The sequence below is a fragment of the Eublepharis macularius genome, chromosome 12 (assembly GCF_028583425.1).
Source record: "Eublepharis macularius isolate TG4126 chromosome 12, MPM_Emac_v1.0, whole genome shotgun sequence".
NCBI classification, from domain to species: Eukaryota; Metazoa; Chordata; class Lepidosauria; order Squamata; family Eublepharidae; genus Eublepharis; species Eublepharis macularius.
In genome coordinates, this window is record NC_072801.1 from 28,972,142 (window position 1) to 29,224,811 (window position 252,670).

Sequence of the window (252,670 nt, forward strand, 5' to 3'; positions counted from 1 at the left end):
GAATTGCTTGAGAGTGGGTTCAGTACTTGCTGGTGGGAACCGATGCTGAGAGACAGTCAGGGTGTACTAACCTCTGGGATCTCCTCCTCCCCCTCTAGCTATCGAAAAAGATTGTCAGTGCTGACTGAAGCTAGTGAGAGCCTCAATTCTTGTAAACGACCTCAGTCATAACAGGAGTAAAAAGATCAGTGGGCTTAACAGACCAAGGAAACCATGCTTATTACCCCACATCTCCTAGAAAGGATGTGAAGCAGCAATGGCCAAGATGTGGTTGAGGTTCTGACTGGGCAATGGATGACTGATGGAACTCCATCCCGCCTACTCCTTCTGTCCTCCCTCCCTCCCATCTCCCCCGGACTAGGGCTGACTATCCTTGGCATGGATCCTGGGTGACAAGACCTCCAACACGTGACTTTCTCTATCACAGCTTCTCCCTGCCAGCCAACCCTTTCTGTCTTCTGGATCTTTGCCAGAGCAAAGTAGATTACCCCTCCCTAGGATGCTCCCCCATTCTTACAACTCAGGTTTTCAGGGCTGCCTAAACAGCAGGTCAGTGACCCCGTGTGACATCATATAGCATCCCCCTTTTTTTTGGATTGCTGATGACCAGGAGGAAGAGTCTTCTTGCAAAGGGGGGAGAGGGTCTCGCTTGGGATCAGAACTTCTTCATTCCTGAGTGTTGAATTTTTGCTCAGTTGGAGATGTACCCCAAAAGATATTGTAGGAACACAGCACCTGGGGGGGGGGGACAACAGGACTGGGATGGTGAAGATGGGGGTGTGTGAATCAATATTTAATTTGACTTACTTCCTTTATACCCCACTTTCCTCCTCAACTGGGATCCAGATTGGCATAGAACATTCTCCCCTCCTCCATTTTATCTTGCCAGCAACAACCCTGCAAGGTACGTTAGACTGAAAGAGTGACTGGCCCAAGGTCACCCAGATAACTTCCATGGTAGAGTGGGGATTTGAACCTGGGTCTCCCAGATCCCAGCCCAATACTCTTAACGACTACACTGCACTGTCTCAGGGGAGGGAAGTGCAACTGAGAGTTTCAGTCCCAAAACTGAAAGAGAGTAACATACGATGCAGCTTGCTTCATGCCTCATTTAGCTAGGAAAAGCAGGTTTTCTTTTAATTGCTGCTCTGAAAAAGCTATAAAAAGGCCGGCCAGTTAATTGAAACACAAATTATATTTCCTGTGGTGACCCATTTTTGTTCTCTTCAGAACTCTCTTAAAGTCCTGATTTCACTGTCACGGGCACATGAAATGAAATAGAGGAATGCCTGCCACTGGTGGCGAGTGAACAGTTTTGCAATTAGACTATTAGGCCAAAGGCACAGAGGTAGAGGGCGCTTCTATTAAGTATGCTCCCAAGGAAGGAAGTGGCTTTTTTATCACCGAGTTCAGAAAATTTATGAACCTCCCTTGGTCAATGACAGTTATTGTGTAGCAGGTAGGCCATGAATAAGCTTGCCTTGGAAAACTGAGCGGGCGAAAGGAAACATCTGGGCAAGCCAGGGGACGGATTGGACACACAGGCAGCTTAACCAATCACTCTGGAGCACCGTTATTTTAGGGGTGACGGCAAGGGAAGAGGACTCCAAGATCCCTTGCAAATCTGCCAAGCATGCACAGATACATGGACACTGAGATTTGCATCCTGGCACATGGAAGCTCAGGGAGTTGTGCAGAGCAGATGACCCCAGACAGTCCTTAGGACTAGCTGATATGTTGCTTAGGATGTTCTGAAAATTATACATAGGGCCAGCCCAAGGTTTCTTGGCACCCAAGGCAAACTGTGACTTTGATGCCACTCTCTATTCAACAGAGAGACAAGTGAGAAGTCTGAACATTTTACTTACTGGGCATTCAAAATGAACAATGAAAAAATAAACATAGATAATATATGAAGCGTCTTGCTGGACCTGACTAGTGGTCCACCTAGTCCAGTTTTCCCACGTAGCAGCCAACCAGTTGCCCTAGAGGGCCAAACAAACAGGGCACAGCAGTCCTGACACTGCTTCCTACCACTGAGATTTTACAGGCTGACTGCTTCTGAATATGGAGGCTCCTTTCAATCACCATGGCTAGTAGCCATCGATGGCCTTCTCCTCCACGAGTTTGTCTGATCCTCTTTTAAAGCTTTCTATATGCGTTGCCATCACTACTGGCTGTGGATTCCACAGTTCATTTACTCGCTGAATAAAAACGTTATTTCCTTGTGTTTGTCCTGAGTCTATTCTTCCAAAGCCCTCCATGGTCCATCATGGCCGCTTTCAAAGACAACAGTCAAGACTAGATGTGGAGATTCTAGAAGCCTGTTATGGCCAAGCTTCTCTTCAAGCCAGTCGAGGAGCCTTCTCTCACCTTTCTGGAGCCCCTCAAAATCTGGCACCCTAAGGAATCACGTGGTTTTGCCTAGGGGTCAGGTTTGCCCCGATTTCTTCCTGGCTCTTCTGGCTACATCTGGGCAGATCATGTTTTTTTGTTTTTGTTTTTAAATGAGGAGAGGAGATAGATGTTAAAATGAAGTTAATCAATATAAACTGCCAACTTTGTATTTATTTACTGTATTTATTTTTTTGCCCGAAAACATCCAGTATTCATCGAAATCACTGAAGCCACTGATGCCATGAAAAGCAGCAGCCGAAAAAAAGTTAAATTAAAAATTTAACTTAATTAATTTTAATTAATTAATTTTTTTAATCATACTAACTGCCTTGTTTAAATAGATGAAGCAGAAAAAAGTTTTGCATTGCTTAGGCTCAAAAGATATGTTTGGAGCCAATGGTTGAACTCTAAGGATATGTATAATTTATCCTGGAGTTATCCTAGACGCCAGGATTTGATTGTAGGGGTTGCGTTTCTGTGGTTCTCCATGGCGACTGTGGAAATTAATGCTAAGCCTCCTGCTCCATGAAATGCAAAACGTTTCTGTGGGCCGGACAACAGAGGTTTCAGCACCTAGCCCTATAGAGATCCTCTGGACATCTCGGCATCTTTCGATATCCTCAGATGTGGTTTCCTTCTGGACAGCTTAGCTGGGAGGGGCAGGACTGTACATGGTGATCCTAATCCTTGCTGGAACATAAAGCCCACAGCTGGGAGACTGCTCCCCTCCGCAATCCAATTTTCATTTGCAAATCTGCAGAAGAAATAATGTCCATAGTTGTGAAGCAAGCCTCAGGCACACCCTGAGAAGTCAGTCCTGGCTTCTGCAACAGGTTACTAAGGGGAAAATTATACCTCCCACAAGATTTCCAAATTCCAAGGCTGGTTTCCAAAATGTCTTCTATCCTGAAAAACAGCCATGGAAGAGGCATGTGGATCTGGGGAAGGGGGAAATGGACTCTTCCCTCACACATGCAGCAAAGCCCCTTGAAGGGGAAACAGAGACATTAAAAGAACAAAGAATCCCAGGAAGAGGACCTTTCAAATGGGGACGGACTTACTCAGTCCCATAGGCCAAGTCAACAAAGCTCTTTGCTTGCTTGCTTCCGTGCTTGCTTGGCTGTGAAGTGGCACTTTGGAGGATCCGCTGATGCACCCCTCAACTTCCAGTGCAGACTGACCCCCCCCCAAGTACGCCTTGCAGACAAGCTCAAAAAGGTTCATGGGGGTCTTATCAAATAAAATCTGTTTAATCCATGTGCCAGCTGTCGTGGGGTAGTGGTAGGCTTGCCAGCCCCCACCTGCCAACCCCTGGCCTCGCTCACCTGGCCAGCAGGGGGGGGGCACCCAGGGGAAGAAAAGTAGGTGTGCTCCTGAACTCCCATTTTCCAGCCTGACGGGAGCACGGGAGGTGAGCACTGTGCTGACTCCCACCCCCCAGCCACCTGCACCCCAGCTTTGGCCTCTGGGAGATCTGGCAACCCTTTGTAGTGGATAGAATGCAGGACTAGAATTTGGGAGACTCAGGTTGGAATATCCACTCAGCTGTGGAAGTTCACTGGGTGACTTTGAGGGCAATCATATACTTTCAGCCTAACCTGCCTCGCAGGGTTGTTGTAAGGATAAAATGGAGAAAAGGAGAACAATGGAAGCTGCTTTGGGCTATCGTTATTGAGAAAGGCAGGGTATACATGAAGTTACTAAATAAATAAGACTCTCACTCATCCTTGCCCACCCAGATAGTCAAAACTCCTTTAAGAAAGAAGGAATGCCTTGATTTTCTTAACCCATTCTTTTTTGGGGGGGGGTGTTGAACTGGGCTTCCTGGCACTGCAGGCTCAGAGGTAGATGGGGGGAGGGTGCCACATCAGCCCGTTTTGGTCTGCCTCTGGTTTTGCCAGTCCTGGCCTTCTGGTTTGCCCTGACCTGCTGATCAGTCCCAGACATTGTGCCTCCAGCCTCACCCCTGTTCCAGTGCTAGGAAGAAGGAACATGCTGGACTGGAGAATGTTTGCAAGACAAGCCTTGGAAACAGTATGCCACCAAGCACTCTGGCAGCCTTCTCGGCCAGCTCTCAGTCCTGCTGCTTCCGGCACTCACACAGAGCTCAGTTCCTAGGAAGAAGTTTCGCAACAGGGATGTCAAAGGACATCTGCTGGGCTTGCTAGGAGAACTGTTTCACGTGCAGGAGGGAGGGGGGGATGTTTTCAGGTTGTTCCGTTCAGTGGGGCTTGCAGAGAAGAAATGCACGAGTGGGGTGGGTTGTCCTGTGTCCAACGGTGATGGGGTATGTCTTTGCATTCGCATAGCTTGACGCTGGCCCTGCTGGGGCCTTCCCTAGACCTTGCTCCCAAAGCTAATGGAAACTTTGGAGGGTGCCTTTTGACAGAATACAAGCTGCTAGATGAGACAAAAAACGGTGGTCAGATGCATGAACAGAAAAACTTGACCTGAGCATGCATGTAAAACCCCTCCAGGAGTTCCTCAGCGGAGAACTGCTGTCGTCTTCTGTGCACAGCTGTGTCATTAATTTTTATCTGTTTATTTATTTCATTAAATTTCTATTCCGCCCTCCCTGCGAACGGGCTCAGGGCAGATTACATCAGTTAAAAACACAGTCCCAACAATAACAGCAACAGTCTAAAATTCATAAAAACCATAAAACATTTTAAAATCTCAATTTACATAATAAATAAGCAAATATCAAGAGGCGGCAACCACAGTATAGCTCTTACTTATCTTCACTTGGATAAAAACCCCACAGGCTATATTGATGTAATTTCCGGGTGTGATTATCTATTAAGCTGTTAAAATAGAAGGGTGGTAAAAACGTCTGGTGGGGGAGGGATTTAAGCATTCATCCACTCCCTCCTCCTACATGGCCGGCAGAGGCCTGGCCCAACCTCAACCATATGCCAGGCGGAACATCTCTGTCTTACAGGCCCGGCAAAAGGACAAATCCTGCCGGGCTCTGGTTTCAAGAGAGAGAATTCCACCTGGCTGGGGCCAGGACTGAAAAGGCCCTGGCTCTGGTTGTGGCCAGGTGGGCCTCCCTGGGGCGAGAGACTACCAATAGTTGTTTATCTGATGATCGAAGTGTCCTCTGGGGCTCATATGGGGAGAGGTGGTCCTGCAGATATGCTGGTCCCAGTCCGCTTAGGGCTTTATAGGTCAGTACCAAAACCTTGAAGGACCTGTTCCCTGTTGATCCTGATCCGTTAACTTTCCCTGTCTTCTTACTCTTAAGGGAGGAGAAATCTGCTAGTTCACGGCCCTGGGCAAAAATCAATCTGCTCCTAAACATGGAGGGGAGAATAGATTCCCCACCCGTGTATTTTCCCACTTTTGCCCCTTTCTGCAGCTTCACAGAGCACTTTCCACTCAGTTGCCTGGGGCAAGGGACTGCATGGGGCAGGGTGCTCAGCCAAGCCACCTGGTGTCCCTGGCATTCTGCTGCCTGGGGAGGGACAACCCTTAACCCCCCCCCCCGTCAAGGATTTGTGGCATCTGAGGCAAATGACTTCATACACACCTTTGTGGTGTGGGAGAGCTGCCCCACACACATGCATCAAGCTGCCCCTGCTAATGCCGCCTTCAGTGGGGTTGAGGCTGTGGCTGCAGAACTACACCGCTCAGCTGGGGCACGTTAAGAAGCAGAAATGGGCCTGAAAGGGGCCCTGCTTCCTGGTTCACTCGTGCTCTTGCCCCTGATGGAGTGGGGGGAAAGGAGGAAGAGCACGTGACTCACCCCCGAAAGAGAGGACAGGCTTACAGTGGGTAGGCAGTAGGGTGGTAGGGCAGGGTAGGCGGTAGGGCAGTGATGGACTGGTTTGGGCAGCCCGCCAGGTCTGGCACCCTAGGCAACTGCCTAGATGCATCTTATGGATGGGCCAGCTCTGCTCTCCCGCCATGGCCTGTGATGCCCTATGAAACCCTTCACGAAGGGAAGCCAGTAACCAGATGGGCTGTGGGGTTTTGCAGGTTTCTCCATGCTTGTTTTGCAAGAACAGGTGTGGCAACCGGCCAAGCGAGGCACCTTCAAGAGGCACATACCTTCAAATGAATGAATCCTGCATGACACAAACTGCATTCCTTACCAACTGGATGTCACTTATCAGAACTGACCACTGGGTATACCAAAGCAAATGGAACAACTTAAGGGGGGGGGAGGTGTGTGTGTGTGTGTGTGTGTGTGTGTCAGAGAGAGAGAGAGAGAGAGAGAGAGAGAGAGAGAGAGAGAGAGATTGCCCGCAGTCAAGTGATCTGAACTAGCAGAGACCTAGGGAGCCTGATCTTGGAGTTGTCATGGACACCTTGATGAAAATGTTGAGCCCAGAGGTGAAAAAAGCAAACTCCATGCCTGGAATAACTAAGAAGGGGCTGAAAATAAAGCAGCCGGCACTGTAACAGAGCTGTGGTGCAGCCTCATTTGTGTGCAGTCCTGATCACGGTTATCTCACAAAGGATATTGCAGCGCTAGGAAAATATGCAGGAGAGAGCAACCAAGATAATTAAAGGGTTGGTGCATCTTTCCAATGAGTATGGAGAGTCTGGGACTTTTTCAGAAGAGGCAACTAAGGAGGGATATGATACAGGTTTATAAAATTATGCACGCGGTGGAGAAAGTGGATAGATGGACCATTTTCTCCTTTCCTCATAGTATTAGAACTTGGGGGAAATGAAAGACGTTAGCAGGTAATAGATTCAGGAGAGACAATAGGAAGTACTCCTTTACCCAATTAAATTGTGAATTCCTCTACCTGTGGACATAGTGATGGTCATGAGTATAGATGGCTTTAAAACGAGGTTGGACAGATTCATGGCGGAGAGGGCCATCAGTGGCTACTAGCTGCGATGACTAGGTGGAACCTTCACGTTCAGAGGCAGCGCAACATTTTCTGGTACTTTTTTCTCCCTGCTCAGAATGATGCCTAGAAGTGCTGAGCCCCACCAACTTCCCCCCCAGGCAGTACAGCAGCTGGAGTTCAATTGAATGCTCACCACCCAGGTGGCAACGCCAGGACAGACCTTTTCCAGAACAGACCCTGAGCAACATGCATACTCCACCCGCAGTGATTAATTAGCCATGTGCTTGTTGCTCAAATTAAACACACGTGTGTGAAGCCCCAGAGGGTGTGCTCCTGGGACATGCCCAGCAAAGCATGTCGAATGTCAGCTCAGCTGCCATCTATGCCTCCAGTGGGCCAGGCATGGGGCCTGGGAAAGAAAACAACAACAAATGGCCTTTGGCAAAGGGAATGCATGTGCAAGACAGTTACGGTTTGTCCTAAAACCACCTCAGGTTATGTTATGCTATTCCAGTGTATTGTTATTGAAGGGGGGAGGGGGAGAAACACCATTCTTGAAGCATAAACTGTAGGAGGAATAAGCTGCTCTACAATGTGTGCAATAGTTTGGAGGGGTGGCGTTCAGGCAGCCATCTTTGGAATAAGAACATCTCCATTTTGGTCAAGATGGTAGGTGGAGGGCAGGAGCCAGACTGGATAACCTTTCAAGACTCTCTAAGTCCCAGTACAGAATTACACAACACACTACACCACAGAAAGGCAGACGATATATTTAAAGGACACAGTTCAACGTGTCCATGTTTAACCTCATAGCTATAGAGTGCATCTTAAAGCACACCTATCCCCCCACCATAAATCACCTAATGAAGCCCTCGCTCAGGCCCCCATCAAGTTCTACCAGGAGCAGAGACTTTTCTGTGGTGGCTGTATTAAGGAATTCACACGCTACACGTGCCATTTGTAGAATTTGATGGGAATTACAATCAGAGTATTTTTTTAAGTGGTTTTACTTTTGGATCTTTGAGACCAAGGGCTAGTTATAAATGACAGAACTAAAAACTGGATAATTGAGATTAGGTTATAGCAGGGGGTGGGGGTTCCAACCCATACCACCCACACTGCCCCAACCCTTACACTAACAAATACCACACAGAGTTGCCCAGTCTGAATCCCGTTCAGATAAAGACCAGAGAAAACTATATTTTTTTTTTAAAAAAAATCACAATAAGGTTTATTATCACCTTTTAAAATATATATATATAGGTAAAAAAATAGCAAAATATTCTGCCCAGCAGAAAATTATCCCCAAGGCTCCTGAGAACCTCAGATTGTGCAAACAGATTGTCCATTTGTGTAAACATGGAAAGTCAAGTGTTCTCAAAATCCATCACCCAATACAGTGGAACTGCTACAAAAATAAGCGTGTTCATTTCTGATAAGTTTATGAAAATCCAGACACTGGATTTCTTCACGCATTTGTCAATCTCTCACTTGCACAAAGCAAGGGTTACATGGAAGACCCCTCCAAGCACCCAATGTTTTCCACAGCCCCTCAGACCACATTCCCTAGTGCACGAGTGGATCTCTCCCAATGTGGCCCTTGTGACTGTGGCCACACTAAAAAAAAAAAAAAAAAAAAAAGGTCCAGTGGTTGGACGTTCTGTTGGCCCCCCTCCCTCATTCAACAAGATTTAATGCAGAGTCTCTATAACTTAAATGGGAAAGAGGCCAAGTAATCCTTTAAGACTGGATTGAGGGGGATGCGGCTGAGATTCTCTGCCCCAAGCGCTGTCACGATGCTTTTGCGACAGAGTTCCTGCAAGGAGCGCATGCGCACTTTGCGCAATGGGACGACCAGGACTTTTCGCGAAGAGCTAACGTAATGTTCCAGCAACTTGAAGAGACAGTCAAAATCCTCCTTGCTGCCATCCAAACTGAAGCGGCCGGCCTGGAAGACAACCCGGATGCTGGTGGGTCCGGAGGCAGTCTTAACACTAATCGTGAAGAAACAGTTCTTCTGCCTGCTGTCCCGGATGAGGAAGGTGCCCACTGGCTCTCCTCTGAGCTTCTCATGGGCAGCGCTGACGGACAATGGTCCCCAATAAAAACCACACGCCTCCAGCAATGCGCTAGTATGGATGATGCTGCTGAAATCTGCCTGGGAGCGGAAGGTATGGAAGTGGGTGTTGGTGCTGGCCGGGCCATGGGGAATTCGGGGTTGAGAAGGGTCCCGTGCAGGGGGCTCCAGCCGATGCCGCAGCTCCGTTACTCTGGTATTCTCAGGTGTCACAGTGCTATGCGCTACCATTCTATATCGTAGACCAGCCCAGGCGGTCTTCCATCATGTCAGAGGCCAAGGAAGGGCAGCTAGCCTGGAGCTCTCCTGTAATCCAAGACAGAGAAGGCAATTAGATCCACCAGAAGCAAGCCAATAGCACCCATCACTGAATAAACAACGATGCTCTAGTACCAAGACTCTAACAAACGCTTTGGGATTTGGAGGCCAAATTTGCCAAGCTCCTTTGTATGTTAAAAAAATTAAAAAAGAGAAAGAAGACAAGTGGTCCTGGAAACTGCTAGCTAAGGGTGAACAACACATGCTTGCAAGTGGTTTTCCTCCCCGTAGCCACAAAGCACATCACAGGGCCATTGATGGGAAGTGCTTATTCGGAAGCCATCCTTTCCCATCAGTTGATTAAACCCGATAGCGCTCTTCCTTCTAGCACCAATCTGAAACTTTGCTGTCCAGAACTGTTTCCCAAAAGGTGAGAAATGGCACCTCAACAAGAAAGTTCTGTCTCCCCACTCCCATGCAAAAATAAAAGAAAGAAAAGATTGTGTTCCACATTCCTCATGCCTTCCCCAGTTCAGCCTGAATATTCAAGACACAGTCAGAAGAGCAGAACTTTCCTATCAACGAACTAACAGAAAAATCTACCTTGCGGGCACAACCAACCCAGGCACTGCTTTGCACCCCAAGTCCAGCTGCTGCTTACATGGTTTCAGAATGTGAGAAACATAATGGGGAGAAGGAGATTTCTGCCGCTGGAGATCAACTCCTTCAAAGTGGACGCAGCTAGCCAGAATGAATAGGTTCCCTTGTGTAAGATAAAATGTGAGGCTTTTGTGCCTGCCAACTTCCTGAGTAATCCTAGATCTCCTCCCAGAAGCAGAAATCAACCAGAGGAGTCTCCTCCTCTCTAGCCCCCATCCCATAATCTCACCCAATGCACACCAGCCAACCTCAAAGCATTACTCCACTGCTCCGGGGTTCTCTCTCTAAATCACTTGCACTTTAAGTGGTCCAGTTGAAATGGCTTCCTATTATTGATATATCTTTCAACACTGGGGCCAAATCCTTTCCCCACAGTGCAGTTGCTTGAAACTGGGCGGTGCTGAGCCAGGGACGAACGCTTAGCCCAGCATCTCCTCTGACAGCCCAGTTCAATATATTTCCCTTACTTGCCTTGACCTTACTGGCAGCATAGATTTCAGGATTTATCCCCTGTAGTCTGTTTATAGATCGAGGCTGGAAGATAGTAGATAATCCTCCATACATTCTCAGAAACCAACCCTCCCGGGGAATCCAGAGGCCTGCTGACCTAAATTTCCAGCCAGCTGTGTTGCCACATTCCGAATTTGTATTGGCAGGGCATGGAGACTTCTATGGAATTGGGTGGGGAGAGCAACAGTGGAAGCCGAAAGCTAAAGATCTGGGATCCATTCACGCCATAAGCAAAAATGAAATCTATGTCAGCAAGTCTCACTACTGAGAAACAGAAAATATTAGGAGAGAGAAATTTTGCATAACCACATGAATGACGAGGCACACTGACAAAATTCTTAAGAACACCCAACAGCTGGCAGCAAGATTGGCAGAATGCCTGGGCAGAAAAGCCTGCCAAGAAAATGGATCTCCTTCTCCCAAAGTCGCACCGCCAGACCTTTACAAGTGGATTTCTCAGAGCCCAGAGCTGCTGCCACCCTCCAGCCACACACAAGCTGTGTCTCTGGACGAAGGGTTGGCTGGAAGCACTGTTAAGGTGGGCACACCCGCCATAGGGCAATCCGGAAGGGAGGTCTTCCGTACACACTCATCCTGAAGAGCTCTGCGTAACTCAGAAGCTTGCAATCACAACCACCCTCGGGGCAGATCAATCATCCGCCTCTGCTCTGAAAAGGGGCAAGACGCGCCCCACTGAACCGCTGCCTGCCTCCCTCTGACTCACAGCAAGACAGGCTGTGACACTAGAGGCGAGGTAAGAAGACGAAACTTGGTCCTGATGTGGGAGGCTTACGATGTGCCCCTCCAAAACTGCTTGGGGGGAGGGGGGATGCTGAGGGTAGAGAGGTGCACCGCTGCCCCCTTTTTTCTACTCGAGGACAGCGGCTTGGCGCGCCAATCATCAACGATTTGGGGCCTCCGAAACATATGGAGCAAAATAAAAAATATATCGCAGTCTCTTAATCCCTGCAGCTCAGCAATGCATGTGGCTGCACAGAGGCACACTGCGCCCCCCCAACCCTGCACATGCTTGAGGCGCAACGGAGAGACCCGCGCCCGCCCCGCCGTTGCGTGCCAGCCGGCCGCCCGGCCGCCCGAGAGAGCCCGCGGAGAAGGCGCCCGCCGTACCGTCTGCCCGCCTCCGCTGCTGCTCGCCCAAGCGGCCCGTCCAGCCCCCGCGCCTCGTCCTTTGCCTCTGCCGCACCGGCATGCTCCGCTCGGCCCGGGGGGCTGCGCGACAGCGGTGGTGGCGGCGCTGCTGCTGCTGCGGGGGCTCCGTCCAGCCTGCCGCGTCGCCGCTCATCGCAGCCTCTGAGGCTTATAATGAGACCGAGCTGGGCTTTTTCCTGCTCGGCGGCTCCGCCCAGCCTTCTTGGAAAACACGTGGCCTCCTGCCGCCTGCCCGGCCAGACTTTCGCTTTCCTTCCCGCGCCAGCGCCTGCTGCCGAGCCACATCAAAGACCCCAGCCCGCGCCGCGGGACGGCGGGGCTCCTGAGCGGGTGCAGAGCGCCCAGGTCTGAATTGCCCCGAGCAAGGTTTACCTTTCGTTAATTAAATCCCAGTCGTTGTGATGAAGTAGTATTAGCATTACAACTCTAGCCCTTAAAATGCGTTCTTATTTTAGCGTTGTTATTAAATGTATTAATTTTTATTTATGGTACTTCATTTATGCCCCACGTTTCTCCCCAATGGGGACCTAAAGAGGGTTACATCATTCTCGCCTGTTTATCCTCACAACAACCCTGTTAGGTAGACTAGGCTGAGTGTGCGGCTGGCACAAAGTCACCCACTGAGCTTCCATGGGAGAGTGGGGAATTGAATCTGGGTCTCCCAGACACTACACCACACTGGCTCCTAGTTTTTGATATTTATCATCACCGTCATCATTATTAGGGGTTCAGGTCTATGTGCAAACACCCCCCTTGGATCCAGACTCCCCCGACCCATACAAATTTTATAAGAGTGGGTGGGGTTGTACTCTGCAGCTGCTCAAGAGTGCTTTCATCCCTTTTGTGTTCGGAGACAGTGGGGCTCTCAATGCCAGACACTTGAGGAACAAGAGCGGGATGGGCTGTTAGTAAGTTCGGAATGGAACCTCCATGTTGAGAAGCAGTGCCCCTGTGAACATCATCATGTGTTTGGGCAAACAGAGGGAGAGTTCCACCCCAGTGTGCGGTTGCCAGAAGTTCCTGGCTGGTTGCTGGTGGAAGGAGAATTCTGCTGGCTGCAACGGGCACACCTCCTCGACCTTATTTATAAGAACTGGCCTTCTGTTCCCCAAATTGCAAAGGAGCTGCCTCTCTTGGCTCAGTGGATCCGGGCCGCAGCAATAAGGGACTTAGGCATCACTTTCCATTCTGTAGAAGCAGGGACATAAAGGGCCTCTCAGGAAGGTGGGGAGAAAGAAGGAGAGAAGAAAGAGGCCAGAGTGGAGGAAAAAGAGAAAGGAAAGTGTGAGGCTGTGACCCATCCTTTGGTGGGATTATAAATGCTGAGTTTGGTAAACCAACAGCCAGTGAGATATCTGCAGAAAAATTACCCCCAGAAAATTAATGCACTCAGAATTAAATACCTTAATAATATCAACATCATTTTTTTAAAAAAAGATAAAGATAAAATTAAATGTTTAAGAGAAAGCTAGTTTATAGTTTAGACAGGTTTGAAAGAAGGAAGCCCAGGGACCACCGTTTGCCAGGGGTCAGAGCCTCGGGGCTGTGCGCCGGCTGCTGATGCTCTGCTGGATCACCACATGAGTTCAAATCTATTGTGTACAAGTTGCAGAGTTTGACTTTTCTAATGCAAGGCAGCAAGTACTCTGGACTTGCCATAAGAGGAGTTGTGCCAGTCAAATAATAAAGCGCCCCTTGGTGCAGCAGCCATAGATGCCACCAGCAACACAGCCCCTCAATGTACTGAAAGGCACTTTTGGTTTCTGGCAGCCCCAGAACCGCTACCAAGCAAAATGGAAGATCTGAAGTGCAGTCCTTAATAACCACTTGTTCATTAAGGAGCAACGAAATAGATGGCTACAGTGCCTCAAAGTCTCTGTTAGCAACAGCCCCCAACTATTTTGTGAAAAATGCTCAAAAGTAAAGCAGATTCTCACTAAACATTGGTGGTTGGAAACCGGGTGACTCATTGCGAATGCAGAGAATGCCCAAAGGGCAGACAATGAGATCTGAAAGAAATTACAACATTCTATTCCAAGGCTCTTGATGCATTTAATCAGAAACGAGCTTTCTTTTCCAGTGAACGCAGTGGTTGGGCCGGGTCGGAAAATGGGAGGAAAAACCAGTAGAGATTGTATCATGTGACGCCTTTACCTGCAAGCAATTGAGAATGATTGGATCTCATTTGGATGGTAGAATTAATGGACTGTGGAAGAAGAGAAGGCGGTAGGTTTTCTAGAAAACAGATGTTTTAGAATGGTCGAGGGGAGGGCAATGTACACCTATGTGCAATATTCAAGTGTGGGACATTGCGTAGCCATGTCTGATGCTGAAGTGCGGCGGGGGGATGTATAGCCATATGTAGCACTGAAGTGGAGGGCAACATAGGCCAAGCGCAATGTTCTAGTTGCTATAACAAACAAGCCTCAAGGAAAAACTCAGATAAAACGAGCAATTCCCCACAACTGACACTGGATCAGTGCCCCTCAAGAAACTCCCCTTTAGAGACTTTGGTAACACCACACCAGTGATCATAGCTGAGTAAGAATGTCGAACAACCACCTGATGATCTGATTGTGGTTGCTATGGTACAGGGTCAGACTAGGGCCGATTCCAGACGGCCCTCTGCAATCCGAAACGTTGCGCGTTGTCGCGCGTCATCGCGCGGAAAACGCGAAATATCGCATTTTCTTGCGCGAGTTTTGCACAACCTTGCGCAAAACTCACGCGAGAAAACGCGATATTTCGCGTTTTCCGCGCGATGACGCGCGACAACGCGCAACGTTTTGGATTGCAGAGGGCCGTCTGGAATCAGCCGAGGACTAGAACGACTCCGGTTCAAATCCCCACTCTGTCCAAGAAGTTTGCTGGGTGCCCTTGGACAGCCTAACCTACTTCATAGGATGGTTGTTGTGAGGATAAAAATGGAGACGGGGAGCAAGCCACTTGGGGCCTCTGATGAGAAAAGTGGTGTCATTGTCTAAAGAAATAAATCTGAAGAACCTGGCAAAAGGCCCAGTGGAACAGCACAGAGCTTCGCGTGGAGAAAAGGCTCGATCCAGCCCCATGCACCTCCAGCAAAACCCCCAGATCACGTTGACTAGTGCCAGATTTTTAGCCGCGGCTTGTAGAATCTGCAGGGAATGTGCAAAGTAACATCTGCTTTTATTTCTAACCCTGAAAGCCCACACTTTTGTACATATATTGCCAAGTTTTTATATAATTATATATTTATAATTATTTTTATAAAGTGGTGTATTTTGAATATGATACTCGCTTATGTTTTTTACAAGTCTGTACTGGTTTTTAACTGTAAATAAATCTGACTGACTGACCTCCAGCAAAAAAGGATCTCTGTTTGCAGAGCTGGGAAAGCTGCTGATATTGGAGCAATCCAGGAGAAAGCAACTTGCAGGTTTACTTTAGACAAAAGGTCCCTTTTCCAGATAGGCACACCATTTAGTGGAAGCAAGCGGTCTGTTTTTGTCAACTGGATCTTTTACAATTCTCAGAAAGCACACGGTGGCCCAGTGTTTTTGCTTTTACTTTCTATTTGAGCACTTCAAGGACAACAGTTGGCCTGGCAGGCAGAAGGGTGGGGCCAATGCGTCTTTAATTGGGAGAGAGAAGCACTAGAAACTGCTGGCCCTGCAGCTGTCTGGTTCTGCAGAAAGACCACGTGCATTCTCCACGGAGAAACTTCCATTCAGGCTGTGAAGGAAACCTCCTCCCCTCACTTTTTATAAACCAGAGATATTCAGAGCAAGAATGCCTATCCATGGAAGTTCCATTTAGGTAACCAGGCTCCAAGTGGATGAAAATCCTACCCTGTTCCATGGATTTATTGAACCGTTTTTCCAAAAGTCAACGGATCAGTTCTCCCATCACCACATCTTTTGCATTATTTTGTTTATGCCCCAGTGTTCTCCCCAGTGGGGGACCCAAAGTGGCTTACATCATTCTCCCCATTTGATTCTCACAACAACCCTGCGGGATAGGTTAGGCTGAGAGCATGTGACTTGCTCAAGATCATCTAGCAAGCTTCCATGGCAGCACTGGGATTCAAACCCAGAACCTAGCCCAATGCTAACCACACTGGCTCCTCCACATCCTGCAGCAGATTCATTAATTTATACATGACCTTCATGTTGGGGTCTCCGTATGCTGTTGTGAAACAGAAATGCAGGAGCACGTACTGTTCTTCAACGGGGACAGGGTTGACCTCTTTGAGAGGCTCTTGAATGGCATTTCCAGATAACACATTCTGTTTACACAGAAAACAAATGCTTAGTTTAATGAGATGTTCTAAGGAAATCAGCGATCTTAGTTCAAAACGTTCTTCCCTCACATGGGAACTGCTTTTCCCAAGCTTTGAGGAGGCAGCATCCTACACACGTTCTCAGGTCCCAGGCATTACTGTCTAACAAAGAACTTGCAGCTCTGGTCTGGATGCTGTGCTGGGATTCTTGGAGTGATCTACTGCTCCCAGAAGATGGGCTGGGCTGGGCATCATTCCTTCACTCCTAGAAGTGGGCTTCTACTTGGATCCCCAGAGAAAGAATTCTCAAGCCACAGATGGGGGAAGGAGCAACTGATAATTAGGGACAATGCCCCCAGCAACATGGCAGGCCCCTAAGCCCAAAACAGATGGGGTTTTCAACTCCCTTTGCAGTATGATGCTGGTTCTGTTGGCAAGCGAACCCAGAAGTGGAGCTGGGCATGAAAGTATGTGGAAGGGTGTTACAGTATGTGGAAGTATGTGGAAGGGTGTTACAGGCTCATGGGAAAGGGGGAACATTCCCATGCATGTAACCTTTATTATGTTTATACCCTGCTTTGCACAGTCGTCTCCCAAAGCAGTTCACATCACTCCAGGGTCACAAAGGGAAGGGAGATGAGGAGGGGGAACCAGTCTGATGAGCACAGAATCAAGGGGGGGCACTGAGATCCAGTTTGAGCTGGGCCAATCCTTCACTACAGTGGCCTTCCTGGGAGCAGGAGAAGAGCCACTTCATACCTGGCCACAGGCAGAAGCTAGGACTTGCCACTGCAGCCTCAGTGACACAGAGTTGACTCTGGCAAGTGTGTGTAGGGAAGGGAAGCTAGCTGCATTTGCTGGCCAGCAGCTGGGACCAGGTTCTTCCCCTTCAACACCGTTTTCCCTGATCCGTGGCTTTTCTGTGCATAACAGTATGTTCAGCCAAGCAATGGGAACTTCACACACTCACCCAGGAGACTTGTGGATAGTGTGAGGTTGGGGTGTGTGGAAGAAGTCAGTTTGAAATGCCTGCGAAATTCCGAAGAGCCTGCTCCCTGCGTTATTTTCGTTGCTGGTACATGGAAATGACTTCTCCCTAGGAGAAAGCATCGAGCACATTGTTCAAATGCAAATGCCATTTCTGGAGAATTCTACAGCACCAAAAAATGGTTGCTTTCCCTCTGAGCTCTGCAGTTCCCCTGCATCAGCCGCTACAGGAATGAGAAAGCCCTTTATCATCTGTCTGTGGCTGGTTCCTGCTAATTGTTATATCAACCTGGATTCTAAAGAAAGCTTGTGAGTTCACTTCTATAATTTTTTTCTTTAAAAAAAGCCACGTGATTAAAAAAAGCATGAATGGAGGGTGACTTCTTTCTGTTCCTTCCTGGAAAAAAAGGTTGTGGCTTCACAGCGAAACACACTTAACTTGGAAGTAAACCCCACTGAAACCAGCCTTCTTCTAACTAGGATTGGGCATCTGGAGTCCCAAATGAGAGTGACTTTTATCTAACCCACCTTTCCAAAATGGCCACCTTGCCTCTCACCCACCTCCAGGGCTAGAAGCTGTACAACAGGCAGAAGCTCAACTGGTCTCCCCATCATTGCCTCCTCCGGGGAAAATTAGCCCCTGCTGAGTTTTAGCTTACCCACTGAGGGGCAGAATTTTTGCCCACCAGCAATGAGAAATGAATTTTTGGGAGGGACTTGCTAGGTCAGGGAGATGTTTCTTTTTGAAAAGTCAACGCCTCCTTTGGTAGAAATATGCACTTCAGAAATATCACAGCTTTTAGTGGCTCTTGTTACCATCAAAGCTGGTTTTGTTTCCTGAAGCTAGTTTCTGATCCCCAGAAAGATTGAAACATAGAAATTGTGGCTTCGTCTTTTTTCTGTAAAGGGTGATTTCAGGGAAACTCAACCACATGCACGAAACTGTCATTAACTCGGCTTGCCGAGATACTCTTTGGTCCTCAAATTCTACAGAACTCCCCCGTTTCTAAGTAGCCACCATAAGGAGAGACTTTGCTGGAATCTTGTGGCTTGTACGGCAGCTGTGAGCCGCCCCTCTTGTCAGAGCCATCCATGGCTGTTTCTGGCATGTGCGATGCTTTTTAAAGGGACAGAGACATGATACGAGGGAGTAGGCGTGTGTGTGTTCAATACCATTTTTTAAGCTTTAAGTTGATACAGTCCAAATAACAGAAAACACCGGATGACGACCGTCTAAAGAGCACTTGATTTTGAGAAGCCCGCCTCCCTTTTGTGGGGTACCTCGATTAACACGTGCAGTCAAAATAAATAAAGCCCCATACCCCCCTCCTCCACAATACTTCAAAACAACAGAAGCTGGTTAGTGGAGTCATCCAATCCAGCCATGGCCAGTTGGATGCTCCAAAGTGGGGATGAAGCCTGTGTCCGTCCCCTGATGCTGACCCCTGGGATTCAGGGGTGCACTGCCTCTGTGGGTGTGCACATTATGTGTCTCTTTAATTTTAGCACTTACGTACAAAGCTAAGAATAATATAGCATAGCTGTTCTGGAGCCTGATGCGAAAAAGGTAAGCATGGAGTGGTCTCAGAAAGACTGATTCTCCCTTGGCACATTAAGGGTCACATTAATGGGTCACCGGGGCCCACATGGGGGGTAGTTGTGAATTTCCTGCATTGTGCAGAGGGTTGGACTAGATGACCCTAGAGGTACCTTCCAATCTATGATTCTATGAGTAAATTGGGTACTGCCCCATCTTGTCTCAACAAGGCCACATTAATGATGGAGGACAAAAGGTCTGTGCTTGACTGAAGGGGAGAGATGGTCAAAAGGACGGCCTTACCCCTTCTAGCAGTCCTTTGCACCACTTGTCAAGGTGCCGGCCCTGATGACAGGGAGACACACATTTGCACAGACAACATTTGCAATGGAAGGATGGCTCAAAGAGAAGGTTTTTTAAATGTAAAAATTAACAACAAAAGAGGCTAGACATTGCGCATACATGTACGCATACTGGTGCGACAGCGGCACCCATGCAAATTTGCCGTGGTATTTTTAGATGCACAATCTGATTAAACACTCCGGCTCTCCCAATTACAAATGACCTTCACTGCAGAGATTTTTGTTCCAGTCTATTGCAACCTGCGTAGTCAGTTGGACTTATGCAAAGCAAGCATTATGGGATAGAACAGAAATCCCCCCCATAAAACTGTGTGTGTGTGTGTGTGTGTGTGTGTGTGTGTGTGTGTGTGTGTGTTATCAGTCGGTGATAAGGCATATCTGAAGAGATGAGAACATAGAGAATGGGCCCATTCAAATTGATTTGTTTATTTTAAGTTGCTCTTCTTTGGAGGAAGTGCTGTTGCTATCTGTAATGGCTTGCAAAGTTCCTAATATAGGCCACCAACACCACCACCCACCCCACCCACCCCGCCACTTCCAAAGAACTCAGCTTCCTAAGAAACCCATCAAATGTGGCTTCAAAAACACATTGCTACATTCTGCCCTCTACTGGAAAGAAACGATTGTGCGTCGGCAGTTAACATTCTTGGACAGAATGGATGCCCAAGGCAGCCAGGAAGTGACATCCCCTCTGCCTCCCCCAAAACAGCAGGGACATAGGAGGTCGTCTTACATCCAGACAGACCATTGGTCCATCACATTCAGTGTCACTTCTTCTGACTGGCAGGTGACTCTCCAGTGTCTCAGGGCCAAACTACAAGTGACGCCTGACACTAGTTGGGCACTTGTCAGCTTCCCTCAAGTTTTGATGGGAAATGTAGGCAGCTTGGCGGAATGTTGGACAAGTGACAGTTGAAAAGTCCGTTGGACAGCAGTCAGAGAGCCAAGCTGCAAGACTAGGATGCCTACATTTCCCATCAAAACTTGAGGGAAGCTGACAAGTGTCCAACCTGTGTCAGGCATCACTTGTAGTTTGGCTCTCAGGCAGAGAAGGGCCTTTCTCAGTTAGCTCCTGCCTGAGGTGCCAAAGGTTGAACCTGGAACCTTCTGGATGCCAAGCAGAGGCACTCCCATTGGCCACAGCCCCTCCCAAACTCACTGGGAATAGGCTGGACCCAGAGGGTGCTTCAGGCATTAACTTTCCCATCTTCTTGAAGTAGGGGTGCTCAAAGCTGCACAAATATATGGCTGAAGCATCCAATCAAGCAGCAACCGAAAGGTTCTAAGTCATCACTTACACTACGTAGCTTAGGGTTCGCAATATTGCCTTGGCAAATGCCAGCAGATATTTGGAGGAGGGATGCCTGTGAAGGCTGTGATTTCACTTCCAGGTGATGCTCTTGGCAACCTTCCCTCGTCTCTATCGTCTTTACCATAGAGACTAGTGAAAATCCTACATTGTTACCATGAGGTTATTTTTTCTCCTGCTCCTCAATCTCTTGGGGGTAGGAACCTGAGGCTGGTAATTTCCCTGCCCTTGGTGGGTAAATGGAGAGGCCTCAAGTAAATGCAACCATCTGTTTTACTTTGCTTCTAGATGCTGTGGGTATGGAACAAAAAGACTACCATCACAAGTGGCAGGCAGAGGAGGGCCTTGCAGAGCTGCTCTTTGCTGTACTTCAGCACCATCACTACAAGTGGACGGGGTCATATTGCAGAGATCCACTCTGCAGCAATCAGGTGACACTATGAGGCCAATAGGATTCCAACTCATCCTATACAACCGCTGCGTCTGGCTTGGTCCTCTGTTGGGGCACTGGGGCGTCTGGCTTGGTCCTCTGTTGACCCCACTGATATTGACAAAATACGGGAGAGACAGAAGTTCGGAGATCACTTTATTGGAGAAAATTACTAATTGGCCGGAAGAAGATTTATCCTCGAAACGAGCGAAAAAGAAGAGGCCGGCGAAGCTCGTAGCCTGCCTGTGCGCCTGCCCATGATTGCGCTGACCTGGGCGCTTGTGCTTTGGGTGTGCTGATGAGGGCCGCCTGGAATATAAGATAAGGACACTGGTCATATACGACAACGTTCTAAATTAACCTGGTCATATACGACAACGTTCTAAATTTACCTGAACGGGGTTTGAACTTTATGAACGGGACTTTGATACACAACGGTTATTGATTCAGTGTTGTGACCTTTACATATGTGATTCAGTTGTTTTGAAAATTGATATTAAATGGTGAATTATTTGTCATTAGAAGTGGGGCCGTTCCACCCTTTTCTGTACCTCCCTGGGCTTTGGCCCTTTATTATTTTGGTTGCCGCTGTTGGGGCAACCAGTCATGTGGGCACAGACATTCCATCTCCGCCTCCCCCAGAATGCTTGACTACATGTCTGGTCATTAGCTTCTTACCTCCAAACTGCAGACCTTGATTCCTGTCCCATGGACTTCTCTGGTCTCCTGTGTGGACTGTTGTTGCAGATTGTTGTGTTTTGTGGAAACCTTCTTGTTCACCTAACTGGCAGTGTCCTTGCGGGATCCCTTGGGCCCAAACCGCATGTGACAGCCACAGAATCAGGGGAAGGGGGGAGGGGAGTGCAGGGTGGGTGCTTACAGGAGGGAAGTTGAGCCCTTCCACTGGAACCCCCCCCCACAAAAAGCTACATCTCTTCTGCTGTTATTAACCTAGTGAGGCTCCAGGACCTAACTAGGGAAAAGCTCTCTGGGGGAGAGTTAAGGACTGAGCTCCCTCTCCATATTTGCATATGATGCTCTTTCAGTCTTCCTGCAGAGTTGTGACCTTAAAATGGAGAGAATGGTCGGAAAGTGCTGGCAGTGCTGAGGATAAACAGCAAAGGTGAACACTGAATTATGCTGTTCCTTTGGTTGCTGGGTGAAGCCAGGGCCAACCATACAGGGATCTCCAGGTTCAGTCAGTGCTTGCAAAGTCACTGCCCAATCACTCCTGCCACAGCCAGGGTATGTTTTGCGCGTAACTTTGCAGGAAACAAACAACCTGGACTCTGGAAACTTGGAAGTAGGGTGACTTTGTGGAGAGGTTTTTTTTGCTAAATTCTGTATGACAAATGGCTCCAAGTGCCCCATAAAATGAAGTGCAAAGAAAAAGGAAGATGTGGAGGGAATGAGGGTTTCATGCTAATAAATCCATTTTTAAGTGTTTTAGCGTAATTATATTTCAGGCAGAAATGTGAACTCATTAAAATTGTCTGTAATATACTGTAAGTACAGCATGTATCCTCCAGAGGTTAAATGAGTATTTAATCTTAATTACAACATCCAATAAAGGCTAAAATTGGAAAGGGGCCTGAAAACCAAAGGGGCTCTGAATGGCTCAGAAAACCAGGGACGGATTTTAAGAAAGGAAGCCGGAGGGCTGTTCCAAGTAAGTTGAGACCTGGATCTTCACTCTTTTGTTCCCATGCATGTAAGTTTGTGCATTACACAGGGACATAAATGGCTGCGCACTCTTTCTCTTCCTTGCCCCCCAACTGCTCTTTCAAGAGGCCAGCTTGCATACCTGCTGTTGGGTCCAACAGAACTCACTGCCACATACCAGGGCAATAGCCACTTTGAGAGACTGGTATGGTGGGAGGGGTCTAAATTCCTGTTTCCATGCACCATGGTCCCAATCTGAATTTGACCCAATGCCCCAGGAGAGCATAGAGCTTCAAGTCATGCCTTCCAACTTAACATAGGAATGAAATTAAATACAGAGGTCGAAAGCAAGAGCTGGGCTCTGGCGCCACCTCTCTGCAAGGCCAAGAATTGCATGGGGAAAAGGAAGGGAGCCGTAGCAAAAACGCCCAAGAGAGACATTCTAAATCAAAGGGCCTGAGATCTCCTTCCTGGGCAATAAACACGTTTTTGGAATGAGTTCTTGAGTGCAGAAATCGAGTGATTTAAAATAAGATGGCAGAAGAAAACCAGTGTGGATGGATGAAGAGCTAGGGCAACATTGTGAGCCAAAAAGGGCAAAGAAGTAGGTAGGGACAGGACAACGGTGCCACCGCTTCTTTGCCAAGTGGACTTATCCCATGGATCAAATATTGACAACACACACATTTTTACAGCCTTGTAAAGCAGGAGGCCAGGGTGAGTATCCCCATACTGCAGGAAGGGGTGTGAGTCTAGGAAAGGTTGGCTTGTCTAAGTCCTCCTTGCTACCTCGTTGATCAGAACCCAACACCTCCTGCTAGAGTCACAGGTCCTCATTAGAGAGGGCCACATTGAACGGGCGAATGAAAGGCATGCTTGCTTCCAACAGGAGACTATTTGATTCTGGTGTGCCCCTGTTGAAGGGAACAAAACAGAAAATATTACAGCTGTCTTTTCCCTTCAGCCAGCAACCTGGCCTTTTGGAGCATTAAACTGCAACATATTGCTCTCTCTCTCTCCAAAAAAACCCCCCTATCAGCCACAAGATGTTAGGATGCCCACTGACACAGAGGACACTTGAAAGCAGAATTAGACACAGGCACGGTAGAGGAGGTAGCACAACCATCTCAATGGAGACTCTGTAGGTTTTCTAGGTGTGACCTGGAATTTCAGGGGCACATAGACAATTGTTCCTGGTGTCCCTTCCCCTCGCATTGCAGAACATCTGCCCCTCCCCTCCCAGTAACTTATCCTAAATGATCAAGATGGGTAGCCTTGTTAGTCCGTCTGCAGCAAGAGTCCAGTAGCACCTATAAGACTTAACAAAATTTGTGGTAGGTTATGAGCTTTTGTGAGCCACAGCTCACTGGTAGCTGAAGAAGTGAGCTGAGACTCATGAAAGCTCATACCCTGATGTTTTAATTGAAGACAGGCTAGCTTTACTTTATGTAGCAGTAGTTTGAAGTCCACCATTACCTTAATTCTCAGGGTTGGGACTTCTCCCCATTGTCCTTTGCTCAGTGGACAAGATGGAGTCCTCAGGTCAAAGCTGAGTCCTGCATGGCATGTGGCTCCCTGGTCAGAAGCCATAGAAGAGAGTAAGATAGTTTCTTCTCTACATCCAGAGAATTTATACTGTATTCTGGGCTACTCTGTCCCACCTGCGTGTCACTTCCTGCTACAAAAGAAAAAGTTTACATTCTAGCCATGTGGCTCTTAGCAGTATCTGTCCAGGTGGGGTGGGATGGGGGGGGATCCATTCTCCTGCTTCAGCCAGAGGTATTAGCATAGCCAAGAGCTCTGCAATTGCAGTTGGCGCTGGCAGCTCCTCCTCCCAACCCACCCACCCCCCTTTGCCAGCAATGAATTTGCAATTGGGTATGGGTTTGCAGTGATTGGAATATTGGGGTGAATGCTTGGGTAGAGGACGTTTTCCCACACTGGTCCTGTTTCCCTGGCTAAAGTTGATAGGATTCTGCCTGATGGTCCCTACCTGTAATCTTGAGCCATGTCCCTCTTGATTGGTCTACATCTGCAGAGGGACAGATTCAGCCCTGTTGTGGGAAACGATAAACTCATCCGTGGCTCATGGTCAGTTTCCCGGGGCTCTAAAGGAGCCAATTGCAAGATGGGTGGTGAAGCAGCCAGCCCTCAAGTGGGGTAAATCTAGCAAACTTTAGACTAGTATCAAGTCTTCTGTTTTTCATGGACAAAATAGGTCCAGATTGACTGAAATGACTCTTCTTCCTTTGACCCTTTCCAGTGGGACTTGGCTATGGTACAGAGACGGCTTTAACGCGGGCTGCAGATGGACAAGAGAAATGGTTCCTTGTCATCAATATGGTGATAAGAACAAGAGAGCATCAGAAGAGCCCTGCTGGGTCAGACCGGTGAGGATCCCCCCCCCTCCACCCCGAGGATACCTCCTAGCTCTGGGATTCAGAGGTTTACTGCTTCTGAATATGGAAGCTGAGAGACCTTGCTGTGCATTTCTTTGTAAACGCAAATGTAGCATTCTCTGTCTGGAACCAGGGCCCAGGGACTGTGGTCAGGTGGACAAGCTTTAAAAGGCTGAAATTAAATCCTGAGAACACAGAGGTGCTGCCAGTAGGGGAGGCTGAGGTCACGGAGGACGACGATCTGCCAAGACTGCACAATATTATTTTGGTCTTGTGTGAGCATGTGAGAAGCCTGGGGGTCCCCACCTGCTCCAGGCCCACCCCTGCCTTCTGGGAAAACAAGTAAGTGTTATGACCAGGAGTGATCGGATTTAAAAGCTCTTGACTCTCCTGGGCACAGTCACCTTGCCTCCATAAGCCAGACTACTGTAATGCACTGTATATGGAGCAGCCCCTGGTGGTGACTCGGAAACTTCCCCGGGTTCGAAATTCAGCTGCTTGCTTACTAGCTGGCTTTGACCAGGAACCAACCTATTCAAGGGTCTGCCTCTCCCAATATGTGTCCATGCCTCAGCTGAGGTTAGCACCTAAGGATGTTCTTGTGTTGTGTAAGGCAACTGGATGGCTGCGTGCCTTTGGAAATGTAAATGGAATCTGATTTCTGACAAATGTTGGGAAAGGCCTGTGTTTGACTATGGGCCAAGCTACAAGTGACGAATTACACTTGAATGGAAAATGAACAGACTCGCGTGTATTCCTCCCTGTTCACTTGTGCTCCGCTTGCACTCCACTCGATCATCAAGTGGAGCGCAAGTGAACAGGGATCATCAAGTGGAGTGCAAGTGGAGTGCAAGTGAACAGGGAGGAATACACGCGAGTCTGTTCACTTGCCATTCAAGTGTAATTCGTCACTTGTAGCTTGGCCCTATGAAGCAAAAGAGGCTTAACTTTTGGCACAGGGTTAAGGATTTACAGTGCAATCTTAAAGAGTTACTCCAGTCTGTCCATTGCTTTCAATGGGCTTAGACTGGAGTAAGTCTCCTTAGGATTGCATTAATTGTTGGACAATCATTCCAGAGGAGCAGCTGCATTAGTCTGTGGCAGCAAAAAAACCCCAAAAGTTCAGGGACACCTTAAAGTCAAACAGTGTTTATCCCAGCATTAAGTTTTCATTCATCAGAGGTCACAGCCTCAGATGCATCTGAAGAACTGAAGTCTGACTTAACAAAAGCACGTGCTGGAATACATTTTGTTAGTCTTTAAGGTGCCACTGGACAGGTGCTTTATTTCATTGTGATCTGAACTTGGGATTTTTATACTGTGACTGGGAATTTTTCAGGAGAGAGGGTTTAATCTTTGTGTAATATGTCTGGGTTTGTATTGTCTGTGAGCCGCTCTGTGTCTTGAAGAAGCACGCTTTAAATGTTTTAAATGCCAATGGTTAGAGTGTCACTCTAGGATCTGAGAGACCCAGGTTCGAATCCCGGCTTGGCGATGGAAGCTCGCTGCATGACTTTGGGCCAGTCACACACACTCAGCCTCGCAGGGTTATTGTAAACATAAAACAGAGAAGAATTATGTAAGCTGCTTTGGGTCCCCATTGAGGAGAAAGGCAGAGTATAAACCAAGTACATAAATATAATATTAAATTAAATAAGCCAAGATTGCTAAACGAAACCCCCATTTAGATGGTCTCAGAGGACTAGATGCAGGGGAAGCATTTGGCGTTTGCGTTCCTGCCCTGTTTGCCTGTGGGCTGCCCAGGGGCTGGCCACTGTTGAAAACAGGATACTGCATTAGCAAGGTACCCTTTGGCCCAATCCAGCCTAGCCTTCTTATACTACATTACTGAAAAATATGCCCATTTCTTTAAATTTAATTGGGTAAATTGCAGCTGATTAATCAACTCAAAACCCTTTAATTGGCTGACAGCTGATTGCGGTGCCCAAAGAATGTGAGGCAAGAGTATCCTGCTGGCAATTTCAAAGGGATGTCAGCTAGCCAGAGGCATGTGGCAAGTTCCCGTCGCCTGGCATCTGGCAAAACCAGCTGCCCAGCATGACGGGCAAGCCAGGCGGAACAGGTAATAAGGCAGCAGAGACCAGGGCAAGCCAACTCTGGCTAATTAGGCCTTGATGGCTCATGCTTCAAAGTAGCAATCAGAGATGTGGCTGTGCCTCCGTCAGGAAGGAGCAGCCTAGCCACACCTAGGATCAGGTAGTTATTTGCACACTTGCCCTCTTCAGTTACAAAACTGAAACGAATGAATGGAACAGAGGAGGTGTTTTTTCTTCTTTGTAGTCTTCTTTTTACCCTCACAACAACCCTGCAAGGCAGGTTAGGCTGAGAGGGTGTGACTGGCCCAAAGTCACCCAGTGAGCTTCCATGGCAGAGTAGAGATTTGAACCTGGGTGTCGCAGATCATAGTCTGACACTTTAATCACTATGCCACACTGGCTCTGTAAACTAAATTATTGGGAAGTTCTAAGCCAGCAACCTCTTGTGACAAAAATAGCTGTCCTTATATGGGTGCTCCCTGCAGGCAGAAATAAGACGCCCCAGGCAATTTGCTGAAACAGCTACTCTTCAAAGACATGAAGGAAAAGGCAAGGTTAGGTCTTGGCTTTGGGGGAAATATGTTTTTGGAAAGAAGCGGGCATCAGAAAATGTATTAGGAGGCACCATGGCCCCCTCATGCTCCACGTTGGGGGGGGGGAACTGCTCCAACCACTTATACGTCAATGGCCAGTCAGTTTCTCTGTGTATCTACCTCACAGGGCTGTTGTCAAGAAAAAATGGAGATGAGAACCACATATTTGTCCCCAAATTAAGGGGGGACTGAAAATGTGAAAAATAAGCAAAGATGCCATGGATGAAACTGCAGGATTTGAGTCCAATGGCACCTTAGAGACCAACAAGATTTCAGACATCTGAAGAAGGGAGCTCTGACTCGCGAAAGCCGACACACTGAAAATCTTATTGGTCTCTAAGGTGCCACTGGACTCAAATCTTGTTCTACTGCAGACCAACATGGCTACCCTCCTAAACTGTGGATGTAACTGACTCCCGCAAGAGTTTAGTCGTGGAGAATAGGATCTAAGTAGCTAAATAGCACCTCCATGTCCAGAAGCAGCCTAACTGTGATGTGAAATGTTGGGAGAACAAGAACAGGGAGGGTGGCGATTGATAGCCTTTCTTGTTGTCTTCCCAGGGGAAGGAGGCAACTTAGACGGGCTTTTCCTCTCATTTGTCCCACATCTCCTCCCCCCCCCCGCCCCCGCCCTGTAAATGCGCCCCCTTCTTCCAGACACCGTCTCTTCCCGGGCAAATCTGGGACGGTTCTCGGGACAGGGCATCGCTTCTTCTGGGAAAGCGATCCTGATCGTTCCTCCCAAACCGCTTTTGCTGTAGATTGGGGGGAGGCGAATCGTTTCCCCACGTGTGCGGGGGGGGGGGGCGCCGCTCGCTTCGCGCTCCCCCCCCCCCCCACTTGAAGAAAACAAAGTTTCAACGTTCGGAGTTTCAGCGTTCCGTCGGCGTTGATTGGAGGAGCCGCGGAGGCGGCAGCCAATGAGACGCCCCGCGGGGCCGGGCTAGGCTGTTTCGGATGGGAGTGGGAAGCACCGGCCGTTCGCAGCCCTCTTGATCCGGGCGGCGGCTGGAAGGCACTCGGGTGAGGCGTTGGAGGTGAGCGGCAGGGGCCGGATCGGGGCAAGGGGCTGATCCCTCCCCACCTCTCGAGCTCCCCATCTCCTTACGGGGGAGGGCAGCTGAATGCGTCCTCTAACGGGAGGAGGAAGCCTCTTTCTCGAGAGTAAACAGCCCCCCGCTCCCCTGTGCGGGTTGGACGCAGCTTCCCCTGCGGAGGCACTCCCGCCTGGCTGGAAGGAAAGTGTGCCCGCCCAGTGGAGGGGGGTGGCGACCCTCCCTCTTCTCCCTCCACCCCACCCCGCGTGGGTTCCTTGGGAGTTCTGAGCCCTGGACTTCCGGGGGTGGTGGGGGTGGAGCAGCGTGGCTCTCCCAGCTGGAAAGTCGCCCGGAGCCCAAACCGTCGCCCATCCCTGGCTACCTCTGACCTGACCTCCGCCGGACCTCGAAATGTACATTGGGCCGGGGCAAAGTCCAGCCCGAGATCCTTAGACGCCCTGGGGGTCGGGCGGAACAGCCTGAACGGTCCAGTAGTTTCTTGAGACCCCCGCCCATGCTGCCTCTGGCCGGTACAGGGTTGGGGTTGTTCGCCTTTGCCGAGGCAAGTAACTAAACGCGAGCAGCCCCAGATCCTCTGCTTTCATTTTTAAAAATCTGATTTCAAGACCTGCAGGGAAGCAGTTTGGAAAGTATCCGGCAGTGCCTAATGAGAACTGGGATTCCAACGCTGGGCTAGACTGAGCTGGATTTCCAGGGGGGGGGGGAAGCAGCGACTTTCCTATAGAAAAGATGGCTCGAAACGTCTCCTGCACAGAAGTGGGTCTGGCTTAGTTACAACAGGCAACAGCTCTGCTTGCCTGTTCACAAACAAGCACTCTATGCCACTTGATTACTCATCTGCTAAAGCATAAAACGGCAGTCCAGCTTTTATCTCCATTACAGAGAGATGGCTGCATTAGTCCTGTCAAGCAAAAAAGCAAATAGCGTCGTCATTGTGGCACCTGAACAGCAGCAGACAGTTATGGGGGAAGAATGGTTTGAACTCTCACACTTTTTATCAGATGCGTGAAGAGTGCGCTCAGTTGGCAGACAGACAGACGCGCCAGCACAGAGCAAAGATCGCAGTGACCTGTGGGGTCAGAAGGGCATGAAATGCAGAAGGGCTGGTTGAAAATTCTGTGCAAGGCTACATTTATGTGGACATTTTGATTGGAGGGAGTAATACAATCTCGGTTTCTCGTTATGGATCAGTTGTGATTGTGGATTCCTCTCATTACAGGCCTTAACTTTAAGGTATCCTTGACTGTTTCCAAACAGCTAGGAATTCTCTTGTACTGTTCATTACCACTCCAAATGCCTATGTACAGGGGCACTGCAGAATCCACATGGCAGTTTCCCCCATTCTTCCCTGGCCTTGGCCCTCTCTGCAGCTGTCAATACAAAATAGGGCTTTTTTGCAGTTCTTGTTTTTAAAAACCTCATATTTGCACATTGCTGTAGCATTATCATTTTGTAATCGATCAGCTAATTCCTCAGAATCCCCAGGTTTCATTTAAAAAGAAGCCATTCTCTAGCTCTTTTCATTGCAGAGATATAAGGGGAAAGACACATCTCTGCAGTGAAAAGGGCTAAGACTGTAAGAAAATGAAAGCTGGGAATTCTGAGTCACTAGGAGATAGATCATTATGACATTATAACACTTTATATGTCAATTGCTGATTTTTTTTTAAAGCATGAAAAACCAATTGGCAGGGGGAAATGATTGGGGCTGGGGAAGGAGGCAAGGAAAATTGGGCTGTTGTGAGTGAGACCTGTGCGTGGTATAGTGGTTAGATTGCTGGACTAGGATCTAGGAGAGCCAGGTTGGAATTCCTATTCTTTGTTGGGTGATCTGGGCCAGTCATACTCTCTGAGCCAAATCTCCCATGGGGAGAAAGCTGTGGTATCAATAAAGGAAGTAAATAAACAATTATGTTCGGTTAGCTACCTTGAAAGCATTTGGCTGGGAAAGCAAGATATCATTTTTTAAAAATAAACAAAACAGACCTCCGTTTCTGCCATCAAACAGCTTGCTGCCTCTTGCCTGAGCTGATTGTTTTTGTTGCTGGGTGGGAGAATCACAAATTCCTGACCTGTTTACCTGGCTGGGAGGAAAAGCTCTCGAGATTCCCACACGAGCCGCTCTGTAATAAAATGGGGACAATATCAGTGGCCTACTTTATAGGGCTGTTGGTAAGCATTGCTGAGAAAATTTATGATGGAAGTCTTATGAAAAAAATTGCTAAATGAGATGCCACAACTGGAGCATTTGAATTATTTACTTGGCTCTATGTATTTATGTATGTATTTGGCTCTGTGTGTTTATGCATTTATTATGACTGGCCCAAGGCCACCCAGCAAGTTTCCATGGCAGAGCAGAGATTCAGACCTGGATTTCCCAGATGCTAGTCCGGCACTGTAACCCCTACAACACACTGGTTGTCATAGGATGTTGGGGGACCAAAAATGACAACAGCCCCTAGAGACGGGGACCTGGTTTCCTGGGGTTGGTTTTATTGCATGATTTTCAATTTTTATATTTCAGTGACTATGGTATATCTCGTACTTTTCCTATTGCATTGCTAAATGTTGTTATCCACCTGGACTGTAAATCAAGACACAAACTCTAAAGAGAGGTGGGCTTTTTGGAGGATCTCCTTTGATGGCTAATGATGAAGCCGCTTACCTGCCTCCAAGCAGCTCTTTACAAGGCGTGAGAGAGCACCTTAGCCATGTTGTGGGAGATTCCCATTCTGCTGCTGACTTGACTTCACCTGCATTCCCCAGGACTGAGATCACAGTTTCCAGAGCACATGACCATCTCCTCACTGTCTGGCATCTTTTGCTGCCTAAACAACTTCCAGTCTTTATTTATTTATTTATTTTGCAATCATTTTTTTTTAAAGAATATCAGAAGACACCTGCTGGGTCACACCAGTGGTCACAGCTAGTCCAGTATCCTATTTCTCACAACGGCCAAGCCAGTTGTCCCAGAGCCCCAGCAACAGGGCACGCAGGCCTTCCCCTGATGTTGCTTCCTGGCACTGCTTGACTGCCTCTGGATGTGGAGGTTCTCTTTAATCACCATGGCTAGTAGCCGCTGATAGACTTCTCTTGTGATTAAAACTCAATAGCACAAGCCCCTTGTGGTTATGCTAAATTCACCAAAAAAAACTGCAAAGTTGTTTGCTTTTTAAAGGCAGCTGAGTTAGCTAAGAGCTGCTATCTGCAAATTCAGGATGGGAAGACCTGGGGGAAAATGAGTTTTGTCTGGTAAAGCTTGTATGTTCTGGTACGGTTCTCTCTGAGAAAGTGCTGAAATAAAAAGAAAGACCGCTCTGGGGTCAAGGCAGGGCAGCCAAGTGTTTCTGAGATTCTCAGAAGAAAGGCAGGCACGTGCACACGTGTGTGTAAAAATAAAAAATAAAGTCTTAATTTGTGATGTTAAGGCCTGATTTAAATGGGATACTGGATGAGGCCACAAGCTTATTTTGCTCTTTTTCTGGTGACACTTTGCATGCAGCCGGTGCCTTATTTAAACTGGACTGCTACCTGGGCGTGCCTAACGCTAGGTGCTTTGTGAAAGTAGCAACCCAGATTCACTGAGACCATGTGTTTGCGAAGTTGCAGGGAGTGCACTCACGAGGAAGCCTTGGCCAGTGCCACAATTCAGTTGGGTCCGTTTGAGGAGAAATGATGTTCTGAAGCCCCTGGGTTTTATTTAGGAATGTCCTGTGGTTTGGGGGCATGCTTTGGAGACAATTTATTTTACAAGTGGGTTTTTTTTGCAATGCAGGGCCATAAAAATCCCCCTTAACCGTGATCTCTTGCATGCCCCCTGCCCAAAGGGCCCAGCTTTGCAAGGCCCAGACTCCAGAGTCCAAAGGGATGCTCAGGCCCCAGTGCTGTGATGTGACTACCTGCATTGGTGGTGCTGCGCTTGAGTTGGTTGAGACGTGAAGCTTAATGGATCAGCCACTGCCTCAGCCTACACTACCTCACAGGCTTATTGTGAGAATTTCAAGTTGCCTTTGTGCTTTTAGACCTCAACGATGTTGCTATGTTGCATTCCCTTATTCCAAAAGTGAGGGCTGTTCCCCACCGAGGCCACGGTCTCTGGACTGGTGCTTCCACAGATGGCCTCTGAACATGTGCAGAATCCTGCATTGGGCTCACCTCCTCTGTGTCCCTGGCAGATTGGTGACCCATGTGCTGTGTTTCTTCAGCCCCACCCTCGCAGGTCTTGTCAGTCTGCGTCTTGATCAACATCTGAAATTGGACATCTCATCAGCATGAAGAAGAAAAATCATTTAGAGAGAGAATCAAGTTTTTTTTCCTTTCCTGCTTATAGAAAACTATGCTGGAGGGCTTCAGCCATGAACAACCCTGAAATAAAGCAGTTCCGTTCGGTGGAAGAGGAAAGAGATTACTGGAAGGAGCAGGCTATGAAATACAAACAGTGGTAAAGTTTGAGGGTTTCTTCATTCATTCATTTGGTATGGAAAGTAGGTAGGTGGGTCAGATCTGTCACTGCAGGCCCCACATGGTTCCCTGTGAGGCTGAGCTGCAAATGCACAACCACATCCCAGGCAGAGAACTCTGAGCATAGGATGGTGGGGAGAAGCCCCAAAGAATACGTCCCACCATGAATAGGTGGGCTTGTGTAGCATTTTTCTGAAATAGTGGTTCCCAGTTCCATGAGATGGTACCTGTGATGACTGGAGATCCTCCAGTTTTTGGCTTCTGCCAGAGGGTGGGAAACCTGCATGTACCCAACAAGCCACTATTCTGGGCCGGCTTGGTGAGTCACAAGCATTTCAGCTGGAGGGAGCTTGGTTGTTCCTTGGTTGGGCGAATCCTTCCTTTTGTTGAACCCCTTTAGAGTGGAAGCGCAGGAGTATCGCCCAACTGTTGGGCACTTGGCAGTTGCCAGGGTGGGAGAGCCCTGGAATCTTTTGTTCATCCTTGGCTCCCCATGTGCCACCAGTGCCTGGGAACAATCTTGAAACAGGTTGCCACAGGCATCGATTTTTGAGAGCTGGGGGTGCTGCTTTTGGAATGAAGGTGGTCTGTGTGTATTAAGAGATCCATCGTGTGAAATGTTGTTTCAGCTTCATATTTAAGGAAATACATTTTTTTTAACCTTTAAAACTGTTGCTAAAGAATGTGGTTCTATTTAGGACTATCTCTGCACCAGGAACACAGAGAGACTGTAGAGGGCAGCCGTCACAGAATCAAGCTTCTGAATTCCCACTCGTTCATTTTTAAAGCAAGTTTCTAGCCCTTCTGGTTGCAAAGATAACACCTGAGAGCCTATGGGTGTTGCTTGCTGAAATCTGAGTGAGATTAGAAGGATGGCCTTCCCTGCCCTATCCCAAACTAGTAACACCAGAAGAAATGGAACATCACAGTAGATATTGTAGGCTCAATTAAATTATGCATGCCTAGTGTTTTCTACAGGTTGCAGAAACCCACTTTCTTCAATGCACAGTTCCCTATTGTGTGGAGTTCTAAATTTGTTGATATGGGGAGGCAGCCCAGAGCCCATCCAGGGGTGCGTCTTCAGTTCTGCCTCTGGACTTCCTTTCTTGCAGTGCTGAGAACGCCCAGGAGGAGCTGTGTGAGTTTCAGGAGGGGAGCCGGGAATATGAAGCAGAGCTGGAGACGCAGTTGCAGCAGACGGAATCCCGGAATAAGGACCTCCGGTCGGAGAACAGCCGGCTTCAGATGGAAATGGAGGCAGCCAAGGTGAGGGAGATGTGCTATTCCTTGCGGGAGAGCTATGGCGGGCAGGCCGTTGGCACTTCCCTGTGGGGCAGGGCTTGGGTGTGGTTGCATAGTCCAAAATGCGGGCTGGGTTTTGCCAGCCTGTGCTCATTCCACTTGGAATGTCCTTCCAGTCATCATAGGATGACGTTGGCTTTGGGATGCTGGCCAGACACATCTCACTGATCTGCCTTGAGTTTATTCAAGCTGGTGAGAGATTCCCCAAACAAATGATTGAGGAGCTTCTGTTTTGAAAGGTGAAGGGGTGGATATGTGGCTGAATTAGTGACAGGGTGCGAAGAGGAGGAGGAAACACCTGTGCAGTCTGGTGGGGCAGAAGCAAGCTCTTAACATCAGACTCCAGGAAAGAGGGGGATTGTTGGTGCCCTGTTGTCAAGAACTTGAGGCAAGCGCTGGCTGCCTTGGCAGACAATGGGCTTGTTCATGCAAGCAGCAGCCGGCAGAGGGGAGAACAGAGGGCCTATTGATACGCCAATCAGCTGGCTGATGTGGGAAGGAGGATGCACAAGTCTGTTCTGGAGGCTTAAGTCAGGCCCACTCTACTCAGCCTCCTGGCAGGGGTCTGAGTTTAGAGGTTGGTCCTTCCAAGGGCTCCATGAGAGGAGCCAGAATCTGAGCCAAGGAATCCACAAGGCCCACCTGCCACGTTTCGCCACTTTCCAGCTACAGAAACTCAGAGGAACCTGGATGGGGGGTGGGGGTGGCAATAGGGGTTTTTTCCCCTGCAGACATTCCCCTGTTTTGCTTTTTCAGAGGTTCTCTCTATTTTTCCCTTGGAGCTAAAGGTAAAGTGTGCAAGCACTGAGTCATTACTGACCCATGGGGGGACATCGCGCCACAATGTTTTCTTGGCAGACTTTTTACGGGGTGGCTTGCCATTGCCTTCCCCAGTCCACCTATACTTTACCCCCAGGAAACTGGGTACTCATTTTATCAACCTCGGAAGGATGGAAGGCTGAGTCAACCTTGAGCCGGCTACTTGAACCCGGCTTCTGCCAGGATCGAACTCAAGTCATGAGCAGAGCTTGGGCTGTAGTACTGCGGCTTACTAGCTCTAGCCAGCTGCATTTGAACGCTCCTTGATACTGGTGTCCTGAATGATCCGCGTGACTCTAGGAAAAAGCACTGAAAGAAGGCAGTCTGGAAAGTTAAATTATAGCTGAAAAGGCATGGGAGGTTGCTCTTTGGTGGCTAAGATGATTCAAGGCTGCCTGAGAGCCTGTGTGGGTCTGTCTCTCTGTCTGTGTACATGCAATAGACAACTCTGAAGGTTCCGGGCCAAGAATTGGGATTCCCACCCTTTGACTTGCCTTTCACTTGGCTACATTCTACCACCGAGTTACAGATACTGTGATTCCCTGCCTGCTGTGAGTGGGGCACACATCTCTGCCAGGCAGTATATTCCCACTTCCCTTTGGTGGTGTGTACGTGGGAGCTTGGGAAGGGGAAATCAAGCCCTTGTGGACCATGTGGGAGCCAGTGGCCCCGTTCTCCACCTAAGTTTGAAGGCAGCTTCCTACATGTGTGTTTGTAAGTCAAGATTGCTGACCAGCGGTCGGTTCAACACTGATGGTGGGCTTTGCTTTCTTGGGCTAGGAAAAGCTCGCGGCACAGCATTCTGAAGGCTACCAGCAGATCTCTGCCCTGGAGGAGGAGCTGGCCCAGACCAAAGCCATCAAGGATCAGCTGCAGAAGTACATCCGGGAGCTTGAGCAAGCGAACGATGACTTGGAAAGAGCCAAGAGGTAGCAGCCTGGCTGGAGTATATTGTCTTTTCAGGAGCTTATGAGAACCCCAGCAGCAGTGTCCCCATCTCAGTTTGATTATGCACACTCCTTTCTCCACCATTCCCCAAGGCTCAGGGTGAGATTGTCGGTCTAGGATCAGGTTTGAATCTCCACTCTGCCATGGAAGTTTGCTGAGTGACCAGTGACAGACATTCACCTTAGCCTACCTCACAGGGCTGTTGTGAGGATGAAATGGAGGACAGGAGAACAATGTTGGAAGCTGCTCTGAGTTCCCACTGGGAAGTAAAATGGAATATAAGTATTTAAATAAAAGAAGTAAACATCCCATTTCATCCCTCACCACAGCCCTGTGAGAGGCAGTGATTAATCTGTGAGCTTCATTGCTGAACGGACACTTGAACTCGGATCCCCCAGGCTCCTCTGTGATGCCCCACTGGCTTTGTGTTAAGGTAATACCCTTGCCCCTTCTGCTCTTCTCAGGGCCACAATTATGTCTTTGGAAGACTTTGAGCAGCGTCTGAACCAAGCCATTGAGCGAAACGCCTTCCTGGAGAGCGAACTCGATGAGAAAGAGAACCTTTTGGAATCAGTGCAGCGCCTGAAAGACGAAGCGCGAGGTTGGTGATGGGTGGATCTTTCACTTGCTTCCTTTGACTCCTGGAGGATTCATTTTTTTTCTGGAGGAGTCCTTGCTTGTAATGGATTGCTAAGCAAGCAAAATGTTGCTTTTTTGCCACAGGCGTAATGTTTTGTGAGTCTGTTTCCCACGGCTAAATGATCATGCAGGAGATGCGCTGTCTGAATCAAGCTGGGCTCTTTCCAAAAGTTCCAGGGGAGTTAGCCGTGTTGGTCTGTAGTTGCAAAATAGTAAAAAGTCCAGTAGGACCTTAAGACTAACCAACTTTATTGAGGCGTAAGCTTTCGAGAATCACAGCTCTCTTCGTCAGATGCATGAAGAGAGCTGTGTTTCTCGAAAGCTTATGCCTCAATAAAGTTGGTTAGTCTTAAAGGTGCTACTGGACTTTTTACTCTTTTCCAAAGAGCTCTTTTCTCAAGGAGGCTTGTTCAGTTTTGTGCTTTCCATGATCCAGAAATCTCTTGCGATGCAGCTTTCACCTGGGAAGGAACATTTTGAATGTCTGGTTCCTAAGGAAGGTGACGGGGGGAATGCTTTGGGGCAAGCTGCCTCCGTTATTTCATTCGTAACGATGATGATCTTTGGGGGATTGGCAGAAGGACTCTTCCTTTTCCCTGGAGCATTGCTTTTGTCACCATTGCGTGGAGAAGCATCTCCTCCCTACCTTGACGGACACCTCTGGATGTCCATCTTCTGCCCAGGCTCAGCTGAGTCCTTTCCTTGCACAGAGGGGGGAAGTGAGTGGGGACAGCCTTTGCAGCGGGAACAGAGCCTTTTCTCCTCCAGATTTACGCCAAGAGCTGGCCGTGCAGCAGAAACAAGAGAAGCCGAAGACCTCAGGGCAAGGGCCGCCGGAAGCAGAGAGGATGGAGACGACTCCCCAGATAGCCAAGCCACCACCTTTGACGCCTGGGGCCCACAGAGGGCCTAGTGTGGGAATAAGTACCCCTGGGACATTCAGGAGAGGTAGGATAACATTTCAGTTGTGCACAGATACACTGCCTTTTAAAACATGGCGTGCCTGATGGAGGAACCGGGCAATGCAATGACTCCTCCTTGGTCCGCTGAGCACCAGTGTCTTTTACTGCCACTTAAGTACATCTAACGGACTAGGAGTGCTGCTGGGCGTTGGGTTAATAAGCCGCAAACTTGACTGTTTGCACTTTTACTAACCTTCATTCCGGGAGTTTCAGATGTAAGGAGCCGTGGCCTGCTTGCTGAGCAGGAATGGCTTGCCGTGCGTCCTCAGGGACTAACCACTTGCTGCTCTAATACCACAAAATGGAAAGGGAATATTACCAAGCACTTAATTCTCCTTTGGGGTGTCAGTTGCTGTGCTAGCACTTTGTGGTTGGGCCCCATGTGGTGTGCTGGGTGAACTGCAGTAGCCTTTTCCTTCAAGTAACCCCCCCACCCCACCCCTCTCCAGGTTTGGCAGACAGCTACAGCACCACCCCCCTCACGCCAGCAGCCCGGATATCGGCACTCAACATTGTGGGAGACCTGCTCCGGAAAGTGGGGGTGAGAACCAAGGGGCTTCTGTGGCTTTGCACGGTGGGATGAGGTGGTGGGGATCCAGGGATGCGCTGCCGTCTTCTGAAACGTGTGCAACTGGAGGAGGGCAGGAACTCCTTCCCCCTCAGCCACCGAGCAGCCAGATGTGCTAGCGAGTGCTCTGGGTGAGCAGCCTGCTCTGGGGAGCTCAGATTTGGCCCTGGGCCTGCCAGCAGCACAGACCTCCTTGTCAAGGGCCAGGTGAAGCGTTGTTCCCTGAACTGCTAACAATCTGCAAAACAAACACCTTCATTCTCCAGTGGCCTCGATCTGCTCCATGCTGAGCTCTTTTCTGTTGTCCGACAATCCCAAAGTTAAAATTTAAGCTCTGGTGCCTCCCAAAGTTTCCAAAAGCGTAGAACAATTTACTTAGGGAAACAAGGAAATTCACTCCTACAGGACCCATTCAAATGAGCTTTGGTGTTCATTTCAGTGGGATTTGCACAAGAGGATTTCCCCATAGTTTGTGTAGCAAGTTTTTCTGCATAGTCCGTTCGTTCCTTGGAGGCTTCAGGCGCTGTGCTGGGTGAGCCTGTTTCCATGGCTAGCAGAATAATTTTGCAAAAGTCACTTTTTGCACTTGCGTAGATATGATATGATTTCTTTAGTGCATTTCTATACCACCTCTCCAGTTGGTGTCTGCTTGAGGCAGCTTTCAGTGCATGCAAAACCCCATATCCTTCTCAGGACTGGCTCCTATTTATGGTGATAGAGCAACAATTTAGAGCTGCTTCATTCAGAATCAGGACAAAACTGAATTTGCTCTAGGCTCTGGAATCAAAACTGGCTTCGTGTCGCAACTTTGTGTATGACCAGTCTCCCTACCAAAGTGCCTATCCCTCGTCAGTCTGTTTGAGCAGAGATGCCTTTGACCGGCGGATGAGCAGGCCGCATGGGTGAGTAGATCCCTCCTTCAGATTCTGACTTGGAGGACCTGGAAATGTGGGACTTTGCAACGGCGGTGAAAAATGCAGGGAAAACATGCGACCGCTGGCGGAAGTGCGAGGGGGTTGAATTCATATTTTTTTTTGAGGGATCGGAAAGCACATGATGATGTGGCAGAGAAACAAAAGCAAAAGAGGAACTTTGCAGTCTCAGTTTTGCTGTGGGGTGTTGGAGGAAGAATACCGGAGGGGGGCGGGGAGTGATGGTAAGCAGCCTGGGCTACACCCCACTTTGGGGTCTCTATGCTCAGCACTGCAGGAGTGAAGCCAAACTATGGATGAAGGAATTAAAGCGGGGAGAAGTGGTTCCATGTTGCTCTGGGAGGGAGTTCAGGCAGAAGGGGCAGTGGTGGAGAATGGGCAGAACCACTGAATGGGCCTGTCAGGCACCTGTAGAAAGAACTGAAGGAATGGTGGGACGAAATGGGATAGCATGGAGAGAAGGTTGAGATCTTCATATGCTGCTGTTCTGTCCAAAGGCAGGGTTTGAAATGGATACCTTGGGTACCTAGCAGGGGCATTTGCAGAGGTGTAAGAATCTAAGAACAGCCCTGCGGGATCAGGCCCACAAAGGGCCCATCTAGTCCAGTATTCTGTTTCACAGAATGGCCTACCAGTTGTGCAGCAGGGCAAAAAGACCAAGGCCTTCCCTGAAGGTTGCTCAGTGTTGAAGCCAAAAGCCAGCTATTGGCTTTCTGGGGCAGCTCATTCAAAGTCTGAACTCTCACCAGCATAGTTCAGTATTCAAATAAGCTGCTGGAAGATTGGCCTCTTAACCTCAACTACTGAAATACGGCTCAGATCCATCCCTCTTTGAGCACATTTCAGTTGAAACATGCATTACTCCCCCCTTTTTGTCCCCGCATTGATTTTGTCAAAACAGGGAAGGTTAGAAGCATGCTTGCTGAGCCTTAATGCATCTTCCTGCAATTTCAGCCATTCTTGAAACTTTTTACTGCTTTCCCTGGTCCTCACTGCAACTGCTTAATCAAACCTCTTCTGTTTCTTTCTTTCTTTCTTTTTAAACAGGTTGGTTAAGCGGCTTGAGCTGGGAACTCAACCCCTGAACGTCCCTGCATCAGTTGTTCTCCCGCCCCAAGGAGTAGTCCAGATGCTTCTTTGAGAGACCACAGCGGGGAGGAGACAAAGTGTTCTATGTACAGAGACTTGGGCCTTTTAGAAAAAAATCGTAATAGGATACTAACAGGCAATAACTCGTCTGTGGCAAAGGGGAAGAGGTAGGGTGAGACTCGTAAGGGAGAGAATGAACTGGATTGTCGTGCAGTGCCAGAAGAGGGCACTGCTGCAGCGTGAGGAGCGGCCTTCCTGCAAGGAAGCCAGGCCTTGCTTTGATGTTCTCCAGGGGGCAATGGATGTTCCCCCCCCCCCGCCCTGCAATTTGGGCCTCCCCTTCCAGATACTTGCCTGCCTAGTTGAGCCTCACAGAATCTATACTGCTGCATATACCTACCTGCAGACTTCTTGCTGCTTCCCTCGGGGTCCAGGATGCTGTTGTGCTGCTGGCCTGTGACTCTGGCTGCAGAATCCAGTTACTGGCCAAAGCCACTGTTGGCAATTGCTGAAGGAAGGCAGCGCATCTTCTGTGAGCACGACAGCTTGTGTATATCCACTGAACCAGGTTTTTCCTTTTTAATATCTGAGGGCAGAGCCAGCTCGGCCTTCTCTCTCACACACACAAGTGCCTTTTGAATTCCTTTTACTCTTCTGGGGTTGCTAAGGAACAGAGAAGCTGACAGTTCGTTTTTTAAAAAGGGGGAGTGTATTTCTCTGCACACACAGCCATTTTTTTTCGTCCAAGTGCGGTGTTTAGAAGGTTTCAGGATTTGACACCAAAGCTTAATAATGCGTGACCAGGCCTGGTTTTGCATAGAAGCTTGCGTTGTGTTAGCAGACCAAGGCCGAAAGGGTGGCATCTGTTTCTAAACTTTTCTAGGCATTGTGGGGGGAAGAGTCCCATGTGAGCCTCAGGGCAACAGAGAGGGCTGTACGTTTTGTGTAATGGCTCATGTTTTCAATGGAGTCTGTGTGTGACAAGAGCTTACTCTACTCTCTCATGGTCTGAGCAGCAACTGCAGCCTCTTCCAAGTCCGTTTGGAAAGGCCTAAAATAGCCGGTGTGGATACAGCAAATGGAAGAAACAGAAAGAAAATAAAGTTTCTTGGTTCTCACTGGAATGTTGAGCTTCTTGGAGGTGGGAAGGAGAAGAGCTGGTAACGTTGGGGGTGGGCAGGGGAGCCCATCTTCTGTACTATGGTGCAGACTTTAAACTTTTACCGGAAGAGCCTTTTCTTTGGAAGGGGACAAGGAAGTGTTCTGGGATAAGGGGAGGTTTGAAGTAGGCCAGAGGGGTCTACCTTAGTGGTATGGTATGCCGTCTGCCTCTGCCGCAAGGCCATAGCCAGAAGTCTTCCCTAGCCAGCAGAAGGAAAGCCCAGCTCTAGCAATGACCCCATTTTGTTTCCCATCCCCCGTCCCTTGCTGGCCTGTGCCCTGGAGTTCCTGCTTGTGCTCTTTTTTTTCTCCCACCTATCAGAAAGGGGCTGGGAAATGCTGTAAATGCGGCAGAGGGGAGGGAAACATTTGCTTTATTTCAGGATTTTTCAGCCTCACCTTGTTGGAAGGAGGGCTAACAGTTTAAGCCACCAGCCGACAGCGTGACAGCAGAGGCACTTGCCTCAGAGTCAAGCTACAAGTGATGCCTGACACAGGTCGGACACTTGTCAGCTTCCCTCAAGTTTTGATGGGAAATGTAGGCATCCTGGTCTTGCAGCTGTAATGGAGAGCCAAGCTGTAAAACCAGGACGCCTACATTTCCCATCAAAACTTGAGGGAAGCTGACAAGTGTCCAACCTGTGTAAGGCGTCACTTGTAGCTTGGCTCTCGGTGTATATACGTGGGCTGCCCTGATCTCTGTCTTCAAGGTGTCTCTTTTTTAAACATTTTCTTTGGTTCCCTTAAGTGTGTTCCAGTATAGGCGAAGCATTCAGCACTCAATTGCTGAGTATATGAAGAGAGGTCCTAAGCTATGTTGACCCAAGATCATTCCAAACTGCACTTTTAGCATTTTATTTAAGATATTCTCCCTCTCATGTCGTCAATCGCCCCATCAGAACTATACTTAAGTGCCAAAACAGCAGGAGTAGCTAATCCGGTCAGAGTATGTCGGGATAGGATGCGAAATCAGGGAAGTCAAGAACAACCATTGACGTGTTCTATTTTGAACCAAGATTCTAGTCCTCTGGCTGGAAAAAGAAAGATTCTGAAAACTAAAAAACGCCAGACGTACCACCATGGTTTCCCTACAGATTCCTAAGCAAACTTCTGTGATTTTAAAAACCTTTTATTAGTGTGTTTTTAAGCACATTCAAAATTCAGAAAGTTGACTTGTATTTTTCCTTTCCCCCCCCCCCTCCAAAAAAAATAAAGTGGCTAAAGAAGGCACTTGATCTAGTGAACTCAGCAGCACTGGAGGTATAGCAACCGGAAACACCTAGAAATGGAGCAGGAAGTGGAGGAAGGAGGGAAGGGCACTGTTGCCCTCTCTGGTGGGCCCATCTCCCTCCATGAAGCACAGTGGTGCTGTATCAACTCCCGGGGGGAAGGCATTGCACGGAGGCCACGAGTGTTTGGTGTGTGTACTGCGGAGAAGGCAGCTGTGCTCTTTCCGATGCCAGGAAGCAGGGCAACGGCTTTGGCCTAAGGGAGGTTGCAGACAGTGCTAAAGTATACACACCACACACGCGTACCCTTGTGGAGTTTGGTTTGGAGTTTTTTGGGGGGGGGGTTGCTGCAGCACTTTTTCTGGCAAGCGTGACGTTTTATTCACTAGCTTTTGTGCCGTTGAAATCTCCGTCTCTGGCGTCTGCTTCCTCCTCTGAGCCCTCGGTGGCGTTTTCGACAATCCTCCGGCCCCCTCCGGAGCGTCGGGAGGGGGCAAAGGAGGCCGGCTCGTTCCCACGCCTGGAGCAAGGAAAGACAAACGGAAGGCGAGAAAGTCAGTGCTTCTCACTGGCTGTTCTTCAAGGAGAAAAAGAAAGAGGTAGAGATGCTTCAGCCCTGGGGGGTGCCTTTGGGTTTGCGGTGTTGTTATGATGGCTGTTTTAATGTTAAGAATTGTTTTATTGATGTTGCCCAACTTGGGCACCAATTGCCTGGGGGGAAAGCAGGTTTATAAATGTTTTTGCAATAAATAAATCGAAAGGGGCTGTGGTGGGGGAGAGCTACAAGCCAAAGCCAGCCCTTGCTGCTGGTGGTCTTCCCTGTGGGCTTGCTCGTGGCCCACTGCCAGTGCAGCTAACCTGACCCCTGCCCTCCACAGCCTTCGGCCAAGCCAAGTGGGACAGGGTGAACTGAAAAGAGGGCAATGGGGGGGGGAGTTGTGCTAAACTGAAAACGAGACAAAAGTCCACAGAAATGTTTGTGCCCCTGCCCACCCACCGCCATAAAGAGAAAAGGCTGTGTGGCTGACAAGGAGGCAGAGGCTGGGCCTCGCTGCCCTCTTGGAAAGAAATCAGTGTGGCAACAGTTAAAGCCAAGCGGTTTTGCAAAAGAGGATCCACAAATATTACAGAGTGCGGTTGGCTCAGCTGTTTCTCCGAGTGGCTTGTGCGGCTGTAGGGGTGGGTGTGAAATACCAAAGCAAGTAACAATGCTAAACTAAGGCAGATCTCTAAAGCCGAGGGATCAGCAGCTGGGATGGGTGAGCAGATCCATTTTACAGCGCTTGATGATTCCAGATTCTACAGATGGGCGGAATGTAACAGCCCAATTCTTTTAAAATAAAGTTGTTAGCCCTTACAAATTTTGAATTTTTTTTTGTATCAAATCCTGTTTATACATCAATCTGAAGCAAGCGAATTCTTTCAGATTGAGCTGTTTTGTATCAGGATCTAACCTGACACACTAGCAGTTGCATAGCTACAATACTGAGCCAGTATAGCGGTTAGAGTGCCAGACTAGAATCTGGAGACCCAGGTTCGAATCCCCACTCTGACATGGGAGCTTGCTGGGTGACCTTTGGCCTATCAAACCTACTCAGCCTAAATTAAGTCAAGGAGTTGCTGTGTGGACTGGAGGATGTTATAAACTGCTTTGGATCCCTCTTGGGAAGAAAAGGAGGGTATAAATGAAATTAAATAAAATAAATACTGTACAGTGTTGGCCATATATTTTTTCCCTGGTGTCTGTGAGTTGAAAGAACAGCTCAGCTGACTTTCTAAGCAGAAATAATTGGTATTGCTAGGAGTGATTATAAAACATAAGAATGCTACATTTGCAAGTGTGTGCTTATATTATGGAACAGAGAGGAGGAGGAAGGAAGGGTTTCTAAGGGCCTAACAAAATCTGTAATATTTGTCTCTTTTGGTTCAAGACACTGACATGTAGATATCCAAGCCTTCACAGTTTGCAGAAATCTCACATGGATTTATTTAGGGAAAAAAAGAAGAAAAAATTCTACAACAGAAGCAGACTGCAACGTTGAAGGCGTGGTACCTGCGGAGTCACTGCGAAGGTTCCGGGTTCCCCCTGCAACAGAGATAAGCAGCCCGAAACGGTTAGCCACTATTTCCTGAGAGATTATTTAAATAATAGAATCAGGATTTTAAAAAAGTTTATGGCAACTGTATTCTGCTCGTCCCCTTAGCGGGATGGCAGCTCAACCTATCTCTGGGCTCTACCTGAGGCAGACTGGAGGGTTGCAGGGGAAATGGGATCTTGTGACTTTGGGCAGGGCCTGGAATGCAGGAATGCCAATGCCCTATACACCAGAAGAGGTTCACCGGGAATGGGTCTGCCCTCACCTGAGGAGGAGAGAGTAGTGCTGCCTGTTATCTAACCCTGGGACTAGCAACAGAGGGCCCTGCACCAAGTTCCTTTTGGAATTTGGAAGGCTGCATAGGGAACCTGTCCTTGGTCCCATTTCTTTGGTGGGTTGAGGTTGCAGTACACCTGCCCAGCTGAGCTACCCCAAAGGGGCACCTCGAGGTGTTATTGCTGACGTCCCTCTCAGCCACTTCCTTAATAAGGTCCTCACAGTCTGTAGGAGGGGCTCACTTTCCTCCCATGACTCTTTTTAGACTCAGCAAGTGGAAGGCGCCTCCCAGAGGAGGGTGTCTGGGCCATTTGCACAATGCTTCTGGGTGCAAAAAGGGCATCCTGTGTTTCTGACAGAACCCAACGGGGAAGGGATTGCTGCATCTCAGGCACCCCCTGGCATTGCCAAGCCCTGCGCCAGCTAGCTTCCCTCTCTCCCAGGCCCACCTGAGCTTGCTTTTCAAGGCCGTCACCTCCCGGCTCATGGCCTCATTGCTCTCCGTGGCCTCATCCAGCTCCCTCTGCAGCTTCCTGCGGCTGGCGTTGATGCGCTGGGATTCTTCCTCAGCCTCCTCCAGCTGGCGCTTCAGCTGCTTGACCCGTGTGCTACCCTTGTCAGCCTAAAGTGGGAGAAGGAGGGAGGCAGATGGTTGCCTCAGGGCTGCAGCTGGGAGCCCACCAGCAGTCCTGTCCCCTCCCTGGGGCCCAGCAGAGTGGAGGCAGCACACCGGTGTGAGGAAGTGGGACAAGACGTGACCATCAGGGGAGGCTGCCCTGGGAAGAGCCACAGATTCACAACTGAATCTTCCACAGCCTCCAGAACTGGGGTGTGTGTGTGTGTACTTTTATGAAACAAAGTGCTTACATTAACTTCGAACCCTTACTACAGCCCTGTAAAGTAGGCCAGTATTATCGCACATCTCCCACCCACCCCAAATTACAGACTGAACCACTTGCTGGAGGTCACCTAGTCAGTTCATAGCAAAGGTGGCATTTGAACCTGGGGCTTCCCCAGATCACAGCTCATTCTCTTGCTATATCCACTCCCATGGAACCAAAATTACCCATTACAATATTTCACCCCTTCAGCTCTGAGCCTTGCTTCGTTTTCTTCTTGGCTCCCTTTATACCCCACCTCTTCTTCCCACCAGGTTAGTCCTGCCTCCTCCCATGTCATTGGCTGGAGCCTGCCGTATGGGGCTCACCTGGTCTTTGTACTGCTCCGCCTGCTTCCTCTCGTCCTCAACCTGCAGCAAGACCTCCTTCAGCTTCTTGTCCTTTTGGCGCAGAGTCTTTGCTGCAGCCTGTTTTTCCCTGGGGTCGGGGGGGGGGTGGAGGATGGAGAGTGATTTAAAGATCAGGGCTGACAGAAGGGCAGCCCAAGATGGGAGAAAGAGATCTGCCGTGCCCCCTACAAAGGACACCATGCAGGGCAGCTGCCAAGTGAAATGCATTTGATCGAAATGTTCGCACCAACAGCCCCTGCATCCTGCGCATGGATTTTGTCTGCCCAGCCTGTGCAGGGGCAAGGGTTGGCCTTGGCAGGGGGCTGAAAATCCCACATCCTTTCTCCCCCCCCCCCGAAGCATTTACCTGGATTCCTGTTCCAGCTGTTCTTCCAGCTGTCCAATTTTGGCTTCCAGGGCTGTGATGGTGGCCTTGAACTTGGATTTGACGGCCCCCTCCATCTCCTGCAGCTTGCCCTTCAGTTCCTTGTTCTGCCTCTCCAGCTGCTGCCGGGCACTCTCATTCTTCTGGGCTGTGGCCCGCTCCGAGGCCAGCTCGTTGTTCAGCTGCTCCGCCTGAAATCCACAAATGGGGAATGGCCTTACAAGGCAAGACAGGGCAGCAATTTGGAGGAGCTGCCGCCACAGGCTGGTCCATCCACCACCACCCCCTCACTGTCCTGGGGCTCCCTCCACCTGCCTGCTGCACTGCCTTCCGGAAGCGGTCACTCATGGCTTCCATGTTGCTCTGCTCCTCTTCAAGCTCCTCCTCCATTTGGGAGATCCGGGCCTCCAAGCGCCGTTTTTCATCCAGGAGACTTGTCCTAGAAACACCAAGAAGGTGAGGAAGGTGGGTCACCTCATTGCCAGGAACTTGAAAAAGCCACTTTCTTCCTAACAGGAACTCCAAGCAAGTGTCCTTCCCTGCCCCTCAAGAAAGATGTTGTTCCCCATATCACTGTCTGACTATATTATTTTGTGACTTGTAGCTCATTGTTTGCTTGCTGTTTATGAACAATCACAGGCGTGTTATGTCAGTTTTGCATCTGATAGGGTTGGAATCTGCACTGGGGGCCCCAGAGTGGACAGAAGGAGCCATCATCCGGGGAGACCCACACTTTGTTTTGCCTCTGCCACAAGCTCAATTGGTGGCCTTCCTTAGGCAAGACACACTCAGCCCACCTTCTGCTAGCCTACTTTGGGGGACTGCTGTAAGGATTCCTGAAAGAGTGCCTGTGCATACTACAAAAAGGGTGCTAAAATAAATGTTAGTTTCCAAATGCTCCAGAGGGAGAATATGGGGCAAAAAAAAAAGTGAAAACTTGAGAGCTGCGAGTCCAGTTCCAGCAGGTTCCACATCCCAGCCAGCCTACCTCCCAGAGGCAGAACTTGCCAGCTCTTCAGCCAGATCTTCTTTCTCCTGCTCTGCTTGCTTCCGAGCTCTTTCAGCTGCGGCCAGATCCTAAGGAAGCCAAGAAAGATAGAAAGAACTTCCCATTCAGTATAGCAAGAAAAACGGGGGGGGGGCACTGGGATGTCCTCTTGCACTTTAAAGCAGAAGGCTTGCTTTCGGGTCACGGCCAGCTCCCCCGTGCAGGGAAGTATCTTGACCAGAGACTTGAACTTGTTGGTCCCTTAAGGTGCCACTGGACTGCTGTTCTACTGCAGACCAACATGGTTGCCTACCTGAAACGACTCTAAATTAGTGATACTCCGTGGCTTGGGAGTTCCCCATGGCACTTCTGGGCACCGTTCCCCAATGTGGCACCTGCCCCATGTTTCAGGAACTGGGCAAGGCCCTTCCCTGGTTTAGCACACCAAAATAACTGTCACCAGAAGGGCTGGAGGAGGAGTAAGCTGTGAACTGCAGGTGCCATGCTGGGGACAGCAGTTGGGAGCCCATCCTCTACAATCCCCCCTCCCATGCTTCTCTGCACTCAATTGGACCCAAGACCTGCAGGCAGAGCAAGTGCCCCACCCCTCAACATTACTCCTTCTCAAAAGGAGTTGCCGTTCCCAGGAAAAATCTTGGGGAGGGGGGGGAGTCACCAGATGAACCTTGTTCATATTTGGTCTCACCAATTTCTGCATTTGGGGTAATGAAGGAATTTTCACAAGGTAAGGATTAGAACCAGAATGACAGAAAGTGCGCCCCATAACAGCACAATCCACCAAGATGTTCTCACATTATGCGGAGAGGTCAGGTGTGTGGAGGATCCTGCCTGGGGACCCCCCAGGTTGCACAACTGGTTTCCTGAAGGGCCAAATTCCCATTTGAGTTCCCCTCAATCCTCCTGGCCTCAACTTGCCTCTTGCAGCTGCATCAGCTCAGCCTCCAGGCTCTTGGCCTTCTTCTCGTTCTCTCGAGCGGTGGTGAAGATTTCTTCTCGAGCAGCGCGGGCATCTTCCAGTTCCCTCTGGAAGTCCTTCATCTGAGCCTACAAGGTCCGGTGGTTAAAAAGGGGTTAATCACATCAGCAGTTTGATTCCATTTTCTAGTTTATTAATCTGCTACCACCACCTAACGGCACATTCTGATGGAAAGAAAAGGGCTGCAGTTTAAACGGGCCAAGTGGGGAACGCCACAGCACTCCTGAAGAGGGTTCCAGAGGGAGGCCTCAGCCCCTGAAGACAGACCTTCAAGGGAGGCCTCTGAAAAACAGAAGCAGCTGCATCCGTAAAAGAGAAACTGCGGAGCAAGCACCGAATTCCGGAAACGCCCCTTGGCCAAGAACAGTAAAGCACAGCAGGCAGGTTTTTCACCCTGAACACATCATCGGCAACTCCACCCACTTTCAAGGGCTCCAAATTGGACTGTGGCACTTTTGGTTTCCAGCTGGTGGTGCCAGAAAGCAGAAGGACCAGTGTCCAACCTGGAGTCCTTAGAAGCTGGCGGAGACTCAAATGTGGCTGTCTCCCTGTACCGTTCTCCTCTTGATATTTTGTGGGCCGCTATTCAACACTGCAGTGGGCCAATGCACCTGCCAAATTTTTATGCCACTTGAGGGCCAGGTGAAAAGCCCCCGCAGATGGTTTTCCGACTCCTGGTGTAGTGAAAACAGCACAAGGTCAGCAGTCAGGGTGACCACCTTGGATCAGATAAAAATCCCACGAACCTGGAGTTTCCTGAGCTGCTTGATGGCTTCGTCCCGGGCCTTGTTGGCCGAGTCTGCCTGGCCTTCCAAATCCTTGATGTCAACCTCCAATTTCTTCTTGGCTGCTGCTGCGAGGGTACGCTGTTTGCGCTCGTCTTCCAGTTCCGTCTCCAGCTCGTGAAGCTGATCAATGGGAAAGAGATGGTCAGGGCCAACTGGATCAGGACGCATAACCCCCACTCAACAACCGCATGGCCGAATGTGCAAAACGGCCTCATGGGAACAGAAGGCGCCATGGTACCCCACTTCCCCCAAACAGATGGCATTCCAGAAGAGGCATCTTCTTGAGAGGAGCGAGTCCTGGTGTGTTTGATGATAGCTTATTTATTTACAGTTATACACATTGGGAGGGTGAGCTGCAGACATCCTAGACATCACAAATCCAACCCCCCCCCCCCCCGCGCCAAAGCTCTTGGAAGGCCCTGATGGTTCCTCCTCACCAGCCATCAGCAAAGCTCAGAAATTCATCTTCTGAAACTAACTCCTTCAATCCCCACCTAACTAATTGGGTCTTCTCACCAAGATGGAATCTCCCCCTCCTGCCCTTTTCAGGGCTCAGAGCAAAGCTCTTCTAGCCATCGATAATCACTGAGGATGCAAAAACCTGGGAGGGAAAAAAACAGTGGCCACCTTTTCCCGTGGAGGCCAACGGGACCCCCATACCTGTTTCTGGAGTTGACGCCTCTTCTCTTCGTTCTGCTCATCCCGGGCCTGCAGGTCTCTCTCGAACTGGCCCTTCAAGGCCTGCATGTTGACCTCCAGGCGCAGCTTGGCATCTTCTGTGGCCTGCAGCTCGTCCTCCAGCTCCTCCAGCTGCGTCTTCATCTCCTCCACCTGCTGCTCCAATGCCCGCTTGGATTTCTCCAAGTCATGGACCTTCAAGGAAAAACAAACAAAGGATGGATTGAGGGATGAGAAGAGCAGGGGAAGTGCCACGGTGGGGGAGGAGTTGGCTGCATTTCAAAAACACCCTCCATTCTCGTTACTGGTTTTTTTAGTGCCTGAGTTCATTTTCACATTTATAGTTGTCTATTTCTGTGGACTGCAGACGTCCTAGACATCACAAATCTCCCCCCCACCCGCACACACACACTCATGCAAATATACCCACACCCACCCAGGCAGTCACCAGCTCCCCTTTCCTGAAATGCCTTGGCTGTGGGGGTGCACAAAGACACTGTGAGTGTTTTTACACACATCGGATAATGCTCTTTCTCATCCTTTTACAGCTGGATTTTCCCGTTTCACACAAGAACAGTTTCCAGTTGCAAGCGATTGCTAAAGTACATTGGAAGTGCATTATCCAATGAGTGTGAAGGCAGCCAACCTCTTGGCTGTTTTGGAAATGGGGTCTGAGGCCTTGAGGGAGAGGGGCATGGAGATTTTCTTCTCATCTGCCTGCCCCTTGAAACATTTCCCTCTGGCCCACAGCAATAGTCACCCCTAGATTAGTAAATGACCAATGGCAGGGGTCAGGAGGAAGAGGAACGAACAAACCAGTGGCACCTAATCATTGGGCTACCCCCCTCCCTTTCTGCCAGAACATTAATTCATTCAGCAACAAGTGAGTATCCCCGGTGATGAGACCTGTTTTAAAAACGAAAGAGAAATTAATCTGGACAAGTTTTTGATTTTTTTCTTGGAGCCCAACTTGAGAAGAAAATTACATTTTTAACTGAGAAGTGTTTGAGAAAAAATTAAATGACAACAGTGTCGTTTGTGTTTTTTGAAGGGCCACAGAGCAAGCCCAGGTTGCGGGCCTTACATTCTTGCCGACATCGTCCTTGGAGCTCACAAGGTCTTCCATCTCTGCTCTCAGCAACTTGTTGGTTCTCTCTAGCTCCTCTCGGGCTTCCAGAGCCTCATCCAGGGCTCGAGCCAGTGAAAGCGCTTTGGTTTCCTTCTCTCGGGCTTCAGCCTCTGCCCGGTCTCTTTCCTCAGCATACTTGGAAGAAATGTTCTTCTCCTCAGCCAGCATCTGCAAAAAAAGGAATAAAGATTTGCACGGCGAGCAACATATTCATAGCAGTTCTTGTTTTTGAATTTGAAAGGCTGTTTGTTGCTCTTGTTGCTTGTTGTCCTGTCTGCTAAAAAACCTCCTTTACTGAACCCAAAGTTCTGACATGTTTACATTGTCCCAATATCTCCTGCAGTGTAATCTTGGATGATGCGACATCAGAAATGACATGCTTATGACCAGGGGTTTTTTCTGGGAAAAGAGGTGGTGGAACTCAGGACTGCACAATGACGTCACTTTGGATCAGCTGGAACAAGGGGGGAGTTTTTTAAAGTTTAAATCGCCCTTGGCGAAAATGGTCACATGGCCAGTGGCCCCGCCCCCTGATCTTGGCGCGGAGGGCAATCTAAACTCCCCTCTGTCTGGAGATCAGGGGGCGGGGCCACCAGCCTTGTGACCATTTTGAAGAGGTGCTGGAACTCCGTTCCACCGCGTTCCCACTGAAAAAAAGCCCTGCTTAGGAATAACAAACATTCAAAAAGTGGAACTTGCGTTGACACTGGAATCCTGAGCGGCAGGAATTTCATGTGCAGTTTTTTAGCCGTTAACTGGGAATTGTGGAGTGGGTGGGTCAGAAATGCCTGAGAGACACATCTTGATCAGAGACGTGTGTCACCTGCTGATGGTGCGCATGAGACAGACAAAAAACAAATGTGTAGAGCTGCTGCACAAAGCTTTTTTTCTGTTCTGGCTACCCATCTTCATCGAGAAATCACAAGAAGTCAAATCCTTACCTGGTCAAACTTCTTCTGCTTCTTCTCCAAGTTAGAAACCAGTTGTCGTTGGTTGTCCAAGTCAACCAACAAGTCATCCAGCTCCTGTTGCAGCCGGTTCTTGGTTTTTTCCAGTTTGTCATATGAAGCAGATTTCTCCTCAAACTCTTGCGTGAGGCCTTCGATTTCCTTCTGGAGCTTCTTCTTGCTTTCCTCCACGCTCTCGATGGTGCTGACATACTCCTGCATCTTCCTCTTTGAGTCGGACAGCTGCAATTTGGATTTTTAAAAAAAAGTAAACTGTTGGTAAATCCAAAGGTTTCTCAAACTGCCAGAATTCAATTGATGCTTTTACAGCCCATTCCTATGGTGAATGTCGGAGGACAAAAACAAATGTCTTGGAGTCATCCATTATGGTGTAGTAGTCAGAATATCAGACTAGGCTCTGGGAATCCCAAGTTCAATTCCCCGCTCTACCATGGATGCTCACTGGGTTGACTGTGGGTCAATCACATACTCAGCTTAACCTGCCTCACAGGGTGGTGGTTGTAAAGATAAAGTGGAGGAGGGGAGAACACTGTTGTAAGCAGCTTTGGGTCTCCGTTGGGAAGAAAATTGGGGTATAAGTATCTAAATAAATAACTGAATTTGAGGGAGGAAACCATTGAACAGCCATCTGCAGAAACAATCCAAAAATATTATTTTTAGCAGTGTAAGTAGCCGTGTTGGCAGGGAGGCATGCCCCAGACTTGCTGCAATGTTGCAAAGGATGTTGGGCCTAAGTTCCGGTTCCAATTATGCTGGGGCTCCACACCTTATCACCAGCTTCTCTATTCGCAGACTGGGAATAAAAACAGCCCCATCTCACAGGCTGTCATGGCAAGGCTGAATAAGATTCAAAACGCAAAGCACAACCGTTGCGGGTGGCTCGGGCAGCTTGACGTTTGGAGCCAGGCCTACCTGCACGGTCAGGGTGGAAATGTGCCTCTCCAGGTTCTGCTTGGCCTCCATCTCTTCGTCCAGCTGCTCCTGCAAGCTGTTCTTCTCATCCTCTATCTGGCGAAGTTTGGTGGATAAGTTGAGCTTTTGCCGAGTTTCTTCCTGGAGCAGCTCCTGGAATGATTGGGAGGCAGAAAGATCCTCACGTCAGTTTCTTCCTGACAACTGACCCAAAGTACCCATTGCGTGCCCCAGGGCACCTACCTGTGTGTCCTGGAGCTGAGAGCCCAGAGTCCCCACGTCTTTCGTGAGCTTAATGGTCTTGACCTCGGCTTCGTTGAGCAGCCCTGTAACGTTTTCGACCTCAGCCTAGAACAGGGAGGAAACCGGCAGGTTTGCTTAAACCCATCTGCATTTTGAAGGACTTTGCCACCTTGGAGTAGCAGGTGAAAGGCGGAACACGAGCACCGCCTTCTGCTGACCATTCAACCAACACTCGGCTACGCCTCTTCAGGCTGATTTTGCACAGGAGTGCATTTTACTAGTTTCCTTACCACTAGATAAAATAAAAGGCTACTGAGTATCCTGGCAACTCTCTGCAGGATCTCAGGCAGAGAAGGGTCTTCCCCAGCTCTGCTAGTTGTGATCCTCTTAACTAGCTCTAAAGCAAGCTACGGTCCGTCACAGCAAGGGATAGGTCTGCTCAAACATTAGATAGCTTCTGGATCATGCTCCAGTGAAATTCTCGGCCTTGTCCTTGCTCCACCCACAACTGGGGTCAAATTCATACTGAAGCCACCTTGGCCGGGGTCCCATCCATGGCTTTAGGCATGCCCACTTGCACACGCTTTTTAATGTTTGCTCTTGGGAACAGGAGATCCTTGCTTTTGGACCTCCCCTCCCTTTGCCATGAGGCCCGGGGGATGTTCAAAAGCACCAGTCAAAAGCCTCACCATGGAAGCAGGGAGCCAGCTGCAAGGTTCCTTTTTGGAGGGAGTTATCTGCTCGGGGCACAGGTTCCAAGTGCTACCAGATGTTGCATAAAACCAATTCGATGGCGATCAGTAGCCCCTCCCTCCCTGTTTTTCACTTGGCATGTGCAGCTCCCTCAGGATAATCAGCCTCGCCTCGCTCACCTGCAGCTTGTGGACTTTCTCATTGAGCTCCGTCCGGACGCGCTCTCCATCACTGAACTTGGACTGCAGCTCCTGAACTTGTGCCTCCAGCTTCTTCTTCTTGTGTTCCACCTCCTGCTTGGCCTGGCTGAGTGACCGGACCTCAGCCCCCAGGTCGGCATTGTCCTTCTCCAGGGCCTGCTTGCTTTTGTCAAGGTTGGCCTTGGCCTGGAAGCACACGCGCAAACCCACTGGCTCAGCAGCTGAGGGGCCACAGCTGGCCTCCCACCTCCACCTCTACGGACGGTCCCCTGCTTACCCGCTTGAACTGCTCCAGCTGCTCAGCCAGCTCTTCCACCGCCTGCGTGTGCTTCTGCCGCATCTCCTGGACTTGGGCTTCATGGGTGCGAGTCTCCTCCTCCAGAGCTCTCTTCAGCACCGTCACCTCCTGCTCCCTCTTCGCTCTGCAATGGAAATGCAAGCAGGACTGACTTCCAGGCATCCGTGATATCCCCCTGTCCCAATGCCATCAGATTTAGTGGTTGTCACCCCTTCACAAAAAAGGGTTGTTGTGATAGCTCAGAAAACTTTGTACAATGAAGATTCTCCAGACCTCTGCAACAAAGCCTCAACACATTGCCAAGGATTCTGGGGCACATTTTTGGGGAGATCAACAGCCAGACTCGAACTGTGAACATATTCCAGAACATGCCGGACCTTGCAGGGGCAGGTGAGCCAGGGGAGGCAGGCAGGCTGTAGCAATCTGCTCATTAGGGTACCCCTCTTGGCCTTCTAAGCATTGCTCAGCCTCCAGGGACACAGCTGCAAAACCACTGAACTGGCAGATAATGGTGCATTGCTCTTGCTGGTTTTGTCCCTTGTAGGGTGGCAGGCCCCATAGCCTGGAAGAGGAGCCCAAACCAATCTAGAGACAGCAGCAGAGGACTGCTGTCCAGATTCAAGGACATGGGCTTCCAGGTTAACACCGCTGTGTCCCTTGCTACCTGCCAAGCCATGGCAAGCTTGGTCCTCAAGTAGTCACAGGACTTGGTTGACCTGGCCACTGGAACATGGAGGGGACATCTCTGGGCCTAGATGTCTCCCAAGAGCGTATGAGGCACACAGGATAACGTGCAGATTGACCATATGCCATTTACTAGTAGCCAGCAGTGATGAACAATCCTGTCTCCAGGAAGGCTTAGATGCTAGGAGAACTCCGAGGGAAGATCTTAACCCCTTCCCTTCTAGGCCTGAGAACAAACGGATTGGAAGAATCCTCTTAGACACAACTCTGTGTACAGAAAACCATCTCCCCTATCCCCCCCCCCCGTACACACATACACACAAGAAGGTCTGAATTCAGTGCAATCACATGGCAGCCATCCCAGCATTCTGTTCTGTATATTTCCCCCATAATGCCTTGCAATATCACCATTGGTCACACTCTGCAAAGAGGAAGCCCGCTGGCCACCTCTCCAGGGTGGATATGGCTGCCTGGGGGGTGCATGTTGAGCGGTGGCCTCCCCCTACCTGAGCTCCTGCTGTGTGGCCGTGCTATCCAGCGTGTCTTCAAGCTCCGTCTTGAGGGCCTCCAACTCCTCGCCCAGGTCCCTCTTCTGCTTTTCTGCTTTGTTCCTTGCTGCCCGTTCTGAATCAAGGTCCTCCTGGAGGTCAGAAATGTGGGCTTCCAACTCCCGGATTTTTTTGAGAGCGTTGTTTTTCTGGCCAATTTCATCTTCAAGCCTGGTTTTAAAAAAAATTGCATCTTAAAAAGATTGACTTGCTTAACAGCGGATACAGATTTGTCCTAAGGGGCACGTGGGGTTTGTTGGGTTCATCATTCATCTTTGCCATCTCCTAGTTCACCATAGGAAGGGAGCAGGCGGATTGCAGAGATATTCTGGCCCAATGGATTTCACTCCTGAAGGGGAAAGGTGCATCTCCACAAAAAAAAGGGCTAGAGCAGAGGTCCCTAACTTTTTTGAGGCTGCAGGCACTTTTGGAGTTTTGAGAGGGTGTGGTGAGTGCCACCCCAAAATGGCTGTCAAAAGAGGTGGAGCCAAATCCAAAATGGCTATCACAGAAAGTGGAGCAAAACAGAATACCTCCCTCCTCACACCTCCTGGGAAGAAGATCCTGAAGGGGGAATGGAACCACACAATGACTAAGGAAACCCCAGCGATTACCAGTCTTCCTCATCCTGCTCTGGAAAACTCTTTTATTTGAATGAGGGAAGCCAATAAAAAGCCCTGCCTTACAATGGCCCCACCCACTTTATAAAAAGCTTGGCGGGCACCAAAGGAAGTACTTGTGGGCACCACACTGGGAAACCCTGAGGCAGAGACTTACTTTATAAAAATAAATAAAACTGGGAATTCGGTTAACTTGATACACAGACTCTTATAACATTCTATCAATATAATAATATTTAATTACCAATTTTAAAAAATTACCAATTTTAAAAAATTCTAGTAACTGGGTGGTGGCCACTGCTGGGGGACTGGGGAAGAAAAGCTACAAGGAAACCTGCCACGTGGAAGCCCCATTGCTGCTGCACTGGATCAGCAGCCAGAACAGCAATGAGGAAACCACACAAGCCTGTCCACATGGGAAAAACAACGATGGGGCTCAGAGGCCAGAGCCCCTGCTTGGCACGCAGGTTCAATCATCAGCATCTCCAGGTAAAGGGCCTCAGGTAGGAGGTGGTGGGAAAGCTGTTTCTCCAACTGAGAAGACCCTGCAGAGCGGCTGCCGGTCAGAGCAGATGATGCAGAGCTAAAGGGGGCTGGCTTGGGAGAAGGCTTATGCTTCCTCAGCTCTGGCTTCCAAAAGCTCTAAACTGTAGGGAACTGCTTAAAGAGGCAGAATGCCTGGCCAGTGTCCCCCCAGCCCAGTTATTATTAAAGGGTGGTATGCACTTCCCTTGCTGGTCTAAAGCTCTGTCCAACACTGCATGGGTGTTATGGGCCATGAACAACTCCATTCTGTATGCAATGGTCCTCTACTAAGTCTGACCTGTTCTTTCCTGCCTCCACTGACGGGCAGGGCAGGAGATATCCAGGCTCCATTAACAACACCCAGTGACAGCCCCTTCCCACTGCAGACATCCCCCCCCGCCCCCTCCATGTCAGTCCTCAGGGTCCTCTGACCTCCAGGGGTGTTTGGTGGAGAACCGTGGGCTGCAGGGGGAGGGAAAGGTCCATGCCACTGGTAGAAAACTTAGTCCTGCTCTGACCCAAGTTCTTTCCCAACATATGAGAGCCCTTCACTAGAGATACCAGGGACTGGATCCTGGACAGAACTGTTGCAGCAGGATGGTGCTAGTACTGGTTTTCTCAGGCCCTGCTTGGAATGCAACAGGAACTGGATAAGGCTGGGCCAGCAACCAAGCTCAATGTGTCTGTGGTTGTGGGCCACAAGAGCCCCGTGCTCTCCTGCCTGAACGACGGTCTCACTGTCTCCGCAGCCCACCTGGCCAAGGCCGCCTGGAGCTCTTCCTCCTTCTTGGCCAGCTGCATCTTGAGCTCGGCGATCTGGGCCTGAAGGTCAGCAATCTGCTCATGCAGGTCACTGGCGTCCCCTTCCAGTTTCCTCTTCATCTTCTCCAGCTCCTGTCGGCCTTTCTCCTCCTTCTTCAGTCGGACTTCCAGCTCCGAAATCATCGACTCGTGCTTGTTTTTGAGCTTGGTCAGGTTCTTGGCCTTCTCTTCCTCTTCTGCCAGGTTGGTTGTCAGATCGCTTATTCGTTCCTCAAGGAGTTTTCTTTCCTGTGAAGACACATCCATTCAAAGAGAAGTGGCAGTTTCTTAGAGCTGGAACCCTGGATCACACACCGATAACGTGAACCAGTTGCAAAGTTCTTGGGCAACAAACAGGAGCTGATGCAAGAGTTCACAAGCCAGCAGCCTGATGCCTCGTTTTTTTTCTCTCCGCTGCACAGTGCAGTGGATATTGGGTTGCATTCAGATGCCAGAAAACCAGGTTCAAATCCCAGCCAGCTTTTGGCAAATCTCTTTCAACCTAACCCACCTCAACCATGTTGTGGAGCATTTCTCCCTGCTGGAAAGGGCTACCCAAATAAAGTCATTTTAAGTACACGCTTGACAAATATTCTGGGTAAGGGCGCTGTATTAATCAAATCACACAATCTCTCAGCCTCCCCAATATATATATATTGCCTCAGTGGCAATATATATATATATATATATATATATTGTATATGTGTATATATATAATATATACATTCCACTAGTAATGGCCTATCTCGGCGTCATAGTTCCCAACACTGGATTTGCCAGCCCTCCTGGGAAGGTGACGGCATTTGACCCACTGCACAGCCACAGCACATCTCCCCAGGGCTTTAACACTTTCAAGTGGACCCTCAGGCCGCCAATGGTCCTATCGCCCTTTGCCCTCATTTTGGAAAGTAAGGAATGTGGGGTGCTTTTAGCACACACCTTGGTCAGTTTGTTGTTCTGATCATCCATGACCAAGAGGTCATCTTCCATTTTCTTGATCTTGGCCTCGGCTGTGACCTTCTCAAGCTGCAGTTTTTGCCTGGCAGCTTCCTCTTCTTCTAACTGATCCTCTAGTTCCTGAGGGAGGGGGCAAAAAAAACAGGTGAGCCCCAAGAAATAACCCCCCTCCGGACAGAGACCTCTCTCTTTCTCTCTGGCTGGGTATTTTCAGCATATTGAGGGACATTTCAAAGCTAGGGCAAAATGCCTTGGGCCAGCCTGTCTGCAGAGGCAACCCAAACCGTCAGAGAAAGCTGAGTCCAAGGAAGCAACCCTCTGCCATGACTATAATTTAGAAGACCAAGGGTACAACACAGAGCTCATGGGATTTCAGTTAGTACAGGAGGCAGCAAAATATTTTGGATCCACACTAGGGGAAAGGCAAGCCTCTTCATGGGTAAAACCCTGATTTTGGGAGTGTCCAGCCAGTGTTTGCTGCAGGTCCTTCTCCTAAACCCTACCCCACTTTTCATATTTCCCCTTTTGTTTCTCCCCCCAGTGCTCTCACAAATAACTGCTTCCCTGTCCCAGCTGGATCCATGATGCCCAGGGGCCAGGGATTCCCTGTGAGGGAGCAATGCAGTGCCAACCCTCATGTCTGCCTCCCCAACATAGAAAAGGATGCAATAGCTCCAGAGGCAGACAAGGCTTTGACCAGCTCCCAGAACACATGCCCTGGCCCGTCCTAACGTTTGCCCTCCAGGCCTCTTTGGGTAGGCATCAGCAGGGCAGCTTCAGGATATTTTGCCATCCCAAGCAAGGTACGCCTGCCCCTTCCTGGGCCCGCACCAATGGCCAGAGCCCAAGAGACATTGCACGCCCAGGTGGTCATGCCCGTCCCCACACCAGCACCACCGATGCCTGGGAGCCAAGCTCTTCCAAGGCTTGTGGGGCTTGGCTGGAGAACTGGCCCTGGGTTTCTGCTCCGAGGCAAGTTATGGGGTACCAGCATCTGCTGCTGCATCTTTTTCTTCTCCGCCTGCAGCTGCTGGCTGTGCTCCTCCTCCTCCTCGATCCGGGCCTCCATCTCATGCAGGATTTCCTCCAGCTCCTGCTTCTTGGCAGCCAGGCGGATCCTCATCTCCTCGGCCTCCGCATACAGCTCTGTTTCAGCCTGAAGCTGCTCTTGGATAAGGTTCTTTTCTTCGTACAGCTACACACAAACACAACAGCACAGTTAAAAACGTAGGCAATGCTTTGGTTTCAGGGGGGCATCCCCCCTATATACCAACTAGAACTTCCGGGCAAACAGAAGTTTGGGGCAATGAGCAATTCTGCTTACACGGTGCTCAAAGTGGCTACAGACAAGACTACGTAACCTGGGATTCCATAAACGCAAAAGATTTGATATAGAATTCTGCAGCGATATAATATCAGCTTCTATTTACAAAGCACGAAAAAATACTCAGAGTAAGGCTGCTTCCACATGGAGAAGATTGTCCATGAAGCTGCTCTCCAGTTTAGGAAGAATAGGACTCTCACCCAGTGCCCTCCTGGCTCAAAATAGTGACCAGGCAAAATGCATCGTCAAGCAAAGGGTTCGAGATATAGAGAGTCAACAAGACTTAATGAGATAGCCAAACGTCATGGCTCCCGTGAAGTTCAGATATATTGTGACTACAATCCAATATCTTACCCACTTAGATGTTTCCTCTTATAGGAGGGCGTTAACCTTGGCTAGACGTGCGGTTATGTCATCAATGATATTTAAAGGGAAATATAAAAAGATCCCATATGCAGAAAGATTTTGCCCTTATACTATGAATGAAGTGGAGTCATTGGAACATGTCTTTTTTCATTGCCCTTTTTATAAGGAACTACAAGACAAGATTATTTCTCCCTTTCTCTACAGACCAAGAGTTTATGCAGATAAGGCTTGCGTGAGAAACTCTAAACAGATGAAAACTCAACTGTCTCCAGGCTTATAGCTTTGTGTTTGTGTGATAAAATCTCACAGTAACAAGGTTACACACAGAGACCTATTGCTCTCTCCCTTTTAGTATGATATTAACAATTTTAATATGGATTTAAATTTTATGAAGTATTCACTATATCTGATATCTTACGTATTGGAGCTTTGGATTGTTGTAGCCTTTTGTTGATATTTCTTAATGGTCATTGACCTCAATCAATCAATCAATCCATGAAGCTCTCATTGCTGCTGCACATTCTGCCACATTTGCAGTGGCAACAGAGCATCCACACAGCAGTTTCCCCCACATTTTTCTTGCTTCAACCCCCCTTAGTTACCATTTTCCCCCTCTAACAGAAGGTAGTTTACAAAAAATTTATAGTAGCTTGATTTTTATAGTGTTATAACATTATGATGCTCTGTTGCCACCATCTGCCCAGCTTTCTTTGAGAAAAAAGGTTTTAGCTCTTTTCATTGCAGAGATATAAGGGGACAGGTGCACCCTGTAGATTTCCCCTTATACTTTTGCAGCAAAAATGTCTAGAACAGAAGTCATCAAACTTTTCTTTAATGAGAATAACTTCTAAAAATTGAAAAATATGGGTTCTTATGCCCTGTGCTGGCCCCACCCTCTCCCAGGGGCAGAAATGCTCTCAAGCCTCTGTCCTCACCTGGTTGTGCTTCTGTTCCAGCTCCTTCAATTCATTTTCTGCCTTTATTTGCCTCTCCTTCACTGACTTGAGCTCCTCATCTTTGGCCTGCATTTCTTCTTCTTGACGTGTGACTTGCAGCAGCGGCTTCACCTGGGAGAGAAGGATTTGGAGCCGTTTCCCAAATTGTCCCATTGGGCCAAACTGCCAGCTCAAAAAAAATCAATGGAGATCTGGATTTTCAGACGACATCAAGTGGCTGTCCTCACAGGGAACAGAAACTCAGGGGCTTGTTTCAGGGCAACACGTTCCTTTTCATGCACCGTATATTTTGCGCCCAGATCCTGACGATTGGGTCACCCAACTCGTCCCCCACAACCAGCATTACAATTTGTGCCATTAAAATATGCTGAAAGACCAAGAACAACAACTCAAACCCTCGATCAGCATAAAGCTGACCTGAACCCCATGGCTGCAGAGTGCACACGGCAGGGCAGGAAGAATTCCTACTGTATCTTGCACTCTTTTGCATGCAGATGGGATTGTTAAGAGGTGTTTTCGGAAGGGATGAGAGAAGATTTGCAGGTTCTGTATTCCCAATCCAGCACCATGAATTGCACTTCACGGCCAACAAGAAGCCAGCCCAGAAGGCCAAAAGCTGGTGCTGGAGGGGACCAACATCTCAGGTCTGCAAGGGGGTGCTTTGGTACCAGCTGATGCCCTCAGGTATTCATCAAAGGCAGCTCCACAAAGGAGACACTTACTTTGGTGAAGAGTCGCCACCACTGCCAATTCCTCAGCTTCAGGTAAGCGGCACAGTTTCTCTGGATGACCTTCATGGCAGTCAGTTGTTGCTGCCTCTTGGCAAAGGCTCTGCAAAGGAAACATGGTGTGGCTGTTTTGGTTATACCGACAACGGGGACCCACAACCCAGCTGCAACACATAGCCCAGCCACAACAGGCGGGGCAAATGACACTTGATGTGCAAACTTATGGGAAGAAGCTGCATTGAGACTTTGGGGTTCTTTACAAAACGAAATGCAGCCTCAGGTTGCTTCTGCTGGAGGGCGATTCCCATTTCCCCTCTCATTGCCACAGTGAACACAAAGGTAATGCAGCCTCCGTGTGGACATTTCCTCTGTTCTTTGCCCTTGCAAAGACGATCCCCAACCACTGCTGGGCTTTCTGTCATTTCTTTTTATTATCAGTCATAATTTTTAAAATGACTGGTAGTAAAAAACCCAGCAAAAGCCCACCGGAGACTGGAGAAGGGCACTGGGTCTGTGGGTGAAGGAGGGGAACGATGCATCTCTCCATCCAAGCTTTCCTCCTGAACTTTCAGCTGCACAATTTTGTTGTGCAGAAGCTAAAATAAAAACCACTGCTTTTGATGTGGAAACATGGAGCACAATCTCCTTGTGGAAGCAGCTTGGGAAGACCTGATTGGGCCAGAGGAGCAAAGGGTACAGATGTGCTTGTGCTTACCCCTCTTTCTAGCAAAACCCATTCCCCTCTCTAGGGTACTGGGAGAGTGACTTTGATTGGGGAAATGGCCCACCCGTTATTTTCCTTTATTTGTTTCAATTATACCCACACTTTTCTTCCCCAAGGGGACCCAAAGTGACTTATACTGTCTCGTGTCCTCCATTTTATTCTCATATCAACCCTACAAAGTAGATGAGGCTGAGAGTTTGTGACTGGCCCAAGGACACCCAGCAAACAGAGTGGGGATTTGAACTGCATGCTTGCAGTTAACATACTCCATTAAGGGAGTCCATATATTCACAGGCCTTTGGCAAGCACCAGGTCCACTGGAGGTCCCTTTAGCCGGGTGCTTGGATGCTGCTTACGTGTCTGATCACATAAGGGTTGCATGAGGCAGGCCCGGCAAACCCACAGCTCTGGAACTTGGAGTGTGTGTGAGGTCGAGTAGCTCCACACACCACCCTAGGCAAGAGTAAAGGGGGCCCTCCCTTGCCAAAAATCCCACTCCCCGGGGATCTGCCTTACTTCCTGGCCAGATAACCCCGAGACTGGGCCTGGAAAGTTATGATGACATCTGTGATCTTCAGGTCTCGTTCCTCTTCCAGGTGAGCCAGAACTCCAGTTCGGAAGAAGATCTTGCTCTGCCCGATCCTGTACAAGTTGGGATCAAGTTCCAGGGCTTTGATCTATGGAGAGAGGGGGAAGAGAAGGAAGGAAAGTCCTGAGATGCTGGGGGAACTCAGAGACAGTCAAGATGCACTAGCAAAACGAAGAACAATGTAGACAAATGGACGATGAATTGTCTTCACTCACCATAAGGACACATGCCTGCTTCCCATCCATAAATCCTTTTGGAATAGCATTCGCAGCAAGAATTTCATAGCTATGGAGGAGTTGAAAAATGCACCAGCATTACTCAACTTGCATTCAATGATCTCTTTCAGAACTCAGGAGTTTAATCTGGAATTGCCATTAAATGTTTGCTCATTCCATGCATGGAATGAGACATCACACTCAATCCATACAACATTCCCATGTTTTCTGTTTGTTTCCCCTCTCTTTTCGGAGCTGGTTTGGGGTGTTCTTTTGGGCTTTAGGTGGAACTGTTGGAGCAACTGGTGAAACCCCTGTGTTCTTCCCCATATACCACATCAGCAACTGAGCACACACACATACCGTAGTTCTACAACCCTACCCACAAAGAGCTTCCCTTACATTTAACAAAGCCGTTACCAATTCACACCTTCTAGGACTCATTTCCTCTTGGAAAACAGCATTGTGGGGAACGCCTTTATGGGGTTAAGGAAAATAAAGTGCTTTGGCAGTGCCTTCCTAAGCAGAGCTACCCACTTTCAAATTCATTGAAGTCAATGGAATTAGAAGGGTGTCAATGTCACGTGGAACCACACCTCTGACTCTGCTCCCCAGCAGCTCAGAGACCCAGCTGTGGATGCAGCCCAGACCTTTCTAGTTTTGCCAGTCCCTCTTCAGATGCTGAGCTGCCTTCCTCCTCTCTCTAAATCTGCCACTGGCTGTTCTCCTCCTTCTGGTTCTCTGCAACCCCAGACCCTCGTTGGATGACATATTCAAGGGGTGGCTCAAAAGCAAGAGATGCTGTTCATTTTCAAGGCGATCTCTCCGAGGACTGGGGTCAATGCTTTCCCATCCTGACCACCCATATCTTCCCATGCTCGGTTTGCCCTGCCTTCTAGTGGCTCCAAGCCCTGCAAGGTTACAAACAAGTACTGCCCGTTTATGGGTTTTCAGAGGGCATTAGAAGAGCCACATCTCTATACTTTCAGAGTGGATGTGAGACTGAAAATTTTTCACCAGGGCTTTTGGCTCATCTGGATGAATGCTTTTAACCCTCTGGTTCTGAAAGGCAACTTCCCCGGACTAACTTCGAAATTTGTTATTGTTGGCTGTTTTAATGGGGTTAGATCCTATGGCTGTCTTCTGCTAGGAATTTCTTTAAGAAACAAAGACTTCCTCCAATGGAGAATGCCATTTTCTGAAGAAGAAGTCTTCCTTTGTTTGATGGAAATCTTTCTCTGTTGGAGGAAGACTAGGCAGAAGAGAGTCTTAGGATCCAGCCCATGTTTTTTCTTTGCTGTTTTTATGGTCTATCAGTTTTATAAGTTACCCACACTGGTCCAGTTAATGGGAAAGAAACAGGGCTATAAAAGTTCTGAATAAATAAATAAATGGTGCAGCAGGATCAGACAGCTGCGGCCTCCTCCAGCAGCACGCCTGGTGACCAATCACTTAACCTCCTGAATCCGGGTCATGTTTGGGGAACACCATCGGGACAGCACCCAAAACCCACCCTAAGAGCACCTTACCGCTGGCGGAATTCCTGGAAGACAATTCTGTTAGGGAAGCCCTGGCGGCAAATTCGGATCCCCTCCAAGACACCGTTGCATCGGAGTTGCTCCAATACCAAGTGGGCATCCAGTTTCCCTGACTATAAAAAGGAAAGAAAAGCTTTTACAACATCATCCAAGCAAACAGGAAAGGAAGGAAAGAAGGAAGGAAAGAAGGAGGCATTCCTGCCCTCCTCCAAAAGCTCCACAGAGGAATCTGTGCTTTGCAGTCATCAGTATGCCTCTTTCTGTTCTACAAACTCCCAATGGTTTTATACCATTTTAAGTGTTATTTACCGCCTTCTCCCAAAGACTCCTGGAAGATGCAGTTTGATGGGAATTCTGTTAGAGACCCCCTGCTCACCCTCCCTGCACGACAAGTCCCAAGAAAAACAAAGTTTTCATCTGCAGCATGGACACGCTGATGGAACATGCAACATTCAGCTACATGTGTGACAAAGACACTGTGGCTGTTCCGAGCGCCTTACCCTTTTTTCATGATTTGGGATAATGCAGCGGACAAAGTTTGGGCTCGTGTTCCTCAGGGTGGTCATCAGCTTGGTCAGCTGCTCCTTGTAAAGCTGCCCAACTGTCCGGAACATGCCCTTTTTGGTCTTGGAAGCACTTGGGAGGGAGCTCTCCGTCATCTTCGCCATTTGGTCCAGCCCCACAATCCGGTCCACTAAAACACAGCCAAGCAGATTTCAGAGACACCTCCAAATCCTCACTGTCTCCTGCCGGCCCCTTCCTTGGGCTCCATGTGTCCAGGGGTCATGTGACTGAGGACAGGCAGAGCCCCAGGAGGGGCAAACAGGATGTGCGGGAAGGAAGCCTGAAGCCCCTCCTCCACCCTCACAGCACTCCGAATGGCATCAAGCAGTGGAGCCCTTTGAAAAGGTGAACCTCCCCCATGCCTGTGTGGATGCAGCTCCTGTTGGGGGACTCATGCCAACTGTATCCTTTAGATAAGCTGTGAGGACTCCTGTAATCGGGTGTCATCTTGTACTTAGGGAGGAAGGGTACTGGAGAGGAAGCGTTTGAGATGGGCTGCAGGGGAGACCAAGGAATGCTTTAGGCCCATACCGTCTTTCCAAAGGTCCCCCACAAACTTCTCGGAGGACTGATTTAGCAAGGCCGTCACGTTATCGTTCAGTGGATCCATATTCTTGGTCAGCCAGGCAGATGCACTGTAAGTAACCTTTCAGGGAAAAGAGCAACGGGAGGTGTCACTACAAGTTTCTGTCTGTGAAAGGAGAAAGCATTCATATGCTCAGAGGATTCCTGTGGAAAAGCTGGCCTAGGGCTCTGCCTCTGCAGATCATGAATGAATGAATGAATTTATTTGCAGTCAGAGACCATAACAATGGCAATACATCCTTAGCAATCAATAGAATCTCTGCAGGTCATGGACAGCGCCCAGGAAGCCAAGGTTCAGCCTTACGGGGGGAGCTGAGTTCAGCTGCGTACCTTCCCTGCGTAATGGATGATGGCAAACTCTGTCTTGTCCTTCAGCTGCTTCTGCTTTTGGAACTTGAGGTGGTTGCCTTGTTCCTGAACCAGTTTTTCCACAAAGGAGGTGTCCGTGGCCTTGGGGAACCAGCATTCCTCGTCCAGCAGGGCCAAGACGCCTGGGGGGTTATTCTGCAACACCAGACAAGAGCAGCTCAAGGAAGGCATTTGCTGACGTGGGCGGGTGGGAGCGCCCTGCCCCTCTGCTACGGGATTCACCCCACTTGGCTTCTGACAGAACAGCAGCAACTGCGGAGGGCCCTCAGCCCAGAGGCACCACACCTGGCTGGGTCTGCAGGAGGTCCCAGGCTCCCTGCCCAGTCAGTACAACAGAAAGAGGCAGCCATTGGTGGGCAGTCCTTGCTCAGCCTAAGGAAATATAGATGCAGGTCCCTCAAGGCTGCCCGTACCAGTGATGGCTTTTTCACACTGATTGTTTGCCCCAGGACTGAGGCTCTTAAGAAGTGGGGTCCTCCCACTCCGTTTCCTTTTCTGTATACCTCACCATTTTGTCTCTCTGAGCTTTCTGAAACCTAAAGGTAGGTAAAGGTAGTCCCCTGTGCAAGCACCAAGTCATTACGGACACATTGCATCTCGATGTTTTCTTGGCGGACTTCTGTTACGGGGTGGTTTGTCATTGCCTTCCCAGGTCATCTACACTTTACCCCCAGGAAACTGGGTACTCATTTTACTGACCTCTCGGAAGGCTGAGTCAACCTTGAGCTGGCTACCTGAACCTGGCTTCCGCCAGAATCGAACTCAGGTCATGAGTAGAGCTTGGGCTGCAGTACTGCAGCTTACCACTCTGTGCCACGGGGCTCTGACCCACAGGGCTCCCAAACCTGCTTTGATGTAATATTCTGACAAAGATGGCAATGAAGCTGAAAGGGCTGCTATGTGGGGCGGGAAAATCTGGATTTTCCTGGCCAAGTCTTACAACAACAGAGAGCAGCACATTCTACTGGGAAATCTGGAAAATCACGGCACTGTGAAAAGTGTTCCATTGGAAGGGAAAGAGCAGCATGGCTGCCCTAGGAGGAACTCTGCAGCTGAGCTCTTGGGTGTCTAACTGGAGGCATAAGCATGGCAAAAGGACATCTTACGGGTCTTTCAATGAGCTCAATACAGGGCTGCAGGTCCAGTCCAAAGTCAATGAAGTTCCACTCGATGCCTTCCCGCTGGTACTCTTCCTGCTCCAGGATGAACATGGTGTGGTTGAAAAGCTGCTGCAGTTTCTCATTGGTGTAATTAATGCACAGCTGCTCAAACGAGTTGACCTGAAACAAATCATTCGAGGTAAAAAGGTCACAGTGTAGATACGGTGACTGTTTTTACATCAAAGCAGACCAGAAACTCGGAGATTTTCTAAGTTTGGGAAATGGGTCAAGCTAGACAATTCAGCAAGGAGATTGTGCGGCTTTGGAAGCAGCTGCAGAGGGACCTGGTTTGGACCGAGGCTGCAGCAGTGCAGGAGGTAACAGTGAACTGCAGCAAAAGGTTTATAAAGTTTTGAACAGGGTGGAAAGAATTTGTTTCCTCAATGAACACAAACAAGTGAAAAGAGCCCAGAGGTCAATTGCGCCAGTAATCTAGGGCTACATAAACAGGACATACCTCAAAAATTTCAAACCCAGCGATATCCAAGATTCCTAGGAAGGACGCGCCTTGCCTTTTGGTTTTGTCGAGGGCCTTGTTGACCCGGCTCAGAATCCAGCGGAAAAGACGTTCATAGGTTGCTTTGGCTAACGCCTCTATTGCAAAGTCAGCCTATGGAGAAAGACAGTAAAACAGAAATAAACTGCAATCGGATTTGCTGCCTGGGCAATATTTGGAGCTAAAGATGGGGACTCGATCAGAGCACCCAAACCATTTGTGAACAGAAGAGAGGAAATCCGATACCTGCTCTTTGGTCTGCGCTTTCTGGACAACGTCTCGCCCCACCTTGATTCTCGGGGTTAGGATTGCCCTGGTGAAGTCTGTCACATTAATACCCATAAGGTGGCATACTTTCTGTGCAGCTGGAACAAGAGAACCAACATATCACATCACCTGGCATCTTCCCCCATGCCAAACACAGGTAAGAGGGGTCAGATGTATAACCAGAAGCACATTGATCCCTATGCTGTGAAGAGTACCCACTGAAGGCACAAGCTGATAAGCAGGCATTGTCCATTGACTGTGCCTGTGTGGCTCTGGACAAGTTTCCAGTTTTTATGGGGGAAAACTCACCAGATAGCAAGCAAGCCCTGGGAAGAGCCATCTTCTTCTATAGTAGTCCAGCCTACCTGTGTTGTCCGGCATAGAAGCCTGGTCGGTGTTCCTCTCTTTCTTAAAGACAATATTCCCAAGCTGGAGAACAGATGATACGACTTTCAGCATGGCTGTGGAGACATTGGAGAACGGGAGTTTAGCACATACCCCTCTTGTATCTGCGGTCCTCCAAGGAAATCCAAGTGGGCTGGACTAGCAGAACAACTCTGGAAAGTAGAGTCCATCTGAAAGGTGAGCGCATGTCATCCTTTGCGTATGCCCCAACCTTTTCCTGGTTGCAGTCCCTGTCTATTATTAAAGATTTACAAGCTCAGTTTTAGAAATTCAGGCCCTGCGTGGATACTGAAGTCAGGGAATCATCCCCAGGTTCAAGAACCAAAGTGAGTGTCAGCATACTGGCGCATCTGAGCCTGGGTCCTCCCCATACAGAAGGGGAGCTGTTTTAGCCTATTGAGGCAAAATAAAACAGTTGTCCAGCAGGTCCTTAAAAGACTAAGAGTATTTATTTCAATATGAGCTTTCCTGGGTCACAGGTCACTTCTTCAGAGGCTTCAGAAGCAAGCTCTGACTCACGAGAGCTCACGCTGTTAGTCTGTAAGGTGCCACTGGATATCTGCTTTATTTTTCTCCCCCATCCACCAATGCTAGCCACTGCCTTGCAGTGACAGAATGTGGCTAAACTGGGAACAGTTAGCAGAACATGTCAGGGAAAGATCCATAGATCTAGTAACCATTTTTTTGCTGTGTCCAGGATCTGTATCAAGGCTACCTACTGAGTGAATCATGCTTGATTGAATCATCTGTCTTTAAAAGCTTAATTAATTTGCAATTGATCAAAACCTGAATACTAATACAACCACAGTTAAGTGCTTCTTTTTGTATTATCTGCACCAGTTGCATAGATGCTGTGTCTGCTTTGAGACTCATCTTGTTTTAGTATCGATCCTGTTGGCTCAACTACTATTCTGTGGTTCATTGTTTGGTTTTATTGCCTGGGATTTACAACATAATTGTGTGTTGCTGTGATTTTTTTACTGGTTGCTGGCTTTATTGTTCTTTTTTATTGTTTTCAGTGATGTGAGCCCCTTTGTGAGCTTTTAGCTGAGGATGCAGGATAGAAAACACATTCAATCGTCAGAGCAATATGAATGTCCCATTGATTTCAACAGGAGGCAGGTAAAACGTGATTCTGTTCAAATCCATTGGGAATGCTCATATTCAACAGTGTCACCTTTAAGTCAGTAGGTGTCACTTGTACATAAGGAGTGAAAAATGCTAAAAATGCTCCCCCCCCCCCAAATCAATTTGTTTCGGCAAAATGTGATTAAGCTTATGAATGGTGTACTATGTAGTAATATACCATCAGTTCCTAAGATAACCTTACTAGGAAATTTTAAAGCGTTTGTTGTCTCGTCTTCACTTTGCTTACAACTTTGCTTATTGTGGCATACTGAAAAAAGAACATCCCTTCTTTCAGAGATTAGTTTGATCATGTTTGGAATGCACAATTATCAATTAAATTAATGTATTGCCAAAGGATGCAAAGGAATAATTTGCAACATACAGATACGTTTTGTAAAATGCACCCTTCTGTGTTTGACAAATTGTTATTAATGTGCTTCTTTTCCTCTTTTCTTACATTCTCTTAGGCTTATGTAATATAATGTATGTAATAAAAGCAGAATAGTAGTTTGACAAGACAAGATTTTGGTGGAGAAAAACATTAAGACTGCCACTACAATAGAAGCTTGAGTGCTGGCACATGCCACAATGGAAACACCAGAAATGAAAAAATAAATACTATAGTCTTGGCCTGGGACTAAAGCATGCCTCGTTGCTCAAGATAATCTCTGCTGACCCCTCTCTATATCAGCTACAATTGTTCTAAAAATGCTCCAAAACAGAAAGAGAGAAAAAATCCACATACACACTATTATCCAGATTTTTCATGCAGTCAAGAACTTCTTAAGCAGTGACTGACAATTCTTACAGAAAAAGACTTTAAGATATTGGATCCTCAACTGAGAAGCAGGAAAAGGAGACATATCAAGAAGGAATCAAGATCTCATTTTTGAAAGGGGGAGAAAGCAGAGTGCAGTTCAGCTCACCAACTTGCTCCTCCTCGTTGAAGCCCATGATACTCATGGCTTCCAAGGTCTCTTGGAACATCTCGTCATCTTGTTGAGAGGGAATGGGCACGTAGCCATTGGACAAGAAAGTGTAGTTGTTGAAACCTTCCAGTAATAGCTCATCTGGAGGGCAAAGACAGAATGCGTCAGAGGGTGCAGAGAGCCAGAGGAAAGCCCTCATTGCAAGTCAACATCACCGCCTCGGCTTTAGCCATAGGGTTGCCAAACTCCAGATGGGGCTAGGAGTTCTTCCGAAATTGCAATTGATCTCTAGACAACAGAAGTCAGTTTCCATGGAGGAAAAGGCATCTTCAAAGGGCAAAGTCTATGGTATACCATACAGTCTAGGTGAAATCCCTTCCCAAAAGTAAACCATCCCGAAATCTTTTCCCAGGCTAGAGTTGGCAACCCTACTTGGCTCTTCAGGTTGGAGACAGACTCCCTTCTTGCCCATCTTTGGGCCACTCTCTCCTTTTCTTGCTCATGAACACATGAATCCGCCTGATGCTGAATTAGAACCCTGGTCTATCAAAGTCAGACTTGGCTCCTCTTACCTGCTGCCGCTGTCCAAGGTGCTGATTCTGAGGTCTTCCCCCTCACCTCCTACCTGGTCCTTCCAACTGGAGATGCTGGGGATTGAATCTGGAACCTTCTGCATGCTAAGCAGACGCCCTGCCACTGAGCCATACCCCATCTCAACTGCATGCTGGTTCTTCCCCGGTCACCTCCCCTCCTTCCATTGCCTGCCTTGTGCCATATCACTGGGTATACAGATAGTGCCATAGAAATCAGTAACTAATAATGAATTCCTGGGGGGATTTTGCAGAAAGGTGGCACATCTCTATTTGTTTATGAAGTACATTTCTATCCCATCCTTTCTCCAAAGAGCTCAATATGGCATACATTGTTCTCCTCTCCTCCATTTATACTCACAACAGCTCTGTGGGGTAGGTTAGGCTGAGAGTGAGTGACTGGCCTGAGGTCACCCAGCAAGCTTCCATGGCAAAGTGGGGATTTGAACCTGGATCTACCAAAACCTGGTCCAACACTTTAAACTTTACACCGCACTGCCTTTCCTGCACAAGACTGCCCAGTCAACATAAGGGGCTGTGGAGCCCAATATTGCTCAGTGCCTCTCTGTTTTCTTAACAGAAAGAGAATAAATTATGCAAGGGATTTTTAAAAATCTGTAAATACACTGAATTTGCTTAAGCTATTGCAGCTCAGAAGTGTCGCAGTTTGCTTGGATGTTTGAGCAGGAAAACTTGAATCACAGCAACAACTTCAGCACCCTGCTACTGAACAGCAAGAGACACATATGGGACTGCCCCTCATGACAGGTTCTCTCCTGGGAGCTCTTCTTCTGCCAGTGGCCCTGATCTGAATTGGATCTTTGGTTTGACGCATGCTTCAGCCTTGCCCTAGAAACAGTCCTTCACTAGTCTCTTCCCCAGCCCCAGTCCTGGGGACAGGAAGGTCCCATGCCTGAAAATGCTTGCCCCTGACCCTCCCCGAGAGCAGCTCAAAACGGCCAGCTTGTGGCTGGCTCACTTACTCTTCATTTGCTCGCTGGCTCCGGCAATCAAATAGTAAAAGATGTGGAAAGTCCTTTCATCTCGGGCCTGGCGAATGGCACGGGATTTCTCCAGCAAATCTGTCAATGTCTGTTAAACAACCAAACGCTCAGCAATAGGGGTGGGGGGGAGACCTTAAGGCAGACAGAAGTCTTTGCCAGGCATCAATAAGAGTTCGGGAGACTTATCCTGCCAAAGAGAGCCAGTTCAGCTGCCTGGAGATGCAGACCTAGGGCGATGCAGATAGGTAGCCACATTGGTCCACAGAAAAAATTCAGAAGCAAAAGCTGTGTAATACTTTAAAAAAAAATAAGACTAATCAAAATATCAGGAGTCAGTGCAAACTTTTGAGTCCTTGTGAATGCTTCATCCAGCTAGATGTTTACTACAAAGAAAAACGGACAAGACGTGTGTGTGTGGTGTGTGTGTGTGGGAAAAATCCCAAACTGCAGCTTTTGAGGGTCAAAATGTGTGACGGATACCATTTGAACAAAGGTGCTAGGACTGCCACACTAACAAAGGCAGGTGTTTTCCATCATGCCTACAGCACCGTTTTCCTCCCTCCTCCTTTGTTTTGTGTTTTTTGTAGTGAACATCCAGGCCGATGGACAAGTTTAGATGTAATAAACTATTACAGATCTAGGATGAAATCTCAGAGTCCGGAGACACTCTCTGAACAGCCTCTGGACAAGCGGATCCATTGCAGCTTTCCCAGAAGAATGGAGTCAAGGAAGAGGGCTGCCTGCAGGAACCACACCTGATTTCATTCAAGCACTCAGTGAAGGCAAGGCGGCTTGCCCTCTTGGGTGCTGACAGATGGTTCAAATCACCCAGAACCTACAAATCTCACAGTCCCTTTCCTTCTGCCCTGTCCATTAAGGTCAGTATTGTTTACTCAGACTGGCAGCAGCTCTTCAGGATTTCCAGTTAGAGGTCTTTCATATCACCTACGACACAATCCTATTTTAACTGGAGATGTTGGGAATTGAACTTGGGACCTTCTGCATGCTGAGCAGATGCTCTGCCACTGAGCCAAGAGCCCTTCAAATGCATCAGGTCAGGCTGAGAGTGGCTCAAGGCTACCGAAGGAGCTCCATGTCAGAGCAGGGGATATGAAGGCAGGTTTTCCAAGGCCTAGTCCAACTCTTTAACCATGGCATCACCCTGGGGTTTCACATTCCTCACACCTAGGGTTGCCAGTCTCCAGTTGGGGCCTGGAGTTCTCCTGAAATTCTAACTCATCTCCAGGCTACAGAGATGAGGACTGCAGGTTTGAAGGGTGGACTGTATGGCCTTGTACCCTGCTGAAGTCTCTCTGCTTCCCAGGTTCCAACCCCAAATCTCCAGGAATTTCCCAGATTGGACCGGAAGCCCCAGTGTGGGAGTTCTCCTAGAATTACAATTGATCTCCTGACCACAGAGATCAGTTCCCCTGGAGAACATGATGCAGTAGAGAAGTTTTCTTCTGCTGTTCATCTCTTTCATTCTCTTTTTTGTTAAGGGAGATGCTCTGTTCCCCATGGATCATTTCAGTTCCCTTAATTTGGTATCTTCTTCAGCTCAACAGTGTCATTTTTGTAGCATCTGAAAAAAATTAGTCTATAGGAATTATGGAGATGATTCAGAGTGTGACCCTAAGCAGAGTTACACTCTTGTATATCAACTGAAGTTAATGGGCTTAGAAGGGTGTAACCTTGCTTAGGACTGCAGTCAAGTATGCTATTTATGTTGAGAATGGCAGCTGAGGAAGAATCTATTCACTTATTTGTTTATCTGTTTAAACAAACAACGTTTGCAGAAACTCAACCAAAAGGAAAAGTCAATGGTGGCTGGCAACCATTCTTGCATTAAATCAAATTTTACTGGAACTATTTATATTGCTTTCCTTGAAGTAAACATGCTGCGTTTACAGAAAGCTGAATTCAGTCTGCATCATTTTTGAAACAGGGAGGGAGATCTGGCAAGATCCAGGATGGCTGGATGGAGTGCAGGAATCCAGTGGAGCTCAGGACTGGGTCAGAACAAGCAAGTCCCTGCATGCATGGAGCCTCTTACAAAGGGACCCAGGGACCTGCCACCAACTTGCCAGAAGACGGAGTCTCTGGTTGCTTTCTGCTGTCCTACAGCCTCCCCATGGCTGATGGCCGGAGGGTGGTATGGCAGCTACCAACTTAGCAGGGGACGCCAGGGACCAATGTGGTTCCAAGTCTGCCTTGTCCTGTAAAGCTGGTAACTCTGGACTGGCACCTTAGTTTGAGCAACCTGAAGTTCAAGCACAGACCAAGCTGCTTTCCAACTGACCCCCCTCCACACTCACACACACACACTCTCTTATCTCTTTGACCTTATTGTTTGCCTCCAGAGCTACAACCCTGGTAGTCCATCCTCCCCTCACCCACACTTGCATTAATGATCTTTTTATTCTCAATGAGCAGCTGTGCAAAGCAGGGAAGAATTTGCGCTTGAAGGACAGACTTTGGCAAAGTCAAACAGGAAGAAAGGAAGCTCTCTGTGAAAGCCCCGTGATTCAGGAACCAGGTTTAGCCAACCCATCAAGGGATAATTATTGCTAATGATGGGGAGGTACGCTTTGAACAGAACCAGGACCTATCACTGTGTGGTGGGCTGCTTTGGGATTTGTCTGCTTTTTACTGCATCTCAATCCCACCTTTATTCCAATGTGGATCTCCAGGCTGGTGGACTTCGAGAGCTTCCCAGCTCCAGCCAGGCCAGCCCTCCTGAGTTTCAGCAAAAGGGGTGTGTAATGTGTCAGGAAATATGAACCAGAGAGCACATGCAAATTAAGCTGCTGGGATTTCCATAAACGCAGCCATGGTCAGAGATCTTCCCCCGGCCGCATCTTTGCATTCTCGATCCCTCAGAAGGATACAGGTTTCTATGTTGGCCCCCACGATGTAGCCGGTGACGTCAAAATTGATGCGAATGAATTTGCCCTGGCAAAGCGAAGAGGAGACAACTTGTTTTAGTTCCAAACATTTGCTACCCGCTGCTACTCAGGGGAAGTTATAAGGTTCCACCACTTGCTTAAAAGCAATCCTGTGGGGTTATTTCATATCCCAATTGTCCTGTTTTAACAACAAGGACAGAAACGGAAGGAGATGAACATGGTGAGGGGTCTGGAGACCAAGTCCTATGAGGAAAGGTTGAAGGAGCTTGGTATGTTTAGCTTGGAGAGGAGACGATTGAGAGGTGATATGATAACCATCTTCAAGTACTTGAAGGGCTGTCATATAGAGGATGGTGCAGAGTTGTTTTCTGCTGCCCCAGGAAGTCAGACCAGAACCAATGGGTTGAAATTAAATCAAAAGAGTTTTCGGCTAAACATTAGGAAGAAATTCCTGACAGTTAGAGCAGTCCCTCAGTGGAACAGGCTTCCTTGGGAGGTGGTGGGCTCTCCTTCTTTGGAAGTTTTTAAGCAGAGGCTAGATGGCCATCTGACAGCAATGCTGATTCTGTGAACCCAGGCAGATCAGGAGAGAGAGGGCAGGAAGGGTTACATCAGTGCCTAGTTCTCGTGGCCCAGGATAACGCCAATCGCCACCTTGGGGGTCAGGTAGCAACTTCCCTGGCCAATTGGGCTAGGGATCCTGATGGTGTTTTGTCATCTTCTGGGCATGGAGCAGGGGGTCACAGTGGGTGTGGGAGGGGAGGTAGTTGTGAATTTCCCACATTGTGTGGGCGGGGGAGGGTTTGGACTAGATGACCTGGAGGTCCCTTCCAACCTTGGATTTTATGATTCTAAATTTGGGATTTGGAGCATCTGGCAATCGGAACCCCTTCTGGTTGCTGCTAGTTAGCAGCTTCAGGTTTCCCTTTTCCGCCAGCATGAGACGCTGTCTTTTTAGGGCGGGGGACACTCTCTTCAGTGCAGAGAATATGGGGGGTGTTGGCTATCCGACTGATGCTTCAGGCAGTTTTTAATCACCATTCCTTTTTCCTTGAGAACCACGGGGAGCCCTACAGTTCTGGGGGAAGGTCCTGAGGATCTCTAACAGGGAACTCCCAGTCCTCTCAGCAAATGACACAATTTATGGGTCTCTTTAAGGAACGTCACGATGGTTACATTGGTACAGAACACAAAAATATGTTTGTCGCATGGATACCTCCCACACGTTGCATGACAGCAAGTGGGAGCATACCAAGAGCCCCTTCAAAGAAAAGGGCTCCCACTCATGACAGGGGCGGATCCGCACAGACACGCTCCCAGCAAAGAACTCGGCTACTTACAAAGCGAGATGAATTGTCATTCTTCACTGTTTTGGCATTCCCGAAAGCCTCTAGGATGGGGTTTGCCTGCAGCAGCTGCTTCTCCAGTTCTCCCTAAAACACGTTGGGACACTCTTTAGCCTCAGCGAATCAAAAGCTATTCAGTCAGAAGCAGCCGCATTCACACACAACCAGAGACTGATTCATACAGTTTTTCTCCTACAGAGGAGTAATCTCTCTTGAGGAAAATGCAGGCATGTTGTACGGTACAACAAGCAAGGTTTTTCTCCCGCATGGAGGAGCCAGGGCATTTACAAGGAGCCCACAACAGTGGGGAAACCCAGCACACACTACAATCTCTGTGCATTTGCCTGCCTGGAGACTCTGCCTGGAAACAAGAAAAAGCACAGAAAGAGACCTAAAGTAATTTGAGTTTTCCTCTCGCCACGCTGCCTCCCCCCTTCCAGTCTAATTCTTTCCATAAATCTACTCATTTATATTCTTGGCCAGGGCAGGTGACTCCTGCAGTTTGGGTAAAGTTAATAAGATCATTTCTGGTGCTGCAGGAATCAAGGACTACTGATTTCTTTTCAGCATAGTCAAAGGCTCCTAAGGACATTTTAAAAAATGATCTGCTAAGCTTCTCCCACAGAGACCCCTTTGCAGATTTGATGGGATGAAGCCTGTATTTGGCAAGCCAATGATAATGTAGACTCAGGGGGCGGGGCGGGGGGATGCTGAAAATGATATTTAGGTAATGCAGCACAAAGCGGAGGACTGCCAAGTCTATTAATCATGCCAAACGCAGGGCTATTTCAAATTGGACATGGAGACGCATGATTCATTTTTAAAGACCATGAACGTTTTCATGCAAATACAGACATGCAGTTACGCTGCTGATGGCTAATTAACACAAGCAGAGAGGCTCCCATGAAGACTTTTCTTCAAGCAAAGGTTGATGCTGAGGCAGAAGAGGAGGAGGATCAGTTCTGAGTTTTCCCACCAGTGACATCCTATACTGCGGACCTGTCAAGAACCACTCACCAGTGGCTCACGAGGAGTGATTCCGCACACGTTGGATAATGCACTTCCAAGCCTTTATAGATCATTTGGAACAGATTTTTTTGTGTGTGGAACAAAAAATCCACCTCAAACGATTGATAAAGTGCATTGAAAGTGCATTATCCAACGTGTGCGGAATCAGCCAAGGACCGAAGCCAGGCGACCAGGTCAGAAGCTATTTGTGAACTGGAAAAGAGCTGCTCCCTCTACCACATTCATTGTGCCAGAAATCACTAACATTGGTGTGGATAGTCAGGTTAGTGACTGTAGCTGTTTTCTTTGCAAGGCACAGGGCTCAGTCATCTGGAGTTTGTTCTCTGGAATTTTATTGGGTCTTTCTATGTACGAGAGTAGGGGGAGCACTGTATGCAGAGCTCCATTATCAGGTGACACTGACTGCCCCACATCGGGCAGAAGACTCTTCCTCATACCATCGAATTGGGCAGGACACATGGCCTAATCCCAGCCCACCATGGCTTCACATGGTTGGCAGGAGAACCCAGAATCCAATTACAATATTTCCAACACTGCATTCAACTAGATGTCCCAAGGAAGAGGGAGGCGAAGAGAGACACCACAGCCCCATCTCTGCCACTCTTTCTTGGGATTCACCTGCAGTGAACATATCCCAAACTTGGCCTAACAGGGCCCGGATTGAACTCTGTTTTGAAACTTTAGCTGAGGGCTCAAAATTCTAAGGGAGTGAAGAGCCCCATCCAGTGTTTCTGCTGTCCTGGGAGGTTTCACTAGGAAGACCCCAACATGTCCACTAAAAGGAAATTCCCCCGTGCAGAGCTAGCAGGTGCCAAAGAACACAGGGGAAAAGGCACTGTCAGAGCCCGAATGGTTTGCACTATGCATTCCCTTACAGTTTCTTCGCCACCACCATGTACTTCCCACCCCCCCCCGCCGACTCCCCAATTTGCATTAATAAAACAGCTGAAGATAACAAGCTTCATTCCTTGACTTAATGACTCAGTTATTTAGCCAGTTCAGAGGTGTGCACAGCTTTGCAGGTGCATGCAGTCATCTCCGTTACAAGGGAGCACAGAACAGCAAGCAATGGCAAAATGAGCCGCATGCAGTCAGTCATGATAACACCAATCCACCACCACACAGTGATCACTGGGGAGGGTTTGAAAAAGAGTCCTTCTGCCTGAAAGCATCTTCCCATTGGAGTTACATTCTTTCCTTCTGGTCTTTACCAGGCAGGCTTTACCCTCGCTGGAGTCTCTCCAAGGCTCACCGGCAAATAAAAATCCAGAAGTGTTCAAAACATGCACTACCAGACAACCTTCACGGTGCCCGCTTTCCTTTCGGGCAGAGGAGACTGTGATCCCTGAGCACATGGACCAGGCACGAAGCCTCGTTCCCTTCCAGGGTGGCCTGTTTGGGGCTTGCCTTGTTTTTAGGTCACTTGAGACTACGGATCCCACCAATCACCATTTGCTGATTTCCCCAGGAGGGTCGAGTGCAATCACAACATGCAGATCTACACTCCGTGCCTTTACACACACATCCAGATTACTCACGTAAGCAAAAGAGGGACCTTGCTGTAGTCAAACAATACGGCATAAAACAATCGTCAGTGTCACAGCCTGAAATACTTTTTAAAAAGGTGTTGCCACCTACAGTCACACAATACAGAGATAAGCCACAGTATAAACCAAGAGAGGCGCTGGTGGTAGGTTCAATACTGCCCCACTCTAAAAGACACATTTGCTGGCAGAAAAAAAAAGATGTGAAAGAAAGGCCATTAGATCTCATCATCCAGATAATAGTGTACCAGGGACTGTCCTTCAGTTATATTAAGGAGGTGTGAACTTTAGCATCTCCTTCCATTATTAGAGTTTCCATTCTCAAAGCCTCCTGTCTTTAAAAAAATACTGCTTTGAGCATCAAGTTTGATTCTGGGACATGTAAAGTCAAGTGGGTGCAATTCTACATCTGTGGATAGGCAAGTTCCATATCCTTCGGCTTAGAAGGAAGAGCTCACAGACTAGAGGGGATGATTTCCAGGCGGAGAGGAGCCCTGTTTTAGAAGTCAAGCACAGGCCAAGCTCACTCGTGTTGCCAGATCCTGGGCCCATCTAGCTCCTCTGCCTGTTAGTAGCTCTCCAGGGTCACAGCAACAGAGAAAAATCTCATCCAATATCTGTTTCCTGATATCTTCTCCACTGGAGAGGTCCAGGAATTAACCTGGAACCTTCAACTCAGACTACTTACGCTCTGCCACTGAGCTGTGGCTCTGAGTACAGGTGGCTTTCAAAAGGGATTAGAGGGCTTCATGGAGAAGAACCCTGTGGTGCAGAGTGGCAAGTGGCAGTACTGCAGCCCAAGCTCTGCTCACAACCTGAGTTCGATCCTGGCGGAAGCCGGGTTCAAATAGCCAGCTCAAGGTTAAATCAGCCTTCCATCCTTCCGAGATCGGTAAAATGAATACCCAGTTTCCTGGGGGTAAAGTGTAGATGACTGGGGAAGGCAATGGCAAACCAGCCCGTAACAAAAGTCTGCCAAGAAAAACGTCGTGATGTGACATCCCCCCAGGGGTCAGTAATGGTGCTTGCACAGGGGCTACCTTTATCTTATGGAGGAGACATCCAACAGTGGCTACAAGGCATGAAAAGTAAAGGGAAACTCCATATTCAGAGGCAGTCAACTTTGTGAATCTCAATGCTAGGAGGCAACACTGGGGGAAGGCCTTGGTCTCTATACGCGGTTTGTTTAGCGTATAGAGTAACTGGCCGGGCACTGTGTGAGATGGGCTGCTGGAATAGATAGATCCAGAGGAGTTAGCTGTGTTAGTTTCTAGTGACAAAATGGTAAAAAGTCCAGTAGCACCTTTAAAACTAACCAGCTTTATTGCTTTCAAGAACCACAGTGTCTGATGAAGAGAGCTGTGGTTCTCGAAAGCTTATGCCTCAATAAAGTTGGTTAGTCTTAAAAGTGCGACTGAACTTTTTGCTATTTTGGAATAGATAGGTCACTGGTCTGATACGGCTGGGCTCTTTGGATGTTCTTCCGTTCTCTGAAGGGTGCCTGTGGAAGAATATGCTTCCCTGGTGTTATCAAAGGTCTTTAAAGGTTTAAAGGTAAGGTGAGGACCCATCATTCCTCGCAGGGAGAGTGCCAGCAGTTTCCCTGCAGAGGAGCCACATATGGAAAGCTATGCGCTCTGCAGAAACTGTTCTGAGCTTGCAGTGATGGGGAGGATGTCAAACAAAGCACCCATTTTCCATAAACACAGAGCTGTGACATAACCATGCCTTCTCCATAATATGCCAGCTATTTGGCCAGGAAGGGAAGAAGCAAACAGCGGCAGTGTTTTGCTGAGTAGCCTCATCGTCTGCCAAAGGTCATCCAGACATCACCCTAGGAAACGTGGAAAGAAAACACTGAAAAGAAGCGGGGGAGAAGAAAGGTGCTCTGGCCGTGGGGCCCGGACTCACTCACCGTGATGCTGACGTCCTTCTTGCCCTTGTGGGAGGAGGCCACCACAGCTAAGTACTGGATGACTTTCTTGGTATTTTCCGTCTTGCCAGCCCCAGATTCCCCTCTAGAAAGCAAAGGGGGAGGGGGAGGGGGAGAATAGTTATGACCCCCACACAACACAACACAGCCTCATACAGAGGCTGCCCAACTTCCTCAAACAAAAAGCCAAGATCTTGGCAACTTCCTGACCTCAGCTGGCCCCAAGAGAAATACCAGACCCAACGTCCCCCGCAGTCGTCTTTCACAAATGCGTCCATCCTCATGCAACCCCCCTGCTTTTCTCTCTGACTCTGACCTCCCACGCCACAAACACATTTGGTCATCCCGAGCTAAGCAGGCTGTCCAGGGACAAACCTAATTTGTTTTTTTAAATGCATCCTTTGCTTTCTCCACTAATATCATCCTCTGTTTACACGGAGAGCGATTCCCCATTCCTTTTTGTGCCCCATCCCCTTATCTCAGAGCAATCTCAGCCCCGCAGTTCATTTGCTCTGGATTCAGATCACGCGGCGCTGCCTTCTGCCAAGCCAGACCACCAGTACATCTTGTCCCAGCATGGCCTCCTGCAACAGTGGATAGTAGGGCAGCTCCCTTGGCCAGAGAACGAACCTGGGAATTTGGGCATGCAAAGATTCAGATCTTCACTCTTCTTTGCATCTTAACACCCCTCGTGTATACTCTGTCCTCTTTATCCAAGATGAAACTTGGGATGTCACGAGAGGTTCGATACATTTATTTGGGTAAAGGAGAACAGGGGTAGAAAAGCTCACGCTGAAAAGTTTGCATGGATTGGGCTCAGGTTCCTTTGAGGTTGGAACTCTTCCATGGACTTTGCTGCTGTGCAGTTTCTTTTCCTAATTAGGAGGTCATTTTCTTTACCACTGATAAATGGGCATGGAACAAACTCTTTTTTTAAAGGAAGGTGGGAGTAAGCCTTGGGATGGTGCTAAACCTTAAAAGGCCAGATGCAATTTCTCCCTGTTATAGATAATGAAAGCAATTCACCAAGCAGTGACTCATTGAAGCCCCATTCATTTCCAGTGGCTTAGGAAGAAAATGGGGGGGGGGGCACAGTAGAGGACTATACAATTATGGGTGGGACATTGAGACTAGTAGATCAAGTTTTCTTGTGACATTCGATCTCATGACACTAGATCACACCCCCAAATTGATTGACCGGCTTAGAGTGATGGCACGTCTTCATATAATATTTTGTTAACTTGTGGAACTCACGACCACTGGATGTGATGAATGGTGGGAACTGCCATTGTGCAGTGACCAAGAGAAAGAGCTGGTTCCAGGAGGGCCCTGCTTCCAGTCTCCTTCTGCTGAGTCTCAGGGAAGCCATTCTCTCTCAACCTCAATTCCCTCATTGGCAATATGGGGATAATACCACCTTGCAGGGATGTAGCAAGGATTACTTCAATAGTGAAGTACTTTGAATGCCAAAGCTGGTTTTGACTTTCAGGAGGGATTAGGCAAATGAATGGCTAATAGGCCTCTTTGCTAAATAGAATCTCCATATTCAGAAGCAGTTTACCTCTGAAAAGGAAATACTAGTACCAGCCAATGGTTTTTTTCCCCCCTTGTGCCCTGTTCTTGACGTTCCCCAAGGCCTCTGACTGGCCTCGTCTGGAAACAGAATACTGGGCAAGGCAATTTAGAAGCTATTCAGGGGGATTTCTTCTGCAAATATAACTGCTTGGTGCCAGCACTGGGCGAACTGTGCCTAATGGTTTAGCTTTTTCTCTAGCGGAGGACTCCATGAATAGCCCAATCTGGAGTGAACTTACACAGCCAGAAGGCCACAGCCAACTCTGTACAGGCCCCAGAGCTGAAACTTTTCCATGTTTTATTGATAAAAATTAAGTGTTCTGGGAACAGCTCCAAACTAAACATGCCAGTTTGAAGGCCTCTGCGTAAAAAACTTTCCAATAAATCTACTTTGCATCTTCCCTTTTTCAAAAAGCAAGAGCCTTTGAACTTCTCATTCTCTGTCCATCTTCCTCTGGCTGCACTCAAAGACAGGAACAAAGACCATCATGTGCCACAAAAGAGACCCTGTCCCTTCACCCCAGACCGGCTCTGGAAACAGAATGGCTTGCACATTCAATGCAGCCAGACAAGATCCATCCGAGGAGCCTTGCTGTGTTGTTCCCAAGCATCCCTCCTAGCCTAGCATTGGATTTCCAACAGCCAGATGCCCTGGAGAAGCTCCCAAGACCTTTGCTGTCATTTGCAACCAGCTTTCAGAGGCAGGCTACCTCCGGAAAGGGATCCCAAGGAGTTAGCCATGTTAGTCTGTAGTTGCAAAATAGCAAAAAGTCCAGTAGGACCTTTAAGACTAATCAACTTTATTGAGGTGTAAGCTTTCAAGAACCACAGCTCTCTTCATCATGCACCTGTGGTTCTCGAAAGCTTATGCCTCAATAAAGTTGGTTAGTCTTACAGGTGCTACTGGACTTTTTACTATTTTGGAAAGGGAGGCTCCCCACAGATGGTCTCCTTCTGCAGGGTCCTAGAAAAAGACGGGAGACCTACAGGGCACCAGCCTCTGCTCTCAAGCAGCCACAAATGTTGAGGCTATGTGCTGAGGAAATAATGTTGAAACTGTAGTCTCTGTACATAAGATATCTTACACAGGGACGGTCAAGCGTAGGGAGACACAATGTTAGCCAGGAAACATAGTTTAAGAAGACAGAGTTGAAGACTCTGTCAATTTCACCTCTCTACTCAAGGGTAGTTTAAACCGACAGAGCTGGTGGAGATCACTCTTCAGAGGGTTTGTTAATTTCATCTTCCCCTCCCCAGAGGCTCTGTCAATTTCACCTCCCCTTTGGGGAGGCAAAGATAAAATTAACAAACCTGAGGAGTGATCTTTGCCAGCTCTGTCTTTTAAAACTATCCTCCTGTAAAGAGGCAGTCTTCAGTTCTGTCTTTTAAAACTACACTTCCCAACTAACATTGCATCTCCCTACACTTGAGCATCCCTGTGTAAGATGTCTCGTGTAGAGAGACTCTAAGTGCTAAAGGACTCTGAGAGCCAAGCTACAAGTGACTTTTTTCACATGGAGAACACTTGATTGTTTTCGCAAGTTTTCCTGGGAACTGAAGTCCGACTGTCCTTCCTTTTTGCAAATCGTTCCTCCAATCACAAGCCTGCTGGATGAGAGGGCTCTCAACGATTGTTTGGGGGTGGGCAGCTGCTACTTTCTCCCTAGGCGTCCTGCTCCCAGGGAGCTTCACCGACACGGCAGCTTTCTCCAGAGCAGCAGGCTTGTGACTGGAGGAACGATTTGCAAAAGCTGCTGCCGCCGCCAGCTTTCTCTGGCTCTTCAAGCAGCAATTCTAACAGAGAGGGGAAGGACACTGGGACTTCAGTTCCCAGGAAAACTTGCAAAAACAATCAAGTGTTCTCCACGTGAAAAAAGTCACTTGTAGCTTGGCTCTGAGTAATCCAAAAATCAGCATCATCCACCAAAAGCCAGAGGAGCACTTTCAAGAGGCACAACCCCTCTTGGCAATGGCCATCTACTGTACAGGAGCCAGCAACCTTCTCTAGTCTTAGAGTGCCATACTAATGCAGGGGCTCCAGCATCCATGCAGAGCTCTCGACAAGCTATCCACACATACTGCAATGGCAGAACCGATTTGTGCTCCAGACTGTCTGTCATGGACAGAGTCAGCCTCTGCTTTCACAGAGCTCTTTGCAAGTGAATGAAAAAGCAATAAAAGTATTCTTGACATGTGAGAATACGCAAGTTAGGTCAGGTGCTTGCCATGACTCTACTGGGACAGTGACAAGGATATTACTGGTGGCAAATAGAGTGGAAAGGGATGGAGCCCGGGATTTTAAAAAGAAAACCTTTTCTAGGAACAGAATAAGTTCTAGGAACAGACACAGGTCCAGGGAGGGCGCGGCACACAGAGAGGACAGTGAGGGAGAATAAGCAAAGTTGTGAGAGAGCAGAGAAGACTACGTTCATGTAGCTGAGGGGTATAAATTTATTTATTGATCGATTTACTTCATTTATATCCTGCCAGTGTAGAGCTGCTTATATCGTTCTCTTCACCTCCATTTTATCTTCACAACAACCCTGTAAGGTAGGTTAGGCTTAGACGGTTTGGCCTGGTAAGCTTCTATGGCTGAGTGAGGATTTAAACGTGGGCCTCCCAGATCCTAGTCTGACACGCTAACACTACATCATATTGTCTGTCTTTGATTTCTGCTTTTCTGCAAAGAATTCTCTGCAGCATTGTTTAGCCTCACAACCATCCAATGAGATAGCTAGGCTCATAGCATTTGAACTTGTGTCTCCTTGGTCCAATCCCTTCATCAGATAAAAAAAATGTTCAATTTTTAAAAAACTAGAGCCTGAAGATTATTTCCCATCAATACATACATGCGGGAACCAGCCCAGTGTTTGCACTCAGCTCTCATGCAGATGGGGAAATGCTCAAGACAGGCAAAGAAGTAGGGGAGGGGAGATCAAAGTGGCTCTCTCTACTTACGTGCAGAGGATGGACTGATCTTCTCGATCTGCAGGCAAAGAAGAATGCCATTAGCTTGAGCCCACAATCTAATGCATCCCAACACCTTTATACCGTATATCCTGCTTTCAGTCTAAAAAGTTTTGCAAAGCCATCGTACAACCTGCAAAAAGTTTAGAAAGAGTAAGGTTATAAAATAAACAGCGCAACCACCGGCAAGATACCTCTGATAGGTATCTGCAAGCCCTCCAACAGGATCGACTTGATTGAGTTCAATTTCAAAGGTTTCTTAAACATGACGGATCTTCATTGCTCCATCAAACCTCTGAGGGCTGGCGGGGGAACAGGGCTCCACAGTTGAGCACCACGTATGGGTGGTGGGTGCTGGGGCAGACAGTCCTTGAAGGACTTCTTGGTCCCACATTGCTATATGATCAGCACCAGCCCTTTGTGTTGGGCTTGGAAACAAGCCATGAAGACATTGTGAGAAAGACGTAATACATGTCCAGTCTGGCGGCTCTGCTGCAATAGACATGAGATCATCAACTGATCATCTGAGTAGAGCCTTCTGAAGGCTACAGATCTTACCCTGCAAGAGGGTAAGATATGCAGCTGCCTGCCCCCCACCCCAGCATTCTCTGCTGCACTGCCAGATGGCCTACCTGGCAAGGTCAAGAAGGCTCCCACACTTTTATATTTTCCCAAAATGTGTAAGACACAATTCTTCAGGAGAGCATTCTTGTAAAGGAGACACATTTGTAATTTTAATGTCTTTGAAAATGGTGGCAATTTTTAGTTTATTGACACCTTGCTTTTCTTCCCAATGGGAATCCAAAGCAGCTCACGTTGTTCTCCTCTCTACATTTTATCCCCACAACAACCCTATGAGATAGGCTAGGCTGAGAGAGAGTGACTGGCCCAAGGTCACCCAGCAAGCTTCCATGGCAGAGTAGGGATTTGAACCTGGGACTCCCAGAGCCTAGTCCAACACTCTAACCACTAGGCAACACTGGCTCCTACAGCTTTATCATGGTGCAAACACTCTAAGAGAGAGTTGCCTTATGGATCTCCAAGGAAGAGATCTCTTGAGTAAAATTAAATGCCTTTCCCCATTGCAGCATTGCTTTTTTATCTTCTGAGAAAATTTTAAAGCCAGTATTACTGCATTGTTTATGGTATTATTATACTGTTCTTATTGCTTTGCTTGCCAATTCTGTGATCAGTCTCAAGTCTCAACCCAAAAAGTGGACTTCAAAGGAAGAAGACAAGTCAGTAAATAAACAAACTCCCATTAACAGCCCAGCTGCTGCATTCTGGACCCATCCAAGTTTCAGCGCAACTTTCAAAGGCTTTCCCTTGGGCAGAATTATTAGGGTTCATTTATGTAGGGGCAGCCCTAAGTTTGCATTTACAATGGCCTTTCTGCACTTCTGAGCATCTGGAGGCAGGGCCATGAGGTCAGCTGCAGATAAATCCAGAGTCTTGGGAAACCTTCCAGTCTAAAAGGCTTATTTGTTGTGGCAGAATCTTTTGTGGGCCAGCAACCCCTTGGCCAGAGGTGCCACTGCATGCCAGCAGCAACAGAAACTAGTCTAGTAAAAAGACACCCTTCTCTTAATTTTTATCTTTGTTTTTGTGACAGCAACAGCTGTCTCGATGGAGTGACAGGAACTAAGAATGAAAGGTCCAAGATCTAAACTAGTATACATTCAAAATAAAACCAAAAGGAATTCAATGCAACACTGTCCATGTTACACTGTCAAGTGGCCACAGCAAAAATAAAGGGATGCTGCCAAAGGGTTTTTCCAGAGAAAACAGCCACGGATATGCCAGAAACCAATCTCCTCTCCTTCTGCACTCTGATGCAGCTGCACAGAACAAGTAGAAGAAGAGAGGGGAAAGGGGAAGTGCTGCTCAGTGAAGAAGAGAAACTGCACGGACAAATATCTTCATGCTGAAGCAGCAGTCGAACATCTTGCATGGAAACTTACACAGCTGCCTCAAGGAGCGCAGAAGGAATGGCATTTTTGCAGGAGTTCTTCTGAGGGTATGTTCTTACCAGAGGCGCATGCTTCCACAGCACGGTGTTTTTTTCGAACATAATACCCAGGCACATAGTGATCTGATCTGGATGATGAGCAAGGCTTAAGACGGGCTTAAGCCACCCCACCTCCTTTCTACCACTGCTTTCCTGACCTGAAATGGCTCTGGGGAGCTGCTGGGAGGGGCCAAAACCTGTGGGTCTGGCTGACTGGCCTTCTGGGTGGTCAATTCATCATGAAGGAAAAAAACTGGCTGTCTGCACAGAATAAAACACCCAGAACAAAAGGCCCAAAATTATAAACAGGCCAGAAATAAAAACTGCCTGGCTAACTTATGGTTGCCAACCTCCAGGTGGGGATTGGAGATCTCCCAGAATTACAACTGATCTCCAGGTAGAGTTTCCAGCTCCAGGTTGGAGATTATGGGGGGTGGAGCCTGGGGACGGCAGGAGTTGGGGAGGGGTTGGAGCTCAGCAGGTTATATGACATTATAATGTCATACTGTCCAGATTCCAAAGCAGCCATTTTCTCCACGGGAACTGATCTTTGCAGTCTGGAGATCAATTGTAATTCCAGGAGATCTCCAGAGCCCACGAGAAGGGGCTGGCAACCCTATCTCCAGGTGACAGAGATCAGTTCCCCTGGGAAAAACCCAGCTTTTTTAGAGGATGGATTCTATGGCATTATACCCCAGTGGGGTCCTTCCTCACCCTTCTCAGGCTCCACCCTCAAGCCTCCAGGCATTTTCCAACCCTGACCTGACTTGGCAAGATTGGGAGGCAGTTTGGGGGCAGGGGCCACAGAAGCCAGGTCAGGATTCTCTCCATTCACAGATCCAGAGGAGTTAGCCGTGTTAGTCTGTAGCAGCAAAATAGAAAAGAGTCCAGTAGCACCTTTAAGACTAACCAACTTTACTGTAGCATAAGCTTTCGAGAATCACAGTTCTGACGAAGAGAACTGTGATTCTTGAAAGCTTATGACGAAGAGAACTGTGATTCTCGAAAGCTTATGCTACAGTAAAGTTGGTTAGACTTAAAGGTGCTACTGGACTCTTTTCTATTCTCCATTCACAGCGGCTTTTTGTTTGTTTTGGGTGAGAAAAGGGGAGAGCTTCTATACTGGCTCTGCCCCTCGTCCCGTCATCAGTCTTCAGGCTCCATCCCCCTGGCTCTTCCCCTAGAGAAGCACCACCCTGGCACCAGAATTTTGCCTTTCGGGATTCGGTCTCCCCTCAGCAGGCTGCCTTTTGCCCCTGGATATCTTCACGTTCCTTGGGGCCCCTGCAGAATATTGGCAGGGCAGGGGGATGGGCTGCGCATCTTCATGTGCTTCTGGAAACCAATTTCCATTAAATCTCTCTAGGCCAGCACTTGACTTTATCCCCAGTGGCTTAATCAGAAGGACCCATTTTTATCCCACAGCACCGGCTCAAAGAAATATCAGCACCCCTTAATTCCAGCTCCTCACCTTCCTTGACGAGTCTTACTGGGTGAATTTACCAAGACAGAATTCCCTTCAGCTGACTTATGCAAAAGGCCTACACTACAGGGGACGGGGACATGGTGCGCTCTTCCCAGATCTTCAGGCCCCCTTCCATGATCTCCCACCAGCACCCCACCCGAGTGCATTGAAGTTGTATTCCCTGCCTCTGAACAGCAGTCTCAACTTCTTCTGAAGAATTCCAAGTTTCTTTGGAAGGGGAAAATCCCAGCTCTTCTCTCCCTCCCTCCCCCTGCCCTATGCCCCCTATATTATCCCGAAGACCAGTGAGCTCTGCTTCTTCAACAGGCTTGGATCAGATGGCTGATCCCAAGGAGTGGAGCTGGCAGCCAGACCATAAAAGGAGAAAGTGGGCTGAAGCAGGAACCAGGCACCCTCGGCTTGCAACATCTGCACAGTTTGTTACGGGTCAGGGCTCCCTGAAGGATTTCCATTTTTCTAGCACAGCCAGAAAGAGAGAGCATAGCAGGGAAGGGACTCCTCACAGCTCTCTTCCCCTACACCAAAAGAGCAAAGGGGAGGGAAGAAGCTGGCAGCAGCAGTGCTGACCAACCTGGGCAATGCAGTTTGTGGCTGTAGAGGTACAAGAGAATACCACTGCCTGGGCAAGAAGACCCCAAGACGGGAGGGGAAGTCACCAGACCCCCAGGCAGACGGGTGAAAATCACACCCTGCCCTTGAAACCAGTCCAACTCACCTTGAATGGCTCTTCCAAGTAGCTCAAGGCAGCCATACCTGCTTCTCCCTTTCCTATTTTATCCTCACAACAACCCTATAAGGTAGACTATGAGAGAGTATGAGTGAGTATGATTGGTTCAAAGTAACCCACAGCAGGGATTTGAGCTCAAGTTTCACCAGCACTCTAACCACTACACAGCACTGGCTCAAAGGTATCTTGCCACATACGGTGTGGCAAATATTTCGTGCTGAAAGGAAATGTTTGCCTTTTGTATCTAGCCAACGCATCAGTTCGCACATGCTCTTTCATCAGCATCTGATGGAGACCTGCATGTGAGAATGAACCATCACAGAGTAATCACCCTGCACAGAGCTTTCCTTTCATTCAACATCAGTTCAGATGCAGCATTTTCCCACAGAGGCTGATCTCCATGTAGATCTCACATACACATAAAGCTGCCTTAAAACTGAAGCAGACCGTTGGTCCGTCAAGGTCAATATTGTCTAATCAGACTGGCACTGGCTCTCCCAGGGCTTTTTTTCTGGGAAAAGAGGTGGTGGAACTCAGTGGGTTGCCCTCGGAGAAAATGGTCACATGGCTGGTGGCCCCGCCTCCTGATCTCCAGACAGAGGGGAGTTTAGATTGCCCTCCATGCAGCTGAGTGGCACAGAGGGCAATCTAAGCTCCCCTCTGTCTGGAGATCAGGGGGTGGGGCCACCAGCCATGTGACCATTTTCAAGCGGTTCCGGAACTCCATTCCCCCGTGTTCCCCCTGAAAAAAAGCCCTGGTTAGAAGTCACGTACTACCTGATCCCTTAACTGGAAAAGCCACAGATTGAACCTGAGTTCTTCCTGCATGCAAAGCAGATGCTCTATCACTGAGCCACTGCCCCTCCTCTTGATGCTGCTGTGAATGCAGAAGCATTTGCAGAGGTAGCAAAACACCCACACAGCAGTTTCCTTGCACCCTCCTTGCATCATCCTACTCCAGCCTCCATCCCCCCCCCCACCAGAAAGCTTTAAGAAAAAGTTGGGAATAGCTAGATTTCTATACATTATAATTCATAACAATCTATTGTCACAATGGACAAGATCCAAGCTTTCTTTCCTTTTCTTCTTCTTAAGTCAGTCTATGGCCCTTTTCATGACAAAGTTAAAAGGGGAAAGATGGCGATGGAACATTTCCCTTTAAAACTCCACAATTAAAAGGGTTGGAGACTTAGTTTTGAGAAAAATGCAAGCTAAGCACCCATCCATTCTGGTAATGGATTGTGGAAATGCTGTAGTGATCTAATAATTCCTGGCTGTTGTTTTTAAGTCTGAAAAAAAGCACTGGAGTATGAGGGGAAAGGGCAGTTGAGACAAGGAAAATGGTACCCATGTGAGTGGGACCTGCAAAAATGCACACCTTCTTACCCACATGGCAAGGTTTGGGAAAGATCACAACAAGCCAGGGAGAACAAACCTAGGTGGAGCAACCAATGCCTGTGTGGAAACAGCCATGTGGTGGTCTTGCATGTATGAACAGGCCAACATGTCCTAGAATGTGCTGCTTAGTTCTAAATGCAAATCGTTCCTTTTGCTCATCCTCAAAACAACTCTGTGAGGCCCATCACAATACCCATTTTGCAGATAGGAAACTGAGGCTGAGAGCATATCAGTCACCCAGAGCTTGGGGGGAGATCCATGTCCTCTACCTTCGGACAGGAAGACCCCGCTGTGATTGGGATGTGCACAGACTCAGTATTTTTACCATTTAGGGACCTTTCTTACGCACAGGAAAAGACATCTGGGGCACAAATGTGCTCCCTGTACAATGCTCCTGGCCTCTGCCTCGCCCCCCCCCACCCCCAAGGGATAAGCTATTAATATGCAATTTTTCCAAAAAAGAAAAGAAAGATCTTGATGCTATTTCAGGCTTCAAGGCATGGATGCATGCAAGATTTCTCTACCCTCTTGGGTGAAGGCCAAAGTCTCCCATGAAAGAATAATCTTCAAGAACCAGTAACTCCGACAATCAGGACGTAAAAGCAAAGTTCTCTTTACTTTGATTTCTGAGACTTTCCGTCCATTAAGGCAGGGCTAGCCTGGAACTTTAAGAGGAGCCAGGAACAAGCAAGCAAATGAAGCACCCCTGCAGTTGCTGCCATGGATCTGGTCAGCTATGACAACGGACAAAAACTCGCCCATTGCTTCTTCCGTGCCACTGCCAGCCAAGCAGCCCTTCCAGCACTGCCCATGGCTCAGCTTGCCCATGGCGACCAATGGCCCTCCAGGACAGCAGACCACCAGGCACTTCCCTGAAAAGCTGGAAGAGTCCATCTGCCCTTGGCTTGGGGGTAAATGAACACAGCAGCACCCTGGCGCACAGAGCCCAGATGTAATTCTGTTTTAAGAGATGCTGTGGATTGTGCGGGTGGCTCTGAAGCCGAAGATGTTTAGCCATTGGCTTCGCCTTCTGTACTTTTTCAAGCTATTTACGTTTTTATGTCCCCATTAGGTCTCTGGATCGCAAATCTTGCTGATGGGCAAAACAAATAAAAGTGAACAGAAGCTTCGACAGGATCCAGACCTCTAGGCTGTTTCCACATTAAGACACATCTGTACTGCTCTGTCATTTCAGTATTAGAAACCAGAATTCCTACTTTGTTATTAGCATTTTAAAGTGAGCTTTACCTTGTCGTGTGAGCTCAAGACCCCATTCTGCAGAGCTCTACTCCTCTGCGCTTAGCTCCCAAGCAGCCACAAGGACAGTGTTTCCCAAATGCCTAAAATAACTTATTTGTTCGGAATTAAAATGAGCGGGACTTTTAAAACCAAAAATATGAACTTTTAGTGCATGAGAGAATAAATATTTTTATTCACCCTGAGAGTATTTTTTTTGCTGTGTTACTGCAAAAATCACTTTTCTGAGCATGTCTGCTGATGGGAAAGAGGCACGTCCAGAGCAGAAATGCTTGCAGGACAGTTTCAGGTGGGCAGCTGTGTTGGTGAAAGAGCAAGATTGGGGTCCAGTAGCACCTTAAAGACCAAGTAGATTTTCAGGGTATATAATCTGGAAATCTAGTTGATCTTTAAGGTGCTACTGGACCCGAATCTTGATCTTGAAGGACAGGTTATGCTGAGGAAGGTCTGCATCAGGAATGAACAAGACACAGCAAAAGTACACAGCCTAGCAGAGGCTGATGAAGTGCCAAAGAAGGGAGTCATTCAGAGATGCATCAGGCAACCTCCTCTGTGGATGATGCCTGGGGTTTGCAGTTACCTGTAATTATTTTTCTCAGCACTGTTTAGGAATTCCAACAGCAGGTTATGCTGATTCTCCCGGGCAGGAAGCTGCCATTTGCAAATGGAAGGGCTGTCTCTGTTTGTATGGAGAGATCCAGAGCTGGCCCATACATTTCAATGCCTGTGATGGCGGGCTATCTTCTCCACACACTGTAAAGGAACATGAAACCCTCAAGCACCACATGTCCCTCTTATCTCAGAATCCCACTGCAACTAGACAACCCAAATCAGGTTTGAAGTGGGAAAAGACAGCATCACCCATGTCACCTACAGAGCTGATGAAATTGGCTTATCCAGTTTACAAGCCAGAGGAGATGTGAGGGTTATCCAGAAAGGACGCCTCATCATTCTCCAACATGTACTCACCAACAGGTCTTAGAATTTAGAAGGTCTGTGCAAATTAACATTTTTTCCGCAGAGTTTCCCCCCCACCCCAGCCCAAGAACAGATTTTGTGCACTGGCCAAAACACATGGCCGAGTTATGACATGCCAGAGATGACATTTAATGCTTAAAGTGGTGCAGAGAACGATTCCAGGAGCATCTGTCAGCCTAAAGCCAAACCCTGCTGGTTGCAGAGCACCCTTTGATCCAAAGCAGCATCCACTGATTGAAGCCAGTGCTCAGTCTATCCAGGCTTGGATCCCAACGCAACGGAAGAGCCAAGGCATTTCTCAGTTCCAGTTGAAAAAAAAAGGTTTGACTCTTTGGCCAGATAAAGCCGCTGTGATGCAAATTTAAAAAACTGCCCCCTGCCATCCCACAAGCACACTTTTCCCTCTGCTCTCTTTTTTAATGTTTTGTTTACAAGCTGTCTTCAACCTCAGAAGAGCAGAGACATAAATCCCCCCACCCACCCCCCATACACACACATTGTACAATCAAATACAGCAGTAGCACATCACTAAAGGGCCGGCAAGAATGGCACCAGTAATCCAAAAATAGCAAAGTGCGGATCAATTCTTTACTTTTTCACCCATGCTTCTCAATCCCATCATCTCACATGTTCCTTCTTTTATTTGGATTGCACACTATAGCTGTGTGGGAATGCAGAAGGAACAGAGTTTAAATTCAGAAGCCCTCCCACCCAGAAGCCAGAACAGGTGCTCTCAAAGAACCTACAACCTGGACTATCAGGTATGACTGTATGAAGCTGAATTATATTGAGCCAACTGCTGGGCCATCAGTTCCAGCAAGAAGAGCAAGCAAAACGTTCTGGGAGCTAAAAAAGATGTAAAGTCTGCTTCCTGACCTCTGCAGCAGCCCAAGTGCCAGATGCCAGGCCCAGTTGCTTAGGTGCTGGTAGCTTCTTGGCACCTGGACTATTGCACCACCATAGCCCAGTGCAGTCTACTCTGACTGTCAGCTGCTCTCCAAAGTCTCAGACAAAGAAAAATCTTTCTCAGCCCTGCTCCACCACCCAGCTGTGCCCATTCCCCAACTGCAGATAAAATCCAGCTGCCAGCCTCCCCAGCCCCAAAGGACCCTATTTACCAAAACTATTTGCTTGGCATACAGGCAAATCAAGCGCAGCTTTCCCTTTCTGAGTCACACTAAGGTCCTAGATGGAGGCTGGTGCCAAAATATTTTTAGCAAATGTGTGCAGCCACTAAGGGGCTGGTTTGAGACATTTTGGTGCTTGGGACCCAATGACACTGTGAGGGGCACAATCCATTGGCACATGCACAAGCCCCAGTGAAATGAAGAACAGCCACAAAATAGTGGGTGATGGCCCCATGGGTCAGAGACGTCCATTCTCTCCTTGTTGCCTTTCATGGCATCCATGTTTTGCTATCAGCAGATGCGCTTTGCCTTATGCTAAGGCCTCTTCAGGCAGAAATTGCCCCACCTCCCCAACCCTATTTCCTGCATGCCAGTTCCTAGAGGAGAAAGAAGAGCAAAACAAGGCTTCCTGATGTTGAAAAGAGCCCCCCCCCCCTCCACACACACTCGCTTACCTTGCATCATGCTCCGGTATGCTGTGTCGGCAATTGCATAGATGTGCGGGGGCATCTCGTGGCGCTTCTTCCCTTTGTACATGTCAATAATTTTTTCTGAATAGATAGGTAGCTGTTTGTATGGGTTCACCACCACACAGAAGAGGCCTGAGTAAGTCTGAAAGGAATACCACAGAAATACGGAGTGTTTAATGTACTTCGTTTTTGCAGGAGTCCAACAACTGCCAAAGGCACATCTGTACCACTGGCCTAAACTAGCTGATTGCAGAGGGGTAGCTTTGTTTGTTATAGAAGAGTAAAACAAAACTCCAGCAGCACCTTAAAGACTAACAACATTTATTTCAGTATGAGCTTCCATGAGTCTTTGCCCACTTCTTCAGATAGACATGAAAATTGTTCTGAAAAATCTGATGGGGAAAGTTGGTGGGAGGGGAGAGTCAAGGATTAGTGTGAATTGTACCATGAGTCTTTCAGTTGTAAGTGCTTGATGTAAGGGGAAAGGGGATGCAGAAAAGAGAGATGTGAGTCCCATCATAAATTAACAGAATGAGCAGTTACACATAACTGGATGGGGAAGGAGGTCAGCATTCAAACAGATACGCAGATATTTTAATGAAAATTAACAGATATTTGTGTAATCTGATAAAATATGATATTCTGATAAAACACGAACAGCGAATTAAAATTTCTAAAAAGTGTAGAACTACTAGAGATTGTAGTGACTAAGGAAACCCAAGTCTCTGTTTAAAGCAGGATGACATGTGCTGTTTAATTTTTTGATGAGTTCTAATTCAGCCCTTTCATGTTGTCTATTCCCCTTGAAATATTGGGTGGTTTTTTTTGCTAGAACAGTGACTTTCAGGTGTGTAATAGCACGTCCAGGTAGATTAAACCTTCTCCCACTAGATGTTGTGGTTTCTTCTGTCTGATTTGTGTTCGCTGATTCTCTCACATAGAGGCTGACATGTTTGTCCAATGTAGACAGTGTAGAAGGGAATTGCAGGCACATGATGGCAGGGCAGGTGTCAGCACATGGCGAGGTGAGGCACCTGCCAGGGCCCATGGCTTCTGGTGGGGCCCACGGCTGCTGACTCCCTGCTCACGAATCACTTCTGATGCCTGTACTCACACCCTCCACTGCCCGCTTGTGAGTGCTTTCTCACCTCTACTCTCCCAGCTGCATATGCTGCCTAGTGCTACTATAGAAGGGCAGGGATGGTGCACAAAGCATCAGCATTCCTGATGGCCATTGCAGTGGCACTCCTAGCTGCACCCACCATCCAGCGCCATCAGGGAAAGGGTGTTCAGGGAGTGTCAGCAGCTGAGCCAATGGGAAAGCTTGCAAGTGGGCAAAGGAAGGATGCGCAGACACATGATTGGGAGGGCAAGAAAGGGACCCTAGCAATAAGCATAGGGGGCCCCTGAGCTCTCTGCCCAGGGCCCCCCAAAACCTGGAATCAGCCATACGTGTTGGCATACATTCAACAGGATGAAGAACAAGTGGAGGAGCCCAAGATGGCATCGCTGAAGTTTTTAGGTCGTGTCACAGTACTGCTCGAGTGTATACAGGGACAAAGTTGGCATCTAGGTCTGTGCAAGGGTTTGGTTCCAGGGTTTGTGTCTCCGCTGGGCTGTCCATGGTTATTGGTGAGATGCTGTTTTAGGCTGAGGAGGGAGGGTTGCCTATAAGCAAGGAATGGCCTGCCACACAAAGCCTGGTCAAACAGGCCCTCTTGCAAGGAACGCGTTTGGGGCTCAGGGGTCTCGGCCTCCTCATGTGAAGCTACAACTCTCAGCATCCCTTGGGGTACGCACAAAAGAAAAAGTGAGGTATGTTTGTAGCACTGATACGTTCAACATTTGACCCACTGAAGACAACAGAAAAGTCACCGAATTACTCAAGATTAGGCAACAATCATTTCCTCCACAGTGAAAAAACTCGTCCTCCTACGTCAATAATGGCGGCCAACAACCATCATCTTGGTTGTTGTGGGTTTTCCGGGCTGTATTGCCGTGGTCTTGGCATTGTAGTTCCTGACGTTTCACCAGCAGCTGTGGCTGGCATCTTCAGAGGTGTAGCACCAAAAGACAGAGATCTCTCAGTGTCACAGTGTGGAAAAGTCTTTTCCACACTGTGACACTGAGAGATCTGTCTTTTGGTGCTACACCTCTGAAGATGCCAGCCACAGCTGCTGGCGAAACGTCAGGAACTACAATGCCAAGACCACGGCAATACAGCCCGGAAAACCCACAACAACCATCGTTCTCCAGCCGTGAAAGCCTTCGACAATACATCGAACCACCATCTTGGTTTAGCGCTGAGGAGGGATGCTGGGGGGGGTGGGGAGATGGGGAGGAGGCTGCGGCCCACGAAAGGTTGGCAGGACATGCCCTAGCTTGTCCATTCCCAGACCGTGCCTTTACTTGTGAGTTTCTGAAGCAGGTCATCGCAGAATACAAGCAGGTTTTCACTGCTCATGGATTGAGGATCAGGCCCCAAATTAGATCAGAGAATCATTTGCTCTTACAGATTATAATGGTGGAAATATTCCTAAAAAAACAAAATATGTTCCAACCAGGGGTGGGGTGGCATGTTAAAATGCCTCAAGAGCAAGCCAAGTCAGGCAGCCCTCCTCCCAGTGCAGTGCCATACTGGACTCAGGCATCAGGCAGCCATTCTCCAGGTGGAGCATGGTATTCCCACGGCAATTGCAACTGATCTCCAGAATACAGAAATCCGCTTCCCCAGAGGAAAGGCCGGCTTCAGAGAGAGGACTCCATGCCAACATATCTCCGCTGAGCTCCTTCACCTCCCCAAATTCTGTCTTCCCTGGGCATTGCCCGGAAACCTCCAGGAATTTCCCAAGCTGGAGCTGGCAGTGGTACTTAGTTCAAGATGGCAGGCAAGCCTGCAGCCATCGCTGTCACCAGTGTTTGGTCTCAGCCAACCCTGCAGTGCTGCCTGCCTCACTGGGCTACCGACACCCTTTCAAGGTAGGAACGCACCAGGATTTTGCCAGAAACCTCAATGACCAATTGACTCCTGGTTAAGATACATAACTCTACAATTTTGCTCAGAACTCTTGTGCATTCTCTCTGCTTCCTCCGCCTCTTCCTCCTCAATCCCTTTCCCATGCCTGGCTTGGAGATTTGGGGTTAGGGCACCTGTTTTGCACATCAAGGGTGTATTTGCAAAGCCCCGCTCATTTTCTTCCCCTTGACTTCCTAATCTGTTATTAAAGCTCACAAGTATGTGATTACACCCAAGCCTCTGTGCTGACCTTTTAAATCAACTATGTCCCTGTTCACCGATTTACAGTCTGGGATTTCCCTTTCTTGACCATATTAGGAGACAGCCCAAGTTTTTGCACAAAGTAAACACTTTATATGGCATTCAGCAAATGCAGAAATGTCTGCTGGCAGCGTGAAGACCGGCATGGCTCGGCTGCTCGGAGCCACACAGAGTCCATCCGCAGTTCAGCTGCACGAGCTACTTCTTTAGGGGTCTGAAAGGGGTTTCCTAGGTGCACCTTTCCCCTGAGAGTCTTTCGCTCAAGTACCTTGCTCATATGGCCACTGCAGGGCACCCCCGGACTATGCGACTGGGTTCACAATACCACCAGCAGAAGAAGAGGCTCCAAGCCCAACATGGAGGACAGACAACCGACAGGGGCCGACTCTCCCATTCATCGGGTGGTTTTTCAGAAGTATCAGCCATTGGAAAGAGCTTGGTGTAGCAAGGCACTATTTGTGTCTCATGGAAGGAGGGCTTTCTGCTTTTCTGCTTGGGATCACATCTGGGGCAAGTTTAATGCTCATACTCCAAGCCCAGTTTTCAGGCTAGCCACGTTACTGGGTAAAAGACAGCCCTTCCTGGGGCTGGGGAAAGGAAAAGTAATGCAGAAGACCAGCATTGGTGGGACTGGGGAGGACAGCCACACACTAATTTCCTCTCCATTGATGTACAAATTAGTATTCGCCCCTGGATCAAGAGGAACAAATATTAGCAGTATGTATCTTGAAATGAGTTGTAGTGGTTAGAGAATTGGACTAGGATCTGGTAGTCCCGTGTTCAGATCCCTACTCTGGAAGCTCACTATGTGACCTCGGGCCAATCACACACTCTCAGCCTAACCTACCTCACAAGGTTGTTGTGAGGATAAAATGGAGGTGAGGAGAATGATGTGAGTCGCTTTGGGTCCCTATTGGGGAGGAAGGTGAGACGGAAATTAAGCAAAAAGATAAATTTAGCTTGGACAAATAATTTCAGCTCTTAGGGGAATTTCTACAATCAACTTTGTCTTCCTATGTGACGGAGGCAGAGTTTTTTCTCAAGGGGGCGTGGTTAAGGTGGGGTCAATGGTCCTCAAGCACACCCAATATTTTTGCCAATGTTCCACCCCCTGCTCTTAGCTAAAGATCTTTGTTTGATCCTTGACTAATTCTCTGCCTAGCTGTTCAGTACTACACTCCCAGTTCTCTAAGGTTTAGTGAACCTTTCCACCAAAAACCTCAGCCACCAGCCCTGGGCAACCCCAATGCCACTTTTGTCAACCTTGGCTGTGGTTCAGAAAGCAAAAATCTAATATGCCAAGAGCAGCAAGGGGCAGCAGGGCCTCACTGCAGGGAATCCAGGCACTATCTTAGTCTCAGAGCCATTGTATGAAATATTCAGTCTACAAAAGAGCAGGGAGAATCCCCTCACAGCAAGAGTGTGATGGTGCGACTCTGAGGCCACAGGAAGCTGACAAGCCACAGGAAGCGCACGATGAATATGACAGCAGCCATGTTGGACTAGGCCAGGGATCCATCCAGTCTGGAATCCTGTTCCACCCAGCTACCAAATCAGTTGCCTCGGAGGACCAATAAACAAGAGCATAAAGGCCAAGGCATTCACCCGGACTCTGCCTCCTCTTCAGAGGTTTACTGCCTCTGAATGTGGAGGTTCTCTTTAGTCAACAGGGCCTGAAGGACCTATCTGCTCTGTCAGCCTGTCCAGCAGTCCCTCTTTAAAGCCACATGCGCTTGTAGCCATCACAACATCCACAGTCAGTGAATTCCACGATTAAGTATTTCTTTTGTCCATCCTGAATCTACTGCCCGTCAACTCCATTTGGTGCCCCCAAGTTCTAGGAGAAAAAGCTTTCTCTATCCACTCTCTCTGCTGCACGCATCATTTTATAAACCTTCTATGTTCCAAAAAGTCCCAGTCTCTCCAGCCTCTCCTCATAGAAAAGAGGCTCCACCCTCTTAATCATCTTGGTTGCCTTCTTCTGCACTTTATCCAGATTTGCAATGTCCTTTTTGTTGTGTTGCCATGTCCCCCAGGGTCCAAACTGGGGGGGGCAGTAGGGCAGGGGGCAGTGGGGTGCCCACCCTTGCATACATGCATCCCTGTACTCCCCTGTGAAGTCATTTTCCAGTGTGATCCATAACTTCCCTGTTACGCTGGTAAATGATGTCATTTTCCAGTGCTGCAGGTGAGTGTGCAGGCGCTCCGCACGTATACCTTCCCCCCAGGTGCCTTCCCCCCTGCTGGCAGGTGTGTGGATGCGGGAGGGGGCAGGGGCTGGAGCTGGGGACACCCTACCTTTTTGAGATATGGCAACCAGAACTGTACATAGTACTTTGAACGAGGCTACATCACTGATCTATACAAGAGCATTATGATCTTGGCCATCCTGTTGTAAGGATCTGCCAGTTGAATCTCAGTAACTTCACTGCAAGAGTCCAAGACTGCATGAGTTGATGATCCCCAGTTCAGCATCCCAGTTTATTGATGATCCCAGTTTCAGCATCCCAGTTTCAGCATCCCAGTTTATTGATGATCCCCAGTTCAGCATCCCAAAAACGTTCTTTGTTAGGAATAAAGTCTTGTTCTCAATACCCAGCATATACAGACATTTAAGCACAGCCCCGTTTCCCTCCTTCTATCTACAGTGAATGGGAAGTACTCTAGCTACAGTAGATATCTACTCACACCTGTTCTCAGTTCTTCTCCAAATAATCCCAAAAACAGATTTTGTCTTTTTTCCCACTACCACACACATTGAGGTCCTAATGCATGGTATGTTCCAGTCCTTCCCTTTTCATTGGTAGGTTACATATTTGTGTTCAGAGATCAAAATGTTCCCACTGTAAAGTTCTAAGAACTTAAGAAGAGCCCTAATGGATCAGACCAGTGGTCCATCTAGTTCAGCATCCTGCCTCGCACAACGGCCAACCAGTTACTCTGAAGGACAAACAATGGGCCATAGAGGCCATAGGCTTGCCCTGATGTAGCATCCTGGCAGTGGGCTTCAGAGGTTGAAGCCTTTGAATGTGGAGGCTCCCTTTAGTCACCATGGCTTGTAGCCACTGATAGGACCTATCCTCCATGAATCCTCTAAACCCCTTTTAAAGCCACGTATGCCTAAGGCAATCACTATATCCTCTGGCAGTGAATTCCACATTTTAATCACTTGATGTATAAAGAATTGTTTCCTTTTGCCCATCTAGAGTCTACTGTTCATCAGCTTCATTGGATGCCCTTGAATTCTAGTATTTTGGAAGAGGGAGAAAAAGTTCTCTCTGTCCATTCTGTCTATCCTATGCATAATGTTATAAAACTCTATCACGTACTCCCTTAGTTGTCTCTTTTCTAAACGAGAAGTCCCAGACTCTAACCTCTCTCCATATCCACTATCTGGTCTGGCCAACCCATCATCCATTAAGGATAAGTTACCCTGAACCAAGTTTTCTCCAGATCCTGTTGTCTTTCCCCCAGGAATGCATTCAGGAGGAATTAGCAAATGGCAGATGCACAGCAAATTTGTGCACAACTGCCCCCCCCTGCCCCAAGTCAGATATTGCTTGCCTTTTAGTGGCCAGCATAGGAACAAGAGTTGTGTGTAGGGCTTCCAGCTCCAAGTTGGGAAATTCTTGGAGATCTGGGGGGTGAAACCTGGAGAAAGTGGGGTTTAGGGAGGGAAAGGACCTTGGTATGGCATAATTCCATAAAGTCCACCCCCAAAAGTAGCCATTTTCTCCAGGTGAACTGATCTCTGTGGCCTGGAGACCAGGTGTAATTCCGGGAGATCTCCAGCCACTACCTGGAGGTTGGCAACCCTAGTTGTGTGTAGAGTCGCGTCTAACCTTGAGATGGGGAGAGGGACTTGAAAACAGCCCTCCAAAAGAACTACTTGCCCACTGTGGACTTACATAAATGAGGCCTGAGAAGTATCTCTCTCGTAGATTGTGCAGGACGGAGGCCTCATTGAGGCAGGTTAATTCAGCCATGTCTTCCACTTTGGAGAACTTGGGAGGGTTCATTTTCTGGATATCATCCTTGCTGAAGGAGGCCTTCTTCCCATTCTCGGCCAGCTCCACCAACACTTCTTCCCCTTTCTCCTCCTTGATGCTTGCGGCTTCGAACCCATGTTTCTCTGATGGGACCCACACCAGTTTTTTAGCTGACCAGTCTGCCTGGGCAACAGGGCTGTTGATAAAGTTCTTGTCCACAAAGAGGAACTTCTCATCGTCACTGAGTTGGCCTTTCTGGGCCATTTTGGCTCAATGGGCACCTGGAAGGAAGCAAAGAGAAATTACCTATTTAGAAAGAGAGCAAGGCAAATCACGCACCATTGTATTTTATTTATTTAGAACATTTAGTGAACTTGTATCCCACTTTTTTTTAAATAACTATTTTTATTTTTATTTTTTTTCCAACATTAACAAAATGTAAACTTTTAACACCAAGTGAGTTATTTATATAACAACGTTTAAGATATTGAGATAAACAACCTGATATACAGATTTTTATACCGTATACAATTAATATAAAAGAAAATCCTTTTCTTTTTAGGTACAGAGTTGTCAGTTGTAGCATAGTTGGTTACAAATTCAAAAAATGGGGACCATTTTTCTATATACGAAGATTAATAATTGGGATTATTCATAGATGTTATCCGATCAGTTATTTTTTCCATTATCAACAGGTTCCAAACCTTCAGCAACCCCTGTTTGACAGTGGGGATCTTGTCTATCTTCCGATTTTGAGCGAATGCAGTCTTAGCAGCTGACAACAATAAACAAGATTTTTTCCTCAGTTTTGAAACACCATTATCTTTCCATAAGTTGAGCAAGATGGTTTCCGGACATTTTTCTATTTCGTGTCCTGTGATCTTTTCTATATCTTCTAGAATTTTATTCCAATATTTTTGTACATGTGGACAGAACCACCAGCAATGGTATCCCACCTTTTTATCAAAGTCAAGGTGCCTCACTCAACAAAGATGACAATTGACTACGGAGAAAAACCTTAAAATAAGCCTAGAAAGACGGTCACCTCACTTCATAATTTCTCTCACTTTCCCAATCAATTGCCAAAGCCGCTCACAACCATTAAAACATTTCATTAGGCAAACAAACACCAACAAAATCCACAGTTGTTGTCTAAATCACACTGGGAAGCAGAAATGATTTCACCCACACCAGGAAAAACTAAGGCAAAAGCTGACAAAGCCGGAAAGGGTGTTTATTTGTTTGTTTTCACCCTGCGTTGAAGACCCAAGGCCAAAGAGAACTCCAGAGAGGCAGCGGCTCCACCAGAAGACCCTCCTTGCCCAGGATGCAGAAGCCAGAGCCCTGGAGCACAGCAGCCACACCCGCAGTTCTCCTCGCTCAGCTTTTCCTCTCACTGGAATCCAGACCGTGCTTGTTTGGGGGTGGGGGAGCAGGGGGAGGCATAATAACCTCACCAGGGCCCAAATGATAGCAAGGAAGTGGGAACTAAAGCAAGCCCCATCTTGGGCCCTTCACTATGGGCCTGGGCCACGGAGCTCCCTTTCCAAGGAAATCGCTCTCCTTCTGCCCTAGCTCCCGAAGACCTACAGAGAGCTGGTGGGAAGTTGGCTTGCAGGCCAGGGGGACAGCTGCCCAGCACGAGGAAGAACCTTCCCCTTCACCAAAAGCTCCCTACAGTAGACCAGAAGCAAGGGTTGGACCAGGAAGGAAGAGCTGTCAACTTCCAAGCCCCCTTCAACCTCCCACCCCATTTCCCCACCTTTCCTGAAGAGAGAATCTTCTCTCCTTACGTCTCCCACCCCATCCCACGCTCAGGGTTGGCCCAGCTACAGAAAGGCAAGAGGAACCCCCTCGACTGGCTCAAAGGGCATTAACTGGCTTCTAAAATCTCCACATCTCTTGGCTCTGGTCTTTGATAGCTGCCTAGATGGGACATGGAAGGCTTTGAAAGAGTGTTATATTTTACACGGTTCATTTTGAATGCCCAGTAAGTAACATGGTTATTCTCACTTTTCTTGGGGGGTGGGGGTACAAAGTCATCGTTTGTCCAGGGCGCCAAAAAACCTTGAGCCTTCCCACTCTAACTTGCCCCTCTTCCTCACTGCCCCCTTTAGAGTCCTCCTGCTTAGAGTTAATGCACATTAGCGTTTTCTGCATCAAACTTGTTTTTCCTCTAGAAAGGGGGAGCTCCATGTGGGATGCAGATGAACCAGACTAGAGCAGTGAATTGTAAGAGTTTGCATTCAAGGAACCCTTTCCACACTGTCTTACTTGCTACGGGGCCCCCAAGTTAGGACTGCCAATGGGCCTGGAGAAAAACGCACTGTCCCTTTGAGTGCTGTCAAGTTGTAGCCAACTTATAGAGACCTCTGCTGGGGTTTTCAAGGCAAGAGACTAACAGAGGTGGTTTGCCATTGCCTACCTCTACATAGCAACCCTGGTCTTCTTTGGAGATCTCCCATCTAATTACTAAACAAGGCTGACCATGCTTAGCTTCTTAAATCTGATGAGATCGAGCTTGTCTGGGCTATTCAGGTCAGTCCTGCCCCTTTACTGTTAATGTGTGGAAATGGGCATTGGAAGCTTTTAATGGCACAGAGGTAAATAAGTTAACGGCCCATTAAGTCTCTCTTAAAGGAACAGGACACTTTCCTCTGGGCCTGTTGGCAATGCGATCCTCAACACATTCTCTGGACATCCCAGCCCTGCAGTGTGCTGCAGTGGGTTCTGAGAAACATCCTTGGCTGCTTTGTGAATTCCCAGAGGGCACTGGAGAGACCTGTCGGCCCTACATTGACTGAGATCGACTGCTGTAGCACACCCATGACCCCCTCTGCAAGATGCCCTTCAGGAACTCAGACCACCTTCCCAGGAAGCCCAGACATCCCAGGATGAGAGACAGAAGCCAAGCAGGGCATACCGGCCTCGTGGTGCGGTGGGTTATGCCCAGCTCTTCTGCAAAGTTGACCTGACAAACCGCAGGGTGCAAATCCAGCAGTCCTTCTCCAGGAGGAAGAGATGCTCCCTCTTTTTGAGATGGGTCATCCCCCCCCCCCAATCATTTCTGAGTTCCGTCCCCCTCACCAGCGCTTTTGTCTGCAATTGATGGTTTGCCAAATTCAACCCATCAAGCATCCATCACTACCTGTTCTTTGCCTTTGCCTCAAACTCAGATACCAGACCCACATACACCCAAACAGCAAAATTTCAGGCTCAGCAACTGGCAACCACCCTCAGGCCATTTTTCTCCAGGCAGTTGGCAACCCTACATGCATTTCAAGCATTCACCAGGCTTCTCCAACATTCTTTCAGGACTCTTTGTGACAGCCCTGCAGGGCTGGCTTGTAAAAGGTCACTTCCAAGCAAGGGTTGCAGCTGTTTGAGCAGGCAAGGAAGGTCTCGATAAGGACGAGAGTGCCCTAATCGACTGCTGTGGGAGGACATCTGCACCAGGCATTCATCAGCAGGCTGCTGGCAGGGAGGGCAGTTATCAGTAATCCCATATTGCACATGAGCAGCTGGTGCAATGCTAAGCAGGTCTAGTCAGCAACCTACTCCATTCTATTCAATGGGGCTTACAGACAGGAAATTGCTCTTAGCGGGGCATCATAAGGCCACTGAGGCCAACCACAGGACAGAAGGAAGATCTGAACCAGGGTCTTTCTGACTCTTTATTAATATGCACCACATTGGCTCTTGCTGCTGGAGATATAACTTTAAAATAAATTAAGTGCTAAGGTTCTCGTTTCAGCACATTTGCAGGCCTGAGCAGTATTCTGGATTTCAAGAGTTCTGTTCGCCAAAGCTGTACTGCCTGCTGCTTTTCTTACAAGTATCTTTCCTCTTAATCATGGTGGGGGGAGAGATCTCTTAACCTTGTTGCTTCTAAGCCAAAGAAGCTTCAAAGAGCCCCGTCACTAAAGAGTCAAAGTCATCTGCAAGAGCGCTCTGGGCTTGTTTGCATCTATCCATGTAGGCTGCCATATAAGGCTATGTTCTTCTCATAGCTAGCAGATCCGCCAAAAGAGGAGGAAAAAACCTAATGATAACAAAGTTCAAAACAAATACCTTTTAGGGAATAACAAAGTCTTTTGCAAAGGCGACACTTTAAAAAAAAAGCAGTTGTTGATGTTCAAGACACCGCAGCTAGAGCAGGAACGCCAAAGCCGAGTGTCGCCGATACTCACTAGGCAAGCTCGGTTTGCATCGTGTGGCTTCTGATTTCTGAGCAGCGAGAACTTGAATGAATTGGAAGAAATGCATCTATCAAAATCCAAGCTCGTTTTTTTAAAAGATGGATTTTCTGGAAGGCTCATAGCAGGAGTTTAGCACCTTTGACATTCCTCTAAAATGACACGTTTATCTGACTACCACTTCACCCCCTGGGTCAAGGTATACTTCCAGCTGCTTCACATGATACCTCTTTGGGTGTACATGTAACACATCATATATACAAAGGAGATGTGTATGTATGTGTGCAGCAAAGGTGCACGCAGGATTGGCCACAGTGCTCAGGATGCCCAATGGCAAACCTGCGTCCACTGCCCTGCAAGGTTGGGAAAAGTCCTTCACTCTGAGTACAGAAGGCTTGCCGTAATATCCACGCAAACTCTCTTTACTGCCATCTGCTGACATTTTCCTGTCTTTATTCACAATCCTTTGGCTGATGGCAAATACCCTCATTTGCTGCCTCTCAGAGGGGGGGAAAATTAACCACCGGAATAGGGAATGAAAAGTTATTTCAGCTCTTTCAGATCAGCCCTAGTTTCAAAAGCAAGAGGCTGTTTTGACAACACAACAGTGAAGTTTTACTGCAAACTTTCTTTGCAACTTGGTGGGTCAAGATTGAACAACCAAAAAGTTGTGTGCATTTTCACCAGGCCTTTCCATTCATTACGAGGAGATCCAACTTCTGCGGCACCCACATTCTGCTGCTGTCTTCAGGAACTAGTACCCATTGGTTTCCACTTAAGTAACTCATGGAGGCTATTGGTTGAGTTTTAAAATGCCAGCTACTTGACAAGATTCATTGCTGTTTTAGCATCTTGAATGGTAGAAACATTGCTTCCTAGCGCCTCCTATAACATCTGCGAATTGTCACCTTTGTACCTTGTTCATACACAAGTAACATACCCTGTAGAGTCTGCCTCTGTTTCTCTATGCAATTAGGTATCAATAAATACTTAGCCATTAAATAAGCTCTCTCCCTTGCTAGTCCAAATTGCTCATTTAAAAACAACAAAGGTGGATTTCCATTCACTCCCCCAACAGAAACTCACATGTCCTAGATTGCTTTCATCCCACGGGAAAATAACTACTCGACTGCTTTTACAAAGAAGAGCAATTAATTCAGTTTGATAGAGGAACAGCGAGGGAAGCGGCTCTTAATGCACAGCGGCTGGTAAATTCCTTTGCTGTCAAAGAGTACTTACAGAGGTCCGGTGATGAAGGCAGAAAATGTATTGGAGAGTCCGGAACCCAAGCAGCTAACAGCTGGGGCCGTCCAAGCACATGCTGCCTCTGCAACCCCCTATATAGAGGAAAACAAGCTCAGTGGGGAGGGGCCCCAGAGACCGCCCCCTGCTGGAAAACTTGGAGAGTACAGGGGGAGTACCCCACAGACACTGCTGGGCCCAGCTTGAAGCTGAAAATTAGCGCCCCCAACCTTCACAGCCGCACTTAAGAAAGGGGTGTTCTGCTCCATTCTTCTCACAAACCACATGATAGGATGGCTCAACAATTACAAGTCTTTTTTTAAAAATAATAACTTTCCAGAAATGGAGCTTTTGTGGTCCAAACATGGGACAAGCCCTTCTTAACCCCTTCCTGCCACTGCTATCTCATTGCAGTTGGGTTCCCAGCATAAGGAAGAGGTCAGGTCGAGAAGAGCCCAGTTATCACACAGAGGCCCTCCAGTTTCTTCTTTGCAATAAAACCGGCTTATCTATCACCAGCTTTCTCATGTGGAACGCAGAAATAAAACCAGGTATGACCAGTGTCACGAGAAGGGTCCAGCTGGGGATGGGGGGGGGGCAATAATTCCCAAGGCCGACTTCCGCCTGGATGGAGAGTGCTCACCCTCTCCACCATGGGTTTTATGCAATGTTTGACGCTGTTTTAAGCTGCCTCCATCCCCAGGGGAGTCCGGAGTTTGCTTTTTCCCAGCTCTCAGCAGCAGCAGCTTTGTGGCACAGCTGCCATTTTAACCCAGCTCCTGAGAAACGGCTGTAAATAATTTATATATATAAATGTCTCCATCTGTCCATAAATGGGAAAAGATAACTGTTCAATGGCCTGTGGCATAGCAGGGAGGGAGAGGAAGGAAGAGTCCCCTCTGCTGCTGTGGAAAGACAGGGAGGCTGGAGAGGGAAGCAAGGACGAGGTGCCTGCCGCCGGCTTGGGGGAGGGAGGAGTCTGGTCCTCATCAAATCCCCTAAAAGTTCCAATGCTCCCCCCCCCCTCAGGCCACTCTCTGTATGTCCCTCGTCTGGGCCGGTATTTCTCAAACATCCCAAAAAGGGAAAGCATGGATCCTTCAGGAATTCCCATCAGCATTCCGGAGGCAAAATCCCCAAACCACCCCACACAGCAACTGCCTAAATATGGAGCACAGGTTGGAGCTGAGGTGTGCCTGGAGAAGCCAGAAGGAAGGAGCCACTCCCAGGCCTGCTCTCTGCTAGCCAGGTCAAGTGGTCACCACGGGGAGCCACAGACTGCCCAATCAGCTGGGCCCATTTCTTGAGCAGGGCATAAAGCAGCCTGGCTCTGCTAATGTGACAGAGGGTGAGGTGCTGCTTCCCATCTTAGTGGCTAGCATTTGCATCCACATACACTACTTCAGGGGGCTGCTGGCTCCCCAATTCCAGCTGCATTAGTCCCTTATGCTAGAACACATGCGTCATGTGCGTAAGTTCCCTGTATGCGGCAGCCATTCTTTTTTTTTTTTTCCCAGTCATTTTTGCATGCACATTAACTCAGCTATGAGACGGTCAGCCATGAAGCCCCCTCCCAATCCACCTAGCAACTGCTTGAGTTTCTGTATGGGCAGCCAAGAACTAATGCATAGACTAACAGGAAGCCAGGGGGCTGGTGGGTCAGATCCGACCTCTGCCAAAGGCAACCTTCAGAAAAATCAGTCCTCACAGCCTCAAGTCTCTTGGCTGCTAAGCAGGAAGAGCTGCACTGGCCTACATCACAGGGGTCTTGTAAGGCTTCATGTGCACAAAGTGCTCAGGATTCTTGAATTGTGTTATAGAAATGCCAAATATGGTGATGATGATGCAGCAGTTGAACAGCCATTTGGACGATGGAGGGGAAGAAGGGGGGGGGCTGTACATCCCTCTCTGTGGGTCACATGCCAAGGAGGAGAGGAAGGGCGGTGTGGGTGCTCCAGCTGCCACAAGCATCCCAAGGGATCCTGCATAAGAGCCAAAGTTGGAGAGGGGGACTGCCAATGTTCTGGAGAATCCATGACCTAAGTAGAACTCCCTCGACACAAGCCACCCCCCCCCCCCACAAAGGAAAGTCACTCCTCAGTCTTCTTTGGCGGAGCTATAAAACCGCTGCATAAATATCTCCACCTTTCAATGGCAACAGCTTAAAAAGGAGTGGAAATTCTTCCTCTTTGCATTCACATACGTAGAGACAGCTGCTGGCAGGCGAGTGAAGCTTCGAACGAAAGGGGGGCACCAAGCCACATCCAGGGCAAGATGGAAAGTCGGGAAATGAGTAATGGCAAGGAACACAGAAGGCCACAATCCAGGTGTTGTTTGTACGCACCTGCGTGTGAACTGGCTTCCTGCTGCCAAACTCAGCAAGATCAGAAGGGGGGCAAGTTGAGTAAGTTGTGGCAGCTTCTTGAGTTGGCAGACGATGCCACCCAAGCAAAGTTTAGAGCTCCATGCAGTTGCCAAAGACAGTCCCCTGAGAGCCCATTGTGGCTCCCTTTGTGAGATCAGCAGCATTTGTTGCTTAATTGGAACTTGTAGCTGTCCAGGCTTGCAAACCTTCAGAAACAAGCACACAACCATAGAATCATAGAGTTGGAAGGGGCCATACAGACCATCTAGTCCAACCCCCTGCCCAGTGCAGGATCAGCCTAAAGCATTCCTGACAAATATTCATCCAGCCTCTTCTTGAAAACTGTCAGTGAAGGGGAGCTCACCACCTCCCTAGGCAGCTGATTCCACTTTTGAATTACTCTGACCGTGAAAAAGTTCTTCCTAATATCCAGCCGGTACCTTTGTGCATGTAATTTAAGCCCATTGTTTTGGGTCCTACCCTCTGCTGCCAACTGGAGCAGCTCCCTGCCCTCCTCCAAATGACAGCCTTTCAAATACTTAAAGAGAGCAATCATGTCCCCCCTCAATCTCTTCTTCTCCAAACTAAACATTCCCAAGGCCCTCAGCCTTTCCTCGTAAGGCTCAGTCTCCAGACCCCTGATCATCCTCGTTACTCTCCTCTGCACCCTCTCGATTTTGTCCACATATTTTTTGAAGTGAGGCCTCCAGAACTGCACACAATACTCCAGGTGTGGCCTGACCAAGGCAGTATAGAGAGGGGCTATGACCTCCTGAGATTTCAACGCTATGGCCCCTTTGATACAACCCAGAATTGGCCTTTTTTGCCACTGCATCACACTGACTGTTCATATTTAGTTTACAGTCCACTCTTACCCCAAGATCTCTTCCACATATACTACTGCCCAGAAGTGTATCCTGGAGCAGGGCAGTGTAGTGGCTAGAGTGTCAGACTAGGATCTGGGATACCCAGGTTTGAATCCCTGCTATGCCCCCCAAACTCACTGGGTAATCTTGGCCCAGTCAGACACTCTCAGCATAACTGAACTCCCAGGGTAGTGGTTGTGAAAATGATGTTGTAAGCCACTTTGGGTCCCTATTGGGGGTATAAATGAAGTAAATGGAGGGAAGGCAGCATAGTAGAGCCCAGTCTCCTCAGAGCTTGGAACCTAAGCAGGGTCAGTACTTGGCTGGGAGACCACTACAGAAGACTCTTAAGAGAAGGCACTGGCAAACCACCTCTGCTTCTCATGTGCCTTGAAAGCCCCAGCAGGGGTCGCCTTAAAATTAGCTGTGACTCGACAGCACTTTACACATACAAATGAATAAACAAACATTAGATGGCAGGAGGTGCCAATTCCACAGGGCAAGGCATTTGCCAGGGCCTCCAAAACTGGCCAAAGGCCACCTGCTTCAACAGCACTTGGCTTTGCACTTTGCATGAGGCACCCCAGGAGGCAGCACAAGCAGGGATTCTGAACTTGCACACCGTTCCTCTCCTATAGGGGTTTCTCACAGTCTGGAGGATGAGACCAGCTCCTCATTTCTGTACGCTGCATTGAGCAAGCATGCCGATAGGCATGCCACTGTCCAACAAAAGACAGCTAAGCCCAAGAAGAAAGAAATCAGCACTGCCCTTCAAACTTGGAAGGTTCCTAAGGATTTCTCCCAAGTTAGCAACTTTAAGTGCATTCCACTTCTTCCGCAAAAGAGAAGATATTGCTTTTTATGCAGAATCAGACTATTGCCTGCACTTCAACTTTCTGGGTACTGAGTCATTGTTTCCAACCACAGAGAAGAGCTATGGGCAAAATCAACTGCAGCCTGTACATTGGCCTTCTCTGTGGTGGCCCCTACCCTATGGAACAGCCTACCTGAGGTCAGGAGAGCTCCCACGCTCTTGGTTTTCCGCAAATAATGCAAAACTGAATTATTCAAAAAGGCTTTTTTACTCACATAGGAGGAAGGTATTGTAGGGAGGAGGTCTCGGATGTTTCACCAATGAGTTGGGAACCGTGGGCTCCACCATTATGTTGCTTTACATATTATCTGTTGCTTTGAATATGTACTCATATATACTTTGTGCTTCACGTTGTCTAATGTCAATCCTAGAATGGATTATGTTCTGTTTCAGCAATCCTTCAACCCTGTATTGGATCCTTGCTAATGTTATGTCTCTGTAAACTTGAATTCATCTACCCAATGACATTGTTTATGGAAATGTCCTTGACACTGTATGGAAATGCCTACCCTTGTCCTTGCTACTGATTGTACTGATCCCACACTATGTAATCCGCCTTGAGTCTCAGTGAGAAAGGTGGACTATAAATGACATAAATAAAAAAAATATTAAGAATTGGATGCTAGTAAAGCAGTAGATGGTATCTGGGGGACGGTGATCTCCCAGCTGTGTGAGAGAAAGGATGACTTAGGGCTACAATCCTGTGTACATTTTCCTGGGAGTAAGCCTCACTGAACCAAGTAGGATTTATTTCAGAGTAATCAAGCGCTGGATTGCCTCAAAAAAGACAATTCAAGTAAGTGCACTGACATTTTTCATTCCTAAAAAAACTCAACCATGTATGTGTTTGTGCTTGAGAGAGGGAGAGAGAAGACATAGCACCTGCGGGTGCACTGAAGCAGCGAAACAACTGATAATTAACAGTGCAATTGCAGACACAGCACAAGCGGGAGAGAAGCCTACACAGTAGCAGAGATCCTTGGAAAGTTCTTACATCTGCTGCTCACTGAGGGGGCTACAGGTTAGCTGATTTTCAGCTTAAAATCAGCACTGCAGTTCGGGCAAGGAACTAGCTTCCATTGGAGAAAAACTCAACACCTCTCCAGCTATACCCACACATCTCCTCTCCCCCCACCCACATTTACAACCCTAACTGTTCACAGGTTCCCTTTCTTTGTCCGACATGAGAGTTCCCCATCGAGGCACTGGAAGCTCTAGAGTGCCAGGCTGGATTTGAGCAATCAGACAGGCCCAAAGAAAGATGTAGGTCCTGTCTGAGGCTCTCTCCTCCAGAGCAGCCTAAATGGTTATGAACATTTAATGATGTCACAACAGCTGCTCAGCCAAGGCACTCACAACAGGCAATTTGTATCCTAGTTTATATACAGATCATAAAGGTAATCCCCTTTTCTGGTGGCTTAACTCTACGTCTGATTTTTCATCTCTGGGAAAAGAGGCTGCATGCCCTGACTCAGTACTAAATCTTCGAAAAGAAACCTCAGTTGTAGCTTGATGCTGTGAACTGTCCACCACTGGGATACACATGCCACAAGCTCCTAAAGGAGTAGACACAAAGCCCTTAATGTAGTTGTGTGAATGGCAGGCATGTTTTAAGAGGAGAGAGACCTGGGGTTTATTTTATTTTTGTTTTTAAATGGAAATAGTTTTTAACTATTATTGTAAGCTGCCTTGAACCACATGTAAAGGTGGGATATATTTTAACCAGTAAATATACATACATACACACATCTGTTTTGGTAATTAATTTCCCTCCTGTTAGTAGGAAAGCGCCTACTTCCACCTAATAACATTTCAATCATTGGACACCCTTAGAAGTCAGAGTTCAAAGTGAATTTGCTTTTATTTAAATATATGCAAAAACTGCATTTTCAGAAATGTAAAACAAGAAACTAATGTAGAGCCAAAAGGCAGGAATGCTCTGATGATGAATCTCACAAGTTCTCATCTTTGTACGTTAATGTGTGCATCATTCTGCCTCCTGAAGTCCTGGGCGTTTGATTCTTGGTGCAGCCTCAGCTGGAAGTTTATTTAGCAGTAAGTTATTTCAGTAAACAGTCCTTACCCGTTGGATCAACATCACTGATCCTCCACACAGTAAGAAACAGCTGGATCAGATAGCTGGTGCTGACGAGAAGTCACATCACTTGTTATTTCATCTAGGCATACCCTGTAATGACAATGGATCTTCAAGCCTGATGCCGGCTGGGCCTGGGACCGTAGCTGAAAATAAATAAGAACGGAGTATGCATATCTGTTGGGCGCTGCTGTGCATTGATCGTTTGAATGTAGACTGTAAAATGCAGCAGAAGCAGAAAGATGGTTCTTGAGTGGGCCATTCAAAGTAATCATTCTTTTGACTGAAATCCCAGGGAGATGATCTGATCTGAAATGTCACGGGAACAGCAACCTGCTACTTTCCCCTCCACTTGTGCCAAAAAGGCCGAGGACACAGTCCACCAGGAAGTCCTCTTCCACAATTTATTTACTTCATTTATAAACACCTTTCTCCTCAATGGGGGACCCAAAGCACCTGACATTGTTCTCCCTTTATCCATTTCACCCCCCACAACCGCCCTGTGAGGTAGACTAGGCCGAGAGAGAGTGTGACTGACCTGAGATCTCCCAGGTTGCTTCGGTGGCAGAGCGGAGATTTGAACCAGAGTGTCTCAGATCCCAGTCTGCTATTCTAACCACTGCGCTGCCAAAAAGAACGTGGCCTGCACATAGAAACACTTACAAGAGGCAATCTTCTCAGTGCCCCTTGCTCTTCCTGCTCTTGTAACCTCAGGGGCAAGGTCCCCTTTCTGTCACTTTCATCCTGCAACCCTAAGCCAGTCCCTCGGAGCTGCACAGAGCTCTCAGAATGGTGAGCTGGGTAGGAGGGCCAGAAAGCCACCCGAAACTCCTCTGTGACCAACTGAAGACTTCTCCACTAGGGCTGATGCCGTGCAGAGGTAGAATAACGTCAGTGTTCCTTGTGAGTGAGGTCTATTTGCCAGTCTCTTTCTTTATATACAAAACACACACACAGACACCATACCATACCCATTTAATGCCTCTAGTTAGCTGGCTTGTCAAAGTTCCTCCTTGAAAATTGTAAGGATGATGATCTGGGGAACATCTGGTGGGTTTTTTCTTCTTTATCGGCATGCAACAGCTGGGCTACAATCCCATACAACAGCGGTCTTTTAAGAGAGAAAGAACCCTTAAGCAGAGGGAGCTAAGCAGCAGAAGTAACAGGGGGCACAGCTTCCATTCATCTCCACTCCCTGGGTGGTTTGCCTACAGACCACAAATGGGTACCCATGTGAGTCTGTTATAGCAAAACAGAACAGAAGTCCAGTGGCACCTTAAAGACAGATAACATTGATTTCAAGGACTCCCAGCTTACTGCCTCAGAGATGTGGCAGGAAACCATACTATTTAAGGGGAAGGAAGGGGCTGAGACAGAGAGCTTGGGTGTGAATTCCATCCTGAGTTTTTCAAGTGTAACTAGAACAGTGACTAGAACAGGATTAGTAGTGACAAACAGATAAGCAGGATGAGAAAGTCTATTCCGGGAGAAATAGTCTGAAGTTTTAAGTGAAAATGAACTGATATTGCAAACAAGGTTATGGCCTGATCAAAACATGTTAAGAAGAGCCAATTAAAATTTCTAAAAAGTGGACCTTTTAGAGATTGTAGTGCGTAAGGAAACCCAAGTCATTGGTTGTGCCTATAGCCCTCCAGAGAAAAAAAAATAAGGTGTAATCATAAGAAGATTTACTCAACAGCAGGCCTCTGAGCCCAAGAAAGTGCTCTTAGGGAATGCCATTAGCTATGTGCCAAAGAGCTTTTAACCAGTGAATCCAAATTTAAACTTCTTAAGGCTAATAACACAAACTATGACTAAAATAGCTTGAGCTGTTTACGTAGTCTTTCGATAGAGAAATCTTTGCTTCAAGGGGATAGTGGTGGTAACATCTGCAAACCCTGCACATTAGTGCTTCAGGCCTTCATGCCATAAAGGTGAACACTGAAAAGAGCATTAGAAATCCAGCGGGCGCTCACAGAAAAGCAAAACATAAAGTGCATCATCTCACACTGATCTGCTGTTTGGATCCTCTACTACATTTAGTTCATGCACCAGAAAGTCTCTGTCCAACGGAACCTCTGGCTGGCCAGATTCTGAAAATTAAACACACAACAACACCAGTTTAAGGACCTAACAGGAGAGAAGCCAACCAGAATCAGACAAGTGGTTCATCAAGTCCAGCATCCTGTTTTACGCAGTAACCAAGCAAATGTCCCCACAAGATCTATAAGCATGGCATGGAGGAAGAGCTTCCCTCTATTGTTGCCCTCAGGATGAATATTCAGGTTACTGCCTTTGAACATGGAAGTTCCATTTAGCCATTCAGGTTAATAACTGCAGAAGCAAAAAACATAGTGCCATTCCCTTTTAGAACTGGCTTATGAATAATCATTCACCAGGGCCTTTCAAACATTACTGTCTCTAGGTTTATTTCAGGGAACACCTTTAGTGGACCTATTTGCCCACACCTGCTTTTCAAGTACCGGTTCTGTTAACTAACAGCTAAAATACTGAGAAATGGTATAAGGAAAGTGTTTACCTGCTGTTAGAACAGATGCAGCGTACTTGTACTTGTTGAATACCAAGTATTCACGGATCAGTTCATTGATAAGAAGATTTTCATGGGACAACGGGGGTCGTGCTTCACTTTGGTCATCCAGCGCATTAAACACCTCGGCTCTGATCCTTGCTTTTATCTGTCCCAGAGTCCCTCTTTTCTCCAACGTATCTTTTAAAACTAGGAGCACAAAACCAGGCAGTTTTCCATTATGAGAAATCTTTCTACACACATTACCTTGGCAAGCAAAGCTAGCCTGCTGATCCAGAATCAAACTGGGCTCCTGTATCAAAGCATGATAAAGCCTTCCCCAAAGCCACTTAGCCAAAACAAGCCACTTCTAAGCAAGTAGCTTGTCAGGCTGGGGAAACATTATATAGTAAAAGCTTTGCTCTCCAGCACTTGATTATGGAGATCACTCAGTGAACCAGCATCATCCAGAAGGCAAGCTGCTCCCCCTCAGCCACCATTCCCCATGGCCTTTGGGGGCATATGCACCCCGCTCCCTCTTCTCCAGATGGCTACTTTAATGCCTCCAGGCCTTGCTGGGTTTCTGACAGCTAGTGCTGCAAGCAGATGCCATTTACAGGTGCCTCTTTCCTTCTCAGACTGCCTTGACCTGTCAAATTTCTCTGCCTGCTGTGTAGGAAAGCTCAGGAGAAAGGAGAACAGTCCTGCCTAGTGTGGAAGCTGTCGCCATGGCATTCCCCATGGATGCTTTGGGGTAGGAGATGGGACAGAGCACGAAACTGAAGTTTTTGGCACATTCTTCCACTTTAGTGCCAGATAAGGAAGTTTTTACTGTACCTTCCACAGAGAAAAATAAGGACATGCTTATACAACCCAATTCTCACACCAAGGATCCCTGCCTAGACCCCTTCCACTTCCAATCTTACACGTCGTTCTACTCTGCTTTCTGTCTGCTACATTCATTTACTATGCAAGCCCCTGTCACTCATTGATTTAAATGCCAGGGATAAGTTTGTTCTTTTAGCTAAAAATATGCTACCCAAACTGTTCTCTCCTTCAGCAAAGACCTCTGAGGCTGCAGGATGTGAAACAGCCTGAATGTAGACCAAGGCCATGTTTCCTTATTGCTCATCTGGATCTACCTGCAGCTTTAGGTACAGTAGACTATACCATCTTGCTGAGGCATTTGGAAGCAGAAGTGGGTATTGAGGGATGTGCTTTGTACTGGTTTAAATCATTTCTCATGGAACAGACTCAAAGGGTTGCTGTTAGAAAACAGCTATCTCCAGAATGGAAATTTCTTGTAGATTTCACAAGGTGCAATCTTATCCCCTACGGCCTACATTATTCAACCTCTGTATAAAGCCTTTAGGATAACTCATTCTTAGCTATGGAGTTGTATGCCATCAATATCCAGCTCTATATCTTACTAGCCAAATCACGAGAAATCTTGGGTAGCTGACTGACAGCTGTAGTTAAATGGCTGAAAGCAAACAAATAGAAACTGAATCCAGACAAGATGGAAGTAAAGGCAGAGATCTTGAAGGACATCATACTCTCCACTTTCAGCAAAATTCATCTGACCTTTGCAGACTTGGTTTAGAGTCTAGTGGTTATACTGGATCCAACACTGCTGCTAAAAAAATTAAAAAGAAGTCTAAAGTGGTAAGTAGCCAGAGGGTAAAGAAATATTAATAATCACTCTTACTCAAGAATTCATGAAACTCTTATTAAGACTATAAGTCTAATAACACATACAACTCATGCATATGACTTATACATCACTTATATACTAATAACTTGTATCACAAGAATAATACAAGTATATCTAACAGAGTCCCCGTCCGAGGACTCGGGTGTATACAGGCAGATGGAAATCAACCAGGTAAGTCCTAAGGTTGTTGATGAAGAATTTCCGAAGTAGGTATTGCTTTTTCTTGTTTTCTCTTTCTGTAGGTAAAGAAGAATCTGAGGTGCAGATGGGAAACACCCAAATGGAACAAGCCCGGAATCACAGCTGGCAAGACTTCTCTTTACTTCTTTAGTTCTTCCTCATAAGACTTCCTCAGGGGCATTTACCTTATGATGTTGCTTTTCAGACACGCCTACTACATCACCCATTAAAACGTGGAGAGTCCTACGTAGGACTCTCCACGTCTTAATGGGTGATGTAGTAGGCGTTCTTAATGCTGCTGCCAGTCTTATTCGCTGTGCCTTCACTAGTAATTTACTGCTGCTTTTATTTTACTTCATAGAATCTTTTTCCTTTGTAAAGTGCCTGAAAGCTGCGTGCCAAAAAGAAAGGTATAAACACCGTAAATAATTTTTTAAAAATACAAACCACAATCCTCTAAACATGAGATCCCACTTGCCCCTGCCCCTTGCCGTTCAACAGCTGCGACTTAAGGGCAGCGGGCTGCACCAGCTGACCTTCTGCCTGACATGCATAGGCGCCCTTGAGGAGCTTTCAAGGAGGAGCCCCCCCAGAGCCGCCCCCCAGAAGAGGGGGGGGGTCTTCCTTCCCTGCCCTACCTGCTTTCAATTCGGTTATGGTCGCCATTTTGGGAAGGGGCAACTGAAGGCGGAAACTGCGGGGCGAGGGAATTAAAAACTTCCCGGATGTAAACAAGTCGGCTGCCCAGGGCAACTGTTCTTCCCTCCCCCTTGGCTAAGGCTGCCCGGAACCTCGCAGGCGCATGGCCATGAGAAGCTCCGCCCGTTCTTTTGGCCAACGTCTCATACCCGCGATCCATTGGCAGCAAGCTCGGCCAATCAAATGGGGGGGAGGGGCTTCCTAACCCGCCTTCTCCCTTGAGGGGGAAGCCTTTCTGGTTGGTGCGCTGCCCAGAGCGGACAGGTGGACTTCCTCTGACCGTGGAGGTTCCATCCCTGTGTATGAGTAAAAAGGGCCTATACACCATGCGATCAGCAACACTTTAATAAGCCCTGCTGCTTCAGGCCAGAGGACTTATGCTGTCCAGCATCTGCTTTCCCATTCTGGCTGAGCTGCTTTGAGGTTGGAAGCCCACAAGCCTTCAAGGATCCTCCTTCCCCTTCTGCTTACCTGCTAGCCATTGACCTTCAGAGATACACTGCCTCTGAACATGGAGGTTCCATTCTCAGCTCTTAGGATTAATAGCACTGCCTGCCCTAGCAACAACCAAAAATTTGTTTCATTTAGATCCCGCCTTTCTCCTCAACAGGAGTCCAAAGCAGTTTATAACAGCACTGTTCTCCACTCCTCTCATTTTATCTTCCCAATAACCCTGTGAGGAAGGTTAGGTTGAGAAAGTATGGTTGCCCCAAGGTCACCCAGTGCACTTCCGTAGCACAGTGGGAAATCGAACTTGGGTCTCCCAGATCCTAGCCTGGCACTCTAACCGCTATACCAAACTGGCTGTCAAAGAAGAGGGACAGTAGCCTGTCAGATGCCTCTGGGATGTGCGGATGCAGGACACAAAGGAAAAAGGTTCCTTGTGTTCCATCTCCCAGAGTCAGCTGTTCTGTGGTGCCTCTGAACATGGAAGCTCCATTGGCCCATTAGGGTTAACAGCTGATACTAGATCTCTCCTCTATGAATGCTTGTATTTCAGGTCTAAGCAAGTGGCATCTTGTGGCAGTGAATTGATCTTTTTATTGTGTGCAGAAGGACTTCCTTTTGTCTGTCCTGAATTTGTTGACTGGCTGATCTGAAGTTCTAGCTGTAGGAACAGGAGAAAAAGTTTTCTTCATCTCCTTTCTCCTCATTATAGTTTTCTTAATGTCCCCCTTAGTTGTAGTTTTTTCGAAACTATTTTTTAAAAACTTAATAGGTTGGGATTTGAACTTGGGAGCATCCAGCAGAGCTGGAAAGTTCCTTATGTGTGGGCTTCCCACTTTTTGTCCCTGTGCCTGACAGAATTCCATGTGGCATTACAAGCAGCGTGGAAGACAGACAAGACATGCAATTTTCTCCATCATTGCATTTCCATTTTGGGAATTGTGCCTGTGGGTTCTACCTTCTCTTCATCAGTAAAGACATGCCGGGGAAGCATGGCCACTTTCAGCATATGTGGCTTCACTGGCAAGCCAAGGTTACTACAAAGCAAGGTTTTCTTGCATGGTTATGGGCTGCATTAAAGTAGAGGGCTTTATCACCATGACTCCTGCACACAGCTGTTTGCTACCTGCTCTCCCTCTAAATGTGTGCTTGAAGACAGACTAATTATTGGGAACGGGTTACTTTACTGAGACCAAAGTTCTAGGCACATTGATTAGGGATTAAATCCCACTGATGTGGGACTTGCATTTGAGTAAAGGAGCCTAGGAACAAACCCTACCCATGACCTATATGGATCACTCAATGGAGCTGAAAAGCCACTCCTGAGCAGGGGTCATAAACTCATAGAATCACAGAGTTGGAAAAGATCCTCAGGGTCATCTAGCGCAATGCAGGAAATTCACAACTACCTCCACTCCCCACTGCCATCATGAGAAATTGCCAGATGATGTGATGTCATGTTGTATTAATCACACAATCTGTTTTCTATAGCCCTGTTGATGTTTAGGCACTTCCTCTTGGAAAAACTACCACTGTCCCTTGGTTCAAGGTGTGTGTGTGTGTGACTGTATTCATGTCATGGCAAAATAACAGATAAATCCGGTGGTCTGACTCACCCAAACGAGCAGTGTTGCTGATCTTTAAAATGCCGCTGGAGTTTGTTACTCAGATTAAGCGTATACAACTCTGCAGTTTTTTCATAGAAAAAAAGCTTTGAGGGTCAATTTCATTTTCTGAATTTGGGGTGTCTCAGGTGAGAGATTTAGGCGTGCTGAGAGGTCTGAGCTACAGTACCCAAAACACCAGGATGGATCCTCCTGCATGAACCTCGCTGACCTGAAGGGGGCCTGCCCAAGAGCTCTGCTTCAGCCGCTGCTCTGGCACGGCATATTACCTGGAAACCCTCCCAGCAGCTGCTGAATTCTCACTGCCCTGTTTTTCACTTCTGAAATGGACATATCTAGTTAGGTCAAGCGTCAAGGCCAATCATTGTAAGCGCTTGAGATGGAAAAACAAAATGGAAATGTACAATCCTCCCTGCTGCACCCAGTTGTGAACATGGGACACACAGCCTTCCTGTGCAAGCCCCACAGAAATGAACAGGACTGTGCCATGTGGTTCAGAGCTGCCCCCCCTTTCCTGCCCCATGGAAGGGCTGGATCAGGAGCATCTACCATCTGTCTCCCCTAAAGGTAAAGGTAGTCCCCGGTGCAAGCACTGAGTCATTATTGACCCATGGGGGGATGTCGCATCATGACATTTTCTTGGCAGACTTTTTGTTACGGCATGGTTTGCCGTTGCCTTCTCCAGTCATCTCTAGGGAAGACTGACTGTCTCCCCTAGAGAACATTTATACCTGTTCACGATTTCTGTAATCCTCATAAATTTTATTAGCAGAGTGTGATTAAACCTGAACCCCCTTTTCCTGGAAGCAGCAGAGTGAATTTGTGTTCCCTCTTTTCAACTGTTCTCGATTGTGCTGTCATTATTATGCTGACATTTTGCATTGGTGTTTTGCACATAACAGCAAACTTTCTATCCAATTTTGGGGGGCTAAGCTAGTGTTCCTCAGATAAGGGAGCTGGCCACCTGGGGCACGATGCCTCATCTCTGCATTATCTATTACTATTCCATGGACCAGGGTACGATGGATGCTGTGCAGAATTCCTGCTTAGAATGTCTTGATTTATGTATTGGACTTTGAAATTTTAAAAGTTCTTTAGCTGTGTATGGGATTTCTGGCATTCCTCAAAAAGCTTGGGTTGCAATTTAAGAATCCTGAAAACATTTATTTTATTCCCTGCCTTTTCTCTCCAATAGGGACCCAAAGCGGCTTTCATTATTCTCCTCTCCTACATTTTATCGTCACCATAACCATGGGAGGCAGCGGAGAGTGTTGCTGCCTGTGTGGTGTAGTGGTTAGCCTGTCGGACAAGGGAGACACAGGTTCAAATCTGCACTCTGCCATGGAAGTTTCTTGCATGACCTTGGGCCAGTCAGTCTTTCTTGGCCTAACCCACCTCACAAGGTTGCTGGGAGGATAAAATTGAGGTAAACAATGTAAGATGCTTTGAGTCTCCATTGGAGAGAAAGATGGAGAAAAATAGAGTTCCCAGGTCCTGGGGATTTGCCCCCTCGTCCTCCAATCGCCTAGCAACTGGGAGGAGGCAAGCTCCTGGAGTGACCTTGGGCAATCCCTCTCTTTCATCCTAACCCACCTCACAGGGCTGGTGTGAGGAAAAATCAAAGGGTGCCATGTTGGAAGGGCAGGATAAGAAGGGAACAGACATGTGAGAATTGGGGGGAATATGTCAGCTAACAAGGCAGGTCTCATGCCTGCAAACCAGGCCTCTGGCTGCAAGACTACCATCATTCCAAAGAAGTAGCCACATCAGTCTGTCATTGCCGAAGCAAACAGGAGTCTGACAGCACTCAAAATGGTCACAAGGTTTTGTTTCACCTAGAAGCTGCTTCTTCTTCCGGTACTTAGTGTGGGTCCTGTCCATCATGGCCACGACAGAGAGGAGTGTCGTTCTCCTATTCCAGCATGGCCTACCTTGCAGGGTTGTTTGTGGTGAGGATTAAAACTGAGGAAGAGAAGCAGAGTCACCATCCTTGAAGGAAACACAGACTGCAAATGCATTCAAGTGCAAGACGCAGCTCTTTTGGTCCTGTCCCAGCTTCAGAGGGGTTCTCCAGAGGCACCCTGCAAGACCCTCCTGAGGTACCACGGCCACTTCCAGTCCCCCCACCCCCATCTGGTTCTACCACTAGGTGGCGCCTGTCAGCTGGCCAGTTTGTCGCAGTTGAAGAGGAAGGCGGCGCAGCTGGGCATTCCTGCCTTTCTTTCCCAGGTAGGCAGGAATCATCGCCTCTGGCAGGAAGGAAAAGAAACAGTCCTGCCCTCATCGCTCCCACCTCTCGCTTTTCCAGCCGCCATCCAAGGAAAGCAATAGTCTACCGTGTGTGCATGCATGCAGCCTAGCTCACAAAGGCTGCAAAGCTGAGGGCGCTTTCCTGGGAGTAAGCCCCATTCAGTCACATAGGGCTGACTTCTGAACAGACCCTCTTAGGCTCCCTGAATGTTAGAAATTGCCATTAATATATTAATTGCATTTCGGTTTGTGTCTCGTTCTCCGGCTTTCCGATCAGACATGGTCTCAGAAAGCTTTTAGGCAGAAATATTTTTTTAAAAGTTAACAAATGTGAGACTGGGGTTGCTTCAAACATTATTAGTATATAAAAAGAAGGGAACTGAAGCAGAGAAAGGACAAAACATTTCCTTTCCCACATTTCTGAATCATCTCATCCTCTTAGGCATTATCTTGTCTGAGATTCTTAGTATTGACACAGATCAGTCCTAGCGAGGGACCGCTTCTGATTTCTTGCCCTAAGAATCAGAGGAGTTAGCCGTGTTAGTCTGTAGTAGCAAAATCTGACGAAGAGAACTGTGATTCTCGAAAGCTTACGCTACAATAAAATTGGTTAGTCTTAAAGGTGCTACTGGACTCTTTTTGATTTTGCCCTAAGAATGAGAGGGCTATCACCATGGGATCTCCCCAGGCCGCCTGAGATTCAGGAATGCAAAGAAAGGTTGGGTTTGCTCTTGTGTAAGGTTTTAAGGAGGAGAGGCACACTTACTTCAACACATCCCTGGGATCAGCCACAAATCCTGAAGATCCTAATTCATGTACTCCTGTGTATGCACATCAGGCGGTCAAGCGCATGTGTTTTTAAGGACTCAAAAATCCTGGACTCAAATCCTGCTCTTTTTAAGGTGGCGTGTATGTTATTTACAATTTGATATTCATATGTGAATACCACAAGTCAAATAATTGGCTTTGTTTGTTTCTATTCTGCTTTTCTCCTCAATGAAGACCCATAAGGGCTTACAAAATCATTCCCTGTCCTCCATTTTATTGTCACGACACCATACAGCAAGCAAAAAGTATGTGACTGGCCCAGGGTCATCCAGGCAGCTTCCGTGGCAGAGTAGGGATTTAGATCCTAGTCTAACCACCCTGGTTACTTATCAGCTGTTCTGGGTATAAGGGGAACTAAATCCAGCTTCCTCCCTCCCTCCAAACAGCTAATAGAAACTACTGCCAATCTCCTGACTTGTCTATGAAGGAGCCCAGCAACTGGATCAAGCCAAAAGCAAGGGAGCAATTTCCAAAGACATCGCTGCATCCCAAAAGCATCTCCAGAAAAAAAAATCACATAGCTTGCAAAACAAAAACTGTTCCTACCTTCAAAAGCTATTTTTGCAAATTTGCTGTGTATTTTGAGACAGATAGGATTAAAGTGGCCAGTGCTTAAAAGCATGGAAGATTTGTTGTATCCACTTTTGAACATCTGGACCTCATCATGTATTAGCAATGAATGCCAAGTGATGCCAACAGAATGTTACCATTGCTATTTGGTCCCTAAATACATCCTTGTTGACAATAGTTTTGTCCAGGGAAAGATCAACAGAATACCTTGTGGGCATCAAGTGGTTTTAATGACAGACTTACACAAAGGATCTTGGATCATTTGGCAATCTTGTTGCCCATACTGGCTGTCACTTTGCGCAAGCAGCTGTCGATTCCTGCCACCAGAGCATGGCTGTACAGCTGCTCTGATGTGCCATCATCAATGTTCTTGACAATAATGGCTTCCTGGCCTGAACAGCGCACAGCCAGGGCAAAGACCACCTTCCCAGATTTCATAAACTTGCCCATCTTGAACTCACAATCACGATGACTCCTAGCCCAGAAGCATTGTGAGGATAGTATCGAAGCAAGAAGCATGATGTAAGCTGCTTTGGGTCCCCACTGTAGAAAAAGGTAGTATATAAATGAAGTAAATTAGTAAATATAGATGAAGATGGGAGACGGATAAAAGGTAAGTTGGTTAGTGGGTTGAAAGAGAGAAGAAGGACACAGGCAAATGTGAGCATATGGGGTCTGCCAGGAGAAGGAAAAGAGGAAATAGTGTGGGGAGGGGGATACAGGGAAAATTGAAGTACCCCACACAAGTCCCTGCAGGTTCCCCACCATGCACCAGAGCCCAGCTCAGCCAGCACCATGCAACTGGGTCACAGGGGAGCAGCTACCTAGGCTGGAAGAGGGAACAGTGAAAATGGGAACAGACATGCAGGTGGGGAGGAGAAAAGGAAGCAGGAAAGGGAGAAGCTGGGAGGGCAGGGAAGGGGAGAGGAGATGATGCGGGAGGGAATATGAGATTCTCCCACAAGTCCTTATTTATAAGTGACTAAGAACAAAGTAATAAGCATTCAATAAATTATTTGATTTTGGTTTATTTATTTATTATATCCTATTTTAACCAAAAATGAAGCAACCAAAATCAAATGACAATTGGTCTTGAACTTTAAGTAACACCTCAGGAATGCAATGTAAAATGTCTGGTTTTTATTGTAAGAAAATATACCCAGGTTCTGTGTTGGAGCCCTGAAAAAAATGCAACTGAATCTGTTTGCTAAGTTCAATTGTCCCCGTTTAGTATTCCTGTTTTAGGGTTTTTCTGTTGCTTTTCAGATGTTCTAGAGGCCAGTAGGTGGCATGGTTGACCTATTTGTTTCAGGTGGATTAGCTATATTAGTCTATAGTAGAAGAACAAAGCTTCAATCCAGTAGCACTTTAAAGACTAGCAAAAATTTCCAGGGTGTAAGCTTTCTTGAGTGAAAGCCATCTAACAAAGTGAGCTTTGATTTACATAAGCATATACCATGGAAAATTTTGTGGGTCTTTAAAGCACTGCAGGACTCGAATTTCATTCTATTAACCTAATTGTTGTATGGGTCGACCAATTGTTGTATGGGTCGACCGACTGGGCAAAACTTCTAAGTGAACCTTTTTAAAGGGATGCTACCAAATTTCGCAGCCTCCTAGTTTCTACTTGACAAACTTTGCTTCAGCGTTGGTTCTCTCTTCTGCTCACTGAACCCAAGACTTTCAATAAACTCTTGTGGGGTCTTATTCCATCAAGCCAACGGAGAGCCTGGCCCCTGAGTATACTCTTTGGGCCACTGCCAGATCCACCATGTAGTCTGGAGTGCTGCTGTAATTCTGGGAAACCTCTAGGCTGGCAAACTTAGCAACAGACATGCACAGGGAGACCCATGTCTGCCTCAGGATTGCAGGGAGGCCAGTGGCTGAACCTCAGTTTAAGCACCTTCTCCCCTGCTCTGAACAACACCGCTGGCTCTTTTTAAAAGCTGTGAACACAAAATTCCCAGGGTAGGTCCCAGGGACAGCCTGGTGTAGTGATTAGAGTGCTGGTCCTGGACCGGGGAGAGCAAGGTTACCAATCTCAAGGTGCGGCCTGGAGATCTCCCGGAATTACAACTGATCCCCAGACTACAGAGACCAGTTCCCCCGGAGGAAACGGCAGCTCCAGAGAGTCGAGGGCTTGGCATCACATTCCTTCCTTCCTTAAACTCCATTCTCTCCAAGCACCGCTTCCAAATCCCCAGGAATTTTCCAAGACAGAGTTGGCAATCTTAGGGGAGAGCCAGGTTGGACTCCCCTCTCTACCAGCGGAAGCTCGCTGGGGACCTTGGGCCAGTCCGCCTGGCTACCTCACAGGGCTGTTGTGTGAGGATCAAGGGAAAGGCGAGGAGAAGGGTGTGAGAGCGGTATGGAAAGAAGACAAGCCACGCAAACAAACACCTGGATGCGAGCGGCGGGCAGGGCGAGGAGCCTGCCTCGCTTGAGTTCGGGCGCCAGCAGGAAATGGAAGGCCCGGCCCGGCCCGGCCCCCCCGCCCAATCAGCGCAGGCCCGGCCGGCTCCGCTTGGCTCCTCCTCCAAGCCTTGGCGCTGCGAGGAAGGCGGCAGAGCCTCGCCGGCTGGCCGCACCACCTCCATGGCTCTCCAGCCCCTGTGCAGAGGCCAGGGCCAGGCCGACCTCGGGTCTCTCTGGGTAAGCAGCCGGCCGGGCAGGAGAGCCGCCCCACCGCGGCCAGCTTCTGGGGAGGGCAGGAGAGCAGAGCAGGCAGCCAAGCAAGCCCCCCCCCCCCCAAGCAGGGGGCGCCGTTCACGGGGGCGGCAGCAGGCGAGGACCTCTTTCGGTCGTGGGGTTTGGCACGCAAGTCCCCCGTTGCGCGTGGAGCGGGCTGGGCGCCCCCACCCGTTTGGATCGGAGCCAGGCATCGTCCGGCTGCATCCGGCGCCGGCTTCGGGAGCTCCCCTTGGCCTGCCGCAGCGACCCCGGAGTGGCTTATCCGCGCAGGGAAACCGGGGCGGGGACCATCGGCAGAGCGCACCGGTCGGCGGTCGGGGGTGGGTGGTCTGGGGCTTGGCAGACCAGCGCGGCGAGACGCTGCGCCCTAGCAAGGCTTTTGGGGCGCGGTTGCCCTCTTGCCCCCCCCCCCCCGGGGAACCCCTATTCGCCCTGGTTGCCAGCCGAGGAGGGGGGTGGAAACGGGCGCCCAGCGACGCCTTGAAGACTAACCAAAGTTATTCTGGCGGGCGCTTTTGTGCGTCAGACTGAGCTCCCCCGTCCTTCGCAGAGGAAGTGTGGGGGCAGCCCCTGGAAGGGAGCCCTCCAGATGCGCCGCCCCTCGTGCCCTTTGGGGCTGCGATTGGCAGCCACCAGGTAGACCTCTGGGGCATTGGCTACGGCCTTTTCTTGGTTCCCGGTGCTCATGCCTTCACGTGGGCATACTTTAACCCCTGGGGGGTGGGGGCAGGAATCAAACGTTTCCTCTTGCCAGATGTCTCAGACTTGTGCCTGTTTCTAAACTGAGCTCCTTTTCCTAAGTGTGTTCCAGAATATCAGTTGGATGGTTAGTGATAATGTTGCAACAGGCAGGGAGTTGCTCGCTTTGTCACAGTTTTCATGAGCTAAACTGGAGCATCCGCTTTGTGCGCAGGCCCACATCCGAGGATCTGGCGGCGGGGGGGGGAGGGGGCAGTAGGTCTGCTTCTCCCATCAGCCTGTTTGCAGACGCAGAAAGTGCCTCTCTTTGAATTTTCTCTGCCCCTGGATTTATAGTGCAATCCTAAGAAGAGTTATGTTTTATGCCACTGAATTTGGATCTCGGGTCTTGTGATTCTGTGATTTTACTGTTTTATTTACTGTATTTATTTGTATGCTGTAATCCGCCCTGAGCGCACTTACGGGAAGGGTGGACTATAAATTTAATAAATAATAATAATAAAAGAGTTGCTCAGTCTAAGCCCATTGAAATCTTAGAGTGGAGTAACTCCACTTAGGATTGTACTGTTAATTTCCTAAATGAAGAACTGCTTAGTGCGGGTGACTTGCTGGCAGGTACCCTCAGAGGTGATCTTGAAAGAACCGGTTTCTTTTCCTGTTCTATGGTAAAGTGCCTTAACTCAATAGTGTGGCATGAAAGGACAGCAGTGAACGAAAGCTGCACTGTGAAATGTTTTCTTACAACTTCCTACTTGGTATTTGATAACGAGGCTTAGGTTAACCCAACTAAGTCTAAGCAGGTGCATCTAACACTAAGTTATACCTCTGTGCTTTTTTCATTGAGTTTGCTTATCATGATTCACCGGGCAGTAAACCGATTATGTGCTAATCCTACTTTGCCTATCAGTCAACGGTTGATAGTAGTTCTCGCCTACTTTTGAGTGGATCGATTACACTTTGGCTGGATGTTATTGTAAACTGACCTCTGTTCGTAATTCTTCCTCACCTCTCATGTACAGCCACCTGTGTGTTACCTGCAGCTTTGAATAACAAATGATTTTACCTGATGGTTGAACGTTTCGTGCACCTAATGAAGTGGGCTTTGACTTACCAAAGCAGCTGCTGGAATAAATGGTGCTAGTCTTTAAGGTGCCCTCTGGATCTTAAACCTTTCCCCCCTGTTTCTCCCATTCCCCCTTAATCAGTGTCAGATTTTGGATTGTAAGTGCCTTGGCAGGGACCTGTGATGTGCATCGTGATGCTACAAAAATAGTGGTAATAATCATCATAATAAGGCTAGGGAGATGCCAGTGAAAACAGAAGTCTTGTTGAGCTTTATTTAATTTCTATTGTTTAAATAGCCTGTTTTTCTCTTCTGTAGAGTTTTATAGCTCTTAAAAAGTGACTGTTTCATACAGGAATAAAGCGTGTATTTTGTTGACAGCCATCCCACAGACAAGAGTGTCATGTGCCCCTTTTTGCTTGTGCCCCTCTCCTTCCCCCACAGCCTCAATGCAGGTTGGAAGGTCCTCAGGGCAAGACATGAGTCCGTTTAGTTTTTACAAATAAAGGGAACTGTCTTGGGCAGGAAGCTAGTGGCATATTGGCCAGGACACTTGCATTGCAGTGTCCATAACCGTGCCTGTTTGGACAGTTCCAGGAGCTGGTCTGCTCTTGGCGGATTGACTGTTGCTCTGGTATTCGTCTTCTGCAACTGTTCTGCTTAAATGCTTTTAAAAAAGTTATCTTCAGTACAACACTGGTGAAATAGTTGAGAAAACAATTTGGGTTCTTTTTTCTTGGCATCATTATTTCTGATCTGGTATTGCTATCAATACTGAATTGCCTTCACATATTGAAAGCATTTTCTAACAATCAGGAAGGCTAAAAACTCCCCCTGACTGCTTGGAAGCCGGTAAGCAGGATTTTACACCCTTCTAAGCCCTTCGACATCAGTGGACTTAGGTGGAATTCAGCCTCGGCTTGCCCTGTGAGTGTCTTGGGTGGTGAAAGGTGGCTATGTGGTATCTTTCCCTATGTTAGAAGTTAAACACATCCGGAGTTAATTTTGGGTGAGCTTCGGGGATCACTCAGTTGAGGAATAAATATCTGAGAGAGCCTACAAAGGAGCTTGCATGCATTCTAACAGACTCATCTGGGCTTCATGTCTTAAGCGCTGTGTTGTAATGTCCTGGAGTTAGTATTATGGTCTGGGTGCCGTTTGCCCCAAAGAGTGACTTCCTGGGGTCGTTGTGCCCTCGGGTTGACAGCCAGCTAAAGGCATAGCCGCTTTGAACTCTTACCTGCCTTTGAAATCAAGATAAGCTCCCCCCCCCCCCCATACACACACACCTTTGGCAGATCGTTTGCGGCACTGACATTATAGTAACTTGACCTGATGGTTTTAAAACAGTTTTTGTGCAAACAGGAGCCTGAAAAGGGAGTTCATGTGAAGACTTTTTTTTTTCCTCTTGAAAGGCACTTGCTCTGTGGTTTGATGGGTTATGGTCGTATTGCTGTTTCTGGTGAAAAATGTGCTCCTGGTTCTGTGTCACCAGCAAAAAAGATGGGCATGTGGAAGATGCAGCACTTTCTATGTACTTCCGTGGCTAGTGGGATCTTTCATGATCAAGAGCATCTCAGTCAGGAAGCAGGGAGAATCCTAGCACCAGCTTGCCATACTTTGTGGCTAGGTTTGGGCGGGCCACTTGCTGCTGGCGTTTCAGAGCCTGTTCTAATTTATGGGGACCTGTGCGATCAAAATCCTACTGCAGTACTCTTTTATGTCTGTCATGGTAAAGAATATGTACAGAGGACTGGACTCTGAAGAATAGCGTATGCCGAGTACCCTTGAGGGCATGCTTCATCCGTCTTGTACATTTATATCCCACCTTCTTCATTGCTAGAATTGCTTATGTTCTGTTTCAGCAGTTCTTCAGCTCTGTATTAGATTCTTGCTAATGTTATATCTTTGTAAACTTGTGTGTATTTACCCTATGGCATTGTTCATGAAATTGTCCTTGATACTGACTGTACTACTCTCACACTGTGTAATCCGCCTTGAGTCTCAATGAGAAAGGCGGACCATAAATGATATAAAAAAATAAAAAGTAATGGTGCTCAGAGGGATATCTGCTCATGCAACCCAAGAGTGCTGCTGGTGGTTGTAAGAAATAAAAGCAAGTCCAAAGCAGGTGTCCACAGTGGAGATTGTCTGTTGTTTGAGTGCATGAGTCTCTGTTCCGGGTCTTCAGCACCACCTGTGGGACATAGATAATTCTGTTGCTGCTTTTAAACATCAGAACTTTGGGGCTTTAACAGTAGATAGCTATGTTGGCCCACAACAACATCCATGTAATTCCTTTTATTAAGAACATCCAAAACAACACAATATATCGTTGCAAGCATTTGAGGCCTCTAGAACTCTTCATCAGGTTGGATGAAAAAGAGGAAGGGACACACGTCTTTTACGCCTTGTGGTATCTTTATCTGCATATTGGAGGATGCTTACCTGACTTCAGTGGCCACAGGATGTGGCTGGCTGCCCAGCATCATAGTGCACCCTTGGCATGTGGAACGAAGCAGCAAAAATGGGAGACGTCTGGTTGAAAATACAACCGGTAGCAGTTGTTCCCGTGAACCTCTGATGTCAAATGGGACACACAAGAACCGTAAAAGGCTGAGAACTCAGGACATACCATAGCAGTCCTTATGATACAATACTGGAGAATAATTTTAGTTGGTGCATTAACTAGGTAAAGGTAGTCCCCTGTGCAAGCACTGAACTCAGATCGTGAGCAGACCTTGGCCTGCAGTACTGTAGTTTACCACTCTGCACCATGGGGCTCCTCAGTGCATTAACTAGGGTAAGACAAATTGTGTGTAGTATTACTTAGGTAAATTTTGTAGAGTCTTTTCCCTCTCTTTGAAATATATATTTTGGGTCACTCAAATCAGTCCCTTGTGCAGAGATTCAGCAGGACTGTGTGTTCTCAAGGGAGGCTGTAGACGGCAGGGTTGTGAGCTCTCCTCTTTCCACGTAGGAAGTGTGCTCAGAACAGCAAATCCTGCAGAGACACAGAAGTAGACTCATGCAAATTTTCTCACACCTTAGAATCATTCTAAGAATGAAGTGTGCCTGCAGTTGTAGTTCAGAAAAAGTTCTCAACAGTTTGGGAAACACTAGGCGAGCTGTTATGTGACAGATTTGGGAAGACTGGTGGGGGGGGGGGCTCTCTGTGCAACAAGTCTCTGCTCTTAGTTTTCCATGTTGAGCAAGCTGTACCTTTTGTATTCCTTTATACTGATTTAAGTGGATGCCACACACAGTGTTTCATCCTGCTGCTGCTGCTCTTTGGAATTATGCCAGAGTTTGAGGCCAAAACCGGTTGCTTGAGCTGAGCCATGTGTTGGTGGCCTTTATTAAAAGATTAATTACTGTGTGCTGGTTACTTTGCCCATAAACTGTTGTTAGAGTTACTTTGGTACCTGATGGCTGTTTAAGGAATGGAGACTTGTTGCTCACTGGAACAGAGCCGGAGAGAATTTTTGATGACCAGCACCTCATATTGGAGACAGCAGGTACAGGCCAGAGTGCGGCTGTCTTAAGAGCTGTGCTGAAATGAATGGGATTGTGGCCTGTTCTCGCTACCACAGTTTCTCTCCCCAGAGGGCTTTTTTGTGCCTTCATTTTCAAACTTATCCCTGAAAAAAAGTGGGCTAGAAACTTAGCAGAACTCCTGGTCTTGTGGGGAGGGGGGATAAACTACTACTTTAAAATGCTTCTTAGGAAAAAAAATTAAGCTGGTGTCCCAGTGCCTATACATCTAACTTACAAGAATCTTCAAAGAGTGTATGCGTCTTTTGGAGGGTGGTATTAAAAGCACCTCAACCTTCCAGTGGTGGGTAGGAATTCACTTCCCATCCATTTCCCCTAGACAACATTTACATATTTCCATGTAAGCTTCAGTAGCAAAGTGTGTGATTGATCCTGAACACCTTTTCCTGGAAGTGGCAGAGTGGATTTTTGCTCCTTCTTTATTTTTTATTTTGTTATTTACATTATTTATAGTCCTCTTTTCTCACAAGCACACAGAGGCAGATTATACAGTGTGAATCAGTATAATCAGTGGTTTGAACATACAATAACAATACAGTGGGGTATGGATTAAAGAACAAAGCATAAGCAATTAGCAAAGCGTAAGCAATTAGGCATAGCATATTAAGTGATGCAGAAGCTAAAGTGGGTACACAGTGGTACAGTCCGCAGCCCCTGTCCCTTACCAAAACATCTATCTGAACCGTTTCCTTACAGTATGGCCCTCCTAACTGTAGAAAAGGCCCTCCTGAGTAATTCGGTTTTCATACTTTGTGGAAAGCCAAGAGAGTGGGAGCCCTCCCAACCTCATCAGACAAGCCATTCCATAAGGTGGGTGCCACAACAGAGAAGTCACGTGTATGGGCAGTTGCTGATTTTACCCATTTGTAGCGTGGCACCTGCCCTGTTCCGATAAGCAAAGCTACAGTGGTGGAGCATAAGGAGAGATGTGGTCCTGCAAATATGAGGGACCAAGGTCATGCAAGTCTTCCTATGCGCTAGCTTGAGTTGATCCCGGTAACTGATAGGTAGCCAGTGGAGTGACTGCAGAATTCGAGTGAGGTGCATGCTCTGCCTAGCTCCTGGTAACTGAGAGTGGAACTACAAGTGACAAAAGGCACAGGTTGGACACTTGTCAGCTCCCCTCAAGTTTTGATGGGAAATGTAGGCAGCTTGGCGGAATGTTGGACAAGTGACAGTTGAAAGTCCATTGGACAGCAGTCAGAGAGCCAAGCTGCAAGACTAGGATGCCTACATCTCCCATCAAAACTTGAGGGAAGCTGACAAGCTATGGAATTCTGCACCAACTGGAGGGGAGTGCAGTTACAGTAGTCCGACATTAATCATAGTGTGTGGATTCTGTTGACTAGATCAGCCACATCTAGGTAGGGGGCCATCTTCTAAGCTAGTCTTGAATTGGGAGAAGGCCTTTTTGGCAGCGCATTTAGTTTCTTCTGTCGTGGCAGTGCTGCATCCGGTATAACCACTAGCCTCTTAACCGAGTCTGCAAGGGTCAATGGTGGGGTTGTGCTGTTATTTTTTGCAGATATTTTGCATTTTAGTTTTGCAAACTCTACCCGAATCTGCTTTGGGACGTGATGGTTTAATTTGGCTTAGCCAGTGCTTCTGCCTCAGATAAGGGAGAAAGACTGTGGGCATGATATCTCCTCTCCACACACAATCTGTTATTGTTTCCATGAATCAAGGGTGTGATTAACGTTGTGCAGGATTCCTGCTTGGAGTTTCTTCCATTATGTATTGGGCTTTGAAATGAAAAAGCTTTTTAGCTTACTGTTAATGGGATGTATCTGTTCTGCTTCTAATAGATATGTCTCTAAAAGAGAATTTGTTTCCAGGTGTTTCCTGCTTCAAGAAGCAGTGTAGGCCAAAATTCTCCTTTCTCTGCAGCTTTTGAAGGCAAAGGAGCCCCTGACATGCTTGATGTCTAATAATTCCTCAAAAAACCTCAAGAGAGGGGCCATAACATTTAGTTAAGGCTGCAGTTTAAGAGTCCTGGAAATGCTTATTTTATTTTAAACCCTGGTTTTTCTCTCCAATGGGGCTCCAAACTGGCTTATATTGCTCTCCTCTTCTCCCTTTTGTTGTCACAACAATCCTGTGAGGTAGGTTCAGCAGAGAGTGTGTGCCTGTCCACATGGTGTAGTGGTTACTGTGTTGGACTAGGCTGTGGGAGACCCAGGTTCGAATCCCACGCTGGGTGACCTTGAGCCAGTTGCACCCTTTTAGCCTACCTTACTTCACAGTGTTGTTGTTATGAGGATAAAATGGAGGGAGGAAAGGAGAATGAAATAAGCTGTTTGGGTCTCCACTGGGGGGAAAGATGGGGAATCCATTAAGTAAATAAATAAACAAACCTTGTGAGATACTGCGTGTGACTGGCTCCAAGTCACCCAGCAATTGTCCATGGCAGAGTGGGAATTCAAACCTGAGTCTCTCAGATTCTAGATTAACACTTTTCTAACTGCTCCACTGTGCTGGTAAAGAAACGCTGCTTACTCCACAGCCGTGCCTCTTACTCTGAGGGATCCCTTTGAGGGCTGCTGCTTTTCTTTGGGCATAAAATGCTGAGAAGGCTGTCCTTTGCCAGCAGGCTGGCGCTGTTGCTTTCTGCCTCTGGCTGATCAATAGCATCGTTGTCAAAGCTGATCTAGACATTTCCTGAATTTTTTTGGCTTGCTGACCAAGCGTGTGTGCGTGCACTCTCTCTCTGTATGTCATTTACAGTGGACAAAATACACTTGGGGAGGGTCCTTTGTTTTCAAAAGTTTTGGTATGTGGATCTGGATGCAGGAGGCAGACGTGCACCATGCGTTTATTTCAGATGGAAGTTATTTACTTCTAACCCTCTCTTCTAACTGAGACTCAAGCGGATCTCAGGGTGTAAAACAGTGCAACCAAATAGCACAAGAGATCTAATAAGCAATGCGGGAACATTTTCCTTATCCATGTTTGCATTGTAACATGTCGTTCTTAATTTGTTGTTTTTGCTTCCTGTGGTTTTCTTGTGCCCTGCCAAAAGAGATTACCCTTGAACGTCGAGTTGTTTCATCAGCTGCTTGTCTTACTTTGTTGTGCTTCCCATGCCCTCCTTCCTCTAGCTTTGCTTCCTTTTTCTCCCCAGGTAATAAATGAAGGTGCTTTCTGACCTTGCCTGAGGCTGCTGAAGGTGGAGGGTGCCTCTGCTGCTTGGCCAGCTGACTACTTTTTGGCCAATTGCCATTTCTAATGCTTCCATGTTTTTTTAGGAGGGGAGAGAGTCTAGCGAAGAGTGCAAGAAATGTTCCAGTCTCACCTCTAACTAACTAAGCAGGTTACAGGGAGGCGAGAGTTGTGGTTTAGTATCAGAACACACCCACTTGGCATGCAGGAGGACCCCAATCTAGGCTTTGGCACCTTCAGGCAGCATGTGCTGGGGAAAAGGGTGTCCTTCCATCTGGGGCCTACCTACACACTAACACTTCTTCGAGGTGTGCCCTGGTTCCCATCAGATCTGGCCTGCGCTCAGAATTCCATGTTAAAATGTAATTTTCAGGAGTGTGGGAACCCAATTTGGACTAGGGGTGTGCAAAGAGAGGGAGCTTAAGCTTTTCTTCTCCCTCCACCCGCCCTGTCATTATCCTGACCTGAAATGACCCAGGGAATGGGGTGAATAGCAACTACCTGAGGCTGCTGGGATGGGAAGCTTAAATCCCGTCCCCTTGTGGTCCCAGTTCAAACTGGGGGGCATTAAAAATTGCTGGACATCCAAACATAGAATTCCCAGCACAAATCGGGTTGTACAGGACTCTGGGTGAACCTGGACATAGGTGTAGCTAGACAGACCCCCCAGGCCAATGGACTATTCCCTGTGATGCATCTTCATATGATCAAAGTTACTTTTTCTCTCCTGGCTTAACCTCCCTCTCCAATATGCATTATGTGGGTTATAATACTGGCCTACTTTACAGGGCTATTGTAAGGATTACTGCAAGCAAATGAACGTGTGAACCATTTAGTGAGGCAAAAGGGCTGTTTAAATATGAAATATTAGTGGTGTAAAAAAAAGAACTCCCCTATAGAAATTAGAGTTCATACTTGCTGCTTGTCAGTTATGCTTATTTCCCCGCTTTGGAGAAATGTATCTCATCTTCCAACCCTCCTGATAGCAGAATTGCTCTTGACATTGTTTGAAATTCTTTTCTGAGATTGTTCTTAGAAAGTTCCATGCTGCAGATGTAATGAGCTTTTGCCCGTGTCTGAAACTAAGCTTCTACTAGCCAAAAGAAAGATGTATCTTTTCTCTTGGAAAGCTTTCAGCAATTAGTTCTCAGACCTGTCAAACAGATAAGTTCTTTGAACCACCTGTTTATCAGTACATTTATTTATATAGGGTTCAACTCTTTATCAAACACACAGACACCTGTCTAGAGTTTATTTCACTTTATTGAAAATACACCCTAGTTTTTTAATGAAGCAAGTAATCAAAATACAAATGGTTATTAATATAAATCCTATTAAAACAGAACACAGAAAGGCAATAAGAAATAAGTTTTCTAACATTTCTTAATAAATTCCAAGTTTAACATAATCAAAGTTTCTATGAAATGCATAAGTAAAAATAAGTTCTCACCTAAATTCTCTCAAGAGATTTCTTCCATCAGAGCTCTGCCATTCTATCTGAGTTTACAATTTTATACATCATCATAAGCAAATATTTAAGGTCTATTCACATGATAGCACAAACAAACGATGATTGGTCTGATGCTTCACTGAATATTCATAGTTTCTATTGTATAACCTTCCAATTAGTAAAAAATTACGTTATACTCAAACTTACAAAACAAAACTATAAATCTCTGAGAAGTGTCAGAAAAAGTTAAGTTGAGAGATCACCATTGGTTGAATCTCTGATAGAGGAACATTAATCTCGATAGAATCCACTGTTTTAATTAACTGTCAAAAGATTAAAGCGCACCTGTTAGAATTACCTAACACATAGAAAAAACACACAGACGGTTCATGCAAAGTCTGAAAATTCATCTAGAATACAAGTGCTTGGCCTAGTATTGCTCAGTATTGATTATTGTCATGTGCTTTTATCTATATTGGTGCAACACAGAGATGGGATACATAAGATTGATATGGATACTGGACTTAATGATCTTGGATATGGGTAAAGATGAATTGTTTGGATTTGGAGATAGATGAACTGCTGCAAATAATACTTGTAACATCACAGGAGTTGATCCGACATTGGTTGAAACTGATAATGTTGTTTGTTTAAGTAATCATTGGGACTGCAAAGTACACAAATGCACGCTCTGTGCTGATAACTTATCAACATCAGATGACTGGCATGCAGAAAATGTTGCTTATTAAGCTAATACTTGCTTTAAAAATGATCAGAATTCTGAACGTACCAGTTCTGTAAAATGATTCTTAGCGGTGCGGTAAGTACGATTAATTGGTACAAACCCAAAATCATGGTACATTTTGAAATGGCTGCTATGTTAAATCCTCCTGGTTTGGAGATTTTGCCCATCTCTTTTCTCTGTTCATTACCACTTCCTTGCTATTCTAAATTATTACAGCGGGACATTCTCAAGATACTGAATTTTGCACCAGATTCCATTGTACATGCAGCTGTGAGTGCAGTGTAAAAATGCTTGAATGTTTTGTTGGCTTACCATAAAGCATTTTGAAATAAGAGCAAACCTGTATAATAGCTATTCATTGCTGTTTGTTGTTTAAGATTTGCAGAGACCAAATTTTAGCATTGCTAGCTATTTTAGCTAGCTAGCTATTGATAGGCTTGGGAGAAGGATCCTGTAAATGTTTGGTGCCCTGAAAAAGTGGCACATCTTCCCAGGTTTTCCTTCTTGGTGGTTATTTGGTGCTTCTCTGCACAGTTTGACAAAACAGATATTTGCAGGGCAAGGGCAGGAATTGTGGCAGACATATTATTTATTTTACTAGCAACAAAGCCTGTTGTGGGGGAAAAATACAATGGGCTCTGGAAAGAGCAGGGCAAGCGGGCAAGGCATTGCTGCCTCTGCCATGCCCCAATCAAGGGGAGGGCTGGGCGGCTGGGCCTGGCATTGCCTCCTCTGCCACGCTCCAATCTGGGCAGTGGGAGGGCTGGGCGGCCAGCCCTGATACTGCCTCCTCCACCATGCCCTGATCTGGGCAGGGACAGGGCAGGGAGGCCGGGCTTGGCAATGCCCCCTCCCCAGTGCCCCGATCTGGGCCAGGGAAAGGCAGCAGCGCCTGCTGATCACCGGCAAGGAAGGGCTGGCAGGCCCATTCCTCCTGCTGCCTCCTCGCCCCAAACACGCTGCGGAGGGCTTGGCAGGTGGGTGGGCCGTTTCCTCCACTGGCCGATCCCAGGCCTGATTCCAGCTGCTTCGGAGCCCAGGGAAGGCAAAAAGAGCCCTGGAGTCTCCTGCACCCCACAGCTGCCTGATTCGGCCCCAATTCAGGCCTCTGCAGAGCCCAGGAGCACTGCTGGGTGTGGGCAGAAAGGGCCCTGGGGTGTTCCTGTGCTCAGCCCCCATTTAGGCCGCATTGGGCAGCTGCGGAGGCACCCTGGAGCGCTCCTGCACTCTGCAGTGGGTCGAATTGGGCCCGCTTTGGGCTGAAATCATCCTACTCCCAGGTCTACTCACCTTGCAAAACCATGGTGAGTAGACCTGGCCTCCCCAGGTCTGGAGGCCAGGTCTACCAACCTTGTAAAACGGTGGGTGGCAGACCTGGCCTCCAAGAGGATGGAGGCCAGGTTTACTCACCTGGCAAGATCATGATGAGTAGACCTGGGTTCTGCAGGTCTGAGGCCAGGCCTACCTGCCTTGCAAAGCTGTGGGCAGCTGACCTGGCCTCTGAGGGGACGGATGCCAGGACTACCCACCATGCCCCCCTGCCACAATTCAAGTCCAGCAGGGGGCAAAGCTGTGTTGCTCCCTCCCGTGCCCCCACTCCACAGATGGCGGCTTGGAGAAGGCATGGGGAGGGGAAGTACAGTCGGGCCATACTGCCCTCTTGCGCCCTGCCCACCGCAAATGGAGGCTTGGGGGGAAGGCTTGGGGAGGGGAAAAGTGCAACTGAGCTGTGCTCCTCCCATCCCCCTCCCTGCAAATGGAGGTTTTGGGGGAAAGCTTGGGGAGGGAAAGTGCAGCCGAGCTGCACTGCCCCCGCTCCTCCCCCTCCCCACCCCCACCAGCAGAGTAAGGCTTTGGGGGCGGAGCACAGGCCAGCCGGGGATGGCCCATGCCAACCCAGCCCAATCGCTTAGGGTTTTATGTAGTAAGAGTTACTTCTTTTATACCCTACTTTTCTCCCCAATAGGGACTTAAAGAGGTTTGCAATATTCCCCCCTTCTCCATGTTTATTCTCACAACAGCCCTGTGAGGTAGGTTCAGCAGAGCGCGTGTGGCTGTCCCAAGGTCACCCAGCCAGCTTCCAAGACAGAGAGGAGATTCAGACCTGAGTCTCCCGGATCCTAGTCTGACATTCTAACCAGTTAAGCTGGGATGTGTAGGATTTTGGAGCTGGGTGACTTCAAGACTGTTTGAGAAAGTCATCCATTTTTCCACTCTTGCCTTCACTTCCAGTGGATATGATTAGTTCAGGAAGGGGCTCTCTTTATTTGTCCTCTGGGCTCATGGTGTCTACAGAGTGAAAAATACAAGGGAGGCAAAAGGAAGGGAAAATTCACATACCCTTGCTTGGCTCTCTCTGAGAGAACTGTTTCATAGAAGGAGCTTATACAAGGGGAAATTTGTTCCTGGAAGGCTGCAGGTTGTCCAGAAAAGTTTGAATGGCAGTTTTTTCCCCATACCCTAAATACAGCATGATTTGTTACCATGTTGCCTTTGACTTACATTTAGTAATGTAAAATTACCCCATGCTCATTTTATGAGCAGCAAATATTTGAACTGAAATATTTGATTAGGAACAAATAAATTGTGATTTAGTTGTTCAAACATATCCGGAGCTTTATGTGGAAATTATTTTTATTGGAATAGCACTGGTAAGGAATTTAAAGTAACATATACTTCCCTGCATTTTTGAATTTAAGAAGAAAACCCCAGGAGGCATTGAAAACTGTGAAAGACGGCATAGACTTTTGGGTTGACCTGCACAGCTATCAGTGAATTCTTTTTTTTAAATTTTAATTTTTTTATTATAAATAAATATGTTTATTGCTTTTCCGGCCGAAGCCATAAGCCATACAAACACCAACAAAATATGAACTGTACACTTGAACATACCCAATTCACACAGACATAACTCGTCATTATCACTTTAAACTTTCTAAACTCATGAAGATTTTGTTTCTTTATCACCGTGGCTAAAAAGGAAGCCACTATAGCAGAGGTTTGATTGTCAGGAAAGTTATCAGACAATAACACTGAGATTGCCCAAGGAAGGAAGGGAAGCTTTTCTTTTAACATAATAGGAATAATAAATCTATCTCTTTCCTTACTCCACTTAGGGCAAAAAACTATTATTTATTGATAACAAATAGCATAACAACAGTAACAGTATACGAGTGGTACAACATTATACATAGCAGTAGTCAAGTAACATGATGATAACTTCAGTATATAACCATTAGTGAGCAAACATACAGTGCAGGTGAGATTACATGAAAAGGATGACCAAACATCAGCAATAGAAGTGGGATCAGTGAATTCTTAACTTGATTTTTATTTGGATTATTATATGGATTTGTAGTTTTATTCTCTCCCTTCCCCTGTTTACAAATCACAAGGCATACATGTCCGTCCTCTCTCCTGCAATTCCTAGGGAGTATTGCTTGAAAACCATAAATCACAACTTTGAAACTGCTGAATATGCTGGAGATTGCATAGGCAATGACGTCCATTCATTGTTCTTAATTTTCTGCAATAATAAATCTTAAGAAATTAAAAATGTTTGATGAAAAATTAAGCTATGGAAAATTTTTATGCGCCACATTTCTGATTGCAGGCGATAATAGAAAGCTAAATGTTTTCACATGAAGAAAATTCTTTGTGGATTTTGAATAGTCAGGAAGAAAGGCAGGATAGAACCTCTCTCCCTGACTCCTACTTTTCTGTCTGCAGAGAACTTACTTGTATGGATAAGGAGAATTCAGCTCCATTCCCCTTCAGTCTGAAGATATGACCCTGCCCCACCTCCTGTCTGGCTTTGCAAACACAAATACTGTTTGACACTGATTCCAGAAGATTCTGTAGCTATTCTGGCTGCTCACAGTTCCAGGATCTACCTATGTGAACAGGGTGGCAGTTTTATTTTTATTTACTTCATTTATACCCTGCAGTTTCCCCCAGTGAGGACTCAAAAGTGGCTTTACATCACTCTGCTCCCCTCCATTTTATCCTCACAACAACCCTGTGAGGTTGGTTTCCCATATCCTATTGCATATCATTATTGATCTGGGCAGAGTTATGGAGCCGAGATGAGAACCCCTGTCTATATGATAAAGAAGATGTCATGGAGACAGACAACAGAATGGTGATCTGATGACTTCTCAGGAAATAAAAAGGTTTTGACTTCCTTAAGAGGTCTGAACCTCAGATTCACCCCCGTCACCTCATGAGTGGTTTGGAGGTGGCTGCCATCAAGTGTGCCATCAAAGATGCCAGTAGTGATGTACAGTACACAAACCACAGGCTAGTGGGCAGAGGTGGGCAGGAAGCTGCAGGGTGACTCGTTTTTCTTTTCTGTTACTGTAAAGGAAGAGCTGAAGTGGAGGAGATTTCTTGCACGTTGAGGCTGAGAAGAGCTGCTCCCATGACCAGTAATGGCTGGGCTGGGCTGGTGGAGAAATGAGCACCTTGCTATATTCAATCCCCAGGAAGGTTAAGTGAGGCTGTGCTTGGGTCATCCAGGGTCATCTGTGGAGAACTGAGCCGTATGACCTCTTGCTTAGTTTGCAGGGGCACAGCCAAGATCTGCAGAGAGCTGCCAGGAGGTGGGGCAGGCTTAGGTCATGCCAACGACTTCCTGGTCTCACTGTTTTGCAAAACTCTGCTCTTTGTGTTTGACTTGTGGTTTCACAGGCTGTGTCTTCTCCCCTCTCATTTACTGAAAACTTAAGATTTCTTTTTTAAAAACTCCTTGTAATGACTATAATCGCATGAGCAGGAGGGTTCCTGTTCAGTGAACTGGAAACTCCAAGGCGTCTGCATGCACCAGTTGCTGAATTATGTGCGGGCTTGGTAATGCAAAACCTCTGAGAATATATTTCATGGTTCTCTTTTAATGCCTTTTAAAGGGCTGGCATGCTGACACCTTTCTAAGCAACTCCAGGTGTTAAATTGTAGTTCTCACCAGCTAAAGTTGCTGGGGTTAGATCCCTGAATACTTTTGAGTTCTGCATAAAAATGTCACTAACTTCTGGCATTTGGGGGCCCTTTAACCAACTTTTCACATTTTAAAAAATGTGTTGCATTTTATTTAGTTCATTTACTTTTTGCTTTTCTCCAGAGTGGGGATCTTAAGTGGCTTTCTACATTATTTTTCTTATTTTCCTCTGCTCTGTATATATGCTTCACTATGAGTTAGGGACCATAGACTTTATCACTGTATTGACTTACATATTATCTGCTGCTTTAAATATGTAGTCCTTATGTACCACCTGTGCTCGATGTTGTCTAACGTTAGTCCTAGAACTGATTATGTTCTGCTTCAGTATTTTTTCTACTCTGTAGTGGATTCTTGCCAATACTGTGTGTTTTAAACCTGTATCTATTTACCCTATGGCATTGTTTATGGAAATGTCCTTGACACTGTATTGAAATGTACTTGATACTGATTGTGCTAATCTCATACTATGTAATCTGCCTTGAGTCTCAGTGAGAAAGGCGGACTATAAATGACATCAATCAATAAATAAAAATGTTCTGCTGACTTGATTATCGCATCTTGCTCTTTGTATAAAGAGGCTCCTAGTCCATGAATGAGGCTGCTAGTCCACTCCAGCAAACCTGTTAGTCTTTTTAAAATTCCTTTTTGTTGATGCTTTGTTCTGGAGTTGATTCTTAACACTGTTTTTGCTTGGAATGAGATTTGGGGGTGGGTGGGACACGTTGACTGGCTGGAAGAGGAAAATATGACTCAGATTCTTAACTCTAATACATTTTGCAAGTATATGAGAATGCACTGGCAATGTTTTCATAATCATGAGGGCTAAAAAACCCTCCCTTATTTACATGCCATGTCAGATCTTGGAAATCCTGCAAATCTCAGCAGCCGCATGAACTTTGCCAAGGAAAAGAAATTCTGTGCATGCTCCTAAGCAGGGCTTTTTTTCTGGGAAAAGAAGTGGTGGAACTCAGTGGGTTGCCAGCACAGGGGACAACTCTTGGTGGGAGGTAGTGCCCCTGGCACCACACGCACGTGTGCAAAGTGTGTGCACGGTCCCAGGGCCGCACAATGATGACACTTTGGGTCAGCTGGAACAAGGGGGGAGTTTTTTAAAGTTTAAATCACCCTTGGCGAAAATGGTCACATGGCTGGTGAATCTAAACTCCCCTCTGTCTGGAGATCGGGGGCGGGGCCACCAGCCATGTGACTATTTTCAAGAGGGGCCGGAACTCCATTCCACTGCATTCCAGCTGAAAAAAAGCCCTGCTCCTAAGTAAGCAAGCCCTCCTTTAGATAGTTGCATTTACTTCTGGGTAAAGCATGGGTGAAGATCAGGATGTAAATATTTTGAGAACAGTAAAATCAAAAGTAAAGCTGCCACTCAACCTCTGTTTGTGGGGGAGAAGGACAGGAATGTGAAAGTTTCAGGGCTGTTGTATCTTTGACAAGATTGTGATATTCTAGTTTCTGAGAACAATAAAATCTGTAGAAAGGACATTTAAATGGCACGTCGTTTGCCAAATGCTGTCACTCAGTGTTAGAGTGTGCAGTTGGTCAGAACTTTTTAAAAAGTGTATGCTGTTGTGCTCTTTCTCCCTATTCATCTCAAGTTCCTAAATAATATGGGGGGGGAGGGTTGGCTGTAAGGTGGGAGAAGAGAGGCTAAGGATTTAGATGGGCTGGAATGGGACTCACAGTTGGCACTGAATTCCACACACACCCCGCCTTAGAAGTTCTGCCCAATACCCTCCCCACCTTGGTATGGTTGGGAGCGAGACCACACTGCAGTGAAGAGATACAGAACGCCGTAGCATCCATGTTTGGTTTTGGGGAGGCATCCTGCACCCCTTTTTTCTTGGCTTATAGAATCCTCAGGTGTCAGTTTAATGGGAAAAGATGAGAGTGAGACTTCTCTGTTGAATTTTAAATTTTGTTTTTTAAATTGAGAACTTAAGATATGCAGAGGGGAGAGAAAGATTTTGGCACACTCTCTTTTCCTCATTTCCCTCTTTATTTTAGTTGGCTTGCTTCTAAGTTCAGGGGAGTTGTTTAATCTTTGTTTTGCCATTTAAAATAACCCTATTTGCCCCATCCTGCTTCTAATTAAAAATAGCAATTAATCTCTCTTGTGGGGCTTCAGAGAGGCTGCCAGGAGAGCAAAACTAATCTTGTTAGGCATTTCTGGTGTTGCTATCATGTAACCTGATGCTGCGTCAATACAACTTGCCAAAACAGCAGTGGATGCCGTAGAAGGCGCCTTCCTCTGGCTGACAAAAATTTGAACTTGAAAGTTCAATTGAAGTTAATTGAAGGGTGCACATTTGGTTGATTAAAATAATATACTTCCAGAAGAGTCCATTACAGCTGAAAGGTCCGTGAGTTGCAATTTGCCAGTTCTGTTAGGGAGCAGCATGTAACCAAAATCTGTTACGGGGCAGCTTGAATGAGTCAGCTGGAATCTTCATCACATCAGCTGAAGCCAGTTTATAGCTATTCTGACTCAGTTTTAGCATAATAGTCCCGTGTTCCTTTTTCCAAACATGGCTGGGAGGCAGCATATGTGATTTGCATGCCAGAATCTCTTTTGCGGGAGGGTGGGCTTCAGAGAGGCTGCCAGGAGAGTGGAGATAACGTTGATGGGCATTTCTGGTGTTGCTGTTGAGTAACGTGATGCTGTGTCAATATGACTTGCCAAAATGCAGTGGCCGCACCCTGGAAGTCCCACATATTCAGTCTTGGACATTTCAAATGGAAATGGTCTAAAGTAGCAGTAATAGAAAAGGAGCTTGGAGAATGCTGGAGAATCAGTGCCAGTCCGAGAAGACCATACTGAGCAAGATGGCCAATGGTTTAATTCAGTATAAGACTGCATCAAACATTCAAGCAGTATCTAGTTGTGCTGTTGCACCAATATAGATAAAAGCACATGACAATAATCAATAGTGAGCAATACTAGGCCAAGCACTTGTATTCTAAATGAACATTCAGACTTCGCATGAATAATCTCTGTTTTTTTCTATGTGTTAGGTAATGCTAAAAGGTGTGCTTCAATCTTTTGACAGTTCATTAAAATAGTGGACTCTGTTGAGATTAATGTTCCTCTATCAGAGATTCAACCAATGGTGATCTCTCAGCTTTTTCTGACACTTCTAAGAGATTTATAGTTTTGATGGTTGTTGTGGGTTTTCCGTGCTGTATTGCCGTGGTCTTGGCATTGCCAGTTCTGAAAAACACCAGGCTAACAAAACACTCTATACTCGACAATAGCCCTGCAGAGAAGATTAGCACATCAAGCACCAATCCATATGCAAAAGAACCTCCTCAAGATACAGTGAAGCCTCCCGCCATTAGCATTCCACACCCTGGGAAACTCTTACAGGATGACTCAGCTCAACCCCACCCCTCCTGAGTAGATACAAATGACCTGCCAACATCTTTTCCACACTGTGACACTGAGAGATCTCTGTCTTTTGGTGCTACACCTCTGAAGATGCCAGCCACAGCTGCTGGTGAAACGTCAGGAACTACAATGCCAAGACCACGGCAATACAGCCCGGAAAACCCACAACAACCATCATTCTCCGGGCGTGAAAGCCTTCGACAATACATTTATAGTTTTGTTTTGCAAGTTTGAGTATAACGTAATTTTTTACTAATTGGAAGGTTATACAATAGAAACTATGAATATTCAATGAAGCATCAGACCAATTATCGTTTGTTTGTGCTATCATGTGAATAGACCTTAGATATTTGCATATGATGATGTATAAAATTGTAAACTCAGATAGAATGGCAGAGCTCTGATGGAAGAAATCTCTTGAGAGAATTTAGGTGAGAACTTATTTTATATTTTGATTACTTGCTTCATTAAAAAACTAGGGCGTATTTTCAGTAAAGTGAAATAAACTCTAGATAGATGTCTTGTGTGTTTGATAAAGAGTTGCAAAGCAATATTGAACCCTATATAAATAAATATACTGATAAACAAGTGGTTCAAAGAACTTATCTGTTTGACAGGTCTGAGAACTAATTGCTGAAAGCTTTCCAGGAGAAAGATACATCTTTCTTTTGGCTAGTAGAAGCTTAGTTTCAGACATGGGCAAAAGCTCGTTACAGTGCCATGCAACCTGTGTCACATACACGTGAGTCATGGAAATTAAGCCAGGCCTGTAAATAGCCCCTTGTCTGCCATGAATATGAAGATTTATAAAAGTTGCTAGTTCAGTGTCTTGTCTTTTAAAGCCACAAATGAAGTGTCTGCTCAGAATCTTGTGTAATAGTAATTGTTGTTGACTCTTCAGCCTGGAATATATAGCCATGGCATCCCATGATTGGTATGTACAACTGTTGCTTGGAGCCCGGCATGCTGGGAGACTCCTGGCCACAGGGTGATGAATGAGCAGAATAAAAATACAGCTCGTGATGCAAACACATTCTATTAGAATGGCTGCACACCAGGGATGACTGGGGGAGGGGTAATGGGGGCAGAGGAGACCGACCTGCTCCTGACTGCACAAACGTTGCCTGTCTACTCTGAAAATGTCAAAATAACAAGGGCTAGTGAGCTGCTTATAAAAAATCTGTAACACCCTGACCTGGATGGTTGGCCCAGGCTAGCCCAACCTTGTCAGCTATCAGAAGCTAAGCAGGGTCAGTAGTGGTTAGTGCTTGGATGGGAGATTACCAAGGAAGTCCATGATTGCTGTGCAGCGACAGGCAATGGCAAACCACCTCTACCCGTCTCTTCTCTTGAAAACCACATGAGAAGTCGCCATAAGTTGGCTGTGGCTTGATGGCACTTTACAACAGCATAAAAATAACAAGGGTTGATGAGATGCTTTTATGTATGGGAATCTTTCAGATTCTGCTGGGACCTTAAGGATGACCAAGCCATTATTATGCAGCGTTCAGTTTCTGGGGAAGTTGGAACACTTTATACAAAGTTGAAACAGAAACTTAATGCATCTGTATCAGCTTGAGTAATTTTAACTGGATGCATGGATGAGTTGGAAAGGCTGAGTTTCTACCTAGAGGTTGACATGAAAGTGTACTTTTGTTAACTTTTTCCTCCTTGGGACATGTGTGTTTTTCTTTCCAGGACTGGAATGTAACGTGGCACACAGAGAATCCTGATTTCACCCCGTGCTTTCAGAACACCGTCCTCATCTGGATCCCTTGCATTTACCTCTGGGCTTGCGTCCCAATCTATTTCACATACCTCCACCGTCATGACAGGGGCTACATCCAGATGTCACATCTCAACAAAGCCAAAACAGTAAGCGAATGGGGGGGCGGGCTGCCACTGAGGCTGAGGATCTTCCTGTAGCAATTGGAGATGTCGAGACAAAAAAATAACCCTTTACCCTTTGAAGGATATTCTTTGCAAAAGGCAGAGCTCTTGAAGTTTACAAAACCAGACTGAGTGCCTTGTCTGCATGAAATAGAAGCATAGCAGGGCTGTGAAGGTATAACATGAGCAGGGGAACCTAATGCATTGCATGGTTGTTGCATGAAGAGAGAGAGAGAGTGTGTAGAATGCTGCCTCTTGAAGGACAGAAGGGACTGTGTTAGGTGAAATTCTTAGACTGGGAGATTTGCAGGCCCTGAGCTGCCGAAGTCCTGTCAAATACAAACCCCTCAAGAAACACACACAGCTTCTCTGGATTCATTATTTAATATATTTATATTCCAAACAGAAGACAATTCCAAAGAGAAAAATTATAAGCACTATTCAGTGAGAGCAGGCCAATGGAAGGGGCCTTGTTGGGCTTGGAGGAGCAGAATGGGGCAGGCAACAGAAGGCCAGGCAGGCTGCAGTGATCTAAGATAGGTAGGGTGCAGGTGACTCTTCCAGGCATCCTGGACCCAAGCCCTATAGGGCTTCTGTGGTCAAAGCAGAACTTTCAGTTGGCCCCACAACTGAACTGGGAGGCGATTCAGCTGAATTCAGAGCAGTAGGATGTGGGTGTTTTTCCCGCGGCATTCTGTGCAGGTAAATGGACTTGTGAGCAGATCAGGCACAGTGGATGGCTCTTGCGAAGGCCATGTTGACACCCTTGCTTGTAAGTAGGCCAGGCAGCCTGCTGGCTAAAAGGCAGAGATCACAAGCTTGTGAGGGGGAGGCTTACAGTGAGATATGGGGCCACTCCTGCTGCTTTGCAGTGTGTCCTGGGGTGGTGCATGCATTGCTCAATTGAGGCGGAAGTGCCTCATCTGGGGAAAAAGGTAGTCTGTGTGGCAAGCTGCTTGGGCTACCAGCAGGCATCTGCTTCTAACAGCAATTGTCAGGAGGACTGACTGTAAACAATATCCTTTTTCTGTTTCAGGCCTTGGGTCTCTTACTATGGCTAGTCTGCTGGGCAGACCTTTTCTACTCTTTCTGGGAAAGAAATCACAATATTTTCCAAGCTCCTGCTTTTTTAGTTAGCCCTACAGTTTTGGGCATCACCATGGTAAGTGAAAAATAAAGTTGCTTTCTTCTCTAATTAAAGTGTCAGCAAAGAAGAATGTTTCAGTTCTGGGTTTGGAACAGTGGAAAGGACTAAAATGCCTTGCACCAATAAATAGTTGGAATGCGCCCTTGGAAGATGGATTTTGGTTGCATTGGCCATGCTCGGTGCTGTCCCCAGCAGTGGTGGTGCTGCCGACCAGATCCATGCATGTTGTTGGCTGGCCATTCTGATCTTGCTGAAGCCTTGAGAAATTATTGAGTCACCTTTTTATTACTGTCCCCAGCTGCTTGCCACCTTTTTGATACAGTACGAGAGGATAAAAGGAGTCCAGTCTTCAGGTGTGATGCTGAATTTCTGGCTTATTGCGCTGTTGTGTGCTACCATCACCTTCAGATCCAAAATACTGCATGCCTTGAGTACGGTAAGCCACTGTTTCTCAGCTGAGCCTAGAGGACTCCTGGCATTGTGGAGCGTTTGCTTGTTTAATGATTTATCTTGTGATTCTGCCAGCGTGTGGCACTAAGCAAATTAATGACCCATTAAATGCTCCCTAAGAACCATTTAGGTTGTGTTTCTTTTGGTTTTTCGTCTTGTGCTTCCACATTTGAAATTCTCATCAAAGACTTGGGAGTCTGGCCAGGGGACACTCAAAGCACCCTCTTGGAAATATAGTCCAGAGATGTATATGTCTGCAGATGCAAGAGCCTGTGAAATGTTTTGTCTTTTTCCCGATGTAGAATTTCCTACTCTTTTAAAAAAAATATGTAATGCCTCTTTTGTGTGGGTGAGCTCATGCACACACGTAATGCAGGTGTTCTTTTAATCAGAAATGCCCCTAGCTCCATGTCTCTTCTCCCCCGTCCTCCCAGTATACAGCGGTTCACTCTTGACAGTTGTAAACTGGACAACTTTTATATGTATACACCATTTCCCTTATCCTTGTATAGCAGATCAGAAGAGTCTGCATGGAAATCTACGTGATGCATGTCCTGTAAGGTAGTGGTTCCCAACCTTTTTGGTATGGTGACTCGTTTTAAAAAGAGCCTGGACAAATCAATAATAAAACTGCAGCAATCTGCCATGTAGCAAAAAGTCTTGGCTGGCAAAGTTTGTTTTTCCCTTTCGGGAGCTGCTCATAGGAAAGTTGCTTGTTGATAGGAATGCATAGAGCAGCGTCTGGATGTGCTGGTGGAAGGTAGAGCAGGCTCATATGGTTGGTACCAAGTGGCAGTGGAAAGACAGAGGAGGAAGCTACCCTCTGATTAGGGCCGGGGGAGGGCTTTACGGATCCTTGGTCAGATGGGAGCAACTTTTGGCATGTGCGCAAGTCCATTAACTACAAATTCCAATTGATTCTTCTAGGGTGCCAAAATCGACGCTTTCCGTTTTGCTACCTTCTTCGTCTACTTCACCTTGGTGCTTCTACAGCTTATACTGTCCTGTTTTGCTGAACGGCCACCTTTGTTTTCGAAAGTGGTTCACCTCCCTGTAAGTAATGAGTCTTGATTTTGTGGGTACTCTGTGTGCAGCGCTTGAGAGTCGGAAGTACTTATTCCTAATTCACCTCTATATACTATTACTTGACCCTTATGTAAGCAAACGAATTATTCTCGAGCGCTTGTCATGCAGAAAGCAGGAAATGTGGGGGTTGAGATGGTAGTGGTTTTGTTGAAAGGCCACCTTTCCCCAATTTATCTGTTTCTATAAATATTGGTAATATACCCCCCCCTTTTTTTTTTTTGCATCAAGGGTTGTGGTTAACCACCATGGAGAGGAGATCTAGGAAGAGACTCTTAGTGTTGGATCCAGCCCGTTTTTGTACTCACCCACACCTAATCTCTATTACTGTCCCGGTCCCATATGGCATTTGTCTATGCAGGCCCCCTCCTCCTTTCTGCACTAGCTCAAAAACTAATTGGATCCAACCCAGAAACTGGGGGATCATGTCTGGAGTTTGTTTCTGCTGTCTGGGATGAACTTCATTGCTGGTTAACTTTTTCACATTTTTGTTTTCCAGCAATTGCAAGGGCGCTCTTGTGGCTAAAAGAGATGAGAGGGCCTCGGTTTGTGCTTGGGATTAACGCCATTACTGTGTTTTGACAGTTGCAGTTTAGCTCCTAATTATGTTCATACTTGGTGCATATAGTTTATTTCTAGGCAATGATCTTCCCTGCCTACAGATGCACAGCTGGCGGGGGGGGGCATGTTTCTGTTGCAGAGTTTGACCTCAGTGTTCAAGGCAGGATTTCAGGTGGCATTGAAAGAGAAGAGGAAAGATGGTAAAAAGTAAATTACTGTTATAGATCAATGTTTTGATGACAGACTTGTCCCAGTTATGCTCCTGGCTGGTGGCATCCATATAGTAGCCCTGATAACTAGTCCCTTCCCACTGGGCACAACGGCTTAAAAGACTGAATCTCCAGTTCAGATCTCACATTGGCCAAGAATTCACTGGGGAGCCTCACCCAGCCCTTCTGTCTGTAACATGGGAATAATAATTCTGGCCTGCTTTTGTCGGCTTGCTGTAAGACTGCGTGAAGCACTTTGAACACTGAACAGACTATATTATTAAATACAGAGACCTTTAGCATTTGTACACTGGCTGGTGCTTCTGCAGATGGGCAAAACCACACAATATACAGAAAAGTGCGGGGGGGGGGGCGCTTTTCTATTTAGGAGATTTTCCAGTTGGGCAGAACAATATCTTAAAATGCATACATTTTACAGGAAAAACAAAACACAAAGTAGAGCAAAAAATAGTCATGGGCTAGATTTGCTCACTGGTGAAAGTAGATTGGAAACAGGCAGGGCTTTTTTTCTGGGGAAAGAGGTGGTGGAACTCAGTGGGTTGCCCTTGGAGAAAATGTTCACATGGCTGGTGGCCCCGCCCCCTGATCTCCAGGCAGAGGGGAGATTAGATTGCCCTCTGCGCCAGCAGCATGGAGGGCCATCTAAACTCCCCTCTGTCTGGAGATCAGGGGGTGGGGCCACCGGCCATGTGACCATTTTCAAGAGGTTCCGGAACTCCGTTCCACCGCGTTCCTGCTGAAAAAAAGCCCTGGAAACAGGTATTTCCAGGTCAAACAGAAGAGACTAGAAGGGGTGAGAAGTATGAAGTGCTCGCCTATCTGTGCTAACCTTGCAGCAAAGAGCCCAGTGGGACTGAGACCCGGGGAAATACAAGTTAAGCACGTATCCCTTTGAAAGAGGTGATCAGGAAAGAATTGGGTCCTCATGAGCTCCTTTTGAACCAGGGGTGTCCCTTATAAGGAGATGCGACTGGCGGCCCAGAAGCAGAGGCCCAACCAGGTTAGCAACTCACTTTTAAGCATTGCAGCAAAACACGAGGCACTTAGGAGCTCCCGCACAGACCTCTGGGATAAAAGGTTCTACACTTGCCAGGGATATCAGAAGATAGGCTGTTTAGTGAAGGACTCGGTGAAAGGCACGGAAGCCTACAGCAGAGGCGCGAGACATTCACAAGGAAGGAGCCTTTGATGCACAGCAGTTGCTTGGCCTGCCCTGTTGGTGCAAATGGCCTCTTCTCGCTGCGGAAATGTCTTTTGAATGTGCCGTCTCCCCATGTGGCCGTGAACTTCTGCCAGCACAAATGTTGTTTTGACTGCTGTGTGATGCTTCCTCTTGGAAACCACAAGCCATGGGAGATTATTGCAGGTAGCTTTGTTTGCAGCATGAAGACCTGGGTAGGCCAGGTCTTCATGCTGCAAACTTTCCATTTCCACTTCAGCACGTGTGTAGCATCTGGTTGTTCGGTCCACAGAACCTGTTTGTGAATCTCGGTCTTTTAAACAGCAGTCACTTGTTTGTGTTAGTTTGTGTTTTTCCTCCTATTGCTTCAAAAACGGTGTGCTCTGTAGCTCTGTGTTACTTTACTGGGAGAAGTGTTCTCAGAGGTGCCTTAATGGAAAACTTAAGCAAATTAAGGAATGTGATAATACTGGAAATACTCAGTGGCTTGTCCAATTCACAGCCTCTGTGACTGGCCTGTGGCCAGGCAGATAAAAGGGCTGGGGCGGCTTGGAAACTTGGTGGTGGTTCAGCTGAGCAGAGGAACAGCCGCAGAAGAAACTTGAGAGCAGGAGAAGAAAATCCCCTCTGGCTTCTTGACACCAGGGCATTACTTGGGGAACAAATGAGCAGGGCTGTGGGTGGTGGTTTCAAACCTCAAGTGGGCAACCAGCTTCAGTTGGCTTGGTTTGCTGTCCTCTTTCATTTCACTTTGAGAATTTCTACTCAGCTGCCTTTGTGCTGAGTCACGGGGTGGAGGCTGTTATGAACACACTTTCACTGGTGGCCAGACAGAAATCAAGCAAACTTGGAGGCTGCCTCTCGGAGGCCCAAGAAATCATTTTGAGATAGGATAGCTTGGCCTCCGGGAGCAGAAAAAGGGTTTGGGGCGTTTCCACTGATTCTACTTTGCAAATAGCATTGTTGTCTAGCAGAAGAGTCTGTCTCTGTTCCAGGGCTGGATTAGTTTCTGCAGGTGGAGAGTTGCTGTGAGCCCAGAAGTCCTTGGTTTGAATCTCACCTCCGTCACAGCCACACTATGTGGTCTCAATGAAGCCTCACTTCCCCACCCCCACACTACCTTACCAGCCTGTTTATAAGGCTTAACTAAAAAAAAAATAAAGCATGTGCCACTCTTGAAAATGCTATACAAATACTAAGTGGAGATAGATCAAGATGGGTAGCCATGTTAGTCTGTCCGTAGCAGTAGAAAAGAGCAAGAGTCCAGTGATACCTATAAGACTAACAAAATTTGTGGTAGGGTATGAGCTTTGTATCTGAAGAAGTGAGCTGTAACTCATGAAAGCTCATACCTTACCACAAATACTAAGTGATTACTGCAAGCCAAGCAAGATAATGATGAAGCCTGGCAGGGAGGGGGTGTTAGAGAGCCTTGGGGGAAGGGCGGGCACCTCACTCAAGTAACCCACAGTGAGAAAGGGGTGAGAGAAGTAGTTATCCTTGGAGGGGGTCTTTGCTTTCACTGCTGGGTCCTTCACCGTGGTGCATACAGCTCAGTTCTCTATGGGTCAGCCAGAGAGGAATGATAGTCATGGAGCATGTTGGGAAGGTGCCTTGGGCAAGGTGGAGCCCCCCCCCTAAGAGGTGGGCATTTCCTCTGTCCTGTGGAGGTGCCCCCTTCCTCAGGAAGAGAAGCAAGGAAAGCCGTAGGAAGCACATGTGTGCATTCCTGGCTCTCTCTGGGGCCAGCCTAACTCCGCTTTGCTATAGAACATTCCCTGGACCCTGAGTTCCAAGAAGGAGACTTCCAGTGCGATTCTGTGGGCTGGACCTTGGTGGGTGGAAGGCTTTCCCTTTCCAGCTCTGTGTCCCGGGAGAGCGAGCTCCTGTCTATGATCACGAAGGGGGTGGTCTCCTTTCCCACCTAGATGAGCGCACGTAAAAACAGCTGCAAACCAACAAGGCCAGTAAGAGGCTGGAGCTGCTGCTGCTGTGGACTTACCACTTTTCTGGGAAGGAGGAGGTACAAACTGTGTTGACCCCAGTCCTTCCTTCCCTTAGCAACCTGCAAAGAGGAATGGGCTGGAATGAGGACACTTAAGCTCTTGAAAGAGACGTAGGAAACAAGAAATGGTTTCAGGCCTATCTGAATTGGTCATTAATGGCCCATTTCTCACTATAATAAACACTTAGACAAACATTGTTGAGTGTGAGCAAGTTTTCCAGGGCTCAGCAGTTCTTCTTCAGATTAGAAATTTGTATTCCTTTGTTGGGTGCCTAGCTGGGTAGGAATACTTTCCCATGAAAACGGGGGCGGGGGGTGGAGGTATCTGTTCCCTTCTCCCCCGCCTAATCCTTCCATGTTGTTGCATTATGTTTCTGATAGCTGCCTGGAAAAGGTTTACTCATGTGTAAACCTTGCCTATTGGGGTTCTAAAATATACCCCCACCTCTGTCTTTTTACCAGGGCTTTTTTTCTGGGAAAAGAGGTGGTGGAACTCAGTGGTGGAACTCAGGACCGCACTTTGGGTCAGCTGGAACAAGGGGAGAGTTTTTTAAAGTTTAAATTGCCCTCGGCGAAAATAGTTTCATGGCTGGTGGCCCCGCCCCCTGATCTCCAGACAGAGGGGAGTTTAGATTGCCCTCCGCGCTGCCGAGCAGCACGGAGGGCAATCTAAACTCCTCTTGTCTGAAGATCAGGGGCGGGGCCACCAGCCATGTGACCATTTACAAGAGGTGCCAGAACTCCATTCCACAACGTTCCAGCTGAAAAAAAGCCCTGCTTTTTACAGATTGAGCATTGATTGTTGATTGGGGGTGGGGGGAGATTCTTTTCTAATCCAACTTGTGATTGGCTCCTCAGATGATCTGTGGCAGCTCAGTAAAATAAAAAAAAATACCACCACGGAGGTGTTCACGTGATTCTCAGTGAGGTCCAGTGCTTGACTGCAGTTGCTTCTCCAGCTGACCTTGCTGGTGGTAGCTGGAAGGAGGGGGGAAGGTACTTGTATAGTAAAAGTTGGAAAAGGATACTAGCATTTTGGCCTGTCTGGGAAGCTGCTAGGCCTATAGGGTTTTGTGGGATAAGTCCGTTCCTGTCTGCTATCCACTGTAACAGTCTCACTCTTCCCCTCCTTAGAACCCCTGCCCTGAGTCTGGTGCTTCTTTCTTGTCCAAAATCACGTTCTGGTGGATCACAGGGTAAGTAACTTGAATGCAGGACTCTGGCCAGGCACTTCTTATGTGTCTGTCTCTATGGAAAAGTCACTTGAGGTTCTCTTGGCCTCGGTGCTCAGCCTTATGTAAATGAAACTGTTCCACTGAGATTGTGTTCTCTCTCTCTCTCTCCCTCTTGTGTCCAAGCAGAATATATAAGCGAGCATGTGTTTAATTCAAACGTGTATAATTCAAGCATAGCGATTAGTGCTGAAGGCTCCAAGCCAGCAGGTGGACTTTTCTTTTAACTGAAAAACTCCTGGTCATCAGTAGCAGGTGTCTTAATTTTTGCCTAGAGTTACCAACCGTGACATCTGCGTTGATTCTGGCCAAATTTCGAAGTGTATCAGGTCTGCTGCTTGTCTATTTAAATGTTCTATCCTATTTGCAATATTTATAAACAGCCTTTCCAGTGGAAAGTGCCCATGGTAGTATGTAAAACAACAACTGCCAATTGTAACATTTTTATAAAGTGCTAAAACAAACAAAGCATATATAGAAACGGATCGTCATAAGTAAAGCAGCAGCCAAATAAGAGCGGTCTTAATCATGCAGCAAAAGGCAGACTGCAAAATAGCTTGGCATCCGGGAAAGCTGTTCCATACAGCAGGGGCCACCACTGAAAAGCCTCTGCTGTGTGGCCCTACTGATCCTGCTTTGCCTATAGAAAGGACTTGGAGAAGAGCCTCATCGACCCAAGAGAACCAGGAGGCTCATACCCTTTGGGCTTATGTACCAAAGGAGTGGTATAGAAAGCTGTTGTTTAAACAGAAGTTGAATAGTCACTTTTTCTATAGCTTTTCTTTTAACTATAATAGTTTCTGTATCAAAATATTTAATCACATTAATTAATGGGCACAACTCACTGATGGATAAATAGTCCCAGGTGAGTCTTATTTTATGTTTGAGGTGCTGCTGACCTGCCTTCTCACTCAGACTAATTAAAATAATCCCTCTCCTAATACAGGTTAATGGTTCAGGGGTATCGGCATCCATTGGAAGCAAAAGATTTGTGGTCATTAAACAAGGAGGATACGTCGGAAGAAGTGGTGCCGGGTTTGGTTAAGAATTGGGCAAAGGAGTGTGCAAAGGCGAAGGGGTGAGTTCCATCCCATTTGTAACCCTAACCCTGGCGCTTAACGGGCTGTGTTGGTTGGAGCTTATGGAGGACTCAGTTTTTGGTTTCTTGTTTTGCTACATGTTAAGCAAAACCAAAAAGGGAGATTTCTTGTGTATTTTCCGTATCTTCTCTGTGGGAGTGTTGTCTTTGATTGCAAAGGAGTAGCCGTGTGATAGTCTTTTGTAGAAAAATCAAACAATTTCAGGGGCAACTTAAAGACTGACAACATTTATTCCTGTATGAGCTTCCGTGAGTCACGCTCACTTAGAAGAACTGAGCGTGACTCACAAAAGCTTATAAATGTTGTCAGTCAAAAGCCCCTGGACTTTTGTTTTATACTATTCCTTTTTGATTTGTAATATTTGGCAATAAATAAAAGAAAGTTTCAAGTAGTAAATCATACTGTTGTGGTAGATGCAGAAGTTTTTTTTTTAAAGACAGTTGAACAGCAAAATACTACAACATAGATTTGAAGGCATTCCTCTTTCATTGAGTCTAAAACTCATCTCTGGAAGCTTAAAAGAGAGAGGCAGAAACACCTGAGTGGCTCCCGGATTTCTATTTCAGGCTGAGGTCATCCTAGTTCCTTTCTCTGCCTAGCAGGCTCCTCTCTTCAGACCCTCTGCCAAAGCATGTCTCGCTTGAATGGCTGGTTCTCTGAGAAGACCCTTCCACAAAAGATTCCCCCTCTCTTTGGGGGTGGGAAGTATCCTTCATCTCCTTACAAGCCTGCCAATTCACTCCTCCTGTAAATTCATTAAGGGGACGTTAAAGCCACTGGGTCACTTTGAGGCTGATAGTCCCCATTGTGTTGTCTGGCCACCTGGATCTCTGTCCCCTGAAGCAGCATTCCTTACTGTACAAATGGCTACCTTGTCAACTTCTTTAGTTCGAGATGTAGAAAGATGTTGGGGAGGGAGGAGGAGAATACCCTTTCTTTTGCCTGGACTACCTGTAAAGTCAGTTTGAGCATAACCCCTGAACATCCAGAGAGCGCAAACCCAACCACCACCAACCAAAGTAGAAAATTCTTACACAGATACTTGGCCAAAATGACATGTTGTATCACAGTCACATTGTTCAGCCTCTTGGGTAGAATATTGGGACATCTCCTCTGGTCGGGGTGTAGAAGTGGCATTGGTCTATGCGCTTCTGGCTTTGGAAGACCATTCTGTCCTAATTTCAGTTTCTTTCCAAGTCCCAGGGGACCTGCTAATTTCATCCATCCAACAGTAATCTCATAAAGGAAGTTGCAATTTGATAATAAACTGTCTAATATGCCCCAGGAAAACTGACTGTTCCTGGCAATTGATTACCTTTAAGTTCATAGCTGCTCTCATTATTTCTTCCACTGTTACTTTAGCTAAATTGCAATTTAATCAGTGCATTCCAAAATCTATTAATTTAACCTTCTGCTGTCTTCTCAGAGTTTTATAAACTCTTCTATTTCCTTTCCTTTCCTGGTACGGCTCTTTTGGCCATAGCCTTAAGCCTGATCCCGCGTTAACAAACAAAAACCAAAATACTAAAACTACTATTGCCAATAATAGTGATAAAAGAATCTCACTCCAATCACAAAAATGTCCTAATTTTAGGCTGGATTACTAAAAGGTGGGACCTTTTACCAGTGACCTGGTAATGTATCGGTCCTTATCTTGTAAAAGAAAAGAAAGGCTATGATTAATGGTTGTTGTGGGTTTTCTGGGCTGTATTGCCGTGGTCTAGGCATTGTAGTTCCTGACGTTTCGCCAGCAGCTCAACCCCACCCCTCCTGAGTAGATACAAATGACCTACATCTTTTCCACACTGTGACACTGAGAGACCTCTGTCTTTTGGTGCTACACCTCTGAAGATGCCAGCCACAGCTGCTGGCGAAACGTCAGGAACTACAATGCCAAGACCACGGCAATACAGCCCGGAAAACCCACAACAACCATCGTTCTCCGGCCGTGAAAGCCTTCGACAATGCTATGATTAATATTTGTGAGCTCATTCTTCTCAAGTATCGAAGTAATCCATCTTTATCTCTCCTTACTGAAATGTGGGCATTCAATTACTAGATAAGCCAAGGTGCCTGTCTTCCCTGTATTACAGAAACACATTCTGAAAAGGGAATTTTCAAAAAGCAACATTTCATTTCTGGAGTTAGTACAGCATTCAGTCTAGCAGCCAAGGAAATATCGAGATATCGTCATGGACTTTAAATATGCTGGTAAAGTATCTGGAGGTTCGAGTCCATTGTAGGCAAGAGAACAGACCCTTCTTGCTCACTGATTTATGCTTCTGAAATCTAGCAGCAATAACTGCTTTTTGACCCTTCGGAATGCAGTTTTCTCACTTCCTTCAGAAAGTAGTAAAATTAGAGAATAACCTCTTCTATATCAATTAGTCCATACCTCTGGTGTTCTGGGAAATTTGCCCCCGTCACTCGAAGTACTGATTTAGATGTTTGCTTATTTGCTTGTATGTATCAGATTTATTGCTCTATTCAAATATCAAACATAGAAACATAGAGTTGGAGGGGACTGCAAGCATCATCTAGTCCAACCTTCTGCACAATGCAGGACATTTACAGCTACCCCCCCACCACCACCACTCCTGCAGTGACCCTTGCTCAATGCCCAAAGGAAAGCAGAAAACCACCAGGATCCCTGGCCAATTTGGCATGGAGAAAAATTCCAGTGGGCAATGGGCATTACTCTGGGTGCATTTAAAAAAGCCATTAGACCAGAGCACTGGCTCATCCCTTCTTCCTGCCCTCCCTCTCATGATCTGCCTAAGTTCATACTGAGTCATAAGATCAACATTGTTGACTGATGGCCACCCAGCCTCTGCTTAAAAACCTGCGAAGGAGAGCCCACCAGCTCCCAAGGAAGCCTGTTCCACTGAGGAACCGCTCTTACCATCAAGAAGTTCTTTCTAATGTTTAGCCAAAAACTCATTTAGTTTAATTTTAACCCGTTGGTTCTGGTCTGTCCTTCTGGGGCAACAGAAAATAACTTTGCTCCATCGTCTATGTGACATCCCTTCTAATATTTTAAGATAGTTATCATATCACCTCTCAGTCTCCTCTCCAGGCTAAACATACCCAGTTCCTTCAATCTTTCGTCATAGGACTTTACACTCTTCACCATTTTTGTAGCCCTCCTTTGGACACATTCCAACTTGCCAACATCCTTCTTAAACTGCAGTACCCAAACCGGAACACAGTACTCCAAGTGAGGTCAAACCAGAACAGAGTAAAGTGATACCTTCACGTCACATGATTGGGACACTATATTTCGGATGCTGCCCAAAATCTGATTTGCCCTTTTAGCTACCACATCACACTACTGACTCGTGGCCAGTGTATGATCTACTAAGACCCCTAGGTCCTTTTCACATGTACTGTTCCCAAGACAAGTCTCCCCCATCCTATAATTATGCATTCGATTTTTTTCCTGCCTAAATGCAGACCTTTTATCTCCGTTGACATTCAGTTTGTTAGTTTTAGTCCAGTTTCCCAGCCTGTTGAGACCGTCCTGAATCTTGATTCTGTCTTCTACTGTATTGGCTACCCCTCCCAATTTAGTATCATCTGCAGATGTAATGAGCATCCCCTGTATTCCTTCCTTCCTTCATCCAAGTTATTTATGTTGATCAACACAAGGCCCAGGAGATCTCTGACACGCTCCATTCGTCACTCCTCTCCAAGAGGATGAGGAACCATTTACAAGCACTCTTTGGTGCTTTCGCTTCAAAAGCATCGTTCCTACTACCTGAATGCTTCTTAAAGGTATAATTGCATCCAACACAAATTCTTTAGATGTTTCTATTCTATCCTTTAGATAGTATGTATAGATGTTGGGATATAGGCTGCAAGGCCATTATGAGGTTAATGTGTTTACCCAGTGTTCTACTGTTTGTAATGACCTGGGAAGGAAACCCCGCAGAGAGCCAATAGCCTTATCTGAAAGCCCGAGGAAACCGAGAAATTACTATTGGTTAATAGGTCAGGTGACTTCCTCTCTTAGGGTCCAGAAGAAGCAGCATATCCATTATGCGTGCTGTCTTAATTTGTGATCCATAGAGTCAAGATGTAGGGAGTAGAGTTTTTTTGTTTCTGTAGGAATCCCGTGTACCTTTTTCCTTTAGAGTAAATGTTTTCTTAAAAGCAATCAAGTGTCTGACTCTCTGTTGTTGCAACTCTGAATTTAACTATTTTTAACCCACTTTTTCCCAACATGTAGTGGTGAGTGCTGGCCTACGAAAGGGAAGACGTGGGTTCAAATCCTCACAAAGCTTGTGGGATGACCTTGGGCCAGTCGCATACTCTCAGCCTTACCTACCTCACAGGGTTAATATGAAAATCAAATGCTGGGGATGGAATCTGTGTTCCTTGCCCTGAGCTCATAGGAGGAAAGATGGGATAATAAATAAGGACTGCTGCTTGGTGACAGCTCCGTGCAGGATCGAAAGCTTGCCGAGATCAAAGATGTCAGGTGCTAGTTTATCTTCTTGCAGATCTCCATGTGTGTGGATTTTGACCAAAAACTACCTCTCAGGTCAGTTGACTGGTACAAGCCCCTCTCACCTTTTTCTTAGCTAGCAAAAGAGTTCTGACCACCCGTCAGAGGGCATAACTCTAAACTGGGCAGCTGTGAATCAGGGCATCCTCCCTCTGGCCCCTACCCTCAAGGTCCTCTTCCTCCTCCTTAGTCCTCAGAAGATGTTCCTGTTCATCTCCTCATTCACGGTTGTGCCTCCTCAAGTGAATTTTCCAGTCATTTTTTTAAAAGTCGATAATTTAGCAATGTATACCCTCCTCTCTCATCCTCAGATCCCCCCGTTTCTAGAGAGATCTTGCATTCGCTCAAGTGGGCTCCTGTTCACAAAATTTTCTTCCTCCGTTTAGACTTTCCATTAGTCATTCAGGTGCTGTGAGTTCTTCCGACTAACTCTGCTGCCTCTCTGGACTGTGTTTGTTCCCAAGGTGTTTGGAGAGGAAAACACCCATGTGGTGTTACCAGGACATTGTGCTCGTGCAACTAAGGTCCTACCAGACTGTCGGTTCCTGATTCATGAATAATCTGATTCCCCATTTTTTTCTTTTCCCTTTTGTAATTTCCTGTCTTTGTCACATTGCTTTTCCTGTCTTATCCGTTTATTTCCCCTTTCAACTATCTTTTAAGTATTCCTGTCTTTGGATACTTTTACTTGCTAATCGAGATTGCTTTAATATAAGCAGGTTTTTGCAATGAAATGTGTTTTGTTCAACTTGTGCATGTACCAAGCATAACCCAATGGTGGCATTCAGCTCATATGCCTGAGGGCTGTTGGATTATCATGGGAGAGTCTAGTCTTTTTCAAAGAACCTTCTAATCAATTGGCCAACACCACAATCCTCATTAAATTTTGAAGTGGAACTTGGGGATCCAGAGCTACAACCGTTATGCTTGTATCAGAAATAACAACAACAACAATATTCAATTTATATACCACCCTTCAGGACAACTTAACACGCACTCAGAGCAGTTTACAAAGTATGTTATTATTATCCCCACAACAATCACCCTGTGAGGTGGGTAGGGCTGAGAGAGCTCCCAGAAGCTGTGACTGACCCAAGGTCACCCAGCTGGCTTCAGGCGGAGGAGTGGGGAATCAAACCCAGTTCTCCAGATTAGAGTCCTGCCACTCTTAACCACTACACCAAACTACATGAACTCACCTGGGACAAAAAATTAATCGAATTTTCTCAAAAGTATTTGCTAAGGGTCTTTACACAGTTGACCCCTTACTCAAGGCAAAAGCTTTATGGTGTTAGGTCAAATTATGATCTACTGCTAAGAGCTGCTGTAGCATAGTGGTTAAGTGGGTGGGCTGCAAATCAGCACTCTGTTGGTTCGAATTCCACTACTACCATGAGTTCAGTAGGTGACTTTGGGTAAGCCACTCCTCTCAGCCCCAGCTGTATTGAGGGGATAATAACATCACTGACCTTGTTCTCTGCTCTGAGTGGGACACTAATCTGACTAGAAGAGCATTATATAGGTGCTATTATTATTATTATTTTATGTATTTACTTCTTTCATTTATACCCTGCATTTCTCCTCAATGGGGACCCAAAATGGCTTAAAACATCATTCTCCATTTATCCTCACAACAACCCTGTGAGGTAGGTTAGGCTGAAACTGTGTGACTGACCCAAAGTTGCCTGCAAGCTTCCACAGTGGGGATTTGAATCGGGGTCTCCAAGTCCAGTGCTGTAACCACTACACAACACTGGCTCTTAATGGTCAAGGTTTTAATTGTACAAGGTACTGTTGGTTGTTGGTGTTTTTTATAGCTTGTGTTTGCTGTCTATTAAACCGAGAGTGAGTATGTATGTGAAAAAATATATCTGTGCTGTGCAACAATGAATGTAGCCTTTCTGGCTGCCTTTCTCTCGCAGGCAACCTGTGCCAATGATGTACTCGCCCAAGAAGCCCACGAAGCCGAGTGGCTCCAGCGGGGATGTGACAGAAGAGGCCGAAGCACTGATCCTCAAGCCTTGCCAGCGGGAAAAGGACCCATCCCTCTTTAAGGTGTTATACAAGACCTTTGGGCCCTACTTCCTCATGAGTTTCCTGTTCAAGGCCTTGCATGACCTGATGATGTTTATGGGGCCCGAAATCCTCAAGTGAGTAGGGCTTTCTTCTTCCCTCATTGTGAAATAGCTCTGGTAGCTCACTGGCCCTTTTCCTGGCTTTGTTGGGGTGGCTGGCAAGCTCTTTCCACAGACACTTGCGTCCTCTGGAAAGATGGGAGGGACTTCTGTTGAGGCTTCCAGCAGTTGCCCATCCAAACAGCAATTAGGTCCATACACGCCTGAACTTATGCAGCGCTCAGTCACTGGACCCAAAAGTGCGTTATCCTTGTCTAGAAGCAGAGTGAACAAAGCCTGGCCTCCATCTGCCCTTCAGCAATGGTACCAACCATAAGAACAAGCTCCAACTCATGTAGTCCCAACAGATACTGCTTGTATCAGTATCAGACCGTTGGCAGCCATTCACTGCCTCTAAAGCCAAGCATTTGGAAGATAGTATGTCCTAATAGCTAGAGTGTTGGACTGGAGAATCGTGGGTTGAAATCCCCACTCAGTGATGCAGCTCACCAGGGGTGACCTTCGGCTCATCACTCACTCTCAGACTGGCCTACTTGACAGGGTGGTTCATGATAGAAATGAAGACGGGGAGAAACAGGTACAGAGTGAACTCCTTGGAAGGGCATAAGTCAAAAAAGGGATATGCAGATAAATGGATTCGGACAACCAGGTGAGGTTTGGGCGGGGGGGGGGGGTAAAAACAAGATGTTGTCGAGTATCCGGTGGGACTGGATTTACTGAAGGGCTCCAGAGTGTGCTGATCTCTTTGACCTCCCATACCTAAGAAAAGGGAATCATTAGCCCTAGACAGTGAATTTTTTTTCCAGTGCTTGATAAGTGCCTAGGATAATCTTTAGGTGCTCAGTAGACTGTAATGATGTAGATGGTTGAAATTGTGGTGGGTGAAATCGTGGATTATTTAGTATGTGTTAAATTTAGACTTCTAGGTCACTTTGAGCCATGGGGAAAGACACCGTATGACTATTTGGACCCCTTTTGAACAATGTCAGAGATTGCCCTGGAGCCCCATCATATGGTAACTGCAAAATAAATTTGTTGTTGGGGCTGGGAAGAATTCCTTATTTTAACAGGATAGTAAAGATGTGTTCCTGTTTTGGAATTAACTCTGGGAGGAGGGGCGCTCTGGGCATTTACCTCTAATTTATGGTCCTCTTTTTATCATACTGCGTTTTTGTGCTTCTACTCAGAAGCTTCTGAAGGGTTCACTGTGAGTCTGGTGATAGCGGACAAACTTCTCTGAAAGGCTGCTGGTCCACTTCTGCCACCTCTTGTGTATGAAATCTGCAGCCCTGGAAGGATGTTTACTTGTATTCCAAGTTGTGGTGTCACTTCACACGAGGCACTGTTGATGTTTCTGATTAGCTTTTGATGTGATCTGATAGTGGTTCCCTTGCTACTCTGGAAATCTGACAGTGTTCAGGGATTCTATGGCAGACGAGTACACGTGGCAAAGGGTGTGGGGGGGGGGCGGGTGTCAGACCGCCACAATGAACCTTCTATAGTTGTGTGCTTGTGTTATGTGCCATGACATCACTTCTGACTTACAGCGATCCTATTAACAACCTCCAAAACATCATATAATTGGCAGACTTGCTGAGGTCTTGCAAGCTGAAGGCCATGGCTTCCTTTATTGAGTCAATCCATCTTACATTGGGTCTTCCCCTTTTCCTGCTTCCTTCCACCTTTTCTAGCACCTTTCTTTTCCAGTGCGACTTGCCTTCGCATGATATGAAGTATGATAGCCTCAGTTTCGTCGTTTTAGCTTCTAGGGGAATACAGACTTGATTTGATCTAGAACCCACTTATTTGTCTTTTTGGTGGTCCAGGTGTCCATAAAACTTTTCTCCAGCACCACATTTCAGATGAATCAATATTCTTCCTGTCAGCTTTCTTCATTGTCCAACTTTCACATTCATACATAGTAATGGGGAATACTGTAGTATGAATTATCCTGCTCCCAAGCAACACCTTGTTATCCTTAAGGATCTTTTCCAGTTCCTTCATAGCTGCCCTTCCAAATCGCAGTTGCCTTCTGATTTCTTGGTTGCCTTCTCCCATTTGCTTGATGATTGAGCCAAGGAATAAAACCTCTTTTAACAATTTCAATTTCTTCATTGTCAACCTTAAAATTATACAATTTTCAGTAGTTTTCTTTTGTCTTCTTGATGTTCAGCTGCAATCCTGCTTTGACACTTTCTCCCTTAACCTTCATCAGTAATTGTTCGAAGTCTTTATTATTTTCTGCCAGTATTGTGGTGTCATCTGCCTATCTCAAATCGTTTCTTCCACCAATTTTCACTCCCCCCTCATCTAAATCTAATCTAGCTTTCCTTATGAAACATTTTGCGTATAGACTGTGTAGTTAATGCTGTAATAATAATAATTAATGAACTGGTTTTGAAATCTTCTGAACGGCAAGGTAACGCCAAATAATATCCTATTTCACAATGGGAACTGCACAAACAGAGCACCCATGAGAGAAAATTCTTGAGCTTCTCCAAGTGCCAGGAGGTGCCACCCCCTCCTTCCGTCAACAATGCTAATGTAAGGATCTGCCAAGCAACTCTCAAAAAGACTCCGCTGTAAGCAGTAAAAGCACTTTATTGAAAAGCTGCCAGTATCGGGATCTTGCTCCATCTTTGCCAGGAATGACGTTCACACGCAAGCATCAAACATATATAGGTTTGCCGCGCTTAGGCAAATTGTAAAATCCTCCCCCTGCCCAGTTTAAGGATCAGCTAAGCTCAGAGGGAAAACATCTAAGCAGGAAAACAGCAGAACTGATATGTGGGATTTTCAAGGTCGTGGCATCTGGGCAGGCGCCTCTTCCCAGGAGTTCAGAGGATCACAGAGATAACAGCAGGAACAAATGCCTCCCTTGCGTACTTTCACATGGCAGGTTCGAGAGACAAGACTAGTAACATTTGCAGGCCAGTAAAAGAATAGCGTTCAACTATAACCATAACAGCAGGGTGTTGCTGGGTATGACAAGTGGGTATGACAGCCTTGGATTCTTCACATTTTCTGTCTTTTGCACTGAGTGTTATGGATGTCACTCTTGGTGAAGGGGGCAGACTCCTTTTAAAACAATGCTGCTGCTCAAAAACACTGAATCTTAAAGTGTTGTCCATCAAGTGGTTTTTGTCTGCAGTCCTGCCTCTGCTTGTAAGTTCTCTGCCACTGCTGGAGTCCCTGAAAAAACATAGCAATGCAGAAGTGCGTGCTCTCTTTCATAATTACCTGATGAAAAAAGAGTGGTTAAAACGGGGGCGGGGCACATTTGCACACTTGGAGGAGCTCCAGAATTTTCCCCGCGGCTGGTTTGCGTTTGTGCCATTCCCAGGGTGTGACTGCACAGAGGATTGCGTGATGAACAACAGTTACGGACAAGTGCCACCCCTCTCTTGTGCTTTGGAATAGTCCCAGGGGAGTCCCTTGTGGCACCTGTGACTTTTCAGTGGACTCTGTGTTTCAGCTTGCTAATGGGAGCCCTGTGAGAAAGGTCACTGTTGAGCCTATTGGGACATCAAGATGGAACGAGTGTGTCTGGCCCAAGGCTGGCCAGGGAGACAGTGGCTGAGCAAGCCCCAGGCTGCCAAGCTCCGAGTCCCAATTCTTCGTCTACTGGCCTTTGACTTCCATGAATATCCCTTGCCTTTTCCTTTCCAGACTGCTGATTAAGTTTGTGAATGACAAAAATGCTCCCAGTTGGCAAGGCTACTTCTACACGGCACTCCTGTTAATCTCGGCGGGCCTGCAAACTCTGGTCCTCCACCAGTACTTCCACATCTGTTTCGTGACGGGAATGAGGCTTAAAACAGCCGTGATTGGTGCTGTATACAGAAAGGTAACAAACAGGAATGAAAGGGGGGGGCCGCGATGCTCTTGGGATCAGCTTTCTGTTTGGAAAGCTTTAATACTACTAATAGTTAGCATTCTCAGTGCTCATATCCATTCACGTGCATTATCTTGTAATCCTTACAATAGCCCTGTGAAGTAGGCCAACGTTATTTCCATATCACAGGTGGAGGACTGAGAAGCTTGCTCAAGGCACTCTAGATGTTGCAACAAGCCCCAATTCAGCCAAGATTTGTGCATGAATGTGACGCAATTACTGTGCTCACTTGTGCGCCTTCCCTTCCCCCCTTTTGCAGTGCATGCTTAAGGATTCCTGGTTTGAGGCAAGCAGCTTGAGTTGAGTTGCAGCTTACTTCATCAGCACAAACTGGGGTTCAGTTCCAAGATTAAACCATGGTTTGGATTCCTGTCTTGTGGGAAATAATTCAGCCCAGCCACCTACATTTGTACTCCTTGAGGATCCAGAATTCATTTTACTCCAGGGGACTTCATTTATATTCTGCACAAGAGGAGGGAGGGTGCATGGCAATAAGCCTACATCATACACAAATCTCGGCTTACTTGGCGCTTGATACAATGTCTGAATGCAGCCCTCATGAGCTCATGGCAAAGGCAAGATATAATCTTGAATTTTAAACCCAGGGTTGGCTTGTCTGGCATTGCTGTGTTTGTTTAGAGGCTCTCCCTGGATACAGCTGCATAAAAGGGACTTGCGCCTTCAAAGGGTATCTTGGCAACTGTCTGACATCTCCTTTGGGAATGGCACAGGCTAGCTTATGAGTGCAGACAATGCGCTCTGGTTACCGAGCAGAGAGATTGAACAGCATGGACCTTTCTCTGCCCCTCTTTCTTTGAGGAAGATGAAGCTCTTCCTTGCTGTTTGTGCTGAGATGCATCCATGCTTTCAACTTCCTGCTTTGTAACAGAGAAGCTGCTGAGAAAGTTGATCATCCTGACCCATTTGATCATGTTTTTTTCTGTAGTTCCTCTCTGATGTCCTTCTTAACCATAAGCCAGTAGAATTAGGAAATCAAAAATCTAAAGAGTGAAAGGAGCAAAAAGGTTTTCAGTTCTCTGCAGAACAGAGATGGAGCCACCGAGAAAGTTCTGCCAGGTACCCCCAGTGAAACCCAAACTGTTCAGGGCATTAAGGACCAAGCCTTGAACTTAGCCCCCCGATGCACTGCGATGGCCAGCATGAAGCTATTTCAGTACCAGTATTAATATGCCTGGTTGCATCCAGCAATAGCAACCGTTTCTTGAACCATCTTCAAGGGCAGCCCCACCTAGAGCCCCATGGATGATCAAGCATCTTCTGGCAGAGAGTGCAGCTGGAGCATCTGTCCAGGCTGCAAGAAGACGCTCTGGGCCACTGCTGACACTGAGAAGCATGAACGCCTCCGTACCATAAACCTAATTCTTCAGGGCAGGTCTTTCCCCTTATTACCGGTCCAGTGTTCACTGTATCCCACTTCTTCAAGGCCCTGACTTGGTTAAACTTTAGGCTGCACGTCTTTGTGTGCACGCATGTTCTTCACTGCCGGCTTTTATGCCACACTTAAACCTGTTGGCTGCCCCCAGACATCCCTTTTGGGTGTGTTTGTCTCTTGCCCAGGCCTTGGTCATCACCAATTCAGCAAGAAAGACGTCTACCGTTGGAGAAATTGTCAACCTGATGTCTGTGGATGCTCAGAGGTTCATGGACTTGGCCACCTATATCAACATGGTCTGGTCTGCACCTCTTCAAGTTATCCTGGCCTTGTATTTGCTCTGGCAGGTAAACAGAACGGGGGGGGGGTCCCATTTTCAGCTGAAGCCCAGGCTTTGGAAACATAGAGCTGGAAGGGATCCTAAGGGTCATCTAGTCGAAACTCGTCCACATTGCAAGAAATTCATCCCCTGCTCCAGTTACCCAAGGCAAGAATCTTCCCTGATCCCTGGCCAGTCTAGCCTGCAGGAAAATTCCTTCCTGACCCAAAGTAGTGATGATCAGCATTACCCTGAGCACATAAGGGCTAAGAGAGCCGAGCACTGGCTGAACCCTTCCTGCCCTCCCACTCGCAATCTGTCTGAATTCATATTAATATACCAGTGGGTTGAGTACTACATGTGAAGGAAACAAATAAATTAAATAATACAGAATGAAAAATTAATTCAACTGTTATAATACGCTTGCTTAGACACAGTGAAAAAATATGAAGGAATGCAAAATGTAAATAGCATTAAACAATAAAGCAATGATGCACAACTCAAGCTGCTGTAGTAATCCTGCAAAATATCAAGTCCTTATGGTCAAAATGATTCACAATAGTAAAGTCCACATGAGGAGAACGTCCCACAGGTGAGTCTCCGAGGTAAGTAACCAACAATTCCGTACGTCGATGGATAATATCCTTCTGTTCTGTTAATTCTTTTATAGGTGGTGTATAGAAAATCAGGACGTCTCTAAGGACGTGACCCTTCCACCCTTCGGTCCTTAGAGATGTCCCAGCTTTCTATACACCACCTATAAAAGAATTAACAAAACAGAACAGAAGGATATTATCCATCGACGTACGGAATTGTTGGTTACTTACCTTGGAGAATCACCTGTGGGACGTTCTCCTCATGTGGACTTTACTATTGTGAGTCGTTTTGACCATAAGGACTTTATATTTTGCAGGATTACTACAGCGGCTTGAGTTGTGCGACGTTTGCTTTATTGTTGAGTACTATTTACATTTTGCATTCGTTCATATTTTCTTACTGTGTCTAAGCAAGCATGTTATAATAGTTGAATTAATTTTTCATTGTGTATTATTTAATTTATTTGTTTCCTTCACATGTAGTACTCTACCTACTGGTATATTGCTTGCGGGTGAAGGTGCCTCCTTTTTGTTTTGCTTTGAATTCATATTAAGTCATAGAACCAGCATTGCTGACTGAGGGCTATCTAGTAGTCTCTGCTTAAAAACCTCCAAAGCAGGAGAGGCTACCACCTCACCGAGGAAGCCTGTTTCCACTGAGGAACTACTCTTATCACTCATTATAGACACCTTTAATGTATGGATTTGACCCCAAAATTGGGAGGGTGGGGGCTGTTGATCACTCTAGACTATAACTAATGTACCTATTTAATATATTTTGATCCTGATTTTCTCCCCAATGGGGAGCCATAGTGTCTTACCACAAAAATACAATATGATTTAAACCAATGTTATTAAAGCACGATACAAACATATTTTAAAAAATCCTGGACTGAGGTGTCTGTCCAAGCCATGGGATCAGAACAAAGAGCCACTTGCCCATAGGATCTTGTCTTTTGACTCATGCCCCCTAGTGGCAGGAGAGAGAGAAACGCCCAGTCTGGGTCTGGCAAGGGGGCAGCCATCTTGCCACATTTCCTCTCCTGCTCCATACAGGTCTGGACTCTACTCTGGTGTGGAGGCTGCAGCACTGCTGAAGCAGCAGCTAATTCTTACAGGCCAGGGGGCTTCTCTTGCCCTCCTGGGGGGCAGGCTGGCTGGCTGAAGTGTGCTCCTAATGCATTCTAATTTCCTTAGAATTTAGGCCCCTCCGTCTTGGCAGGCGTGGCCGTCATGTTGCTGCTGGTTCCGGTAAATGCTGTGATAGCAATGAAAACAAAAACGTATCAGGTAGGAATGTTAGATTTCTGTCTACAAGAAGAGAGATTTGTGTAGCTTCTTGTTTTTATGTTGAGTGTAGGCACGTATTTATGGACCTTGGTATTTCTGTCTTACTTTTCTCCCCACTGAAGACTGCTTACTCAGAAACAACAATATAATATGGATGAACGTTCCCAGTGGTTCTCATTCCATTGGGCTGGCTGTGAAGGGGTTCTTCCAGGTTGCAGAACCTTAACTCCTAGCTGGGGCCATCCAATGTGTAGATTGTGGGGCAGGGGGTAGCTATCTCTTGTCTGTTGGAAGCACGGATTGTGCTGACTTTCCTGGCTGTTCCTAAAGGGGAAATTAAATCACAAAAAGCCAATTAAAATTAGTTTCAAACCATGGTCTGCAGCCATCTCTTTTGCAATCCATCTCTATTTATTTACATTGACATTTATGTTATAAATAGGGTTCATGCTTTGTAACCTTCAGCTAGAGTCTCCCATTTTGTAGCCTGCAGGTAAAAATACTTGAATTTCTGCTGGGCATTTGTTGAAGAGGCACTGCAGGCTTCTAGAGTTGGTGTGATTTGTTTCTCTTGCGGTTGGGTCATTTCAGGTTGCTCACATGAAGAGCAAAGACAACCGGATTAAGTTGATGAATGAAATTCTCAATGGGATCAAAGTACTGAAACTTTACGCCTGGGAATTGGCCTTCAAAGAGAAAGTCTTGGGAATCAGACAGGAAGAGCTGAAGGTGCTTAAGAAATCGGCTTACCTTGCGGCCATGGGAACGTTCACGTGGGTGTGTGCCCCCTTCCTGGTGAGTACAGGCAGATTTCTGAAAATCTACCACGGAGCTGGAAGTTGGAATACTGAATGTTGTCGTAATCTTTCTCTGTGTTTCTGAATAACTCCTTGCAGGCTGAATTGTGCTCACTGCAGCCTGCATTTCCCCATTTCTTGGTGTGCTCAATTACTTTTAAAAAAGGAAATGTCGCAAGACAATGTCAAGCCATATCTGTTGTGTCAAGTTGTGACATTCTTCTCCAAGCTCAGGGGACCCTTGTCAGCTACTAGGTGTCTATGTCTTGATCCTCGTACCTTGGTCAACAACTAGATTTACCAAGGAGCCATTTATGGATGGACATTCCTCTGCCCCCACATTTCTTGTTCCTGGGCTGGCCACTGAAGGCCAGCTTGGGGGGCTTCATTCATTCATTCTTTCATAATAATAACATTCAATTTATATAGTGCCCTTCAGGACAATTTAAGACCTACTCAGAGTTGTTTACAAAGTATGCTATTATTATCCCCACAACAATCACCCTGTGAGGTGGGTGGGGCTGAGAGAGCTCCTAGAAGCTGTGACTTGCCCAAGGTCACCCAGCTGGCTTCAAGTGAAGGATTGGAGAATCAAACCCAGTTCTCCAGATTAGAGTCCCACCACTCTTAACCACTACACCAAACTGGCTCTCATTCATTCATTCATTTCTTGGCCACTTTCCTCCCCAAATGCAATAACTGGTATCATGTTTGGGCCTCTTATTTCCCAGAGCACCAGCAAGTCTGCCTGCCAGAGGAGGCCTCCAGAGCCAACCCCTTCACCACTACCCCGCCCCCACACACACACACCAGGTTTGGCTTGTTGATGATGGTTTCCCCTCTTGCGTTCCTTTTGTTTTATTGCCTGTCCAAAAAAGAAGACGGGGTATGTGTGTGCGCGCAGATACCTGGTTTCCCTTCCTGTGTTAGTTTTAGGCAATGTAGGCTCTTGTATTGGAGCTGCAGGCACAGGGTTTGCAGAAAAATGACACAAGCCAGCGTCCTTTGAACAAACTGCTTAAGCCTGAAGCTCCTGAGATTTAGAGTGGCACCCAGTAGGTTGAGAGGATCCTGGGACGAGGACACACAGAAAGGAAAAACTGACTGTGTATGTCTTACAGCAGCTCTTTCTGCACAGTGATGATTTTCCATGTAGCTTCCATTGTTGCTGTGCATGCAGACCCAGTGGCAACAGAGAATCCACATTTCCCCTATTTCTCCCCTGCTTTGGCTCCCTACATGGATGCCATTTCACCCTCACGGTTGCCACTGTGGGGAACGGTGTCTTTTTGTAAAATCAGCAGTTGCTAGATCATTTTATCACAATAACAGTATACTAATCTATTGCCACAACCTCCTGGTTCCTCCGAATTCCCAGCTTTGTTTTGTTTTGTTTCTGGCCCTTTTCGCTTCCTCTCTGCTTGCAGCACACTTTGTCATTCTCTGAATGGAGTCAGCTCAGGGGCTGAAGGGTGCTCCCTTGGGGCCAGTGGTCGGTCTCGCCTTTATCCGTCCAAGCTGGTGGGGGGGTCCTCCCATGTCTTTGCCCATCTGCTGCGGGAAGCAAAACAAAAGGCATGGTGGGGCCTGAGAGACTAACATGTATTTAATTACAAGCTTTTGTGAGTCACCACTGACTTCTTCAGTTATATGAAGGGAAGCCCAGGACAAGCCCCAACTTACTCCTCTTCCCTCCTGCCTGCTGCTCTTGCCCTTGTTTGCCAGCTGGCTGGATTCTCTAATTAGTCATTAGGATGGTGCAGGGATTGTATGGGAATGGCTGGCAGCCCTGCTCCGGCACAGGGTCTCCTCTGGCGGAGGCCAACGAAGTCTGGCTACATATTAGGATAAAGAATGCACGCTGCCGTCTGCGAGCATTCAGGGTTCCTTTCAGGCAGGTTTGGCTGCTGTTCCTATTTGCTTTGCAACAATGAGGAGCAGCAGCCAGAGAGGGAAATGCCCAAAGCAGCCTTTCGTGCCTTTTCAAGTGTATGCACGCACTCCTGTGGGCAGTTTAAACAGAGCAATTGAAATTGGACTGAGATGAGAGAGCTGGGCTTTGGGGGATCCAGAAACCTCACCCTCTGTGCCAGTTTTCATTCCACTGCCCTGGAGGGAGTGCCTCCTCCCCAGATGTAGTGTGGTGTAGTGGTTAGAGTGTAGGAATCAGGGAGACCCAAGTTCAAATCCTCACTGCCTCCCTGAGAGCTTGCTGGGTGACGCTCACGAGGTTGCAGTGAGGATAAAAGAGGGAGAGGAGAATGATGTATTGTAAGTCATGTTGCATCCCCATTGGGTAGAACAATGATAAATGAAGTAAGTAACCCAAGATAAAATGGGACAGTAGTGGCCTGTGTCGCAGAGTTGTTAGGACGGCACAAGCAGTAAGTGGCTTTCAAGTGTTTTTCCATTAAAACCCTACACGAACTATTGCTGTCTTCTCATTCTGTAAGGTGATGTCCATAATTGGTTTATTTGGGTACTGAGTGTCCAAGTCTCAAAATCTCAGCAGGCAATCCAGCTGTGGCCGGGACCACGTGGGTTCTGTGTCCCCGAGGAGTTAAAAGCCACCCGAGCATAGCAGTACTGGATCACATGGAAGAGGGCCAGCCTGACAGCCCTTGAGGCCAACGCCAAAGTTTCGTATCAGAGTGCAAACTCTGGTGTCCTGACTGAGCATCACTCTTTGTTTCACTTGGAAAATTCCTGCTCTCTAGCCCTTGTGACAGTTTCATGAAGCAGAGTGAAGGTGGAGGAGCTGGGCTAGTCGGCAGGGTTTGCAAAGGGCTTCTCCTTTTCCGCACCAGGGTTTGAATTCAGTGGCGCCTTCGAGACCAACAAGATATTTCCATGGGTATAAGTTTACGAGTCAAAGCTCCCTTCTTCAGATACACGGAGGAGTGGAGATCCCTGAACCTTTATATCCCAGTCAGGAGGTGGGTGGGGTGAAGCAAAGAAGGGAGAGTCAGGATGTCATGGTACTATGCAGCTTGATTAGAGCAGAAATTAGCATCTGTAGGGAGAAAAGAATCCTACGTCTCTATTCAAAATCTTGTTGGTCTCTAAGGTGCTACTGGACTCAAACCCTCAGACCAGTACAGCTGCCTACCTGAAACATTTTTACTCCAGACATTGTTCAAGTCTTCATTAGAAACTTGAATCTATTTTCTCCTCAGTAGGGACTCACGGCAGCTTACATCGTTCTCCTCTCCCACATTTTATCCTTACAACAACCCTTTGAGGTAGGTTCAGCTGAGTGTGTGTGACTAGCCAAAGGTCACCCACCAGGCTTCCATGGCAGAGCAGGAAGCTGAACCTGGGCCTTCCAGATCTTAGCCTGACACTAACCACTACGCCACTAGTTCTCAAGAAAATGTATTCTGATTTCCTTGGCTTGGATAATTCAGGTCTCTTCAGGACAGAATATGGATTAATCTAGTATGATGTTGCATGTTGGAGAGCCTTCAATTTTTCAGCCACCAAGTGCTGGAGCAGATACACAGCTCTGACAATTGATATGGTCTTTGTGGACATGGCGGTTACATTCTCTGGTTACTGGTCAGGAAGGGAAGACTTGCCCTTAAAAACCAGTGACACGACTCTGCCTTGGTAGCTCCAGTTCAGCTCCACAGCCCAGTTTTGCCATTTGAGAACATTCTTTTCCACATTCAGTATGGAAGACTGAATATTTGTACAATTTCGAGGACAATGGGCGAGTCGGGCCATGTTTACTCACAGGATGCTGGTGAGATTGTCCGTTGCTGTTCTTAAGGACAAGTAAATAATCAGAGGTGTGGCGAGGCTTTTGAAGACTATTCCTTGGAATGGAATGCTTTGTTGCCGGAGGTCTCTTGGCTAAGAAGGGGCTGAAGGTGGATTCCTGAGAGCAGCAGGAGACGGGCCCTCTCCAGTGCTGCTACGCTGCAGATGCTCGAAGATACCCACTTCAAATATGTATTCTTGTGTGTCAGTCACCACTGTGTCTGCTCCAAAGTCTACTCCTGAGCCTTTTAGACGAAGAAGAGAGAAAATTCATGAGAAACTCCCTATGGCTGAGGGCAGGACTCCATGGAGGCTTGCTGGGGGAGGGGGGTATAAGTTGGGGCTCTAGCACTTCAAAGAGAGCTGCTTCAAAAGACTTACACTGCACATCTTGGGGCTAACCTTCTTTTCCACTATCATGTCACCTAACAGTAAAGGATAAAGCTGCAACAAATTTGTTTTAAGATGCAAGGAAAAATAACAGCCCTGATGGTGTCTGTGACTCTCTTTATTTCTAGGTTGCTTTATCAACTTTTGCTGTTTACGTAACAGTATCGGAGAAGAACATCTTGGATGCTCAGAAAGCCTTTGTGTCCCTGGCGCTGTTTAACATCCTCCGTTTCCCCCTGAACATCCTTCCCATGGTCATCAGCAGCATGGTGCAAGTAAGAATCCCTGGGAGAGAATTCCAGGTCTCCAGGAGTTCCCCTGGCGTGCCGTTCCTTGAAATAAATTTTTTCCCAAAAACCATTTGCTGTCTCTGGCACATGTTCCTTGAGAGAGGCAAAACACTGCTAGGCGTTCTCTTAATTAATAGCTGGAGAGAGAGGAGGAGAGAATAGCATCATTCGCCTTGGAAATATGCCGTTGCGGTTTCATCAGTGACTGAACCCATGTGGCAAAACATCCATGCTATGTTTGTGTGTTCAGTAGATAGACATGCCGTTGTGTTGGAGAGGCGTCCTTTGCTCCCCGAGTTCTCTCAGAATGGTGTAGAAACGTCAGCCGAAGGCTAAGCAAATCAAAAAGCTTATGGTCTGCATTTAGTGGTCTGTAACCTTCCCACATGCACTGTGCTTATCATGGTGGCTGCTCAGCTGCAGTTGATCGTGTTTCTGTTATCAGATAATGAAACCTATGATACTTATGAAAAGAGCAAGAGTCCAGTAGCACCTATAAGACTAACAAAATTTGTGGTAGGGTATGAGATTTCGTGAGTCACGGCTCACTTCTTCAGATACTTCTTACGATGCTTATGTATCTTACGATGCTCTCAGTTTGCCTTTGCGGCCAAAAAAATTAGATGTAGGGTGGTACTAACTGGGGCTGTCTTACGATTTTCTGGTTGGAATAGTCTATTTTATCTTTTAACTGTTTAAAATTAATTTTACCATTAGATTTTAAAGCTTTTATTCAATATTGTACCATATCGTTTTGCAAACTTGTAATGGCCAGTGGTCAAATACAATAAAATTCTGATTCAGTCATGTAGAATCCACACATGCCCTCCTCCTTTTACACTTCCTGCCTCTTCCTTGGCACTGCAGCTGCCATTGTGGTTTCCATCTTAATGTAGTCAACTCCCTGAGCAGATATGGGATACACTACAAAACCATTTTATTTCTTTGGGCTTGTAGAGGGGTTGTGGGCTGCAGGCTTTTTTAAGCCAAGGAGAGGGTAGTTGTATTTTGCATGTTTTAAATTTGGATTTTTAGTCAGTGCTAGAGCTTGTGTTGCCTCTGAGCATTTTTGTTCTATGACTGCATGATGTGCTCAGGTTTATTTATTTTATGTCATTTATAGTCCACCTTTATCACTGAGACTCAAGGCGGATTACACAGTGTGAGATTAGTACAGTCAGTATCAAGGACATTTCCATAAACAGTGCCATGGGGTTAATAAATACAAGTTTACAAAGACCTAGCATTCGCAAGAATCGAATACAGAGTTGAAGAAATGCTGAAACAGAGCATAAACAATCAACAATAAGGGGGAAATCGGCCTCCAGAAAAACATTTCTACCGACTGGCTTCCATTTTCCTCCTCCTGTGAAGAGCAGATTGACGGGAGCGGGGGTTCATTCTTCTCCTCCCTGTTGAGGCCGACAGCTTCTGGGGCACTGGGCTGACCCCCCCCCCCATCCCTGTACAAGGGAGACCCTCCTTTCCCTCCCGATGCAGGGCTGTTCTATCTCCTCTCCTATAGCAGACTGCCGTGTAAAGTAGGGGTTCTTTAAATGGGTTTAGAGGTATGACACCACTTGGTGGTCAACAGCTGCTTAGTTCTGGGGTTGGGATGAGGCTTGAGTGTTAAAAACCTCAGAAGAACCCAATAAAGAGGAAGATTTCTGCTGTAATAAATAAGATTATGCCGTAATAAAGGACCCCCTGAGGGCTACATTTCCCAGAGTAGTCCATGGTGCCAGGAAAAGGTTGCTTCTCAGCCCACCTCGCAGTGGAATAGAAACTGCTTGCCCCCCCAGTGAGCATGGTGAAGAGAGAGAAAGGAGGAGGATTTTTCTCTGGATTGAATGTACAATCCTAGCCAAAATGGAATTCAAGAGCTGTAGTGCTCATTGTTGTATCAAAGGGGAATATTAATGTCTGTGCAGGATTTTATTTATCATAGGAAATACAAGTTCAGGCAGTATTCTTACAAATGTGTATTCCCTATGTTTAAATCCCAAGTCCTTTATCGACACCCTGCTTCCCCTTGCAGTAGCTGACGAAGTACCAGAACTTCCCTACTACATTGCTTGTCATTTGGTGACGGCCACCAATTTTTTTGTAAGGGGAAACGACTGTATATCTTTTTTAAAAAGATGTGGTTGGTATGTTACAGTCTTGTCTTCCTGCCTAGGCGAGCGTGTCTCTGAAGCGTCTCCGGGTGTTCCTATCCCACGAGGAGTTGGATCCAGACAGTATCATCAGAGGCTCCATCAAAGACTGTAAGCTTCCCCTGCTGCGCAGTCAAGACTCTCATGTCAAAACTGTTTAGGCTTCAAATTGGATTCTCAGAATCTGCCCTCAGAGCTGTATTTAACCTAATCAAATGGTCCACCAGCAAGTAGTTTGCATCTTAATGAGAGAGACTTTAGCCTCCTGATGACAAGGCTAGTTTGCGTCAAGGTGTAGATGGGTCTGAGGTCTCCATGGCCTGCTCTTTTCTCATAGACCTTGTACCTTCTGCACAAGTGATTTCATGGACCTGGTGCCCCCAAACTTCTTCCGTATAGAGCCTATTACAGGCCTGGTTCTGCGGACTTGCAGGGCTTTCCCATGTTATGTTGATTACAGGGAGAGAGAAGGCTGCTTGAATATGCAGAAGCCTAGCAGAGTTATTGCTTACTTGGCTCCATACTGGCCATTAAACAACCTCTGGGTGAAACGGCTCCTTGCATGGCAAGCCTGAGGTTCCCTGCCATGTTTCTCTCACACTAACACAACAAAGCCACCCTGAACAAAAACCTGTAACCAAAATAGAAACCCAAGGTCCATGGGAAGATATATAGCAACTATTGTATATAAATAATTTTTAATATTATTTTTATATAATTATAAGTGTAAAATGTTCAAGTGCAAAATACAATAATAAATAGTAATTTCCAACAATAAACAGGGAATATCCCAATACAAAAATACATTTCGATCTAAGAATCTTCTTTAGTGCAAGCAGCGGCCAGGAAGTCCAAACACAATACATCCACACCCTAACTAAATACTTGTTTCTGTTCTCTCTGCATGTGTTTCTCTCACAGGCAGGTGTGAGAAGACAGATGCTTTCAGGAAAGGGGGGGGCAACCAGCCCCTCCACATCCCACCTCTTCTCTACAAAATGCCCCCCACGCTCTCATTTGCCTTACAAGAAGGGGGAAAAGCCAGAAACACATACTTTTAGGAGAGGTTAGGAGCTCTCCTCGGATGTCTTCGTTTAACTCTTTATTTAGAAGAAAAAACAAAAACACTTGTGTTAATAAAACATTTGAGATATGTGCCCCCACTTGGACCGATCATATCTTTAAAAACTGATTATTGCAGGATTGCTATGTAGGGATGTTTGATTGTCTAATATAGGATATGTTAAGTAATAAAGGGGGTAGAAGGTTGGAAAGCTGTTGGAAGTCAAGAAGGAGGGGGGGAAAGGGTGGGGGTTAGGTTAGATTTAATCAGATAGGGTTTAATTGAAATATTGTTTGAAATTATGCTCACCAATAAAATTTTTAAAAAAAAACTGATTATTGCTGTTGTGCTTGGCCTGTACGTTTTTTAAAAAAAATCTTTTCATGACCCGCTAGCTGACGGCAACAGCATTATTATGAAGAACGCGACATTCAGTTGGTCAAGAAGTGATCCTCCAACTCTGAACAAGTAAGAGCTGTGTGTATGTGTTTGTGTGTTCTCATTACTTGACACCATACTAATATTGGCCATTCCTTTGAGGGTCATATATTCATTAATTCTTTTATGTCATACAATTATTTCATAGACTGTCTGTGGGTTGTGATGGGGAATGATGTAAAATGTTCAGAAATTCTGAAGCCATGGGAGGAAGTTGTTCAGAAAAAAAATTAAAATTGGGTGGAGGAAGGAACTGAAATATAAACTAATCACTTTTCCTATCAAACCTAAACCCATTTTGCTGCTTTAACAACATAAAATATACAGTTTATAACTTGATTGGCATATAACATTCTATTAATTAGCATGTTTATTTCATTTAAAAAATAAAAATGCCTTAGTTTTCTACAAGCAAAATTGCCAGTATCCCCAATATTAATTTAAGAGTTTCAAACTCCTGAATTTCACTCAGTCCAAAAAAAGTGTGTGTGGGGGGGGGGGGGGGAGCTTCATAGGACTTTTTTCATTGCTGTCCGAAATGTCTGTTGATAAAATTTGAAGGAAAACATCCCCAGACTTTCATACTATACATTTTGAAAGAAATGTCATCTTTAAAAGCCTTTTACTCTTTTCAAAGAAAAAAGGTTTCATAGGAAATGTCCCCATCTTTCCGTTGGAAAAAACTCTTGGGTGGGAGGTTCTGAATTCCCCCCCCCACCCGCCCCATGCTGTCACATCTGTCGTGTTGAGTGACTTGTAAAGAGAGCTCATCTACACCTTTAAAAAAAAAAAAGGAGGTTGGTGTTTTAGGATGCAAATACAAACATGAACCACTTTGGAACCAATTTTTGATCGGTCACCGGCCACAGAGTGTACATAGGGTACATGGAATTCCTGTCCTGGAAGCAATACATGGGTAGGGAAGTCATTTTTAGTGAAGAGATTCTAGGGATTCACTCTTGAATAAACATCCAGGGGAATCGGCCTTGAGCTGAAGAATGGTTTGGATGATTGGTTTCCCTCCGTCTTTAATTTGATCCTGGAATGCTGATTGATTTGTGGCCCTTCAACCACCGCAAAGCTTGACGTGTGATCTCTTGTGCTCCAGCATTAGTTTTGCCATCCCGGAACACTGTTTGGTTGCCGTTGTCGGCCAGGTTGGTTGTGGCAAATCATCGCTGTTGTCTGCGCTGCTGGGAGAAATGGAGAAGAGAGACGGCACTGTCTCTCTCAAGGTATGGCCGAGGAAACGGTTTCCACGCTCCTGAAGGCTGTCTGAAGGTGCAGAGTGTGAAGGGAGGAGGTAGCCAGCCCAAGAGCAGCCTCATCAGGGGTTTGTCCTGGTGACTTGGCCAGAAAATAGATTCAAGTTCAAGAATGCACATCTTTTGAGGTGCCTGGCAGCTAAGGTTGCCGTTGGTCTCTGGGCTGTCCTGCCTGGGCAGTTAGGAAGGTGTTTTCTCCCAAACCCAGAAGAGTTGCAGCTTCTCCTTTAGCCATGAGGTTTGGCTCATTCGTTTGAGCTGTCCAGATATCATATTGCCAGTCTGTTGCTTGCTCAGTACTGACACATCGCACTGAGGACCATTTGTTCTCTTTGTGGTACATGCGTTTGGATGGTGTGGCTTTATATGTCAAAGGTTTAATATTGGGGGTCCTTTTGTCTTAAGATGTGCGAGCAAGCAGATTACGTTAGCAAGGGTTGACACGGGGGCAGAAAAGAGATTGGTCCCGTTGGCAGGTGATGCGTTTTCCTTACGCCAGTGCTGTGCACTCGGGTAGGTTTCTGACTCCTGTCTCCACAGGGATCCGTTGCCTATGTCCCTCAGCAAGCTTGGATCCAGAACGCAACTCTAAAGGAAAACATTGTCTTTGGAAGGGAAGTGAAGGAGAGCCAATATAAGCGGGTAGTGGAGGCCTGTGCCCTCCTGCCGGACTTGGAGATCTTCCCCTCAGGAGACAGGACAGAAATTGGAGAGAAGGTATTTAGATCCTCCTGCTGTTGCGGCTCCGTAACTTCTGATTCCTGGCTTCTGGGGCGAGGGAGTTCAATAGCAGGCCCCACGCTGAGTGAGCTTCTCCACCTCCAGCCTCAGTCGTGCCTGCATAGTCTCTTCTGTCCGGACCTTTAGATCTTGGCCACTTCCACTGGGTCTGAGTGACTCCGCTTGGCACGTGGAGACGTCTAGCTTGGAGAGGTGCCTTTTGGGTGCATCTTTGTTTCTTTACCTTTTCCTTTTTCCTTTTCCCTTACCTTCCTTGTGAACCTGCTCCTTTTTCTAGCCAATCTCTGGCCATGAAAATGTTGAAGGTTTTTGCTTTAATGAATGATGACAGTTGGCCGTCTTCTTGCATGGACTGTTGCGTTCTCTTCCTCAGGGTGTGAATCTATCCGGGGGCCAGAAGCAAAGGGTCAGTTTGGCTCGAGCTGTCTACTGCAATGCAGACATCTATTTGCTGGATGATCCCTTGTCGGCTGTCGATGCTCATGTTGGGAAACACATTTTTGAGCAAGTCATTGGACCCAAGGGAATCCTGAAAAACAAAGTATGTGTGGCTGGCAGAATCTGGTTTCTTAACAGCATCCTTTCCAAAGATCAATAGATCTTCTTACCTCTGGATCTCCCTACCCATTCCCCCATTGTGAGCCAAGCCTCTCTGTAGCTCTGCTGCAATAACTCTTTTGTTAAGAGGACAGGTAATGGGGATCTTACTCGAATTGTTTGTCTCCTGCTTTTCTTTTCTTAACGGTAAGGCAGCTTACAGTTTTAAAAACAATAAAATCCAATATATATCATATTAAAATGCTGAACGGTAACATAATCAAAGAAAGAATAGAAGGATGGCATGGCAAAACAAGAGGCAGCCCAGAGTGAGCCTGGGCAGGTAAAATAGTCTTACCTGGCTATCTCATATCTGATGGAGTGTGAAAATGGCCACCTGGAGGGGGCCACCACAAAGAAGGCTCTTTGCTTTCCACCTGCGCAGTTTCTGCAGGCTGGGCCACCTGGAGGCAGGCCTCAAAAGTTGGGCAGGCTCCTATAGCAGAAGGCAGGCAAATTCTTTTGGACTCATTGCCATTCTTCAGCCAGTGCCAGTGAGCATCATCATCTTGGGACCCTCTTGTTCTAGGGATGTGAATTCTTGACGGACGTCCTTCTGCACAATTGCTCACTGGGCTGGCTGGCCAGCCGTCTTTCAACCACTATGTTTATGGTGGCTGCAGGAATTTGCAGGTACCTCTGGGAGGAGAACACAGACCAGCTCGGTTTACTCAAATGCTCTTACTGGTTGCCAATCAGTTTCCTGTAGTTCCCCAGGAACTTCTGCTTGGTGCTCCTGTGCTGGTACCAGTTTTTCATTTTTTTATCTGTATATTTAAACTGCCACATTCCCCCTCATCTAGACATGAGAGGCCATTTTCTCCTGCTGAGGACTGCTGCAAGTTTCTAGACCCCTGTCCTCAGTGCTACATGCAGAGGTGCTCAATTGCCTTTTTCCCCCTCTCTGCATCTAGACTCGGGTTTTGGTCACCCACGGGGTCAGTTATCTGCCTTTGATGGACATGATTATAGTGATGACAGAGGGCAAGATCTCGGAGATGGGATCATACCAAGAGCTGCTGGAACAAGACATGGCCTTCGCGGAGTTCCTGCGGACCTATGCCAGTGCAGAGCAGAATGTGGAGGATGGAAGTAAGTTGGCTGAAGCGGGCTGGGTGCAGAAATTCTCCTTGGGGTCGGCAGGTGTTAAAAGTCTCACTATTTTGGAAAGTCACACCTGGCGCAACCTGTTCTCCAGAGTAGAGAACAGAGGCCAGCTTTAGGTTGGAGAAATAGTTTGTCTTGTCTGTCTTGCTAAACCTTCCATCACAAGCTGTAGAGGAACCTTTGCTTCCTAGCCCAGTGCTCTGTCCACTGTCACACTGCCTCTGCTTCCCTCTTCTTTGCTGTACTGGACCTTTCATCACTCTAGCTGGAGCAGTGGCCAGCTTACCTGTCAGTGTGGCATTCCTCACCATGAACAGGAGGAGAAAGTACTCAGTGCTTGTCCTTGGGGCAAGTTGTATTATCCTTGCCTGTTGTATGACTTGCCCCAGTGGCTATTGATCTGAGCATTCCATTCAGGGCTTTATTTCTTGGAAAAACCAGGATGTCTTGCCTGCACTATATTTCTGGAGCAGTCTTCATTTGTTTTATACCGAGACAAGCTCCCCCTTGTCATTTTATACTTTATTATTTACTTCATTTATACCCTGTTTCTCCCCCCCCCCAATGGGGACCCCTTATTTTTTTCTCCTCTGTTTGATTCTCACAATAAGGCGGACTCAAGGTCAGTCACGCTCTCCATAATCACCCAGCGAGCTTCCATGGCAGTGCGGGGTTTCAAACCCAGTTCTCCCAGATCCGAGGCTGACCCTCCAGCTGTTACATTGCGCTGGCTCTCATGTCAAGAGAGCTTGTGCAGAAAAACTTCCTGCTGTGTTTTGCCCCTTAGCAGAGTTTACTAAGAAGTAATTGGCTAGCAAAAATGAACTCGAGTTCCCAATAAACATTTTAAAAAATCAATCTCTCTCTTTCTGTTTCTCTGTCTCCGCTCTACTGCAGGTAAAGGAGAAGGTTTGTCTCTTTCTGTGTGATAACAGCTTCGCCTTAAATTCCAGATTTTTGCTTTTGTCTCCTTTTGCTAATGTTTCCTTCTGTCGTGAACCCACAGATGCAAGGTCAGAAGAGGAGGAAGGTTTGTGGTAGTGGGAGGTGTCTCCTCTGCATGGGGTTGATAAATAAAATGGGTTTTCTCTACAATGGAATCCAGCATGGTTTGGCAAAGCCCAGTAATTGCAACCAACCATAGTCCTTTTGTAGAAATGCCTGTTCTTTCTTTGCTGACCACATGTTACCTTTCTGTGGTGGCTGTTCCTTGGCTGCGATCCAAAGAGGGGCAACCAAAGGGAGAGTCCCAGGAGGAATTTTGGCTGCTTTGAAGAGAGCTGATTCTCTCCTGCCCCATCTTATCACAAAGTGCTTTGAGAGGCCCTTTGGCTTCCAAAATGGGCTTCCCGTGTGGTTTAAACTCCAGTTCAGAGGCTGCTAAGGAATAGTGGCAAGGTTCTTTGGATCCCAGCCACAGTTGCTTGGCTGTGTTTTGTTGAAAGGCTGCCAGTGTTTTCAGTAGTTTCTCCCAGCTGGAAGAATTGTGCTGCTAGGCTTGCTTGCTGGTTTCTTAGAGGTAGGTGGTGAGTGCTCTGCAGGCTCATCTGATGTGAAACAGAATGTATTATTTGCTTGTTTGTTTTAAAAACTTAACGGAAGGCAAATTTCGCCAGTCCCCCATTGAGTGGGATGAAAAGAGGATAGATGGATTGATGTGACCTTAACAATGCTAATGGCCCTCTGTTGCCCTCATGGTTCCCTGGGGGCAGGTAAGATAATGTTCTGTGTCGCTGCATTGAAGAGTGTGCCAGCAGAGAATGAACTTCCCACATGCTCCAGAACCCGGTAGTTGGAATGGTTCATCAGTCCACACAGGTTGGATCTGTCATTGTGGCTGCTGTTTTTGTCCTGAAGCTCGGTTTTCGTTTCAGCTTTATTGATTTTTTATTTTTCTTATACCTCACTTGAATAGAGATCAGCTGAGAACATTCCTTCGTTCCTCCTTCCTACTCCAATCCAGCCCAGCGGTCCCTCGTCATTCTTTCCCCAGGGGATAGAGGCAGAGAAGGGTCTCCTCTCACATCTTTGATGGGAGAGGCTGGGGATCGAGCCTAGGCCATCCTGTGTATGAATCCCATGTTCAGATTGAGAGCCGGGCCCTTAACAAGATCAGCCACGTGAGCACAACCCCAAAAGACTGTGAATTGAGCTTTGGGGGCCTTTGGCAGACCACACGTGCTCCTCTGCTGAGCTCTGTAGTTCATCCTTAAGGGGTGAACCCATGATGAGGCCTTATCCTGACCACACCTCCATCTAGTCCACTGCTTTCTGGCAGCAAAATTTAGGGTGGTTTTTCCAAACATTGGCTCTTTTTACTTCAGGGCCCCTGGCACCCCAGAGGTGTGAGACACTCAGTCTGGAGGAAAACATTTGACTGAATTGAATGCCATTGAATTGAACTGACAACATTCTAGTCTTTGGCCCTCCCTCTCCATGCAGCGTTAAAGCTAAGCTCTCTAAAGCATAAGTGTTGTCACATAGAGTTGCTAGCTACCTGGAGGGGAAAACTGTACTGTCCCTTTAATAGAAGCTTAATGTTTTACCTTAATGTTTCACCTCTTTATCGGGTGATGTTATCACCTCCAGGCCATGAAAAATTTGGACTGCCCTTTTCCACACATGAACCTTCTATTAAAGGGACAGGACATTTTTCTCCACCCTGACGTGGATCTCATCAGATCTCAGAAGCTAAGCAGAGTTGGCTTTAGTTAGTAACTGGATGGGAGACCTCCAACGAAGACCAGGTTTGCAGAGGCAGGCAATGGCAAAACACCTCTGTTAGTGTCTTGCCCTGAAAACCCTGCCAGAAGTTGCCAAAAGTCAGCTATGACTTGACAGCACTCTCCTCCACCACATTTTTCTAGTTCCCTGTCCATTGCCCATGGCTCAGGACAATGTATGCAGGTCCCCTGCCAACTAGGCATGCTCAAAATTTATTTTTTAATAATTTTATTTAAAAAGAAAAATAGAGAGTGGGCAGTATTACAGTAACAATAAGAATGATAAACCACGCACAAATTAACATAGTTAAGAATAATAAACAACAAAAGAGTGATAAATAGTGCATAGAATAATATAAACAAAATAAAAATCAGTTACATGAAAATAAAGAAAAGAAGTCATAGCGCATGATTGTAGTCAGGCATGCTCAAAATTTAGATTGCTTAGTTTGCCCTTTCTCTGGGCAAGCAAGTGGCAAGAGCCACCGGGGGAGGGGGGGGGTCACTTGCTTTCTGTCTGAAAGATGAGCAGATGAACTGGGTGGTGGAGGATCAAGTGAAGGGGGGCATTATTGGCCAGGATCCCCCCCAAAGGGGGGGGGGGTTTGGGATGACACTGGAAATTCTTAATAGATGCTCTTTTAGTAGATTCAGGTTGATGCTTTTATTCCTTCTGCCTCTGGGAACAGCAGAATTTGAAGGCCCCCTCTGCAAGGGGCCACAAAGAGGTGTGAACTGCCCTATTATATATGCTTGCAGTGTTAGGGCCCTATAGTGGCCTCTGTAGTCTGAGGACTCTGTAGTGTCTTTCGGGCATCTCTGTGCAAGATTTTGCTAGTTAACCACCAGCAGAACTGCCAAGGCATGAGTTCTGCGGTTGAAATTCTGCCATTGCGATGAAAGTGTGCCACCTGCTACTTTGGTAGCTATTTAGCTACTGGCAGCCTCTGCAAGGCTGCTTTCCCATGCTTCGGTTTTTCATTCACACTCTTGACTCCTGTAAGTGCAGAGAGCATTTCTACACATGCTCACAGAACCTGACAAGGTCACCCAGAGGAAGAAGTGGTGCCCTCCAGGAGAAGAGTTGCACAACAGCCCTGCCATGCAGGTTTGGCTTTGCATCCATTTTGTTTGTGTTTAAATGCTGCAACACTGCAGAACCTCTCCCTCAGGTCTTCATTTGCTAGGCTGGACTCCCTGTTATTTCTGAAACAGATTCTGAATGGGTCAGAGACTTGAGTTTCGTTGGGGTGTGCATCGGACAGGGCAGATGGGGCTGATTTAACAGCAGGAGTTGGCAGCTGACCAGTCGTGAGGAGGAACAGCCTTTGACTTTAGTAATCCTTGCAAGCAGCTTTGTGCACACTTGCTCTGCAGGGTTTCTCTTGCCGTTACAGGGGAAGTCACTGCACTCAGTCAGTGTTCAGCCGTTGTGAGTGGGTGCCACACGGATTTCCCTGCTTGCTTTTAATGAAAACGACTGTTTCCCTAATGAAAAGCCAGCTGCAAAATCTTCAGTAGCAAAAGCGTTGTGTTTTTTACTACCCAAATACAGTCTTGAAAGCTGTTTTGTTCTCTGGAATGTGGTCTGGGGGCTGTGAATGGTCAGACTCCGTAAGGAAGCCAGTGCTTCCCCAGCAAACAGATCCCTGGCACTCTGGCTGGGCATTGCTTGCGACTGGTGCCTGTACTTGGAGGAAATAAAAAAAAGAGGCCAGTAAAGTATGCCTTGCCCTGACCTACACAGCTCAGGCAAGCCCAGTCTCATCAGATCTTGGGAGCTAAGCAGGGTCAGCCTTGGTTAGTAACTGGATGGGAGACCTCCAGAGAAGACCAGGGTCACTATGCAGAGACAGGCAATGGCAAACCACCTCTGTTAGTCTCTTGCCTTGAAAACCCCAGCAGGGGTCGCCATAAGTCAGCTATGACTTGACGGCACTCTCCACCACCAAAACATGCCTTAACATACTTCAATTCGAAACCCTTTTTCCACTATCTCACTTACAGCAAGGAAAGGCTGCCATGCAAAACTGCTTCTCAGCAGAGAGGAGATCAATTCCTGCCTTGCTAGGGCCACACCTCCCTGTCTGATCATCCTGGTTGGGCCCCATATAGAGCAAGCGGCCTCTGGCTCTTCGCCTTCTCTTCTTGGGCCAACCAGCAGATGGAAAAGCAAGGGTCATTTTTAAAGGCTAAAATGAATGCTTGTCTTGGATGCCAGCCCTAATTAAGAGGATCTGCCCTTGTATCCTGATGGATCTGACTGGTTTTCAGACGGCATATGGGGATTTTCCTGTTAATACAGTTGGTGTTCCCATCAATGCCTGCTTGAATTTTTTTTAACGGTGGTTGTAAATCGTTTTTAGTGTTTTCATTTTTGCTGTCTGGGGGGACCCTATTTTGTGTAGAAAAACGGGAGAGAAATGTTTCAAATAAATAATTAGGAATCGGGTTATCTTTAGTGGTACCACTTCTGCAGCGGTATTGAAAAGTGCTCTTCTTGGTCATTTGCTAACACGCCGTTTGGTGTGTTCTGTCTCCTCCTACAGATACAAACAGTCCAGCAGTGAAGGAAGGGAAACAGCTGGAAAACGGTACTCTTGTAAACGAAAACACGCAGGCACAAGTGATGAGGTGCGGAGAAGGTCTATGCTGAGGGTTATTTTCTGCTTGCTTTGCTTGGGTGACCGTGTCTCTTGGTGTACTCGAGCCAGTGGATGGGAGTGTGGAGGGTCTGTTCTGAAGAAGGCCGCACGGGCGGGTCTTGCGACTTGACACCCTCACCAGTGGAACTGTGGGCACGCTTTTCATCAAGGTGGGGGGAATGTGGCAAGGGGGAGAGCATTTACCTGGCATCTAGAAGGCCCCATGTTCAATTGACATCCCTCCTTAAAAGGGTTCAGGTGGTAGGTGATGGGAAAGACCTTGGCCTGAGGCCTCGGAGAGCCACTGCTTATCAGAGGGCTCAAGATGGTCCGGAACTGACCAAGGGCCTATCAGCTGCATGGGTTTAACATTCTGCATTCTAGCTAGTAGCCTCTAAACCCCATAAAGTCTCCACTCGGAGAATCTGGAAGTTCCATTTAGCTACCACGAGCCCACTAAGCTGCTATCCTTCTCTAGCTTTTGGAGCAATTAAATCAATGCAGTGAATTACTCTTCGGCTGAGTGTTATCCTTGTAGAAATTGGAGCTGTTTGGGAGAAGTAAAAAACCCAGACGAGGGAGGGAAGGAGGGGCCATGGTTCAGCAGCAGTGCTTCTGCTTGGCATGCAGAAGGTCCCAGGTTCAATCCCTGGCATCTCCAGCTAAAAAGATCATGTAGAGTAAACCTCAACCCGAGTCACTAGAGAGCTGCTAACAGCTGACTGACCTTGATGATCCAAAGATCTGATTCATTAGAAGGTAGCTTCTTATGTTCAAGGCCAGCAAAGGCTGGATTAAACGGCCCTAGGAGCCAGAAGCAATCCACAGGCTGATAGCTAGCCCAGTGGTTCAAGGTATCCCTCCCCCTTCCTTCCTCTTCAGTTCTTCACACCCCTGACTCTACACTCGTCTCTTTACATGGCAGGTGGGAAGAATTAAAAAACAAGGCACAATCCGTGTAATACTTTTTAGTAGGACCAACGAAATGACACAAAACTGTGCAAGATTTTGAATTCCTCAAAACTCTTCATTAGGCTAGATACTACAAAAGGGTGGGTGTGTTCCATGCCATGATTTTGACTGTTCCTTTATGGCATTGCAAAGTCTATAATTTCTCCCCTTCCCCCCATAGTAATTACTGCTTCCTATTTAAGCAGCGAAGTTCCTCCTGTAGGGGGAACAGAACTTGATCCACACGAGAAGCATTTTATGTGGCCTCCAACATGATGCTTTTCAGTGGAAAGCTCTTTGCATGTTCTCCTGCTAATAATCGAGTGATGGGCTCTCGTGTGTGAATCAGTCCTGCGAAGTGGGCAGCTTGGTGCTTCGTTCAGGGCATGCTTGCAAAAGAGATTCCGTACTTCTTCCACACCAAAATTGGAACCATTCGCAGAGGATAAAACAGGATTGGGGTGTGTGTGTCTGTGAGGACAACCTCCTTGTGCCTGCAAAGAAGAAAATCCAGGAGAAGAGTGTTCAGTTGAAGCGGAATTAAAGTGGGACGGAAAGGGTGGGGTTTAGTGTGGTGGGGAGGAAATGGGGCAGGATTTTTGCAGCAGCCTGAACTTGCATCTTGAAGTCTGTGATATTATTTTCCAGCAGGCAGCTCAGTAACTCCTCCACGTACAGCGGAGAACCTGGGAAATCCATGCAGCAAAACAGCACAGCAGAACTCCAGAAGGCCCCTGAAGAAAAGGCCGCTTGGAAACTGACCGAAGCAGACACTGCTCAGACCGGAAAGGTGAGCCATGCTTGTTGTGAGGATAAAATGGAGGAGCCAAGAGTGATGTAAGCCACTTTGGGGGTGCTGTCGGGGAGAAAGGTGAGATATAAATGAAGTGAATAAACAGGCTGGCTCCCGATGGCCAGGCAGAGGAGCGCAGTTTAACCCAATATTAATGCTGCTGCTTCTTATGAATAGCATTTTCTGTACACACGGCTGTAGAACAGACTTGGAGGGGGTAAAGCAGAGTACAGTAAGTTGAGGAAGTTAGGGCATGTTCCGGAGCTGTGCATTCGAGGGACTGAAGCCTTCTCTGTTGTGCCTTTCCTTAGGTGCAGGTGGCTGTTTACTGGGAGTACATGAAAGCCATCGGCCTCTTCATCTCCTTCCTGAGCATCTTCCTGTTTACATGCAACCATGTGGCTTCCTTGGCCTCCAACTACTGGCTGAGTCTGTGGACAGACGATCCTGTTGTCAATGGGACTCAGCAGCACACAGAAGTCCGGCTGGGAGTGTACGGGGCTCTGGGAATGTCTCAAGGTTTGCTTGGAATCTTCTCTTAGAGGCAGTGTGGTGTAGCGGTTAGAGTGCTGCAGCAGGATGTGGGAGACCCAGGTTTGAATCCCCACTCTGCTGTGGAAGCTGGTTGGGTGACCTTGGGCCAGTCACATTGTCGGTCTGACCTACCTCACAGGATTGCTGTGAGGATTAAATGGAGGAGGGGAGAGGGGAACAACGTAAGCTGTTTTGGGTCCCCACTGGGGAGAAAAGCAAGGCATAAATAAAGTAAGTAAATCTAAGAGAACTGGTTTTCACGCCTGTGGGGCAGCCCCATGAAGCTGCGAGCGAGGCTTGATTAAACCATGAGGCTTGCCACACGAAAGCACTTGTGCCCTTTGCACCTGCACATCATACTGCTTTTGCTGGGTTGCTACCTGCCAGAGCAGCTACATGTGGTGTGGTAGGGTTAGTTTTGGGTGTCCTGCATCTTTGCTTTGTATGGGTGCAAACCAAGTGCAAAGTTCTGCAGATGACTTTTGTTTCATTTACCTTATTATCATCATAGCTGCAAACACTGAAGCATTTCTTTCTGTGTTTAAACGTTTCTGAATCCTGCCTGCTGGAAACCAGTAATCCTGCTAGGGAAGGAGACCGAATCTGGTATTCTGTGTAACCATTAGAACTCATCTTCCAGAAAACCTTGGCTTCCTGTGTGTTTTGAAGTGCAAATTTCTTGTCTTTTTGCCTACAGAGGAGCTTAGAGATGTGTGGGAAATGCCAGATTGGGGGAGGATGAGAAATGATTTCAGTGATTATAGGGCTCATGTCCTTCCAGTACCCTTGATTCCTTGCCCAGAAGCAGAATAATCCTTTGTCGTAACATCTCAGTTTTGAATTCCTTTTGCAGTTCCTTTTTCTTAAGTCAGTGGCAAATGAATGCAGTAATTGGGTGGGGGTGGGGACTGGAACTGCAGAAGAAGCAGGCAAGGGGCTTGGGGCTCCAAAGGGGAAACTAGAATAGTCCGGTTGGAGAGAGGAAAGAGAGCAACTCAGAAGTTGTCCTCACTCACCTGCCATCTTGCTCAAAGGCAGGATTATCCCTCTGGGAAGCCGCACACTTACCCACCAGGAAATCATTTGTGCCAATTAAACGGCACCCTCCAGATGATGGTGTGCAGGAAGCAAGCAACAGGGACTGGGTGGGCAATGGTGCCCTGCCCTGCCTGGATCATCTGGAGTTTGAGTCTGTTCTCCAGAGTGCTTTTCGGTGCAGCCTGGCATGAAGCCAGCTGTTCAAGCTGCTGCTCCCTTTCCCCAGTATCAGAGCAGGCAGTACTTGACCAGCTGGGCTTTGGTCTGTCAAGGGAGTGCTTTGGTTGGGACCCCTTTGGGGGGAAGGTTGTGGCTAAGTGGCAGAGCATCTCTGTTGCATGTAGAGGGTCCCAGGTTCAATGCCCGGCATCTCCAGTTAAAAGGACCAGGCATTAAATGATGCGAAGGATTTCTGCCTGAGACCCAGGAGAGCTGCTGGCAGCCTGAGCAGATAAGACTGACTCGGATTGACGAATGGTCTGGCCCAGTATAAGGCAGCTTCATGGGTTCACGTGCAGAAAGAAACTGATCCATGACTTCCCATTCCAGCCTCTGGCTAGTTTGAGAGAAAGCAGCCATGGATTTGGTTCTGAGTAGCTGGAAAAGGTTCGATCCTGGTCAGGTTCAGAGATGAGATCAGGCGAAAGCTGGAAGGGAGCCCTTGTGGGCATTGATGTGCAGAACATGATAATTTTATAAAAAGAAAAATGAAGAACAGGCCTGGCTAGAGATTCCAGGGGCCAGCCATATTAGTTTGTTGCAGTGATATAAAATAAATGTCCATAAATGATATAAACTAAACATTGTTATCCTCTAAGATGCCACTGAACCTTTATTTTATTCCAGTAGATAGCCAGGCAGACTCAGCACGAGTTCTGTCTGCTCCCTGTGACCTCTGTCCTCCGCTATCTTAAGATCTGCTTCCCTGTGCTCTTCCAGGAGACTCCAGCCATTTGCCTCCGTTCCTCACCCCCCAGAAACACGTTATATATAGAAAAATGTTGGATTGTACAGAAGAAAACTTACCTGAAGTTTCCCAGCTATGCATGTAGTTGTTATCCATTGATTCCTTCGGGTTGGCAAGAATTGACCAGCACATGTAGCAAAAGAACCTGTGAGATTGTTCATTGACGGGCTGAGACTTCAAGTGAGAGTGTCTCTTCTTGTTAAGCCCCCAGACTGGGCCGTGGGAAGCCATGGGAGGCAGGGAAGAGAGCAGGGATTGGTGGAGCCTTTCTGAAGAAAACAGATGAAGGCCAAGCCAAGCTGGTTCCTTTCCTTTTGCAGTTGCCCGCTTTAAGAACCAATGTGATTCAGAGCTGCTTTGGTGATAGACGTCAAGAGTTTGGACTTCGTTTCTTCATTCAGGTTGAAGGGAAGAAATCTTTTGGTGAACATTAACATCTAGAGGGGTTTGTGTTTCTTGAAGGTATCGCTGTGTTTGGTTACTCAATGGCTGTTTCGATCGGAGGGATATTTGCCTCCCGCCGCCTCCATGTGGACTTGCTCTACAATGTCCTCCGATGTCCAATGAGCTTTTTTGAACGGACACCCAGCGGGAATCTGGTGAACCGCTTCTCCAAAGAAATAGACACCATCGACTCGACCATTCCCCAGATCATCAAGATGTTCATGGGCTCCATGTTCAATGTCATTGGGGCGTGCATCATCATCCTTCTGGCCACACCCATCGCTGCTGTGGTCATTCCTCCTCTCGGTCTTGTGTATTTCTTTGTGCAGGTAGGCCGCGTGTGGATGGAGCTGTATTTTTTTATATGTTCTGCCCCATAAGCAACTGGCAGCTAAAAATCTGGCACATCTGGTAGCTGCACCTTCTTGTCCAGTTCATGCCTTACCCTGCTTTGTGAATTTCCTTCTCTTGCACTGTCCTTTGTTGTTGTTGCTGATGGAGGGGGTATCAAACGTGTGATTCCCCCGCTCTCAGTGTAAAGTGGCACAGTCTACTGCTTCCGCCTGTTGTCGAATATTCCATCTTTTCTTGGGAGGGTGGGGGATGGCGATTCCTATCATTCATGAGTCCCTGGATTAATACTTAACACCAAGTGGAAATTTTCATTTGATCATCCTAAGGGAACACCCCCAAATGGTTTGGAACTGGACTGTGTAGTGTTACGGATATAGTGGAATCTGCTCCTTGCCTTACAGTTTCCTTTGATGTAACCCATCTTCTGTACAGCCCCTCCTGCCAGGAAATAAGCCAGCCACTTTAACTGTGAAAACACGCGCTGCGTGGCATCTCTCTTCTTTTTCTTTCTGTCCCTGTGTTCTCTGTTCATTAAGTAACAACAAATTCCCATATTATAAATTGTTTAATAATAAAACACCTCTCCACCCTGCCATAAGGGCGCCCTTGGCTTTTCCCTTGACCCACTGGTAGCTAGCTGCATGTGCTGCTGCTGCCTCTAGTGTACTCAAAGGAGGGGGGAGATACTGGGGTCACTCAAAATTGAGTTGGGGGCCCTCTTCCAGTGTGGCACTTTTTGTATTTATATGTTGTCAGCAAACATTGCTTAGCCCCAGCAAATCAGAGGGGTGGCAGTTTCTGAACCTTCACGGAGGGGGCCATGTCAGCTCACCTGCAGAGGAGTGAAATGTTGCACTGCTGAATTTATCACAGGAGTAGCCATTTAGGGGGAAATACAACGGGGAACCCATCCTCAGTTCAGGCATATGTGATTTGTCTAGCGTTCCTACCCACAACTTCGAGGGTTGGATGCTTATTTAATAGCTAGAAACAGGTTCACAGGATTTTACCGGAACACTGTGACATTCTTAGAGCTAACCTGGAGCAAGCCAGTGTTCTTTCAGGCCATCTTGATTCCCTTTCCTTTCAATCCAAATCCAATTTGGCGTGTCTGTCTTTGATTTCTGACCCTCCGGCCCTTTCCAGCGCTTCTACGTCGCCACGTCCCGCCAGCTGAAACGCCTGGAGTCGGTCAGCCGCTCCCCCGTTTACTCTCACTTCAACGAGACGCTTCTGGGCGTCAGCGTCATCCGAGCCTTCCAGGAGCAGAAGCGCTTCATCCAGCAGAGCGACTTGAAAGTGGATGAGAATCAGAAAGCCTACTACCCAAGCATCGTCGCCAACAGGTGGGAGGATGGACCAAGACCGTTGGCAAAAGCGACAACCCTCCTAGCTAAGTTACATGTTTTGTAACCCCCGTAGTCCTTCACACCAGCCATGTCTCCTGTGGCGTTGGGAGGAAAATATTTGGAATACAGTCGGTCTCAGATCAGAGATGCTTGACAGAGCAAAATCATCCCTGGCCTTATAGCATATGAGAGTAAACATGATGTAGTGATAATAAGAGTGTCAGACTAGGATCTGGGAGACCCAGGTTCAAATCCCTACTCTGCCATGGAAGCTCGCTGGGTGACTTTGGGCCTGTCACCCATTCTCGACCTCACCTACCTCACAGGGTTGTTGTGGGGAATAAAATTGGAGGAGAGAAGAATTAGGTAAGCCACCTTGGGTCCCCACTGGGGAGAGGGCTGGGGTGTTATATAAAGTAAAGTGTAAATAAATATTAATTGTGGACGGGATTAGCTATATTTAAAGTAGAACGTGTTTTGAAAATATGTTGCATGTTCCCATTTAGGTGTAGGAACTATCATTATTTAATTCTGTAGACTGTCTTGCATAAAAATCTCTGTACTGCACAGATTGAGTAACATCTTTAAAAAGCATTTTGCTCCTTCCCAAAGGAAAAATATTTAACAGGAGTTATTTTTCCCCAGAGATCCCCAAAATTTCCAATTATTCTGCTGACGAAGCTAAAGAAGGGCTTTTTTCTGGTCTCCCCCCAAGGCCTTTACATCTCTGGCTTTCAGGGCATTCTAATTAGCAGCCTTATTCTTGTGCTGCGCAGGAGTCCAGCCACGTATGTCTTCCCTGGTGAAATATTTCCCCCAGAGAAGTGATGGATAGTGGGATGATATGGCACAGCAGTGAGGCCTTGGAGTCAGTGCGGGTGCAAGGTGCATCGTTCTTGCAATTTCTCTTCCTTCATAAACCACCAATGCATTGACCCACCCCACAGGAAGGAAGAGCTGGTATGAACATGCTGGCCCCACCCTCTGATTCCACGATTGCTGAGTTGTCCGCATGGTGTGAATGTGTGGAGGAAGCACTTGCGCACAACTTGGCAATAATGCACAGGGGGTGGGGGGGCAGGGCCAGCACTTTGTTCCTGCTCTCTCCCTCCCGCACAGTGCAGGTTATCCGCGCAGGACTATAGTGCCTCGCTAATGTCATGAAATGTTCCAGATTTGTTCCTGTCTGGTAAGTATCTGTTTGGTGCAGGGTTTGATGTATTTTGAACAGGGATTCTGTAACTAGCCTGTCTCTGCCAACCTGTTCCTCTCTGCAGGTGGCTGGCAGTGCGGCTGGAGTATGTGGGGAATGGCATCGTCCTCTTTGCTGCTCTGTTTGCGGTGATGGCTCGCCACAGCCTCAGTCCGGGGCTGGTTGGACTCTCCATCCTGTATGCGCTGCAGGTAGCTAAGACCAGCCTGTCTTGTTCTAAGTGCTAATGCACTTAGTATTTCTCAGTCTTCCTTCTGGGTAACCTCTGTGAATCGCAAAGCCTTTTGCAAATCGGAAAGAATCTGGGTTGAATATGTTGTAGGAGATCTACTCTAAGCAAAGCGGTGGAGATCTTTAACTCTCTGTGAAATGTTTTATATATCTGATGTGAAATGATCCCATTCAGGAATAGAAAAGCAAAAGTGTGTGTGTGTGTGTGTGTGTGAGAGAGAGAGAGAGAGAGAGAATCGTAGGTATATCAAGCATGCTCTATGGGACCAGAACATTGCTCTTGTATTTGCCCGCATGCAACGCAGTTTCTTGATTTGGATCTTGCGTTGTTCTTTCTGCAGATCACCACGTATTTAAATTGGCTGGTTCGCATGTCATCTGAGATGGAAACAAACATTGTCGCTGTGGAAAGAGTCAAAGAATACTCTGAAAAGGAAAAAGAGGTACGTTTAAAAAGGTTTCTGGGGCTCAGATTTGGAAGACCTACTTTGACGGTTGAAACTTCTCATTCCTGAAAGATTTCCCTTCTTCCTATTTTGGAAAAGTGGGGGGGGGACCTGGGCTTCATGGTGGTCTTCTTGCAGAGAAGGACTGAATGAATGAAAGAGCTCTTTCAAAGTCCATTTCTGCCCATTGGAATTGTTCCTTCTAAAAAAAACACCCACGTTGGTGCCTTAAAGACTCACTCCTTCAGGGTAGCTCGAGCCCTCCCAAGCAAGGTCAGATGTGTGTAAGGGCAGTTCTGATTCAGCTCCCAGCATAACAGAATGGCTCTCTAGCCATTCAGAAACTTGCCAGCCATTTCTACAGCAAAGGATGTACTGGGTTCTGGGGTGCCACACAAAGTGTGTCAGGTTCTGATAAGTTACGATCAAGAAATATGCTGCCTTCAGGAATGCAGGAGTCTTTCTTCTTTTAAAAAAGATGACTTGTGTCTGGAGGCAGGAATGGGCTGCAAGAGGGCCAGTAGATGGTGGACTGAGATTTTTGGGAACTTTAGCAGGTTCAAGATTCTGCCCATAGCTGTGCAGGGGCAGATGACGATAATAACTGCACTTATGTACCATTCTTGCAGACAGATTAGTACCCCACTCAAGGCAGTGAACAAAACTAGGGTTATTATCATCTCCATAATACAGCTGGGGAGCTGGGGCTGAGAGGAGTGGCTTTCCCAAGGCCACCTGCAGAGCTCATGGCAGTGGTGGGATTTGAACCAGCAGAGCGCTGATTCACAGTCCAACCACTTCACCCACTATGCTACAAGTAGCTCTTGCCAAGTGCGAAAGAGCTTCCCTGACAGGTGGTCTGTTTATAAACAGAATGCTTAGATTTCCAGTCCTGAACAGACTGGGACCCCCAGATGCCTTGAAGGCTGCCTTCTCTCCACATGAAGCTGCCTGAACATGGGGGTTTGCATGGGAGGGCCTCTTTTGGGTGGCCCCCTCTTGGTTACGAGGTTGGGTAGGTGCAAAAGATGGGGCCGCCTTGGTGGTGACTTCCTGCTGCTGTCCTCCTGGTGCCACCTCTTGCAACTCTTTAGACACCAGGTGAAGATGTTTGTATTCTCCCAGGAATTGGGTAATTTAGCATGGAAGTTTTTACGGGGTGGGGCTGGTGGGTTTTAGGCCTTATTTTAATCTGCTCTAAACTGAGCTGCATTGATGTCTTGCTGCTGTGTGTGTCTGAATTGTTTGCTGTTAATTGTGTTGGTGATTTCAATCATGTTGCAAACCTCCTTTCGAGCTTCTTACATTGAGGTGGTATTAAAATATTATAAAGAGAGAAAAACTTGATAAGATTCCAGAACATGGAATGGAGCCTTGGTGAAGGCTTTTCGGAGCCATCCTGACAAGGAAACATTAGGCTGCATTTTTTCAGAGGCTTGTGAGCACCCTCCAGTGACAAAACGTGGTCACTGCTGACATTTTCTGTATCCCTATATTATTTTGTGTGCTCTTCTGCCATAATTAATTTGAATGGGTTTTCCAGAGTTTTCAGACAAGTGGGGCATCATTCAGACATTGGCTTTCCATGGCTTGGAACTGTTAAAAGTAGAGAGAATTTGGGTCAAAAAGTCGGGTCAGTGTTGTTGGGTAAGAATGTTCATTCACTCACACAAGCGCTCAGGCAGAAGCATGAAGAGTGAAATGCTCTGAGATACCAGGGGGGCGGGGGCGGGGAGACACCTGCAGCCTCCAGGAAAGTAACACGTCCGCCAGCTGGTTGTCAAACATATCTGGGGGTCAACCTGAGTTTCTTTTATGTTTCTAGAAAATATCAGTGCCCAATTCTGCTTTAAATCTCCACTTTTTTCTCAACCCACCACCTGAGTGCTTTCTGCAGCCATCACACTGCAGCACAGGAGTGGGTGGGTTTTTAAAACAGCTGTGCTGGAAACCGGAAGAAATGCATTTCTCTAGCAAAATATGGAGGCTTGATCTGTGTTTGCACCAGAGTTTCCCTGCATGGCCACCAGCTGTGCCTTTCCTTGCCTGCTTTTTCATGCACATGCTTTCCCACAAATACATACTTTTTCTGTGTGCATCATGCTGTTCCCTTCAGTTGTCCCCCCACAAGGCGCAGTGGAGCGCCACATCTGCTTGGCTTCAGTGACACTGCTATCTAAGCACTGCCAGAATTGTGCTCTGGGCCTGGCATCAGGCGGGCATCCTTCTGGTTGTCCAGTATCTGGTGGGGTCAAGTGGAGGGTGGCAGGTCAAGGAATGCTAATGGATGCTTCTAAAGTCCTCCTGTTGTCTCTTCCAGGCAGAGTGGACTATGAAGCACGCTGCCCCACCGAGCGGTTGGCCCCAGGAAGGCAAAGTGGAATTCCATGGCTATGGACTACGCTATAGAGATGACATGGATCTAGTGCTGAAGAACATCAACATCACCATCAATGGAGGAGAAAAGGTTAGCCTTGCCTGCAACAGTCATTATGGGCCAAAGGAGCCACTTGGGAGTGGAGGGGGAGGCTGTGAAGTGGAGGAACCAGAGGAGTTGGGAGGAGGAGCTCGGTGGGGAGACCAGGGAAGGGGGGGAACATTTGGGAGAGGTGGCAGGAAACCAACTTCCAGTGGGCAGTCAGAACCAATGTCCATATAACTCATTCCACGTGACCTTTGGAAGACATGAGAGGCCCTTGCCTGTGGGCACCTGCCGTTGTAAGCAGGAATTTGTTGTCTGTGGATCACCTGTAGGCAAAGGTTCCAAAAATGTATCTCAGATCAATAACAGCAAATGCCCACTTTCCAAAAGAAAGAAAAAAGAAAAGTCCCTTCCCATCTGGCGGGTAGGAGCAGGATCCTGCTTCAAACCCCCTTGGCACCTTTCCAGAACCGGAGGCCAGTGTGTCTTTTTCTGTGATCTTCTCAAAAGGTGGGCATAGTTGGCAGGACGGGTGCTGGGAAATCCTCCCTTGCTCTGGGCCTGTTTCGAATCACTGAAGCTGCAAAAGGAGAGATTCTCATCGATGGGACTGACATTGCTAAAATCGGGCTTCATGACCTCCGCTTCAAAGTCACGATTATTCCCCAGGTAGGTGGGAATCTCCATCTCCTTTGCTATCTTTAAGCATCTGCCCACATAATGGCTGCTCATTTCACTCATGCAGCCTCCTTGGACTTGCCTGGAATCTGTGGGCCTTGATAGTCTCTCTTGGGTGATGCCAGGTTTGACTTTTGTGTTGGCATAGATACACTGATCTGGAGATGAGGAGAACTTCAAAGAGAGTAGGTCGCCATTTATGGGGATCCTTGGGAACAGTGACAGCGGGGTCCCCAATTTAAGAGATGATATTTAAGACAGCCACAGTTTTCTGTAGAGTTTTTCCTCCTTGATTTGCAAATGCCCAGAGACTCTGCAAGTATCTACCTGAAGATCCTTTTTAAAAAGAGGTGGAGCTCATTCAGTGCCCTCTGGCCCCAGCATTGCAGCCGCACAGCTGTTGCCATGGTCATCTCCCAACCCCAAGCACATCTCCAGCAATCAAGGAAATTAGCCTGTTTGTGTGCAGCCTGCAAGGCATCATGGTTCCAAAACCCAGCAAAGGGCTCTTGGCTGGCAAAGGGCTCTCTGCCTGTGTGTACAGCAGGAAGCATTTGGGATTTCGTACACAGGATGCGCTTCTGTGTTGAGAAGAACCGGTCACTTGCCGCAAGCGTGTGTGCTGTGACCATGCCTAATCTTTATGTACACAGTTGGAATTTAGGAATGTATGATGCATCCCCATTTATTACATCATGTTGCCAAAACAGGACCCCATCCTATTTTCTGGCTCCCTGCGAATGAATCTGGACCCTTTTGACCAGTACTCTGATGAAGACGTTTGGATGTCCTTGGAACTGGCACACTTGAAAAGCTTTGTTTCCACACTGCCTGATAAACTCAATCATGAATGTTCAGAAGGTGGAGAAAACCTCAGGTACATTCCAGTTTCTGACTCCATTCTTTCAGAATGCTGTTATCTTCACTTTGCTTCTGCCCAAGTACTCTTAATCTAGTGAAATCAATCCCTTGTTAACAACGGGTGCCATTCTAAAAGGCCTAGCAAGGGTTTCAGCCTCTTGTGGAGCTGCCTGGTCTTTTCTACCACTTAAGAAATGAAACGACCCTGTTTAAGGAGTGGAGAATTGTGGGCATGCACAACAGGTAGCCAGTCTCTGAGCAGGAGTGCATGCTGGTAATTCTGCACTTAAAAGTTGTAAACGGCAGATTCTGCCTTCAGCATGAACAAGGCAACTGGCACAAAAGTTTGCCTGGCTACCGATTTGAGTATGTGGCCTTTTAAAAGGTGATTTTAGTATTCTCTTTGTGAGCTTGTGAGGAAAGATCTAGGAGTGGCCGAGTGGCTGTTCCTCACCACATTCCATCACTGAAGCTCCCCTGCAGAGTATCTCTGTCATATAGGATACTTGTAAACCTCTTTCCAGGTTTTCTCAGCAACCTGGTGCAGGAAATCTGGTTTGCAAAGCACAATGAAACCCCTGCAGTCCTCAAGATGTTGCTCATTCTTTGTGGGGGGGGGGGGCTGTGGGTCAGTGGTAGAGCATCTACTTAGCATGCAGAAGGTCCCCGGTTCAATCCCCAGCATATCTCCAGTTAAAAGGATGGGGTAGGAGATGGTGGGAAAGACCTCTACCTGAAACCACGGAGAGCTATAGGCAGGATTGATCTTGATAGACACAGTGTACGATAACTTCACTCATCCGCATGTGTGTTACATGTTGTTATGTGCTTTGCCTTGTGATTCTGGGTTCCATCCCCCTGTCAACATTAATAGTAATTGTGTTATTCTTTCTGAAGTGTTGGCCAGCGTCAGCTGGTGTGCCTGGCTCGAGCTTTGCTGCGGAAGTCCAAAATCTTGGTTTTAGATGAAGCTACCGCTGCTGTAGACTTGGAAACAGATGATCTCATCCAATCGACCATACGGACTCAGTTTGAAGGCTGCACAGTGCTGACCATAGCGCATCGACTCAACACCATTATGGACTACACACGGTAAAGTGATGGGGCTGTTTGCCATGGGGCAAGGCAAGGAAATGAGAGAAGGTAGGATCAAAAAACAAGACCAAAATCCATGTAGCATCTTCTGTTGGGCCAACCAAACTAGCACAGAAAATTGTGCAAGCTTTTGAACTCTCCAGAGTTCTTTTATCAGGCTGGATGTTACAAAAAATTTTAAAAGATAGAAGAGTGTAGGGCACAGAATCCTCAGGCTATAGTCCTAAGGTCTGACCTTACAGACCTTTATTTTATTTTTTATTTTACTTTACTTTGTATATATGCTCCTTTTCTCTTTGCTGAGTTCTTCTGGTTCCTGAAACATGCCCAACCCCTCTTTTATTTAGTCACTTCATTTATTCCCCAGCTTTCTCTCCAGTGGGGACTCAAAGGGGCTTATAGTATTCCCTAGTTTATCCTCACAACAACCTTGTGAGGTAGGTTAGGCTGAGAGTTTGTGACCAGATCACCCACGTCCTAGTCCATCACTCTAGCCACTACTTCACACTGCTTCATTTAGTTGCTGAGTTGTAGTATTATATAGTTGTAGTGTTATATAGTCCATCACTCCAGCCATTACCTCACACTGCTTCATATAGTTGCTGAGTTGTAGTGTTATATAGTCCATCACGCTAGCCACTACCTCACACTGCTTCACTTAGTTGCTGAGTTGTAGCGTTATAGCTGTAGTGTTATATAGTTGTAGTGTTATATAGTCCATCACTCCAGCCATTACCTCACACTGCTTCATATAGTTGCTGAGTTGTAGTGTTATATAGTCCATCACGCTAGCCACTACCTCACACTGCTTCACTTAGTTGCTGAGTTGTAGCGTTATAGCTGTAGTGTTATATAGTTGTAGTGTTATATAGTCCATCACTCCAGCCATTACCTCACACTGCTTCATATAGTTGCTGAGTTGTAGTGTTATATAGTCCATCACGCTAGCCACTACCTCACACTGCTTCACTTAGTTGCTGAGTTGTAGCGTTATAGCTGTAGTGTTATATAGTTGTAGTGTTATATAGTCCATCACTCCAGCCATTACCTCACACTGCTTCATATAGTTGCTGAGTTGTAGTGTTATATAGTCCATCACGCTAGCCACTACCTCACACTGCTTCCCTTAGTTGCTGAGTTGTAGTGTTATAGCTGTAGTGTTATATAGTCCATCACTCTAGCCACTACCTCACACTGCTTCCCTTAGTTGCTGAGTTGTAGCGTTATAGCTGTAGTGTTATATAGTCCATCACTCTAGCCACTACCTCACACTGCTTCCCTTAGTTGCTGAGTTGTAGTGTTATAGCTGTAGTGTTATATAGTCCATCACTCCAGCCATTACCTCACACTGCTTCATATAGTTGCTGAGTTGTAGTGTTATAGCTGTAGTGTTATATAGTCCATCACTCTAGCCACTACCTCACACTGCTTCCCTTAGTTGCTGAGTTGTAGTGTTATATAGTTGTAGTGTTATATAGTCCATCACTCCAGCCATTACCTCACACTGCTTCATATAGTTGCTGAGTTGTAGTGTTATAGCTGTAGTGTTATATAGTCCATCACTCTAGCCACTACCTCACACTGCTTCCCTTAGTTGCTGAGTTGTAGCGTTATAGCTGTAGTGTTATATAGTCCATCACTCCAGCCATTACCTCACACTGCTTCATATAGTTGCTGAGTTGTAGTGTTATAGCTGTAGTGTTATATAGTCCATCACTCTAGCCACTACCTCACACTGCTTCCCTTAGTTGCTGAGTTGTAGCGTTATAGCTGTAGTGTTATATAGTCCATCACTCCAGCCATTACCTCACACTGCTTCATATAGTTGCTGAGTTGTAGTGTTATAGCTGTAGTGTTATATAGTCCATCACTCTAGCCACTACCTCACACTGCTTCCCTTAGTTGCTGAGTTGTAGCGTTATAGCTGTAGTGTTATATAGTCCATCACTCTAGCCACTACCTCACACTGCTTCCCTTAGTTGCTGAGTTGTAGTGTTATAGCTGTAGTGTTATATAGTCCATCACTCCAGCCATTACCTCACACTGCTTCATACAGTTGCTGAGTTGTAGTGTTATAGCTGTAGTGTTATATAGTCCATCACTCTAGCCACTACCTCACACTGCTTCCCTTAGTTGCTGAGTTGTAGTGTTATAGCATGATGCCTTCATTCAGTGACTGAGTCATTATTCTCTGTCTGGCTTCAGAGGTGGCATGCTGGCTTATCTGTATTCTTTCTTTGTGGTTCCATGTATTTATTTCTCTCTCTTCGACACTGTATCCTAATCTTTTCTTTTTGCCTTTAGAGTGATAGTCCTTGATAAAGGTGAAATTGTGGAGTGTGATTCTCCTGCCACCCTAATCCAGAAGAAAGGCATCTTCTACAGCATGGCCAAAGAGTCCGGCCTGGCCTAATGCAAGACTGCAGTGCCTCACCCTGGCTTTCAAGTGCCCAAACAGAGAGGCAGCATCTGTCGAAATCCACGGTTGGGAATCCTCAGGCCAAATAATTCCACTGAAAAACTACTTTTTGTCACCTGATGAAGGAAGAACTACCATGGCCAATTCAACCTCTCCCTTCCCCTTCTGCTGTGTTGCAAGCATACGCTGTTCTCAGATGGGGCTGTGCATTTCTGTCACGTGTCCAAACTCTCTAGATTTTATTCCAGACTCCAAAAACTTGCAGCCTGAAGGACCAAAATATTTCAGGTCCCCTCAGTTAGAGCGCTTTTGATTTTTTTTTGCTCTGTGTAAAGAGGTGCGTTTCAAATGGCAAATTAGTTTTCCTCCTTGAAAAGCCAGTGGGGAAGAGTGGCAGTGAGAGAGTGCCGTAGTTGAGTTGCATTGGCCTTTCTGGCATTTTCTCTTAATTCGATCTGATTTCATAAATAATACAGCCAAAGCCATTTTGATGGATCTGGAGGAAGTCTCTGATGGCAGCGTTTTATTTTTAACGTCATTCCTGTACCATAGTGAATGAAGGCAGCATTAAGTGATTTGCAGTGTTGGCAGATGGAAATTAGAATAATTCATTTCAGGCTACTCCCCCCCAGGTGTTTTTCTTTCTTATTTAAAGAAAGAAATTGACCCAATCAACGGCTTTCACTTATTCCAGTCCGGGGCAATATCGCGACTGCTGCTTATTGATGGGTGTGCCTGACTGGCAAAAGGCCCTTTCCTCTGGCTTTTCCTCCTCTTGCATTCTGTTGGTGACCTCAGAAGGAACCACCCCCAAACTTTGGCCCGCCTTGCATTGTTCAGTGTCATTTTATCAAATCTTTCAAAAGGAATTGTAAGCCTTCATGGATCTAAGCACTCAGCCAACAGTGTAGAACTGTGGGTTTTGAATTAAGCTGCTGACCTTTCTTTTTATTAAAGAAATAGACAACATCTTTTCCTAGACGAAAAAACATTTATTTATTATGTTTTGTACATACAGTTCTTTAAAGTTGAATAAACAGATTTACTTTGGTATTTTTGTAATGACTCCTAGAAAGAGCTTTCAGTCAATCTTTTTGCTTGGGAAATTACTCCCCAGGTTATTCGGGAAACCAGTTGCGCACATTGGTTGCTTGGCTGTTCTTTATGGGGAGGGTGGGCCACATTACACTAGTTTGACTTTTAAAGCACTAAAATTGGGCTTGGAGCCCCTTTGCAAAGCTGAGAGTTGCCCTGAACTTTGTGAGCCTTATTGCTGAATGGGCTGATGTTGGGACTTCCTGCACGGCATAATCCAGACAACTCCAGCCACACACACACACACACATGCAGACTGTATTTTTGGATCACATTAAAATGTTGCCCCAAGAAATCTTTGCTTCTCCTTTTTAACTTTCCTGCTGGGAGACCAACAACAGCCCCCCCCTCCAACTTCCCTCCATGCCAATTGCCAAACTCAGGACTAGGAACTTGATTGCAGAAATACAGTTCATTTTGCCTGGATAAAAACATAAACAGATGCCACATCTTTGTTTAGAAATATCCACTTAACTCTGCTGTTAAAGCTCTAGTTACATAAAAAGGTGATCTGTGTGATTCAGCCATTTTTAAAAAGAACACAAAAGGCATTTAAGTGTACCCTTAAGTGGTCTTCTAACCTGATTTGGTGAGATTTTATGAAATTGGGCCATAAGCAGTCATGAGGTTTAACACAACAGAGAAGTCACAGCTGTAGCCAAAAATAACCCGTCTGCAGGATCCCCTTCATTAGCAAGCTTGTGACCCCAGTAAAGTCATGTGGTCCAAAGATCACAAGCTCAGCTGTTGCCCTTCACATAACAGGAAGTGAAAATGCCCCTTTTGCAGGGAGTTGGGGACCTATCGGCATGTACTGTACATCCAGACCCATTTCTCCCCAGCCCACGTGAAGGAAAGCAGGAACTGATGTCACAGGAATGTAAATTGCGACACAAGTTAAATGCCGTCTTCATCATCTGTTTCACCAAGTTGGATGAGGTGCAGCCTTATATAGCTTTTGTACCTGGAGGAAGGCAGGACTAAGACAACACCTGGCTCCAAGTGGGTTCTGGAACACTCTCACACCTACATGCACAAATACACCAGCAAACTCCCTGTTCCCGGCTATACGTTAAGCTGCCTGTTTCAATAATACCTTTTCTAATCAACTCACAAGTTCTTGAATGGCCATTTCAAATGAACAAGGCTTTTTCATGTCCCCTACATTAATTTGCTTTTTAAAGCCTAAGATTAAAAAGTGTCCAAGTACTCTTCAGATTTTCACTGGGAAGTCTGGTATGTGTCTCTTGCAAAGGTGGCCTTGGGGTCAGCAACTTCATTTACTGTCTAGATTTTGTTAAGTTATCATTGAGGCATTTTAGTGTAAAGGCCGGGCTGAGTTCTTGCCCTCCTCCAAGTGAGATGCTGGCGGGATGGATCATTGGAGCAGAGACCATTGTGAAAAGGCGCCCTGGGAGGGCAACTTTAGCCATGCACCAACTTGGAAGATGCTCCGATCAGAGACATCAAAAGGCCAGGGAAGGAGGTTCTGGTTAGCAAGAGACTACAAAAGGCGACCCAGCCTGAGCAGAAAAAGGAGAGGAGGAGCATGAGCCTGCTCATAACTTCTGATGCAGTGAGTAACTTCAAATTTTATTTAAAAGATTCACAGGACAAAAACCTCATTAAGTTCATCTACAGCTTAATACAAGTTATAGCTCCAGTGGTGAACAGCCCTCCTTCCAGACAGGTGATCTAGGCTGAATTGCCCTTGGTACAGAGGACTTGCTCAAAGACACAAACACAGATCGCAGGAGCTCTCACACACCACACGTCTGCAGAGGCACAGCCACAAATCACTGGGCTGTTGCAGGGAATTTCCATTAACCCGTCCAAAGTGGGAACCTGACCTTAACGCTCACATCAGCTGGAGCCTATTCAGACAGCATTTTCTCCAAGACAGCATCCCCTACTAGATCTTCTACCCCATGGATGCAAAATTCCATGTGAGAACCCACCAATTCGTTAAGAGAGTGGAAAGGATCCAACAAAATTCAAGAAACTAAAAATATTCTTGCCCCCGTTTGGCTCATTTGGATTATATTCACAGATTTCCTTTGTGGTAGCATATAAAAATGTGGAATGTTCACTATACGGCACTTAAAGCTTTGAATAAAAGGAAGGACAGAAATTGTTTGAGCCTTTGTTGTGCAGTATAACCTGAAGAGAATACTTGTTCAAAGAAGTCTGAAAAACAGCATTTTCCAGATGGATTTCAGTGTTCAGAGAAGGTACTGATCAATAAGCCAGAGCAAGAAATGCCTCCAAATCAGAAAAGGGTCTTAATAGGGCACATGAAGTTGATTTTCTCCCACAATGATCTCTACTCAAGTGGTAGTGGGAAGAGGAATTTGACTCCCCTGTAGAGATCTCCAGGGGGGACATAGATGGCTTCCCCCCTACATTCTTTTTAAGACAAGAGGCAGAAATTTGGAGACAGACAGAGGTGGGACAGAAAAGGTCTTGTCTTCCTGAACACATCTGTAAAAGCCAAAATGCACAGCATTAAAGAGTCCAGGAAAGGCTTGCCGACCCTCCTCCCCTCTTCGTTCAGCACAGTCCTGCAGGTGCTCAGAGCCGCTTGTAGGTCCCCAGGAGTGCGTTGCAGCTGGGGCAATAATGTTCCACATCCTGGAGGGCTTCCACACAGAAAGGGATGAGGCAGCAGCCAGCCCAGCACCTGCAGGAGAAAGCAAGCTACGTTCAGCCGCACGATCCTCAGTCAAGCTCTGCTGGCTCTTCTGGAACCTGGCCTGTGCAGACGCCAGCCTTGAAACACTCCTCCCAGCCTCTCCAAAGTTACTACGGTTCATGGAGACAAAATTTAGGCAGCCTTGTGGGAACAGTCAGCAGTTACAATCCCCTTCATTTTCATCCTGCTCATCCCCAAGGGATTTCAGGATGGGGCACACAGTTTACCTATCCCCATTTTATCCTAACATTCCAGGGAGGGCATGTGACCCACCTAAAGTCCCCTACCCCTTCCCCAAACACCATATCAAGCCCTGGGCATCTGGACTGTCTTCCAGGGTCTCTCCTGACTCCATTTTTACATCTGGCATCCTGCTACTAAATGATTTACATCTCATAAGCAGGCACTGGCTTCTTCTGCAAACTCCCCATCCTCGTCTGCGAAGGTCTCCATGGCTTGCCTGGTCTTGCTTCGCCCCCCTTCCCCAGTTTCCCAGCTCTCATATCCGGAGTGATCTGTGCCCACGACCTCCACTCCTCCAGCTTCACCCTCACCAACCTGGCCAAAGATCTCCTGCTCCTCTGAAAGATTCCACCCTTTTAGCCAGACTGCCCCTTTGACTCCAAGGATCTGATCTGATGCCCACCTTGCTTCTTCAAAAAACCACCTTTGCCATCACCTTTTCCTTCTCTCCTGAAATCAACTCTAATCCCACCCAACTGGGTTTGAACACATGCTCCCCCCGCCCCCCGCCCCATTTCTCTTGGCTGTGCCTCCCTGCCTTTTGCATGCTCTATGGGGCAAGTCCCTGCCTTTTGCTCTTGTGAACCCCCAGGCCTCTCATTAGTGCTCCCTGTAGCTTTGTGGCAGCCATTCTTTCTTAAGTCTTTTTAGGCCTTTAAAGAAATTTCCAGTTTGAACTCTGACAGACTTATTCAGCTTAATTTAGCCTGGTGAATTTTATTAGCATTTCTGAAGCTAAAGAACAAAAACAGCAACAAAAAATCAATGCTGCTGTGGGGAAAAAATAGTTTTATTCCATTATCCACGCCTACATGTTCTGCCGACACTTCTTTAAAGGGATCTATTGTTATTCAAAATAATTAAAAAGAGTAAAAGGCAGGGCAGTCTGAGCATGTGAAAAGTGCATAAATGTATACAGAACCACAAATCCAAGGGAATGTTACAGATATTATATACAAGCGCACAACATGGTTTGAAATATAGATCTTAAAATCAAGTTTTGGTTGTGTACATTTATGCACTTTCCACATGCTCAGCCTTTTATTTTGTCTTTTAGCCATATTTAATGACAATATATATATATATTATTGTTTTTATTTATATGCGTATAGATCTCCCTGAAGAAGCATAGGCAAAACACATAGGTGCAGATAATGGAATAAAACTATTTTTTCCCCTTTTGCTCTGTCTTTGGTGTTTTTGGTGCTTGGACTGTCCTCTGGGCAACTCATAGAGAGGTCCAGCGTGAATGAAATGTTCTCCTCCCTCTCCATAAACTCAATTCAGAAACTACTTTTTGAGTGTGTATATCCTAAAGATGTTCCTTTGGCCATAACCACACCCAAGTCAAGCAATGTTTCAAAATAAATGCAGCAACACAGTCTTTCAGCTGGACCCAAGCAGCCTGCATTTTGCTCCTGGGATGCAAAAGATTTAAAAGCCTGAAATCACAGGTGGTTCACCCAAGAGCTTAGAGGGTGGCACAACTCAGTTCCCACCACCAAAGCCCCCATGCTCTCATGCTCACGTTCGGCAGCAAGAAGGTCTGGAGTATCGTGCCATGAATGAAACTAGAAGAAATCCATCCTCTCCCCCCAAACCTGGGCCTGTGGCTCATTGAACAAATTCCTCCACATTGGGCAAATTGCAGCCCATGACTCAGCTGAAATGGTTTCTTCCCTTCTCACCACAATTAACACTGGCTCAGAATTATGGTCTGGCCAGAAGAGAAAGAGTTTTGTGGTTGGGACAAAATGACAAACCGTGTTTTGCCACCAAACCACACACAAGAAAAATGGGAAGGTCATTGATGTATCAGCACTTAATGGCTTATTACCACTTCCAGATGATGCTGGTATGTTTTTTAGAGCCAAGCTACAAGAGATTAATTATCTGAGGAGGAGCACGTGAAGGGAGTTGCAATGTTAGCCAGGAAGCTGAGTTTTAAAAGAGATCTGAAGGCTTTGTTAATTTCTAATTTCTCCTCTCTACAGAGCCAGGGAGATCACTGCTTGGAGGGTTTGTTAATTTCCTCTTCGCCTCCTGAAGGCTCTGTCAGTTTCACCTCCCCTTCTAAGAGGTGAAGAGGAAATAAACAAGACTTCTGAGCAGCCATCTCCCTGGCTCTGTAGAGAGGGGAAATCGACAAAGCCTTCCCATCACTTTTAAAACTCAGCTTCCCAGCTAACATTGCAACTCCCTTCACGTGCTCCTCCTCGGGCAATTCGTCTCTTATAGCTTAGCTCTTAGTGTTTGTAAGTTGCTTAAATGAGAGCAATTATTTTTAAGGTGAGGTTTTTTTAAACCTCTGGCAAATATTTTTCTTATATAACGTGCATACCATTTTGATCCTTTTTAAATCCCATGCCCCCTGCTCACAGTGCCTAAAGAGAGATCTAGGGTGAGGAGGATCACTTGGGGGGAAGTGCCATCAAGTCATAGCTGACTTATGGCAACCCCTCCCGGGGCTTTCAAGGCAAGAGACTAATAGAGGTGGTTTGCCGTTGCCTGCCTCTGCAACTCTGGTCTTCCTGCCAGGAAGGGAGCAGCCATCTAATTACTAATAAAGACAGATGCTGCTTAGCTTCCGAAATCTGATGAGATCAGGCTTGCTTGGACTATTCCAGGCATAGCTCAGGAGATCACTTAATCATTGTGAAAAATCTACCCTGAACAAAGGAAATCAGAGGGGCGGCTCTTTTTAAAAAACAATCTGTATTTCGTAAACATTGTTTAAATGGAAGTGGCTAAGAATTCCTGGAGAAGCCAAGTGCTCCTAGTGGAGGGAGGCACATCTTGGCTACAGTCCTGTCTTGGCAAGCCAACCCCACCGCAGACCAATAGAAGGGCATGGATGCCAACAGAGCGCTCAGACCCACACATGACACTGGAAGAGAGGCAGCACTGGCCAGTCCAGTGGTTACTTACCCCAACAGGCAAAGACTTCCGCAAGACAGCCAGGCCAAGGCGCCTGCCGAATGCGAGAGACGCGTCACAACCACTTTGCTGCAAGAAGGGCAGCACATCTGCACAGGTCGATCATGGAAGATTAGTGGACTCTGGACGTAAACTGCCTGGACAGTAACTGTCAGGGAGGAGCAAGAAAACATCAGAAAGAGTATCATGGACCCCTCTCAGGTGTATCAGTGGCACTGAACTAGCCAAAGGTTTAGCTCTGCAGAAGAAAGTCAAAGCAGGCAGCCACACTGGATTCTGGGCTTCAGCCATCGGCCTTGTGTTTAAGCCTAGACTGCCTCTGAACAGGGAGACTCCCTTCTTAGTGACTGCAGCTTCCTGCCAGGAAGGGAGCAGCCAGCATCCTTTAATTTCCACAAAGCTTTAAGCAGGTTAACTTTAGCACTCAGCATTTCTACAGTGCTCAAGCAATTGAAAGTACTTCAGGTAGCCAAGAGCCTTTCACTTTGTGTTACCCTCTGGGTTAGGGCAGCACTTTCAGTGCCACTGAAGATACACTGAACGTATGGATACCTCAAAGGGCCAGCTGCAAAAGCCACACAAACCAGCCCCCATGAAGTACCCACTACAGCTAATGGCTCCTCCCTTGGGGGCCCTGTGTGGCTTTGTTGTGGCTGCAGAAATTGCACTGGACCCAGAAATTGCTCTGGACTGGGAATCTTTTTTACAGGGAGACTTGAATCCATTTGAGGTCTCTCCCCCACCCACTCCCGCCGCCTTTTCCGGATATCTGGTCAGCCAGGCTTCCTCCTCCCCCTGGAGCAGCACTGACAATCCTTCCCAAAGAGGGCGCTGGACCCCTTTGCTTGTTTGCATAATGAAAGTCTTCATAGCCTATCCAACAAAGCTTGGCTAGCTGTCTAACATTTTCAGCCATGCAAAATATTTACATTTCCCAGTCCCTTTTAAAAAATTGCTGGCATTGTATTGTTATATTTCCACAGCATATTTTTAAGTTGCCTTGGATGTGTTTCAAGAAGTGATCTGTAACTTTATACCAGGGTCCCTCACCTTAACCCCTGTGGGCACCTTTGGGATTCTGACACAGATGGTGGGCGTAACCACAAAATGGCTGCCACAGGAGATGTGCTGAGGAGAAGAGGGGTAATTTTAAAAATACACTGGAAAAGGGAAGTGAGAGAATAAAACCAACACTGTGGTAACAGCTAGCTACAGCTGAAATAACAGTTGTTTTAATCTGCCCTGCTAATCCAATCCCCAGTGGCCAATCAGAAGCCCTGCTGGACAAGAGCCCCACCTGGCCCCACCCAGTTTCTAAAAACACTTGGTAGGTGCCAGGAAAGGCGTTAGTGGGCACTACACTGGAGAACCCTTCATTATATATGTAAAAATATTGTAGAATTGAAAGTGAGAGAGAGAGTGCAAATTGCTTCCTCAAAGGCACTAACCAAAGACGGGCCCAGCTTCATGTTAGTTTCCCTCCCCCTGGTCTCATTGCTCATTGGCACAGGTTGGCAAGCAGGCCCTGCTGAACCCATATGAAGATCAGAGGTTTGCTGGACGGTATTGTGCGCTTACCTGGAGGAGGGACCGTGGACACAGGCTGTGCAGGGTAGGGCTGTGTTGGATAGGGAGGAGCTTGCCCCCCTTTCATTGGGGGTCCAGTCCCAGGCCCCCCTGGGGCAGGGTAGGGGTATGGGTAGGAGGCACTGTTGTTGATGGCTGTCGTCTCTTCGTAAGAAGGTGGGGGGGCCGACGGAGGAGCAGCCATTTCTAGGAGGAAAATGGAACACAGGCTGAGTGCTGTGAGGCAGTTTGCCCACAGATACATTCCCCCAATACAGATCCCAGAGCTTCCCTGCCCATGAAGGAATCTCTTAAAAGAGATCAAGGCCTGTCTAGCCCTGGAGCCAGGCGCCTTAGGGTGGTTCAGGCAAAGAGCAATCAGTCATTAGCCCCCACACATGCGGCTGTCAGCTACATTTGAAAAACACAGCTGAGAATGGAATTTGGATCCATCCTCCCAGCATACCGATACACACCTTTTCCTGCTGGTACCCTTTATGCAATATAATTCTGCGATTTTGCTTTGTAACCTTTGCACCACCACACACAAGTTTTAACATACTAGGTGTGATGGATGGGAGCTGCATCAGGGCAGTTGGCCTGCCAGGCAATTGAGATGCCCCATCAGCTATAAGCCCCTCCTGGTTCAAGCTCCATGACAGGCATGAAACAAGATGCCCTTGGGGAAATGTGTCACTGTAACAGGGGAATTGGCCTACCTTACAGGGCTGTTATAAGGATTACTAAGCTGGTGTGTGAAGCACTCTGAACAACTTATTTCTTCCCAGATGCCATCAGCTGCCAGCAGAAAGGGAGGCGACACTTGGGCCAGGCCAGCCCGTGGAAGGGGCCACACCCTCTGTCTGTCTCCCAAGTGTTGAGTAGACAGGCCAGAAATCAAAATGAGCCCCTTCAACCAATCCAAAGAAGAGTCCCCAGTTCAGATTCTTTATCCAAGTTAGCCGGAAGCATCTCAGGTATTCCCCCTCAACTAGAGTCCAGACTTAGAAAACCGCATCCCAGCTAGCCATCAAGAGCCCCCTCCTTCAAGCTGGACATGGACCCTCAGCAGGCGCAGGGCAGGAATTCCCCCATGGAAAGGGAAGCAGCAGAGCAGTCACCCAAGGCATGTGTGAATTTCCAGGCCACCTTTCTTGATGAGACCCCAGGCGGATTACAAAATGTAACTGCCACGACATTTCTTTGCATTTCCAGCTCAAGGGCAGAGAAGATAATTGCTAATTATATCAATACACAGAGCACAGGATTGCCAAGTGGGGGAAAGAAACTGTCATGGCTCCCCCCCCCCCACCTAGCAGGCTGTCTTTATGAGGCTGAAAAGCAGGTTGATCCGGTTGAGTGGCTGCCTAACACAGCTCCTGTCTGCCCGGAGGGCTTTCAACAGCGACGGGTGACCAACAATAGCGTCCCTGGCATCTGCAAGGAGCCAGTCTCCCACTGGAGACTGTTTGCTCACTTTCTGCCTTTGTGATCTTTTCAATGTTCTTGATGCCACTTCCATGGAAAGGCTAACTAGTCAAGAGAGTTATCATGCGCAGCATTCTCTCTCTTCCCATGGTGACCACAAACACACAGGCTGTAGGTGCTATATCCTAATATGTTATGCTCAATACACAGGTATTTCCCATCGACTGTGGAGGATTGTCTAGCAACAAGGGGTTTTAGTGATGACAGGAGGAGGTAGAGGTCAGGCCATGTTTTCCTCAGAAATTTTACTTATGGCACAATGGCAGAGCCCCTCCTTGGTAAGCATACAATCCTAGGCCTCAATCCCCCAACTTTTTCTGCCTGAGCTGCTGCCAATCCAAGTAGATGCCACCGAGTCAAAAACACCAATGGTCTGACTTGGGAGAAAGCAGCTTTATATGATCAAAGATGTATTGAATTCTATCTCAACATTTCCCTCATTTGGCCTGCTTTCAGGTACAGAGCAATAGAACACAGCAGAGAGGCCAGATTTGAGTCCAGGGGCACCTTAAATTACATTTCTAAGGCAAAAGCTTTTGAGAGTCAAAGCTCCCTTCTTCAGATACATTTAGAAGTGAAGTATGTAGAGTTTCCAACTAGCAAGAAGGGGGAAGGTACTAAAATCTTGCTCTTCTACTGCAGACCAACATGGCTACCCACCTGAAGCAGAAGGGCCAAAACTCTTCACCCAATGTTTACAATTTGATTTACAGATACAGACAGATATTCTTGCATGATTATTCTGCATTTTTTCTCACAAAATTTCCACTATTTCCACACACAAAGGATTGCTTCCAGTCATTCCAAATCCTTTTGCCCCCATGAGAACCAGTGCAGGGTAGTGGTTAGAGTGTCAGATTAGGACTTGGAAGAACTGGGTTCAAATCCCTGGTCCCCCATGAAAGCTTGCTGGGTGATCTTGGGCTAGTCACACACACTTAGGCCCAACTTACCTCACAGGGCTGTTATCAAAATAGAGGAGGGGAGGCACGTACATTGTGCTGAGTGCTTTGGAGGAGGGGCAAAACCAACATTGTAGCCAAAAATATGACAGTAATAGCCACAGTAATGTGCCCCCCCAAACCCTCTTCTTAACTCTTGCAGAGACCGTTTAGCACCCTCCTCAAAAGAAGTTCCTCAGAAAAGTAATAACAATAACATTTTCCCATTTTCTCTGTTGACCTATATTAGTTTATGCATTTAATCATGCAGAACATGTTTTTTAAAATAACCTACCTCAGCCTTAGAATTCAAGCAGTAGTTTAATCTCAGTTTGGTATAATACAATAATAATGCTTGGCATTTGGAGACCATTTCCAGTGTTCAACAGACTTCACCTATTTTATCACAGTAACCCTTCAACAGTTCTGTAAAGTAGACCAATATTATTCCCACATTACACAAAAGCAGGGGCTAAGCCTGAGAGGAAAACAAGCCTGCCGAAGCCCACCTAGCGAATTCAAAGCAGTGGCACAATTCAGAGCAGGAAAGCCTCATTCTCTTAGCTGTGACCTTACACTAGGGTAAATGACTACTCACAGAGGTGAGCAAAATGGCCCCTCAGTTTGTCAAGAGAAGTAGCCAGCCAGACTGCAGCCTCTGCTAGCAGGCTGACATCCTGAAAAATCATTTGAAAGCCCAAAGGCCTTGCAGAGGGAAGACAGGGAAAGTGAGGAGTAGTGGTGGGCACAAACCGAAAAAATGGCTGTTCGTTCAGCTCATCGCGGTTCACAAACCATGAACGTTCACGAACTTGCCCCAGTTCGCGAACCGGTTCATTCAGTTTGCGAAAACGTCTCTTCCGGGTCAGCAAAAGGTCTGCAGACAGCCCACCCTCCCCATTGCCTAGGAAACTGATCGGTGCCAGGATGCCTGCAGTGACGAACCGAAATACAAACCAAACGAACAGGGCTAAAATTCATCATGGTTTGTGAGAAATGAGCTCCCACAAACTGCCAGTTCGCGAACCATGAGCCAGACCAGTTTGTTACGAACTTTGGTTCGTAATTTGGTTCGTGCCCACCTCTAGTGAGAACCACTTCTGGGTCTCCGCATGCTTTTGAATGCCCTATGTTGAATGCTGCTTCTTTGAGTTTCCAGCACCAGCTGTGTCAGCATTAGAAACCAGGACAGCTGGTGCCCAACAAAGAACTGCCCAAGTGGCTCTCTGGTATGCCCTCACGCACATACTCATTGGGCGTAAGAGTTACCTCAGGTATTCAGAAAAGGGCAGCAACCCTTGCTTTAAGGAACAGGGTTGGGTGAAAACATTCCAACGGCTTTACTTATATTTTTAATTTATATCCTGCTTTTCCCCCTGATTGGGGTTGGTCCCCCCTCCTCTGCTTAATCTTCATAACAATTACCTTGTAATAAAAGTTAAAATGTTTTTTTTTAAAAATAACAATTACCTTGTAAGGGAAAGTTACACTGAGAGATTATAACAGGCCCAAGGTCACCTGGCGGGCTTCCTTGGCTGAGTGAAGGATTCAAACCTGGTTGTCCCAAGTCCTAGTCCTAAACACATCAGTATGAATAGATCTTTGAAAAGAAGGGCCTTTGTTTATTTAGATGCAGTCAAGAGGACTGTATTTTGAGACTGTTAATCAATGGTAATAATACCAAACAGTTCTGATTATCTTACTACATAAAACCCCAAGCGTGTTCTAGACGACTCACAGGTCGTCTAGACTTGGCAAGCACAGTCCTGGCAAGCCTCTGCGGCCTCAGAAGGGCCTGCAGGTCAGCTCCGCCCTCTCCAGCCCTGGTTGGGCCAGGCTGGCATGGGGCATCCCTGGCTGGCCTACGCTCCACCCCCAAAGCCTTGCTCTGTTGGTGGGGGGGAGCGGGGGGGGGCAGCGCAGCTCAGCTGCACTTTCCTTCCCCAAGACTTCCCCCCAGGCTTCCATTTGCGGCAGGGGGGAGCCCAGCTCAGCTGCACTTTCCCCCTCCCCAAGCCTCCATTTGAGTGTACTCTGTGTCTGGAAATGGCATTTCAGCATCCTTGCCCCTTCCACAAGTGGGAAAATCAAATGATGTAAAATAAGAGAAACTATGCACCGCCAACTTAGTAGTATTTCTTGGCACAGAATTTGGATGTTAGTTTAGCCCAAAGTAGCCCATTCCAAGAGGAGCTGGGCCCACCGAGAGCATCCTGTGGAACTATTTGCCCACGGAAGGTTTCCTGGCCTTCATTTCTTGTCTCCAATGCTCACTTCAGAGATTCTTATCTTGAAAGCGTGCAGAAGGGAGGCAGGAAGTACTGGTATTTGGAATAATATTGTGTGTGCATGTTTGCTGCCTTGGGTGATAATATTCTTATTATATAAATAGAATCTACCCTGCCTTTCTGCTATGCACACCAAATTCTAATTATGTAATGTTAATAAATAGCAGAAGCAATCTTACAAACTTAGGGCATTCCATGTCTGCAGCCAAAATCTCTCACGTTATGACCTTAGGGCACTGTCTCTGCATGGGGCCCTTTTGGGTGGCCTCTTCCCCCCTTTATGGACTGCAGCCAGACGGCAGGACTAAAAAGAGATATTTTATTCTTTTCCCTAACTCACAGAAAACTGCTACATCCAACAGTATACTAGCCTCCACTGGGGAATCCTTACTGACAGCTGTAATTTTTCTCCACCTGGGGTGGGAGCACTTGTAGACAGGAAAGGAAGCAAGACTCCCCTCCCCCAAACTGCACAACATGCCATACCCACTTAAAGGACAAAGACTTACAACAGTGTTGTGAAATTCATGCGCTCCATGGGCAATTTTACACAGCCATCTTGCTGCACACGGACAGCCATCCCTGGGTGCTACGTCATGCTGCTACAAGGCAGCTGCAACACATTACATGCCATGCACCTCCCAGTGAGAGAGGCAGACCTCTTTGATTAGCGTCTGCCACCATGATTCAGAGAAAGAGGATGCACCTGATTTGGTTCCTTGTAGTTGCACCAAACTTTGCAGAGCATGAATTCAGAGAAATGTTGGGTTGGACATTGTGGCACTCTTAAGAAGCCTCCAAAGACAGCAAAATGAAGACAACACATACATGGAAAGTGGCAGGCAAGACTCAGCCAAAGCGTTACAAGCTCTGCCCGACCGACTTCCTTTTCCCCAAGAACATTCTGTTCAGGGTCAGGTCGAGTTCTTCAACTTCCTGAAACAAGGCCAACCTCTCTTAATTATTTACTTCATTTATACCCTCCCTAATGGCAATGCAAAGCTGCTTACATCATTCCTTCCTCCTCCATTTTATCCTCCCAACAACCCTGTGAGGTAAGTTATGCTGAGAGAGTGTGAACGGTCCACCATCATACAGGGAGCTTTCATGGCAGAGCAGGGATTCGAACCTGGGTCTCCCAAATCCTAGTCTGACACTCTAAGCATTACACCATCACTCTCCACCACTGGTTCTTTTGACCTCTCCCTAAAGATCTTCTGCCCTGCCGCGAATAACATTTCGGAGACAAACCTCTGCAAGACAGATGAAAAGAACAAAACCAAGAAGGCAGGCTACCTTAGAATTAGGACTGCCAACTCTGGGCTGGGAAATTCCAGGAGATTTGGGAGGGGTGAGGCCTGGAGAGGGAAGGCCTTGCAGAGAGGAGGGACTTCAGCAGGATATAATTCCATACAGTTCACCCTCCAAAGCAGCCATTTTCTCCAGGGCAGTTGCCCAGAGGCCGCTTGTAATTCCAGGAGATCTCCAAGCCACACACTGGGAGGTTGGCAACCCTATTTATAATCGAGATGGAGACCAGCAAGGAGACAAGGGGCACTTTTCTTGGAGAGGGGGCAGTTTCCAAGCTCCAGAAAGCATCTCGGCCTACTTTGCCTGTAGACAATGGAGCTTCGATCAGGAAAAGCCTCTTTGTGTTTAGGATCTGGCAGCCATTTCCATTTTTGGCAGCTGAACAAGTAGCACATTTAAGAGACTGAGTGGTGCGGCAGAAAGTCCCCACTTTCGATTTCAGTCTCAGTCACAAACTGACTTTGTGCAGAGGTGGATTGGGCCGTTAAAATAGCCCAGCCGGAGTTGTCTGTTGCTGCCACCTGCACCCTGCTGGTCCAGCACTGCTGAGGGCCCAGTGGCCTCTGACACCAACAGCCCCACCCAAGCTCAGCTTAGCCTCCTATTGGCCACTGGCAGCTCCCCAGAGCAGCAGCCCACCAAGACCTTTCCTGAAAAGTCCAAGGACAACTCCGCAGTTGTAGGCAATGTGGGCATCACACCGGCCTCTCTGACAGCGCTATGGGGAGGATTAGTCATCATGTCCGTGGAGGACTCTGAAACATTTTTTTTAAAAAACCCTGATGTCATAAAAGCTTCTCCTGGTATTTTTCCCTCCTGGAGGAATTGTTGAAAGCTGTCAGGCTGCCCTAGAGCTAAGTAGGGTGGAACCCGGATGCCTGGGTTCCCTGATAGGAAAGATTGCGCGTGACTGCCAAAGCTTTCCTGTATTACAGTTTCTGATTGCAACAGCAGCTTCAAAAGCAGCCAAACGTAGCCAAGCAGAAGTGTCACAATACCAGAGGACCCAAATAATATCAGCTCTGGGCAGAGTTCTGCCCCCATTCAGCATCCTTCTCTCTCCCAGGGTTTCTATCCTCACTGGCCACAGGTCCACAGTCAAAGAGGCCACACTCCTCTTGCTACAAACAAGAATGGTTCTAGCACACAGCCCACCTTGTTTCCAAGACTCATGGCAGCTCGCAGCTCATGCCGAGTAGGAAAGATATCCCAAGAAAGCTGGGAGGGGAGAGAGTGGACTCAGCACCTGGGAGGAAGTCTCTTCCTGGCAGGAACTGCACAGGGGAGTAGCCCTGGTCTTTGTGAGATCAGCAGCCCCTACACCAATCCCACCTTCACCTCAGACTCAGCTGCATGCCTAGCAACCAGGGGGCAAAACACTCCCTGAGCCTGGGAGCAAAGGAGCTGAGGAGCCACAAACGTGGTTGACAGAAACTGGGGACGGCCATTGGTTGGGTCTCTGCTGACCTCCACTCTTCCTTCATGGCCCCGATTCCATACACGTCCCAACCATTGGACCCTCTATACTAGCCATGCCTCCAAAGGCTCAGCGGTCCTGATCAGGAAATGCCCAAACTCCAGTTGGTTCAGGTTCCTTCCCATTAAACAGAGAACCTTTTTTTATGCAAGAGCATCAGGGACCCACAGAGACCATTCATTAGCCCCTATATAAAGGTAAAGGTAGTCCCCTGTGCGAGCACCAAGTCATTACTGACCCATGGGGGAACGTCACATCACGACATTTTCTTGGCACTTTTTTTTTAACAGGGTGGTTTGCCATTGCCTTCCCCAGTCATCTACACTTTACCCCCAGGAAACTGGGTACTCATTTTACCGACCTCGGAAGGATGGAAGGCTGAGTCAACCTTGAGCCGGCTACCTGAACCCGGCTTCCGCTGGGATCGAACTCAGGCCGTGAGCAGAGCTTGGGCTGCTGTACTGCCGCTTACCACTCTGCACCACGAGCCCCTATATAGTTAAGTCCAAATACAACAGCAGCACGCTTGGCATTCTGCTTGGCACCCAGGGTCAGATCTCTGCCCAGGCATGGCTTATACCCCTCCTTGTCTCCAGGATCTGCATAACCATCAGCCGACTCAAAAACAACGGTACCACCACTGGGGCTATGCTTGATCCAAGCGTACCTGGCTGAATACAACCCTCCCCTGGCACACCAACATCTTTACCGGTAGGCACAGCATATCTTTCAGCAGCACACTGGGCAGGGTGTTCTCAATGAAACTTGCACAGTACCTTGCCCAACCTCACCCCATGCAATGGCATGCCAATCACCTACAAATCTATCCTAGGGAAACTAAATGTCATCCACTTCCAAAGAAAACTGGCAAGACATCCCCTTAGGCCTCCTCCTGTCTCTCCAGATGCCAGCAAACTAGAAACATCCAAATTACCACGTGTGCACTGCAAGGATTTCTTCCTGGACCTCTGGCAGGAAGGATAAGCCAACCAAATTACAAGGAGGAAGAAATGAAGTTGGAAATCCCCTGACTTCTGCTCTCGAACTTCTTCCTGAACTTAGAAAAAAGCCACCGAAAGTCAACACCAGTGGGCTGGTCTGCAGTTTCTATGCAGAATTAAACTGTGTCCTGTAACTGAAGGGATCTTCCCACTAAGGAGACCTACTAAACTGCAGCTAGTGCACCCCACAGAAAGGCCCCTCCCCACCATGGCCTTGCTTCGGCAACCCCCCAACAACACATGACTCTAACCTCTTGCTTTTTAGCTTTCCAGCAAGGCAGGACATTCCTAAGAGGGGACCATGGCCCTGTTTGTATCTGTCATTTTTGTCAAGAGGGCAGGTGGAGCAGGCTTGCACTTGAGGAGTACACCGAAGGCAGAACTTCATGACTGCAAGACAGAATGGGAACCTGAGATCTTTGTCACCACTGATTGCCCCCTGAGGACTCCAGGCCACGCAGCATGTGACTGTCACAACAGGTGCAGGGGGGAAGAGCGAGCCCAATAGCTGGGTCTAGAAAGCCTGTGTCGTTTCTGAGGCTTCCGGTACAACATTTCCATAGCCATTTGGGGGAGACCGCAGTTCCCTGCAAAGCACCAACAAGATGGCAAATAAGGCTACGCTCTCCCTATGCAGCAACTGTACTGGAAGCAAAGAGGTTGATCATTAACAGAATCTATGGCTGCATTCAGGTGTATATGTTGCTCTCAGGGAGTCTGGTGCAGGAGCGGCTACATCTCCAGGAAGCCACTCTGGCTCAACCGGCATGGCCCATAATAGATGCCTTTTGATCAAACTGCAAGACTTTTTTTCTATTTTAAGTCAAAACGGGAGTTTCATTTCAGCTTGTCAACAACACTTTCCAGGCCGAATGTGTTTACAGTGATAACACAAGAGGTCATCAACAACTGACAGTCTTCCCTCTCTCCCTTATCCCCAAACACTCAAGAGGTACAATACCATTAATCTCAGAGCAAGATCTGGGTCCAACAGCACCCTAAAGACCAACTAGAGGCTTTAAGGAGCTATTGGACCTCGAGCTTGCTCCTGGACTGAAGATAAATACGGCTACCCACCTGAAACTATATTGATCGCAAAGGCTGTCATGACAAGCCTGTCATTTGCCACTAATTTGCCCAGTCCTCTTTTAAAGCCATCTGAACTAGCAGCCACTACATCCTGTGGAGGTCAGTTCCACAGGTCCAATTGTCTATCATGTGGAAAAAAATGTTTTCCTTTCAGGTGTCGTGAACCCACAGCCAGTTTTATTACATGATCCCCAAGTTCTACTGCATTGAGAGAAACGTATGCCCCGCCCATGCCCCCATGAACACTCATATTTTCCATCGAGTTCTGCCTCTGATCTGCCTCCTCCCCCACAGTCACAAAGAGCAATGCATCCCTTCTCACTACTGCCCTATGAGGCACACTCCCTTTGTTCAGATGAGCAAGGAAGAAAGCGGAAGAGGCTGACTGATTCTGGGCATGTTCACACACAAAGTTTAAACCCTCCTACAAGGCGAGGGTGAAAAAGCGAGAATGGTGGTCGCATAAAGGAAAAGAATACACGCCACACAAGATGAACAGTGTGCCAGAGGCGCAAGTGTGCATTTCATCCTGATAAGCGAGGAGCAGACAGACAGTTGGGTTCACAGAGATATGGAGCCAGGTCCACGGCCTGCCATTCCAGCACATACCCCATGCCTTCCAACATTCTCTAGAACTACCTTTCTCAACTGCACGGCAAGAAGGGATGAACTGTTTGTGGGGATATTTCTGCCACAGTCCTAGCATTCTAGTCACTGGAGTCTGGAAAGGGGCCTCCAGGTAATGAAAGTGGCACCACCATTTTTCCCTCTATCAGCACAGGAATTTGGCACAGAAGTTTCCAGCTCTCGGGTGACGCTGGATAGATCAGGGCAAAACTGGGAACAGAGTATACCTTTGAGTGGCTGCATTGTTCTGGGCCTGCCAGGGGCGACCGTCTGTGTGCTGAAAGATTCACCGCCAGGGCTGGGCAAAAAGGGGCAGATCTGAAACAAGGGCTCTCAGCCCATCCTCTCCAACTAAGCCTGTTTGGTAGAATCCTCTACATGCTCTGCCCCTATTCCATCTTTAAAGAAAAAGCTATGAAACACTGAAGCACGTGCAAAGTGTTTTCCCTCAAGGACTGACGACCTGCAGCCAGAGTCAATTAAACCCAACAACCTGAAACCCCAAAACAGTGACAGTTACAAACTTATAGTGTGTCTGTTTAAAAACAACTGGGTTCTAATGAAATTCTAATTTAATATAAGCATCACTATATTAGTTGCTTTGTGGATAAATGTCTGCAATGCTAATGGATTTGGAAAAGAGATTCATAGCCATTATATAGGAAAGCCACTGCGGCTTTCCTATATAAAAGAAGAGTCATGGGGGAAATCAGACATCAAGGGCTGATAAGCGTCCCAGAGGGTTAGATCCAGGCAGCTTTTTCACTCAGTCTAACCCCATTCCCATTCATGTCACATCCCCTTTTCCTGTATGGCTTGTTTACACGCAGATCCCATGATTCTCAGCATATCCTCCTTGGGTAGTTAAAAGGAACTTTCCCCTTCCTTAGAAAAACTGGCTGGATCCAACCCAAACATACAGTTAGTTCTGGATTATTTCCTCTTGTGGGCTTCCTCCTGGACTGAGGGATTTGCACATCTCCCAGGTGCGAGGAGCCAGCTGGTGTTACTCACAGCTCACCTACAGAGCTCACAAGAATGATCCGGAGCTCCTGGTTTATCTCCTCCAAAGCTCTGCAAGATGCTCTGTTCAAAAATATTTATGAGCCAGTCAAAAAAGCAGCAAAAAGACTATTTTCTCAGCCTCTCCTTAAGGAAATCTCTGGGCATAGCCTTCACCTAAGGGGTCTGGCTTAATTTCCTTGAAGCCAGCCAAGCAGAAGCCAGCCTCCTGTTTCTACAGGCCACTGTGTGTGGGGGGGGAAGAGTCCTGATCAGGTTGCTTGCACATTTGGGGGGCTGTTTTTAGCTCAAGAAGAACTGGGAGGGGGTGCATGCTGGATCAAGAAAGCAGCTCGGATAAGAACAGGGTTCAGCTCTCCCCCAACACGTACTATTTTCCTGATACAAAATCTTATCTACCTTCAAGCTGCTCTTTGTCCCCTAGAAAAAACAAAGCTGTTCCCCCCACGGTAGGCAAGATTCAGACACACATACCTTTGCACCCTTCCTGATCTAATTCAGGAACCTCCATAGACCCCCCCCCCAAAAGATCCATATTTGCATCTTGCCCAGGAGATCAGATTCTGGCGGCTATATGACTCACAAGACTAAAGGTGTTGCACAACATTCCCAGAAACCAGGGAGGCTTAATTTCAGCAAACATCCGTGGTAGAGTGGGGATTCAAACCCAGCTCTCCCAGATCCTAGTATGACGCTCTAACCACTACACCACATGGGCAGTCACACACACTTCAATGAACCTATCTCACAGGGTTGTTGTTTTAGTAGACAAGCAAAGTTAGAACCCAACAGTACCCTTAAGGATCAACAAAGATTTTCCAGTGTATAAGCTTTTGAGAGTCAAGCTTCCTTGTTCGGATATTGTAGAGTTCCCTTTGGAGCCCTCAAAAGCAGGAGGAGACCTAGAAGTGTGATGTAGTGGACAAAGTGTTGGACTAGGATTTGGGAAACCCAGATTTGAATCCCTGCTTTGCTACAGAAGCTCGCTGGGGGGGGGGGCCTTGGGTCAGTCATATTCTCTTAATATAACCAACCTCAAGGGTTGTCTTGAGGATACAATGGAGGAGAGAACAATGGAAGCCGCTTTAGGTCTCCATTGAGAAGAACGGCAAGGCCTAAATGAAGTTATCTGCCCTGAGCCTGCTTGCGGGGAGGGCGGAATATAAATACAATAAAATAATAATAAATAATAATAATAAGTAAGGAAATAAGCAAATATCCCCCCCCCCTTGATATCCCTGAAACTGGTGATTTTGGGGAGCATCCGCGCTAGCTGACAATGCACATGGGTGGTTGATTCTCCTGCTGGAGGGCTGGATGGGGGGGGGGGTTCCCACTGGGCAATAAGTCCCCCCTTGCTCTACTTACAGCACCGTCCTAAGCGGAGTTAACCCTTCTCAGCCCACTAATGTCAGTATGCCTAGAAGGGTGCAACTCTGATCAAAATGGGTACACGGCAGCGATGTTGATGGCTACAGTTACTGTCCCAGCTGGGTCCAGAAACATTCACATTCCAAAATCGGAAAGCTTTTCTTCCAAGTACATGGGACGGATCTCTTCCAAGCCTACCACACTTCCCACCCCAGCTTTCTACCAACATATACAGCATTTTTTAAAAATTGCTTGAATGGTACAGAAGTTCCCTCTTGCCCATGGCTAAACTCCCACGCCCTACACCACCACTCTGCCTTTGCCTCCGGATTCTGGGCCTGGCACATACATATGCTCATGTGGTCTGTGCAACCAGAGCACTGAAGAGTCTTCATAGAGAACCTCAAAGCAATCTCGTCCCCCACCACCCACCTACACCGGAAACGTTTTAGAATTTCTGCCTCACAGACTTTCCCGGAAAGGGAGCAGTTTCTTAACTCTGTCCCCATCCACCAGACTTTCCACCTGTTCCTCTATGAAGCTGGCCAGGGCTGCTTGGCTATTCCTCGACCTTCAGAGAAGATTCCCTTCAAGTCAACACGCTGCTTTGGGGTTTTGCAAGCAGGGAGCCACCCCACAGGCTGCAGAGTCCAAGCACACACAACGAGAAACCCTGCTTGGCCACATCCAAAAAGAGGAAGGCCATCGTTGCTCAGGGCTTGCCGAGAAGCCAGGTGACTCAGCCTCCCCAAGACAGAGTATTTCTGAAGCCCTGGCAGGCCTCCACTACCTCACCATTGCAGCGGGAGGCGGGAGACCTGCTTACAGAAACACACAGGAAAGCCAACTGGCGCTTGGCTTCCCAGAAAAGGCGTACAGCAGCCAAGTTCACGAATACTAAAATAGCCCTGGCACAAGCTGAGCCCCGCGGCACTGAGGAGCCACTGCACCCACGGGCACGGGCATTAGGGCCTAGATCGAAGCCAAGGGCCCTCTGCCACACCTCCTCGCACCACAGGGGTCCCTGGGTTCAGCTGGCTCTTGGCCCCGGGCCACGGCGCCTTGGGCTACTGAGAAAGTCCAGGGCTACTGAGGGTCCAGTCCACCTCCGGCGCCTGGAAACGCACGGAGCGCGCTCCTCACCACCACAGGATCAGGGCGCACAAGCCAAAGGGGAGCCCCTCCCGCAGTAATCCCCCCCCCCACCCCTGGCCTCTGTTGCTGAGTGAAGGGATGGCAGCCTCTCGGGCAAAGCCCGGTGGGCTGGCCATTCCCCGCCCGCGCTACGCGGTGGGCCTGAATACTCATTCAGACGACGTGCAAGGCGCAAGGAGGAGGCCCGGCGACCAGGGTGTGTGCGCGCCCGTTTGTTCCCGAGGGGGCCACCTGCTGCGGCGAAGCTGACAAGCCCCACCTGTGCGCTCCTGGGGGAGGGTTTCTCTTCTCTCCCCCCACCCCCACCCCCTTCCCCAGCCTTCAAAGCTCCATGGAAACATTCCGGAGGAGGCTGGACTGCGCCCACCTGGGGCTCCCTACGGCGCCTCCCGCCTGCCCTCAAAGCCACGCGCTGTCCCTTTCCCTCTTCCCCGGGGAAAGCCGGCGTCTGGTCTCCCGGGGCAGGGGGTCCCGCTCCAGCCCGGCCTCTCCTACCTGCGGTGCTCGGCGCTGCGCTCGCTTCTTACTCGGCCACGGCTCTGCCCGGAGCCGCTCCCCTAGTTGACGCCCACCCCACCCCTTCCTGGGTGGAGACGGATCCTTTGCACGGGAGAAGGAGAGGCCTGGCGGAGGCACCTCCTCCTCGCCTCCAGGCTTACTCCCAAGGAGTCCCAAGGAGCCGGTTCCTTCCCTTCCACGGAAGCCCGTGGCTGCCTTTCCAAGCGCCAGAGGGGATGCGGAGGCATCTGCCTCGTGTGTGTCCCTGCTCCGCTTCCTTTGGTGGGGAAAGAGGGGGAGCGTATTCTGGGGCAATCCGAAGCGCCCTTTGCACTGAAGCCGGTGGGGCTCCTCATGGAAGAGCGTTCGTTACTGCTGCCAACCTCCAGGTGGTGGCTGGAGCGCTGGAATTCCAACTGATCTCCAGACGACAGGAATCAGGTCTCCTGGAGGAAATGGCTGCTTTAGAGGGAGGGAGGACTGTGCTGAGGTCCCTCCCCAGACACCACCCCCAAATATCCAGGAATTTCCCAGCCCAGAGGCTTTTGCGTCAGAAGGGAACAAGCCTTCCTCCTCAGGGACCCAGGTGCTGCTCTGCTGCCTCCCTCCGTCCCTCTGTGGCTGACCTTTCTCCTGCTTCCGTGCAGAAGACGTGTGAGCAGGATCCTGGACTGCACTAGCGCAGCAACTGTACTAGTTTTCCAAAATTAAAATTAGGAGTCGGATCCTGCGTCTTGCCTACCCTGGCCCTCCGTCTGAGGAAAGGGAAAACAGACAATTTGCTAGCTTCATCCGGCACCCCTGATTTACTGGCTGCCACCTCCTGCCTCCAGGCCCAGCTTGGTGTCTCCTTTCCTCTGGGGCAGGATATCAGGGGGAGGGACCCTTGCTCCCGGCAGCAGCACTTCCCTTGGAGAGAGACGTTGGGTGGATTTCAGCCAAAGGGGGCTGGCTGATATTTGGGGCAGAGAGTCAATCTTCCTTTGGAGTTTGTTTCTATCTTCCCCGCATCACACCACTTGCACTCTCTGCTAATTCATCTGTACCAATTTGTTTGGCATTTTCATTCTGTTTGTTATATTTAATAAACAAGTTCCTTCTTCCATAGAGGTGGTGTCTCTGGGGGTTTCCCAAGCTCTCCCCTCTGGGCACCCACCTGTGCCCACGCTGCTTGACTTCAGAAAGGCGGGTGTGTTAAGTGTCCTCCAGCCATGCCCCGAGACTGTGCACTTTACCAAGGGGCACTTACTCTCAGCTGGGAAGGGGCGTTATGTTAAGAACATGAAAAAAGCCCTGCTGGATCCAACCAGTGGTCCCTCTAATCCAGCATCCTATCTCACACAGCAACCAAACAGTTGTCCTGGAGGACCGACAAACAAGGCACAGAGTGCCAGCACCTAGCACCGCTATTTGCTGCCTCTGAATGTGGCATTCCCCCATAGATGCCATGCCTGTCTTGATTCAGGTGATGGGAGTGAACACTAGAGCGGCTTGGGCTTCTGCCCACAGAAATAAGGTACTCCACCCTTCCTCGCTTCCTGCCACACACAGTTGCACCCTTCACCTAACCCAACTGCAAACTTTACAAGCTCTTGCGGCAGAGAGAGCCGGTGCACCTCCCAGGGGTGGGAAACATGCGTCTGCAGCGCATCTGGCACATCTTCCTGTCCAGCAAGAACAAAAAGAGTCCAGTAGCACCTTTAAGACTAACCAGTTCTCTCTGTGATTCTCGAAAGCTTATGCTACAATAAAGTTGGTTAGTCTTAAAGGTGCTACTGGACTCTTTTTGATTTTGCTACTACAGACAAACACGGCTAACTCCTCTGCATCTAGGTCCAGCAAGAAGCATCTGCAGTGGCCCAGAGAGGTGTTGGGCCAGTTTAGTCCCCTCCAGGTTCCTGAAACGGCATCATTTGTTCCACTTGCTCACTTATCTCATGGAGGGTGACTAGAGGAAACAGCCACAGCATGGATGCCAACGGAAGCACATTCTGGGCACCAAACAATTCCCCCAGCCCATACACCCCCCGTCAGTCACCCACTTGTGTTGCAAAGGGGCAGGCAACAATTTTGCCGCTATTGTTGACTGACACCATGGGAAAACGTACAAAGAGACGGCAGCAAGAGTATGTACATTTAAGTGATTAGAGCGGGAAATGGAAAGGGGCTGTGATAGATTTCTGACATGGAGAATGTGGCAATCTTGATGGGAAAGCACTTTTTAGAGGAGGCAAAGGAATTCCTCCCTCAGTGTGGCTGCATCCAAACAGGAACCGTGGTTAAGGAATCTTTACATGCTGGCAGGGAGAGGAAAGACTCTTCGATCATCCTATCCTGGGGGTCAGCAACAAGATGCCCCTGGGCCAAAGAAAACCCTCTGTGGAGTGACTCCTGCTTTGTCCCCAGTTAACCCTTGTGACACCAGTTAAAAGGAGCAACTCTGCCACTTTTGGCATGGCAGCAGCAATGCCCCATCATTCGCTTTCAAAGTACCCCTCATTCGTGGCCCTGCCCCTCTGTCAGGGAGCTGACAGCACTCTCCCCTTAATTTGTTTGGTGGTGTTGAAGTGGCAGGCCTATCATTACGCAATGGTCCTTTGATGGAAATAGGTTGCCAGCATGCCAAGGTAGAGCTTCTTTCCAAGCACTGGCAAGTCACAAGAGAGTCAGTCCACCTCGACCACATCTCATCATCTTGTTTGCAGGGCGGTCACACTGCCTGTTCTGCCTCTGGTTCCTGAGGGAAGGGAATCCTCTGGAGCTAGGCATTTTTCTGGTGGACTAGTAACTGGCAAGAACTATTCAGCAGGCATGCACAATGCTTGGTCCTGTTCCATCCATCCACCTGACTGCCAGATGAGACAACCTCTACCGTATAGAATGAGCAATGCAAACTTTCAAGTCACACAGGAATCTTCATCAGGTTGGATTGGGGGGAGGGATAGATACATTTGTTTGTGTGCTCATTTGAAGTTCTTGGGTAAGATTCTGAACCTCATCCAATTGCCATCCTTGACACATGGCTTTTCCCCTTGCTGTTCTCCTGATTTTCAGTCTGGAGTTTTGGTTATCAAAGGAGACTCCTTTTTCTATCAGTGGAAAAGCTGGTTTCACCTTTCTAATAGGTTCAGAGCACCTAACAAGACTTATAGTAACACTAAAAGTATGCCAAAATAAAGAAACTCATCTCATTTCAAGCAATGCCCCCATAACAAAACTATTCCAATCCCACCAGTATTACAATTTAGTAGTGTCCCGAATCCAGATTCAAAAAATCAGTTATTGGGAAGGTAGTTTCAAGTGAGCAGCCATGTTGGTTTGCAGTAGAACAGCAGGATTTGAGTCCAGTGGCACCTTAGAGACCAACAAGATGATCAGGGTATGAGCTCTCAAGAGTCAAAGCTCCCTTCTTCTTCTTTGTAAGCAAATATGCTTTTCTTTGTATATATACATACATGCACATGGAATTATCTGCCCCCTGCTCTTATGACATTGTTGTGTTGCTTCCAAAATATGTTTTCACGATTCTGTGGCACCTGCCCTGACTGTGTTTCGGCAGAAGGATAAGACGTGTGTGTGTGTGTGTGTGTTTAAGGTATGCCCTGAAAATCTTGTTAGTTTCCAAAGTGCCATTGCACTCAAATTCTGCAGTATCAGGAAGAATCCTCTGGAATAGTCAGGCCCTGCATGCTTCTGAAAAGCTTGCAAGTACAAAATCAGATTCAGCATCAGGGAGATTGTTCCCTAATAGGGCCCAGTTTGTGACCAAAGCCAGAGGGACTACCTGAAACAAGGCAAACATTCAAAGAGAATGGCATCCCGGCATCATCCCAATCTGTTGACCTTGTCCAAGTATTTGCACTGTGCAGGGACTGTTTCCGCCACCTATCCTTCTGTTCTTGCTAAACCCAGCACTGTTCTTATCTTGACAAACCCACGCAGTTTTGCATTACCAGGTGCTCAAACTATTTACAGCCCTGGCCGTTCAGGATAAGGAAGGAGCTGGCATCCAACTGTTTGAACAGAGAAGCCGGAGCCACACCTTTTGGGCGCAACTCACAGCATCTTTGTGTTAAAATAGTCAAGCTGTAGTTTCCGCTCTCAGAAAATGAATGTTCAGCCAGATGTGAAACGGTGGCCACTGACCCATTCCGTTGCTACAGAATTATTAGCTTCCAGGTACTGAGGCCATGGTTCATTTGGACTACAAAAGACTGCAAAAATAAGCATTTCTACATGCTAGGTCCAGACTGAAAGCAGCCCTTATTGACATTTTTTGTGCTTGATAGACAAAGCTTCATCGGCAGGGTCAATTTAAAAGGGGGGTGGGGATAATGACCTGCAGAGTTGGTGAAGACCGCAGGTTGGAGCCTGCAGATCTCTTCTGCTCTCAGTAGAGCTTTCCTCCAGCGCAAGGAGCCTTCTGCTGTGTGGAAGAGCCTTCTGCATTAATGGAATTAGAGGACTGGGATCAACCATTTGACCACCAGTTAACTAATAGGGGCATCTTTACACTGGGGATCTGTATCACAGTTAGCACCTTGGTAGTGGTGGAAAGTGCTGTCGTGTCATTACGGTGACCCCTGCAGGGGTTTTCAAGACAAGAGAGGTGGTTTGCCATTGCCTGCCTCTACATAGTCTGGTCTTCCTTGGAGATTTCCATCCAATTACTAACCCAGGCCAACCCTGATTAAGTACCAAGATCTAAAGAGAGCAGGCTTGCCTGGGCTATCTTAAGTCAGGACCCCCCACACCTTACCCAATAGAAAATCCCCCCAAAGGTGGGGAAAAGACAGATGTGTGGGTGTCTGCCCTTTATGGTTGACAATAGCAGGAGGGAGGGGACAAATAGCACCCTAAACCACTGCACACATACACATCTTTGTGGCTTCAATCTGAATTGAGCCTGGAGCTACTTTTTACTCTTAAAATGTTAAGACCTTATTAAGGCTTTTGTTGTAGAAATTGTCGGTCTGCAACCGGGGACTAGTCCACCAGTTGCTGCCGGTTCATTGCTTGGGTTTGCCTCTTACCGTAGGCATGTAAAGAGTGCAACCTCACTTGATCTTTCCCTAGTACTAAACTGATGTCTCTGCTAAGAATAATGTGCCAGCAGCAAAAAGGTCTTAAGCAAGACTGGAAGATTTTATTTAAAAAGGCAAAAGAGAATACAAGCAGAGAAACAAGGCACCAGTTCAGGGCCTCATCTCTGCTGAACACTAGAACACTACAGAGATAGATACAGAGTACAAAATCATTAGTTAGACGTAACAATAATACAAAACAATTAAGATACCTTTCCCCCCCCCAATCAAGAGCCCTTGAGACCCCCCCCCCATTGCAGAGAGCAGAGACCTGTGACGTCTCTGTCCTCTAACAAGAGAAGGTTCCCAAGTATCTGGTTGTCCCTCTTTTATAGGGAGATAACAAAGGCTTGTTTCATTAACATCCTAATCAATTACGTTGTCTTTGTTCTTGAAAGACAGTTCCGTTGAGGGTCTTTCATGTAAACACAAATCTATACATCCTTTACCTCTAAGATAGACTGCATCTTTGATATGCGTTTGTAAATTACAAAGGAATGTTCACATCACACTAGCCATAGGTTTGGGATATCCTGTTGTCCCCAGAGACAAGCTGTTTGCTGTTTGCCCTGGTCCTCATTACCTTTGCTGTTTTGGTGATTTATATGCAAAAGGACAGAGGACTCTTCAAAGGTCCCAAACAATTAACAACTTTTATGGCCTTATCTATTCCCTGTCACAGAGGGTGAGATCTTCCCAGGAAATGCAACTTTATTCTGCAGGGACAGAGAGAGCTTTTGGAAGATTTCTTTTCCCCAAACTATAGCTGGTTCTCTATTTCTAACATAGGCCAAAAAAGGCCTGTTCCAACCCACTAACAAAATTCTGACGACAGCTTTCCAATGTAACATTTCAAATGGAATGGCCCTGAGGGACACAGAATTGTCACGAGCTGAGTCTCTGGATCACCAACAGCCATCTTGGGCAACTGGGGGTGTGCCACCTGTCCTGCCCCCCCCCCCCAGAAATTGTTCTTGAACCTTTCATTTGTGATTACATTTCTGCTGTTGCACCACTGGAGAAATTTGGTGCTGGATCAGATCCCTATCTAGGCAGCCAAAATCAGGTGGAGATTCTTGTGGGCTGCATTCAACTTAGTGGGTCAAAAAGACTGGCAGGCTTAGCTCAATGCAGACTGGATACCACATGTGGATCCTTTAATAGGGGTACCAGTCTCCTTTGGGGGAGTGGGTTCTTTCCCAAGGTTGCCAGGCTCTTTCCTTCCTGCTCCTGCAAAAACTCCATATATATATTCCAAATTTCCATGCATCGTCCCAGAAATAGTTCTGCTGGGTTCTCCTTCTGTCTTCCCGTTTCATTCCTTACATTTGCTGAGTGCCGCATTTTGAAGAGGCAGTTTCCCAAAAAAGCTCCCCTCTGATTAACGTATGTCCTTTTGCTCTGACTTCTCTCCCACACCAGCCAGCATGCTGACCCATTTTCTTGTTTTGCAGCATCTCCCTGCAGAGTACCAATTCCAACAGCCTTTCGTAAAAACTTGCCACCTTCTTCATCAGCCATATTGGACAAGACAGACCTTGAGTCTGTCGCTTCCCGGACAAGGGTGAAACCGAGAACTACTAGAAACAACAATGGATCCCAGCACATCAATTCTGCAAAAATTGTTCTTGTCCACATCCTAATGAAGAGGAATGATTTTCTATCAGGGTCCTGCCAGGAGAGAGAAGCAAACAAGGAAATCAATGCTTATGCCAAGAGCGAGCGAGCATCTCAAGGTGCTCTTTAATCATTTATCCCACGAGGGGACGCTGAGTGCCTTTGCAGATTCACTGCCTCAAAGATCCTGAATGCACACACACACACCCTGCATGCGCACGTGCATCTAGTGAATCATTAGGAATATGAAATATTATCTTCCGATCCAGCCAGTCAGGTGAACGAAAGCAGAAGCAAGTCACCTGCCCCTAAATAATTCAGAGCAGCCCCCCTCCCCCATTCCTGTTTTACTGCCACCGAACACAAGATCCAGTGGCTTGCATGGACGCTTCCTTGCCTAGCAACATCATTGAACAGGATGGATGTGGAGTAAAAGGCTATGTCACGCAGCGGGGGGGGGGGGGGGTTGTAACATGGCAGGCTGAGAGCTGTTTGCACACAACAAACTAAAAATGATATTGTATCTCAATCAGCATTTCTTGTTTAGGTCCTACTGACAGTGCTCAGTGCTCTTCTCAAAGAGTCTTGTTCATCCCCCTGCAAACAGAGAGTGGAAGTCACCTGTAGATTGCCAACATTCTCCTTTGGCAGGCGGAGAACTGGAGAGCTGGTGTGAGGGAGAAAGGACATTTGCTGGACTCCCCAGTTGTGTTTCCGCCTGCCCCTATGCTGCTCTCCTGAAAGCCTCAGGAATGCAGAGTTTTGCTCAGAGTCCGCCTCCCCAAGGAGATGATCTCCTTTCCTAAAAGCCTTGTGCCTGTCTCCTTCTTGCCTGTCAGGGTATCAACACTTCATCCAGCCTCTTCAGATCTGGCAACTGGGGGCCAAGCTACAAGTGACGAATGACACTTGAACAGCAAGTGAACAGACTCACTTGTATTCCTCCCTGTTCACTTGTCCTCCGCTCAATCACAGGGAGGAATACATGTGAGTCTGTTCACTTGCTGTTCAAGTGTCATTCGTCACTTGTAGCTTGGCCCTGAGCCTTGGTAAGCTGAGGCTGCCACATGTCTTCCTCAGACAGCCATAAAGTCTGTGTGCTTCCTGGGCTTTAAACATTCAACCCCCACCCCCCCCGGCCCAGGACTAGCCTGCAGCCTTCATTGCACATCCTGATTTTGTCTCTGCCCCTAGCACCTCTGGTGCTTTTTCTCAGCCTGCTGGGCCACAACCACCTGCCAGAACCACTGAATCCTCTCCCACTGAAGGGAGTGCTAGGCACAACTTGAATACAATGATGGTGCTGCTAAGAGCTTTCCCTGTGCTTGGAGCTTAATTAGACCCAACCTCTCCCGCATGTAGCCCCGGTGTCTCTGTTCTGGCCTCCTACATCACCGTGGAGCGCCCCACCACGAAGACCCAGATGCCTCTCAAAGATCCTGATCTTGCCAAGAGATGTGCATCCCAACCAGCCAGCACAGTTCCTGATCCTCCCCTATGCCATCATGAGAAGAGCCCCCAAAGGGGTAAACTTTGTCACTGACAGGCCTGACTGAAATGTCACAGTAGAGAGGCAAAGCAGTTGCCCATGCTATTCTGCATGCAACCAGTGCCTGTTTAAAGGGGGCTGTGGATAGCAGCAGAATTAAAATGGGGTGCTGGGCATGTGCAGTTATAGTACATATGCTTTTGCCTTGCCAGGGCCAGTTTTAGATCAGAGCAGACTTGACCCAGGAGAGGTGAAATATTGGAGTCAGGTCAAGCACAAGAGACCACACAAGATTCTTTGTCCCCTGAGCTGTTCTTGGCACTGTGAGGGAGCCGGAAGTCCAAGGAAGGTTTCACCCCCACCCCCTTGCTTAAAGAAAGAAGATGTCCCAAGGGTTTATGATGGGGTAGAGGGAGAGAACGTTTCTCCCTCTTACAGGACTAGAACTTGGGGGCACTCAATGAAGTAGATGAGCAGTAGATTCAGTCTCTCTATACAAGACATCTTATACAAGGACACTCAAGTGTAGGGAGATGCAATGTTAGCCTGAAGCATAGTTTAGTCGATTTCACCTCTCTATACAGAGGGGAGGGTTTGTTAATTTCATCTTGCCTCCCCAAAGGGGAGGTGAAATTGACAGAGCACTTGAGTGTCCTTATGTAAGATGACTCATGTAGAAAGACTCTTAGAATGGACAAAAGCGTGGATACCCAATGGGTACGGAATTTGTTATTACCCAGATGTGGTGTACTAGGATTTGGGGGAGGGGCAACAAGAGAGAGAAGTTTGGGCATTTGTCTGGCACTGTGGGAAATGATGCTGAACTAGATAGACCCTTGGCCTGATTTAGCAGGGCTCTTCTGATGCCATCATGTAGAAAAGCCCGAGCAGACAGAGACATACTCATCTCCAGTCACATTAGAAAGAAAAGGCATCCCTTCTAATCTTATGGGAGGAAACAGGAGAGAAATTTTCTGGCCAGAATGAACAGGGCCTTTTAAAAAGCTCTCATGTGCTCTAGAAACTTTGGCACTTCACTGTTACTAAAAAGTGCAAATTCAGTTTCGTGTGCTTAAAAAAAGAAGAAAGATCATTGCGGCACAGAAAGGAAGAGAATCATTTTCCTCCCTGTAACTTTTTGCTTCCACAGAGGTCACTTCGGGTTTGTTGCTTGGTGAGTGAGCAGAAAAAAAGCTGCAGAAAGACAGCCTCAGAATCTCTAATGGGGTTGGAGTGCGCCAAGGTTTGAACAGGATGCTAAGCCATCTTCTACGAAGTTTTGGCACTTGAGGAAATGGGCAAGAGGCTGTTCAGCTCCAATAGCCACGTTGGATCTGGGTCCATTACATTGAAAATCGACCATTTTGGAAGACTGGTAACAAACTGAGCATTTTTTAAATATCCCACAGTCTAGAACCATACAAGTTCAGAGGGATGGAAACAAAAACACAGTTCAGCAAAAATTAATTAGCCCTCTAGATTAGTTAAACCTCAGTCAGTTACTACCTATAAAACCCTTCAGTTGAAAACCATAGCAAAAAGGAATATTCAGGACTGGTGCCTAAAACTAGCAAGGCCGTGTACCAGATGAACGTCCACCAGAGGAAATTCCAGACATGGGCCACTACTGCTGCTCCCTTGGAACCGGAAGAAGGCCCTGTCCAAGAGGTCTTTCTTATTGGGCAGGAATAAACAGAAGAGGGCAGTATCCTGGCCCCAGATTATTTAGGGCTATCAACACCATGACCAGCACACACAAGCATAGAGGCAGAATGAAGTTTTTCTAGAATTGGCATAGTTCAGCTGACACTCCCACCCCCCACCCCGCCATAATCTGGCATTTGTACTAATTCAACCTTTTCCCAGGAGATTCTCTATAGGGTACACTGCAGTAATTGAACCTGGATGCCACCTGTGGGTAGATAACTGCAGCCAAATCTTTTTAACAAGAGGATAGATCAGTTTTATCAAAACAAAACAGAAATTCAGAGGCACCTTAAAGACCAACAGCATTATTTCCATCATGAGCTTTCACAAAACAGAGCTAATTTCTTCAGATGCCACCAGTTCTATAACACCAGCTTGCCTTCTCCTAGCTGGTTATATGTTTCACTTCATATATTTTCCAACACAGTGACCAGGTGGCACCATAAACTCTACTGGTTCCTTCCATAACTGCTCTTCCTTGCTTCCTGCCATGCAAGAACACGTCAGCCTCTGGTTATTGCAGGCCTCTAACATTCCAAAATCAGACTCCTTCCAATGCTCCAGCTGTATCCATCTTGCTGTCCACCATGAACACTGATGTTACTGGGCCCTTTATGAGTTATGCTACTCTGAGGAATAACTTGGTATAGACAAAACTTCTGTACTAAGTGGGACCGGTTTTATTTTTTAAAGTGGAATATTCTGAAGGATGTTATCTTCCTAAAGGTCCAAGGCTTAGGACAGACCTGTTCATATAAATCATATATAATATATTTAATAACAACACTAATGTTGTTCACCACTTTGAGTGGGGGACTGATCTGTCTAGATGAGCAGTATATAAGCAAAGTTATTATATACAACGAGGTCCCCCCCCCACTACATACACACATTCTGCACTGCAAGGGATAACTGCGTGTTGTGTGTGTGTGTGTGTGCTGTCAAGTCGCAGCTGACCTCCGGCAACCCCTCATGGGGTCTTTGAGGCAATAGAGGAGCAGAGGTGGTTGGCCATCGCCTTCCTCTGCATATCAACCCTGGTCTTCCTTGGTGGTCTCTCATTCAAGTACTAACCAGGACTAATCCTGCTTAGCTTCTGTGCTGACAAACTTAGGGCTAGTCTGACCTACTCAGGTTGCTGTGTGTTAAAAAACTGGGAACCAAAGTTCTGGAGGCATCTGCCAGCAGCCATTTCAACAGCGCACTGAAGAAGAGAAAGGGTTTCAAAACTCAGCTATCAGATTTGCCCGAGCTGAGGCCAAAAAGGCAAGATGATTGCTTTGCAGAGGGGTCGCTATGTTCGTCTATTGTAGCAAAAGGAAAACAAACGTCCAGTGGCACCTTAAAGACTAACAACTTTTATTCCAGTATGCGCTTTTCCGAGCCAGAGCTCATTTTTTCAGATGCTATGAGGAGAAAATCATTCTGGGAATTCCTGTAATGAAAATTACAGAACCAAACAAGATACTCAACTGTGAGCAAAACGAGCCAGGGAAAAGTCATATTACCAGCATGCAATGCAAAGTAGCTAGCTTGCTCGGCCTTCAGTATTCAGGGAATGGCTGAGCCAGCAAGACCACAGAAAACAGGAAAGCAGAAAAATTCTACTTGGAGCTGACAAGCAGACGAAGAAGAGGGTGGGCATTGCTTCAGCAGGAGAATGGGCTTTGCATCAGAAAAGCAAGGTATAAAAGGTCCTCCCTGCCATTTTGGGGTGCACCTATACTCTGTACTCCTTTATTCCCAGAATAAAGCTTTTCTTCTTCTAACGTTCTCTGGTTAGTTATTTGGGCAAACTGTACCAGTTCAAATGGACCTGTTATTTTTGCAACACTATGGCTTGGGGGGAGGGGCATCCTGACCTGGATAGCCCAGGTGAGTCTGATCTCATCAGATCTCAGAAGCTAAGCAGAGTCAGCCGTGGTTAGTAACTGGATGGGAGACCACCAATGAAAACTAGGGTTGCAGAGGCAGGCAATGGCAAACCACCTCTGTTATTCTCTTGCCATGAAAACCCCACCAGGGGTCGCCGTACATCAGCTGTGACTTGAGGGCACGCTCCACCATGTCTGGCGGTACAGGCACACTGGCCTTTTATAAAGCCAGGAATTCTACTTCCTGCACTTGTTGCAGTGGGACAAATAGTCTTCCAGGTTTGGCATTTAGAAACGTAGCCATACATGGATATCCATAAAACAGAGAAAGGCAAAAATCCAAAAAGTGAAGGAGACACATTTGCTGCAGTATATAGATCTCAGTTTATTTCAAATGGCTAGTTGTCTTCATCAGAGAATAATAAGAAGGGCAACATAAATATGGCCCATACCTTGGTCCAAAATGGAGCTACTAACTGACTCCTAGAAACAGCACAAAGAGGCACCCACCTGGGGTTGCCAGCTCCAGTTTGGGAAATTCCTGGAGATTTGGAGGAAGGCAGGGTTTGAGGATGGGAAGGACCTCAGTGGGGTATAATGCCATAGAGGCCATCCTCCAAAGCTACCTCTTCCTCCAGGGGAACTTATCTCTGTCAGCAGGAGATCAGTTGTAATTCCGTGAAATCTCATCACCAACAGGAAGCTGACAACCCTATACCCAGCATGTTGTTAACTTTTGAGAAGGTCTTTTGGGAAATATCTTCCTTACCTTATGAGCCCCTGCCTGCTCCACGGATTACAGAAAACCATCCTACCTGGAAGGGCCTTTGGCTTGTACATCAGGGATAAAATATAAAAGGAATGATCTGCCATTATGTTATGATGCTGCTGTTGATGGCAAGAACAGCAGAACATAACTATTGAAACAAAAACATTTTCCCAGTGTTGATGATGAAGGTTTATTTCTGCCAGCACTTGTGCAGTGGCGATTGGAGGCTGGGTGCGAATTCAGGTGATAACCTTGGTATGGTGACTATTTTTAAGAATGTTTAGGATAAAAGAGTATTGAAATTTTCTCAGTACAATAAATAAATAAATGGGATGATGCAAAGTTATGTGGCCGCTCAGCAGGAGAGCAACAAAAGAAGCTCACCCAGTTCTGACCTCAACCATATGCCTGGAAGAACATCTCTGTCTTGCAGGCCCAGCAGAAGGATAGTAAAACCTCCTGGGCCCTGATTTCAGCAGACAGAGAGTTCCACCAGGGCCCTTTTCACACTGCTTACCTCCTGCCAGAACGTCGCGAAATATCATGCAAAAACCGCGGAAGATAGCATCTTCTCACGAGAGTTTTGTGCGATGTTGTGCAAAACTCTCGCGAGAAGACGCTATCTTCCACGGTTTTTGTGCAATATTTCGCAACGTTCTGGCAGGAGGTAAGCAGTGTGGAAAGGGCCCATGTGGATGCCAGGAATAAAAATGCCCTGGCCCTGGCCTGCAGCAGAATCTTATCTTTCAGTTCCAAAATTATCTGCCCGTTAATGGAAGCCAGTATGTTCATTCAGCCCAGAACGTGCCATCGCTTACGGCAGCCTCTGCCACCAGATCCACGGCAGCTCCTTGCCAGGCAAAACCACAAGCAATGAATTAGGAGTTCCCCTTGAGTTTTTGCATTTAACTTCTGCTCAAAGTAAGAAAGTGACTTCAATGACTACTGAGGAAAAGAATCAACAGGCTAAACCATCAACAAAGATTCTCTGCTTTAAGCAAGAAGCAAGCCCCATTTGATTGCAGGGAGATTTAATACTGAACATGTGAGCACACGAAACTGCCTTAACCTGAATCACACCATCAGTCAGACTGGCAGCAGTTCTCTGGGGTGTCAGGCAGCGGTCTTTCACATCGCCTACTCCCTGCTCTTTTAAACTGGGAATGCCAGGGATTGGACATTCTGCATGCCAAGCAGAGGCTCTACCACTGAGCCATGGCCTGTGGCTTGTGAGCTCCAAGTGCTGAGGTGTAGGGTGCAATATGAGATGCTCTTTATGTTTAATACTGTACCCAGGGCCGGATCTAGGGGGACAGAGGGGGTCACTTGCCCTGGGCGCTGCCAAACAGAGGGCACCGGAGTGGCTGCTGGCCAGGAGCACTCCTGGCCCTCCAGTGGCAGCACAGGTGGCTGCGTGGGAGGGCTGGGAGGCCACCCGCTCTGCTCTGGGTGCCTGCCGCACTGACGGGTGGCTGGCTTGCTGCGTGCCCCCGGCCATCCAGTGGCAGCACAGGCAGCTGCTCAGGAGGGCTGGGAGATCCGCAGCAGCCGGAATGGCGGGCACACTCCCGGGGGTGCCCTGCGTGACGATGTCACAGAAGTGATGTCATCACGCATTCCTGGGAGCACGCACGCACGTGAAGCACGCACGCGTGTAGGGACAGGGGCGCTGCCGGAATTGGATTGCCCTGGGTGCTGGCAACCTAAGATACAGCCCTGACTATACCTAACGCTGTGTATGATTGTTTCCAAAGTTTTTAATTATTCTTAATTGTTTTATGTATTTATGATGTAAATCTGCTCTGAGCCCACTTGTGGGGACAGTGGACTATAAATTAAATAAATAAATACAATATGTTTTAGATCAGGCCAAAAAAAATCAGCGCTCCCTCAGCCACCCAGAACAATTTCTGTCCTAAACTAAGATCTGCAGAATAATCTTTTTTTTAAAAAACCATTCTGAACTTAGTCAAAAAGTGTTACTAGGCTTTGAGCACCTTTTACATGAGGCAGGGGAGATATGATGTTCACCTCAACAAGTCTACATGAACACAGAAGGTAGGGAAATCTCCCCAAGAACCATGTGGAAAGTCAAATGAGAGCCAAATCTGGTGAAATTAAAAACTCTGCACTGATGAAGATGATTAGTCTATGCTCTGCGGGTCACTATGCTCTGAAAATGGACTCTGAAAATACTTTGAAGCCCAGTCTCCGTGCCTGAAAAATATCTCTGATGGATTTGGGGATAGTAAGTGAGCCAGAAAACTAGCTCCCAAATCCTGACTTTGGCAGAGGAGTTGTTCAAGCACTCAGAACTGGGTTCCAAGAGAAAAGATTGTCCGTTAAGGATACCATCAGGGCCAAGCGACAAGTGACGAATGACACTTGAACGGCAAGTGAACAGACTCGCATCTATTCCTCCCTGTTCACTTGCGCTCCACTTGATCACTACGTGAGTCTGTTCACTTGCCGTTCAAGTGTCATTCGTCACTTGTAGCTTGGCCCTCAGTCGAACTGTGTGGACCTGGGCATGAAGGAAGGCAGTTTGCTCCCAGCCCATCTGTATATCACCACTGTCTGCAGAGTTGCATTTAGCCCGAGAGTGATGGCTTTAAACAACACATTCCCTTCCCAGCTTTATTATTGCTCCCGATCTTTTGGGGATCGTGCATTCATTACCAATTTATTTGGGGTAAGAGCTACAGAATGCTCCCCTTTGGAAGGGAGGAAAAGATCTCCCTTGTTGTTTTTAAAAGATGAGGCCTGGCAGCACCCACTACTGATTCCATCGACTAAAAAGCATCATGTCCAGCACTTCTTGCCTGGGCCTTTCCCTGGGTATGCTACACCCCACCAGACACCTGGGGGATGGGGGAGTCCCATGAACCTCCTGGTTCAGGACAAGTTATTTGTTCTAAACAGCCTCCAGGCCCCTTCGTTCTAGAAACAAGCAACCTCTCCATGTCTTCTCTGCGTAGTCCATAAACCACCTTTATTCCGAGAACTAGCATGAAAAGCCTCCAGTCCTTGAGAATCGCTTTTGGATGTCTCTTGATCCTCAGGGAGAACTGAAGCAAATGCTGAACTCTCTTGTCAATGCAATCTGAAGAGCCTGAGCTAGATTGATTTGCAGGTTCGATCTGTGTAAAAGGATCCATGTCGCTCTCTTTTAAACAACACTCCTTTGTCTAGAAAACCCTGGGAACAGTCATCTGGGAAGGGGGGGAGACGACAAAGCTATGATCTCTTGCTAGAACTCTACAAATATAACTCCAAGGATCTTTGCCGGGGGGGCGGGGCGGGGGTACTACAATTAAGACAGACACAGATAGGTAAATAGGCCCCTGGAGTGATTTTTTTTGACACCAGACACAATTCTACAAACCAAAAAGACTGAAAAAACTCTATGCAAATAACTCACACTGATCCCAGAGTCTCCAGTCTAAGCTAGGGTTGCCAGGTCCAATCTCCAAATTCCTGGAGATCTGGGGGGCAGAGCCTGAAGAGGGTGGGGTTTGGGGGGAGGGGCTTCAGTGGGGTATAATTCCATAGAGTTCACCCTTAAAAGCAGCCATTTTCTCCAGGGGAACTGATCTCTGTTGCCTGGAGATCAGTTGTAATCCCGGGAGATCTCCAGCCACCACCTGGAGGCTGGCTAGCCTAGTCTAAGCCCGTTGAAGTCAACGGACTTAAATGGAGTAACTCTACATAGGATTGCACCATCAGTTTTGACCACAGAAGTCTAGCCCATGGTGACAAAACAATAAAACCAACAACAAAATAAATGCATATAGGTAGTTCTAGGAGAACAGTACTAGTCTCACTCTTAAGGGCACCCATAAGAAAGAAAATAACAGACGAGTGAAAGGTACGTAACATTTACTTTTTTTAATGCCCAAAAGTTCAGAAGAAATAGTAATAGTACTTCCTCAGTGACAATGCCTACACTCTCCTTGCTGTTATGTCATAGCAAAGCCTTTTCTTTCTTAATATATCATGAAGAAATGTACAATTCTGTTCAGTTTCCACAAGGGTGCACAAACAGCTCTGTGTGTGTGTGTATATAACACAAATGACAAGTATTTAGCAGTACATCCAGTACCTAACAAGGGCTCACAGAGCCCTGGCTTGTACTTAGGATGCTGCAAACTCTCCTTGTTTCAGCCCTGGAATTCGGCAATTACACAATAGAAGGTCTTTGAATCAGCTTTCCCACCATTCTTTCTCAGGACAGGCTGCAAGGCTCAGCTGCTGGGTGCAGCCAGCCCACTGAAGAATGCCACATACACTGAGTACATGCCAATCTATTGACTATACATAGAGAAGGGGCGAAATTTTATTTAATTAACTTCCCTTATTTCAAGGGAGGCTCAAGGCAAAGTACAAACATTTCGAAGTGCAATAAAACAGTGCAATACATACAATGCAGCAAAACTGGATTACACTTGCAAATGAGAACAGGATAGGCATAAAATAAATAATAGTCTGCAAAGCTTCCACAGGCATTAATTTCTATAGATGCCAGGAGGACTCCTGCAATGTCTGGTGGTTTTCTGCCTGTCTTCAGGAAAACTCTGCGGTTCTGTAGAAGGTTATCAGCAGCTCCTCTGTGAGAAGTGACAGCAGGCAAGTGTCTCTGACAGGCTCCTTGCCTACCTCTGCCCACCTTCCCCAGCCAATGGGCAGCCACCAAGGGGCTTGCAGTGGTTTAGCGGTTACAGTGTCAAAGAGGGATCTGGGAGATCCAGGTTCAAATCCCCACTGCCACTGGCCAAAGAAGTGTGCTTTGGTGCCCTTGGGCCAGTCACTCTTTCTCAGGGTAACTTCCCTCACAGGGTTGCTGTGAGGATAAAATGGAAGAACGATGCACACCACCCTGAACTCAAAGGAAGGATGGGACAAAAATGTACCAAGTAATTAAACAGTCAAAGGTACTGGCTGTGTTCAGGTGAACGAACAACCCAGGATTACAACATGGTTCTGAATTATGCATTGTGACAAGCGAGAAACAAAACTGCCATTTGTCATTTCATCCCATTCAAACCTCAAGACAAATTGTGGCTTTTTCTAGCCACGTGAAAGGAGCAGGGAGGATTTCCAAGCCTGAGGATGTGAAACTGGGGTTTCTTGGGTCATCTGAATGCAGCCACGCACTCAGGACCTGGAAGTATGTGATCAGCCTCCATGTGAATCAACTGTACTCCCTAGAAAAAGTAAGTGTTAATTTACATAGAAATTATTTGTAAAATGTATATCCTACTGCTTTGATATGGAAACAATTTCCAGAAATCTGGGGTTTTGGTTTTAAAAAAAAATTCAATGCCTTGAGTATAGTGGTCTGATTTAGCACTTTTATTTTGACTTGCATTTAGCTAACCAAATTTTAAAAGTATCCCATATTCATTAGACAATGCAATCCTAAACAGAGTTACTGCAGTCTAAACTCATTGATTAGGATTGCACTGTTAATGTCGCGAAAGTGATAAATGCTTGAATGGAAAGATTTGAATAGAAATACTTAATGAAAATATTTTATGAAGGAAAATATCAATCCAATGTGGATATATTCAGACAGATTCAAAGCTTTATATATACATTATTTTTATTCGGATGATGCTTGTAAATATTTAAAAATTAAAAAATATTTAAAATATTTTTAAAACAATGTAAGAAAAGTATATATTGTTTAACTTTACTTTTTGATATGTTATTGAAATGTTTCTAACAACCAAATAAGAATGATGAATACTTCTTCCTAGGGTTGCCAACTCTAGGTTGGGAAATCCCTGAAGATTTGGGGGTGGAGCCTGCGGAGGGCAGGGTTGGGGGATAAGAGGGACCTCAGCAGGGTATAATGTCATAGAGAGCATACCCTCAAATGCAGCCATTTCCTCCATGGGTCTGATCACTGCACTCTGGAGATTGGTTGGAATTCTGGGAGATCTCCAGGCCCCACCTGGGGGTTGGCATCACTATTCCTTCCAGTAATATTTACATTTAATTTCCTTCCTTCAGGGATTTCATTAGAATGATGCTACACAATATTTTTCTTTCTGCTTAAACATTACTATGTCTACTTCAAAGTAACCCAAACCACTGAAAAGCTGACAGATCATATGTAAATACTTTCATCTTTCACATGTCAAAAAAAAGAGAACTGAGACGCTGCGCAGTGAATGTTTGCTGGTAAATGAAGCAGAAGTTAAGAACGGTTTCAGGTTTGCTTTCCCTTGCATTCTGAGACGATGCAAGAATTTCAGCTTTGATTTTGATGTGAACTGCACAGCCACTCGGGTGAATTCTTAACCTTTTTTTAAAAAAACAAAACAAAAATTGAGTTATTGTACAAGCTGTTTTGTTTATTATACAAAAAGTTTCAGGTGGGTAGCCGTGTTGGTCTATGGTCAAATAGTGAGGTCCAATAGTCGAATAGTCGAATCGAGGTCCAATAACACCTTAAAGACCAACCAGATAACCTTAAAGCCAACTATTCATACTGGTGTTTTTAATCCTTCCCCCATAAAACATACATGTACTTTGGGAAAGGAAAAGAGTCCAGTAGCACCTTTAAGACTAACCAACTTTACTGTAGCATAAGCTTTCGAGAATCACAGTTCTCTTCATCAGATGCATGGAGGGCAAGAAGAAACTGGTCAGATATATAGGTGGAGAGGTGAGCGGGGAGTAGATGCAAACAGTAGCTTCTGATATGGATATCAGAAGCTACTGTTGGGAATGGAGTTAGAGGAGGACCAGGGTGGAGGCATGGACCCAGAGAAGGAACGCATGATAAGATGTGCTATAATGAGCAGGCCCACAGCCTGCTCGTTACAGCACATCTCGGGAGGAAGAAGGGCTGTTTTAAACCTTGGCAGGATCTAGACCATAACCAGGCTACCTGGAAGGCTCAGCCACCAACAGCTCCCGTTAGCCGCTTCTGTCTAGCCGAGAAAAAGCTGGCCCTTCAGTTCCAGCCACTAGCACTGGGTTCATGTAGGGATTCCTGTTCCCAGCTCCTTGAGGAACCCGATTTACTCTAGCCTTGCCTGGAACAGGTTCTACATACAGCCACCCTAATGCAGACCACGTTTCTGCTCCGTCTCTCTTTCCCTGTGAGGCGACCACTTCACTGCTACACCCACTGGGGACTTGGGGACAGTTGACCTTCCCTGTCAACCAGACCACAACAATGTCACTTTGGGTTTTTAGTGGGAAAACAGCAGTGAACTGAGAGGGAAGCTCAAAGATGGGTTTGGATTCTCCTTGGACTGGGTTGGATGGGGCCAACAAGGCACTCCAGAGCTGAGGGCCAGATTATGGCAGCAGGGGAGAAGTGAAGGGAGGAGACTGCATCTATCATGTCTCCAAGCTCCTGTGGCAATGGCAATGTTTCTGGCAAGTTAAAGAACTTAATGCTCTAATTTGCTTTTGGAGCTCATGACTTTCGGGGATCCTCTGTGCCTGCTGGATTTCAGATGAGCAAGCAGGACTGTTAAGGCAAAGGGCAATGCGAGCCACCTGCGCCAAGCTCTCAGTGGAACGCTCACCATTTGTACCTTGGAGCCTGAAATAACTTCCTAAGTAGGTTGCTTGCTTCTCTTTGTTCTCATTCCCTTCTCACTAAAGCCACGTGGCTGCACCTTGGCCAGTCAACTGGTCACACGTCTCAGGCATCTAATTCAGTATAGATTATCACAAATAGAAAAAAGTCCAGTAGCACCTTTAAGACTAACCAACTATACTGTAGCCTAAGCTTTCGAGAATCACAGTTCTCTTCTTCAGATGCATTCTTGCATTTGAAGAAGACAACTGTGATTCTTGAAAGCTTATGCTAGAGTAAAGTTGGTTAGTCTTAAAGGTGCTACTGGACTTTTTTCTATTTTTGCTACTACAGACTAACACGGCTAACTCCTCTGGATCTAGATTATCACAGTATCAGCAGTTAAGACTGCTTTCAGGTTCCTGCCAGGTTTGGTCTAATTCATCTGAGTCAGGAGGAACCAAGTCCAACATCAGGACTCAGGAATTTTTTTTAAATATATTTGAAGTTGTTTGGAGCTTGTAGATCATTTCTTTAATAGTGTGTCGTTTGCACGATACAGTACGATTGTTCACAAAGGAATGTGTAATAGTTTTTGGCCAAGAGTGTGTGAGTCATGTGTGCCCTTTCACTTCCTCTACAATGTGTTAAAATACTCCCTTAATACTGTCCTCTACCTGTAGTCAATCTAGAATATTGTCTGTTTTCTTATTTGCAAGCCTAGTAGAGTTGCTAACCTTCAGGTGGTGGCTGGAGATCTCCTGGAGTTACAACGGATCTCTAGGCCACAGAGTTCAGTTCCCCTGGAGAAAATGGCTGCTTTAGAGGGTGGCCTCTATGGCATAATACCACTCTAATGTCCCTCCCCTCCCCACACCCTGCCGTCTCTAGGATTCACCCCCAAAATCTCCAAGAATTTCCCAATTTGGAGGTGGCAGCTCTAGCAACACCAATCTCCAAACCCCAATAAATATTGCACAGGGCAGCCCTCCCCCAAGGGTCAGGGAACTTTTGAGATTAGGTGGGTGGCAATCTGGGGAATGGCCTTCTCAACTGTGGCACCAAAACTTTGGAACTCTCTCCCCAGGGAAACTTGCCTGTCCCTTAGGAAGAGGCCCCTTGAGAAGACTTTTTTTTAAAAAAATCAAGGAACTGATAAAGATTCTGTCTAGCTAGTCTGGAATCCCTGGCAAAAATACGTACCCCTGTGATCATCCTTGCTGGGAAAGTATTGCCTGTAGACAAGATGGTTTGTCAAAACTAGAGGCATAACAGCAAGAGTCATTCCTGGATGCAGACTGCCCCCTGCCCCCCAACTACCCTCCAATCTCTTCCTGCAATGCGCACTGCAGAGCCAGGGAATCATGAATGAAGCCAAACTCTTTCCCAGCCCAGACGCAGAAACTCTTTGGAGTGGCCAATGAGGTCCTGCTCCAGGTACCGTCTTTGGTGGACGTTACCATGGTCTCCCCACCACTTTGAAACTTCCTTCCACAGTGATGTTCTTCTTTGCCCTTTCGTTTGTCCTATTCTGGGGACAGGGACAATTTTTTGGTAAAATCTGAGTTGTAAAGGCTTCAGAAGCTATCTTCAGTTTCTGGTTCGTACACCCTAACCACAGTTCGCATACTGGTGCCAGTTCAGATAATCAGTTTGCTATGATTCATTCATTCATTCATTCATTCATAGTCTGCCTTTCTTGCTGAGACTCAAGATGGATTACACAGTGTGAGTTATTGCGGTCCATTTCAAGTACATTTCAATAAACATATAATATAGGGTATTTTTTCTGGGTAAAGAGGTGGTGGAACTCTCAAGAGGGAAATGAGGGGAACTGATCTCTGTCTGGAGATCAGGAGGGCGGGGCCACCAGACACATGACTATTTTCAAGTGGTGCCAGAACTTGGTTCCACTGAGTTCCAGCTGAAAAAAAGCCCTGCAGCAAATTTGCAAAAATTTAAAAACAACAGAAATCCAATACAGAGCTGAAGAAATTCTGAAGCAGGGCATAAGCAATTCGAAGACTGACATAATAAACAACACAGGAAGTACTGAGTAGGATCATACTTACAGTAATAGTAGTAGAGTCTATGAGCCCTCTATGTCCCTTTACTGATGGATCCCTTTCAGACCACTTCCTTACAGTACAGCCCTCCTATCTGAGTAAAAAGCTTTCTTGAATAATTCAGTTTTGCTTCTGAACTGACCCTCTGAGATCAACCTCCTTTGTTCCCAAGTAAATGTGTGCAAATTTCCACTGGCAAGTGTCCTGGAATATCCCCTGCTCAGGGGGGAAAACAAACAAAAAGGATATTTTTATGACACCAGCCTTTTCCATGCTGGTTATCGGCACTAGATGCAATGCTGTTGTGAAGCAGGGTCTCCCCTTTCTTCACAGCATCAGAGTACTTCCATGCACCTTCTCAGTTTTGCTAGTCTTTTCTGCATCTTTCCCAAATCTGCTTTGCTATAAAATTTGGAGAAAAATCACAGCAAAGCCTGGATGGTTGCAATGTGAGTGGGAAAATTTGGATTTTCCCAGTACAAACCACACAGCAGCCACCTATTCCCCCCAACACCCCTCCTTCAGAGTAATATTTTGTTTCTTTAATTGGCAGCCTAATATAGTTCCTTGTTGCAACCTGTGTATTAGACTTAGGCCATTTGCACACGTCTTTAAAATGGCATGATAGTCACGGAAGGCTGCTAGCTCCCGTGCGCAATTTTTGACGCCGTCTGTTTACAAAACGCCACGAAAGCACCATCGTCACTGCCCGCCTCCATTTTGTAAATGGATGGCATCAAAAATCGCGCAAGGAAGCCAGCAGCCTTCTGTGAGTATCACACTATTTTAAAGATGTGTGAAAACGGCCTTATTCCCAGCTTCCATTTTTTAAAAAGTAAAGCTCTAGCTCCTTAATGTCTTTCCCTTAGAGACTTACTTAAAAGCAGGGCTTTTTTTCAGCTGGAACGGGCTGGAACGGAGTTCCGGAACCTCTTGAAAATGGTCACATGGCTAGTGGCCCCGCCCCCTGATCTCCAGACAGAGGGGAGTTTAGATTGCCCTCCGAGCCGCTGGAGTGGCGTGGAGGGCAATCTAAACTCCCCTCTGTCTGGAGATCAGGGGGCGGGGCTACCAGCCATGTGACCATTTTCTTCAAGGGCAACCCACTGAGTTCCACCACCTCTTTTCCCAGAAACAAAGCCCTGCTTTAAAGAAAATACAGTTGGGAATTTAGAAAAACCATATATAGCTTATTTCAGGTAGGTGGCCATGTTGGTCTGCAGTAGAACAATAGGATTTGAGTCTAGTGGCACCTTAGAGACTAACAAGATTTTCATGCTATAAGCTTTTGAGAGTTGAAACTGCCTTCTTCAGACACACAGATTATTATAATGATAAATAATACTCAGTTGTTGCTTTTTTCCAACGTAAATTTCCCTTATTGCAGGGAGGGGGGCTGGTAACTGCTGCCAAGGGGGTGGGGCAAGGAAACTACAGGGAAATCTGCCATGTTGAATTAAGGCTGCCATGTGGAAGCCTTAATTGCCACTGCACTCTATTGGCAGCCACAGTAGCAGTGAGGAAACCACAGGATTGTGACCTCGTGGGGAAAACACCAATATTGTACATAGATTGCCAATTCTGAATAAAGACTGTTAAACTTCAAAAGCTTCACTTCTATTGGAAATTTAGCATTTGATTCTCTTCCTTTTTCAAGCTTTCTCGTTAAACACATGCTGGGAAAAGAGGATGCTGCTTCTATGACTGTCACTCTCAACTTAGATTCACGACACAAGGTTTTTGGATGGAGCCAGAACTAATGAGAGGAATGCATGGACTTATGGCTCCGCGCTGTCCCTGCAGTGGAAAGGAGGGCAGGCCAGGAGGGGAGGGAGGCTTGTCAATACTGCTCAGGATCTTGTAGAGTTGGAAAAAATACAGAAAAGGGACCTCAAGAGGATTCCAGCTCCTTCCCTATGAGGAACTTTGGGACTGTTCAGTTTCAAAAGGAAGATGACTACAGGGGAACACGCTAGAGGTTTATAAAACGATCCGTAGTGTTGAGAAAGAGAGAATATCTTTTCCCTTTCCTGAAATGTAATGAGTAAATTGATGGGCAGTAGGCTGAGGACAGATAAAAGGCATACTGCTTCA

At 47.1% G+C, this 252,670-nt stretch overlaps 6 protein-coding genes across 10 annotated transcripts; 2 read left to right on the forward strand and 4 right to left on the reverse strand.

The window, feature by feature from the left end:
* Positions 1-8,478: 8,478 nt before the first annotated feature.
* On the reverse strand, positions 8,479-12,002 carry SOCS1 (suppressor of cytokine signaling 1). Its single transcript, XM_054994920.1, has 2 exons — positions 11,839-12,002; positions 8,479-9,588 (listed from the first exon to the last, which is right to left on the reverse strand). Exon 2 carries the CDS (start codon positions 9,511-9,513, stop codon positions 8,911-8,913), a length of 603 nt encoding a protein of 200 aa, XP_054850895.1. The 5' UTR covers positions 9,514-9,588; positions 11,839-12,002; the 3' UTR covers positions 8,479-8,910.
* Positions 12,003-28,473: 16,471 nt separating this feature from the next.
* On the forward strand, positions 28,474-41,370 carry NDE1 (nudE neurodevelopment protein 1). The gene is made up of 9 exons (XM_054995611.1): positions 28,474-28,511; positions 32,863-32,973; positions 34,106-34,259; positions 35,895-36,043; positions 36,527-36,663; positions 37,470-37,649; positions 38,113-38,204; positions 39,006-39,133; positions 40,211-41,370. Exons 2-9 carry the CDS (start codon positions 32,888-32,890, stop codon positions 40,302-40,304), a joined length of 1,020 nt encoding a protein of 339 aa, XP_054851586.1. The 5' UTR covers positions 28,474-28,511; positions 32,863-32,887; the 3' UTR covers positions 40,305-41,370.
* Positions 41,371-42,979: 1,609 nt separating this feature from the next.
* MYH11 (myosin heavy chain 11) lies at positions 42,980-108,169 on the reverse strand. 3 transcript variants are annotated; one of them, XM_054992997.1, is made up of 42 exons: positions 108,046-108,169; positions 102,530-102,891; positions 95,330-95,486; positions 85,885-85,912; positions 81,334-81,436; positions 79,413-79,433; positions 76,840-76,932; positions 75,482-75,545; positions 72,573-72,671; positions 70,997-71,140; positions 68,903-68,998; positions 68,517-68,635; positions 68,232-68,384; positions 67,721-67,894; positions 66,576-66,749; positions 66,192-66,306; positions 65,597-65,790; positions 65,088-65,209; positions 63,559-63,628; positions 63,271-63,431; positions 62,025-62,133; positions 61,282-61,413; positions 59,645-59,851; positions 58,639-58,776; positions 57,653-57,948; positions 55,712-55,924; positions 54,501-54,645; positions 54,203-54,409; positions 53,331-53,435; positions 53,088-53,240; positions 52,149-52,397; positions 51,163-51,375; positions 50,061-50,273; positions 49,359-49,520; positions 48,552-48,680; positions 47,616-47,704; positions 46,943-47,066; positions 46,610-46,818; positions 46,222-46,330; positions 45,464-45,636; positions 44,696-44,728; positions 42,980-43,162 (listed from the first exon to the last, which is right to left on the reverse strand). In XM_054992997.1, the coding sequence occupies exons 2-41, from the start codon at positions 102,872-102,874 to the stop codon at positions 44,704-44,706; spliced, it is 5,832 nt and encodes a 1,943-aa protein (XP_054848972.1). In that variant the 5' UTR covers positions 102,875-102,891; positions 108,046-108,169; the 3' UTR covers positions 42,980-43,162; positions 44,696-44,703. The 3 variants fall into 3 exon arrangements, with proteins under 3 accessions (XP_054848972.1, XP_054848969.1, XP_054848971.1); XM_054992994.1 differs by lacking the exon at positions 44,696-44,728; XM_054992996.1 differs by lacking the exons at positions 44,696-44,728; positions 79,413-79,433.
* Positions 108,170-113,989: 5,820 nt separating this feature from the next.
* Positions 113,990-119,381, reverse strand: CEP20 (centrosomal protein 20). 2 transcript variants are annotated; one of them, XM_054992241.1, is made up of 5 exons: positions 119,308-119,381; positions 116,788-116,985; positions 116,257-116,341; positions 115,220-115,359; positions 113,990-114,341 (listed from the first exon to the last, which is right to left on the reverse strand). In XM_054992241.1, the coding sequence occupies exons 1-4, from the start codon at positions 119,333-119,335 to the stop codon at positions 115,233-115,235; spliced, it is 438 nt and encodes a 145-aa protein (XP_054848216.1). In that variant the 5' UTR covers positions 119,336-119,381; the 3' UTR covers positions 113,990-114,341; positions 115,220-115,232. The 2 variants fall into 2 exon arrangements, with proteins under 2 accessions (XP_054848216.1, XP_054848214.1); XM_054992239.1 differs by having other exon boundaries at positions 113,990-114,394.
* An 8,277-nt stretch (positions 119,382-127,658) lies between these two features.
* Positions 127,659-206,678, forward strand: LOC129340179 (multidrug resistance-associated protein 1-like). Of its 2 annotated transcripts, XM_054994799.1 has the most exons (32): positions 127,659-127,740; positions 148,545-148,721; positions 149,773-149,898; positions 150,182-150,319; positions 151,261-151,386; positions 156,527-156,588; positions 157,571-157,702; positions 164,154-164,381; positions 168,036-168,213; positions 169,840-170,001; positions 171,767-171,859; positions 172,451-172,654; positions 176,937-177,083; positions 179,278-179,365; positions 180,713-180,785; positions 181,864-181,990; positions 182,561-182,737; positions 183,135-183,302; positions 184,273-184,450; positions 185,472-185,495; positions 189,738-189,822; positions 191,433-191,574; positions 191,889-192,096; positions 194,579-194,889; positions 196,061-196,260; positions 197,541-197,667; positions 198,049-198,150; positions 200,474-200,620; positions 201,086-201,244; positions 201,964-202,130; positions 203,012-203,206; positions 205,514-206,678. In XM_054994799.1, exons 1-32 carry the CDS (start codon positions 127,684-127,686, stop codon positions 205,620-205,622), a joined length of 4,617 nt encoding a protein of 1,538 aa, XP_054850774.1. In that variant the 5' UTR covers positions 127,659-127,683; the 3' UTR covers positions 205,623-206,678. The 2 variants fall into 2 exon arrangements, with proteins under 2 accessions (XP_054850774.1, XP_054850775.1); XM_054994800.1 differs by lacking the exon at positions 185,472-185,495.
* Positions 206,679-208,295: 1,617 nt separating this feature from the next.
* LITAF (lipopolysaccharide induced TNF factor) lies at positions 208,296-228,857 on the reverse strand. Its single transcript, XM_054994801.1, has 4 exons — positions 228,428-228,857; positions 214,174-214,368; positions 212,587-212,743; positions 208,296-209,403 (listed from the first exon to the last, which is right to left on the reverse strand). Exons 2-4 carry the CDS (start codon positions 214,364-214,366, stop codon positions 209,295-209,297), a joined length of 459 nt encoding a protein of 152 aa, XP_054850776.1. The 5' UTR covers positions 214,367-214,368; positions 228,428-228,857; the 3' UTR covers positions 208,296-209,294.
* Positions 228,858-252,670: the final 23,813 nt, after the last annotated feature.

Coding starts and splice junctions, on each gene's coding strand:
- SOCS1 (XM_054994920.1), bottom strand. CDS start 9,513: ATGGTAGCGCATAGCACTGTGACACCTGAGAATACCAGAGTAACGGAG.
- NDE1 (XM_054995611.1), top strand. CDS start 32,888: ATGAACAACCCTGAAATAAAGCAGTTCCGTTCGGTGGAAGAGGAAAGA. Junction 32,974..34,105: donor GCTATGAAATACAAACAGTG/GTAAAGTTTGAG, acceptor CCTTTCTTGCAG/TGCTGAGAACGCCCAGGAGG. Junction 36,044..36,526: donor GACTTGGAAAGAGCCAAGAG/GTAGCAGCCTGG, acceptor TGCTCTTCTCAG/GGCCACAATTATGTCTTTGG.
- MYH11 (XM_054992994.1), bottom strand. CDS start 102,874: ATGGCCCAGAAAGGCCAACTCAGTGACGATGAGAAGTTCCTCTTTGTG. Junction 63,432..63,558: donor AGCAGGCATGTGTCCTTATG/GTGAGTGAAGAC, acceptor CTCTCTCCATAG/ATCAAAGCCCTGGAACTTGA. Junction 43,163..45,463: donor GCCTTGAAAAGCAAGCTCAG/GTGGGCCTGGGA, acceptor TCCTTGCTCCAG/GCGTGGGAACGAGCCGGCCT.
- CEP20 (XM_054992241.1), bottom strand. CDS start 119,335: ATGGCGACCATAACCGAATTGAAAGCAG. Junction 116,986..119,307: donor CATAACCGAATTGAAAGCAG/GTAGGGCAGGGA, acceptor TTGTGCTCCTAG/TTTTAAAAGATACGTTGGAG. Junction 115,360..116,256: donor GATCCAAACAGCAGATCAGT/GTGAGATGATGC, acceptor CTCTCTTAAAAG/ACCGCTGTTGTATGGGATTG.
- LOC129340179 (XM_054994799.1), top strand. CDS start 127,684: ATGGCTCTCCAGCCCCTGTGCAGAGGCCAGGGCCAGGCCGACCTCGGG. Junction 148,722..149,772: donor ATCTCAACAAAGCCAAAACA/GTAAGCGAATGG, acceptor TTTCTGTTTCAG/GCCTTGGGTCTCTTACTATG. Junction 157,703..164,153: donor GAGTGTGCAAAGGCGAAGGG/GTGAGTTCCATC, acceptor TTTCTCTCGCAG/GCAACCTGTGCCAATGATGT.
- LITAF (XM_054994801.1), bottom strand. CDS start 214,366: ATGGCTGCTCCTCCGTCGGCCCCCCCACCTTCTTACGAAGAGACGACA. Junction 212,744..214,173: donor GTCCACGGTCCCTCCTCCAG/GTAAGCGCACAA, acceptor CCTCCCTGACAG/TTACTGTCCAGGCAGTTTAC. Junction 209,404..212,586: donor GGAAGTCTTTGCCTGTTGGG/GTAAGTAACCAC, acceptor TTTCTCCTGCAG/GTGCTGGGCTGGCTGCTGCC.